The sequence below is a fragment of the Rhea pennata genome, chromosome 4, assembly GCF_028389875.1.
Source record: "Rhea pennata isolate bPtePen1 chromosome 4, bPtePen1.pri, whole genome shotgun sequence".
Lineage (NCBI taxonomy): Eukaryota > Metazoa > Chordata > Aves > Rheiformes > Rheidae > Rhea > Rhea pennata.
In genome coordinates this window covers 64,889,783-65,124,450 of record NC_084666.1, presented here as the reverse complement: position 1 = coordinate 65,124,450, position 234,668 = coordinate 64,889,783, and the positions used below count along the sequence as shown (strand labels likewise).

The window sequence follows — 234,668 nt, the reverse complement described above, 5'->3', positions numbered from 1 at the left end:
CACAAAACACATGTTTTTCTGGTGCTCATCTCACAAGCTATACTGTAAACTGTTTTCTACAATTATTATGACAAGTTCATTGCTCAAATGTGTACAGTTTTAAGGAAGGAATTTTATATTAACCACAGGTAATAATTAGCAGCATGCGACAGATTACAACTAGTTAGCTTGGGCTTCTGCTGTTTTTAAAGATCTGTATGCTCTTCAATATCGAATGGCAGATTGCTTTTGTGTTGATAATTATGTACATTGTGGTGTAAGTCATTTCTTGGTGCAAGTGTCCTCTTTTCCAGGAAGATTGAGCAGACTGATGCCTACACAAGATGAATGAAACAGGGTTAGTTCTGTGTGATTCCGTTGATTAAATAGAAAAAAAAAATAGGCAGCTGGCTTGCTGTGGTGGTTTTAAATCATTAATTTCTATTAAAAAAAAAAGCAGGAGAGTTGTATAGTAAATTAAATTGTAAACAAAACTTTTTTTAACGCAATGCTTTAGTATTTTAGTACTGTAAAAATATTAAATCTATATATATTTGGGTTTTGAGCTGAATTCACATCATGGTGCTACTCAGCCTGCTACAAATATATCATAATGTGAGCTAAAAATACATTAAAAGGTTTGAGTGATGTTCCTACTTGTCATATACCTCAACACTAGTTTGGCAATAGGATATTGAACTGAGTGTGAAAGTTTATATATTGTATACCATCTTTCCCCCCCGATAGCCTTTGGAAAAAAAAAAAAAAACAAAACAAAAAAACTCTCTCAGTACTTGACATTTAGCAAGTATAACTTGAACTTCAACTTTTTTTTTTTTTGGTTCTAAAAATTCAGGGATATTTCAGCTCATGTTCTCCTATGCCAACGTGTCACCTGTGTGTATGTAAAGCTGTTGTAGGTTAAATATATTATTCTTAGGTTTTCTGTTTTGTTTTTTTTTTTCAGGGATTTAATGCTTTTCTTTTGAATCCCTCCTCTAATTTTTCTTGTACATGTATTGATGTAACTAAAACTAATTTTGTAAATTCGTTAGCTCTTTTTATTGTAATGAAAGTGTTTAAGAGATTTAGAATGTTTTGCCTGTTTCAAATGAATAAACAAGAAGAAAGTAGAATGCACTGAGCTGATTAAAGGGAAAAACGTAAGGCAGGGGTTTGGCAAGTGACTGTTTGCTAGAGTTTTTCAAGTCACTCTCTAAACAAGGCTTCTTGGATACTGTAATGAATAAAATAAAATATAGAAAGGTACAGTCTGTACAAGGGCTTCCCTAAACATGCAAACCTCCATGTCCCAGATATATCTTGTGCAATATACTGTAAGATTAAGTTTGGTCGAAATAAATTTTATCTAACAGAATCACAACCTAACTCAAGTGAATCAAAGGAGGCCTTTGGGTTTTAATCGTCAAATATTTATTATGGCAATTTTGTTTTTTAATTCCCAGTCTGTGACTTTACCCACTGCATTGAAACAAAAGTTTCACTTTTTAAAAAAATTTTAATTATGGCTATATATCAGATTTAATTAAATCATTATAAATCTTCATCTTCTGGTGATTTTTTTTTTAATCCTATATTATTCACCTAATCCGTAGTAGATGTTTGGTTAATATGCCGTGCACCGTCATTTGCCAAACTGCTGGCAGCAAGAGCAGGAAGCTTAGTTGGCGAATCAGTTATGTATTGTAAATACCCAAATTGTAATTTTTGGTGTACAGAACCCTGCCTCAGTTGGAACGAATGACAAAGCAGACAGAATTGCTTGTATAGGATTATCAGGTTGACTATAGCCATACTTGAAGATGCTTCTGAGTGGTGTCAACTTTACTTGAATGAAATTTTCATCTTGATTGACGCACAGTGGTATAAAGTTCACTCCTAAAGCTAGTGGTTAACTTGTGTAGGAAACTTTAGCAGTTTGACACTAAGGTAATGAACTTCTGTGTGCATTTTCTATGCTTATGTTCTATTTTTTTTTTTTTTTTTTTTACTTCAGTTTCATTCATTTTCATGAAATGTTGGTATGTCTATAAAAAAAAATCTGAGGATGGTTATAAATACTGTAAGTATTGTAATGTAATGCAGGTTATTTGAAAGCTGTTTATTATATCATTCCTGATAACGCTGAGATGTGGGTGTTTTTAATAAAATTTATATTTATTTAATGCACTCTAAGTCTGCCTTGCAGAAACTTGTCTTTCACAGTCCTTATCACCACCTCCAAGCGACAGTGCCTGTGTGCTGGGACAGGCCCCCGGCGCCAAGCCCAAGCCAGGAGCCCCAGAGGGGCTGCACAACGGTGGGACCGCTAGCCTGGGGAAATTAATCTAATATCGTGTTATGGAAAAGAGAGGAAGCTGCTTACGTTGGCAGCTCAAACTGAACACATCAGCTGCTGTATCAGGATAATCCCCTGCTTAGCTTTAGGAGCAGTGGGACACACACAGGCCCAAACATTTCAACACGGCAACTGTCCACACGCATCCAGCTGCTTTAACCCACCTCCACCCTCCTTGGCGCAAGAGATTAAAGTCTCTAATGCTGTATTTCCTAAAAAAAATACATATATATATATATATATATATATATATATAAAAAGAGTTCTAGACATCAAGCTTTTTCTTAGTTCTGTTTTGACTCTTGCCTTTGAAGGGTTCAGACACCAGCTACCTCACCCTGGTTTTCGCAGAACAAAGTCTATGGTCAAAGAGAAGGCGGGAGGCATTTTAGAGAGGAAGAGGGTCTAGAGCGCCCGTGCTGGGTTCCCACAGCATTTGTGAAAACGGACGGACGCTGCCTGCCCACCCACTGCAGCTTCCTCACTGCCGAGTACGAGGCACAGATACATACAGATGGAGGGGAGGGACGGGATGGGACAAGCGGCGTCTCTGCTGTGCTTGTTTGCACGACCCGTTCGTGCAAATTCCTCCAAATGGCAGGATACTCCAGCGTATAGCATAAAAAGCACCTATAATCTTACGTACGATCTTAATCACACAATCAAAAAAAGCAGAATAGCAGTAAGAGTCTAAATTAATAACACGACGTATATCCTTGCACTTGTAGGCACAGTGAAAGGCTTGTTTTTATGGAACCATCTTAATTTGAAGGGCTACCACGACTGAATCCTGAAATATTCCGTCCTGTGGGAAAAGACAGAAATCGCTCTCTCCATGGCTGCAAAACGTTGCTGCAGCAATTGGTACTTTGAAGCTTTTCGAGCTTTCTCTTCTAAGCGCCCACGTTGGTCGCCAATCCCAGGTACCCCCTCTGCCAGCTCTGCGCACCCGGGGGAAGCCTCCCCGTCCTGCACATCAGTACGGCCCAGCCTCCCGGGCAGTCAAAACGCAAAAGCCCGGGACGTTGGGGCCGGCTCTCCACGTATTCCCGGGGCGGGGGACGCCTGCGGCAGCGCACCACGGTCATCTCCTCCGCGCGGGCGCGCCTTTGCGCTGCGGCCAGCTGGGACCGGCAGGCGCTCCGGCCCTCGCAAAGGTTTGTCACCCCGTGGGGGCTTCCCGGGAGAGAGCCCCGGCTCATCCTCGCGCCCACTCGTCTCCTTTGCCTCTTCCTGCCTCGATTCCTCAGATGCACCGAACACGACACGGCTTTTTCTCAATGGGAATGACCGAATAGCTCTGACGGCAAGCGAAGCCCAGCCAGGGCAAACAAATCCCAAGCAAAATTAAGAGCAGCTAGTGAGATTTTGCTGAAAGATACGGCAAGGTATCGGCATGGCAGAGTCAGGGAAAAGGGGGAAAACATCAAACAAAAGGACCTATATTGAAGAGGTGAAACATCTAACAAGAAAAGGTAAGGATTAAGAAGTGGTAGAGCTGTGCTTTCTCAGCATGCAAGTTCTCCCCATTACTTCAAAATACAACTCAGGGAATACTTAAAAAAAAAAAAAAAAAAGGAAAAAAGGTTTTCATTTCAGTAAAACTCAGGGAAAACAAAACCACGGATTTAAACGTGAACTTTGTGGTTTAGACCTAGCTGCAAAACAGCTGCAGGGCACAAGGCATTTCAGAAATGCCCGATTCCCTCCTCCCGGGGAGCGCAGCCCGGGCGTCCCGCTGCAAGGCAGCAGCCTCCACCACGGCTGCACCGGCGCCGCGAGCATCCCGCAGGGACTCGCTGCGCCTCCAGCGGCGCGCAGACCCAGCCGGGTGGATATCGCCCTCCGAGCGGCGAACTAACGCTGGTATTTAACTGACACGGTAACAATCTCCTCCCGGAGAACACGCACGTGGCAAACACCCGCCGCACGCAGCCGCGGTTGCCCACCACGGACGCCACTGCTAATTGAGCCATTCAGCAAGCGACAGCTCTGCCCTGGACGACTGGCGCTTCCCCGTCCCTCCCCGCCGCCGCGCGCTGCCGCGACAGCTCTCTCCCCGCCGCAGCGGGGTATAAACATACCGAGTTTATGTATTAAGTGGGTTTCTCAGCTCTGACCTGTAAATGATTCCCGAAGTTCGTTTAATTAGGGCAAATACTGCACTAAGGAGCGACTCCTTCTGAGCTCGCAAATAATTCAGGCAGCTGTGAGCTTCGCTCGTCTCAGCTCTGACCTGCAAAGGGAAGAACCGGTTTGTACGAGATCAGCACAAAAAGCACTGCTGAACTTCTAAAATAACTTCTTTCTGGTTGCAGGGAGCAGGGGGCTCACACTGGCGTAAGAGCGAGCCCTAGGAGAAGCCCCGGGGCCGTCAGGAGGGGAACCGCGGTAGGAAGCTTGCGTGGTGTGTAAATGCACACGCAGGACTTCAGCGGTTAGGGATTACCTTTGCTGCAAAGGGCCACCACCCGCCCCGGTGTGCCAGCCTGCCCGTTTTTCGAACGTAGGAAGGAGGCCTGCGGTACCACTCTCTCCCCCAGAGCGCTCTTCCATTAGGCTAGCGGTTCGAGCACTCAGGGCACTGATATTCAGGCCCTCCCTACCTGAACTGCCCCGCAGCATCACTGTAAAAGGCTCAGGATATTCTGGAGACACATGTGTATCGCCAGCCTTCCCTCCTAAAGCTCTTCCACTTCGCCAAAAATGCTTCAAATCATTACATCAAGGGGGAGGGAGAACCTGCTGTTTCACTTCGTTTCAAAACAGGGTTTAATCCTTGCTGTAAAAACAGAATCACTCTGGATTCATAATCCCAGCAGGAGCGGGGCGTTTGCTGCCGGAGGAGGCCGAGACAGAGCTTGCACTACTTTCTTTACAATCTTGCAGAGCTAATTGAGGTTAACCTGTTTCACCCGCTCAGGATTTGCTTCAACTAGCACATTAACCACTTTGTCCTCGTAGGATTTTACACCGGGGGAGCTGCCACGGGCTGAGCGCACTCCTTCCAGCGTGGTGGAAGCAGAGCTGCAGGCTCCGACACCAGGGCAGCAAAGCCAGCCCAGCGGCCGGCAGCAACAGCCTGGGGCTGCGCTTCAGCTTCCTCTTAGCTTCCCCCGCACCAGCGAGCGCAACCTCCTCGCGCTTCCAGGCACAATCATCTTCCTCTTATTTTTCTGCTCCTGTCGTGATTATTTGTAAAAACGACAGCACCATTATCGTCTCGTACGCAAGCTGCCGCACAGACCACTTTGGTAAAGAGATTTAACTGGAGGGGATGGCTTCAAGTGCAGCCTGCTCTGAAAAGGCACCGGCAAAGTGGCATCCCGGGGCTGCGTTTCGGAGCTGGCTGCAGCTGGCCTGGCGTGCTTGATTTGGCAGCAGCGGTGTTTCCCCATCCACCCCTCCCCAGGCAGCTGTAGCGCGCAGTCCCGCGGACGAGCCCTTTCCCACCTGCGCAGCCCCGGCTCTGGAGCAGAAAGCCGGGCACTGGCAGCGATCCACAGCTCATTAATGGGAGCAAATGGCTGCTATAAACAGAGGAAGGGCTGGGGTGGGGGAAGGTGGCAGATGTCAGGCAAAGGGAAAACATCTATTAGCTGTTCCCTCCACCACCACCCCCAGCACATTTGTTTTGCATGAGACACCTTCAGTTCAGGCTCCTTGCTGGGTCTGCAGGGCCAGCACCGTCTTCCAGGGCTAAAGGACCCAGTGCCAGGAGAGCCCGTACAAGGGAGAAGTTTAAAACCTCAAGGCTTGCTGCTCATCAGGCATTTAAAGAGTCTTGTAATCAGTAACCCTGGCAAATCTCCCTCCACACGTCACTCTCCTGTTAACACTCTCCATACCAGAGGAAAGCAGGTATTTCGTCAGAGGGCTGCAGTTTCTAAGCATCTGCTCTCCTGGCTCATTGAAGACTGAACAACTGCCCTCTCCACCAAGCCACTCCAACGGCCCGGCACAGCATACCAAAAAAAGCCTATCTCCACCTCGACAGCGGCAGCTGCTGCTGTGCACGAGGCAGAAACCGCTCAGCTCCGCTGCTCCGGAGCGGCCTGTGGCCACGGGCCATCACCCAGCGCGCTGCGGGCCTGTGAGCGCACCAGGCTCTTCCCATCCAAACCCATACGGGACGGTTTAGGGACTACTGCTCTCAGGACGCTGCTCTCTTTCAGGGGCAGTTGCGCACTGTACCTTGTGCCGACCAAAAACAAGCCGAGAGACCTGCCGTCTGTCTGACACCCGCCTGCTTGCCCCTAGCACAGGGGCAGCAGACACCGTCTGATCCGGGCAGGACCCTCCTGCCGGCGAGCCGCCTCAAATAGCTCCAGGTAAAGAGCAAACAACATTTGTGCTTGTTAAGTTAACTCAGACCAATCAATTACAGTTAAAAAGAGAGATTATGTGTTACACATGACCTCTTGCCACATGATCCATCGCCTACCAAGCATGCAAACATTTTCCCCAGACAGAGCCAGTTGCTTTTAGGAAGCATAGTGACCGTTTCTAAACTACGGCCAGAGGAGGTTCAAGTCTTCCGTACAGGAGAGCAAGTCCACGATGCTCCACTCCTTGGGGAATGAGATCGCTCCTGCCACTCAGCCTAAACTGTAATACTGTATTTGCTGGGCCAGAGAGAAAGAGCTCTGCCTAAGGGGAAGCACTGGCTTTGTTGTGCGGCGCTGGAGAGCTCTGCTGCCTCTTCTCATTTCTGCCTACGGATGTGATCTCAGTGCTAAGCAGCACAGCAGAAAACAGTGCTGAAAGACGGCACCTGACCCCCGTCGTCGTCTTCAGAGATGAGCTCCCTCCCCACCAGGCTCTCTCCTTCTCCAGTTATGCTTTCAAAACAGCCAGAACTGAGGTACCTGATGCTCGCCAAGAGCTCAGCTCTCCTAAACAGTGAATGCTTTGACCAAAACCTGGGTAGAGGAAACCTCATTTTGGGTCAGGTCACGCTTCACCATGAGCATCCTGAGCAGTCCTGGGCAAGCATGGAAGCAAAATCCACTTGTTCACAGAGGTCAGAGAGATTCCTCATCTCCAGGGCTAGGTAAGAGCTGAACAGGGAGGATTAAGGCTGCAGTTATGGATTTTGGTATCTAAATTCTGCTTAGACCTTGCTTTAGGTACCTAATTCCCTTCTTTCTAAAGGTTTCTAAGTCACAGTTCCCTTGCAAGAGTCTAGCAAACTAGTACTTCCCACACCATACAAGAATGTTGTTGCAATAAATACATCAAAAATATAGGTATTCAGACACTATGGTAATAGGGCTTGAAATATGTATCCTTGAACTAGGAGAGCTCAGCTGCCTTTTCTATTTATGTTAATTTTCTTCTTTCTTGCTTCAAGCTTCCACCCTTGATGAGAGGCCCCCTTTAAAACACTTTGCTCTTCCATGTCTTCCCCTCAAAAAAATGCCTCCTTCAGAAAACTGCTCCATTGTCAACCTGCAGTTTATAAAAAAAAATATAAAAAATAAAAAAGGAGGGAGGGAGGGAGGGAGAGAAGCCTTTCTATAAAATCTTCCAGTTCATCTAGCCCATCTCAAAGCAGGTATAGACAAGAATAGCTGCTCAGTGTGCGTGGAAAATTGTTTTACTAAATGTGGAAGGAAAAGCATTGATTCAATCTCATGGCCATGAGAAGTCCAAATTGCACAGAGTTGCCATTAGTGCTCTCGCTGCTGTGAAAGCTGAAAGGAGTGGAGCAGCCACTCGCTCCGAGGCCAACATAAAGGCAATGAGGGAAGCCAGAATTACTCTTCTGAATTTCCTCTCGCTGCTGCAATAATTGGGCACCCCAAGGTATTCTCTTCTCAGCCACAATGGCGAGCAGTCAAACCTGTCACTGTATATATAGTAGGCAGCACAGAATTGACAGCCAGGGCAACTTTCTCATTGATTTCTCATAATGCAATCAATAAAATATTTCATTACGGCCCATAAAATCCTATGTGCATCACCAAGAGATGGGAAAGATGCTGTCATACCTGGGAGGGAAAAAAGGAAAAATGCAGATTTGCTGACTTGTTTCCAGCAAAAATCCATACAAAATTATTTCTTTCCTGACTTCTAATCCTGACTTCCAGCTAGCCATATCAAATACTGGCCAGCTGGAAGAAAAGCGGACAGAATTAGCTTCCAGACAGAGAAGTCCTACACAATTTGGCAATGATGCTTCTAGGTCTCTCAAATAGTAAAGTTTAATGTAACTGGTTCAACTTTCAGCATTATGCATGTGCTGTACTGCCTGCCTTGGAAATAGCTTTGAAAGGAAAAAAAAACAAAACAAACAAAAAAAAAAAAAAATAAGCAAAACACCCCATTGCGCAAGACTTTTCCAAGCCTTCTTCAGCAAACCACCCCCACCACAAAGCTGCGAGCACTCCACCTCTCCCAGCGCCCTGCGGGCAGAAGGGCAGCCCCAGTGCCGCACTGGGCAGCGACCCCAAAGCCCTGCCGGGACTGCTAGTGCCACTGGGGGCAAAGAGGATTTTCTGCTCGCTTGCACACTCTAGTCTATGAGAGCAAGGTAACTGGACGTGAAAATATTTTAACTTCTCTTCCTAAAGTTAAGTCCACGTATGTCGAATCCACCTTGTTTTTCCCTCTCCAATTTTTGCTAGGGGAGGGAGCAAAGCAACATTTTGAAGTCTCTAGAAAGCATGGGGGCAAATTGGCTACAAGCTCTTGGAGCCATTTGAGTTTTTCAGAGTGCACAGCTTGAAACCTTTTAAAGCCACCTGGAATACAGACAGGTACTTCAGCTCCTTTATAACATCTCACATTTACCATCCAACAGTCAGCTAGGCACTTTGAAAAGTGTTTGAGTGACAACCTAATGGAGACCAGACTACATAAATATCTGAATTTCAATACTACTTAAAATGCCTTCATTCTTTTTTCATCTTCAATTACAAATTTAAAGAGGTAGACCTTGTTTCTACAACTTTGATTGCTCCCAGAATAGCTTGATAAGCTATACAGATTCTGGAAGAGAGGAAAAAAACCACGCGTTTAATAAACTACAAATGGAGCCCCACGTATAATGCCGAGCTCAGACCGCAAGAGCCATTTAAGACAGCGCTGCCCGAGCACTCCCACCATTTCAAGACGCAAGCAGCCCTTAGCTCTCCAAGAGTCTTTCCAAAAAAGCTGCTGGTAAGGTTCTAGAGAAGGAAGATCATACAAGATACAGGACTCCGGTTTGTGGGAAAGGTCAAGGCTAAGCAAGAAAACCACTCTGCGAAGCTCTACAGAATAGCTGTAGGTGTGCAGGAAATAACACAGAAGTGAGGGCAATGCACTCACTGTTTCTTATTTGTTAGAGCACTATAGCCATCAAGCAATTTTTGCTTAATCCCAGCCAGGCCCAATACAGTTTTTACCCCCAAATACATCCAAGCTCCACACTGAACAAGCAGCACCATCTTGTAACTGCTGCCAGCTAAAACAAGACACAGGTTGCCAACTGCTGAATGCAGGATGTGACAGGGGGAAGACTGGCTTGAAGTAGAGAAAAAGGAGAAAGCTCTGATTCAATTTCCTCCTTAAGAGCAGAAATAATGAAGATTGGCATAACCCTGGCATAAGAGAAGGGGGGAGGAAGGGAAGGACAGCCTGAGGAGCGAGATTGCAACACTTTCCTGCTCTGGATGTGATTTTACAGTTGCCTGTTGCAATGCCATCGGAAGCCAGGCCAAAACAAAGAGGATCACTGATAAAGGGAAGGTAATCTGCCGAGCGCCAGGTTCCGCACTTCTAACGCCGTCCTCCGGCCGACAGGCTCCGCAAGCAGAGGCCTGAGCGCAAACCAGGAGCAGACGCTACCACCTGCCGCGTGAGCCCCAGGAGCGGAGCGCGTGGAGGCTGGGTGGAAAGCAAGCCCTCGGGAGCAGCAGGGAGATGGGTTTCGGCAGCCAGAACGCAGCCTCCAGAGCTGGCGCCGCAGGAGAACGAAGGTGTCGGTAACAACCACAACCACCCAGCAGCAGCTTCACGTTTTAATCAGGAAAAATCAGGGGCATTTCAACACGTAACAAAAGTCTCAATCCCCTTCGGGGCCATACTGATTTCTCAAGTTTCCAAATTCTTGCAGGGACCAGAAGGACTGAAAAGGGAACCTGGCCCACGAAGGTCTGCCTCTCCGCATCCCTTTACGAGTGCTCCAGGGGTCGGTTTGCTCAACACATTACAAACGGGTCTGCCCTCACAGGAAGTGTATATAGCATCCTCTGTGTGCACCATTACACCCAGGTTGTTACCTCTGCTTGGGATCTCCAGATTTTTAATGCATCAGTAGCATTATTCCCTACTCCTCCCTACTAAAAGATCATCCCCTTCTCACCCCTCCATTCTCATCACTTTAAATGTTAACATGTGTTGCCAGCAGCTTTCCAACGAGCCACAGTGCCCTCTTAGAGCTCTCTACTCCTCTGCCAGTCTCACCACCCTAAATGACCCAACAACCTAAGTCTGAAAAAAAAAATCCTTCAGAGGAAAAGAAGAAGTATTATGAGAACTTTTAGGAGACTTTTATTTATCGCTATGTTATTTCTGTTCAAAATAGATTATTTTGATAAATTCTTTTGAAGTCTCACTCTGTATGCTTGTCTGCTGCCATCAGCCTACAAAACCTGCCGATGCCTTTGTGATATTTTCTTGCTGTGGAGCCATACTAGCGTGACCACTGACTCCAGAACACAAAAAAAACCCTGCCATCAGCAAATGCTCACCTGCGACACCAGAGGGGAACATCCTACCAGATTCTGCGGCCTCTGAGACTCAGTGCAAGTACTCTTAGCACTCGTAACTCAAAATATTTCCAGATCGAAAGTCCATCTGTGTTTTTCCTTTTTCCCTCCAAACCCTCCACGGCAACTCAATAACCAATTTATCACTTCTATAGAATCTAACATTATAAAGAGAAGAACTGTAACCTGCAAGGAAATGAATAAAAAGGCTTTTCTCACGGAGAGGAAGGAAATGGGATTTATACTGAGATGCTATACAGAAATCAAAATTCACCAATATTCCTTTTGACTCTCTTCTGCAGCCTACTATATATTCAGAGAAACATTAAGGATCTTGATTTTTGTTATCTTCAAAAGAAAGTCAGTGAACAAGAAAGCAGTCAAGTCAGCCTCATGTACTCTCTCAGGTGAGCCACATTCAAACTGTAGGGCTTTATATTTAAGGCACCTGGAAAATCAAAAAGGAAAAAAGGAGCTGGGGATGACTATGAAATCCCTTAGGCTAGATCACAGCATGAGTACAGGATCCCTAGTAAAAATAAGTGACATTCAGAGAGCCTACAAAACAATTAAAAATAACTAAGTTTCAGGTAAAAAGCAAATAGGAGATAAGGAAACACCAAGAGTGAATGCTAGGACTTCCTTACGTATTAGAGAAAAAGCCACTCGTACTCTTTTTCAGTGTCTTTCACAATAAAATATATACACTTAAGTAACTAAAACAGACATCTTGTAAAGTGACCTGACCATTGTGGATACAGCCAGCAGGCAAACTTACTTACTTGGTGGTTGCTGTTGTTGTTGTAGTCAGTATGTTGCCTAAATAAGTTAAAACCATTTACTTCCTCCACCTGCACTGTGCCAGTCTTGCTAACACAGGGCTCCTGTGCACTGAAATTTGGGGCCATTCAGCTTGTGCTCATTAGCCCTGCAACCTCCAGCCAGCACAGCTCGCTTAACCACCTCTTACTTTGAAGCGTTACACATCCAACACCATTTGCTCCCTATCAGCTGAAGTGAGGGGGCTGACACTGCAAAGCAAATGCTTTTAAGGCCCCTGCTCCCCACCCCCGCAAAAAAAAAAAAAAAAAAAAAAAAAAAAAGTCTGCTAGGACTTCTGGCTGTAATGCACAGAAAGCACTAATGACATAAGTAAACAGGGAGAAAGGTCAGTAACAGTCAGTTATTAAACTAATTAACACTTCTTACTGGAAACTCAGTCTCTTAAAATTAGTAAGAACATAGCTGAAGTCTGAAAGGTTTCCAGATACACACATTTTCTCCTTTGCTTAAGATCTCAGCTTTCTCTTTGGTAAACCAATATCAAATGGTATCCTCCCTCTTGACAAGATGTTACCCATTTCTTTGGGCCCCAGGCCACAAACCAGGTTTACACATACGATCTTTTGTGCTCACTGCACATTTACTTTCAAATGTGTTAAATACTATACTAAAACAACAGCCCCACCAATATCATATTAAAAATTCACACAATTATTAGTTATGACAGCATTTAACCCTAGCCTGAAAACACTTCAGCACAAGTACAGCCTCTTCCATACCTTAAAAAACTTTTCTGCTTCCACTGATAACACATAACCCTTTTACTTCCTTAGCAGCATATCTCAAAATCCTTAGTCATAGCCTTACATTCCCCTGCCATGCAAAAATATAATGCATCTCACACCCCATACCACATCACAGCTATGATTTGCACATGGAAGAGGCTGGGAGCCAGCGATAGGGAATTATGGACATCCCTACTCTCTCCCAGATTATTTTATTGCACATGGAGCATGGAAAAAGCATGGATATTTAAACCACAGGACACGGCAGCACAACCCCAGATCACTTTTTTCCATTTTTAACTGGGTTATTTTTTCATCTAGTGAATTAATATTTTTTTTTAAAAAAAAGTCATACTCCAAAGACAAATTAAAAACCTTGTTGTCCTCTGTCACTTGTCAGGTCCTGCATCACACAAAGCCTTGTCACAAGTTTCAGCGGTTCCTCTGCCAGCAGGACTGATGGCTAAGAGCAAAGGACTTGGCCCCAAAAAAAGCACCCTAACACTTGAACTGGCAGCATTGCACAGCCTGAGCTTTCTCCACCCTTCCAAGGGCCACTCGTGCATTTAACATTACATGCCCAGAGCACAAAACACCACAGCTTCCCTCTCCCCTTCAGATGCAGGCACTAAGGCCACAACCTTCTCAGGCTGCCAGATTAATTCAAAAGGCTGGATGAAGGCTGCTCCTACTCCACCACAGATTGTTTCCACCTCCCCTGTGAGGCACAGGGTGGCATTTCAAGTCCTGCGCATGAAGGAAGGAGTTACCATTGCCATAGCTCTACAGCTACCTTCTCCTTTTATTAAGCTCTGCATTTCAGGCCTGCTAGGACTGGCTAGGTACAGCTGTCTTTTCATGCAGGGCATTATGTTTCCTAGCACCACAGCAACCACCTTGAGATGGGCATACAGAACCACAGTCCGATTAAGTCACATCAGGTCATTTGTACTACAAGGAAAAGCAGCATATACTCAGAGTTACAAATGTGATGGGAAGGGCAAGAGGCAACAAAAAGACAGCTGCTAGTTCCCTCAAACATACACTTACTCCTACTCTTTAAGTTTTCTTGCCAGTGAAGCTGCTTATGCTTTCCAGACACATGGGAAGTTTAGCCATCCTGCTTTTTCAAGTGAGCCTTTAACTTTAACCAGGCTGACGTGAGCCCTTCGGAAGCTCAGCGTTGCATTAGCATCCAAAAATTTTGAAGCCAGCACACCATAACCTTTCCAAAACCAAGAAATACTAAACTGAACTCACCTTGTTAACTGGTCTCTCCCTCAAGGCTGCTAAAATCTACCTTCAAAAGAGTTCTTCCTTCCTTTGCTTCTGTTTTGTAACCTAACATCAGAGGCAGCTGGCCTTTGCGCTGCGGCCCAGCCAATGTATGCAAGCAAGGTACACCTGTGGAAAGCAGGGCACGCAACTACCCCCCTAATTCTGAATTAGCACCAGTCACACCCACACTCTGCTCAGCTGCAAATACAGCTAACGAGCATAAGCTGACGGAGAGCGGGCCCATATACGAGTTGTTACTGCAAAGCTGTCGTACTACGCTCTTGTGTCAAAAACAGAGTAGCTTCATATGGATGCTTTCCTTCTCTCCTCTTTTTCCTTTCTTCCTCAACACAGCCTGTGATTTCCAGCTATACACCACGGCACCCTTAAATAATTCTTTCTCATAGACACACCAATTCATCTTTAAAAAGTGGAATGACAGAACCAGCTTTTGCATTCCTCCCAGTTAATTGGATTTAGCTGGGTGGGGAGGATAGGAACTCTCTTTACTGCCTTGGTTACTTTCTTTGTAACACTGCAATTCAGACTTTCCCTGCCACTACAGAACAAGCCCATTCCCTGCTTAGTAGCAAACTCCCATTTCTACAGTGAAGACTGTTTTTATGGCTCCATAGCAGACTAAGACTGCTGAGCAGGGCACAGAAGTATAATTATACTAATTATCCAAGAGAAAAGATAACAGATACAGAAGTTCTTTTCCCTAATCAGCTCTAGGTCAAAGCTTTACCTGCAGCTAACAAGGAAATAATCTATTAATGAGCCCATTTCAGGAGCAGTGCAAACATGGAAAGCCATGATTTGCAACAAATGGGTAAGAGCTAAATTTAAAAAATGGTAGTCTTGAATTTATTTAACTGAAGACATAACTATTTTGAAACTACAGTTGCCTCTGTGCTTGGTCTTACAAAGAAACAAGGCATCTATCCAAAGCAATGGATGCAATATGCAGAAACTTCAGAGTTCAGGCCTGCCAGCTGTTGAGTAGATGCCGAAAGTATAGAAATACATCTGAAAAGACCAAAAGATGTTCTTTCTTATTTCTCCAGCTAAGCATGAAGCTTATTCAGGAGAAAGCTACCATCTACTCTTGCATTATGGTACTATCTACATCAGCAGAACTCTGAGTGTTAGACAACCTTAGGCAACTTGTATCATTCAAATGAAATTGGATTGACTTTTCTTGTATTCACGTTTTCTTAGATGTTTTATATACAAGTGAGACACTGAGAAGTTGACAGGTCCACAGAAATATCAGCGTAGGCTTTGCATATGCAACGGTAGGATTTTTTTTGTAACTGTTGCTAACGTCCCACCAGCAGCAAGAGTGCAACAAGATGCAACCAACTTATTTTCAGCACTATGTCATCTAATTGCTTTGAAGAGCAAAGGGATGCAAGTGCTAAGCTATCCTCACTGCACTTCTACTGTCACTTTATCAGAGTCCAGGCTGGAAGGAAGCTTGCTTTTTGTTTTGCTTTTTTTCAGGAAAGAAACCCCCACACAAATGCAAATCATGACTCACAAGCCTTCTGACAGCAGCCTGCAGCACAGGTGGGACACAGGGGCTCACTTTATATTAGCTCCTTTAATTCTGTTTCAACTGTCAGAATTGCGTAGCATTTTCTGGACAGAGTGGTAATGTATTTTTAATATGCATGCTTTTAGGGGGAGGGCTCAGGAGGAAAGCAGTAACAATTGCTACTTTTTCTCTGTACTCTCTTCCCTGTCATGCTTCTCCTCAGAGTATTGTGGTGTTAATCCCCCAGAAGGAACAAACTATTCACTTTTTTTGCAGACATAAGTTTCTGGCACAAGCCATGTTGCCCTTCTTTTTGTTTGCACTTCAGTACGTTGAGCTCTGTCCTGCCTACCCCTTTGCTCTGATACAACAGATGAAGGGCAACATCATTCCTTCACAGTGTGGCCAGAGGAAGCAACAGTTTCTCTGCCCCCTCCTCGGCAGTCAGAGCACTTGTTCAGGATGTGGGAATTAAACGTAGCTCTGTATTTTCAGGGACCGTGATCCATCCAGTCAGCTTCACAGGAGCCAAATTTCCTCAAACAGGAGGCCTCAGTACACCAACCTCTCAGCTGCTGCACAAAAACACCACTCTGAGAGCTGTCCGTGTTAAGCTCTGCAGAGGGAACAGCCTGCTCATGGTTCAGGCAAGAAGGATGCACCGTGCCGTGCCACACCGCTTACCCTACAAGAAAGGGCAGGTGCTTCCAGGAACGACAGCAGCAGAACTGTCCGTGTCTGAGGATTTAAGTGTGAAAAACTAGGCTCAAGTAACTTCCAGGCCTAGCTAGTCACAACTGAAGCTGAGGAGATGCAAGGTGTACCAGTCCCTTCCACACAGCCTGTGACACCAGCGCACCAAGCAGCAGGCAGGCGTCTCCCCTATGGTAATCAGAAGCACAGCAACAGCACCAGATGTAACGCTTCTCAGCGATTAAGAAATAAATAGCTATCTGCCTCTTCTGGAAATAAAACAAAAAATCCAAAGACAGTCTTGTTGCATTGTTACTTATTTTAATTTCCTAAGAAAAAAATCATGCTAGAACTTTGAAAGTCTGCTATTTTTATTTCCCCATTTCTTCCCCTTTTGTTGATTTGCTCACAGATGTGAGAGCACACATATGGTATACTTTGAGCATTTTACTTCTAGTCTCCTCTGGGATATTGTTCCATGTTGTATGGCTGAGCAGCAATCCAGGATCACTGAGAAACACTGATAGAATGATGATCCTTCAGATACCACTGTCCCCTTTTTTAAAAGATTCCCTTTCCAAAGATAATGGAAAACTGCTATCCAAAGCAAGGCAAGGCAGTATCCTCTGTCTTATATTAAGAAAAGTCTGACAACCTCACGTCAAAGACAAAGGTCATAGTTGTTTTGCTTATGATCATAGTTAGGATCTCGGAGCCAAACAAGAAAAGTGTTCCCGGTAATGAAATTGTTAGATTCAGTTGTGCGAATGGCAGAACTAGCTTATACTCTAAACAGGATAAACCAGCTCCTACTGATTTGTATAAAACGCCCTAAATAACATTGCCAACTCCGTATGTCAAATCACTGACCCAACAGAGCACAAGATCAAATTGCTGTTGGATAATCAACAATTACTCTGAGACAGATTGTACTTATCTTCAAAGGTCTGGTATTCACCTAATCCCTAATCACAGAATCTGTGAGGTTGGAAGGGACCTCTGGAGATCATCTAGTCATTCCCCCTGCTCAAGCAGGGTCACCTAGAGCATGTTGCACAGGGTTGCATCTAGGCAGGCTTTGTGTACCTCCAGCAAAAGAGACTCCACAACCTCTCTGGGCAACCTGTTCCAGAGTTCTGTCACTCTCAGAGTGAAGAAATTCCTCAGGTGGAATTTCCTTAATGTATATCTCACCCCCTTATATCCTGGAATTTCCCTATAAAAACCTACAATATCAAAATAATGCTGAAGGGTAGAAACGAGCATGGCATAGAGAAAATCTAATCTTCTCTGTGAGAATATATCTTTTGCAGCTGCAGCTACCATAATACTATTGATGTATGCAAAATTGTGCAAAGTTTGGTATCAGGACAAGCCCTAGCCTACTTCCAAGTCCCCTTCTCATGACTCTTCTGTGCCCACTTCTCCTATCACCTTCCAGACTCTCATCCCATGCAATCAGCCAGCTGAAACAGCCTTGGCTGGTGTACACGAGAGAGTGTAGATATTGCCCAGAAATTCCATGTAGTGCTGCAGACGGAATTTGAACATATCCACGGTGTGCTAAGCTGGTGGTTCAACTGGATCTGACAATTCTGCCTCCAACTGGCCTTATGCTGTTACTTGTGCAATGTAGCATCAATTCAATCATATTGCAGTCTCAACTGCGATTCTAGAAACTATAGAGCAAAAGTTCATCTGAATTTGTCCTAGCAATTACAGATCACAGCTGCTTGGTTCTCATCTTGTGGGGTAGTTTGCTTGTTTCTGAGTCTGGTGTTTTCCTGGGCTAAGGTCCTGTTTTGATTTGAAGGCAGGAGAAGGAGACGGGAAAGTAACTGTCAGCCTTAAAAATCTGTCCATGAATATGAAAGTTGAGCATTCTTCTTCAAGCAACTCATTTGTTGTTGCCTTATTTGTGAATGCAATTATTTTGGGGTTGATAATGCAGGAGTCAGAAAGCAATCTGCTTGCTTTCTTTCAACTACACTGACCCCACAAAGCAGATTTAATCTAAACAGTAAGCAGATTCAAGTCAGAAATAGACATCTCAGCCTCCAAGTAAAGGAATCCTACAGAATACACTCAGAGCAAGATTTTTCAGGATTGGTTCCACCGATACTTAAGAGAACTAAATTGGAAACAGCCCCTTAACTGACCACGACACCACAAAACATGGTGATTCCAGTTATGATTTCCATGTAAGTCTTAAGACACCAGGGCTTTTTTCTTTCTTTTTTTTTTAAAAGCTATTGCAGAGTACCCATGTAGTTAAATTAAAGATCCAAAATACATCTGCCCACCCCTTGCCATTGTTGCATTTCCTTTGCCCTATATACTAAAGAATAAATTGTACTGCAGATTTATAGGGGAAGGGGGCTAAACAAAGCTCTTAGCTATTTGATTTGCCTAGTTCAGGTGTTGCCATTTTCAAATAATTTTATTTACTATCACAAGAAAAAGCAATGAAATTAAAATGGTGTTATTAGACAGTTCTTGTAATGTGGGCAAACATCAAAAGCATTGAGCATTTTTAAAAAGGAAAAATACTTTTGAACTAGGTAACTTCCAAACATCTATTTATTCTCAACAGCAATTTACTGTTTCTCCCATAATTTATGGATCCCAAGGATGCATTTATACATCTACAATTTCATTATTTAGATTTTTTTTTTAACCGCTAGTTTGATTTGACACTGTTGTGCAGGTAACAAATTGAAAAGTTGAGAATTACAGTTGCAGGGGAATCAATGAACCCAGCTGTTCACCACGATCAAGAAAGGATTATTTCTGGTGACAGGTCATAGTGGAGGTTTTTTCTTGCTGTTGTTTAATACCTGCAACAGCTGAAAAAACAGCTGCTGAGTTTGAACATTTCAAAATTCCCCAATGAAAAAGTTTTTTGTTTTTATTTTGGGGTTTTTGTTGAGAGAGGAAGAAAAAAAGCTGCAGAGCTCAAAGCTAGTATGTTTGGATCTCTCAAATACATATAATCCCACTCGTTTTCTACCAATACATAACAGTCTTTCATGAAAAACAGCAATGTAGTCATGTCGTAACAGCCTGATGAAATAACCAAGACTGCACTAAGTATATTCACCATAAGATAAGAAGCCTTGGAGCACTTCCAGAGTGACAGGAAAATATTAGGCAGCCAACAGCAAAGAGGAGCCTCTTTTGCTTCTCCTGCCCTCTGCACAAGGGGCCGTGGCTACCCTGAAGTGCAGGGCAGCACCCTGCCTGGCTGCCAGTCCTGCATCACCACAACTCTGGAAACCCCTTTGCTTCATTAAGTGGGACTCTCCTTCAGCCAGGTCTGACTCCTTATTCCAGTTTCCTCTCTCCTTGTAATGAAGTGCAATGCCACTGATGTCCCAATGACTCCAAGGCTTTCAGAATCACACACTTTCTCCAGGTGTTGCTCTATCACCATATCCAACCATGTGTGCCTCTCCTGTACTTTTCTAATGCATTCAGCAAAGCTCTTTCTTGAGCCAAAAGACTACAGCAAGAGAACTAAATTAGCCAACTCCCAATCTGCTTTTCCTTCCTCTGCCTTAGTTTTACATTTAGTGTTGGACTGAGTTTTGAGAACACAAATAGTGGGTCTGATTCAGCAGTTCGGCTGATCAGCAGTTAAGCAACACCTCCACCGCTTTGCTGCATGTTACTGGTAACCACCTAAATCCTTTTAGAAGCAGCATTCAATTCTGGTACTGTGGTTTCAAACAGACAGAGTAGCAATTCACTAGCTTCTCTTCATCTAGCTCAGGAGTTCCCAAGCTGCTTGTACACACCGTATGTGATGTGCAAAGCTAGTTCAAAGTGATACATGTTGAAACCGGACCCACCTACAGTCATTTCTTTGCAGGAAATGGGGACAGTAAATACTGCCCAGGCAGCTGACTGCTTCTTCCTGTGCCCCGACACCAGCCCCAAACATGCTATCACATCTCTCTGTATGAAAAAGCCAACGCTGGAAGTGGAAATCAGTAGTTTCTGAGTGTTTCTCAATCCATGCAAGAATTCTTTAGGCTGCATTGCCCCATAGCCTGGGTTTTTACAGAACCACGCTCTGTACACAAAGGAATTCTGCTGTTCCTGATACTGTAGCACAAGACGCAGCACCAGGGACCTGGTGGTAGCATTGGGTCCCAGCAATCTCTGCATTTACCTCCTCCTTGAAGTCCCCCTGAAATAACCAAGAAACTACTCAGTCAGTGAGGATGTGGATAATGTGGCTGCACAGCCATGCAGCTGTGTTCAGCCATCTGACTACCATGTGGTGCTAACTAGGAAGCAAATTTGGATAAAGCTCTAATTTATCCTCATCTTACTCCCCCTTTCCTCTTCCCTCACCTCCTGTAAGTCTGAAACAGATCCAAAGGGCATTTTTTTATTAAGGTCACTGAAAGGTTTGTCACAAACCCATTTCAACATCGAGAAAGCAAATTTAAGGCCATTCAACCAAAAGTCTTGCATCAGAAGGAAAGCAATGACAGCAACTCCCATCTCTGTGCCTGGGTGTACACATCCATAGGAAGCAGCATGTTTCTAGCAAAGCAGTCCTCTAAGCTAACATACTGCACCACTTCCCCTTTCCTGTCCCCGTCTCAGTGCATACAGGGAAAGTGTGAAGCTCTGTGGTTACTCTCAGCCCCTTCTGCAACATAAGGAAGGGCAAGGAACGGGAAGGAAGAGGACTGTCAAGAGAAGGCAGCTGTTTAGCTACCCCTGCTGATGACAAATATGAACGTGAGGTGCTGGGCAGTACAGGGCAGCCTGCAGGAGCAGTCAACTCTGCCCCTCTCTGAGGGTCTGTGCTGCTTGGCCAAGCTCAACCTGAGAGAAGATGCAAACATTCCTCACTGCTGAAGTTCAAGCTCTGTGTGTAGGTGTTTAACCACGAGTCACCCAAAGGTCACTAAATGACTCAGCCTGCAATAAAACTTGAAAGTCCTGATGCTATAAATCTGTCACTTGCCATAACCACTAAATCACATACAGATATCAACAGCTGTAACGCATCTCAAGAAAAAGAGTTTCACAAAGCATGGCTGCATTTTAAATTTGGAATCTGTAACACCAGAGACAACTCTCCAATTATTTCAAGAGGAAAAATTAACTTAGACAAGCTTATTGTTTTCTTTGGACAATGTTTTCACTTTAACTCACTCTTTATATTTGCCAGGGAAAGGAAAGCTACATTTTTTCTTAAGGTTTGAACTCATTTTCATTTACCAGCACCACTGAGCTATGTTTTTCAACTGACTCGCAAATGTGATCACCTTAATGATTAAAACATTGTCTATTCTAATTTGTTACGAAGAATTGGGCCAATTTACTAAATACAGGTATAAATCAAAAAACTATAGTAAATGCATGACCAAGTCTTAAAAGTTTCTAAAAACATGGAAGTACTCCTTCCGTCCTTTCTGACATTTCCAACCACTGTCTTCTTTCTTGGGAGAGTGCCGGCATCTACGTGATCTTTCCTTATGGTGTTATAGCTAGGAAAATACCACAGAACAAGATGGCTCAAGAGCTTGATGGCTCAAGTAGTGAATGAATCAACTTTTCCTCTTCAGCTTGTCTTCTTTTCAGAGGTGGCCAGGGCCCAAAATAACTGGTGGAGTTGAAGCAATCATTTGTATTACCCCCTTTCTAGGCTGACCTACCAGCTACCTCTGTCTAACCATATCCTCAGAATGAGAAACAACTCCTATCATCAAAGCACGTGTCACAGGATTTTGCCGAGTGACACAAAAAAGCTGATGGGCATTCAGAAACAAACAGGAGGGGGGTCTCTCTCATTTGCTCCCCTTCATAGAATACAAAACTAGAGCCTGTAGCGGACAAGGCGGGAAGAAGAAAAAAAAAAAAAGATCCCATAAAAATCCCCACTTATTCTTCTCATTTTCATAGTTGTCTTGGAACCCAATCCATCATCTCCACGGTGCAAATTGCCTCCTCTCATGCTGAGCACCTAGGCAGTAACTCCTGTGCTAACACTTTCTCCTGTAAATCTGCACACTCCAAAAATCAGTACACAAGCACCGACCTTGCCTGAGCATTCGCCATCACCAGCTCAGCAAAAGGAAGGCTGTCTGCAATCTCTACCGCTGCCTGACCCTATGTGGCAGATCAATTCTTCCTCTGTGCAAATCCTCAACTCCTCAGCACAATCTCAACTGGATGTTCCCTCTGCTGTCTTCTTGTCTCAGCAAAAAGCCATTTTGTATGCAGCCACTGTGGGCTGCAGAAGTTCCACCTTCTGCAGAAATCACTTGGAGCAAGATCACCCTGACAGCCTTCTCCAAGATCATCTAAATAGGTTTAACTAGACTTAGCAAGTTCGAGTGAAAAGAAAGAAAAAACAGCCAAGTGTTTGCCAACAAATAAACCATAGAAGTGTCGTTTAACTTCTCACTTCTGCCCTCCTCAGCTGGTTGGTTCTCTTTTTCAGATGGAAAGGGGAACTGTATATATATAAAAAAAAGAAAAAAAGAAAGAGATAAAAGACTTTTCTCAACCTCTTTTCAAACTGGCATCAGTTTTAGATGAACATCCAGGGTCTGAGATGGTTGTTAGTTTGTTGGTGTTGGGGGGGGAAGGCTTGCGGGGGGGGTTTGTTGTTGTTGTCTTTTTAAGACTGAACACTTGTGCAAATTCTGAGCTGTGTGGTCACACTGTCCTGTCACTAGCTGTGCGACTACTAGAGATGCAACAACATGTTTCTGTTTAAAACAAAGCAGAGTTGATTCCTGCGCTGTAGTTCCAGTTCTGACACTATCTGCAAACAGACCATCTCTCCCATGCCTGCAACAGTGCAGAAAGGACTTCGATCACTAACTGTTCACATTGTGCCTTGCTCAAAGTTACCACTTTCTCAACGCTGCAGACTCGTTTAGTCTGGTTATTCCTCCATTATCCATTTCTATCAAAATGTCCTTACTTCACTTATGTAAGCAAAACAGTAAGTCTCTACAAGCTTGATTTCTGGGTAAATCTGAAGGGGTGGAAATGGGGCCTTTTGCTATGGTGCTACAGTTTATAATATAAATACTGTCCATAACACAGCCCTTTTGGGGGCTACCGACTCAACTTCCTCAGCCTACCTGTAAAATCCCTCTTCCATAGCTGCTGTACGATTTATCAATGTTAAACAGTGCACTGCAAAAAAAAAGGGGGGAGGGATATAACATCATCTACTCAGACAAGAGGGAGGAATTACACAAAAAAATCCTGGATGCGCTTACTTTTCTATCCCTCCCTCTTGAGGGATTCAGGTCCAACTGTAATACATCTTGGAATGCACTCTGCCCACTAGAACACAGGACAGTAACTGGAGTACAACTTTCAATACGGGCAGATCTCCCTGAGCCTCTTTAGAAAATTAAAGAGGAAAAAAAAAAAAAAAGCAAGAGAACCTATGCTAGCTGATTCTGCTAATACTACTACAATCCAATTAATAAAGTTGCAATTAAGTTTGCTCCAAGTTCTTTAATGTAAATATTCTGCTCCTGCTGGCATTAAACACATTAACATGTACATGGTTAAAATACTACACTCTTCCTGAAACAAATACCATCAGCTTGAATAAAAAGCCAAATATACACTAGCTGCCACACCAAAATTCCTTCTTAACAGAAAACTACAAACAAATATAGTTAGTTAGTGGGATTGTACAAATGGTTCCACTTAAATGACTACAGTACCATTATATCAATACTTAAGAGTCACCAACACTGAAGTTTTAAGAATGAGGATGCATACGTTCATTAATTACTGCAGTTAGCTTGGTCATTTCTTGGTGAAGGACATTTTTTTTCCTTTTTATTTTTTTTTTATTGAGACCATCAAATCATCCATTCAGTAAAAAATACCCCATGAAGCACAATTAGCACACATTGCACTTTAAGACAGATTGAGCACACTGGTATGATTCAGTTTAGCTATACCATGTATACAGTAAAGAGCTTGCATGTCACAGAAACATCATTACCATATTTTCAAGAATTGTGTCATCTCTTCCAAGAAGTGTGATTTGAAAAAGAAACATCTAAGGCTAATTTGCATTTCAGTTAGAGGTCCCATAAACTATTCCAGCTCAATACAGAGAGCTAAGTGAATCAAAGAGCTCATTTTCAGACCACAAAATATAGAACACAATGTAGCAAACTGCATAGGGGCTCTCCCTCATTACTTTTATAAAGCAGAATATTGTAATATGGGATAACACCTATACGTGACTTCTAGGAAACAGAGCAAGATGTGCTGATGACACTTAGGTCCACTGAAACAGGAAGCCTGAAACTCTTGTAATATTAGGAGATGCCATATCCTCTACCCCATTTGGGTCCCCTAGTTCTGTTCCTGTTCTCTAGCTGCTTTACAAGCTTCAACTTCGTTTTCATACGCACTTCGCAATGACCCTTGCTCAGCTGCCCTGCTCTTACCCTGGCTCCTTTTCTCTCGCAGGATTTCCTTCTGCACGCACAGCTACAGAGACCTTGTTTTACAGGATTCCCAACCACCTCCTCTTCTCTGAATACTTAGAAGCTTTCTGCTGCCAACCTATGGGGTCAGAGAGACATCTGTTAGTAATAAGGCTTCCATGATGTTTAAAGTTTTCAAGCTACTAATGCCCACAATATTACTGTAACGTAAACAGATACTATCCCTATTTACAGATGAAAAAAAAGAGGGAGAGGTTTATATGATATGTCCAACACACAAAATCATTCAATGCCCAAGTAAAGGACTAGAAATTCTTAAGTTCTTCATTCCCAAATTATCATTTATGAGGGATAAATAAATCTAGTTAATATTAGGCAATAAGGAGAGGCAAGAAGCAAATTTTGCCACATGGTTGTCAGGGGAATTCTGTCCTAACCTGACTGTGTCTTCCTTCTGATCTCAGCTCTCCAAGGAGAGCAGGCTGCCAAGTACTCTTCTACTAGATGCTAGTTTTACCACATAGTAGGCCTTCTAAATAGCAGGCACTGGGGGGGATATTTTCACTTTGAGTCTTAAATCAGTTTTGTTCCTAGGTCTGCTATGATTTGTAGTTAAAATGCTCAGAACACCCAGGTGGTCACAAGTTACACTTTGAAGCAGGCTTTTCTGCACTCTAAAAACACCACACATCAGCCATAAGGGGACTTAAAGATCTGCTAAACAACTGAGTCAAGACTACTGCAAAAGTCATAGGACCAACACCAATTTACACCCTGAACTTTCACCACTATTGACACTCTTTCATTTTTAAGATAATTATGCCATCAGACAGCCCGAGGGCAGAAGAGTGTCGCTAGCAAAACCTGCATCTTTATAGCAAAGGCCTTCAGAAATTCTGTCAGTATAGCTAATACTGACAAAGCTAATAGCTTTTCACAGTAAGCAAAGCTGAATGTATCCTATGTTTTCCTAGAAACTAGGAGTTCCTCTCTCCTAATATTGCAGAAGTGTCAGCTCTGCATTTGGGAGCAATCAGACCATTCTTCCATGCATTTTACAGATAGCATAAAGATTATGTAGTCTGTTCAAGCTCACATGGATTAAAAAAAAAAAAAAAAAAAAAAAAAAAAAAAAGCAAAGTTAATTCTTTGCATTCTGACCCAATGCTTTAGATGCTTACTCTTTAGCCTATTTAAAACGTGAAATACAAAATGCTCTACAAAATCCTGTAGTTACTATAACAGAAGCAGACAATAGCTACTCAGAGTAGTCAAACCAGTTTCACAATATTCCAATTCCCTTGTCCTAATACAAGCATCAATAAAACAGCATAAAGCTGATCACACTTTAGAAGTACAGATATTTCACTGACCGCATGCATTCTCTTCACCCTGAAAGAGAAGTTTAGGGGACCATCTAGCAATTTATCAGCAATGAACATCACTCAAAAATTAGGATCTCCAGATCTGAACAGATTTTTACCCACAAACAGGCAGAAACTCTTATTTTGGCAAGCAAACCATGACCAGGAATGCAACTTAACATGCAAATTTGCATATGTGCTGTAATGTTTGGGTATTGTACATGCATATTCTTCCAAAGACAATAAACCAAAAAATTTAGTATTTAATTTGGTGACACTTGTAGAGAATCCAGAAACTTTGTATGGATGTTCTAATGGAAAAAGCTAATAGGCAACAGTGTTTCGGCACATAAAGCATACTCTCCATGCAGAGAATACTGTAATCCTTTTGAGGTTTTACATTTTCAATTTAAGGTTTTTGGCCCTTATGAAAGAAAAATAGAACCATCACCAAAAATCTTCCTTCTGACTCAATCTACTGAATCAGTGATAAGAGTGAAGATTCAGTTATAATGTAGCTATCAGATCAAGAATGAAAGAAAACATGAGCTGCAGTATCTGATTTCTGTCCATAGCTCCAGAAAATTTAAAAGCTTCTGCTGCAATAATCAGTAATGAATTAGCCAATGAAGTAACACTCCACTGGTGAACCTGACTTTTTTGGTCTACCCTTTAGACCCTGTTGGTAGACTCAGTAAGAGAGCACCGCGCACATCCAGCATCCTGCTGCGTAAAAAAGCGATACACAATCAAAGACCGACTGCGAATGAGTCGCCCACCCTTTGCTAAGTATCCACATCGTTTTAGCACAACCCTTAAGACATTCAGAAATTCAAGTCAGCAATACATACAATTGTTGCTTTCTGTTGCTTTCCCCTACCCAGGGCACTAAAGAATAAATCCTACTCCCAGGGACTTTGGGGATACAATTCCAACTTGTATCCTAGGTAATTCTTCTTCCTTGGTAAGTACATCCCACTGACCTCCCCAGCTGTACGAAAACAGTATTTTTAGATATTGTGGGAATATTTAGGAAAAAGTATTTTAAAACATTGTCATTGCTCCTATTTTACATTTCATTCGCTTTTTTATTTGCTCAAATCTCCTAGGTCTGAGTTTCATTCTTTCTGTTCTCCTTCCACTAGCTTTTTGCTTTGTCCTCTTGTCTTCATGGAGCAGAATCCAGGTTACAAAATCTGGTAGGAAATCACCTCATACTCTACAGCAAATGTAAAAAAAAAAAAACATTATTTTGCACCCTAATTACTTAATATTGGTTTTGCTCTCTTAACTACAACCCAGTAAAATGATTCAATCTCAGCAAAAGCTAGGTAAAGCATGAAATAATACTTTGATCACTTTAGGACAGCTCCATGTCATAGATCTCAAGTGTTAACACAAGTGGCAACAACAAAAAAGTTATAGTAAGGCACTTTCTCCACATAACATCTATAAACAGTTCTCCCAATGCAGCTCAGAATTACCTTCTATTCTTTTGGAGATTTTTAGAGAACATACACTGTTACTAACAGCATGAAAATAACATCCTAACAGTGACAATAGCAAGCTATTTTCACAACCCTATTATTTTCACACTTTAAAGTATAATCAACATTATTTTCACATTAAGTAAAACTCAAGTCCCATTTTCAATTGGGGGTCTGAGATGTGGGTTCCATGTCAGTCAAAGACACTATTTCGACCAGCCGCTATTGAATTACATAGGTAAAAAGAAGCTTCATTACCACAATAGGGACAAAGAGCAACACTTTCTTTCCTTAAAAAAGGAAATCAAGATGCATAGTTGTCCTTGAAAGAATTACACAGCTACATGTATTATAGATTCAATGCAGGAGATGCAATTAGGATGGATTTATTTCTTGCAAAGAGATTTTTATTTCCCTTCAAGACTTATTTCCAGGAGATACTGGCATTAGAAATGAAAAAAAAAAAAAAAAAAAAAAAAATCATTTCATACATCTATTGAGAAGCAAGAATTGCTATACTAAGCTTTCCACTGCAACGAATTCAGTTTTAAATGCTACACTTAGGCATATAACTAAGGACAAACAGAAGACCTGGCCTGGGAAACAAAACAAAAACCAAGCGTTTATAGCAAACTTGTTTTTCCTGAAGAGATCTGTAAAACATAATTCCTGAGCTTCTCTGTCCCATCCCCCAATCCTCTTATTAGCAGATATTCTCTCCACAGCTTTTTCATTACACTCCATTTCTGAAACCCACGTCAGCACCATTCAGTACATTTTAGCAGTGAGGTTACATATAACTGTACATTTTTTGTACATCTTTTTATTCCACTTGGGAAAAACCTTTGGAAAATGTACATAAGCAGATGTTGTAAGCAATCTGAAGACAAGACAGGCATCTGTTTCTATACTTTCCATGCAGGAAATATTTTAACATTTTCAAAACTTATGACAGCACGAGGCATTTCAGTTAGTATCAGTTTTCAGATTCCCCAAATGCTATTTATTGTTATTTACATGCATAAAGTCTAATCTGATCTAAACATTTTCTCTCAGTTCCTAATCTAATGTCATTAATGAAGTTATAAATTAAAAAGCACTACTGAAGTTATTTACAGTAAAAAAGCCCAGTACTGGGCTCCTCAGTACAAGAGAGACATGGAGCTACTGGAGAGAGTCCAGTGTAGGGCTACAAAGATGATCAGAGGGCTGGAGCACCTGCCCTATGAGGAACAGCTGTGAGAGCTGGGCCTCTTCAGCCTGGGGAAGAGAAGCCTGAGGGGGGATCTCACCAACGTGTACAAATGCCTTAAGGGAGGGTGTCATGGGGATAGCGCTGGACTCTTCTTGGTGGCACCCAGTCACAGGACAAGAAGCAACGGGCACAAACTGAAACACAAGAAGTTTCATCTGAATACAAGGAAAAGTTTCTTTACTGTGAGAGTGTCAGAGCACTGGAACAGGTTGCCCAGGGGTTGTGAAGTCTTCTTCTCTGGAGCTATTCAGAACCCACCTGGACACGATTCCATCTAATGTGCTCTAGGTGACCCTGCCTGAGCAGCAGGGTTGGACTAGATGACCTCCAGAGGTCCCTTCCAACCTCTATTCTGTGATTCTGTGTGAAAAGAGAAATAACGTAGAAATAAAACCATACTATTTAACCTACTCTTGATATTTTAGCATGGGTGTCTGTTTGTAAACAATGGCTGTTTTTCGTATGCTTACATTGCCCTTCCCTTCTGTGTCTCAAAAATTAGAAAAAGTACAGAAGTGAGCTATATATAAGGTAGATAATTTGGTTTTTAACAGTACCCTTCATTGTCCAACTGTCCCTAAGCACTTTGCAGGACAGCAAGCCTCTTAGATGTAACCACCGTACAGGCAAATGTGGCAGCTGTTCTGCACTCTACAATAGCTCACCTATAACCTGAGTAATTTCATACTGAGAGGCTGCACACGAGCCCAAGACACTAGGGAAAATATTTAATCAATTAAAAAAAAAAAAGGGCCTCTGCATCTGCAGGTATAATGCACAATATCTTAGAATTCTGCAAATATGCCAAATCAGTATTGTAAATATACATTGGACATAACATACCTCTGGATTAAAAAAAAGTAGTCTTTAGTACTTTAGTCAGACTTAGGTTACATTTTTTCATCCCTTGCCATACAACTAATCCACATATATTTTATACACACACACACACACACACACACACACAACAATGCAAAACCCCTTGCAGACAGGAGAACTCAAGACTACTCAGAAGTGCTGAGGCCTCTCACCGGTGTTTACACACGACGCAACTTTCTAGAGCAAAGTCTCTAAAGCAGAAAATTACCTCCTAAAAATCAAAGAAACATACCCTGAGGGTGAAAGTTTTCTTATTAATAACATTCTTTGTAAAGAAAAGTTAATCCTCTATGTCAAGCCCACAGCTTATATTTATCAGTTTTCTATCTCCCACTTCCATCAAATGTCAGCAATATCAAGCCTTTGTTTCAGTCACTGTACAAACTACCCAACGCTCACCTCTGGTCTCATTAACAGACCAGGTAATGTTGTCTCTCTGTATGATCATTTCTTCTCTTTCTACCTTAAAAAAAAAAAAATGAGAGAGAACATCAGGTAGTACAGACAGATCTGATATAATCCTGCAGCAGAAAATATGGCAGATGTATTTACTAGGAAAACACAAAGCTCAGTTCTATACCTTTTATTAACTTTGTCCCACTGCATGAGGAACTATCAGAAGCCTTCAGCCACATACAACTCTAAAAATGGAAACATTCCATAAGGAAAATCCTTCCTGTGTGATGAAACAAAGAAGTCATCAAAACAGGATGTACTACACAGTACATGTGCATCCTTATTTCAATTGTTATGGCATCAGCCCTTCCTAATTGAATTACTTTTTGGAGTAAAGTATTTGCTTTTTAAAAGCAAACATGCTACACCCATAACCCTATGAAACAGGCAAAGAACCCAGGGGCACAAAAAAAGAATACACCTCAGGAAACTGAGGAGTTGCATATTTGAGCACATGGCAAGCTGCTAAGCCCACAACACAAAAAATGACTGTCTCTCTGAAAAAGATTACAGTCACAGTGGACAGACAAGCCCTGAGAGGCAAATTAACAGAGCCTCCTAAGCACCTGATGACTGGATTATTCCAAAATCTGGAGAAAAAAAAAAATGTTAAAGCCACTTTTATCTCCCATCTCTTTTGATGCACTTCACGATGGATAAGAGGAATCTTAGAGTTTGGAAGTTTAGGAACAAGCAAGTAAGCAAGCCCTCCTCCTCCCTCTCCTCCACCCTGTACAAGACAGTCACAGAAAGGAAACATAACTTTATGTCAGAGTTTATTTACATGATAAAAAGTTCATACAATTTGCAAAGTTGTCTCAACAGGAATCTAGCAATCAGTGCATTTGTCTGTATGTCTTCAAAACCCAGGAAAAAAAAGGCATGATTTAAAATTTGCTGATGGGGCTTCAGAATGTATTCACGATCACTTGGGAAAAAAGTGCCAGGCATCAACTAAAACAAAACACACACATCAAGAATGGCATTAATTCTATGCAACTAGCCAAACACAAACATTTCAAAAGCAACATTCCACCCTTCCAGCTGTCTCCCCTCCTAATACAACACTTCTGGGTGAACTTATCCCCAGCCTACAAAAAGCATGTCCTCAAAATTAAAGCCCCCGATTTTAACACTTTGGCTGAGAACTACCCTGCAACGAGGTACAACATTTGATGTGACCATCCCCAGAAAACATCAGAAGATTTGGCAAATTATGTTCAGTTGCCCGTCAGATATCCGAGATGTAATATTTCAGTAAATAAATGCTATTTATTGGCATGCCATATAAGGGCAAATGGAATGCAACTTGCTTTCCCATGATATGGGCTACACAGATGTTACTTTGCAAACAATTTGGAATTTGACTCACGACTTTCAGTCTCTTAGTGCTTCTGTAACCTCCTCCATCTCAAACAGTGCATATATTTCCTCTATAGACTTCTTGTCAGTAGAAAAATGTATTAAAAAAAATAGTAGTAGTAGCTGACAAAAATGAAAGTCTAGGATGCAACCTTATTTCCTGACTAAAAACATATGTTAATGTCAAAAACAATGTCATAAAAATGAGTGGCTTTTATTTTTAAAAAATACACTTGAAAATTAAGTGTGGTTATGTCACTTTTAGAAAAAGGTTTGATTGGTTAGCTACTATGAGGAATGACAATAAAAATATAGCAAAGCAACCTTTTTTCAATTAAAAAGGATAGGTGTCAGGTGTTTGTCTTCCCTGATCAAAGCAATAGAAAAAAAAGTATTTCACCTTCTCATCTTTTTACGCAGACTATGCATAACAGTAACCTTCTCCCATAAATTGCCCATAAATTGAATTTCTGTCCACAATTATTTAACAGGGGACAGGCATGACAGTCTGACAAAATATAACCATTATCATCATTCTCATGTGTGCTTTTCTCAAACAGGACTGCTTTTATGTCAATTTTTAAAGCAAATGATTTTAGAAAGTCATATGCAATTTGGGGTAAAAAGAACATACCTTCTTGGGAAATGGACTCTCCATTCAGAGGCGCTGGTGCCTAAATAAAAAAACAAACAAAATATCAAAAACAAAACCCACCACCAACATATTAGTTGTATTAAAGTTAAAATTTCATAGGTAGTACTAAAACGCAAAGCTATTTTACTGCTGAAGAGATTTGCTCTTGATTTTAGTATCAAGAGATATTAATATAAACAGAACCTTTTGTAAGCCCTGCAGGGCAATGTTCTACCCTTAAAGACCTTCCACTTTTTAAGTTACTGTACAAATTTCTTTGTTGCTCATAAATGACAAAACATACAACTAATAGTGAGTGATAGTTTAATACCTTATCTAACAAAGGGGATTTTCCTACTCTGTTGTCTTTGAGGATAGCAAGATTTGCTGCTCACATAACAAGGAGTAAGAATGTCTTTCCAGTTATGTTACTGTACATGTTTTATTATAAGGTAGGCATGTGGGCATATACACACAATTTATATTACATAGATTCAAACGTTTTAAAATAAGTGTATAATTATACCCTTTTACAACTACATTTTGACAGAGTAGAAGCCAGATCTGTGGAGAGCAACAAATTCTGCTTTAAAACGTAAATCTGTAGGCCCAGGTCCACTTCTCAGCAAAGCTGGATACAGCACTATTCTATTGCAGTATTACACAGTGTATCCTGTTCTTTTACTTAAAACTAAAGGAAGAAATTAAAGTCAGTTTTAATATCAGCTGGAACCAATCTGCCTCATAATGAAGATACAAGTGTAGTTACACAAATAATAACAATAACCTTCCAGGGTCCTTCCCTCAGTTCCTCACAAAGAGGCAAGTTCTCCAACTGACATAACTGATGAGGAAAGAGAGTATCTCAGCACACAGGATCTTGCGACATCCACCCATACGCACAAATCAAGTGTGAAAATGGGGAGGACACTGGCCTTTGCTGTGACACAGGCCCCCCCTAAGTGTAGCTTAGGGGAAAAATAGTGTTCTTCTTCCTGCTTCACTCACAGTAATTAAACACACAAAGGAGCTATGTGACTGGTCTGTTGTCATAAAGAAAAGTACGCGGCAGTGTGATGAACGTAACCCAGGTCCTCCTGGCCTCATCACCAAATCATCCCCTCTTTTCAGTGTTATCATAGCCTTTCCAGCTTTAAACACAGCCTTATCTCATAAGGCAGTTAGAGTCAGTGGTCACAATGAACAAAAGGTGCCTGCCTCTATTGAGATAAATTGCTCAGAAAGTTTAAGTTGAGAACTCAGAGGACCATCTTCCCACGAGGAACAGGTCAAACAAACCCACTCCACTGAAACAGAAGCCTCTTCACTACAGAATCCTTTCGTTTGGGGTACAGGTGAAAAAACAAACAGCATCTTTTGTTTCACAACTGGCCACTGAACAGATAATTCTGCTTCTACTAAGTCCTAAATGGAAATATCCTGCTAAAAAAGTTGTAGGCAGAAAGGCAGTTAACAGACCTCCCTGCTTAGATCTGAATTATTTTAAACATATTAGTAAATGTTCAGGTTAAGACCTTGGTGGATATTTTTTAAATTATAAGGAAAAGCCAAATATTTTCCCCCCAGGAGATTTTTCTGTCTTTTAATCAGAGAGACCTCATTTAGCAAAGCTTTCCTAGTACATTTTCTTTCCAGTATTACAAGGGAAGAATTGTGTGTTAAGTCTGAGAAACACTGCTCTACAAACTATATATAGATTGCCTTGGAGGTTTTCCAATTTAAAAAGTCCTCAGCGGCTTCTTCACAGAGCTAGTGAGCAAGCAGTTCTTGGGATTAATGTTAAATAAAGGTTTGGCTGTCCTGGTCAGTTGTGCAGATGGCAACACTTAGAAGCCCGAAACAAACAGTACATCTTAGCACTAACATATTCAGCCACAAAGCTGCATTCCTCCAGGGTTTAGTTCTCAACATGTTCTAACATCAGAGCTGAGAAAGAGATGAAACAATTTTCAGATGCTAGGAAACAACAGAAACTTTAACCATCTACAGTTTAAAATTCCAGTGCACATGCAGCCGCAGGGGGGCTGGCATAATTCTAGGTAGTTCAAATGTTCAGTACACAGCCTCATATGCAAAGGTTATCTTCTGATCTCATTGGGATAGGCTGGACATGGCAACTTCCCCAGCTGTAGAGTTATGCCTGATTTGCCACTCATCTGACACTAAAACACACCTTCTGTCCTGAAAGTAACTCAGTGCAGAGGGAATTCCAACACAAACAAGCCATTTTAGTCCCACATCTATGAAATAATGAAAGGTCAAATTCTAGTACAGTAAGTCCTCCTGAAATCAGTGGTACTACCCACGGAACTGCTCAATCCAAAATGTATCAAATTCTGATTTGTGCATAATTTGGTAAGCACTTGATAAGATTTGTTTATATGTTTGTTTACCATTTGGTTCTTAATCACATTTTTCTTTTGACCATAAAAACTGGTTTACAATAATAGTGAGCATTTTTGTTTTTTGATTTTTTTTTTTTTTGAAATCCAGTACACTTAATTTAATGAAAGGCAATTATCAAACACTCAAATTCCATAATCATAGTCTGACCTAGGAAACAGGACTGTAATGAACCAGTTCTCAGTGCTACAAGTAACTCAGGCATTATGCAGCAGCCGAAATATGTTTCTCAGTATAAAAAAGCTTCACTCCAGCTTTTCATTTTTCTGCTTTTATCCCAGAATTAATAGATGGACATAAGTTAGAAAAAAATATGTGCTTTTAGTTTCAAAAAAAAAAAAAACAAACAAACAAACAAACAGATACAGATAGCTTAAATTTAAAATTACCAAGGCCATTAAGTTTCCGCAGCCAACACTCATGTATTTTCACTTCTGCTTGAAAGAGATGAATGCTTGACAACCAAACTGGACAATGCAGTGTACTAGACAAAAAGATACCTGCTTAAAATGTGCAAGTCAACTTATTTGCTTATACTCACAGTTTGATTGTCTGCCATTCATATTTCAAGAGTGTGTTACTTTTTCAAGTTACTGTATGCAATTTCCAATCTCAAGTAAGAACAGTATGTAAAACAGGACTGCATCTTTTCCTTGTTTGGAAAGTAGCAAAAGACAGCCACCTACACAGACAAAATTAATGTATGTAGAACATACTGAAACAGAATAATGGAAAGCAGTACGGCACGACAACTTCACAAAAGCAACAGTATCACTTAAAGAAAATAATATGAGACATAAAAAGCCAAGTGAAATATTTGATAAAAAAGCAAACATTCCTAAGACATTAAATAAAGTTCGATCCAAAGTATGGATTTTTATAAACAGGTTTTACAAATCCAAAACCCCATAAAATATATAATTTGTAATTAAAAGGCAAAATAATGGATACTGCTGGTTTAAGTAGATAATTATTTATTTATATGCTTCAAAGTACAAGCAGCACATAATACACAAAAGAAAATATTCCTTTGCAGATTTGTCACTGTCCAAATTAAGTATATATATATATATGAACTTGAAATTTAAGTTGCATTTAAACATCCATTAAAAGTTCTTGTAAATCTGAAAGTATAAGGGAGGTGAATATTTGCTTACAGCTGTGACTGACTAAAAATTTATTTGAATACCAGAATGAAATTTCTTTCATATAAAATCTACAATCTCATTAATCAAAATGGACCAAAACACATTCATGAACACAAATGTCAGACCATTTAAATAAATATTTAAGTAATACACCAGAAGAGAAAAAAAGTTCAGTGTGACACCTTTTTATGTCTGAAACCAACTTTTTTGCAAGTGACAATTTTCTTATGACAAAATATCACTTAGGACAATAACTTTTTACTAGAAACAGTAGTTGGACTCTTAAATGCACAGATAGCGGATGTTGTCTCCTTCGAGACTTGCACTTGCATAAGTGCAGGACTGTGACTACTGGGGCAGAACACTGACTGTACACAGCCCGAGTTAGTTAGCTACCCAAGCAGCCATGGACATGTGCAAAATACTTGGCATGCTCCTGTGGTCAGGGCACAGGCACAACCACAGAGTATGTTAAAAAGAGAGAGAAAAAAAACACAAATGTTAAGTACTTGGGGGTTCTTTTCTTCAGGTAATTTCTCATAACTTTGCTTACATTCTGGCATCCAAACCAGCGTATTTTAAAATGGAAGAAATTCTCCTTCACTAGCATTTGCACATGAAAGCATCAGACTGCAGGACATCCTTCTCGCCTAAACAGGAAACCTGTGTGTTTTAATTTTATGTTAATTTGCAGAATATGACAGGCATTCTTTAAGAAACATTCAAAAAAGCAGCCTCCTCTTTTACAGCAATGCATTTAATTATGCAAGTAGACAAACAAAGGATGCTTTTAGTGATTAGTCAGTCAGCTAGTCAATGAGTCCTAACACTGGGTGGTAACTCATGGCAACAGGGGAGACAGAGAAGACAGCAGGCTAGATACAAATAGCAGTCCATCTTGCTATTCAGAATCAGAAGAAACAGCACTACAGAAGGAAAAAAAAAAAAACCACACACACACACACAAAAAAAAATCCCAACAGAATGGTAATGAACCTGCCAGAAAATACAATTGGACCACTGCAATGAAAGGTTTATATTATAATGCTTACGTCTCCCCCACAACCTTTGTGCTCTTCCTTTTAATTAAAGGAAAATCTAAGGCATAAAGTATGGACCATTTCAGTTTAGCTACTTCATTTCCATTTTGGAGCTCTGAACCTCTTCTTACTAAAGATAAAAAAAAAAAAAAAAAAAAAAAAAGTAAATATTGCCCTTACCGACTGCACAATAGATCGGGCATCCTCTTCACTGCAGCAAAATGGGCTACCACTCACCAGAACATTTGTGCTGAGAAATAAAATTAATAACATGTTTATCAATCACCAGAAAAGAGACAGATAACTGATTAAGGATCCATGGGGGAAAAAACCCACCTCCATACAAACAGTTCAGAAGTGTCTATCTGTCCAGAAATGAGAAAGTCAAAAACAAAGTAATGAGCAATGTTGGAAGGAACTAGGGGGATGTTCTTTGTTTCTGTGGGATTAGGTTGGGGGGGGGGAGGGAGTCGTTTTCATTTTTATGCAGATTTTCTTCATTAACATAAGCAGTACTCACACACTCCGCTTCTGGCAGCTAACTTGGGTACAATGCAAAGAACCACAGCTCAGAATCTAAATCTACCCAAAGGTCAACAAAGAGAACAGGCATTCCTTGAGGGAGTTACCTCACTGGCTAGTATGGATAGCACAAATATTCCCCATGTCTCTTGTGCTTTAAAGGATGGCAGATTCTACATGCATACAGAGACAGGCAGGCCACTCTTGGTTTGCAGTAACCTACTTGCACCCTGAAGCATGGACAGGAAGAAAAGAAAACCCAGATAAAAATTCTGCTCTTACATCAAGCAACCTGTACTGCTTCCACAAAGCGCAGAGAAATTTAGTGTCAGTCTTCCTGCAGACTATGAATCCGTACCCTTTTATACCAAAATGAGTTTGGTCATGAGTTTTTAAGGTTCTACACAATTCTTCAAAGCAAGACTTTTTTTTTTTTTAATGGTACTAACATGTAGCTCAAAGTGCTTCTGAAATGATGAAAACAAGTTTGAATATAATCCTGTAATATTTTTGTAATGTTATACTAAAATTATTAACCTGTCCAACTCTTGAATTTGTTCAGTTAGCCCCAAGCAAGAGAGAGGAAGTCGTATTTCCCCAAGAAAGTACAAGACGACAGTGACTACGTGAGCACAGCCTTTGCTTTCCGATTCAGCTAATGTGAAGCTGCAGCCCTTGGATGGCACCAGGCAAACACAGCTGCCTGCTCCTCAGGGCATCTGCTGCCAGAACTGCCAATGCAAACCAGTTCAGAGTTTAATAAAGTCCATTTTAATTTAGATAAGGCCAAAGGTTGGTAATGAACAGTAATTCAGCATTCTGGAGAATAAATGTAAAAATTTATAGAATCTTAAGTGGAAAAGGAATTGATACCACAGTAACACAGCACTGAAAGGATGAAATAAACAGTGACAAGAAGACTAATCAGGATTTGTGTGGGATATAGAGATTCTCCTCAAATGATCCCAAACACACCTTCTGCGGCTGTCACTAGAAAGTTTAAGTAGTCTACATAATTTTTGTATAATCAATATATTTTTGAATCACTTACTAACAAACTATTATTATACAAGGTATAATTATCACAGTTAATTATTAATTAATTATCAATCTTAAAAACATGAATATTCCTGTCACCTCAAAGCAAAAAGTCCAAGCAGCTCATGCACAGCTGCCCCATGTTAAACACCAACACTACTAGCACAATACAAAGAAGAAATATTCAACTGAACACTTACCATTTAATAGAACCTCCATCAGCTTTTTTATGAATCAAAGCTTTCCAGTATTCATGGGTGGATTTAACAACTTCAACAGCAAAATCCTAGTTTATATGAAGGAAAAGCTTTTAGATTTAAAAGGCTATTAAACAGAAAAAAAACCCACAGAACTAGTTTATTAAAACACTGTTTCACGTGTTATATTTTCTGAAAATTTAATGAGGCCTCAAAGGAGATCCCTTAAAATAACACCATTTTTATGAAAAGAAACAAACTTCACTATCTGTCAAATACACTGGGAACATATTCAGGACATTCCCTCAGTCCGCAGCCAGAAAACTGGAAGGCTACACGAAAAAAAAAATGCAATCAGCACTACGTACTAAACAGACACCTACATCTACAGATAACTGTACCAGGTCCTAAGCAGGACAAAGCGTATGAGCCTGACTCCTCTGTTGTATGTGCACATCAGGATCAGAGTTAATGCCAAAATGTGCCTTTAGCTCATTAATTGCTAAATCACACAAGCAATTGCAACAATGTAACATCAGCTGCTTAACAGGATTCTTTTTGTTGTTTAAAAACAAAAATATGAGAGGAGGTGGCTTAAAAAAACACAAACAAAAACCCTCAGTGTCCAGATGATGATATCTAGATTGGCTTGCAAAAAGCTGCCAACGGAACATTCACATTTCCTAACAAGGAGCGACTTGGCAAAATGCCACCAGAACATTGTGAACTTCACCAGAGCTGCTGGAACACAGCCACAGCTGCCTCACCACATCCTGGGTCTCCAGAAATGCTTGAGAAGTATCCAAGTGCTCCAAACTGGTTATGTCAGGTTCTTTACAGTTTCAAGCCTGAACTCCAAGACTTGACTACATCCCTGTTAAACTGTTGCTATGGTAGAACTATGGAGCAAGAAAATCAGGAAGAGCAATGACAGAGAATGAGGAACAGAATATCAGACTATCCAGCCTTACAATCCTAGGTTCGGTTGATTTAAAATACAGTTTTAGCACAGAAGGGAGCTGTGCTAAAGGGATCTCTTTAACCAGGCAAAAAAATGTAAAATTGCCTGCGCTGGTTAGAAGGCATTTTACAAGTCCGAAAAGCACACTGCAAGGCAGAACTAGCTGACACATGGGCATCATTCATTAGGAACTTACGATTCTCCACCAGAAGAAGCACACAGAGTGCACGATATATGATTTGCAAAGTATTCTTACTCAAATCAAACTCAATTTCCTCTGGAAAAGTCCAGGGAAAGCCTTGCTTCAGCAAAGTCTACTCTCAGGCCCACTCTCCTTTCAAACACTGGCCATTTTTGCTGCAGGATGTTTAAAAAAACCATTCATTTTTTCTAAATAAGGAAAAAATATTTTTTCAGCCTCCAAGCCAAAAACAGCTCAAATGTTCTTGTATAAAATTACTAGGAAAAAGTATACCTTGAGCAAATACCAAATATGGAAAAATCTGCAACCTATTGTCTTTCTTAAAGTGCACAGCCTTGAAAAATGTCACAAAAATTTATCAATCAAGATTGAAAAAGAAGAAAAAAAATGAAAAAACAGTCTGCTTGTTCCTCTCACAGACAGAAATGAAAATATAGTAACAAGTATTGCAAACGCAGTATCTTCAGGATCGAGACCAAATGATATTACTGACTTCCTTTAATACCACATTTATTTCCCCTGAATAAAATTAAATATACCAAAAATTATTTATTATTGCCTGCATATACTATATTCAAAGATCCCTCATATAAAAATTCTTTATGCTAAAGCTCCTCTTCCTTTACAAGAAATTCCAAAAATTCTAAGGTGGAGCAAGGCTGCCATATGACAGCAAGATACATCTTTAATTTTGCATCATCTTCACCTTGTCTTTAAATTCTCCATTAAAAGCGAACTGATTTTCCGGTTTACCATCTGGGATCTTATATGATTGGAACCAGTCAATCGTAGCCTCAAGGTAACCTGGTTTGTGCTTCCTGACATCATCAATATCTGTTGATATCAAAAAAGAGGAGGAGAGGTAATTTTTACTCATAGATTCGGTAACAGTTGATTTCGCTGAATACTTTCAAAATCATCAGGGGAACATTACTTTATTGCATCAGCTGCCATAGTTAATATTTTATGATTTCAACACCACATTGAACAGGTAAAACAGTTGCCTTCTGGTCTTCATTAATTAAGACCCAAAGGGACAATGAATAAAAAGACCATACTTTTATGAAAAGAGAAGAACAAAATTCCATGTTTATAGGGTTTCATTTCAGTATGCACCTCTTGCAATACTTAGATTATTCCACAAGACTTATTCTTCAACAACTGTAGGCACTACAGGAATTTTTTTTATAATGAAATAATAGCTAGTAAAAACAATTTCAACACATGGATTTTAAACCACTATCTCAAAACAAAGTATAGGCTTGACTTCTCAAATTTGTATTAAAGGCATCCCTTCACTCTCATTATTTCCAAATTCAACCCATTAGATACAAGACAGGCACACACCAGGCATTCTGAACACTAACTCTGCTGCTAACCCTGTATTATCTACATACTTGTAGTGACAAGCCAGTTCCCAGTTCTACCCTTGCCTCTGCAGCCCTGCTGTGCAATGTGGAGGAGGACCCAAGGAGGAACGCACGTCATTTGCAGAGCACCCTTTAGAGACAGAGATGAACACTGCCCCTGTAGACACAGAGATTAAGAACAGGAAGGCTCTATTCTACAAGACTGGCACCCTTCTCTTTCCATCTATTTGTCTCCTACAGCCCCTCCGGACAGAAATCGGAGCTTTTTGCCCCCCTTCCCCTCCCTTTTTTTTTTAAATCACTGTGCTTCCTCTGTACACAGTCTTCCTGCTATTTCATGACTTCTCTGCCCAGGCCACCTTCTGTAGTGTTACTCTTTTCTCTGTGTTTTCTAAGTCATTTGCTTGTTTCTCCCCTCCTGCTTCCCTGACATCTTATCCTAGCTGTCTGTCTCTCTCACTCTGTCCATCCTGTCTGGCTATTCTGTTTTCTTCCCCCCCCCCCCCCCCCCCCCCCGTAGATGGGTCTCATTCACAGGCACCTCCCAGCCAGCAATGACTGCTGATGGACACGCTTCTGTTTACTCAGTCAAAGGTGCTTTGTCTATGGGATTAACTCCTAGTCATGTCCTTTCCAGTTTTAAGTAACTAGAGTATCTTTCTAAAGTCTAGTCCATTAACCTGAAAAAAAAAAAAAAAAAAAGAGAGAGAGAGAAAGGAAAAACAGAAACAAGAGAAACTACAGACCATTCAATTCTCTACAGACCACTGAGAGTTAACATGTGGACCAAACCCTAAGACTAAACCTGTAAAAGATAGGCAAAGTGTTCACAGGCATCTGATAAGTGCCACTCCCAAATTCCACTGGATCATATACTACCCAAAGAATAAAATATAAAACCTTGAAGAACCCTATGTAAATTTTTGCTTCTGCATGCACTTAATAGGCCTACGTGTTTATGGACTCAAAGTAAAACACATTTTGAACTTGGCTGCTGGCCATCTGCCTGTAGAAAATTAGGGAGTTTCACTGGCAGAATCCCCAGGGGAGAGAGACGGTGGGGGGGGGAGGGAGGAAGCATGGGCAGGTAAGGCTGGGCTGGAAGTAGATCTTCCTGAAACATAAGGGTAAAAGGACAAGAAGCCTTTTACAGGGGTAGGTGGATGGGTGAGATGGACCAAGAAGGAATGATTTAAGAAAGAGCGGAGTTTTGGTTGGAAGTGGGATGCTTTATTTGAGCAATATAAAACTGTAACTATAATTAATATTGGTTTCAGTACTCCAGTACATCATCCTGTTCTCTTTGAGCAAGGGAATACCCCTCCTCCCATCCTGAGCCCATGTGATCTCCTTTTGTGGGGGATCAAATCTGCAATTTCTATCACTTCTTAAAGAGACAGTATGGCAAATCTCTTCAGGTTATAAAGCAAACCAGGCTGCAGCAATTTCCTTGGCTCCCAATGGTGGATGAACTCCAGGCCTACATCTCTAGACAATGCTCAAATTCAAGCAGACTTTCTCAGACTGCTGCTCTTTTTCTGGTTCCTGTCCCAGCAGATCTCTCAACTAAAGCTTCTTCACCATTCCTCTTCCTTGGCTATATGTCTCCTATTTCCCTAAAAACTGTTCATCAGGAGGGCTTCACCAAAAGACATTTGAGCCCCTCCTCATCTGGCATTCCTTATATACGTTTCTTTTAAAGACCCAAATGCTAGAATAAACTTTGGCAGGCTCTTATTACCTTCTTAAAATAGGAAAGGCCTCCTTCATAAACAAAATCATTTCTGAGAATCTCATATTCTGATAATCTCCTGGAAAATACCTGGCCTGTGACTGACTGCACAGACCCAGGCTACAGCATTAGAAGGCCCAAAAGTACTGTCTGCTGTATATTCTGGTTTTGAGGACTGGAGAAGGGGTACAGCAGTTGCTTGTTTTTCCCTTCCCATGCTTCACTTAACTGTTCTTTATTATGAAAGAGAATTACAGGGCATCAAATGAAGCTTACACTGTTGATTAAAAAAAATTATAATGAGAGTTGGGGGTCAAGTAGCAGGAAAAAGTGCAACAACAACAACAACAATTAATCCTGTTGCTGTGGACTCAGCACACTGCACAAAAATCTAAGAAAAATAGCAGCTTTCACATCACTCAATAGCTACCTCTTCAGTTTATTAAAAGGCATCATAGAAAAGCTTGAAAGACAAGCTTCCTCCAATTTTTTTGAAATTTAAACAATAGCTTAGGAGTTTCAAGGGGAGGAAGAAAAAAATATCCTCAGAGAATAGAAGAGGAAGCAAATAAAGGTAAAAGCAAAGATAGTGGTAAGCAGTACATTGATTTAATGCACTAATATCTGTAGGAGTTAATCTCATATTACAAGGAAGATATGAACAAAGAGGAGTCTTCTCCACAGCAGACACAGCTTTCTGACTCTGACTGTGACTGCTTACCTTCCCTTAGAGCTATGTATTCACTCCAGTGTCAAAAGGGACTAAGCATGTATGGAAGTTACAAGCACATACCGGGTCTAACATGATTCTATCTCTGCAAACAACCCCTGCACACAGGGACAGGGAACAGAAAGGTCAGGCTACTGCAGCTAACACGGTGTCGGCGTGTATCCACTGAGCTCTAGGTGGTAATTTCCCTATATTACCTACAGGCAACTAGAGATCCAAGTTTTCTAGGTACCAAAGTTATGCACCAAGGGTTAAGTAAGAAGAGCTGGCTATCACATTATGGGTTGCAGTTTAGTCTCAATAAGGAAAATCTCTAGAGGCTGGCACAAACAACTGCTGCTAGCTTTCTGTCAAGGGAGTGAGCCAATGCAAATGCAGCTCCCAATTCTATCAGGCCTTACAAAAGGGAGCGACAAAAACATTTGTACAGAACTACCATTTTTAGTACAACAGATGCTTCTTCTTGCAAGCAAAGCTAAAACAACATGCTTGCAGCAAGCTTTCTAAACAAGGTCTGTGGGAAGAGAGGACATATGTTTTTAATAACATCCTATAAACATTTACAGGAAGCAGCAGCTACATTCCATATAAAGGCATTTGGTGTATTTTGTGCAGCATGGTGTGAGGGGGTAGGAGTGGAGCCCTAATACAGATAATTAATTTCTTCATATTGAAAGCTTACACAAATCCGTAACAAAGGATTTCAGGGCCTTTGCTGTTGCTCTGCATATAAATACACTCACATGCAAGCGTGTAAAACAATATATGGTACAAAGTGCGTGATTTTATGGTACAAAACGTGCTTTATTTTGCCATTTAGGGTGTGATCACATAACTCAAAAAGCCAGTCTTGAGTGGCACATGGGGAAAGAAGCGTAACAATATAGCACAGTTAACTGTATCAGTGCTAGCAAATGGTAGTGCAAAAAAGCCACTTGAAATCGCTGACTTCTGTTTAATATATCCAGACATCTTTCCAGTGAGCAATAGCATTAAACGACTGCTAAATTCCCAAGTTAGAAAATGACCTGGAGAATGCCATCTTTGCCCAGCTTACATGATTTGCCCGATTTGCTTAAGGAAGGTAAGATGATCTTTTGAGTGCCAGACTTTTCTTAAGTTGCTTCAAACATACTTCCTACTTCCATTGCAGGTCACTTTCAAAAATTCTTATCAACATAAAGATGATGTTTAAGTTCAGACCAAATGACAACATCAAAACACTGTTCAGCCTTTTAGAGTTCCCTTGTAAAGTACACAGATATATCTGTGAATTCCAATTTACTAAATTCACTTCAAATTAGGAGATAAGCAGAAAGGAAGCTTTCCTACTCCTAGAATTTGCTTCTTCCCTTGGCCAATGTTGCATTAAAAAAAAAAAGAAAAGAAAAAAAAGGCCATGAAATATTATACTGCCAAGATTTCTATTTCAGAGTACAAGGAGATTTTAGGCCCTTTCCCAGACCTGCTTGGTCTGAAGCCATTTTGGTGGTCTGCTAATAGCCACCTGGCTAGCAGATGCTGAGCAGAAAGACAACTCAGTGGTTTTCAGGTAGCTATAAACGCAGATCTTACTGAAACAGATAAATCTGAAAACAGCCAGTTTTATAAGAGAACCTCTTATACACACACTTACATCTGATGTACAGCTTGTATTTAGAGAAAGATTGTTCCCACACCCACTGATATTAAGAGCTATAATTTCAAACAGATTACTTTGTAAAACTCAGTCCAAAAAAACACTAGCCCCTGCTATTCCTACTCATGATGCAGTTCCCACTTGAATAGATTCTGAGCACCACTGATCGTTTCTGGGTATTATAACCATAAACTACAGTTTCTCATTGTTCTGTACAAAAGAGGGAGTTCTAGGCAGGGTTTCCAATTTAAACCAGTATTTATCAATAAGCACCTGCAGGACACAGTACTGTGGAGTGCTGTGAACAAACAAAGAGAATTGCTCAAAACTTGAAACTACTCAGTTTTAAGTTCTTTGAAGTCTCAGAAAATCAATTGCACTTATGAGAATAATCACAATCCCATAAGGAGAATATACAGAGTACCTGGGGTGTGCTTAAAGCAGCAAGAGGAATTAACACACTGCGCAGGCTCAGGCTGGGCTTTTCAAGTAATCACCACTCTGGTGCCTCAGAATTATCTTTTCCGAACATTCGCTGAGGCTGTGCACACACTGAGCTGAAAGCAAATGTGATGATTCTCAGACCAATTGGAAATGTTCAACAAATGATACAAAAATGACCAGACAGACTTAGAAGGCAATGCTTAGCCTCTTCTTTCCTTAGCAGCCCACTACTGTAACATAGCAGCATTTCAGTTAAGGGAGATACCAGTTTTATTTACAACTGCTGTCCCTTTATGCTGAAATAATTAACATCTCTGTGAAAGGTGGTGGGGGGGAACAAGTATAAAAGGACATATTGTACCACATATTCCAACAGATTTGTTTGTTTTCAGAATGGATGAGGACTGCTGTTAGACACTGCAGGCTACAGTCATGTTTTGTTGTAGCAGATGGGGGACACTTTTTTTTTTTTAATCCTGGACTGCAACTCCAATCCCAAAGGGAAATTATGTTAAATCAGAGAAATATTTCTCCACTTCTCTAACTCTCAGGAGGACAGCTCTCCAAGTTTTGCAGCTATTCTCTGATGAGAAAGGATGCACAAAGATATCAACTACAGGCAAGAGTCTGTATTTGCTTCTTAGAAGACTTTAAAAAAAATCTCTTACTCCATTCCCAAATATATGAAAGCTCTGTCATAGCTGACACAAATCAGTCACTGACAACCAAAAATACGTAACTTGAGAAAAAGATATTTCAAATGGAGCTACTTAACTCAGTGGCATAAAGTACCCCAGTTTTGCCCCTTCTTAACTGGACTTCTTTTTAAACTCTCCCACAGTTTTCTGATCAAAGTCTCTCAAATTATTAAGGAAAAAAAGGTAAGAGGTAAACAGAAGACAACACTGTCCAGAAACAAAGCATTAATTACTTGTCTTTTAACAACTGACACTTACAGCACAACCCACTGTACATCGTGGAGAGGTTTAAATTGATATTAGCATTAAGAGCAAACTATTACTTACTATTTTCTTAAGCTGAACTTCTTAATCTCTAACTGTCAAAGTAGTTAAAGTGTCAAACACTATGCAGCAATTTCACCAGCCCAGTGTTTTTAATCAGCATCACCCCCAAGAGTTTCCTTTTCCTCATTTCTTCTTCTCCCCTTCTTCCCCTACAAGTCAAGTATTCTCCATTTCAGAGCAACCTGCAAGAAAACTGAGAATGGGAAGGCTAGTCCAGTGACATACTTACTGTACATTCAGTAACTAGGAAAAAGCCTCAATGGCTGAGAAACTTAATCCCTCAAAAATTACTCAATAACCCTCATCTTACAAAAACAAGTGCTCCTTGCCAACAAAGAATGGGCCCTGATCTTACAAATCTGAGGCTACAGAAGATTTTGGTCTCACAACAATCATTTTTAGACAAATTTCCTCACTTAATTCCCATGATTCCCAGTGAAGTTATCTTTGAGAAAGTGAAGCTCTGTTTACTGAGAGAGAAGAGTTGCACTTTTTTTGTGCTATAAAAACCTTACTCTCTCCAGGCTTCTTCTGAAAGGACACTCTGAAAGCAGAATAAGATACCTCACACTGAATTTACACTGCTGCACACAGACAGTAGCACAAAAGCACAGTAGCACAGAACTACTTGATTCCACTTGTATACAAAAAGCATGGTCTCAAGGAGGACAACTCCGCAAAAGATACTTCATGCTGCACAGCTGGCAATCAGCAAGGCTGGTATTCATAGTCATCTGCATTAGCAGTTTGCTTTGCAAACTTGCAAGTTAAAAACTGAAACCAAAATGTTCATATCAGGCAACAATCCCTGGAAGTAAACCAGCTACAAGTGGCAAAACACTGGAAATGTTCAGCCCATCTAAGAATACAAGATGATGCTACAAAAAATAAAAAGGAATCTTCAACAAGGAAGATGAGCAGTGTGCTACATCACCTGAGTAGATAAATACACGCTCTCACAATGCTTGGAACTGTCAACAGTCACTTTCTAAGATGGTTGTGTTCCAAAAAAATCAAAACACTTTCTGCATGACAGGCCCTCTTGAAAATCCAAGTGAACCTTTCCAAGAGCTCTATGTAAAGATACATATGCCCTCCTTGACAAAAACACCTGAGTTCATACCGTGAAAAGAGAAAAGCCTTGTCTCTTGCTGTCTGTCTCTTATCCTGTGTGTTCCAAAGTAAGATAACATTCTGTTGTGCAGGTTGCTGACATAATTTGTATTATGAAAGGTAAAGATACTTGCCATGGATTTTCGGGGCTTCTGGGTCATCCACACTGATAGCAATTATCTTCCAGTCTGTCTCTCCTTCATCAATAAGAGCTAAAACTCCCAAGACCTTCACCTGAACAACCTCACCAGATGACCGAATCTGAAACACAGCATAACCTCACAGATTGGGGAAAAAAGCCACATGGAATTTCTGTTTTACCTTATAGACAAAACAATTTCATTACCTTTTTGACCAACAGTTAGCAGAACTGCAGAACAGATCTGTAAACCCAATACATATCATTCGATGTTACTTGCCTTTCTTCTACCACCACTCCCCAACTCTCAATTCTCTGGTCAGCATTTATTCAAGGAGAAACATGCTAGAGAAAATCTTTTATTCTCTTCTACTCTAGTTCCCCCACACTTTTTCTATCTTTACTCCAATCCGCAAGTCAAAGATATCTCTTACTCGTTTTCTAATTCCTTATTCCCACCTTCTGATTCTCTCAACTCTTGGTCTTCATTTTTCTCTTACTGCTCCTTCCTCTATACTCCAACATATACGTACGCCCATCCTTTCCTAAAAATATTAGTGCATCTCTTCTCCTTGTTTTCCTCAGAACCTTGTCTCTACGAGATGATATTCCTCTTCTAACTGCTTCTGGATCTCTAGAAATTCAGGCTTAGGCTCCTTTATGCAAAAGGAGGCACCTTTGCTTTCTTAAAATAGCCCCAGATATGCTTCCTACAAACTCATCCAGTTCATAACCCCATCTTTGATACTATGGAGGTCTGTTCCATTCTCTACTCCCTCTAGGTCTGTAGGATTTTATTCTTCCACTGAGCTAAACCGCTCTCTGATTCCTAATACTCAAAATCCTGTTTGCAGTATCTTTTTCATCCACCTACTTCATACCCTGTAATTCTGCAAGGGGATCCCGTCTCCTCCACTACAGGAAGAAGTCTATTTGCATTTGTACCTACGAGAAAATTCTCAAACCTATTTCCTTTGTAGATCTGCTCTTGTAATTTTACATGATGTCACATTACCTTATCTTTCAAGAAACCTACTTTTAACTCTAGTGCTACTTATAGGGGAAAAAAGAAAAGTAGTCTTTTTTCTTCTCTCAAATCATAACCCTCTCCTTCCTCATCCAAAACTCACCACCCAGCTACAGAACTTTAGGGAGATGTTCCTCACCTTCCCCTCTATCCAGTATCCAGACTTTATCAAATCCTGCTTTTTTTCTTCTCTAAAAATCCACATTTTCTTATCTATTCCCTCCCCAGATCTTCTGTTACTGCTTTTGCCATTCTGTCTTGTTTCCCATCTGCCCTTCTCTTCCAAAAGCAGTTAGCAAATTATTAAAATAATCTTGATAAATTAAATTAGTAAAGATGACAAACCTTTGAACCTATTTCACAAACATCAATAGGATCATTATCCCCACAACATCCTGTAATTTTATCTGTGTGGCTTGGATCTTCCCAGGTCTGTTAAAGCAAAGAAAAATATAAGTTAACAACCATTCTAAAATTACAATCCCTCTAACCACTAAACTACCAAAATTAATAAAAACACAAGTAAAAAACACTCTGCTTTCTGAAAAGTCTTGCTCCACAGAGGAAAAAAGAAAGAAAGAAAGAAAAAGAAGAGAAAAGAAAAAGCAGAAATGGTAAGGCTGGGTATACTGTAACAAAACTACCAGCTGCATCGAAGATACAACATACAGGTTTTATCAATTTGCAGTGATCAAGGTGTCAGAGGACCCTGAACATGTATTATTCCGGTTACTACTGCTTGCAGGATTAAGCAAGGATATTCCAGAATATTTAGTGTATTCTTTTGGTATACTTGCACTAATATAAGTTGCTTTCGAAACCATCCAGGCTTTGAGCTGACCAAGCTTCCAGGTATGCAATTACTGGCAACCAACCACCTCTTTAAGGTTTTGAAATTTAGCTATGAAATATTTCTGAATACAAAGATGCACACATACCCAAGAATAGCCAGTAGCTCAAGACTGAAGAAGCTTCCCTGGGACGTAGGTTAAAATCCTTGCTTTGAGTTCTGTTTTAGCAATTAGTCATTGGCCTTTTTTTTTTTTTTTTTTTTTTGCGGGGGGGGGGTTGTTTTGTTTGAGTTTTTTTTTTTTTTTTGTCTTTTACTGGCTTGGGATGAAAAACTTCATCCTAGAGTTGAAAAATTACTCCAGTAAGAATTTTGAGATCAATGAAGTTTTGCTGAAAGTGTGTCAGAAAGTTTTATTCCAAGGAGCTAGACTGTTAGTTCCTCTTGTCCACAGTCAAGCCTCCACCTAAATCTCATTTTTGAAAACTGGAGTTACACTGAAAGGCAAAACCATAAAAAGCAAGTGATAAGGTATTTAGGTAGCAGCATCATTATCAATAATTACTTAAGTGGAATCAAAAGAGAATTTGAATGTAAAACTTATTTTTCAATATTCTTCCAAAGCACTTTTTTTATTTAAGGTCGCATTTTAGATAAATACTGGTGTACGAGCACTAGAACACTAGTGATCCTCTCACTGAAGCAGATCCCTCAAGTAGCTTTCATAAGGACAGATGGATGGTTAACTAGGAACGCAGTGACCTCCAGACTATATTGCAGCAGCTCCTGAAATAATGACAGTCCTACTGTCTTTTTTTCCTTCTCTGTTCCACAGCATAAAATAGCAATGCCAGTAAAATCTGCAGCAAATATGTATCTTTTAGCCATATACCACAGCTAAACTTCTGGCAACTGCTGATTTTGATGACAAATCTTTCTGTGATAATGGAGACATTTAACTGGATCAGTCTCAGAGTTTGTGACAGCTGCTACTAAGAATCCGGAGTATTGTCTAGACTTTGACAATTGCAGGTGTAATGATCCAAGTGATCTTTTAAAGTTATTACAGAAAAGAATAATGAAAATTACCTCCAGCCCTCTGACTCACAAGGTAACAGGGGGAGTTGAACCTACCGCCTGGGGAAAGTGTCATCAGTTCAAACTACCTCATTTACACATGCAAATGTTCCAATGTTTAATTTTGGCTCTGTTCTAAAGTACAAACAAATTTCCAAACATTAAATGAAACTGTTGGTTCCTAACTATTTCTCTAATTAGAAACTTTTCCTACTGGGACGGCTGACTGGATATGAACTTTATTGCCATACTCCACCACCTACCACAGCATCTCCCCGTCAAGGATTACATATATTAGCATATTTTCAGGAGTAATAATCCATCACTCTACAGACAACAAGTTACCCTTTCTGGCTCTATCGGGTTTTTCAATACTAATTGAACATCAACGTGTTATTCACAGAAATGAAATAACCAAGTTTATAAACTTCCATTATATTCAAAATTTCTGTCATTAGCTGTTTTTTTTTCAGGGCTAAAATGGAAAATCTTAAGTGTGTTATGATCAGAAAAGTCTCATAGTTCGCAAGAAAGTTAAACCAGGCAGTTGGGGTTTAATCTGAAAAAGAATAGCTCTTGAATTCTTGTTTTTTGATACTCAGAAATCCCAATTAACATTTACACTGCAACAAAAAAAGAGCTTAAATGAGTTTAAGAATGCCTTGTTTAAACAGGAAAGCACTACTTGACAAAGTATTCTTGAATGGCAGACCACAACAATTTAATTCTGTCACTACAATACAAAGAGGCAGACAGTGGAAGTTCTAAATTCCTGGATTATTTAACTCCTTCCTGAAACAGAGTGCTTATCTACACTCACATCCAAATTCTGATCAAAATTTATGGCCACAATAAAGCTCTACATTAAAAAAAAATCTAATTTACAAATCTATCAAACAGAGACACCCTTATTCCAACTGATTTGCATTCAGGTAGTATTCAAGATTTACAAGGCAATTTACTTAGAAGACAGAAAAGTTTCACCATTATAAAAAAATGTTACCTGAGGGAGGGCACCATAATTCCATATATAACCCTTGTGAGGAAAGATATTTGCAACATATCGAAGCTTGCCTTTCTTTATATCTTGTTTAATGGGATTCAATGGCTCCTCAGTGGCAATCTAAGCAGATCGTGAAAGACGCAGAGAGAGAGAGAGAAAGAGAGAACTGTAAAATACAAAGCAATTCATTCTGTACCCAACCAGTTAGAAAGCTCCATCTGGGAGTATGTGTTTGTGGTTTGAGGAGTATTAAAAGTGTGATGGCCTCACTGTAAATCTCAAGGGTCACATTCAAATAGCAACTTATTAAGGTTTTAAATAATGTTGTGAAGTATGCAAGGAAGAAAAAAAATGAATCTAGAAAAGAAAGTCATAAATTTGTACGGAGACTGTCATGGTCAAGCATAAATACTGAAGGGAACTTAAGTTAGAAGCTCGTGTACTTTATGAGACAAGTTCAGAGATATAAATGGTAGCATGAGTTCTTCAAACACGGTCTCTGACAGCCATTGCAGAAGTGTTTCATCGTCTTCTCACTCCCCACTCCTTGCTTTCCTAGTGCACACATTCTCTCTCTACATCACCTCTCAGCACACAAATCCTTCTAAGTAAGGACTAGTTGTGCATAGCCACCAAACACCAAATTCATGCAACTTTGGAAAACTGCATTAGGAGAAGACATTTCTACTCCCAAAGGAGCATTCACATAAGGACTAAATCAATTATTGCAGAACAGTTTATCATGGACATCATCCACCACTGAAACCGTACATTAGCTAATTCACTGTAACCATTCTTTTACCACTCCAACACTACAGCACAATTCATGTTATTTTGGCTGTTACTCAAGAACACTCATCTGAATGGCCTCATATTTGTCACAGGCTATGAGCATGGACTGGCTCAGGCGGTTCACAGCTTCGTACTTTGGTTACGAACACCACCAAAGTTAACCCAAAGGAATTGCACTTTTTTGGATCATACCATACTCTCAAAAGCACACAAACAAGCAAATCCTCCCCAAGAGCTGAGGTCCAGGTTCACACATTTCTAGTCTCACAATAGATTCTACCTGCAAGAGAACACCCTGAGCTTTAAGCAAAGACTTCAAATAGCAGGGGTAAAGGTGAACTCTGAGAAAGGAAACTCAGCTTCCACAGTAAGACATCATCTTAAAAATACAAGCTAGTTTTCCAAGATAACTCGATTTCTAGAACAGCCGCCGAGTTGGTAAACAGTTCAAATGGTATTCCAGCATCACAGAAAGAATATAACAAAATTCTAAAATAATAGCTTGGAGAAGTTCTTTTTGGTGTTTTTAGTAATCAAGAGTTAACAGCTCAACCAACTTCCTTAAACGCATCCAATAAACATCCCTAAAATTAATACAAATGTTAGAAAACACAGGAAAAACCCTAGTAAGACCTGTTGTTTTATCAGCACCACAGACTACACATTACTCAGCTTCTGTATTTTAACAGTAGAGGAACAATCCTGTAAACTCTACTTACAGGCTATCTCCTGGCAGGAGCAAGTACTTTCAACCAGTGAACTCTCCAAGTATTTTTTGTCACAAGAAAACAACTTTTCACTTGCCATTCCATTTGCCAGGACTTGGCCTAGCACACTATCATTTATACAGCAGAAATGAGAGGAACTAAATCCTCTGAACTGAATGTTAGATGAGCAAGCAGGCGTCAGAATAAATGTAGGACAATATCCTGAACCCAACACTCTAGGACCCTGTTGCAGGTATTCTGCACTCTGTAGTCAGAGGGCTGTAGAGAGTCATTGCTCATCTGCAGAAAGGAAACAAAATCAGAACCTTAGCATTTTATTTAACCATGAGGAAAATTTCTGTATGCACAACTTCAAATAAATATTTTAACAAAGAACACTTTATGTATTAAGGGTATCCTACATTCTGATTAAACTCTGAAATACTGTAATAGATCAAGTTGCCACAGCTTTCATAAATATTCAAGGATTTTTTTTTCTTAATTACCTCCATTTTTGCGTTTGTCCAACGAGGCACTTCTACAATCATATTAAAGAGTACCTAAAATAAAAACAATGAAAGAATCTGAAACAAAAGTCCACTTGATAATTAATACTCTGCAGCAAGACAAATTCTCTCCTCTATATTTAGCTACAGCGCATGTCAAATCCATTTCATCTGCTTTTATTTTGCTAAGTACAATTAGTCACCAGTTCCTCACAATGATATTCAATCTCCTCAGCCCCTCCTCCTTTTCCCTCCCTCTTTGAGAAGATGAACAACTACAAGATGGGGAAATCCACATGATGCTTTTTATTCTAATCTCAACACCATACTTCTTGTTTAATAAGCCTGTGGAATGATATACTACAAGACAGTGTTGATCTACTAGCCAAAGAGGACTGCATCTTTTTATGAGAAAGTTTCCCTCAAACACTGGAAAGAGTGCTTTTTCCCCCTATTTCAGGATTTCCTCTTCAGTCTCATACATTCTTAAAAACAAACTTACAATATAACCAACCAGTGAGATACCTGATTCTCAATCAAATCTAACTAAAAGGAGCCAAAATGAATTCAAAAGTGATAGCGGAGAAAGGACCTGCACACAGACATCTAATGTTTCCATCAGTCTTTTTCCCACCAGAAACCAACTGAAAACAGTTTTAAGGAAAAAAAGAAATAAACAAACAAACAAAAACTAAAAACAAAAGCAAGTAAGCTTTCAGGCTTTTAGGGGAGGAAAAAAAAAAAAAAGAGTCTAAACTCTTACTGGAGAGGATAAAGTGACATTTTCCAAAGAGAAGAACTATTTGAGCAGCTATCTGTTGCAAGGTTTCTTCTACCTAAACAAAGTTAAGCACTACAAGGGAGGATAGAGTATTAATCAAAATCCGGTCACTAGTCCAATCTATCCAGCAACACCTAAAATCTATTTTCTCCAAGATTACTAAAACAACCCCAAAATATTACATTACCCAGGTACTGTGACAACTCACTACAGCCAAGGAAGTACTGGTATGAAAAATGTTGGTATTAAAAAAGCAACAGTCAAGAAAGGATACACTATATTTTTAAAGAAATTTGAGAAATACAAGGCCAAAGCAACAGAAAAGTTGTATAGACTCTTTAGCTCCATTGCAATTAAGGCACTAACACTCACTTAAATTCTTATGCTTTTGCTCTTTGTAACCTGCATTTACAGCAAACCAATACCACTGCCAGGGACTATGTCACAGTCTAACAAAAGTCATGCCAATGGTTCTATGAACTATCCTCCTCTCCTCAAAACCTGGTAAGACATAACAAGGCAAAGAAAAAGTCTCAGCTATCACTCACTGTTTTTCCCATAAGATAACAAGCTATGTACAATCCTGATAAACACTGAATTCCTAGAACATCTTTTTAAATTTTGTCATCTATAAGTATTGTCTACATACTATAATCAGTGGTATCAAATATATCAAACAAGGAAAAAAGGAGGAAGGGGAGGAAGAAAGGTGCTTCAGATCAGTTTCATAAGGTAGCCCTTACATATAAGAATAGCTGAAATAGAGCAGTAACTGGAAACAGAGCTCAAAGATGTCTACACTAAGGAAGCAGATGCCAAAGGGGTGTGCAGCAGGTAAGGAAGCCAAATAAAGTTTGCATATCTGAAAAACATCTGGGAAAAAAGACTTCTCAGCATTGGAAAGCCAATGCTGACAAGTAGCTCTACGGGAACCGCCAGCAAGTGTTCCAAATTGGTAGCTATAGGCAAAAAACTTAGACTACTCCTGGAATGATACTCAGTGTCTTCCTCTCCACCATATTCCTATGTTTTTGTTGTGAGAGATGCCACTACATATTTGCCTAACTGTATCTAGTGCAATGGCCTCAAGAACCTGCAAATGTTAGTTTTGAACTTTCATTGGTTAGAAGTTAGTCGGGGTTTTCACAAGAACAACTCTCATGGCTAGACGATAGCTACACTGAAGTACATATAATGCTTTTCTCACAAAGAATCATTTGCATTTAACTGAGCTTTAAGACTAGGGCTTTATAATTTGTGGTATCAGTCAAAAGTGATTTGCCAAGAGTCTTAAATGTGACAGCCTGACAGATTAATTCATATGCAAAAAAACCCCAAAGTACTCTCTCTAATGTTAAGCTGCCACAGGCGTTTACAAGAGATTAATAACTTCATGCAGTGCTTACATTTAAAAATAAAAAGTTTATTTATAGGACAATCAGATTTTCACAGTGATGAGGCAGGATTCACTGGAGTGGAAAGGAGAGCACATATTAGATAGTCTGACAGCTGGAAACAGAAACGTATATTTCTATCTTTGTTTTTCCCCCCTTCTTTCCTGTCGTTTCCTTTCCTTGTTCCTTGCCTAAGCAACACCCGAAGATTTTTCCACCATTCTTATTTCCCACGCTTATTTCTTCTGTCCACTTGAATGTTCAGCCCTGGGATCTTTGCTGCAAAACAGTCCTCACCTCAGCTGCAAACAGAAATGCAAATGTCAGACACCATGTGTCTCCCTAGATTACCACCTGCAGATGCTATTGAGTGATTACTTTTACCCAGGCAATGACCTTGATATTTTTAATTATTAAAACAAAAATCCCATCTCACCAAAAACTCAATTTCTACCCCCCTGAAGTAACGGTAAGATTGCTCCAACAGCCCATTTGACACACCTTCTGTAGGAAGAAGAGGAAAACTCCAAAGTTGCCCTTTCATGAGAGATCAGCTATGTGCTTTGGGTAGCTCCCAGACCTTTCTTACCCTCTTTAAAGTTTCTCCCCCCTAACAGTTCTGTTAGGCAGTGAATCCAGTGTTGGCATATGTGCTCTTTCCAGAGTCATAAACCTCTGCCAGGAATAAGAACTGTCTAGAATAATGACAAAAAGATAGTCTTCCAAATAACTACCAGCTATCTAGTAAATTAGTTTACCATTTAACAGCCTCAGTATGATGGCAATCAATAGGCCTGCCTATGAGATAACCGCTTGCCAGAAGTCAAGACTAAATTGAACACTACAAGAACCTAATCCAGAAGGGACTTCACTTCCTGAAGGCAGACTGTGGAACAGGCCAAAGTAGTTCCTGCAGGCTACTCTCATGCTGACCTTGCTGGCTGATGGTTTCTTCAGAGGGACAGTATCCTGGAGCATGAAAGAAAAGATGAAATAGTTTCCTAGATTCAGAAAAAGAGACAGACCCTAACAGCTAGGGGAAGAGACCTAGCAGAGCCCTGAAGGACTTTCAACTCAAAATATTATATAGCTTTATTGACTTAGGGTTAATGTGAACAGAAGGCAGACACTTACGCTCTATTAGACAAGTATACCGAGGAGGTAATGAATAAAAAAAATTGCTCAATGGAACTTAAAAGTTTATTTCTTAAATCCTAAAACCAAGTATGAAAGTAGGCAACAAATGACATTACAAGGAACAAACAATACCTTTAAACAGTAAGGACTTCCAAAGAACTACAGTGTAACTTTACCATATGGGAACATACAGAGAAGGTAAGTGTTTGCTTTACCAGGGCGCTTCCTGCAGCAAGGCTCAGCAATTTATTGCATTCCACTTTAACTGGATATCATTTTTAATTTATTCTAATATCACTTTTGCTGATGTCATTTCACATGGACAAAAAGAGCAGCTTTGTTTTTTTTTAAATCACAGAGAGCTAGAAAGGAATACACTTCAAGATGCTCATACAGCAAATATTCAGAAAAGCAAAGAAAATATAGATTGCTGAATCTAGGTAAGCCATGAGTCAGCATTCTCTCTGCTAAGACCAATGGCCAAAGATAACTGCTGGCTCTACCTGTACAGATTCTTACAAAAGACAGCTCATTCAGATCAGGATATGCTATCACAAACCTGAGTATCACAGGCCAATAGACCTAAGCAAAGCATATTTCTCACATTCTTCCATTTCTGCAACCTTTCTGGATTCCCATTCCCACAAATGGAATGGGAATCCATTTGTGGGAATTTTCTTTCTTGCCTGCCTAACTTTCCCCTTTCTCATTCAACCACTTCCCTTCTCAGTCTTCCCAAGCTCTTGAGCTGGTGCATTTGAGGGGAGGGTTTTGAACAGGTATGATTTTGCACAAAGGTTGCAACAGGTAATGCTCAACTCTGAAGGTTCAGTAAGTTTGAAGCAAAACTAGAGCAACTTGTACAGAGCAAGGGAAGTGACAAAATGAGAGGCAGAAAAAGATACAAAACGAGGAACAGAAAGTCAGTAAGATTTCTTAAAATGACAAACATCGCCACTTTTTAAGTCCTGATTGCCATTCACCATCACCCTTGCATGAGGGGGATAGGAGGTACGCTGAAGCTTACAATTACTTTAGTCATTTTTACAGTAGAGTGCTTTCAGAAAAAAAAAAAAAATAAAGCATTAGAGACAGCATTTGAGAGCTGCTGACCCTCCTCACTGAGAAGCTCTGAACTCACAAGACACAGAAAAAAAAAAAAAAAAGCAGCTACCATTTCCATTTCTTTTCTGTCTGCTCATTTGCAATCTTACAGAGATTCTCACCAGCCATCAACTGAATACAGCAGCATGCACTTGAGGACTAATGAGAATGAAAAGGATGAGCTGCAGTCCACCAGCAGTCTGAACAAAGAACAACGCCTTCAATAACAGAAGTTTAAAAGTGGGGGGGGCAGAGAAAGGGGGGGGGGATGAAAAGAAGCACTGTCATGAAATTCAACCAGAAATAAACAGAGAGGGGCTTGCTTATAACATGAGTCCCATTCCCAACCTAACACTTGCTACAAGGTATTTGCCTATTTGCCTAAGAAAACATCAAAACAGATGCCAGTAACATCTGGAGACCAAATACTCTTTGCCTAAAAGAGAAGTCAATGGAAGTTTTCCAATACAAATTAACAGGCCACATGGGTGTGTGCGTGGGGGTGGGAGGGGTTCAAGGCGGCGTGCAGTGCCCAGCATACACAAAATGCCTACAGCCTTTTCCTGCTGTACTTCCCTCATATTGCACTGGAAAGGAAATCAAGAATACTATGGAAGAGTTTTAACCCACAAGCGTCCTAGAAATAGTGTCAGGCACACTCACTTAAGAGATAAACTAGTTACTGGACATATTAACTCATGAAATTACTCAGCATAGCTTTGACATGGATGAAAATGAAACACTGACTTTCTCAAGTTTTAAGAAATTGTTTCTTTGAAGTTAAGTTCAATCAAATCACTGATACAGCTTTCTCAGCAAAATATCTCTACTCCAATAGATACTAACCCGATTGCTGAGTGAAGATTACTTCCGTCCTTCTCAGCATTTGCTAATCTACATGAGCGCAAAGCAAGATTTATGATAGATCGATTAAAAAAGACTCAAGTTCATGTATCAGGATGAAACCTCCACTGATGGGCAAAAATTTGGAACATGTTACTGCATATGTAATGGACTCATTACAGTCTGGGTGACAATTTCTGAAAAGGGGTCCAACATGACTGCAGAAGGCTACAGAGGCTGTAGTTAACATAGGTTACAAAATTTGCACCTGTAGTATATGGAAAACATTGCCAGTTGCCAGCTTTCCCCCCTCATGAAATGTACTGACTTAATCATAAGACAACTCCAACACCACAGTTTTGAACTCTGTTCCAAGCATGAGGCCCTCTATCAGATCACCTATTCAGACTGCTTGCCCACTCTGATGACCCCTTATATCTCATGTGACTGGCTTATTTATCAGAAGTTTTCGCCTGACAGAGGGAATTCAACTCAAGTCCACAAGGGCATTGCAGTATTGTGCAATCCACAGGACACAACAAAACAAAAGCTGTCCTGTTTCTTTCTTCCTCCCCCTACCGCCTTTTTTTTTTTTTTTTTTTTTTTTTAAACTGCTCTTGTGGGTCTCTGCAAGTTAAAGGAGGATAATCTTGACATGCATGGACAGATTCCTTACTAAGGCCAACATTTTAAATAAAACCTTGTATTCAAGAACACCTGAGTCCTCTGAATGAACTGATATGCGAACATTTCACCAAAGACACGTATAATGACAAGGGGATTAGAAACCTTTTCAGTACAGCAGGGAAGAAACACATCTTGAAAAGGCAGCAATGACCTCTTGGAACCTTCTTCCTGCCACCTGGCTCTGAGACCATATTCAACAATCAGTCTCCAACAGAGTTTTCACTGTAATCACAGGGACAACATCCACTCTCCCAGACAGAGATGTGAAACTTTTGATGCCTTTCATAGAGATTTATTTGGGCAAGAGTGGATTTTGAGTGCTTTCAATGCTTAAGACAAAGCTGAGGTTCAGATTGCAAACCGGCAATAATTTGAGACTAAGGCTAAATATGATTTCTTCCAACATAGTTCCTTCCTGAAGATAGCTTCTCTCAAGTCTTCACACAGTTGAAAAACATCCATGAAAGCCAAAAGATTAGTTGTCAACAGCAGCTGCAAAGCCAGATTTAATTGCGATTTTGGGGAGGTCTACAATGCTGCAAAAAATGGCTGCACTACTGAGAACAGTAATGCCACTTTTCCCTTAGAACTAAGACAAGCTGAAATTGCAAACCAGCTAACATACAGATTTCTAAAATGTGTGCTCCCCTATCCCATTAATGTTGAAAGCTGAAACTCCTGATTTTGAAACCTTCTTTCTTATCATAAATGCCAAGAACAATTTGAAATAGATCAGATAGACTGAAGAGACACATGCAAAATTATCTTCATTTTCCATAGATAAACTGCCATCTTATAAAAAAGATTTTTTGCATAATTTAACACATATTTTTAAGGGGCCATTCACTTGTGGAGACTAAAAAATAATCACTATTCTAAAAGCCTAAGTTTTAAGGATGTGGCTGTGATCATAGGCACCTTTGAATCTTGGCCAAGTTCAGTGCAAGAATCTACTGAACACAAGATATTAACAGTACCTTTTGCATGCCTAGAGGACAGTAAGGAGTACATTGCTTCAAAGGTCTTTATAAACCAATAAATAGCATTAAATTCCCCATTTCTCCCTTCTCTCTTGATTACACCTTCTTCCCCTAAATGCAGAGATGCATTTCTCACCAGGCCAAGATGAGGAGAGCCGCTGAAGAACCCAGTGTAAAAAGAAGGAACACTACTTTCCTGAACACAAAGACCCCTCTATTTTCTCTCTTCTCCCCAGCTCTGAAAGAAGAAAAATGTGTTTTCTAAATTATCTGCCTTCTCGTATTTCACCATCTAAGTAAAAACCAAGCATGGTTGGGAAGCCTACAGTCTACACATTCGTTTGCTTGCTCACATCGCGTGCCCACAAAGATCGGAAAGTACAGCTTCCTTTGCTCTTTTTCTGTGGTTTTATTAAACCACAGTCTACAGCACACTTACAGCAGAAGTTATGTGAAGCAGCCTGGGGTCTCCACTGGCCCAGAGGGCAAGAGCTGCTCAGCCTCGCTTGGTTTCCCCTGCCCCCGAATGACCCAGAGATAAAGAAAAATGGAACTACAAACATGGTTTTAAACAAGCTATCATGCTTTCCACTACACATGCAAAAGCGGTTTTGAACAGTTTTAGACCATGCATAGAACAGGTTTTGCATCTTCAAAGCTCACAGATATCGTCACAGTATTTATAAGCAGATAAGAAACATAATACTTGATTTCCAGCAAGACCAGTAATTAAGAACTCATGTTACAGTGTCTCAACAGCCATACTCTTTTTCTTCTACAATTCACCTTTTAGGCATAACTCTACATCTACCAAATAACCAGGAAGTCTAAATAGTGTTATCTAGGCATTGTAGCCTAAATGAATCACAAGGTAAAGGAAGAGGAAATACATTTAATGCCTGACTGCAGGATTGCATGGGGACAGGTATACAGCAAAAGAACCAGTATATTACACACTAGTTGCAAATCTGAACCCAGACAACTAGGACAGTTCTGTCACAGGACATGGGTAGCTGCAGTTTTACAATACAACTGATCAAACAAGTGTTAAGAAGATTCTGGGAAGTCCAATAGACATTAAGATGCTTATATAGATGGCATGAAACCTCATCTCTAGCAGCCAAGTTCTGAGGGGTGAAAGAACCATCACGGTCTTAAAATATAGTTTTATTTCATTTTTCTCTTTCATTTTTTCTACTCAATTTTTGATGTATGCCTGTGCCAAGGAAAGCATTGCAAAAAATGCTATGCATTGTAAACAACACACTTGCATAATCAAATCTTGTTTCACAGAAAAAGACAGCAGATCTTCCATGTTTTGGGGGGCTTCTGTTAGGTTTAGCTTTGTTACCAGCTAATTCCAAAGCATTAGTACATGTGATCTTCTCTCCTTTGGATTTTCCAGATGAGAAAAGGACAAAAGAAAAGGTTTAAACAACAGACTGTAAGTCTAATTTCTGCCCCAGCTAGATCTCCAAAGTTTTGTATAAACAAAATATCACCCCACAGTCAAAGCATAATGTATATTTCATTATGGGAGCTTTCTTTGCAAATGTTTCTGAATGTAATAGGAAAAAAGATAATGTATGAACTTTGCAATAACCATAATGAACCTTTCAGGGAGTGGTAAAGAGTATTTGTCTTAGAGAATGTCTTGACGAATAAAGAAAAAAAAAATACTGACATTCCTGGCCCATTCAAAGAGGAGAATATTAAATCCCTTTAAGCTTTCTCCTCCTAAAACACTTGCATTTGAAGATGTGTTAACCATACTCAGTGAAAGACATAGCTCTTTTTGTCCACCATGACTGGAAATGCTGTTAGAGCTGGTCTATTACAAGCAGAGAACAGCAAAGTCACATTTAACTAAAATATGTATCTTGGCAGTACCTCACTTCCAGTAGTCTTTGATCTCTTTGCTGGAATCTCTTTATCCTATAAGAAAAGAGCGAAGAAAAAAAGTGTATGAAGAACATTAGAGAGGAAGAACTTATTCATATAAATATGGATAGTACTAGTTTTAAATGCAATTGAAACATCGTTGTCCGAGTATAAGGGCCTAAACTACTACTTTTAAAAATATGTGGTCAGTCTCTTTGATTATGAAATTATAACCTTCCAGATGTTAACAGAAGAAAATAAAAATGGATGGGGAAACATCCATTTTTTTTCCCTGCTGCACAAGTTTTTAAGCAGCAGTTTATGCCTGTCCTCAATTAGTTAAAAAAAAAAAAAAAAAAAAAAAAAAAAAAAAAAAAAAAAAAAAACAGAATCATCTTCCTGTTCACTTGAAAAAGATGAAAAGCAAAACTGAAAAGCAAAATTGAAAATAAGTCTGGAGTTATCCATCATTAAAGAAAGCCCACAAAGCTTAGATCAGAGGAGGGAAAAAACACAACATACAACTCCTTACCTTCTCCTCTTACACAGAAAGTAAAATCAATATAGATCTTTCTAATGATTCCCTTCCCTTCTCCTCCCACTAGTCCCTATATTTTGCAGAAAATTCTTCCCATGTTGAAGTAGCCAAAGTGAAAGGCTCTCCATAATTATATTATGGAACAGCAATGTCCTACCAATCTATAAAATTTCCATCGTCTCTCTCTCTAAACCTTAAATTCTGGATCCAGGGACAACAAGGCCCCCATGGAATGCATGGGTGAAAATGACTTTTAGTTTTCTAGCAATAGTACCAACTGCACCAGGCATCTTATCAATGTGAGTCTGAATAACGCATTCCTCTTCCCTTGACTAGCATGCTTACGCTTCCTGCTCAAACAGTTTCAGGTATATTTTTAAGCTCTCACTTTAAATAATTCAAGAGACTTGATTCATTAGTTCAAAAGTTTCAATCTGAATATACGTTAGACCTGTTGACTTTTCTCATCATTTGTATCATCCAAAGGGCCCCAGCAACAAATCAAGACAACGGCTGAAATCCTCCCAATCTGTTTGTGCAACAAGTATACCATAATAAGCAAACCTAAGCCTAAACCAAAGGCTTGCAGTTCCCACCGGTGACATATAAAACAGGCGTTTCATTATTGCTGTAATGAAACTCCAGGGAGTATGGCTAACAAGACGTGAAAGCACTCAGCTGCACCTCACGCCTTATAATTCTCCAAAGGTGCGATTACCACTTTTCTCTTGGGCATTATTGTTGTCTTCCAATTACAATGCTCCTTTGGGGAATTAAAGAAATACACCGTAAGTCACATAAGTACATGCTATACCTCTCCCACAGTAAGGAAATGCACAAATTTAATTGCAGATACAGAAAAATGTCATTTTAAAGGAGTAATGGTAGAAAAATGAATTCTAGAGCACATGAACACAAACTTTAAACAAAGAATTACCACAAGATACAGGAAGAGGTCTTTTTCTCTCCCATCACTTGGAGTCTTAAGAAATTTAGGAACCGTTGCTTAAACGGTTATCATTATGTTTCACTACACGTTACTGAACTCAGAGAGTACTAGCTGGAGAAAAATAAAAGTACACTTTTACCTAAACAGTACCAACACAAACACTATCATTTTAGAAGCAGATTGTATTTCAAGGCATAAATACATACTTCTTTAGATTCAGCAAACAGTGGAATGTCATGAAATGGAGAAATATATCTACCCTCTGCATTCTCTGAAAAAACAAACAAAAAAGTAGCATTACAAATCTAAACATATGCCATAAAACATCTGCATTCCCAACACTTAATATGCATTACAGAAATACATGGTGTGCAACAACTTCATATCAACCCAACTATTTCTGAACTCTAATTCTAAAGACTGCAAAACAAGCTATATTCAGGACAAAAAAAAATGATTGTTTGACAAGGATTCATTAGAATCAAAATTATTGCTTTGGTAGTCAACAGCACACTTCTCTCTTCTCACTAACTGGCAATACAAGCTATGCAAAGATAAGAAAATCCTTTTATTTCCTCTTGTTCGCTTTCCTGGCAATACGTAGCCATTAGTGGTGGAGGTGGGAGGGGAATGATGTAAAATTCCCAGAGAACCTCAGCTCCATGAGCGACCAATGAATTTGTCTGGGTTTCTAGCAATGCTACCCATATAGCTTCACCATAAACTGAATTTCAAAACAGAAAGATAAAAATCCACTAGTGTATCATGACTGATCAACAGAATACAAAAAGGAAGGGATAACTGCTCAGGCCCTAGAATTGAAACCCCAGTCCTCCAAAATCAGCAGAAATCTGACTTTACGTCAACGATTTGCTCCCACTGGAGAAAAGAGAATTCACTGGAGTAGACACCAAAGCTTTTCAAAATACAGGGAAACTTTCAAAATGCCAAAAGCCCAAGGTTCTGCATGAGATCTGCATGTAGACAGAAGCATTATCAATAATGTAAGGCGCTGACACAAATCTGAAGTACTTCCTCTTCTGCCTGGGTCCCTCTTAAGGGTAAAGGGAAAAGCAGAGAATGCACTTCATTTGGCTTTGGACTCGCGCTTTGACCACCCCAACAAAGAAGAGTGGACAACAATTGTTTTTGTAACTTCTGAAAGTCTCCTAGATGTTTCTCCCAGATAAAGTTGCATTGTAGGCTGCTTGCTCTCACACACTGAATGGACTTGCTCTTGATGAGTTCCCAAACAGACACCCCCTGGGGGACTGAACACAAGCGAGTCCTGGCAGGCTACCACTGACAGGAAACACGCCACCACCATTTCTCTCAAAATCATCGAGAAGCCAGTGGACCTCAGATGCATAAAACCTGCACTAGTGAAGTAAGTACCATACAGACAGCTTTGTTACTAAAACACTTAACACTGAGACTGCACACCAAGAGCTCTTGCTGGATTTTAGGAAACGTCCTTATGCCCACGCACCCAAGGTCCAGCCGAACAGGCTGCATAGGGCTGGTGACCCCCATTTCGGATGGCTGCCTCTGGTCACCATGACACTTCGGGAGGGAAGTGCCCAGGGGGCAGGCCACACTTCCTTTGGTCCCCTACGCCAGGCAGGCTGAGGCTCCTGCTGTCAAAGCATTCCTTGGCCTCATAAAACATCCTGTGGCCCTCACGGCCCCAGCTGCCACGGAGAGGGCACTGCTTTAGCCTCCCACCCCTCGGGTCGCAGGTCCCCCTCGCCCTTGAGGGCTTCCAGGGCTGGGGGTACGGCCGTCCAGGGCACACCAGCCCCCAGGGCTGAGCAGGCCAAGCATCCCCTGAAACAGCCAGCTCGCAGGGAAATGCCGGAGGTTTCCACGCCAAACTGCCCCCCTGAGGCAGGAGGGAGGCTCCTGAGGAGCCCCGGCAGCACCCACTCACCCCCCTCCGCACCGTGCCCCACCAGGGGAGCGGCGGGGACGGAAGGGGTTTATGGAGCCCGGGGGGCTACTACTTACTAAAGTAGAGGCGGTAATCGGGCGAGTGGGACCGCCCCCGCTGCTCCGTGCCGTAGCGGGCCATGGCGCTGAGGCAGCAGCGCGGCGGCCTCCCCCACCCCCGCGCCGCCAGCAGCCGCAGCAGTCCCAGCGGCGCGCGCATGATGGCGACGGCCACCGCCGCCTCCCTCCCCTTCCTGCGGCCGCCGGGCCTGCGCTGACCCGCGCCCGCCCCGCCGGGACAGCCTCGCACGGCCGAGAGCGGAGGAGGGAGGCTTCTGGCTGCCCCCGCCCGGTCCTTATCCCCTCCTTAACGCGCTGCGGAGGGGGAGCGCGAGCAGGAGCCGCCGCCTGTGGCAGAGCGCGGCCGTTAGCGGCGCGGGGCCCAAAATGGCGGCGGCGGCAGCGCGCGCGCGGAGCCGCTGTAACGGTCGGGGGGCGCCTCGGGGGCGGCGCGGGGTAGCCGAAGGCTCCCGAAGGCGGGTGCGTTTGTACGTTGAGCCCCGCCGATGCGTGTAGGAGGTTCTCAGCTGCTTTCAGGTTGAGCTGTTCTTCAGGCTTATTCCTCTACGTGTGATCTGATTCCTGTGACACCTTTGGCTTTGAATTCTGGTCCCTCTTCGTTCATCTCTGAGGAGGGTTTTGAATGAATTTTATTCATCAACGTGGGTGGTAGTTCCTGGAGCAGTGTTTCTTATTCACGAGTTTTCTTTTTTAATTCATGAAAAAGGCAGATACCATTACTGCTGTTTTATTGTTGGGGAAGCTGAGGCAGAGCAATTTTTGTTGCTGTTGTTGTGTAGTTAGCTGATCCCTTAAATCCCAAGCCAGTCTTACTGATTGTTCATCTCTAAAAATGATCAATATTGACTGAGTTTTAATGCTGACCTGAGTTACTCTGGAAGATCTATACAGGATAACCACATGTCACCTCGATTATTTTATAGGGCGTGATGCCATTTTAAATGTTACTGGGAGTAAAGTACTTGCAGCGGAAAGGCAAGGCACGCTCTTTCATCAGATTTGAGCATTGCATAACTTCTTCATCCCCTCAACTGTTTAGTAGATGAGGTTGTAAAAGCATTAGGATGCCTGTTTTGCATGTACAGTAAAGATCCCATGATAATTTTTTACATGAGAGTAGGAGATTTTTGTTATGCCCTCGTTCGCAATTTCCCCACGTACTGCTGCAAAACGTGCAAGTTGCCACTCGAGATCTTAGCAGTAGCTCTACTCCAGCCCGTGGACTTTTCCTGATAATGGAAAGGGCTATTAAAAAAAAAAAAAAAAAAAAAAGTTACTGACTCTTTCTCTAATTTGTGCCGTTGTTTGCTAAATTTATCGCAGGAGACCATCTCCAGGACAACAGAGAGGCTATAGCAGGCCACTTGATCGATCATGACCTACCTCCCTGGAAGCTGCTAAATAATAGTTGGTGCTTCACTAGAGCAGTTGGCATCTTTCTTCACTGAGTACACCAAACCTTAGTTTTTCAGATGTTAACTTCCTGAACCAGATATTTGGGTGATGTGAGGTCTCTCTTTGAAGTTCTTATTTTTTTGAGTTTGTAAGGGGGAAAATTACTGTTTTTTTCATTTGAAGCATTAAAAAAAAGTAGAGGAACTTCTCCAATTATTAAAAACAAACAAACAAAAAAAAAAAAACAACAACTTTGAGATAGCCCACTATTGAAACTGGGAAGGTTAAAAACGAGTATGTGCCATAGGCCTAGCCTTCCACCTCCGCTTTTTTGGAATCTGGATTTAATTTGTGTAAGTTCAAAGCCTTTGAAAGTCACTTACTATGTGCACATGCACAATATTTTTAAACTTGTAAAGTTTACAGCTCAGTGTAATGTTATCCCACAAGGATCCCACCATATGTTTATTTGCCTTGACAAGCTAGGAGGTGAAATACATAGCTATAGCCCCAGTAATATGCACAAAATCTGAGTGCAGATTTCTCCATTGCCTTGCAGTGTGAACGTAGTCTTATCTAAAGCTTTCTCATCTGTACTGGGCAATCACCTGTGAAGCACTTGAAATGTATGAAATATAAACGAGTTTCTGTGCAGGCACTTTTTAGATGCATAAATAGATGCCATCGTGTCACCTAGCAAGGGTGCGTGATACAGCAGAAAAATACACAGAAACCCTGTTAGTGCTGCCAGAGTAGAGAACATGAAATTTTAGTACTCTAAGGTCTCCAAAATTCCCTTATTACTACAGAAATAATAATAACAATAAAACCCTGAATAGGTTTGATTGTATTTGGCAGTATTACACATTTGTATTACACAGATCAGGGCAGAAGTAGGCACAGTACTCCTGAAGTCAGATTTAGGTAAGGCTGCAGCTTCCTTATTAGAATAAATTTTCTTAGTGTTCTAATGGTTCTTGAATGTTGGAACATATGAGTGTTTTGATTCCAGCATGTACATTAAGCAAACTCTTCAAAACTACTAAGGCTTTTACTAGCGAAGTGTTTTTTTTCAGTTCTTTTTATTCCCAAGTGTTTTACTTCCAAATGTAAAAGCATTATTCTGATTGGACCAGAAAAGGCATGTATAGGACTGATTAAGTTTTATTTATTGACCTTGAACCAGCTCTCACTGAAAGACAATGAAAATATTGCTATTTATTTCAAAAGAATTAGAATTAGGTCCATAAGACTTAGGTAGGCCATATATGGTGCATAGGTTTTATGCTTGCCCTCTGCACAGAGGTGAATCTCATTCCATCAGAATGCCACTGGAGTATAGCAAAAACTCAACAGCATTATAATCATCTAAGCCTGAAGGACATCCTTATTTTGTAAGTTTGCACTCCACACGGCACATGTAAATTTGTATTTTGGATACATTATGAAACTGTGGCTGTTTTGCCCAGGAAAATGCTGTGCAAATTAAATGCAGAAAACTATCTATATAATAATCTTAAAAAAAAATGCCTTCCTCCCGAATAAAAGTCATTTTCATCTTTTAAGCTAATAAGGCTTTGAAGAATTTCATTAGTACATCTATATGCTATTTCAGTGCCTTTGCTCTTGACTGGTGATCACATCATTATCATTAACTTTTGCTGTAATATAACTTGTATCTCCACCGCTTGTAAGACCATTAATCAGGAGGAATCAATTCCTGCCAGCCTTCTGTTTGCTGAATGAAAACTACCTCTGTGCAAAGGGCCAGTGCAGCCAAGGATGACTGTCCTCTCAGTCCCGCTACCCTGGTGAAATAGGTTGCTGCTTGCACTTGCATGTTAGCGCTCGCTTGGTTGGAGGTCACTATCCCACCAGCATATAGGTGGATCAGCTCATATCAGTGCTCCTTAGCTCAAATCAAAACAAAACAGGCTAGCTGAAGCAATTTAAAGAGGTGGCCTAAGTTAGCCAAGCTGCTTTGTGACTGAAGCGAGTTAAGGAGCATGAACAACTCTATTTGCAGATCTGTGCACTGACAGTCTCCAGCAGGAAGAGGATGACAGGTTGCTGGAGTCAGTAACCTCTTTCATTGGCACAGCTGGGTATTGGAAAGAATGTCTATCCACAGCCTATTCACACAAGTATCTGCATTTTATGTGCTGACAAATACCCGATGGTAGCAATCATCTAATTAAAAGGAACAAATTGTGCATTTCAGTAACTAGGATAAGGTTTATTAGGTTATGTTACTTAACATCCTAAAGTGAGTAAAGACAGAGGCTCCTGTCCCGAAGAAACTGTACTTTGGATCAGATTGTGGACCTTTGCTTACGGTAGTGAGCAGTTATAAAAGCAATCCCATTGGTTTGAAGGGACTGATCTTCTATGTTCAAGCAAAAATAGATTCTAGTCTTAAATTTCACTGTCACATATAGGAAGATGTCGAGTTTACACCCTGTGGGTTTTTTTCTGAATAAATTGTCCCTGTGAGCTGTTAGTTTTGTTTTTAACTATGCTTTCCATTAGGCTCCCCATAAGGATTCACTTGCCAGATTAACTTCTCTAGGAGTAGGCAGCATTATCAGGTACACAGAGTGCTCGTCTTACCCACTGATAATCTAATTGCAGTGGGCAGTGAAAGCTGAGGCTAGCCAGGCAGGCATGCCGCTAGTTTTGGTTGGACTTATGCCTAGAAAGTGATTTACCGATCAGGAGGCTGGGGCTGAGTCAGGCTTTGTAGTACGTGCCTGTTCCTTCCTTCCTAGACATCTGTGCAGAGTTCAATTTAAGCCCTGTGAAATAAGGATTCCCAACCCACCATAACTCTTACCAAAAATCACTCACAAGCATGAAATGTTACTTAACTTCAATATTTTAAAAGTCTGATCTTTGTCGCTTCTAAGAAGCTTGCACATCACAAAACAGAAATCTCCAAATAGTCTTCTTCCCTGTTCATTCTTTCTTTCTTTCATTCACACACATGCGCATGCACAAAGAGAAGGAGAGACTGAGAGAAAAGAAAAAAAAAAAACATGTTCCAATTCAGCTGAAAAACATTGTTTGGAAACACACAAAGTTTCGGTGCAAAGTTGCAAGCAGTAATAATTGGAAATAGGAATCTAGAACGCAAATCTCGCCACTGGCTCACAGTAGCCTTGGCCCTATAATTTTAGACTCCGTTTCCATCTTGATTTTTGAATTGCCAAGCATAAAATTCTCAAAGAATTCCACATTTTTTCTTTGGTAATTTTTTCACTCCCTATTTTACATTAAAACATAATAGTAATCGGGATTCATCTTCTGTACTTTTATCTGTCTCACTCGTTTTCTTGTCTTTCCTCATTAGCTTTGATATCACAGTGCCATCTACTTGATCAACAGAGTCAGGTTATTTTCCTTAGAAAATAACTGTGCGGCCATAACCCTGAACAAATCAAAAGGCTGCTCAGTTCCTTAGTAAGTTCCCCTTTCCTCCACACCTCCTAGCCCTTTCAAAGAATCAATGCCATTAGATATGCGCGTTTGAAAGCTGGCGCAGCTCTGAGCATGTTTTACAAACTAATAAAATGCCCCTGTTGGACAATGACAGATCCACTGACACTTTGAGAACAATTCCAGCCCTGCTGACCCTTCTCTCAGCATTCACTCTCCCCCTCTCTTCTGACAGGTGTTTCCTTCGAAAGCTGGGTCCCTCTCTGTATACGCAGAACACATCAGCCTTTTGTGTGGGTAAACTGGGGCAGAGTCTTTGTTCAAAGTAAGAAAGCTTCCCAGCAGTCAAAAGACGTTGATTGCCTAGCCTGATAGCTTGAGCCATCCCCTCTTAAAAATACCCACAGCCTAGTCTGAGCCCTGAAGGCATATGCTTTGTTTTATTAATTTCTCCTACAAATATTTAGATGAGAAACAGTATAGACAGCACTGAAAGAAATTATTGCTTACTTTAAAGACCTGTTTCTCTACTGGAATCACCAGTCTGGCAAGATCAGCCAGAGGAGTGAAGGTGACACTGCCACACTGAATAACATTTCACCTGCAAGGCAGCCTTTTTTCTCTTTTTCTACTACTGAAACGTGTTTGAAGTTTTCTTCTGTGTATATTTCAAAGTAATTTTGATTCATTCATTGTGAAAAAAATCAATGTGTAGTATCTAGTTTTACCTATTTTTAAGTCTTCCATTTTTATTGCTTTTATCCTGATCTGTCATCCTATTCTTATCTTACAGTTATAGCTGCAAACAAATAGTGTATACATACTAGCAACTTTCCAATGCTCAAAGTCCTTGGTGGGTCTGACACGTGATTGTTCTTATCACTATTTAAACCTCAACTTTTTGTCTCTCTAAAAGAACCTTTAGTATGGCTCATGCATACAGGCAGAGGGACAAGAGATAAGGGTTTTCTTTTATACGCAGCAAGGTTCACTTGTGTGGAGACCAAGAGCTAACAGGGACATTTGCGCTCTTTACCGTCACATTCTACCTATAAAGATGGTAATACAGCTCTCTGCAGCAGCCTCTTTTTACTTTCTAATTCTCCACTGTCTTTGGAGTGCAGTCCTTCTACCTGGGCAAACCTATGCAAAGAGGAGGGCTAACTCCAACAGCAATGGCGAGGAGCACCTTTCAGCATGATCTCTCTGTTTCTGACCAGCTCTGTGGAAGGAGAAGAAGGAGGAAGAATTAGCAGGGGAACACACAGACAGGAGCTTTCCTGGGAGCAGAGAAAAATGCCAGTGCTGCCTGGATGCTCCACAGGTTGGTGCTGTCAGAGACACTCATGGATCTGGAGCTGAGCCTGAGTGATCTGCTAATGAAACGATCCCATGGACTTAAGTCATTAAACATACCCATTGATCTACTGTTAATTATAATGACAATTCTCAAGTGATTTACAGGGCCAGCAGGGAAGATGAGCACACTGTTCTCCATACAGAAAGGTTTCTAATACTGGTGTTGCACCGATAGTACATCCTTTGCTTCTCCTTCAGTATAACCTCGGAATAGGATATAACCTCAGAAAAAGGTGCAATGAAACTCCTCTGGCATTAGTGGACTTGCCCACCTATTTGCATGGACTTTGTCCCCATGCCTGGATTAGTTCTGGGTGAGGGGTAACAGATGTATCAATCTTTCAACAGAAGATTCCAGCTTTACAGTGCAATAGCAGACCTGCCTCTGAGATCATGCTTCATGCTTTGTGCTGGCTGCTGTATCATATTGTTTCAGTACCCAGCGTTCCCTCTTGAAGTCAAATTTTGTGTTGATGAAGCTCAACTGTAGCCCTAAAGTGAAGCCATCAATGAACTTGGTCCTTTGTCTCTCAGAGTAATAGAAGCATCCACATAAGTCATCAGAACAGACCCTATTTTTCCTCTGTTGTTAAAAGGTTGTGCGATACTTGATGGTTAGGTCACAAACACACCCATTTGAACATACACTTCGGACTTCAGTAGTTCACAGTGAATTTGCATTGGCAGATGAAGTCAAAATGCAACAGTAATGAGAGACTGCTTTCATTTGGTGGCTGCGCTGGCCCATTTCAGTGAACAAGCTTGAAAATAATAGGCTTGTGTCATTGCCACAGGACTCTAGCAGTGTTGTACACCTCCACTGAAACATAACAGGCATGGCAGTCAATCAGCACTCACATTTTTCACATACGCACTGGGATTCTAAATTATAAAAAGAAATCTTCTCTAACAGCTGCAAGGAGTTGCAAAAAAAGAAGTAACTGTTTGCTTACTTAATGGCCATCAGCCTTGATGGCGTTCCCGGTTCATTTATAGCTCAGGATTGAGATAAAGGTTAGCATTGACCATATAACAATAACCTCTTATATGTTTCTAATACAGTTGCTTGGGAACACAATGCCAATATTTTCTATGCTGACACCAGCACCTGTTCCATCTCTTAAGTAGAGTGACTTCCACGTCAATAACTCACATGTGAGTGCTCATATCAACTAGATTCCTATTTGCTTAGGAGAATTACATGCAGGGGTTAAAGAGATTTTCACATTATTTGTAAAAAGAGCACTTTGTCCACATAGATGCTAAATACTCCCTCTTGTTTTACAGATTAGTAACTTTGATACAGTTTGACAATCAGTTGTTACTCTGTCCAGAAAGGAACGGGAGTAATTTGCAGATTAAGAGGTGCTTGCTAGTACTATTGCATGTGGCAGCTAAAGTCAAGTACTTCACATGCAGTTCAGACAGTGCTTTCTGTGGCATTTTATTATAGTCCAGGTGAAGCATAAAAAACAGTAATAAGAGGTTTTGAGGGTATCTAATGCAAATATGCATCTGTTTTTACATATTCCTCTTATTGGCTGCGTTGGCACCAGCCCGCAGTGCAGGCTGATGGATAAAGCAAGGATAGGTCTCAAAACTCCCTCCCTCCAGAGAGGCTGGAGAAGCTGTGAGTCCTAAATGCCTCCCACGTCAGTTGGAATATTACTTAACACATGGTATTTTCAACCTTTTCCATGCTAAGCAGTACAGCGTAAGTATTTTGAGGTCCCAGAAGGCATTCGCCTACATTTCCACGTTGTGTTGTGTGCTAGTTTTGGGCTCCTGGCTGCCTCAGAAAGCCAGGTAAACCATGACAAGTACAAAGACGGCAGCAAACTGCAGTCAACTTTCCCTGCAACCATTTCCGTGATGAAGGAACACATCCCTTTTCAGAGCCTATGAATGAGTCGTGGAGGAAGAGGAAGACCTCTTTTGCATGTGGGCAGATTGCTGTCGTAATAAACACCTGAACAAACTTTATTATATCCTATCTTGGCTGTAACTGTGCGTATGTGGCAGAGAGCCTATGGAGCCAAGAATTTAACAGTTTGTTCTTCCACCTCCACCCAGCCGAGATATATTCCCTCGCTCTCCCCAAAACACTCTTAATTTAAATAAATATAATAACAGATCATAGAAATTATGGACTCTGTGGCTTCTGAAGAGCACAATGCCTAAAACCCCAGCTGGGGTAAATAATTTCTCAGGGCAATGCCAGCTTCAGCAATAAGCCCCTCTACCTCCAGCTGCTCACTCTTACCCCAACATCGTCCCCTGTCTCATGCTACCACAAGCGCTTGCGTAATGGTGTGATGAACTAAGCAGGGAGAACAGATCCAGCTGGAAAAGAGCCCAGGGGAGAGGGGAAGGGAGGGAGTTTTCAGTTCCTCCAGCTAGTCTCCAAAGCTTGTCTCTACAGCCTGCAGGGACAGAAGAGCACAAGTATTGGGGGTTGGGGGGGAGAGGCGGTGGGGTGGTGACTGCTTAAACCAGTTTTACCACCCTCCCTGAATGTCAAACCACTGCTTGGGGAAAAAAAAAAAAAAAAGAAAGAAACTGGGCAGCTAATTTCCCTCAACTCTCACCTTGATCTTTTTGCTCATCCTGCGGCTGTTGTGGCTTTGATGCTTGTCCCAGGAGTGTCTCTGCTCCCTGGGTACTCTTCTCCTCATTCTCTCCGCAGCTGCTTGGGCCTTTTAAGGAACGTTTGTGGTCTCACTTGCGGAACAAAAGACTTTCTCAGGGCAATATCAAGAAGGAGACAGAGTACACGAATTGCCTGTGTGAGCGCAGCAGCTTGCCCGTATCCCGCTCCCCGCTTTATTCTGCAGCCAGGTGGTGTTTGGACTGACAGTTTGTGCGGTGCTGGCACACTTGCAGTTTGAAATAGTCATTGCTTAACAGCTTCATCATCTTTTTGCTGCTGGGTAGAAATTAGGGGCTTTAAGCAGGAGGGAACATCACAGAGTGAGCTCTTTAAAGGCATCTCACCTCCCTGCTCGCTGCTTTTTATCACACAGCGCTTCAGGGCTGCGGTACGGGAAGGCTAGAGCAACCTGCACGCCGGCATTTACCGCACGGACATGAGACCCGCCGCTCCGCGGGTGCTGTGACAGCGAGCGGGTGCGAGACCCGACACCGCTGGGGCTGAACCGGCGGCTCCCGCGAGACCCTTTCCTAGAGCAGAGGGGCCGCAGGGGGTCGGTACCAAGGCAGCTGCAGCGATTACCGCTGACGGCTGTTGCGGCTCTTCCCGGGATAGGGCCAGGCCGAGCTTAGATGCCAGCAGCTCCTGCTGTTTTAACATGAGCTTGATTAGACCAGCTCTGCGGAGGATCGCTAGACGGTGCCTGAATGCCAGAGGCCATTGCTAGCAAACACTGTAACAACATCTCTTCTGGGACTGATCTAGAGGTAGTAAGAGCAGGTGTTTTGCCGTCCGCTCCCCAGCCATCAGAGCGCAGTAATTTGCTGTGACAGCCTCCACGGGTCCCTTGCACTCTTCCGTGCCGCCTCTGCGTGCACAGGCCCCTCGCCGCTCTTTCCCGAGGCTGCAAACGACCGCCCCGCCGGCCGGGCTGCTGCTCTGCGGCGCGGTGCTCGGTCCTAAGGCAGGACACAACCCCGGGCTGAAGCAAGCCTCGGCTGCTGGCCCTCTCCCACCTCGCGGCGGGTTTTCCAGCCCCCTCCCTCCCAGCGCACACATGCTTTTCTTCCTGGTCCTGGGGAATCTGATTCCCTTCAAACCCGTAGATCAGGAGTTTCCAGCCTGCAAGCTGCCGCTCTCAGCGGGGTCGGGAGCTCGCCGGGTGCAATCGTACGCGCTGGGACCTGGGGCCCCGGCAACGCTGGCGGGGTTGCAGGGGGCACCGCTGGGCGCTAGCCCCCGCGAGGGAGGAGATGTGAGGGCCAAGGGGGTGCTGGCCTGGTGCGGGGGCGCTTCCCCCCGCTGTCGCCCTCTGCTTCCCCCTTGCTCCCGCGGCAGCGCAGGCAGGGACGGCGTCCGATAAAAGTGCAGGGCATTTCCCGGCGGGGGCAGCCCGGGTGCCCGCCAGAGGATGCAAACCCGCCTCGGGGTGCCGGTGCCCGCAGCAGGGCAAGGAGGGGGGGTGTCCCCGAAGCCCGGAGAGGGGGGATGCGGGCGGTTTGGGGCCGGCCCTCCGCCCTGCGCCGCCAGGCGTGCTGGCGCGCAGGGCGGGTGAAGGCAAACACGGCCCGCGGCGTTTGCTCGCGGGGGTGGAGCCGCCGCAGCGGCGCAGGTGGCAGGGCCGAGCCCCACGGCGGCCGCCGCGTGGGCAGCGCTCCGTCCCAACGCCAGCCCCACGCCGCCGGCCGCCGCGCCGCTGGCCTCGAAGCCGGCCCGTCCTCGGCACCGAGGCTGAGCATGGCGAGCGGCGACTGCCCCGGGGCCCCCAGGAGGAATTTGGCCCTGCTGAAGCACAAGGTGTACGCGGGCGAGAGGAGGAGGAGGAGGACGGAGCCCGTGGTGGAGGGCACCGCCGGCGGGGACCACGGCGCCTTGCGGAGGAGCCAGTCGGACAGGACAGAGTACAGCCAGAAATTGCAAGGTACCGGGGGCAGCTCGCTGAGCGCCGCGCGGGGCTGGGGCGGCGCCTCGACGCCCGCCGCGCTGCAGCCCGCAGGTAGCGACGGAGAGGGCGGCTCCTGCCCCCCTCTCGCCGCCGCCCCTGCGCCGGGAGGCGAAGCGTTTCCCGCTGATTCCCCTAAACAGCCTCGTGTCCGCAGGACACAAGCCGTGATTCGAGCCAACATCGAGGCTTGGTGCGCGCTTGCAGAACGCGCACGCCGCTGGGATCTTTCTCGCTCGTCTCCACGGCGTGTGTTTGCAACGCAAACGGTTATTTGAGAATACAGTCCCTGGCTATCAGTCTTCTGTTGTCTTACGAAGTGGGATATGTAACAAATAATTAGAAGCATCAAGGGCATTTTTTTTCTTTCAGAGAAAAGTATCAGGGTCTATAACGTGTTTCTCTGCTGCCCAGATTGTACAGGCCTGGACTGAAATACATCCAAATACATGTTCAAATGTACATGCTGATGCAAGTTGTACCATTAGGAAGAGCGCTTCTTTTCAAATACTCAAATTGTGTCAGGACCAGAAATTGTCAAATCATGTCAGCGATGAACCTGCCAATCAAAAATTAAATGCAATGCCATAAATTGAATAAAAGCATGAAAAATGTGTATGGCTATTTCCAGGAGTGCTCTGGAACACAGACTGACTAATTTCCGTGGGCTTTCAAGATCTTAAAACCTGATACCATCACAAATGAGGGTTTCGTGTAATATTATAATATAAACATTTATTACTAATAGAGACATAAGCTGCCTAGTGACAGTCACTCCCATGGCAATAATCTTTTATTGGGAAATAAAATAGTAATATACTTTAGGTTACTGTATTATAGGTTTGATGCATTTAATTAGGAAATAGATTTCCTTCAGAGAGACAATAGAAGTAGAAAATAAAATAATAAAGTAGAAAATAATGAGATTTATATGGGGGATGCATATGTTGAAAACAACAAAGAGGTTCATTGATTATACTGTTCCCTCCTAGAGACAGCTAATCAATAAGAAAATGAAAATTTTTCAGTTAAGTCAGGCAGGCACTACAAGCATCTGTCAGAGGAGTTTCGGGGTGCAAGCACTGATCAATACGGTTGTGCTAGCAAGCCCCTGTCACAAATGCGTTTATTCCACCAGAACAGCAGTTTTTCTTGTGACGTGGTAGCCCTGGCAAAGTAGTTTTGAGGTACTGGCAAAGGGAAGTGGTAACTAAAACGGGACTGAGCAAAAAGCACGAGATGTTGCTCTATCAAATCTCGTATATTCATGCCGTGGATGTCTCCTGTTTAAAATCAGGAGCAAAAGAGGTGGGGAAGCCTGGGTAGTCATGGCAGTGTGAGGTTATGCTTATGGCAGCAGTCCAACAAGACAGTAAATCCGGCTTTACAGCTCCTGCCACCAGATGAAGGCTGCCGTGGCCACCAATTGCAAAGCACTGGTCTGCTATGGGCTCACTCTGCTTATTCACATTTGTTAAGAAAAACGTTGATGGCTTAACAAGGTACCTGCAGGCTTTATATTGGATTAGAAGTAGTTTATCCTCACAGTAGAAATCTAAAGCAAATAGAAATTCCTCTGCTGTGAGCTCACTCTGTCAGCAGAGAGAAATGCAGTGGTGTGCCAAGGCCTGCTCTGGCTCAAATTTTGGTGAGCCAGATGTGCCTAGATCTGATATTAATGGTCATGGATCCCAGACCTAATGTGATGTATTAGGACTGATGATGTGCTATGCCTGTAGGCCTTCACCTTCTTCATTTCTCTTACCAGTGCTTGAATGTGAAGCAGTTTACTTCAAGATAAGGGCAGTGTTTTTGCTGGCACGAAACATTTAAGTTCTTCATTTTTGGTTAAGAGAACTGTACAGCTCTGTTGGTGGTATAAACACACTGTTGTGCATCTCCAGGTCCGGAGGCCCTGATCGCCCTGAAATAGTAAATATTTTGCAAAAAGACACAAACGGTAATAATTTGTACTTGCTTCCCATGTGAATTGGAGGCACACAGCTGGAAAGCTCTGTTTTTAGTTACCCCTTCGTTCTGCAGCCCCCTGTTAACATGTTCTCCAGCAGACAGTCTGCAGAGCTGTAGTACGTGTTAGCACGGACAAGGATGTGTAAGATGGGGAGAGACCCCAGGGAGCAAACTCCGCCGAAGGAATCTTCCCCCGAGCAGGTCAAGTTTCCGCCGGGAAGCCGAGAGCGAGAGGCTGCCGGGCCCAGCACCGCGAGAGAAAGGGCAAACCAGCCTCAGCGCGGGTGGCGAGCTGTCTTTGCACCCTTAGGCCGAGGTCGGGAGCGCAGCGCATTGGTGCGAGGTGAGGCGTGGACAGGACGCCTTGCAAGGTGCCTTCCAGCCCTCTGTCACGTTTATGTGGTTCCCTGAGTAAAAATCATGCTGTCGCCACGTGGCCTTTCCCACCAGCTCTGAAGTGTATCCTTGAAGCGCTGTTGACTATGTTAGAAATACGGGTCCACAAATAAAAGCCAATGAGCCAAAAAGCAAGCAGGCAGGCAGGCAGGTATAAAAATCCTGACAATTCAGTTTCTGCTCTTGCATTTCCCTTTGTTTCGCTTTTATACAGAAGGAATCCAAACTCTTCTCTAAAAAGGGTGAAACAGGGAGCCTGCTTTCCGGATTGGATCCCCAAAGTAGTCAAGATGGTTTGCTCTGTAAATCTGCAAACATGAAAACAACTGCATTGTTAAAGGTGCAAATCTTTGAAAGCTTTTTTTTTTTCCCTTTAAAATTGGGAATTTAATTAAAAACACAAATAAGCCTTTTCATGGTTAATTATTGTACCAGAAATACCTCTTCAATACCTTATCTGGTGTGAATGGCATTCAAAGCTACCAGCTTTTACTCGTTCTAAAGAGGAAACAACGTGCAAAGTAACCATTATATTCTCTAAGAGCTTGGCAAACACTAGGGCATCTTTTTCAACACATCCTGTATAGGTACCATCACCCTCATTTTAAATAAGGGTAAAATAAGGCATTACTATCAAATGGCAGGTTAATGATACAATTACACAGTTATCTAGCACCTAGATTGTAGTTTTGTTCTTGGACTGGTCCAGGAATACTCGGATCAAGCCATATATATCTTTGTGCTAGGGTACTCCATCAGCTGGATGCAAGCATCACTTTTCTCAAGAGGGAAGGAGGGAGTCAAAGAAGATAAATTCACTAATATTTGTGATGGATAAATAATACTGAGGGTCATTTTAAGGGAGTAGATAGACACAGTATCTGTGATATTCCTATGCAGTGCTCTGCTCTACAGTCACTAGAAAATCCTGCAAATATATCCTTCTTGCAGGACTGAAGAACTTGCTACTCTCCTTAAGCAATGGCAACACAAAATGGTATTTAGCGTCTCTGTTTTCAAAAGTATAATCTGTAGCTGTTTAGCTGGTAGGAGTTGGTCTCATCTATCAGTATCAGTTCTAATAATACATTTATTAATATCTGTATGTTACATTAAAGTTGGGATCCATGTTTAAATTAACCTAAAGCTACCATCCTGTGAATACCTATGTACTTCATTAAGAGAGGGATGCTTGATGCAGTTTTTGACATATAAATGCTTGCAAGATCAGGGCAGAGAGAGATGTGATGAATCATAAGGGTAGAGGGTATAAACCAAAAAGGGAAGACCAGAGAAAGAGATTTAAAACATCCTTCACAGTATGTTTGGTTTTGGAGAGGTTGTTCGTTTTTGTCAATAATCATATACCAGACTTGTCCTTGATCTAAGAAATGAATTATGCAAAATGGTGAGTTTCCAGAATGAATCTGAGATCAAAATTTGCAGTGTCCAGCATGATAATAGATAATTTGAAAATATTCCTTGTGCTAAAAATCTATTACATATTAACTTCCTTATAACTTCAGCTGTGGATGGGTCAACTGTACTGTTAAATAATTTGCACATACTTTAATTTGAAGTACAGCAGTGTTGTACCGATAAGTACACTGATTCAAGTCACACAGCTACCACAATACATTACCTCAGAGTCTCATATCTGAACCCAAAATTGTCTGCGTTTGATGCAGTTATGAGAAATAACCAACACCACAAATTAAGCTGAAACCTATGAAGTTATAGAGATTCCTAGAAAGCTGCTAACCCTGGGTGTATTAAAGCCCAGTTGGAGGAAACTCATCCCCCCAATCACTCCATCACAAGCACAGCAGCTTCTTCCACCCCTCTGTCCTCCTGTCCACCCTGCACAGCGCAGCACTGCTTCTTCCTGTGGAAAATGGCAATTTGCACAGCCTCTCTGCTTTGGCATCTCCTGCCGGTAGCAAAGATCCTATGTGACTCTTCGCAGTTCCTTCTTTGGCCTATACTTACTGATTAACTTTGCATGTAGCACAATGCAGTTAATATTTTATTTCATTGCTAAATGTATTGATCTTTGGAGCAGCTGGTTTGCTTTTCAGCTGAAGTACTGTTAAGAAGTAAAAGACTGCACTATTTCCTGAAGTGTGGAAGATAGGTTCATGAACATATACCACTGTGCAATGTGATGAAAAATCAAAATCCAACAAATCCCTTTACTTTCGCGTGTGCAAATTTGAGTTTAGAGGACCTAATTGTGTTAACTTGCACCATAGTGAATCTGGAGTCATCCTGTGAACTTACTGCAGTGACAGGCAGGTTGGGAAGCGATCTCATCTTCTCAGAGCCAGATCCGTTTTGTGCTGCCGTGTTTGCACAGCACGTAGCACAATAAAGTCCTACTGCATGGCTTAGGGTTCCTAGGTACTGTAACACTGTAAGCAGTAACGACAGCTGGGCTAAGGGAGGGAAGACTAAGACCCAGAGAGGTTTAAGGTTCCTTTTCTGAGCATAGCAATAACATTGTGTTAACCAAAATAGTGTACTTTGTGGGTTACCCACCCTGCAATTCTTAGGGCTAATCCGTGACAAATCTTGAGGTGCGTGTATCCCAGGAGAAGTCCTTCCTCGGTTCTTGCGTTATTAACGTATTAGCTCCCTACCCCATGAGCGGTATATTTGTGCCGGTCTGGGACGCACTGGAAAGGTTGATTTGCAAGTATTGGCGCTAACAATAAGGGTATTCTTCTGTCACCTGATGATAAGCTTTCTTCCCTTCCTCCGCGGCCACATGGGATCTCTCTGTAGTCCTGTCAGCACACGTATAATTAAAGCAGTCGGCTGTCAAGGAATTGAAGAAAGACCTTGCATATTGAATGTAAATATTTTCTGTACTTTACGGAGCAAAAAATGATCAAAGATTGAATGACCTAATTGTGAGTAAGTTTCCAATGCTGATGTTATGAGAAAACCTGTTGCCCAGGAAGACTGGTGCAAGGTCATTCTGGTCCTGCAGCATTCTCCTCCTGTGTTCAAAAAAGGGGCTTTTTGCATATATAACTCACAGCCTATGTGCAAAAAGCCTGTACCTGAACAATACAGACGTTGTACGCATGTGGAAGTAAAGAGAAGGATGTTTATCCACAACCCCTGCTCAATCCTTTTGTATTTGTGTGCCCAAATTTGAGTTCAGCAGACCTAGTTCTTCCGGTTTGCACCGTAATAATTCCAGTGCAAGACTGGTGAAGCCACCTTCATGTCACCACTATCAAGTGTTCCCTCGGGAGAGGAGAGGGATCTGGAATAAAATTGCTTCGGTCTTAGCTTTTGTGATGCGCTTCTGCCCCCTCATGCAGCAGTACATGCGTCCATTCCCTTGGCTTGTCCCGCGTCGGGCTCCTGCTGCCCTTCACTCGAGAGAAGCCCCACATCTGCCTCTCCACAGCCTTCCCAGCACCCACAAGCGGCTTCCACACCTCCCCCTTCCCACTTTGCCTGCGGAAAAGTGCCAGGGCTGAGCTGCAGAGGTACCGCCAGGGGAGATGCCGAGGAGAGGGGAGTTGCCAAAGCAGCGGTCTCTGGATTTGGCTGCCTGTATTTCACTTACAAATCCAGCTGATAAAAAATGGTGTACATTCCCATGTATAATCTCTGGGTTATCTGAGGGTACCGGCTATCTGAGGACTCGCTTCTGCAGAAGAATAATTTTATCTAAGGTAGTGTGAGATTCAGGTTTCACATGTGAAAACACAGTAACACTGTAATTTGTTTGTCATGCTGTGATAACTCATGCCTTCATTGCTCCCATGTGCCAGGCAAAATTCCCCTCTGTGCACAGCGCGAGCATGGAATTTGCGTTCCTTCGGAGTCCTCAAACTACTGCTCAAGTAACAAAGCGGCCTGTTACTCACTCCGTGCCTTGACGCTGGTGCGTTTGCTGCAGTTGAAGCAACTTCCCTTCCAGATAAAATGGAAGCATTGGATGCTGAGACCAATTTTATGAGCCCTGACGCTAGGGGCAAATGCAATATCCAGAGTGACCATCTCCCTGGGAGGCAGGAGGGACAGAACAGTCCTCTCGGAGCTGCTCACTCCATAGGGCGGGAAAGCCTGGGGAATCTGCACGCATAGATCTGGTAGGTCTGCTCTGGCTTCTCCAGTCAGCTGTTGTGGATCCCCCAATAACTCCCGTCGGGCCTAGAAGAGAGCAGCATTGGCCCCTTGCAGTCTCTGTTCCTCCGTGCTCTCATTGTCTTGCTGGATGTCTCCATCTGGGGGATATTTTTAGACGTAATATTTTTTTTAAAAAATTGCTTTTCTAATACATGTAGCTGCTTTGTCCATGTCATTATAGAGAACCTCTCATGTTGTGTGACTAGAGCTATGTACTTCAGTAGCTCAGCTGATAAACCAAAGTCATCATCTTCCTTTTCCTCACCAAGCAAAGTCCTGGAGCAAGGCAACCACTGCAGGTAACTAACGCTGCAAAGCAACAGTTGCAAGGACTACATTTCACTATCCATTTTTGTGTCTATTAAAAGTACCAACTACATTTTTGTAAACTGCTCTTAAGACATAATTGATGTCTTAAGACAGCAACATAACCATTCAACAAGTAGTTTTTCCTTTTTTTCCTAAACGTGGCATCTCCAAGGACAGGGAGAGCCAAATTCTTATTGCAATGGTTAAGCCTCAGCAGTGTCTCCTCTTGCTAATCCTCTCTCTCAAACTGTTTGGCTGTTGATACACATAGCAGGTAGAAACAAGCCTGCTTATATTCCAAATATGCACTTGATGTTTCTGCATTCATTAAACTTTGACTCATTCCACAAGGATTTCTGCAAGCTACTAATGATCTCAAACTGGTCAAAAGCAATTGGCTGAACACAAAATCACAGGTTTTGGCTGTGATCACTTCAGTATCTTGCTCTTGCGTTCTATAGAGACAGACATGTCTGAAATGAAAAAGCGAACATACTGAGTAAAATGGAAAATTATATTACTTTTAACAAAAGGATACATTTATTAAAAATATGTTTGCTGTAAAGAAACAACATTTACCTGATATTTCTCATAGTTACTTCTTCCTGCTGAGAACAGTTTCTATTTCCTGGCATTATTATCTATCATGCAATAAGGATAACAGATGAATCCTGACATAATTCAGGTATCAGATTTAATCAAGGCGATCTAATGACATAAACTGAAAGAACAACCACTCTCGGGATTGCAACTTCAAGTCTGAAGTGGGATACTCTGGCTTTATTTTGTTCATATAATGCCCTCCCCTGCCACTGGTAGAAGGGATTAGAAAGTTCCTTTGCAGAGCATCTTGTGTTTACCTTCACATTCCATCTAATGTCCTAATAGTGCTGCATCTAAGACAAAATGACACTTTTAAATCTTCCAGATTGTCCTGTCCTCTTTGTACTTCTTTAGGAATTATCCTGTTCCGCTCTCACAAACAATCACACAAATGCAGGCACACGCACCCCCCCACACACACCATTTCACACCTGATCTCAAGAAGAATTTTGATTTTGGTGCAGAAATGGAACTGAAATGGATGTCACATCGTTCACTGCAAGTTTATAAGTGTGGTTACATACCATATTTTTTTAGAGGTTATGATTGTAGAGGTTTAGAGGTAGTTATTTTACCATTTTAGCATGTAAGCAGCAGGCGAGGATGTCTGATTCCAAGAGCCTGGTAGGACATTGCTTAGGGGGAGCCATGAAGTGGTAGCAGAACTTCTTTTGCTCTCCTCTTCACCAAAATAAGGACAGTTTATTTCTTCCGCTGCCCAGCATCTTTGGTGGATGAGCATTGCAGAAGGGGATGCAACTGTGCAACCCCTACGCTTGCACTAGTATGTACTCACTACAGCAGAATTCAGTTGAAAAGTCTTTTGATAGCTGAGGCCTTGAAGAGGGAAAAACATCCTGCTCATATTTCCATTGTATTGTCTGTGTATGAACTTGAGGACAGAATGTTTACACCTTCATTATACGGAGGCTTTAAGGCTAAAAACTCAAAGGTAAAAGCAGTGGTTGTTTTAATGAAAGGAAGTATATCTCAATGGAAAAACATCTGAACAACAGGCTCCCCGGATTCACCTTGGATCCTGGTACTCACTTTTTAAAACTATCAGTACAGAGGGAGAGGTGCAGCCCCAAAAGCAGTATTTAAAACAGTAGTTACGGCTGCACCTGTCTGACCAGAAGTCTGACAGGAGAAAGATTAATAACAAAATTATCCTTTCTGTGTATCAGTGGTCAGCATAATTGTATAAGGGCCTGAGGATGGTACGGTGGTTTTATAACATTTTACAGCTCTCAGTGGTTGACAGCTCAAAGCCCACTCTCTTAGGAAACCAAAGTCACTTGGTATCCTTAGAAGAAGTCCAGCTCTAGGTTGTCAATCTACAGGCTTGACCTTCATTGTATTGGTGAGCTTCGAAGCTCACTGCACATTCATAACCTTGCCCTTGAAAATTAATTCAATAACTTCAATACATTCCGTATCGGTTATCAGCTGGCAAAGCATCAGATGCTGCTTGATATCAGCTCTTCGTACAATACACTTCCTGCGGGAAGTGGACAGAAAGGCATAACAGTCTGATCCTCATCAGAGATTCACGTCCTTTGCCACTGAGCAATAAGCCTCACGCTGGCAAGCCACAAGCTAGGTAATGCAGAGATGAATACAGTAGCGATATGTCCGTCTTTGCTGGTACTCTACACCATCTTGTGGCTAGCAGTAAAACACCCGAATATCCGCTGGTGTCTTTCACTTGTTTTTTCTCCAATGAAAAATAGGCACACTGTCCATGTAGACACATAAAATTGTGTGCCCTTTGCACAGCTGACACAAACGTCTGCAGGGTGGCTTATGAGCTAGCAAAAGGGAAGACTATCGTTATGGATAAGTAGGCTGTTTTCAAGTCCTGTAACATATGTAAACTACCAGTCTATAGAAGATTCTCTTGCGTTTCCATGTATTTGGAACAAAACAGATGTTCTAGGTTTTAGATATGGAAAAGTATCCTGATTCCAGTGATCTTTCCTGCCTCAAGAAATGTTATTATCGATCACTAAAGCTTTTCCCATATTATCCTGTAATTCCTTTATCTCTTTCAAATGAATCCTTTTAAACAGAATTACAAGTTCCATTGTCATCATTAGTATCATTATTATCACTTGAAAGTACATTTCTCAGTACCTACCGCCCTCAGCCTCCTATAAAACAGACCTCAACATTACATTTTCTAGAGCAAAGATTATTCCAGTGAAACTTATTTATGGTAAACACAGACTTTTTCCTTCACAGGAGCATGTTTTCTCCCATAGCCCAAATCTTAATAGACTTTAGGCTGAGACTATATTTTCAAAGGAGCAGAAGGGAATGTGGTATACAGCCCCTCTTGGATTTCAGTGTGACAAGGATCTATTTTATGCTCCATGGAAAATTTCTGCCTACATATACAGTATTAAAGAAGAGGTACCCTACAATAGGTTATCCCCTTACTGTCAGCTGGAGGGTTTCCTTCCCCAAACCTGTAACCACTCTTAGAAGAAGGAGATTGGATGACCCTCAGTCTGATCCAGCATTGCTATTTCTCCTGGTTCTTTTCTTGCTCCCCTAGGAAGATTTGGGAGTTTCCCACAGGCCCTAGTTAATGTTTCTTTCCCTCAGGATGATGAAGTCGTGACACTCCTCTAATACTCTTTTAAACAGAAAAAATGGCCCCGCAGGCTGAGTCCTCATCCTCTGCCACCTCACCCCAGGAGAACGAAGAGCAAATCACCAGACAGATGATGGCCAAGAGGATGAAAATCATTGCAGAACTGATACAGACAGAAAAAGACTTTATCAATGACCTGGATCTCTGCATCAGGGAAGTGATTCAGCCTCTGAGAAACAAGCAGGTAAGCACCGGGGGCGGAGGACGAGGTGACGCCAAGATCTGAATTCACCCACGTTCTGTTTACAGATAATCTTAACCAAGCACAAATGTCAGTGTGAGAGTGGGATGGTGCCAGGAATGGGTCCAGAGCTAACTTTCTGGGAAGGGGACATGCCAGGATTCCAGAGAGTAGAGTGGGAAGGCAGATACACTTCTGACACTTTCACTGCGCTTGCATAAAGCCTGCATAAATGTACTTCCCTCGAGAGCAGCTTAGACCCTACCTCTTTTATTTCTGCTCTCAGACCTAGGCTGGAATAGGAGCTTCTGCTTCCCCATGCTGCAGTATAGGATGCTGTGTAATCATAATCCCTGGAGCAATCCCCTGGTGCACTGTTACTGCCACCTCCAAAAGCAGTAGCAACCAGAAACAGATATTTTCCATGATAACAACCTGGAATTGCATGGATCTCCACATCAAGGTTAAATTCAGTCTTAAAGATGACTTCATCCAGCCTCTCAGACAGCTATGGTGAGAATATCAGCCAGCCCAGTGAGCACATACGAGATTTGCATCTTACTCAGCAAAACTAAAATTAAGAAGGATAGCTCTTTTGCCTGAAAGATCATGGCTCGATGATACCCATTTTCATTTTCAGCTGAGAGTTCAAAGAGCACCTTTTCCTCAACAAAATTGCAATTTCTAGAAAAACTGTGTAGTCACAAGCTATGAATAGAAGATGCTGTCCAGAGAAAGGTTTGTATTTGTGGAGCCTGCAACATAGGATTCATAAAGGCTATGCATATGGTACCTGCTGCTAATGCAGAATAAGAATCATTTTAAACAGGCCTTTAACCAAGTACCTTGTATATATGGTTTCTTATGAAATAGATCACAAAGTATTGGTGTATGGAGTGAAGTGACTTTATATGATGTTTGATGCTACTTCTTTGGGAAACTCTGTGATCAGCTGAAGCCCATGCTATTTAAGCTCCTGCAAAATTTTCATTAAAAAAAAAAAAAAAAAAAACACTCATCAGAGTTTGTTCCAGCCTATTTTCAGCAGAACTGGCATCTGCTAGTGTAACTTTAAGGACTTCTTGACTTCTTTTTCCCCCTCACTTGCCCATCCACTTAGAAGAATTCTCCACTTGACTCTTTCCTCAGTCTGGCCAGCATTCAGTAAGAGCACAGTCTGGTTCAATTCACTAAGATTTTTAACAACCTTGCTGCATTCCTTTGCTCTTTTCAAGCCAACTGAAAACATACGTCCTGAGTCTGTCCTTTGTCACTATATAGGTCAGTATGTATATAAGCATATATGTACAATATATTTCCAAATACTATGTAGACATTATGCTGGAGCAGAGATCAGAAGTCCTTTGATAGCTGTATACAGGAAAGTAATTTAGAGATTATCATTGTCTTAATTTAATAACCTCTGCATTTTTGAAAGGCTTTCAAGAATGTTATTTGGTTTTAAGACTCTTCTCAGATAAACAACCATATTTGAAAGTTTGTAATGCATATAGAGATGGATAGTATTTAAAAAATTGACCTAGCTATGAATCTGTTTCATATTTCAAAATGGATAAAATTGTTTTAGCCCCTATAATATTAACAAAGAAATAACTACCTTAGCACTGAAAGTATAATGCTGATTCTGTTACAATAACATGCAATTTGATCCTCTTGGCATCTGGTGAGCTGCTACGTAAGTAAGCAATTCTATTTCTAATGGAGAGATGGGGAGAGATAGGTTCAGAGTGTATCAATATGGATGACTCTAAATCAGTCTTGCCTTTATTCTCAATATTAGCACATTACCGCTGGCTATCTTCAATTATCCCCAAACATTAATTATTTCCCTGCTGTGCATGGAAATGAATAATTGATGTATGAAAAGTATGTGTTCTGAAATTTTTTATTTACTTTAAAATGAAGAGGAATACAGAGCCAAATTTTCTGTTGGTATAAATTGGCGCAGTTCACTGAAGTCAGTGTTGTCCTGCCAGTTTCTGTGGAAAGCTTCTTTGATTGTATTAATGCTTGTAATTGTAAATCTGTTTGTTTTAGTGGAAATTGTATGGTCTCGATTGTACTTTTTGGATTTATAGGACAACTAATTTTAAATGGTACCTCCATCTGTTGAAAGTCTACATACTTGACAGCTGGCACCAATGCACCTAGGTCTCAGTTTATGTAGCAGTTCGTACAGCCTGTAGGAGCAACTAGTAATCAGGGAATCAAAACCGCTGTCAACTAGTCTTTTTCTCTATGGGAAAATAAATAAACATTTTCAAGGCAGCCAAAGATCTTTTCTTTATTCAGATCATAATATTTATTTCCTTCTTAGGTAAACACGTTCAGATTAGGAATAGTTCAAAATAAGGTTAAAAGCATTTGATAACAAGTCTTTTGTTATACTAATCTGAAAACTGTATATATGTCCTTGAAGTCACAAGGAGGATGTTTATATGAGGTTTTGCAGAAGTGATGTTTCCTGGAGTGTTGGACACTAAAAGCTTAGCAAGAGAACGTCTGTAATACATAATGTCCTTCCTTATCCTTCGTCAGTAGCTGTTTAATATTTGTATTCCATTAGATTGTTCGCTTTGACGTCGATGGCTTGTTTAGCAACATCGAATCGGTCCATCAAATATCAGCCAAACTGCTGTCATTGTTGGAAGAAGCCACGGCAGATGTGGAGCCACCCATGCAAATAATCGGTATGTTTACTGTCCTCTTGAGTTCTACAAAGCTACACGAAAGAATAAATATAATGCTCTCCGGTCCTCTACCCTCATCAGGCTTAACTAGTACCGCTCCCAGAAACTAACAAGCTACTAACTGTCTGCAATAATACGTGGATCATGAAATGCAAAGCCTGTCCAGTGAGGCTGCTGTACTCATGTCAGGCCTGATTGTGATGCTCTTATTCAAACCTTCTGGATTTTGAGGGGATGGAGGTAATGAGAGAGTGAGTTTAGCATGGGCAGAAATTGCAGCACTGAAATTATGCCATATACTGATAACATCATTTTCATCTAGTTTGATATTGCTTAACTCTGCTGGTGCTTAGACCAACTCTAGTGTTGCATATTCATAATTGTACCATTCAAGCAAAGCACTAAAAAAATGATTGGAATAATAAATACATCACAAAAAATCCAAACATTGCAAACATCTATCTACAGGCAATATAATTCATGCAAGAGGTGGTGAAGTGTGCTTAACAGGGACATGATCTGTAAAGAAAGCTGTAATTGGTATTAAGCTTGTGGGAATCTGTGAAGGTATGTCTGTGGGGATTACAGGTATTTCTAGCAAATGGATTACCCCTGGATATACCGCAGCAACCATATGCTCTGCAGTTCAGGACATGAATGTTAGGGCTGTGATCTATTCACCTGACACTCTGACACAGCTGGAGAGATTTAGGAAGTTACTGTTCATCAGCTCTTCCTTAACTACTTCTCAAATGCAGAGGCAGTAGCTGAGCCACCTTAAATGATCAGGTGAGAGTTCTTAATTTGCTTCTGTGTAAAGTCATCCAGTTTAATTTTAAAAGCTTTCGGCTATGATTCAGAGGTCAGAGAGATTCTTTCCTCCCTAAATTGACCATATGCCACAGGTAACATGTTACAGAAAAAATCCTTCTGCCTGCAAAAACAATGGAGCAAAAAACTGTCAGTTGCTATTTGACTAAGAAATATAATTTTGAAGTATGTGAGGCTTGGTGAAAGTATTAATCCTAGCACATCTCAATCTGGTTTGCCAAGGCAACAGCTTAACGTAGTTTGATGAGACTGTGGTGTTTGGCGGTATTTCAATGAAAGTGCATCATGATGAGTCATACCCTTAATAAGCAATGTTCTATTCTAGCAGGAAGTGGCTTTCTTCACAGCAAAGGGAATCATCCTTTTAGTTCCCTGCCACATCCAGAAGACAGACAATTTCATCAGTTGGTTAGGGTGAGTTTCTCCAGAATCAGTCAAGGAGCCATGAAAATGCATGGGATTTTGGATCAGAGAGTTGGCTAAATTATGACAAAGAAAGAAACTGGAAAATAAGGTGTGAGAATAAGGTGTGAGCAGTTCTTCTAAAGATTAAGACAAAAGCAGGGAGAATGACTGCATCACTATAAACAGTAAGCCAGTAAATTTGTCATCCCCTGAAAGTGTAGGAGACGGTTGTTTTGTCTTCAGGATCCTCACAGTCACTGTAAAGATTGTTAAAGACAGTCTCTGGAAGAAGTGGGCTGATGAGAATCTATTTAATGTATCCATCATATTCTAAATGGTTTATAGTATTTAAACATCTTTCATTGAAAAATCTACTTTTGGAAGGTATCCTAGGCATGGTGAGGTTGAGGTACGCTCTGTGCATCTTAGGCTATGTCCATATTAACAAGTAGTGGGATCCAACACAAGCAGATGTGCAAAGCAAAACAGTTGGTGCTAAGGACCTGATGTGCATACTACACATTTTAGGGGGTTTACTTCAGATTAGCTTTAGCCTGGGCATAAGATAGGCTTTTGGAGTGCATTTTCTGGTAATTGCCACCCTCAAAAAATCCAGTTTGTGTGTCCAACTGTTCCATGGTGCAAGCGAGCCATGGGAAACAGGGATTACTGAGAGCACTCTCCTTATCTGAGCTGAAATGCTAAAGTAGACACATCTCTTGTGTTGTTTGGTCTTTTAAAGCTATACACAGCAGAGATAAAATTGCTCTTTCCAGTTCTCTCTCACTTTATTTTCCTCTCTGTTTTAGTCACTGTATGTGGAGAAATACAATGGTTTAGATCTTATCCTGTATTTGACTCCTCCTTTCTCTGTCTCCCACTGCTGTTGAAAGCACCATTGGAAGCCATAGGGAGAAACTGTTACTGTTGCTCAAGCCTTCTTCCTAGGGTTTTGTCTTCAAGACTGTCTGACCATCACACTCAAGAATAGGCATCAGGCAAAGCTGGATTCATCAGTGCGCAAAAGATTCAGAGTATGTTTAAACCTGTGCCCAAATACAATCCATTTTTGGTCCATATAGCAAGCTCCTGCAGTGATATGCGCAAAGCTCAGCTGATTCAGGCCACAGGGCTTGGGACCAAGAAGAGCTTTAGGCTTAAGAAATATGGCTGTTCTTAAAATGACCTGTCTATGAAATCAGTACACCATTTTTCTCATCATTTAGCATCAATGAAAATATTTGCCATTACGGGACAATGCAGTAATGTAGAGATATTGCTCAGCTCCTTCATTCTGGAGGAGAGGATGACAATTTTCAGCCGCTAGCATACACTGAAATGCACAGTAAGTCTATAGTTTGCATTTTTGCTACAGAAAATATAACCTCTCGAGAGAGATTAGCATACTGAGGGCCATACTAACCACTCAGAAGTTTCACTAACTCCTGCTGAAGTCAGTGAAAACTGTAAGAACTCAGCATCTCTGAAAATCAGGCCCCAAGGGAGCAGAATCACAGGAAAGACTGTTATAATTTCCCTTACAGTGTTGGTTATTAAAGGCCTGTATAGCGAGTTCATGGGAAAGTCGGGATGCAGCGTGTGTTTTTAGCAGTCAGCATTAGCATTTAGCATGAGATGCAGAAGCCAGAGATGAAGACAGCTGGAGAATATTTGACTGTAGGATGCTGATTCTCTTCTGACCTTGCATGGTCTTAGCTCAGTCATTGTTGTTCCCTTTTTCACACCTTGAAACCAACGTGCATTAGACAGCCCAGTTAACCTTCGCTGCTAGGGGAAAAAACCCAGAGCTGTGTTACTGTGGTAACTGAACCATTTTTCACTTTAAGACAGAGCAGTTCAATGCAATGTATTATGAAACAGCCCACTCTGGTCAGGGTGAAACATGCAGGATGCCTGACAGCTTTGTGCTCACTCCGTGAATGAATAGAGAGCTCCCAATTAACGTGGTGTTCGGCTTTTAACTTTAATAATCATTGCTATAGCTCAACAGGAATATTTGGAAAACATCTAACTGGTCACCGCACAGATGCAATTTTTCAGGACGTGCTTGAGACAGTAGCTTTCATTGTTGTTGCTGTTTATTATATGCATTTCCAAGGATGTTGATCAGGGTACTCTTATGTATGGGTTTAAGAACGAATATCTCAGCAAGGAGATGAAGCGTGTCTTTTCCGCTCGCATAATATTTCTTACATACACAGAAACCAGCACCGGAATTCTAGGCTGAGAGAATTAGGCACCAGAATTAAATAGAAAATGGGTATATTACTACTTTAGTGCCTCTAAAAATCCCAACTGTTCTCTGAAGAAAAAATGGTGTTGTAGAGGACCAGAAATGTAAAAGCTTTTCCCCTTTTAATTGTATATAAACCTAAATAGTGTATAAAAATGGCTGTAATCCACAGTGGTTTTATTTAATTAGGGGACAGGTGGAGGTAGTTCCTCTGTCATGTGAACACCCCCCTCTATTCTAGGCCATAACAATTGTCATTTCAGGATTCTGCAAAACAGATTATAAAAGTGAAATGGCTAATGGGAGATGGAGTCATTATCCCTCTTATAACTCACTTAAGTTCACGTTCAGTTGAAAAAAACTCAAAAGGAAAATTAACATGCTTACAGCCCAGAAGAAAAAAATGCTCACTCTTTAAGGGTTAAGCCCTACTGTTTGGTTTTCATATAAGAGGCATTAAGCTGGGGCATTGAATTAGGGGGTTGTGTATGAAGGGGTGCAGGGTACGGAGATTTTGTCCCTTTTCCTGAGGGATTTTTTTGTACATTAACACTGATATAATGGCACCCAGCTATGACAAAGATGAGCAGCTGAGAAATGCATGTAATAAATAATGCACATAAACACACAAGATCATTTCTAAGGAAAGTAAAGTGGAAACCAGCCTTTTTTAGCTCACGGCTAATGTGGTGGAATAATAAAACTCCTTCTGAGATGCTGTTGTCTGGTTTGACACGCTTTGTTTTTCTCTTTAACAGGGGAAGTGTTCTTGCAGATTAAAGGCCCACTAGAAGACACATATAAAATCTACTGCTGTCGCCACGATGATGCACACACCATGCTGGAATCCTATGAAAAGGATGAAGAACTGAAGCAGCATTTAAGACACTGTGTACAGTCCTTAAAGTAAGATCTTTTCAAATGATGATTTCCGTCCATAGTCAGTTGCTTGGCAGGGAACATTTTAAATGGATGTAGATGAAAGGTCCCCTGTAAATCCAGAGTTTTATGAGGCTTTCTGGGAGCTCTGGCTTATGCTGCTTTCATGAAAAGATGACAAGCCAGGGGCCATGATTAGATTTCTTTCTCTCTAAGATGGCCCAAAATAGCACAAGAAAGGCTTCTGTTCCCTTAGCTTCAGTGCCCCATACTGGCAAAAAAAATGCTGCATCATATAATGGGCTATTCGGAACACCTTGCCCAGATCCTAGGAGACATACTGCCCCTATTTTCAGCAATTCTATTGTTTGAAATAAAATAATATGTGATGGTGTTTCTATGCCCCAGCTATACTGTAGGGCCCCAGGGATTTAGAGTTATTGCAGTGCTGGATCCTCGTGATGGGGATATCTAAAAGTGACTGGTGTTTAACGAAGCTGTCATGTCCAGACAGCAGCATTTGCTTCGTTTCTTTGCCTCCAGCTCCAGCTCCATAGAAAAATCCTGTTGAAAACTGGAGTGCAGCTAAATAATGGATATTTCCTCCAGTGTGACTTCTTCCTGAACCCAGTCGTGTGAACTACCTCACCTTTTCCACAGAGTGCTTCTCCTCCCACCTGCAAATTCCCTTTCCCCCTCATTTTCTCAGAAATGTAGCACAGAACTGTTAAGAGGGAGCAGACTGCTGCCTTTCAGATCAAAAGTCAAACTCTAGAAGAGGCCCATGCTGCACGTTTCCAGGAGAGATGTAAAACCATCGCAAATACTTCATTAATGGCGTGTATATCAATAACAGACATTTCAATTATACTTCAGCTAATGATCAGTATGTAGAGAGGTAGCAAGACTTAGGATATAGGAAATATATCTGAATGAAATCTGGAAATAGTGATAGAGAAAAATATTAACAAATCAAAAGAGAAATGTTTCCTTAGAAGACCGGTTGTGTTGAAAATAAGGCTTCTTTGTGCAACATGTCTAGGTATTAAATACATAACGATGTATATGTGCAGGATGTTTAGGCTTTAGCTACCCTGGAAGTTGAAAGAAATAGATTTTCAGACAAACTCAGGCTTCAGGCTAATGGATGGCCAGGTATCTCCCCTAAAGGAGTGTTTCAGTTGCTGACTCCTACAATATTTTTTTCCAGCTAATCAAGAGAAGCTGCAACTGTCAGTCACTCATCCCTACTGCTGAGGCAAGAGACCATGGAAGGAAATAAGGTTAAAAGATAGCATCTGTGTACACGTTAGGGTGGATGTTGCCACTTCAATTCTAGAGCCAGTAAGAGAAGCTCCTGTTCCAATATCACAGCTTGGATTTGAGAATAGAAAGGGTATTTTCTGCTAAGCAATTGTAGCCTTGGCGAGCAGGAAGTGACAAAAACTACCTTACAATGAAGCCTTTTTTATCTTGTTCTTTCCTATTAGCCTTCGAACAGGAACCCATGGGAAAAAACACCATTACACGTAATATATTGTGTTTTTTTCACAGTGGCTAAAAATTGCAACCAATTGAAATGTTAAGCCTGAAAGTACACATTCAAATGTGGAGCTGTGGTTATCTAAACCTGTTACTACTGATTAGAGAATACATGTCTTAGGAGGAAATTTATGCAGCAATCTTACCAAATCAGTTATGGACTGATGGTGGTGAGATATAATGTATTCAGGGGCCACTGACTGCTGCTCTTGAACAATGTTTACTTCTTAAATATTTTTCCCTTGGGAAGAATATTGTCACATTTTTAAAAAGCGAAAATGGGCTGACATTACTGTGGGCTTCTCTTCCTCAGCTAAGCCACACCTACCGTGTTAAGAATGACTTCTGTATTAGGAGCAGCTTGAGAGTGGCACTCTGCACACCTGTACAGGCAAATCAGATTTAATTAGCCAGGCTTAGATTCCTATTCTTTCTGCTGATCGAAGGGGAGAAATTACTTCCCCAAATGTAGGTGTCTGCCTTGGAGACGTGTAAAAAACAGTTTGGTAGAATCCCATGTTTCAGCAGTTATTATGCAAGCTGGGGATGTTGTTTGCTAGCTTAGCCAAAGAAATGCAGTGGTAAAAAATGAAAGGATGCTGGCAACTACCTGCTCTGCTTTCAGTCTGAAGTAGCTCGGTCAACTATTAAAAGGGTAGAGAGATGGCACAAGCATTTCCAGAGCCGACAGTGCAAAAGCAATGAAAGCACTAGCTTCCAGATGCTTAGTTAGCCCATAGTGGGAAAAGGAGGCATTAGTGGAGGCAATCAGATAGCAGTGGCTGACAATGTGATGTCAGGACTTAATACCAGAAGTCTAATATAGTGGTGGGATGACATTTTGGTTCCCGTGCATTTAGATGTTCTTCTCCAAGTTTAATCCTATCATAAAGAAAATATTCTTTGTGCATGTCTGAGTGTTTCGAAACTACAGCTGTATCTCCCTGCTGTTTCAATACATATATAAACACCATTGAATTATATAGAGGTTTCAGCTGATGTGCATCCTACAAAAAAAATCTTAATATCATCATTGAATCTGTATCCTAAAAGGCTTAAATGCATTCTATCTCATTTAGAAATACATTTCTATTTAAATAAAATAGACGGAAATGTTTATAAAGCCTAAAAATTTTAGCTGTATAAGAATAACATGTTTTAATACTGTTGGGCGAAGGGTAACTAAAGCCAGGTTCCTGACAATCCTTTTTCATTTGGGCTGTCTTTTGAAAAAGACATAGGGCCAGATTCACTGGTACCCTCTGGCTGTTTTGTGCAGTTCTGTTGACACATAGGAGCCATAAACCTAACTAAACTGGCCAGTTATGGCTGCTCTGTGTCACTGAAGTGTATCTAGGAATCTGGCCTGTGATTGGTATAAATCTTTTTAGGAGAAAGCTAATATATGTTTTGTTTTTCTCCTTTTGCAGAAAGATATACGAGGAAGAGTAAGTACTATGCATTTTTTTAGATGTAAAATTATCTTTTAAATATCTTCAAATTATCTTAAATATGCTTAGAACTGTACCTTTGGAAATGTTAAGAACACAAGCATTTTGTTTCAGCATAATCCATAGATTTCTCCAGGACATAAGTGATAAGGACTTCCAGTTTTAATTTCTGTACCTGTCTGATTTTCTAATTACCACTGCACCACCTTTGCTGCATCCTCCAAAACTTGTGCTTTATGAAGCTATCTAATCTGCTTGCCAACCTATTCAGAGCCCTTCATTATCACCTTGTTGTCTATTAAATGTGCTCAGAGAGTTCTGAAGTTCTCAGGAATGCTTCACAACAATCTAGTGAGGTCTTTGAAATCCAGGTGCTCTTAAATAATTTTGCACAGGCCTTTGTAAACCTGCTCAACATACATTAGGTTTGCATGTAAAGCTCTTCCTAAAGCGATGACCCTTCTGTAGCCCTAAGCTTCTAAGAAGTCCCTCTTTCCCAGGATATTGTCCATGACAGTGTCTGGAAGAATATCAGAAGAGAATAAGCTTATAGCAACACTTTGCCAGAGTGCTCACCCAGCCTCCAGTAAAGTTGTGGTAAGGGACTTCTGAGCCAAATGTCGCATTTTTGAAAAGTCATAAAGGAGAGTTAATATCGAGGCTGCAGTTTCTGGACATCCAGCAGGTCAGCATTATTGAAATGCAACAAATCTAGAAGTTACCTGCATAGAGGTCAAAGAAAGGGTTAGCTGAACTGAAGACAATTATTACAATCCCAGGCAGAAATGTTAAGAAAGAAAAGAGGAGCAGGTGTGCTTTCCATGGATAGGAGAGGAACACCTGTAAGGTCAGAAAAATTGTCAATCTGTCAATCAGTCAAACACAAAAAATGAGACCAGTATAAAAACAATCTTAATTCTTAAAAAGACACTGAAGGATTGCATTTTGAACCTCCAAAGTCAGGGTTTTCAAGCTTCATTCAATGATAAGAAACAGGGTTTTTTGTACAGGATTTTGAAAAAGAAGATTCTTGGATATTTCCTTCTCTCAGGCAGCTGGGGCTTTAAGAGGGACACAGATGTGTAGAAAATAACCATAAGATCATGTGAGACAGCAACACACATAGAAATAGCACGAGAGTGGCTGCTTTGACTTGCGTAACCCTATCAGAAATGAATGCCGAGTTATCTCCTTCAAACAGTTGCTGACAGAGTCTAGGACACAACTTGCTGAGTTTACATGATTCCCTAAGCCGTGGTCTGTCAAAGGTGGCAAAGCTGCGTAGAGTGCAGGCAGCTAGGTTTAGCTGAGTAACCCTGCCTGAGCTTGGCTATCTCACACAGCATGGTGGCATTTGTGTCCCCGTCTGAACAGCAAGGCACTCAGAAATGCCATCTCCTGCAAATCAGTTTAGAAGTTGGGGAATCTCAGCAGCCATTGGGCAGGACCATGCCTAAAAATCTGGTTAATGTTGAACCAGAAAGTAGAACATAGCTCACCCACCCCATGTGTGATGTCACTGGTCCCAGATCCCTTTACATTCAAGCACAATAAAGAAAACAATTACATAAATACCAAGCAATGTTGCCCTTTGCTGTCAACTGGATAGGTTAAATCCTGCTTGGATTTATGGCTGTGCAGCCTCAGTGAATTCCCTGGGATTGCATGAGAATCATATGGCGCAGTAAATTATTTCTCTTACATGTTTTGTGCTAAAATGGACTTGACTCACACACAGTAAACCATAAAGCCTAAGTCTTTAAATCGTGTTGCAACCTATGATGCATGTACACAGTTCCAAAACTGCCAAGTGGAATATGACACCAGCCTCAGCCCCGTTACCTCATACTGGCTGTCATGTTCTCTACTGGAACTACCGGTGAGATAAGGAGATAATGTGAAACCAAATATTGAATCACCTGTCTCTGCACAGCTTGCAACAATGGGTTTTCTAAGCGATTCTTTTTCTATTTGAGACCTTGTTTTGTTGCATGGAGGAAGAAAGAGTATGCTCTGAAGCTCACTGCAGGTAAGACAGCTACATTGCTGCAGAGCTGCAGAGTAATAATTTGCAATGAGATTAGTACAACTACTTATGGCCTAGAATACTTGCTAAACTCATGATAAGGCGGGGTGGCTGAAGTAGCGTTGCAAATGAATTATCAACTTGATTTTCTGCACAATAGATGTCACAAGCCGTTACACATCTGTTTCAGTTGTGTGGCAAGGCCACGTTTTGCCAGGCTGCTGGGTGTTGTGATGGGGCGTATTAGAAACAGGACTAATCTAGGGAGAGTGGTTATCATCAGATAATCTTGCTGGGGAGAATTAGATGAGTTGAACTCTGTGGCATTTAGTGCCCCCAGGGAGTCATTATCTTATAACAAACCTACTATCTTTCAAACCATATTGCTAGACTGTGTCATGCAGATATGCGAACAGAGGGCTGTTTATCACTTGGGCAGCTGTCCAAAGTGCAACTATATAAAGAGAAGACACTTGAAGATTTTTCCATTCATGAGGCAGCTTTTATAGATTTGCATTCATGGGGCTTTTCAGAGAAAACAATAACAAGTTAAGATTTTTTTTTCATTATTGCTGCCAGAAGCTGAAAGAAGGGAAAATAGCTCTCTATATTTAATGTCGGATACAGGGGAAAGGAGGAGTATTGAAATGAGGAGAAAGTTTGGGGACATCAACAAGCTTTAAAAGGCATCTACTGTTAGTTTTTTCCATGCAGAAATTTTACAGATAATGCCTTTGTGAGAAAGAGATGGTTTAAATATGCAGATGCCTCTTCTCAAAGACATTCAAATTGTTAGTTAATTAGTCAGCAGTGAGGATTGGCTTGCTATTTTTCATATATGTATATGTTAGTGGGAATGAAAGCCTTCCCCCCCCCCTTTTACTCCTTCTGCTGTACAAAACAATAGATAGCAGCCTGCAAAATCAAGTGGATGCTCAATGTTTTTTGCACTTCTATATCGTATTATTTCCGTATCTTTCCATGTTTAGAAATCCTTCTTTCCTTAGCATTACCTTGCCTGAACTTAATCTTGGACAACCTTTTTCTCTTCAGGATTGCCTTTTCAGGCATGCAAATGGAAAGCTTTAGTCTGCCTTACTGTCCTTCACACTTCACACTTCTCACTCTCAGTTTCAAAGGGGAGGTCTGTGAGTCACATGCGGTTCACCCCAGCACTGGTGGTAGAGCATTCTCCAGTTTGCTCAGGAGAGTGCTGTGATGAGGAGAGACAACAGACCGTTCTGTCGTTGTGCTGCCAAGAGGAACAAATTGTGCAAAGCTTGCAAAAAGAGATAGGTGCAGGCTGTGAACAGCTGCTGTTTAGGGCTTGGCTTTACAGCATAGAAGAAAAAGATGAAGAAACCTGAGCATTTTAGTAGGGCTAGTTCGAAGCTCCCCAGTAACATTTAATTTTGTTATCCCAGGCATAAGTACAAAAAAAGTGTGTTTGTCCTCACCCTTAAAGGTGGCAAAATTCAGTAACGTACCACAGCAGCAGAACAACTTCCCCTGGGCAAAAACTAAACCACAGTCTCAGTAACAGCCAGCCCTGGCCCTAGGGCTTGGCCATCTGGTGCTACCTGTTCTGTCAAAACAGTATGTTTCTACCAGCCACAGGGATGGAAATGAAAATGCACGTGGCTACTCTTGCCCTCTTTCCATGTGTTCATCCAGACTTGGAAGAACTGGCCTGCAAATTGCACAACCTCTCTTCTTAAAACCAGGAGAGCATGAACAAAGCCTTGCTCAGAATAGGTCTGGAGCATAAATGCAGTGGGCTGATAAGCACTTTGCATGGGGGCTAGAGAGCTCAGGTGGCCCTGTTGGCCTGAGTCTCGTAGGACTTGCTGCCCCGGGAAGCTGCTCTGCTGCCAGTCCTGAGCCAGCGGGGATCGTGCCTGAACCACAGAGAGTCCCTGTGTCCATGCGGGAAGCTACAGTTTTGCTGCCTTCATCTTTCTGCCTCTCTAGGCAACTGCCTACTTTGCCTTTGCTTAAAGCGACTTCCAGCTGGCTGGATCAAGCCTAGGTAAACAACCTATACGTTCAGCGTTCCTCGAAACCAAATCCAGTATACTTTGGAAATTCAGCCATCATTAGATATAATCTACTAGAATCCAGTAGAGAAATATAGCAGGTAAAAGAGAGTAAATCTACTGGGGTCACAGTGGCAAGCTGAGAGGTGTTGTGAGAAGGGATGCAGCAGCACATGGGCATCTCAGTTACAACGAGGAGACATAAGGTCGAGGGGCCAGAGCAGGATGTAATAGCTACTACTTACACCTCCACTTACATGCGTTTCTCAAACTTCCCATTATTTGTTTTTCCACCTACATCTCCCTTCTTTGGTGTTGTGGTATGTAAGTTGTACCATACACACCCCCTCAGACCAAGTGGGACAATTTCAGAGGTAATGTCTAAGCAAGAGTCTGGCAAATTGCTGAAAATAGAGAAAATTCAGACTTGTCTCACTGAGGGGGCGAGAGGATGGTTTAATTTACAACTGCCCATGTTCCCTGACAGATGTGTCTCACTTTTGACATAAGTGGTAATTGCATCTCCATGACTTAGCGCAAAGCAGTGCTCTGGTTTTGGTATTTTGTGTAGCTGAAAGCTCAGTTGAAGAATATAAAAGGCAACAGCTTCAATGACTAGAGAGAAATAATACGAAGTTTTTGTCTTCAAGGAGTTTCTCCTTATGTGACAATTACTTTTTGTATAAATTACAGAGGAAAGTCAAATCTAATGGACATGGGATCCCTGATGATCAAACCAGTACAACGGGTGATGAAATATCCCCTGTTACTCTGTGAACTCTTGAATTCAACGCCTGCTTCTCACGCTGACCACAAGGCACTACAAGATGCCCTTTTTGCTATGAAAAACATTAATATGAACATTAATGAACTCAAAAGGAGGAAAGACTTAGGTAAGAAAAAAGTACAGTGAATTCCTCTCTCTCTGTAGATTTTGGCTGATGATTACGAGAGAAGTTTCAGCTTCAGTCATATTACCAGAGCAGTTTTACTGGGTGCTACTTACACTGTGCAATAGGCTGGTCTTTAAGAAGGTAAATAGATGCCTTGATGCTGCGTGTCCCCATAGTGCCAGCTATGTTATTTCGCAGGGGACACAAACTCCATAAAAATGAAAAATAAGACAGAATCTGTGTTATATCCACATTAATTGTCAGTAATGCAGTTGCAAACACAAATAATAATTAAGACACAATGGTAGCGATTTTTCTTGCAGATTTGCCATGTTGAAGCTTTAACTCACTCTTCCCAAGGCAAGGATTGATAACAAGGTTTTCATCGTCTCAGGCATTTTCACACAAGATTACAGCAAGTGACATCAAAGTGTCTGATCTCAAATGGTTTCATATTTGTGTGCCCGACTCTGTGAAAGGCCCTGTGAATACAGATTATTAGTGTCATGAAATTTTCTGTCTGCAGTAATGAAGTATAAGAGGAATGATGATGATGAATCCCTTAAAGAAAAGTTTTCCCGACTGAATATTCACTCCATTAGCAAGAAATCCAAGAGGGTCACCAGCCATCTGAAATTACTGACAGGGGGAGAACCTCAGGTACTTACTCATCCAATTGCACATTTGCATTGACAGTCTTAGTTCTGGTTTTGCACAAAGTTTTTTTTTTTTTCACGTTTTGGAAATAGATTTGGGGTTTTGCTTTTTTTGCATCATTTACAAAATCATTGTCTGAGTGTCAAAGAAAGCAGAAAAGATCATTGTGATTGAAGTAGAGAATAACGTAATGTGTTTTCCACCTTTTCTTTGGTTTCTAAGAATTTCTGAGACATCTTCAACAGAAAGGCAGTGACCAGTAGTTTTAGGAAACTCATCCTGAGATCAGCTGTTTGTGGTCAGACTGGCAATGATTATTGTTGGTGCTGAAAACATGTTCAGTTCATCTTACTCTGCATCATAACATTCAGGTCCTGAATCCACCAGGGAAAATCAGTAATACTTATCTTCTGATTAGTTAAAACAACGAGTTTGCCTCTACATGTGTAAGGACCTGTAACTGTCAAAACTACCAGACGCAAAGAACTCTCTGTGCTAGATCTAATGGGTGCCCCAAAATAATGGGTGCTCCTTCATAATTTTGAGGTTGTAATTCAAAACCTGTCAGGATAAACATTTTCAGAATATCTTAAATCTAATCTCAAAGAAAATCAATTATAATTGACCTTAAAAATGATATCTGGTGCACCTCATTGCACAAGATAGTTGATTATGCAAGGTCACTTGTCTTTCTAGATGTAACCTTTCAAGATTTGCGTTGTTTTTCCTGTTTTGTTCTCTATCAGTGGTTTCCCCCTTTCTCTGACGCAAGCTACCCACATTCATTTTTTCTGTTCATTTATTTGTACAGTGGAAATTCTGGTATTTTCCTTGGTTTTCCCACCAAACTCCATGGCAGACTGTAACACTGACAAGAGTATAAAATCAGAGACAATCGTGGAGCTACATTTGATTGAGAGGAGATATTGGTTTTTTTTTTCATTCCTTTATAAGTCTTTGTTTTCTGCTTGTTTGGATTTTTAAAAATATTTTAAAGCTTGCGAATTCCATTTGCAAACATTTACAAATGACTTCTGAAATAAGATACATCTGTTAAAGATTCAGCCCTCCATCCTCTGTAGAGACTGAGAAAGCTCACAATTCACATCTCCGAGACACGCTGTGACCCTTACAGCAAAACCACTGAAAACCAACCTTGAGGTTTCTCATGTTCTTCAAGTAAAACGTAGGCAGATATAAACGTATTTTCAGGGATTCTTCAGGTAGCATAAAAATGTAAAACCACCCCATTCACTAGCTAGAGAGCAGGCATTGCTCTAGAGGTAGCAGCACCACCTACAGCCTGCCGGAGGGAAATCTCCCCAGTATCCACATAAATAGCACTCAGGAAGCAATGCTATGACAGGAATAGAAGTCTTATATTTTTACTGTTGTTTCTCCAAATGGGGCAACAATATATAGCAAATGAAGGGTTTTACTGATGCAGATGTGCTTATAACTCCCTACTGCCATCAGGCTTGGCAAAAATTAAGATCTCTGTCATGCAACCCAGTGCCCTCAACTTTTCTTGGATTGAAACTTGAGTAGTTCGTTTTGAGAGAATTAGAGAATCAATCTGTTCTGTCTTCAAAGGGAGGAGTTCAGGGAAGGCTTTAGATGTTTCCAGCAAAGCTGTGGGCATTTCTTTCATTAGCAAGACTCCTTTGTGCTGCCAAAGTAATAGTGCAAACATCTATTTTAGGTGAAAGATCAGACTTTTAATAAGGAGGAAAAGCTGTTTCGAAGTTTAGAAAAGATCGTGAAATTCTGCGTGAAGAACATTTCATTCTCCTCACAACATCTACAGGTGGGTGCATGCTTTATGAAATCTGTGGCCACAAACTAGATCCATAACCAGTTTAACACATGTTTCTGCCACTGGTTACCAAACTAATAATAAGCAGGCCTGTTTGCATTACAATGTGTAGCAAACAAACTGTGTTTATGCTCCATTGCAGAACTGGTGGCACAGTTGTTACTTTAGATCACGGTACATAGCCACCATACAGGTCATGCACCTGTGCTGAAGTAGAGCACAACTACTTCTCATTAAAAAGTGCAGAAATGAGTGGCAGCTACATGAATTACTATGTTCTGGATATGTAATATGTAAATATTACAAAATATGTACTGGACTGAAGTTTCCTCCCTTCATCCTCTTGCTATGTTGAGTTAAGGGATAGCATTAGATTTACAGGTGAAAGTGCTGTAAATGTCTTCACTTATCCTCCTCTTGGAAAACATGGTTTGGCTTGTGACTTACCAACTTCTCCCTCTCATGGATGAGTTACCAACTTTGTAGAATGCACAAGGTCCTTCAAAGCGTAAGTGTGCCCAGGCTGGACTTGAAATTTGTTTGCGAGGTAGGTAAGATCCCTAGCCAGCTGACCACAGCTTATCACAAACACACCTTGTTTGGTTTGGCAAACAAGGGAAGTCCTGTGTGCTCACCCAACAGATGTGTTGACTGTGAGGGTGTTGGCAGTTTGTTATTCAAAGGGATGCACCCTTCATTAAGGTTAAAATTCATTGTAAGTGAAATGTACCACTTCTGTCCTACTTAATCTTCCAAAATAGGCCTTTGAGGCTGTGCGAGTCTTGAGCTGGCTGCTTGCTGAAGAGTAACTAACTTTAAGTGGAAGCTCATTAGTTTTAGGGATACTTTTTTTTTCAGCTGAACGCTAACAATATTATTCTTAAATAGTTTATGTGGAAAATAGAACACAAGAAAATACCACAGCAAACACACAATGATTAGAAATTGCATTGATAACCAAATGGATACCAGAGATGGAAATTATTTCTGATTTCATCAATATTATTGCAGTGCCTGCATGAGTGAATGCAGTATATTAAAGAAATCCTAGTACATTTTCATCTTCATACCAGCTTCTCATTTAGGATTCCATACATCTGGCTGCACAGAATATAACTGGGCTTCAAGAAATTTTGCAAGATAAAGAAGATGAAGTCAACGACAGTTCAAATAAACTGAATAACACTGGAAATCTCTGTGGAGACCTTGTAAGTTTATGTAATATCCAATGTTACACAGCTATCTGTATGTGTGAGAAAATGTATTTGTATGTGGGAAAAACCCTTAGGAATCCATAGGGAAAGATGGGGGAGGTCAGTTGAGTTTCTACACAAAATGAGATAAAATTCAGTTTGGAGCAGAAATCTGCTTTTGCTAGTTTTGTTACCAACACTGAGTTTTAGAGAGGGATCTTTGTTGTACTCATAAGCTATTAGCTCCTAGAATCATATATCTATGAAACCTTTTTCAGATATGTTCCTACCCTTCATAGAATTAAAGCTTTTAAAATCTGAATATAGCCCATAAAATTTTTTAAAAAATCAATAAAAACATTTATATGTAATAGTTTTTCAAGTAGTGTCTCACTTTCAGGACCCAATTTAACTTTAAGACCTGGTTCTACCAAACTAGAATAAAGTGTATCTTCAAAATAGCATCGGCTGCTTCTTCAAACAGCTGCTCAAGCTGGACATATATAGAGATGGAGCTTTTCTTGTACTTTCTTAGGCCTGTAGAGTCTAAACTGGAACCACTTAATCCTTTCCAACAAACAGAAGAGCGACTGCCAAAAAAAACAAAGGATCTTTGACAGACCACATCCTCCCAGATAGTGATGGAGAAATAAGATGTTGCATTTCTTTTCCTTTAAAGTTTCAGTATTTAAGAAAAATCTCCAAAATTAATCTCAATAATCAAAAGACATTTTATTTAAAATGAATGAATCTATAAAGTGCAGAAAAGCAATTCCTCTATCACTGCAGTGGTGACCACATCCACTATGGAAGACATCCTCCTTTGTAGAAGCTTCAGAAAAAGCAGAAGAAATTCCACAATAAATAAAATAGAAAATGTTTCTCAATAAAAAAACTGTGTACCCGTTACTGGCCCATGACCCAACTGGCCTGAAAGCTCATATACTTTCTAAAAAACATTTTAAATTGTATTTTTTAACAGGGGACATTGTTATTAGCCATGTTTATTTTTACTTATTTTCTATTTACTTTTATGATTTACAACAGTCTGTTTTATGTAGAAGATTAAAAAAAAGAAAACTTTTGTCCTTACCTTGCATAATGAGCAGATGTTCTCAATGAACAATCCATGGTGGTCTTTGCATCTTTTCCTGAAAAGATGTTATCAATGGAGAACTCAGCAATGGGCCCAGCTTAAGCCATTTTTTCCTTTGTGCATGTGTTAATAATGAATCCTTTGTCTCTTCTCCTCTTTCAGGGACTATTTGAGGGCTAAAATCCACAATAGCCTCTTCTCTTCCACAAATCAGGACCAGCACTTTGAAGAACTGTTTTCTTAATGTATCAAAATTGCTTTACTAAACACAGCCTAGTTTTTTAAGTGGAAATATAATGGAAAATACCTAGTCAGTGCTCATCTTCTTGGGAGATGCCTTGGGAGAGCACTTCTGATGATGTGCCCAACTCTGTGGTGTATCATGGAGGGGAGAGGGATGCCACTTTTTTATTCTCAGACTCAGCCTGCAATTCATTTCATATAGAAAATCCCAGAGCCTTAACAGGACAGAATTTCACTCATCACAAGCTTGTGCTATATTTGAACAAGTGACCTACAAAAATAAAACTTATTTCATGCAATATTAGTCTGTTAAGACTAACTCAAAGATCTGCGAAAGATTTTTTTCTTTTACTAGGTACCTAATTTGTTGATTACTGTACACAAAAAAAAAAAAAAAAAAAAAAAAAGAAACAGGCATAGCGTATTTTAATCAAACTCAAGTGATGGTCTGTGCATTTGCTTGAACAGGACTTGAGTTACAGCTGTTTCCAGAAGAAAAAAAACAGAACACTTTGATCTCATTAAAAAGGAAGAATGCCATTTAAAAGACTTCATTGCCTCTAGACTTTATCTTGGCATGGTCCCTGATAATTATGCAAATCCCAGTTTCATTGGAACATCACACTATGAAGTCAGTGGCTGGCTCAGGCACTAGAAACGTGTTCGTCTACCCTCTAGTTTCAGTTCTCATAGTTCACTAGAGCACTTCACCAATCCTTGCCTCAGTTTTTCCTCGGTGGTAACACACTGATGGCGGTACTGTAGGCTACATGCTCTGAGGGACCATTACCGTTATCAGACACTTTTAGCTGCAGAACTTTTGCCTCTCTTTTGCAACGTTATGAAGGAGTTTCCAACTCATGCTAGACCATGCTTGAGGCTGTGTCTGACAGTAATGCTTGTGAAGTATTAACAACAGATTGTTGGCTAGGCTGCTATCAGGATTAACCTGTTACTGCATGAATAAAAAATGTATGAATGAAATAATATGTATGTTTGTTTTATACCTTTCCAGGTGGTTCAATTCGACAAGCTCATTTTGGCTCCTCTTTCAGCTCTACAGGCCTTGTTTCCAGGCCCACAGAAGCTCATCCAGAAACGCTACGACAAGTTGTTGGACTACAACAGCTACCTTCAAAGGTCAACAACAGAAGAACTGGACCTGGCAAAGAAAGACTATGAGGCTCTAAATGCACAGCTAGTCGAAGAACTTCAGATATTCAACAGAGCAGCCAAGAAGATTGTGTTGAACTGCCTGCATTGCTTCATTACCCTCCTCAGAAACATTATGTGCACAGCACTTCAATCAAATTCTGCTGTGGTGGTGCCTGTTCCAGTAAGGACACTAGAAGTGGATGGAGCTCTATGTTTGTCTTTTTTCTTTCTGTATGATTTGGCTAGAGATACTCAGAACACACGCCTACAAACAAGCCTGTTTTCCTTTCCTTTTTTTTTCTTCTGAGCACTGTCAGGTTTGGGGCTTTTTTATACTTTACAAATTCAGCTCTTAAGTTTTGCCAGCCTTCATTTTTTTTTGCTTAGAATGATCCTAGTGAAGCTGCTCCAGCTATTGCAGTGAAATTAATAGTGAGAACATTACAGTAAAGCAAAAAGGAGACATTGCTAACATTTTAGTCTTCTTTTCTTTGGGTCTGCCATGAGCAGCATAGAAAATACAGGAAGAAAATTTCAAGAAAGTGCATGGACACTTGTGCTACTGCTATACCTGTAGAGTCACACAGAACACTGCAGAGCAGAAGTGGGTTAGGAGAAGATCTGATGAAATAATTTCTGTGAGAAGCAATTTGCTTTTAAACCCGAGTATCCCTCAGAAGCTCCTGCAGACTCTCTAGGCATTAAGGAATAGCTTTGGCTGTACTGGCATTTTTATGAAGTTCGAGTCATTTCACTGATCAATGTAGCCAAAGGTACCAAAGGTGCCTGCCTTAGCTGCAGAGGACATTAGTTCCTCCAGCCAATTCTTTCTACATACCACAACCGTGATGTTAAGATTCATGTTAAGAAACTATTCTTTGCCAATTTGTGTGAAAATCTCACAACATTTCAGTTTTGTTTTATTTTTTCGTGGAAGAGCTGAACCCTCTGAAAAACATAGCTGTAAGGCTACCTTCACAACTGCAAGCCCACTCACCTGAAATGGAGCCACATTTAGGTGACTGTGACTGGACAAGACTCTACATATGAAACACATTGTAGTTAGGTCTTGTGGAGTATTCCTTTCCAGCAGCAGTTGCACACAGCACTTTACAGTCGCTTGTAGCTGAAAAAATTAAGAAAGCAAGGTCAGGATCAAAACATGGAGCGCACCGTTTAATGGGAAAATGAGGGCTTTTCTTGCATGAAGAAATTGCATCCCTGTAATTTGTATGTGTTACATATTGCATTACACATGCTACATGGGTTACAACGTGTAAAACATTGTATGTTTTGGAAACTGTTGTATCAGCATTGTTTTCAGGGGGATTTGCCTATACAATTATTATTATTATTTTCTATTTATACTAGCAAATACATTTCTGGTTAGGCATAGGCTGAAAGCACTTATTTAGTGCCACAGACAGAACTTCAGCTAACCAACTAATTTCAACTATCTTCGACCTGGTAGCAGCGCACAGTTTCGTAAGTACACAGCTGTAAGGCAAGTTACACCAAGCCTTATGGCACTTTGGCCACTGTGATAACTGCTTGGATGCACATTTGCTTGTGACTCAGTAGCATAAGTACAAGGCTGTTCATTTTCATCATTTCTCATCACTGTTTCATCACTAGTCTTCATTTTAATCACTGTTTCATCATTTTCAACATCATTTGGAATATTTTTTAATGATTTAAGTTAAATCACTGTGTTCTGTTAATCTAATAGTAATCATTATAAATTTTTTAAGCAAGGATCTTTCACTCTTTTCTTTCTGTCTCATGTCTAGCACTATATGGGTTCTGCAGGAAATAATAGTAACTTGTCAGATCTCCCCACTCCTAGTGTTCAGCCCGTTACACCATATCTGCTCTCTGAAATCTCCTTACCATCTTGTTCGTGAGATCTAACCCACCTTTGTGTTTGCAGCTGTCTTCCTCAAGCATCTGTGAAGTGCAGAATCAGCTGATGGAGGAAATTCACAAGCTGAATTTTGTAAAAGAAAACAGCAGTGCAACCTTTATTGAGAGAAAACTGAGTTTGGAAAAAAAGAAGCCCGTCCCAGCTATGGTTTGTGTCATACTTTTGAATCGTGTATGAAGCATCCGCTTTTAATCACTTTTGAAACAAATCTGGTTTATGCCACCTAGGGGTTTGTGTTTGGTCCCTTCACTGGGAACCCGAATTGGGTTGTTAGAATGAAGCTTTTCCATTTGCTAGTAATTTCTGAAAGTTTTCCACTAACATTTTTCATGTTAGTATCTTAAAACTTGACTTGAAATCATCACTGACAATCCTTAGGTCACAGATCCTTTAAGCATGTTAACTGTAAGAGTGTACATGCAACGTCCAATTTCTTCTCTTTTTAAATAGTCTTACTGTGCATCTTAATCTTTTGATTAACAACTTCTTGCTTCTCTTTTTCAGCTATGATACTTCATGAGTTTTGTGTGTATAGTTACACATACACACATATATAAAACACACATATCTACATGTGCACATACACACAGATCAGGAGATGCACAAAACCCACCAGGAAATGTGTGTGCGCCTAGTTTCCAATCTAATTAGACACTCCAAAGCTTTTAGGAGTCTAGTTTATAGTAAAATAAAAACTCAGATGCAGATTTACTGGAGCAAGCAAGGAAGCTGTAGGATTCCTTTTAGCATCAATAAGGCACAGATGCTCTTGCCAGTGTGTTACGGTCACTCTGGTGTGCAGCACCTCCCTCTTTGCCCTCTAAGCAAACTGACTGGATGTGCTTAAAGCAGTTAATAGTATCTCACCTTACATAGCAAGGTAATTTCATACAAATAGAAGACCATTCAGAGACCACTGATTTTTTTATAGTTGTTTAAGTAATTCCTTGATCTTTATATACAAAATATAGAGCCTATGGCCACATGCAGTATACACTAGTTTCTTTTATGCATCCTTATTGCTCTAGAAATGGCCTCAGAATTATTGCCAGTGAATTTCTTTCTTTTCAGCTCGAAACCCCACATCAAACAGAAGACCACAGATCCAAGCTGTTGTCTACATACAACACAGAACTCCTGTATCAGGCGAAGCGCAAATGCAATGCCACACAGGAATTTGATATTGATTTACATGAAGGAGAACTGGTGGCTGTTGTGGAGCAAAAGGACCCCTTTGGAAGTACAAGCAGATGGCTTGTTGACACAGGAAGTAAGTTATTTACACAAACATTCCAATAACAGCTTTTCTTTGAGCTATTGATTTCTTTTCATTCTGGCCCCATCTGTTTGCTTCTGTCATACTGACAGCTGCATGAAATGGTTGGTTTTGAAATGTTTATTTTTCTCTCCTATTCTGATATCTAGTCCTTAAAGGGTATGTGTATTCCTCCTTCCTGAAGCCTTACAACCCAGCCAAGATGCAGAAGGATGTAGCAGAAAACAGTTTCTGTGATGATGATTTTGATATCAGCCTCTTTGTCTCTTCACGGCCCACCACTGACAGCAGTGTAAGAAGCCCAGGACATAGTATGAGTGACAGCAACTCATCTCCTATTAACTTCTGCAAAAATCCCACAAGCAATGGGACAGAGACTGATAGTATTCCAGATATGGATGATCAGCATGTAAGTGTGATATATACTGTGCCTGTCTTTTTGTTTTTCCTATTTCAAATCCAAAATTATACTACTTAGAATTTAAATGGTTTACATTTAAATGGCTTTACACTGCAAAAGGCTTCTGCTAACCTGTCAGTACGACCAGATTATCCTCTGCTATTCTTTGGGTTTCTTAAATAGCTACAAGGTGGGAAAAGATAATCAGAGTTAAACTGTAAATCACAGTTCTATCTTACAGAAAATACAGCTGCATACATACAATACCTCAAGGCTCTCCAGTGAAGTGGGGGCCTCAGAAATATCTAAGTTCTGGGGTTTTCCACTTACCTTTGATGAGAAAGCTGTGGCAATGCTAATCAGCAAGGTATAGAACTGACCTGTGTTTTTATTGTTTCCAGATAGGATATTTTGCAGCTAAGAAGATGGCTTGAAGGATTCATGTTAACAGTTGCCACATTTAAGTATAGGAGCTCTAGGAAAGGTGGTTCGCCTTGATGAAACTTTACTGTCAATGCTCAGGTCAGCACTCCAAGCTTGCTGACATTTGATGTGAAATTTTTATTAGTTTAGTGTGTTCTTTTGATGGTGCCTCACAGAGCTTGGCTTGTTTCTTCACATGGAGATTCTCCAATTTTACTTTTTATTTTCTTTTTTGGCCCTGTTATTTGAACGCCGTATAGCTGTTACAAAGCATGTAATTATACATTGGTTTGTATATATTATTACACATTTTGTATATACATGATTCATACTAATATACAAGGATAGGGTGAGATGTGGTTACATTTCTGGATTCAGATTTTTTTTTTTCCTTTTTCAGACATTTTATGCTGTTTATGCATTTCAAGCAAGAAATGATCAGGAACTCAGTCTTCAGGAGTACCAGAGGGTTAGGATACTTCGTTTTTCTGACCTGAGTGGCAATAAAGAATGGTGGCTAGCAGAAGCCGAAGGTCGGAAAGGATATGTACCGTCTAATTACCTTGGGAAGATGACATATGCTTAGGAACAGAATGGTCCATTGAGCCAGTTTCTCTGAAGTAGACAGAATAATAATCTACTATGGTTTTCAGCAAGCAAGGAAAACTCACAAGTGATTGACAGAAGCCATGGTATCAGGTACAGCACAGAGATGATACTGAGAACTTCCATTCTCTGAAAGCCATCAACTTGTCAAGACCCAAGGGAGAAATCATTTAACAGGAAGACTGATTCTGATTAATGTCCTGAAGAGCTTGCTTTTTCATTACCCCATAGTTTTCTCTTTTGTCAAACAGTGCCTACATCAAAAGTCAACCTACAAGTACAAATCACATCTAAACGTATGTTTTTCTTCCATGGTATTTAGCAAATAATATTCAAGATGAAGAAAAATTAACCTTAAAAAAGGATATATTCTGTCTTCAGGGATTCTGTAGTTCAGACCAAATCGTTCCTGAACCTCTATCTTGGTCAACACAGACCCTTCTCAAAACTTGAACTTTTGGAAATCTGTTTCTATCTTCATTAACTTTTGTAATGAACCTTCTTTGCTGGACTTTGAAAAGAAAAAGGGCTTCATTTTTGTAAAGAACATTTCACACATTATAACTTAAAATATGCAGAATACTTTGATACCAGTGGTTGGTCTCAGGGAAGAGGGTACATTTAGTTAAATATGAAAATATGTGGGGGGAGGGAAGGGAGGAGAGTGAAGAGGAGTCCACAAAAGAAATAGATACTGTAGAATAAGGAAGTTACAGATCAAAAAAAAAAAAAAAAAACAAACAAAAAAAAAACAAAAAAAAACCCCCACAATTATTTCATATCATAGGAAATAGTTTGTGGGAACACGAACGTTTATCAGGATTGAAAAACATCTCCACACTAACTGCTTTACACTGCAAGATATGCGTACTGAAACAGAACTTGTGTTATTAAACTTGAAAAGCCTATGCTTAAAAAAAGAAGGAAAAAAAAAGAATCAGGTAGTGCTATTCCATAAATATTTACTGCCTATCTGATTTCTTACGTCAGGTACAGAGATCATAGTGTCTAGTGAATAAGCAGGACTCAAGATGTGTCAAGATCTCTCTTCCAGGCAAAATCATCATTCTCATTCCCCAAAGTGCCTGGCATTAGATGGAACAGTGAAGAATGTATTGATGAGTTGATTTACTGTTCATTGGATTCAGAGTCAAAGCCTGTATTCTACTAAAGTACCTTCAAAACTGTTGATGTTATTTAAAAAGTTAAAGGAGTTCACACTGTATCCTCAATGAGCATAGGAAAATGCAGAAGCCTGAGGAAGGATGTGATATCAAGTACTAGCCGTTTAGGTTCACTGACTGCAGCGATCTTCAGCGCAGGCTAGCGTCCCGCGTTTATGCTAGGCTGAACGGTGACCTAACAACATACCGTTGCTGTTGCCATTGATAACTGATTTCATCACAGCTGATTTCATTGGAGTAACGCCTAGGACCTCTAATGACGAACGAGCTTATTGTGCTAAAACAGTGCAAAAGGGAAAAAAAAATAGAAGAGGCCATGCTTGAAGCTGTTGGTGTAAGGGAAATACAAGCCTCTGTCAGGTAGTTTCTGCATAGCTGCGTAATTCCTCATTACTGACTGACCGTTACAGTTACACTATTAAAATAGATCGTGTGGGGAAAGGTTGCTGGTCGAGGGTATGCACCAAAGCTGTTGGCTGTTACGTTTTTTCACATTGATGAAGTGTGGGGTACGAAGATAAAACAACTGAAATGCTTACTGAGATGTAGTAAGAATAATTTGCCAGCAAAGAGAGGATGAGAAGAGTTAAGGAGCTGATGCAGAGTTTTTGCTACACTAATGAATCCAGTTTCATATTGTTGAGTATCTCATACTTGCATTTTATTATGCTAAAAAGGTAGGGAACATTCTTGTATTTGCTGAGATGATGAATGCAGTGGATCGCCAAGATGAAATCCTGACGTTTGTGCTGGATTAAATCATATGGATGGAAAAGCTTTTAAAATTCTCTGAGATGGACATCTAGGAATTGGTGTGTGAAGCTCTGAACTACTGCAATCCAATGAGCAGTAATAATATATACCACACTGTTTTGAGTAACCACACACAACCTTGTGCACTTAAGTCTTGCTCTTTCCCTAGTGAGCAAAAAAAGGTTCCCATACATTTTATTAATGACTTAAGATGTTATTACAGAAAACTTTGCCCGTAGACTAAGTGAAGAAAATAGATCTTTGGGGTTGGGAGATGGGTAATCAGCTCAGATGAACAGACTGAAAGATTAGAATTGACCCTACCCCACTACATTTTGCACTATTTTGGCTTTTAATGTTATGAAGATGAACGCAAGAAGTTTTCTAACATGTCTTACATTTCAGAATATTTTATTTGGATGCAATCCATACTTTGTATTAGCTGAAACAGTTTTAGAAACGACTGACTTGAATTCAATAGGCTTAATGCAGTCATATAAGCACAATGACGAAGTTTTGTATTTTAGATATTGAAATTAATTAAGGGCAAGGGTCAGAAAAAAAAAATCTGAAGTCTTAGTTCTGAGAGCTCAGCTTGAGTCAAACTGAGAGCCTTGATTTTGAGAGAGTGCTGTGTGTGTTTCCCCATGAAAACTCAGGCTCTATGAAGGTGTCTCAAAGCACATCCAAATGCTGCTCTCCAAAATATTCACTAGGTATCCTGACATAACAAAGAATGAAGGATGAAACACAAGGGAGCTGGTCACCTAAATTTCATAGAATTTCTGTGGAATTGCAAATCTCTAGCAGGCCAGTCTATGCATAAGACCCATAATAATTTTTGTATTTTGGGAAAATTTATATTGAATGTTCTTTCTTATCCTCACAAAAATGTGGGATTCACAAAGAGTGCTTTGTTAAGCTCAGGTAGATTAATCATTTCAGAAATTCACATTTTTAGCTGTTATAATTTGATGAGATTACATATATATTGTAAGCTTTTATCTTTGTCTAAAACATATGAATGCAAACTAGAATTTTTGCAAAAATCAAGGGAAGCTATTGGAATCTAAAGCCTACCTACATCAAGGAGATTTACAAAATTAGCAGATTAGACCTGCTCAGACACATTATTGTTGAGGTAGTGCTTTAAATATTAGAAATTCAGCTCCATTAGGACTAGAAATTTCTAAAAAACTATGCACTGTTTTTGCAATTGTTTCTTTAATGTAGAGAAGATTACAGTATTCTAAGAGTTTTCTTTTTCCTATTAATGACAAAATTAATTTATTTTGATTAAAGCAGGACAGGCTGTGGTTTAATAGATTGATGAGGCGTATATTCAAACGTGCATTTTACTGACTTGAACCACTGTGACAGTAAGCATTCAAAAATATTTCCAAGATTGGGTCCCTCTGAAGTGAAGTGTTTCTTCCTTCAGGAGATATATATTTAGTGTTGCCACTGACTTCTGTGCAATAACCTGAAGCCCAGTAAATATCCAAGACGAAGAACAGCACAGTCTCTGGCTCCGATCTTGTGCTGCACCGTGTTCCCTCTGCTTGGAGGGTACTTGTGAACCTTTATTAAGGATTCACCTTCTCAGCACAGACTGAAGAATAATTCCTTCTGACATTGCATTTTAGGAGGCTTCACTGAGTAATTACCTCAAAAACTGAGGAACACTCTTGCTGTCATTTTGAGATAGCTTGTAAAAATGCAAATATGTGAAACAGACCTCAAACAGACTTGCAATTGCAAATCCAGCCATGACAACACTGGTGCCTGTGGATCTATTACTGATAATTCCTCTTATAATATTATCTGTTCAGAAATTGAGAAAAATCTTCTTTTAAATTATTGTAATAATAAAAATCTATTTTTGTAAGGATATGTTGTCCTTTTTTTTCCCCCTAAAATAAAACTTCTTCCCAGATGCAAAAAGGTTTATATGCTATCCAAGATCTGCCTTCTGTTATCAACTGTAAAAGTGTCATTGCAAAGTAAGAGCAGAGGAAACGGACAAAACGGCCTCAGATGAAACACTGCATTTTTAGTGTATATCCTAGCTTATATATTAAAACACTGGAACTTGTTATCAAAGTACTGAGAAAGTTTCAAAATACACTTCAAGTTTCCAAATGGAAGGTTACCTCTGTTCTTCTCTAGCTGCCCCTGTAGTTGTAACCATTATTACTATGTCCATTCTGCACTCTGCCATGATTCGTAATAAAATTTCTTACTAAAATATATTACAGAACTTTGGGCTAGATTCCAGCATCCCTGCTCTTGTATTCAGATACCATCAACATCCCTTAGTCCCGCCAGGAGTTTTTATGGAACACAAGATTTATTTCCACAATACTAAGGATACCAGAATTTGGACATGTATGAAAAACATCATATTTAAGTGGATGGAAAATATTACCATAGCAGTTTATAAAATAGATAAGGAAAGTCAAGTAGCTATTTTTTTTATAGTAAATCACAGAGCAATCTAAATTGGGAATAGAAAGTCAGAAGACTATTTCCTAGTCAGCTTTCCTAAATATGAGGCGCACATACTTTATTCTGCTACCTTCATTCTTTCTGCCCTACACCACATTCCTCAGTCTGAAATGTGAATTCAATTGAGCAATACTGTAAAACAGCCTGCCTTCCTGAAAAATTAGTTGTTAATTCTATCCTAACTGTAACTTCAAAGCAGAAAACATCAATTCCCTTCAATCTGCTGTTTTTCAACAATGCCTATCTTATATATTCAAGCAAAACACTTGATTTAAAAAAAACGAGTCGACGCTTTAAATCCTTCCTGATATAATACTTCAAAGAATCACAATCCTAATTGACATTTTTATACCAACAGAGTGAGATTTTATATTTCATATTTCATTTAGGAAGCTGGTAAAGTTACAGGAAAAAAAATCTTTTGCTTATATAAATTGCAGCTCTACTACAGATTTTGCTAATATAGCTATATCAGCGAACATCATCTCAGCTTGGGCTTATTAGAGGGAAAAGACAGGTTTGTACGAGTTATTTTATTCCCAGATGAGCAGGAGATAACCTACAGTCAACCCCTACCAGAGTTCTAGAAGTAAAAACATCCAGATACCCTCAAATCAGGTCTCGAAAGAATTTTAAATGGGACTAGCCACCACAATTCGAAAACAAAAATCAATTTTCCCCCCTTTGTTCTCTCCATACGTGGTATCTACAGGCAAACTGCAGAGTTCAAATGTAAGCTCCCAGGCTCTACCAAGCAAAACCATATATATATATATATATATATATATATATATATATATGTATTCAGAGGCATGACTGAGGCAGTTTTACATCTTGAACCTTCCTGTGGGAGCAAATTCTACTACTAGAGCAAATGCCTTTACACAGGAGCACTCTAGCCATTAAAAGAATCTATCTGCACGCTCTGCTTCACAGTATAGGCAATATTCTTCAGATTAACATTTAGGAGGCAAAAATGCCTTCTGTTTGCAAATGAAAAACAGTTCAATGTCATTTCCTACCATACCATCATTAAAAACCTTCTGTGCTAGAGAGCAGGAAAGATAGCTTGATCCAAAGGCAATAAAAGCTTCCGGATTCCTCCTCTTTTTGCTGTTATTCTTCAATCACCTTGGAAGCCACAGGCAATAGAAAGACAAAACCTTTTTTTCCACCCTCTCCCACAGGGCATGAAACTAGAAAAAGAATGCAAATTCTCCAGGTAGCAAAGAACAATCCTAAGTACATGAAGTTATTCCTTGGGATGTTTAAGAAACCTTAGGTCTAAGTCTTGATTGTGCAGAGGGGAAAGGAGGCGAGGAAAACAGCCAGCCGATCCTGAAGTCCGAGGCATTTCCCTGCTTAGAGATGCTCCCCTTACCGTGGAAAGAACAGAGAGGAGATTGTTGCACGCTGGTCACAAACAGCGAGGAGGCTCAAGACCGTTTTTCAGCACTCAGCGCGCACGGCCTGAACCACAAGATCGAGAGCTGAGTGAAACACGGAGCAGCCAGGACGAACAGAGGGCGCACGAGGGGCGAAGAACCGCTCAGGAGCGCCCGTGGACAGGCTGCTACGCCTCACGCTCTCTCCATTACCTTCCTTAGTAGCAGTGGGCAAGACACTGGCAACAGCTGAAGGGAGGCCTGTGGGTGCGAAAGCTGGGTCTAGTCAGGAAAGCGCTGCAGGGAGGCTTGACGGGGACGTTACCGGGAGGCAGCTGCAGTACGCGCACGCCACTTCTTTAACAGCCAGGCAGAGCGCAAGACTGTACCAGGGCAGGGGGACTGAGGAGGCCCTGGTGCTGCAAAGGGAAGAGACACAAACGAACGCCCTGGAACAGGGAATTTAACATGTTGAGCTTGAACACCACCCATGCGCAGAGATGAATGCCTCTCCACGCATCCTCTTTCGAGTTACTAGTATTATTGGCATTTAGGCAGAGTACCTCGCATGTTGCTAGATAAAAGTCACCTCGACATTGCTGTTGTGCTGGAACACGCTTGGATGCAACTCTGCCTTGACACGGCTTCTCCCTTGCAATACTCCCATAGCACCTGCTTCATTTTCTCCTGGAATGGAGACACTAAGCAATAATGCAAGGTAAACACAGATATGACACTTCCGATACAAGTCTTAGAGTGTGTCACTGAGTATAACAAGAAAGGTAGAGTTAAAAACTTAACTTTCTTCATTAATCCTTATGAACACAAAATATGAACTATTATTTCCATGAAGGAAGGAAGTTAAAAAAAAAAACTCTAGACAATATTCTATATTTGAAAAATCTGTAAGATTACAAATATTTTGGATCTATTCGAACACCTAACATACCTGATATTATTTCTGGCACTTGCAAATAAAACCAAAGTAGAATGTGGGTTCCCAAATGAAACAAAAACAAGCCAAAAAAAGCTTTGTCTATGAATGCCAGGGACAGTGGGACAACCCCCTCAAAAATTCAGATCAAGTCTGCCCTTGTAATGTTGTCTGTAGTTTATACGACAACCCTCACAAGGGCATATGAGGATCCCCATTCAGGGTTACACGGATACTAGCACTCGACCTCCAAGTTCCACATCCTGGCCCTTGTGCCTTCAGACGGTCGAGCCAATCCAAAAATCCAGTAGCGAGACTGCCACAGGTCACAGAACTGTATGTGCAAGTTCAGAACTGTTTTTCTTCTATTTGTGTTTTTTTTTTTTTTTTTTTTTTTTTTTTTTTTTTTGTAGTTTTCTCTGTCTAATTATGAGTTACAAGATAAAATCAGTACCCTAATATAGCTGGGTAAGGTCTGTGTCCCATGATTTCTTTGTGAATAGGCTTACGTAGTTAGAAGATTGGAGTCGACTTCCTTTAAGCTTAAGACTATCTCCAATATACCTTGGCCCTTCTCTCCAAATTTCCGTATGTATTTCAACACTTCTTCCTTGGCCTTAAGATTTACCTAAACACAAGCCTTGAAAGAGTCTTTCAGAAATCTAGCAATATTTTAAAATAAATTTAAATATATGAGCCCTTCAGCAGGTTTGAGGAAGCATTCATGAGCAGAATCTTCCTTCTGAAAGACAAACCACCAAGGGGAGGAAAAAAATGGAACTTCTGGAATATACAAAATCCATTTGCTACTTTGAATAAAATGAAGGAAGACGTGCATTTGTATACACCTATTTGTCTATACCATCCCACCAAAATTGCTGAAAAAGCTTTTCCTACTGATTTGAAACACTAATAAACATATTTTTTTAAAAGAAAAAAAACAAACCACATCAAAACCCCCAAAACACCTGCTAGAAGGGTTAGAAGAAGGTTTTTAGTGAACTTTGTATACAGACTTTAGTGACCAACACTGTCACTAACTATACCAGATTAAAGAGATTTGCATGCCCTTACACGAGAAGGCAGTGATTTTACTGTATTTTAAATAACAATCATAAAGGCTACAGTACAACAGTTATGAGACTGGAAGTTACATTTTCCAACAAAGGCTAGCAGGCATTACTACTTTAACCCATGCAAGACTTATGAATTTAACAGCAGTACTTACAGCATGGAATACTTACGTGATTGAAAGGTCTTGTGTTTCAGGTGGGCCAGAAATGGAGCTAACATACAGGCTCCCAAGGTATTTCCTTCTGTTTTCTTCTATATTTCCTTCTCTCACATCATCAAAATATAAGAAATGAATTCACTATGTTTTAAATGTGGCTCAACTGAATTGTCTATTTAATTCAAATAGATACTGTTTTCCACTTATTTTCCATTAATTTTATAATAGGACAGTCTTAAGTTTCTTCATAGTTTAAAAGAGCTTGAAAATATTGTTTTAGTTCTCTTTCACCCTTATTTCAGGTTAGGGGCCATTCACCTTTTGCCAACACTCTTTTCGTCTGAGGATTACAACAGCAACAATGTGACCAATGAAGTTTCCCAGTATATAAAAATAAAAAAGGTCACTTAGAATTCTCACTTCAAATAGAATATATCGTTTCATTGTTAATTTAAAGAAAATAGATTTTTCCCCCTGAGGAACTGTATAATTTAGGATTAACTTCATTAATTTTGCATAATGTAGACAACCCTGAACAACAGAAGCATTTCTTGGTTAAAGTATTGGAAAATGAAGTATGAAAGAAAAGCAGTGATGATGTCCCAGATTAACAACACTTTTATTAATAATGCTGTTTAAGAATGACAGGATCTGGAAGTCCAATTTATGAAGGGTGCACACAAATATTTTCTTTATATGTGAAAAAAATCCAAGTTTAACAACATCATATTTCAGAGCTTTGGGCTAAAAAACAGTAGGCATATTCTAACGAATATTCCTCCATCGTATTCAACTCAAAGATTTGTGAAGTCAGAGAGAACTGCTAGGATCATCCAAGTCTGATCTCCTGTAGAATATAGGTTTTGGTCTTCCCTGATTTAATTACTGTTTCAGCCTAGTAACTGGGAGTTTTTTGTTTTGTTTTGTTTTTTTAAGAAAAACATCAATGCTGTTGTTTTATGGAACACTACCAACAAAATTAACAAGCAGCTGTCCTACTTCTTGAGTTTCTTTTGAGCGGCTTTCTTCTTGACCATTTGTAACCTTTTCATAGCATTTAGCTGAGATTCCTGAGAAGTTGGGCCTTTCAGGGAGGCCGACTGATTACCAGTATCTGCTGCTGTTTTGCTTGCACTGCTCCCGCTGTTACCTGTGGTCCCACTGTTGCCATTCCCACTGGGCACCTGGCTGCTGCTGCTGCTGCTTGGCACAGTGCTGCTGGGACTAGGAAGACCTACTTTGCTGACATTGTCGCTGCTTACCGAACGGCTGAGAGTGGTTTTTCCCAGTGTCAGAGGTGGAGGCGGCTTCAGCTGAACAGGGTTTGTGCTGTTGTTAGCTGAAGGTATTTTTGACCCTAGTCCTGGTTTGGAAGTTGCCAACCCCGACAAGCCCACAGGTTTCTGATTATTAGAAGAAGCTGCAGGTTTCCCACTGGCGCTCTGCGCTGTTGATCCCAGTTTGGCAGTTGATGGGCTGGCAGAGGAGGTTTTGACTGCAAAAGCAGCCCATCCCGTAAGGCCACTGGTTGCTGAAGAGGAAACACTTGTACTGGCTGAGGTCCCCGAAACTGCTGCTGAGGTCTAAAATAAACAAGTCATTCTTATTATAGTGACATTTATGTATGTAATACATCATGGTGAGAACAGATCAAGCTTCTGTTTTGTTTTTTTCCCCAGGAACACCCATTGGACAGTATTTTATCACTGGCCACTACAGTTAAAAGCATTAACAAAGAAAGGAAAGGACACAGGTGCAGCTGACTTTTAATTTCCCAACCAAATAAATCCAATATTATACCTCTTCTTTCTCTTCGTCTGTACAGCTAACAGGCTACCATATGGCATCATGATCTCTCAATAAACTATAAAAGATGGTTTAACTGAAGTAATTACAAAAAGCCCAAATTTGTGAAGTATAAATGATGGAGGCAATTGCCTAGTTTTTATTGTTTACTGTGGTTACCTGTGCTTTTTAACAAGATGACAGATGCTCAGACAAAAATCAGACCCTGAGCAATTAGATACTGCAGAATTACAGTCTTTTGGCTAAAACAGGAGTGCCTAAACTTTCCTTTTCCTTCCCCTGTTGTTTCTTCACCATAATACATAATTAAAAACCTTAAAAAGTCACTGGCCTTCCTTCCTTTAGTCTTCCCATTCAGGCAGCGTAATGGACAAACTTTCTGCAGACATAACTGTGGTTCCCACACCTCAATACTACCTGCTCTCATTTTCAGTTGGGGATAATACACATGCTGAATTATCAAACCAGAGCTATAAAGGGCAAAGTCAAAACTAAAATTAAAATCCTATATTCAAATGGTATCTCTTCCATAGCATATTCAGATATTTTGTAAATAGTAAGATGATGGATGGAATTGGACTGCATTCCTACAACCCCATTTAGGAACATAAATAATTCTGCTGCAGTGAAAAAAGCTATTTACACATGTAAGTGCTTGAGCTGTAGTCACCATATTATTCACAACTGTTTCCATGCAGGCAAAGCAACTGCAAACATAACTTGGAGCACGTGAATAAATCACCATGATTTTGAGTTATGGATGTGCTTTCCTAGATAAGTCATGGTTTGCTCGACTACTTCGTTATTTACTATGCTGTTTCTGGTTTACTACCTTTAACCAACTCTTAACAGTATGTATTGAATAACTCAGAGAAGCAGAAACATGTGACAACATATATGAGAAGGAGTACCTTTCTAAATTAAATCTCACGGGGATCAGCCTGGTTTCCCTATTATCATGAGAAGAAGCCTTCTAATTACCGAAATATGCATATGTTACTTGGCCACAGAGAGCAAATTGTATCTTTTATACAATTATAAGGGCTCCTACTTGTATCATTAAAAAAAATCCCCTGAGTAAATTCTGTTCTCTCCTCTGTAAAATAAAAATATAGTCAAGAGCTAGATGCTTTAGGGACTCATAATTGAATTGAGAACTTTGGGTTTTTTTTAGTGCTAATGCAAAACAACTATGCTATGGTACTACTTAGTACACAGGGAATAGCAGACTATTTTCAGTTGTGATTCTTGTGAGGAAAGACTGGCCTAATTAAAATTATCATATCTGTGCAATGAAATGTAAACTCTTCCTCTGGAAAATTTAAACTACATTACCTTGACTTCTGTTCTCTTGAATGCTAGAAAAGCTGGTGGAGTATCAAGTTTTAACTTAATTTCCGGCTTCTTGACCAATGGATCTTTCACAGCTGGTGCAACCGAAACCACAGCAGGAGCTGGTTTTTGAGGTGGTTTTTGTGTCTTTTGAGCCTACATAAGTGGTAGAAAAAGCCCCAAATTAGTTATGGCCTCCATAACATTGAGCATAACATTTAATAAAAACCATGAGCATTATCAGATTGCATTCTGGCCTTTATAGTACTAAATTTCCAGCTGAACAGTGCCCAAGAAATAAGTCAAGACTGCAGCTGTGGGAGTGGTGCTGAGTATGGTACTGGAGAGAGTCTGACCAAAAAAGCATACTGAATAGAACTTGCTATTTCAGCGCGGAGAGAGGCAGTGTTGTTACTCAGGGAATAGGAAAGCACAGGGCCTTCACAAGAGGAAGGAGAAGAAGGGTGAACTTGAAGATATGGACAGAACCCAGCAGTACTGGGACCCAGGCCATGGGAGTCCACTAAGAAACGGCAGGTAAGAACATAAAATTTATGTCGAAACAAAGAGAGGAGCTTGGCATCTTGAAGGGAAAGGTTGAATTGCTGCAAGATGTATCCCATGCAACAACTGACTTAAAACAGTTCAAAGTGATGATTGCTCCTGGGCCAGGATCTTACATTGTCTCCTTTTCTTGCTTCTTTATTAAAGCCATTTCAACAAATAACAGCTTGCTAAACTACCATAAAATAGATCCAAACAGAACATTTTCTGATGCACGATGACAACTAAAGATGGGCGAACTAACAATTAACATTCAGTGCACCCAAAGATGTTTTCCTACTCCAACCTTTCTTTCTCACAATGAAATGAGCGGACTAACTCTGTGGCATCAAGAATAATTTGTTTCTTTGTTCAGAGATTAACACACAGACGAATCAAAATAAAAGGATTTTTTCCATGAAGGTGCTACTCCGCAGCTTAATATGGAGCCTCAGAACACTTAGCACTTCATATCTGGACCAAAATTTGCAGACTATTGTTAGAAGAAAATATTCATTTCCACAACTGAGATGAAAACTAAAACTATAGGGCTATATGATAGATTTGTACGAAAAGTCAGAACCATCTGAAATAAAAATGTTTTTAATCGACTGCTTACCAAGTAGAAAGAATCTTATTTGACTCTTCTTTACTCAACTTTTGCTTCTAAAAAAGCATTGTCTAACATTACTGCTCTTTCAGATGTTACTTTAAGCAGCACAGCAGCAGCAATAGAAACACTACTGTGAAAAATGGTTCTTGAATATGCTTCTAAAGATTTCTGTAACCTTAAAAACAAAACAAAATAAAAACCCCTTGGATTCTAGAAATAGCCTGCTGTATTCAAGTAGTGTTCAACGCTAGACAAAAGAAATGACTCCTACCATTCTCTTCATCTGTCTAGTACAGCGTGCACAATACCAAACAAGTCGAGGATCATTCGCTTCCTTGTCTGTCACCTGAGGTTTATGGCAATCCTGGTGGTAGAGATTATGGCACTCCTGACACTCCACTAACTGATTCCCAGAAGTAACTGTCATTTGCCTGCAGAGCAAATAGTTAAGAACAGATTATGGGAGAAAGTACTTTAAGGATTATCCAATTGTTGCAAATTTTGCAAGGCTTAATATAAAAACTAAAAATATTTTTGGTCTCACATATATTTTCCACCTTGTGGCAAATGAAATATATTCCTTTATTCTGGTATGAGTTCTTCCTAACAAATGTTTTAGAAACTTTACATTATATTTTTTTTAATGTCAGCTCTCTCAAAATCTAGAAATTTTATAGTATTAAATGTGCATATATGACATTGCTTACCTGTTTGATTTTTATACCAGAAATTTAAGTCTCATTTGTTTTACTTCACCTGGGGATTTTATGAATGACTCACTGCATATCAACGATATGACTTCCCCGTCATAGTAGCATCCAAAGGCCTAGTCTACATTTGGATAATTTTGCCGTAAGCCTTTGAGCAATATAGTTCAAGAACAAATAATTTCTCAATAACAACCATGTAAGAATGTTTTCTGTTCAAGGATTTAAAAGTATCATCATGCAAAATTTATACTACTTCACAGATGTTTTATTAGCCATTCTGCTGGCCCCTACTACACAGACACTTGGAATTTGAGATAATACCAAAATCATGGAAAGATGGAACAGAGAGGATTAACTATGCAGTGCTGCCTTGAAGCAAACACGTAAGCTGGTGATGAGGACTTAATTTTATGTGGGCCTCTGGTGAAAGTAATCACGCTGTATAAATGACAAATTAGTGATATACACATGACTGGAAGTATGTCTGTGAATTAGCCAAATACCACTTTCCTAATGATTTCTTCTTTCAGATGACAAATCAGGCTATTTAATTGCTAAGCTGCTTTTGCTCATATCCCTGAGGAGCAGGTATCCAGGTAACCATGGAAACTCTATTTGTGGATGGGTGGGGAAAGGTAATACCTTATTTCTTTCTATAACAGGAAAATGAAGTCAGAAGATATTGTCCATATGGCCACTAGAGCATTTTTTAAGCAATATTTCTTTTTCAAATGGACTATTAGAAAAAAGGGGGGGGGGGAGGGGAAGAAATCTTTCAGAAATTCCAGCACCTTTTATTTTAGGTTGACAGTATTTCAAATGTCATTTTGTTTGTTTTTTCCTAAATAAATTGGGTCAGAACAAAGCAGTGGTGTTTCAATCACATCTCAGGGGAGAAGATACATCATCCTATCTTAAAATTATGAATGAACAATCCTAGACTGATTAGAACTTGAACTTTTCATGTCCAAAACCAAGTTAAACTTGCCTTATTGTAAGATCATCTGTTAATCAAGAAACAAAGTTAATATTTTTTTACCTGCATAAAACAAACACAAGAGTTAACTTATTCATAAAAGATAAGGCTGTTTCAGATTTTTTTTCTAGGAAATCTTTTTTTTTTTTCTTTTTTCCTTTTTTTGGGGGGGTTGGGGGGGTGGGTGTTCACCGTCACCTGCAAATTGCATGCCATATTTCTTCTTCATGTAACTGGAGAGCCATATCAGTGACTCTTGTTTTTCTAGAATCGAATGATATCAACTCTAGCAGGTTACATCTAAAATTAAAACAAATCCTAAGCCTTGGATGACTGATGCCATCTTCTCTCTAATAGGCTGTTTCTTTTCCTGCTGCACTTCTCCCTCCCTCCAGTGTCAGTTTAATAAGAGCCTAGTTTAGTTAGTCAAGATAGATAAATCTCTTGTAAGAGCTCTGTGAAATTGTGACCATAATGATTAGCTAAGAAGCAATGCCTTCGGCAGGCAGGTTAAGCATCGATTATGGAACAGCTAATGGAACCACGTTCCTGGCCTACGCTCTTCAAAACAAGCTGTTAGCCACAGCAGGCACAGAAGCTCATTTTCTTTCTTTACTGCTCATTTCTCATTATGCCTGTGCATGTTTTTCTTTGCCTTGGGAGATGCAGAATCAGTACACCACAGCAGCTCAAGACCATCTAAACCAAACTTTTCTTCCTCTCCTCCTGCTAAATGAGTTAATAACTTGCTGGTTTTAGTACCATTTAAAAATATCGTCAAACAGAGCTTTGTTCCTTTAAGAGACAGCAGAAAGGGAATGAGAAGGAAAAAAAGGTAAAATTGAAATACTGCTTTCATATTTTACATTTCAAGTGTTTCAACTGTTCTTTCTTTTTTAATGTCTATAATAAGCAGCTAAACATTCAAGCTAGTACATGAGAATAATGTGACATGAAATCTCATCAATCCATGATTAGTTAAGTCATCTCATCTTCACAACAGGAATGACCATAGAAATAGCTGAAGAATTAAGTTATAAAGGACATACTTTCCCAATTGGTTTAAGCTGAGCTAGAATACCTATAGCCACGGAAAAGCCAGCCCCATCTTCTTTGCTATCTTTGCCCCACATTCCACCCACGTGCCAGCACATTACACTCACTAAGCTGACTGAAATCTAAGCATACTGAAAAAAGCTGAAAGGGAACTGATCCAGCTGATCACTCAGCTGTGTGGGCAGTACACTCCCTGAACGGGGCAGGGAAAAAGGCATCAATGGGGAAAGCCAAACTGTTCCTTTCGGCAGTAGTGCAGACTTGCAGGAAGATAAACCAAATATGAAACCAAATCCTTACTGAAGTGATTTGATCCCAGTGAGCATATTCAAAACACATTTTATATTTTACTTCCTTGCAAATCTTACTTCTTTTAACAACATTCTGTTAACAATCCATCCAGTGTTAAGTTCCAATTTTAGAGCCTTTATTGGAATGTAAAAAGAACCTGCCTTGACTAGAGGACGTAACACATTTACGAGGTTAACCGAAACAACATGGTTATGCGTAAACAAATGGCAAAGAGTTATGGAGAGAGGAGCAACACACAGAGAACTCAAAGATGCCACTAAAACGAGTACTTCCACAGAAAATAACTTTTTTTTTTTAAGCACTGCTTATCATTAGCTATTAATACTTCATATTGTCTTCTAGTAATCGATAATCAGTGTCAAAAATAATTTGCATCTTGTCTGACTTAATTATTTTTGACTTTATCTTTCCTGAAGGAGAAAAGTTATGTTTTCCCATTAAAGGCTCCATTTTCAAGAAGCCATTCTTATTCATGAAGGATGCTTAAAGTTATTACTAATTTTAGATGGGTGCTTAAGTGATTTCCAGCATAAAATCTTCGGAAAATGTTAGCTAAATGGTATGCACACAAAACAAAAAAGTAACTGCACAATTGCAATGCAACAATGTTGACTCACCTGCAAACAACACAGGCCAAACCCATTTCCATAGCAAAGTCATCAGCACTAGTTTCCTCAAAGCTAGATAAATCAGGCATGGATAAATCCTTGCTTGTCTGAACAGTAATAGGAGATGAACGAGCCTCTTGCTTTTCTAGCCTTGGTTTCTTTGGAGCATCAATTGCTTCAGCAGTTTCCCCTTTCATCTATTAAACATAGGTAGACAATGTGAAAAAGCAGGAAGCTAATGGATATTATTAAAACGAAAAAGTGACTGGGAAAACTAGATTAACAGTATAAGAGTGTAACAGTATTCTTACAGATGACAGTACAGGAAGTATACACAGCATACACAGCACACTTTTGCCTTAGATGCATATTTTGTCCAAAATGTTTAGGAATTAGAAAAATTCAGCTCGAAATCCAATTGCTCTGGGAAACATGCATTTCAGATTGCTACATTTTATTAACCTCTTCAGAAAAATTTAGTATGTTTAAAGCATTTGGAGAATAAATACAACAAAATCTTTGTTGTACTGCCTACACAGCAACATGACTGCTTAAGATAGCTCATAGGTTATGGACAATTAGATAAGACTTAAGTTATACAAGTTACACATGAAGAAAACTTGTGTATAACATTTCCAAATGTATTAGCCATGCTTTTTCATTAGTGAAAAAAAAATTAGACTTACTTTATCACTAGATCTCTTTTCTGTTTCTTTTTTCACCTTCTCTGACACAGTAGACTTGCCATTGTTGTTGCCTGAAGGCAAACTAGAAGAAGCTTTAGGCTCTTGCTTACTGGAAATAGGTTTGGTAACAGATACTTTTGGTTGCTCTACTTCCTAAAACAAAAGAAACAAAAATTGGGCAAATGCTACAAGAGTTTACTTCCCACTTTCCTATTAGATTGCAGGCTAGGCAAACATGTCTTCTACATACATGTAAAAGCATGGAATGACATTCCATGTCAAATAACTGCTCACCTATGTATGTCTGCATATATACATACATTATATTTTATAAATATATGTAAAATTTTTAAACTTTTTTGTATCACATCCACAAATTAGTGAGTTTAAGCTACAGTCAATTACTAAAACCTCCTCCTTATCACTCACCTTCCAGAGAAAAAAGTTTCTTTGCTAAAGACAGCTTTCCTTTGAAACATTAATTAAAAGGGAAAAACTTTCCTGCTTTAAAAATTCAATAAGATAATGAACACGAATTTTCAGATAGTGCTGAAGACAAAAATTCAATGTATGCTGAAAATATATGTTGACATCTGATATCACCGGACATCAATACTTCATTCCCTCATGGAGAAAAATATTGACCTGTGCTTAATCTCAGTCCATATTCACCTTTCAGGTTAATACATTTAGATATACATCTCAACAGAAATCAATAGTTCTTATTAGTTATGCATTAGTGTCAGCAATGGATAATAAGCAAGCAAGTCTGTAAATCAGTGATTATTCACAGCAAAGCATTCAAGCAAGGTATCTCCCTCTATCTTGGTAAGATACGGTTAATTCTCTGCTGTATACTGGAACTGGTCCTGAGCCTTGAGCTTCAGCCCTGCAAGTTTACTGACTTTCTGTCAAATCCAGAGTCATAAATATGTTTCTTCTTGTGCCTGACTATGGTGTCCCTGTGTTCCTCACTCGGTTCTCGCACTTCAATGTCAACAACAAACTAATCCTGCAGCCCAGGAATGCATGGAAAGGAATTCTTCTATTTTTTTTCTATTTCTGGGCTTTGCTGTCCAGCTGATACTGGAGACACACGGAGGACAGGGGAACAAAAGAATTCTTCCCCCAGCCTCAGTCTCACCTGCAGCCAGGTGACTACCAGCTGGGCTGTCATCAGAATCAGCTTTCGAAGTCTCTTAGAGGTGTTACTCCACTTCCCTGCTTCCTCTTTAAACTACAAAACCAGTATTTATTTAAGCTCTGACACAGAGGGATCCTGGGGGTTTTGAAACCTGATTTAGAGGGAGCTATCATTTAGGTTTAAGAGAGTTAACAATCTGAGTAGAGTTAGATCACATAGTACAAACATCATAGATGCTGTAGGAGTAACGGTGCCTTATATCCCTATTTTTTTTATTATTTGGAACTGCAAACATGTAGAAACACCATATTACTAATGTATTAGCAAATAAACCATCATTAGAACATGCCAGCCTAACATGGGCATCCAAGGGGAGACTATAATCTCATTATCCATGTGGCTATAAAAAGAGTAATACTGGGTTTTCCTTACTTGGTTATTTTCATACACTAATCTCGGAATCAAATACTCTCTCAAGCACATTTTCAGCAATTTTCCGTAGATGAAAAATAATTTTTCATATTGGACATCAATCAAATACAAAAATATATTATTAAAAAGTCACAACACTTGCAATATAGTGCAGAATAGCTCTTTTGCAGGTCTGAACATACAAATAAGGTAAAGAGAATTCTTTTTCATTAACTTCAATTAATGGAATGGAGCATGCTGCATAAAGGAAGAATGATCAATGTGAACGCTCCACAGTTACTTTTTCTTTTCCCTCCATTTCTGATTCTCTTAAGATTTCAGCTATAAAACTGTGAACAGCTAGAGCTTTAATAAAGTACATGAGAATGACCCATGCCCTCTTAATACTAATACCTTCTGAGAAGGACGATAGCTTGAATCGGTTCCTCTGGCCAAAGACTCATCAAGAAGTGCTTTCAGCTTTTCAGCGGAATCCTTACTCTTTGAATGCAAGAAGCCCAGGGCTTTCAGAAAAATGGGATCAAGCTCCAAGTTCACTGTAGTAGCCATAGCAGTAACTCTGAAGGAAGAACAAAAAAAAGAAAAACAGAGACCTTTATTCATGTAGTGCATAACTCAAACACCACAGGTAACTATCTCACAGAATTTCTCCCCCCCCCCCCCCCTCAAAGTGCATTGCTTTAATCACAACTCAGGCAACACATTAATTATAAATAAAATAAAATAAATGAAGATCACATAATTGGGATGAAAACTATAACCATGAAAATTGACCACTTCTAATCAACGTTAGAAAATGACTGTGAACTTAAGAAAAACAGAACTTGAATTTAGCTTTACATCTGAAATGATGTCAGATTCATACTTTGGTACATCTGATGTTCAGAAACTAAACTCATCATAGTTACATAAATGGAACAAATATTCCATAATCTTGATACACTACACACACAGAATACTGAAATACATGTAAAAGTGTAAACTTCATGAAAAGCAATTTACAGACTTCTTAACATTAAAGTTGCACATACAATGATTTATCTCATTGCTCATTTGACAATAACATAGAAGAATATCTTGCAGAAAAAATCACTTTTAGTACTTTTCAAAAGAACAGCTTATTGTAACGTGCAATGAGAAGATATAAAACAGCTAGTTCACAATTCTACGTATCTTTTAAAAAAACTGAAAAAATATAGTTGTCTATTTTTAAATTTAGCTGAAGCAGCAAGAAAATTTACAACCCAGACTCAATTATTTAATCCAAGTCCCCTTGTGACAGTCAACTGGTTTTCATATCAAGTAAAGATTATTCAGGACTTTTAAATGCTGACTGTTTATGTAAATGGAATGAAGTGAGGAAAGGGGCAGAACGAACTTAAAAATATCTCTGCTTGATAGGAATAGCCTTCTGCACTCAGGAACTTTCTCTCTTAATTTCTTCAAAACTCTAAGGAACTGCAATTACATCAGAAATTCTCCCCCCAGAGAAAGGTAGTCTTGTAACTCAAACAGCAATTAACAGCTACCAAGGTGAGGAGAAACACTGGAAAGGCAAGCTCCTGCACTTTCCTGAAACAGATGAGAGAGCGCGTTCTTAATCATCCCTTCAAACTTCATTTGAAATGTATTAAGACATTTTATTTCTTCTGCAATAAGCTAGAAGAGATCCTTAAAAGAGCTTTCATTAGCTCCGCTCAAAAGCGCTGCTTGGACAACGTTTTTCAGGTGGAGCTTCCGAGGTCTCGCAGGATTGAACTACTTCTGATATTCAAGGCAGCGAGCCTCTACCACCCTAGCAGATACACCAGCAGCGGTGGGCTGCTGCCTCGACTCCAGAAGTCTCCAGGAACCTTTATCTCATGCTGGGCTTTTCACGAGACACCAGAGAATCACTCTGCCAAGATCATCAAGGAGTTCAAAATCCAATAGACTTCATACAGATTTTATCAGTGGACCCGGCAGAGAGTTAACAACCTTCTTCAAGAACCTTTTCTCTACTCCTTAATCTTTGCTACTTGTCAAATCATTTTCCAGTACTCCAGTAAGTACTGAACACCAGCAACTGTTTTTTCTCTGACTGAGCAGAGACCACAGTGTAAGCCCCATTCAGGGCAACTCGGCCTCTCTCTGATGTTTAGAAAAAGTGAATTCAGTGCATAGGGCAAGCATACCCTCTTTTTTTTTTTCAAACCCATACCTCTGATAAAGTTTCAGACCATTCTTGAGTTGTGTGGGTAACTCATCTGTTCTAATTTTTTTGTTCTGTGTTTATGGCTTCCAAGTTTCAATATCAAATAATCTTAAACTAGGACTCTGCTAAATCCTCTGCTGCATAAAACCAGTAGAATTGCAACCCCAATTACAGAAATTTGGAATAATGGTCTGTTCAAAAAAAAAAAAAAAGAAAAGCCTTTAAGTTCTTTTCTGAGGCTTTTCGTGGGAATAAATACTTGTGTACATAAGGAACAGGGAGCCTCAACAGTCATTAGTAGCCAATTCAGGATGCTTCCAGAATTAAGAGCTCTCAGAAAGCAACTGTAAGCATACCAATCCCATTTTTGTCTTTCTGAAGGTAACACCTTCCAGATTTACATCTAGTGCTAGCCTTTTAAAGACATTTATTGTAAAGCAACCGTAAAAATCAAGAACTTAGAAGTGGCCTTCTATTTATTATTTTATTTATGCATGAAATTGCAGCAACCCCTTCTCTGGTCTGAGGGGTAAATTGTAATAATGTCACAGGCCAGTACGTTTATAACAAAAATAGCATCAGAAAATTTTCATGATAAGGGAGGAATCTAAGTTTATTAAACAGCTCAAGTAGGCTGTAATTTGAAGCTTGATGTACACATATGCTCAGTTCAGGTATGTATTTTCAGGTTAAAAAAATCTATTTTTAACTTAAAGAAGGAAAATATATGTGATAGGAAGATGAACAGATCAATTGCTATCTTAATATAGCATCATCTGCAAAAATTAAATTGATAAACACACTCTCTTGAGTGGACCACAATGACACAACCATCAACCAAGCTAAATGAATAATTTGCCTGGTCCAATAACCTGCTTTTGATAGAGGCCTCTTCCAGGAGTTCACAGACCAGATCACAGGTTTGGTACTTAGAAAGTCAAGGTCCAATTGCATTTATTCATGCTTTCACTCAAACTGCTCCTCTTGTGAGGAAGTCAATATACAGCAACTGAATAGTTCTGGAGCAAGAACTAGTACAGTCTTTCAACCATGAAGCCATAGGCTACTCTGGGGAAGAGTGCTCCTTGACATCCTTGTTATAGTGGAAGCCAAACATTTTAAGAAAAAAGAAATAGGAAAAAAGTGAGTATGACATGCTGTTGTGCTGCAGTTTGGATATGCATCCGTGAGATTAGAGGGCTGTGTTATAATCTTTGACCACAGGGCAGAACTGGTTTTGCATTAGGTAGTAACTGAACAGAATTCATAAACAACTCATGGAGCAGGGACAAGAACTCAAGTGCACTCTCTTGCAATTGAGTGGCCAAACCACTAGTCTAGACCTAAAAACACGTTTCTCAGCCTAGGTCTCTGTATGACAGTACTCCACTACTGTAGAAGACTGCTTGACAATGCATACAGAAAATCAAACATGTGGTAATAAAACTCTCAAGTATCTGAAATAATACTAAAAATCCCTCTACGATGGACAATCATGGAATAACATCCCAATGTGGACTATCCTACATGGTTTAAATCCCTATGGGGAAAAAAATGTTGATCAGTAGATTGTCATTCACATAAACACTTAAGAATTTTTTGAATCTCTCACCTCTTGACCAAACTACTCTCTTTTGCCAAAAACATCTAAACTTAATGGAATGCTACACAGAATATGTAGTCTTTCAACTTAATAGTCACTCTTCCTAGAGTACAAGAGCCCCTTTCTTTCCACATATTTACCAGCTATTGTTTTGCAAGTCTTTATAGCGTATTACATTTTTTCATCATTACTTCTACCTAAATGGTTGTAATTGCATTGCATTTTCAGAGATCGTCACAGTCTCACATTTTCATCAGTCTGTTTCTGAACTCCTATTTCCACTATTTTCAGAGACTGGTGTATCACTGAACATTCCTTTCTAAAAGTGCAAGCCATCAATTTATATTGCAATGCTACTAATCAAACCCATTCTTTATAAATGCTGTAATACTTAGATTTCTCCCTGATACTGATTATGGAAAGGAGGACTTTCATTCACATCTCCTTTACAGCTACCTTCATCGTCTAGTTAACTTAAAACTGCATAACGTGAACAGTAGCACAAACTATTCCTTCCAATGTGCTACATTGTGTTTATCAATAATTAATTTAATCCATCACCATCATATCAGTTCATACCTTTCCCCTCTCCTTTGGATTCCTGTTTCTCAGGATTTTCTCTCTTCCCAACTGATCTAGTAACTGTGACAGTGGTAAATTTTGCCAATAATACCTTTTCCAGATCACTTTTAGACTTGATGCTAAGTCCTAATAAAGGATATTATTTTTAATAAATGAAAAACTTAAAAGTAGAAAAAAATCTGAACTTTCATTCTCAGTTTTTGTTTTCATTTCTTAATCAGGTTTCGACTAATGACAACATAATTTCTCACTTACCTTCCATAAGGGATATTTCAAAACTCAAAGGCTTCAGTAGTCCAGGCAACTGTAATGATCAGAACGATTTTATTAATCAGTTCTCCTTTATTTGGCATATTGTCCAAAGAATTTTAGAAGACTAGACTAAAATCTTCTCTTACGGAATTACTGGTATCAGTATCCTTTATTTTATATCCTATTCTACAGTCATCTTAGTTTAACCTATACTTTTAAATTAGTATTTCAGCCAATACCAAAGTAGCCAGTTTCTCTGAAATTGCTGAAGTTACATAATTGCCTCATAATTTCTGCTTTTTAGTCCTCACAAACGAAACATTAAGAATCACGGAATCATTCAGGACGGAAGGGACCTCACAAAGTTATCCTGTGCAACTTCTTACTCAAAGCACGGTCAACAGTGGATACAGATCAGCTTTCCCAGGACCTTGTCCAGTTGGATCTTGAAAACCTCGAAGGACGGGGAACCCACAGGCTTTCTTGGCAATTGATGCTCGACTGCCCTCATTGCGGGTATTTTTTCCTGTATACCAAAACGGAACCTCCCCTGTTTCAATTTGTGCCCACTGTCTCTCACTCCACTGCAGTGCACCTGAGTAGAAACAGTGACTCCATCTTCTCAGTCATCTCCTCTTAGGTACACAAAGGCTGTTGTTAGGTCCTCCCTAAAGTCCACTGTAGATTACATTCGCTACTCCCCCCTCATCTTCAAATCTAGTTACATTTTGCCACAGGAGACAACACAGGTGACCAGGCATGATTTACACTTGCTAAATCCAAGCTGGGCATCCCCAGTCACCACCTTCTTATGCCCAGAAATGACTTCCCAGAGGACTTCCTTCATCATCTATCCAGGGACATAAGGCAGTGAGACTGACCAGCCTACTGTTCCCTGGATTGCCCTTCTTGCCCTTTATGAAGACGAGTGTAAGATTTGCCTTTCTACAGTCTTTTGCAATTTCCACCAGTCTCCATGACCCTTCAAGGATGACAAACAGTGGTTTTCCAATGATATTGTCAGCTCTCTTGGCATCCTTGAGTGCAGCCCATCTGGTCCCATGGTCTCGTACAGGTCAAGTTTTCATATCAGGTAATTCTTGCTTCAATCTTCTTCCACAACCAACAGCTCCTTTTTGCCCTGAGCCCTGCCCTGTGGCACAAAGGCCTGGGAGACCTTGTCACTGAAGTCTGAGGCAAAAGTGGCATTGATTACTTCAGCCTCTGGTGTCCGCTGTCACTAAATGACCTGTCCCATTCAACAAGAGCACCACATTTTCCTGGTGTATCCTTTCCCTGACAATGCAACAGAAGCAGTTTGTTACCGTTCATATCTCTTGCTGGGTTCAACTCTAGCTTCCCTTTGGCTTTCCTAATGCCATCCTTGCATGTCCAGGCAATATTCCTATATTCCTCCTTTGTAATGTGTCTCCACTTCTGCCTCCTGGATATGCCCGTTTTGCTTCAGAGCTCCATTACAAGTTCCCTGCTTCATCAATCCCATCCCCTGCTTTATCTGCTTGTTGTCCTAAGTATTAGGACGGACAGTTCCTGGGCTTGCAGGAGACTGTGTTTGATACCAATTACGTCTGAGAGCTCCTTTGCCCTTCAGAGCTGCTTCTCACGGCATCTCACTCACTGTTCCCTGAAGAAGTCAAAGTCTGTTCTCCTGAAGCACAGGGACTTTACTCTGCTACTTGCCTTCCTCACTCCCCTCAGGAGCTTGAGCTCCACTATTTCATGTTTGCTATCGCCAAGGTTGCCATTGGCTATCATGTCTCCAGCCAAGTCTTCCCTGTTCATGTGCAGTAGATCCAGGAGAGCACATCCTTACATTGGCCCATCTATACCGGTATTAAGAAGTTACTCTCAACTCACTCTACTGATCTCCTGGATTGCTTGTATCCTGCTACACTGCCTTCCCAGCAAAGGCTGGGGAAGGTCTGTGACCTGGAGACTTCCTCAACTTGCTTAAAGAATTCATCCACTTTATCCTCTGAATTAAATTGTCTATAAGAGATTCCCACCATGTTGTCACCCTTACTGGCCCCTTCTCTGCTCCTGGCCCACAAGCTCTTGCAGTGACTGTCCCCCAAATCCCACCAAAGAATTCTACAAACCCCCAACTGCTCCTTCACTTAAAGGGCAACTCTACACACGTTATTCTTCCTGCCCATCTTTCCCAGGCAGCCCATCTATCACAAAACTCCAGCCATGCAATTTATCCGATCACGTGTCAGTAACTGAATCATTTCATAGTTTTGTGACTACACACAGCACACTAGCTCCTCCTGCTTGTTTCCTATGCTTGATTCAGGCTTTGCAGTTTCTGAACTGGTTGCGCTGATTCCTCCCCCTCAGCTACCAGGGCATCACATCTATTCTGTGAATGAAGATCTGTGGCAGAAAGGGTGTTTTGGTAACATCACAATTTTGTTAGCAGCTTAGTCATTTAAGTTATTTCAGAATTTAGATAAGCTGATTTAAACTGATTTCATGTTATTTATTTCATAAGTTTAGTTCATGTTCTTTTCTAATCTGAGAGTCTAGACCCTTCCTCAGATTTTAATACATAAATCTGAAGCATCTTTTTCTAATTTATTTTTGTAAAAAAAAAAGATCATTTATTAAGAGGAAAATAATCCCATTTTTTTCCTGCACTACCTCAGCCTCTTCAGCTAGTTTCTATACAACCTATTAGGCCGGCAAGTCAGCATCTTTATTGCCACATTCTCAACTTTGATACAATACTGTATTTGTTTTCCTATCCAACTAATTATTGTTCAGGTATAATTCTAGCCCTCTTTAATATGAGATTTGATTTTGTTCACTTTTTTTTTTCTTATGATCCACTACTTTTTTTCAGATAGTTACCTGAAATAAAGGGCACAGATAAGAGAGGATACAGGCTTAATCCTTTGGATATCCCATTCTAGTGTTCACAGAGAGAGATTATTCATAAGATCTGTCTGCAAAACAGTGGGAACTTAAAGAATGTTTCTGATTAGTTATTATTTGATCAAACATCAAAATAAATAATTGAAAAACAAATGTAAAAGAAGTAACAGAACAATAGTGTCTGATACTTACAGAATTCACTTGGAATAGAGAAGATCCTCTGCATTGTTTCATGATTATACATACACTTATGTATATGCATTACGTATATGTACATAATTAATTCAATTGCAAGTTTCTCAAAGCCCTTTTGAGTGGTATTATCCTAAGATTATTTACTGTTCAAAGCAAGTTACTATGCCCTAGTTGTAAATACATGCTCCATATTAGATTAGAATAACATTTTGCACATTATTTTTAATCAAAACAGTTACTTCCCTACAAAAGGTTTTTGTTCTGACAAAGTTACATTGCCACAAAAAAATCGTTTTGTCAAAATCAGGTAAATGAGATAATCATGCCTATATATCTGAGGTGCGGTAACACCTACTACCACCATCATTCAAAGCTCTGCAGAAATGGACCTGAAGACACTGTTTAGACAGGTGTTACTGTTCATTGGTTTAAATTACTAGCAAACTGTCTTATCTCTCTCTTCATTATCCTTTTCACCCTTTCCTAACGTAAACAATTTGCTTATTTTAAACTCATCAGGTGTGCAAATGCCCTAAATATCATCTTTCTGGTGATTTCTACATGGAAGCTCCAAATTTTAGCTAGAATCGAATTTCTAAATCAAAGCCACAACCTCATACTTCGCAACATATTTGCTGCATGCTTCCCCCGATACTTCCCCTAAGAATGAAGAAAGACCTTTTATTTAAAAACCGTTCTTTAAAAGAAAATAAAAGCCTTCCGTAACCGGGGGTGTAACGGCCTGCAACCGCTTCAAGCTCTTTTCAAACCGCCATCACCCGCGGGGTCGCCGCCCCAACCCCGAGCCGGGGGGTAACGGCGCCTGGGGAGGGGTTCCGCGCAGCCCCGGCCCCTCCACCCAGTGCCCTCTCCCCTACCTGCAGGCCCGCGGCGCGACGAGGGCGGGCGGCCGAGCGAGAGGAGAAGGAGGGAAAAGCAGCAGCAGCAGCTCTTGCTGCTGCGGCCGCCGGCGCCCGTCCCGTCCCGTCCCGTCCCGTCCCGTCCCGTCCCGCAACCGCCTCCGGCCGCGTCCGCCGCCTTTCGCGTCCCCCCGCGCAACGGGAGCCCCGAAGCGCGAGTTCCGGGCGCGCGCGCGGAAGAGGCCGGGAGGGGAGGAGGGAGGGATAAAACCCGCGGGCGCGCTCGCGCAGGAAGGGGCGGGGCCAGGCCGGAAGCGACCGGGACAGGCCAGGGCGGGGTAAGCGGCGGTTGGCGCTCGCCTCGCGCGAGCCGTTGGCGGCAGAGCCGTTGGCGGCGGGGGGAGGGGAGGGACGGACGGCCTCCCCGCGACCGTTACTGCCGGCGGGAAGAGGCCGGCGGCCGTGGTGAGGGACGGGGGCGGGCGGGGGGTGGCCTCGCCCGCGGTGCGGCCCCGCTGGGCGCTCGGCGGCCTCGGGAGCCGCCCCGGGGGGTCCCTTGCGCGGTGCTGCCCTCAGGAGCGTTTGCCGCCGCCGCCTCCCCTCAGGGCTCCCTGACTGCGCAGCGCGGCGTCTGCCCGCGCCCCCGTGGCTGTTAGCTTTGCGCTTTCGGAGTGAGGGTTGGCGGCAGACTCGTAGTCGGGATGCTTGCTGATGAAGAGCACTGATAGCTGATGGAGGGAAAGACACCTGTAGTCTTCTTCACCTGGCAATTACGGACTTCTTCTTTTTTTTTGTGGCAGTCTTTTTTTTTTAACACTTAAAAAAAAAAAAAAAAAACTCGAATCTGGGCTTCAGTGGTTCTCTGTGTCTAATACTTAGCCTGCTTTTTCTGGACTGACAGACTGCTGAGTGAAGGTTGCAGTGCACGTTTCATGTAATCATTCCGCAAGGGGATTTTCACTCGGTGGTAGTATTTTTCTGCGGTAACTGAATTTTAGTGTGCTGCATTTCTGAAGTTTATCTTGTATTCTTTATAGCTTATGCTTTACTTTGTTGAAATATATATATATATATATATTTTACTAGTATACTTGTCTGAACTCCTGATGCTTTTCTACTTCTGGTTTGAAAATCTCCCAAGAAAATCATACAATTCTCTGGATTCACCTGAGGAGATAATGGTAGCCCTAAAGTCATCAAGCAAATTGATCCTGTGAATAGAAATAGAATTCAGAATTCTGAACTGAAGTTACCTCTCTTAAAGCACAAATGCTATTTTTCCTACTGAGTTAAATATTTGCTGGAGCAAACCATCTTTTTAAAAGACTTATGATATTGAACGTTTCTCAAACGTCGCTATCTTTATTTTAAAAACAATTTTTATTTTCCCATATAATAATCAACAAATAAATGAAGCCTTTCTCAGGAGCTAAAAAGAAGTGAAGGTTTGTGTGTGTGGTTTTTTAATTTATTTATATTTCATTTAAATTGTTTGGAAACGTTTGCTTTTAAACAAACACTTTCTGTACTACATTACTAACATGGTAGCTCAGTAAAACTAATTTAACTGCCATTTAGTTCTTGTTGAGAGAGAAGCAGAAATGGTAGGAAAAGGCATTACCGTCAGGACAATGAACGATCTGATATCCTGTAAGGTTTGTTAATGCCATGTTTTTTTTTTTTTTTTTTTTTTGTCTGTGTCTGGGTGTTTCTCAATAAGCTGTTAGTGGATTCTTGAATTGTGATTTGCACAAGGGACAACTTAAACACAGGTTAAGTCATCTGTAGGTAGAACACCCACAGAGAGATATTTTGCTTTCTTTTCTGTGCTAGACTTGTTCGGAACAAAAATAGCCTAGCTGTAGTTTTACACTGTCTTTGTAGACTGAACTTCAAAATCCACAAAGGAATCTGTTAAGGAGAATGTCGATTTTCAGGGTTGCTCTAGGTCAGACTGCCTCTGTGACTGAGCTAAAAACTCCCTTTGTGCTTCAGCTTTTTCACTTGTGTAATAGCAATTCAAGAATCACTGTCCTTACAGGGCTTTTGGGAGGCAAGTCCCAATGATGAGGCAGCATTTGTGTGTGTGTGTTTTTTTTTTTTTTTTCCTTAAAAAAATAGTAGTAGTATACCTATCATAAATTCTGATGTTATGGTGGTAATGAGGGAGCATAAATGTTTTACAGTAACTGTATAAATAAATCCAAATAAAATATTCTGCTCCTGTATTGAGTATGTTATATAATGAGTCACAGTAATTGCAGAAGCCCATTTTTGTTAAAAATGCTTCTTTTAGAAGTTTTAGGGTTAAAGGAAATATAAAAGTAATAGTGTCAGTGTTGAAAAGCTCAGTATAGAAAGTGGAGTGGTGTTTTCTGCCACTAGCCCTCTACAAGAAGGGCTGAAAAAGCCTGCATGTTGTCTTGGTCTGAAAAGTACATAACTTAAAACATCCAGTTCTCTTCCAGTTTGCTAAGAAGCTGCAAGCTTCTCTCCAAAGCAGTGAAAGAAAGCATTTAAACTGAGACAAAAGTTAAGGAAAAAAAATACTAGTTAACATCATATTAGATTAATTGCTTTTGGTAGATGGTTGCGATAAGGGAAGAAGATTCAGTGCTTCCTATAGCAGCTTCTGAGCAGATTACTGTGATCTATGCGTGAACAAGACAACAGACACCTGTAGTATCTATGCAGAGTTGAATTGTGTGCATGGATTAGGACAAACTTCAACACTTGGGCTTTTCTGACAGTGGTGACAGATGCTGTTCTTGCAGTTTAATTGTATGCAGCAAATCTTACTGCCAGGGCCAAAGCAGTGTTTCTGTAATTAACAAATGTGAATAATGAAAACTTTTATGATCTCTAAGGTATCTTTGTTGTAATATTTGAATAACAGTGCCTTTATCTTAATAATTCTAGAAACTGAAATGATTGAAGAGTAGAGGAAAATCTCTTGTTTGAATGGTTACCAGCAGTAAAAGATATTGGCCCTTTGAATGTAGTTGGTGGCTTTGCATTGGTCACTATCTGTCTGAGGCTGGAAAGAAAGTTCCCTAGATAGATGTTTGAGGTGCTGTCACTGAATTATCTTTTTTCATACCTAAAAGGTTTTTAATGCTTGTGAGAATAAGAGCAAGAGAAACCTGCTGGATTAGTCTAAATCTCCTAACTTAAAAAATGAATAACATCCCCCTCCCACAACGTTACCAAGATAGGCATATCATTTGACAGTTGCACAGACTATGAAATGTAGAAGTCAGAAATTACACTGCCCATCTTGAGGTAACTGCTTTGTGAAAAATAAAGGCAAGAGAACTTTAAATACTGCTTTCTGAAGTTGAAATTGTATTAGAGAGAGATAGGTAAAAGGTGGCTTACAAAAGATTTTCTCAACAATTGAGCTCAGGCTATTTTTCTAGTTGCTTTTTTCATGGGGTAACACCTGGAGAATTCATGAGATGCAGTGCAGCTGGAGAAAAAAGAGCAGGAGGCAAAATGGAACCTTTTAAAGGCGCTGAATATATGGAAGAAAAGGGAAGGAAGTCATCAGCTATACTTCATGCAGCTCTGGGAAAATGGGAGGAAAAAAGATCTAGATGATAAAATGATAGTGAGCTCAAACTGTGAGCTGAGGAGATGAGAGAATAAGTGTTAAATGCCTGCATTATTCTTGGGACCAAACAGGAAAAAAAAAGCATTTCTTTCCGAAGATAGCTGATTTTATAAGATAGAAACAAAAGCACTATAGCAGAATACGAGAACAAAATGAGTAATTTTTTGTGTGTAATATGAGTGAAATGATGCATATGTGGCTTTTGTGTACCTTGAAATGGTAAAGGAAGCAGGATCTGGTAGTGATTATAATAGCGTAAGAATGAAGTATCATTCTGTCAGTGAGGATAATTTTCCATGGACTAGATGTTCAAACTTCAAGCTGTTTCAAGCTATTTCAGGAGACCTCTGGGCCCAAAATGGAGTGGAAAGGAGGCTGTACTTGTAATTGCAGCTTCCTTATTTTTGATGATTGTCACCGTCTTTGGACCTTTCCAAGTGCAGACTTGGGAGACTGAGTCACAGACCTACAGCTATTTAAATCACTATACAGGCTAATCTTGTTCTGAGGAGAAGTATGCTACATGGATTAGTACCCTCAGCAGTGAAATGTTGAAAAATTGCTGTTTCAAATTGGATGAAACAAAGAAGTGAATACTTTAATGTGAGTGTTCAGAAGAGAGGTGGAGCAACCCTCAACAAATTGACAGGTGAATCTTAACCCTCATGAAATCAATAGGTAAAGTTTTTTAAAAAACTTAGGTTGATATTTAAGCCTGAGTTCTTATGATTTTAAAGATACAGATTTCAATGTGTTAGTTCAGGCTTCCTTGGAATTTAGATGCAAGTTCTTTGGCAACTGTAAAGGAGAAATGTTTCTAAACCACCATACTGGGATGAGCAAAGTAAGGAGAGAAACAGTTGGAGGGTGCAAACAGGAGCTTTGAGCCCAACATTGCTTCTTTGTTGAATAAAGCTCTTCATTTCATTCCTGGGAGGTTAGCTACGGAAATGGAAAAGTGTTATTGTCCTAAATGGACCTTAATTAACGTAATTTGTTTCACTCTACAGAATGAGTTTAATAATTCATTTAGAAATTAAACTATCTCAGCAGCAGAACAAGGAGTGCAGTTCTGAGAAATGACTTTCGTTGTAGTACTACTAATCTGAAAAGACAAAGGGACTTTCATAGGAAAGTAGTAGTAGTGTCCTCTATCAGAAGAAGCTGGGGCTATAGCTGAAAATAGTGGAATGTTATATTGCAGTTATGCCTCCATGTCAGGCATCTCAGGTACTTGCAGGATCAAGGTCTTTTAGTTGAGAGAGATCTGATTGCCTGTAGGAATCAAAATGAAAGAGTATTATGTAAATAAATGGTGAAATGACAAGTTGGTTTGAGAGAGTCTGGAAATCATCTGAGTGTGTAAGTCCTTATTTTCAGATTTAGGGCCTAGTGTTGTGGAATGATCAATGTTTAACTCGCTTTGAAGACAAAAGAAATGAGACATATCTCTCATGATGAGAGCTAGAGTTACTTCTCGCTCTGGAGCTTATTGTGCAGTAAGTATAATATGAGTTTGCATTTTTTTGTAAATTAGCAATTTACCATTGGTTTTCAGTTAGTTCAGAATTACTGACTAGAATGATTAATTGCTGTATTGCTGTATTGTTACCATTGTGTTTTAATTATAGGAGTCCTTGAAAGGAAGTTGTCATCATATTGACCATCTTCATCTTTGGCTTTCTTCTTTTTCCACTCGTGGGGAAAGTCTTATTAACTGAAACAGCTGTTTTGGCTTAAAGATGCTATGTATGAAAAAAGTCAATCTAAAAAGTTTTGAATGCTTCTTTTTTTTTTTTTTTTTTTAATGACCAAGTAATGTGGCAGCTAAACTTAACTATATTGAGCATTATGCTTACCTCTGTTGACTTGTTCCCTGGTTCTTTGTGCTTCATGGAGCCAAGTTGTACAGTTTGTGGAGAGTTACTGCAGAACTTGTCTGCCCTCATGGGATCATGAACAGATAATTACAGGCGGGTACTGGAGGACTGCCAGCAGTTAAAAGTACAGTAACTTGTGTTGTCCTTGCCAGTTTAAGTGAACGTCTCTCACAGGTCGTCTAAGCTTATTCTAAGCACCAAAACTGTGAGGAGGCTTTATCTGGGGAAAGAAAATGCAGGAAAGAGTCAAATAGGAGTTTAGTTTGAGTTGGTGCTGTGGAAGAGGTATAGCTGACAAGTAATAGGACTGGAGGGTACTAACCTGATACAGTGTATAATGCCAAGATCAGTTGAAGCTACCTAGGACTGAGCCACTGCCAAATCAAGTAGTTACTTGAGCTCCTTGTCATCTGCAGTTGCACGTTTCTGCAGTCTTCTTTACACTGGCACTTTTGCAGCTACCTGCTGAATGACATCAGTTTACTGCTCTGATTGGGGATGGGGCAGAGGAGGAACATGGCTTTTCCTTCCTACCCTTCCAAAAGTAACTTGCTTTCAATCAAATCAGCAAACTTATTTGATTTTTACTGCATGGACACTGTGCTGCTGTGTAAGTGGAATATGAGGTGTCACCATTTCTGTGATCCATCTTCTTTCTTTGTAGAAGTTCATTTAGGTTCAGAAAAATTACTTCAGCCTCTGACTTAGTTCACCATGTCAGCTGTCTCCCAGAGGTTTTCTATTCATGGCATTCAAAAGAATAAAACTTCCATGGGGATACCTTTGTTTCAGTGCAAAATCCAGAGCTCTACCTAAAATTTTTGAGGAAGATGGCTTTAAGTTAAAATGCTGTGGACTGAAGTATGTGGACTGAGTGCATGTTCCTTTTTCTGAAATTGGTGTGAGGATGTCAAGAGAATGGAATGGGTAGCTCTGGACAGTATCTTCTTAACTTGCTTCGGCAAGATTTAATGATACTGGCACGTCTGATTTGTGCAGATTCTATATGTGATAGCTGTACTATCACATATAGTGGATAAAAATAGTTGAATTTTTGAACTAGGATAAAAATAGTTGAATTTGTCTAATAGAATCTTCAAGGAGATAGCTGGATTAATAGGATGATGTTAGATGTGGTAGTTACAGGGTTAAATATAGAGCAGATCAGTAGCCAGAAAGTTATTTCCAATCAGTTGCTGTCTCTGAGACTGACTGATGGCAGCTATCATCCGTTGCTGCTGGGTAGAACTAATTCTGTTCAATTCACACACATCTAGCATAATATTGACAGTTTTCAACCTTTCCACCACCAGTTTTCAAAAGAGGATGTCTTTGTAGTCAGCAACCTGATTAAGTAGTATCTCTATTTTGGCATCTTCCAAATTTCTTATTTTAGTTGAATGAAATTTTAATGTCTGTGTAGGAGCTGTGCTTCAGAGCTTCTACTTCTGAGGCAAATGAGCAAGGGACTCCATTTATGTACCTTTTGAAAAATACTGTATGATGAAAAGGCTAATGCATTGTACAGTCCTGAATGATGAATTTGGAATACTAGTTCTGTAAGAGTAGGTGATTAACCGGTGAAAACAATAGAATAATACAGTTTGGACATAGAAATTTCATCAGAATTTATCAAACTACTTAGCAGTTCTAAACGGTATGATAATGGCAAAAAAAGCTGTTTATATAACAGTTCATAGAAAAATACTGTGCAATAAGGTCAACTAGAAAAACAAATTAAGTGGTGGTATGATTGTAAGGTGAATGTCTATTTTTGAGTGGCTAGAGTGGCCAGGAATAGAAGATGTTTTATTGTGTATACCTTACAGGTCACTATGCTGGATGGAAACAATACAAATACATACAAAGAGTACCACCGAATATTGAAAGAAGTTTTAAAGTCAAGGTAAGAATTTAAATGCTCCTAACTATGTAGTTAGGTGAGACTAGCTCTTCTTGATTAATCTATTCAACAATAATCAATACTATTACATACTGTGTCTTCCACAGAGCTATACTTACGATGTTGAATCTACCTTGGCTTACGTGCTGTCAAGGTTTATCTGAGTATAATAGCTTTTAGGAAGGTAGATAATTAAATATTTATTGTACTGTTTGTTGTGTGGCAGATGTATTAATTAAAGGAAAGCTACAGTGCTTTTATGTATAGCCACTATAGTTTTGAAACAAAGTCATGTAGTGGAACGATTGAAAGATATTTTCATATAACAATCGTTATTATGATTTCTGTCATCTGTTTTTAATGTCTAGTGGACTTAACTTTATTCTTCCACTGCCTGTTTTTTGGACAGTTGCTTTGGCTTGTGGTAGATACTACGAAACAATAAATTTGATGTGCACATTTACAGCAATACAAAAAGTTCTATATCCTGGATATGTCAGATATAAAATCTTTTTACTATGTAAATAATTACATCATATCCAAGTAACTGTACAGAAACCTTATTAATCTAGGTGGTTATTTAAAAGACTAATGCTGCTCCAATGTCACTTGTGCTTTATATATATCAAAAAATCATACTGTTGTTTAAGTGTTCCAATTTCTTTCTCTAATAGTAATAAAGCCTTCTTCATTAATAATTGTTTTAAGAGTGCCATCTAGTGTCTAGAGCTTTTTGATGTGAATTGCGATTTATAAGGATGGAGAATTTTATTAAATGATGGTGCAGAATAATTATTACATTATTATTTTATATTGAACTGCTGTGGAACAGTTTAATAGTAAAAATGTGACTTTTAACCAAGTATAAGGAAAGTGAGTTTAAGTGATTTTTTTAATATAATGTCAAGATTATTAATTTCAGCTATATTATTATATTCAGCTGCTTTAATCTTATGTTTGAGGTGTTCATGCAGCATTCTTGAAATGAACTTTTTTCTTTTTGTCATCTTGGCTTTCATTTAGTATCTCTCCAGATTCTATACTCATTTTTAATATAGAAACCAATATCACTTTCTGTTGCTTACATGTAGGACCATGCAGGGCTTCTAGCTTACAGAAAGACAAATAGACAAATATGTGCCTTATAAAATAAACTGCTCTAGCTATGTGCTCAGAGCTTTTTTCTTTTTTTTTTTTTTTTTTTTTTTTTTTTTTAGTAATGGATGGTTAATGTGGGAGATTGATTTTTTTAAAAATAAACTTGTTTCATTAAAGCTTGTAAACTAAAATTTAATGGAAGTCTTTTCTTTTTGTTTTTGCATATTTCATTTAATGTGAGAAATGAGCAAAAATGGGAAAAAGTTTTATACACTTCCCTTTCAGTGTTTTATATGTAAAATGACAGAGTATATTTAAAACCTTTCTCCTCTTGGGAAAGGATTGCAGTCCAAGATGTCTTTAATAGTGTTTTGTGTTAAAATCTGTTTTAGCAAATAGTGAAGTGACTACTGTTTCAAACCTTATGTTTTTGTTCTCAATTCTGTATTCTTTTATGAATGTTGTGTTCTGATTTCCATTTCAGGAACTTGAGCACAGGAGGAAGATGAAAGATAGCATCCCTGAAGAACATTTGTATTTGGGTTTTTCTTGTCAGTATGAGGATACCATCTTTCCTCTTCATACATCTATTTCGCTATTTTTGCTGTCCTACTGTGACTGCAAATTATTCAAAATTTTCTTAGTGCCAACTGGTGAAAATGTAGATAATCAGCTTGTGACAAAAAACCTACTTCACAATCTTGAGGTCTGCTTAATCTCCAGACATGAGCTTCCTATGGTGGTGCGGAGCTGCTGTTTACCTGCTGTTGTTGTGAAAGATGGCAAATTCTGTCGAGCTGGCCTGTCTGTTGTCTTAAGGCACATAATACAGAAAACCTATGAGGCAGATGCATCCAAAAAGGATGTTTTGGAACTTTTAGGCTTTAAGAAGACCTGCTTAAAAGCCTGTGCTGAAGTGAGTGCATCTTTTTTTCTGTTAAATATATTAATAGGTTTTTATTCATTTTAGTAGAATGGAATATTCCTAAGTAGGCTTTTAATATTGATACAAACTGAAGTCTCTTAATAAGAAACTTATTGCTTAGAAAATGAAGGGTACTCAGTGGAGCAACTTTTGGATTTTGGCATAAGAGTGAAATGTAATTCTTTTGGGAGACATAAATATTTAGCAGCACAAGAAGAACCTTAAAATAAAAAAAAAGTCAAATCTTTGCTTCATTTTAAGTGATATATTTTCAATGAACTATAAAGTACAATGGTGACAGTTTGGAGTAAAAAGAATTTGGCATTCTGAAATCGTCATCTGAAATCAAGCACTTAATTTGCTGGATTCAGATTTCCAAAAGTAGGATGCTGTATCATGTGTGGAGTCATATATGATAAGCAAGTGGTAGTTCTGGGTTTACAGAGAATGCAGGATCAGATTGTAAATCTGCAAATTCAGGAGTAGAATTTTCAAGTGGACCCAAGGCTCGCTATCAAAAAGAATGTAGGCAATTAAGAGCTTAAACTAGTTAAGCACTTATGAAAACTTTGCTGTGGATGTCAACTTTGTCATAAGCAGTTATGAAAACTTTACTGTGGATGTCAACTTTGTCATAGCCTTACAAATGTAAGCTTGTTCAGTCTAGTCACTGCTGTACTTATCATTTTCCTACTCTGGTTTCACATTTTAAAAATAATAATCTTTCCAGTTATATTTCAGCAGACTAATGGGTGATTTCATCCCCTTTTGCTGGTACTGAAATGCATGTGACAGGAGATTGCATGTTTATGTGCATCTGTTAATTAACTGCATATGTGGATTGATTTGTGTGTCGTTGAATTATTTTGAACTTCATATCAGTGCTCTTAGAATTAAATATGTACAGATGTGAAACTTAGATGGCCACCTGGGGAATCAGCACAAATTGTTTTCCTAGAAGTAAAGGTCCTTAACTAAAGTTCAAGTCAAATTTTATTGGAAGGACTCTGAAAGCAACTATTTTTATTTTTAAATTTGATTTTGAGTATCACATTTTCTTTATAGTACTAATGTATTTTAGTAACTGTTGATTCAGTAGCGTTCTTGGGGAAAATGCATTGTGATTTAAGAAGGTATGGCTGATTTCACATAGGTGGTTAAAACCATTGTGAAGATGATGGAATAGCATTTGTGAATCAGTTATTTTGGCTACTCATACCAGGGTCGGCACTGAATTGAGACCAAGTTGCTCTGGGCTTTGTCTAGTCTGTCTTGAACCTGCAAGGGTGGAGACTGCACGGTCTCTCTGGGCGACGTGGTCCAATGCTTGCCATGGTGAAAAAATGTTTTCCTCATGTCAAATCAACCTCTCATGTCAATTTATGTCTGTTGTTTTGCTGTCCCACAGAGCAGCCTGTCTCTGTCTTCTCAGTAATCTCTTAAGCGCTGGAAAGCTGCTACTGGGTCACCCAGAAGCCTTCTCTTCTCCTAGTTGAACCAGCCCACTTCTGTCAACTGTTTTTCGTCTGGGCTGTATGCTCTAGCCCCTAACAGTTGTGGCCCTCTGCTGAATTCAGTCAGGTTTATCAACATCCTTCTTGTTTGGGAATGGGAGAGGTAGCACAGGATGGAGTAGTTCAGATGTGGTCTAAAACAAGCCATGAGTGAAGGGAAATAATCACTTCTGTTGCTCTGCCACCCCCATGAGGTGGTGCCATGTGCTGTTGGCCTTCATTACTGCCAGGGCAAACTGCTGTATTATGTTTTACATATCTACCAGGACCCCCAGAGTCTTCTCTGCAGAGCTGCTACCTGACCAAGTCATCAGTCTCCATCTTGTACTGTTACAGAGACTTAGTCCAGCCTAGGCATAGGGCTCCATACTGAATTTTATGAGGTTTTGGAGGTTCTTGTCAACCCATTCCTCTAGCCTGTTCATGTCCCTCTGAACGGTAGCCCTGTCTTGGAGTATATTGACTGTTCCACTCAGTCTGGTGTCATCCACAACCTTGATGAAAGTGTATTCCATCTCTTCCTCCAGGTCATTGGTAAAGATAATAAATAAGCTAGGCCTCCACATAGATACCTGAAGAGCTCCACTTATAACTGGCCTTCAGGTAATGCATGAACTGTTAACCACTACTGTTTGAACTGACAGTTCAGCCGATTTTTCATTTATCTAGCAGTGTACCCATCTGACAGCCCACATACGTAGGCTTGCCTTCCTTATTCCCCTTAGGATATTGAATTCTGTTATTTTTTGGTTGACACAGCCAAGGTTGCCATTGATTACCATGTCACCAATGCAGTTTGTTCTTGTTGGTGTAGCAGATCTGGGGCAGCATATTCTCAGGTTGGCTGATCTAGCGCTTGCATTAAGAAATTATCTGTAACTTCTTCCAGAAACCTCTAGTGGTTTCCTCCAGAAACCTCTGCTGGAACAACTGGAAAAATTATTTAGATTCCATGTTTTGGGTTGCTGCAAAGTGGGTAAACTGAGTAAGGAAAGACAGTAAGAATAAAAACTTTAAAGATCTTTAAGTACAAATAATAATAATAAAAAGTAGAGAACAAGAATAAGAACTTGAAAAAACAAGTAATTTTGTTAAGTTATTGTTCAGTCAGACTAAAGCTTTTTTGATGTTGCTTGCTAAAAAAAAGTTACTAATGCTTTTCTGTAAAATATGCTCAAGATGTTTGGTGTAATCTTCTGGTTTTACTGGCACTAAGTAAAAATGACATATATAAATTGATCATAGCTTTGCTTCTCACCGTAATCTTATGCTGGTAATAAGGAATAAAAATATTATATCCTGCATAACTCTTCATTCTGTTATATGTAAAAGTAGCTTTCGTATTCTGCTGTTGCAAAAGTAATGCAAAATATCTGAGCTTCTAGGATTATCATAGAATGCATTTAAAGCTGGAGTTAATGACCATTGGCTGAAATGTGTTTGCTTTAACTGGTCAAAAAGATAACTTGGATTTTGTTTTCCTTTTTGTAGGTAGAGAATGTATTAATTATATAAATTTATCTGACAGGTTAGCCAGTGGACCAGACTTTGTGAGATAAGCATACCTCTGGCTGTTGAGAGATTTTTGACGGGATCTGCTGAACACTGTCAAACTATTCCTCCTGACATTTTAGAGCTTGAAAGGAAGCTTGGAGAACCTGTCCGAGTACATAATGATGACAAAATCCGAAGGCAAAAACTTCAGCAACAGAAGGCCAGTGCCAAGGCTGCACTGCCTGTACTTAATAAAGAAGTAGCAGCAGGAGAAAAAACAGTACAAATGCATGAACATCCACTTTCAAGTCTGGAACTGAGCATAGCTTTCTCCAAACCGCTTGTCCAGGAAGCCTCAGCTACAGTCAACAGGGAGCCCCCTCACATCAGGAAAACAAAAACCTCCGACCTTCCACCTTTGGACCATGTTTTTGCAGAAGGGCTTTATTTCACCTTGACAGATATAGTGCTTTTGCCATGCATCCATCAGTTCTTGGTAAGACAAAAGCTTCTGCAGATATTTAGTGTGTATACATTTTTTAAGAACTGAAGAGCTGTAGAGTATGTTCACTTAAACTATATTGCAGCATTTGCTATGTGAACTTAACCTCAAACAGAATACTTACTTGTTCTGTTTTTGTAGGTAGTAGGGTTTGGTGAGATCACCAAAATTACTTTTAAATACACAGTGTATAAGTATGCATTAAATGTTGTTTACTCTTAAACTAGTAAGCTGAAATATTCTTGGGCACAAAGCTATCCAGAAAATTGTTTTTTCTAAACATTATTTCTTCCTCCTTCCATATTGTCATTATATGCTTTTATATGTGTTGACACGGGTCTATTAGTGATAACACAGAATAGTGTTTCTCTTCTATCACTTCTGCTATTTGAAATGCATGAGGAGAGGTGCAGCATCCAAAGTAAATAACCTGTTATATCTGAAATGGCATCTTAAAAAGAGAAGAAAGCAACAAAGGTCAGTTGTGGTCTAGTTTGGAGTATGTTGCGGTAAGTGAGACAAATAACACTGAAGACAAAGATTTATGCAGTGAGTGAAAGAAGGGTTCAGTAAGGATTACTAAACAGTATGTAGAGGAGTAGATTTAACCAGAGACTTCTCTGATGGAGTGGTTTCTTTTCCACTACATATTAACCTATTACCCCCCCCCCCTTTTTTTTTTTTTTTTTTTTTTTTAGTTTTTAGTTTTTAGGGGGTTTTTTTTAGTTTTCAAGTAAAAATTGCAAAGTCAGATTCAGTGATAAATATCAATTGTTTTTCAGGGAGGATGCCAAAAACAAAAACCCCCAAACCAACCAAACAAAAAACCCCACGAACCACCAAACAAACCAACCCACTGCATTTTTTCACTGTTCTAAGTTAGCAATGGCAACTTATAAATCTAAGATGAAGGTTGCTCTTAAATTTATTGGTGGTCACCTTCAGGTTTAGACACTGCTGACAGAAAAAGACCAACGGTTGTAACTTTAGTAACAGAAAATTAATTCAAAATCATCATATATGAAATTTCTAAAATTATTATTTGAGAAGCATTTTGATTGTGGATGTCTGTACCAACTAGCCAAGCCAAGTTTAATTTAGATGTATTAATCAAACATGATCTAAACCCAACTTTATTCTGCTATACGTTGAAGATACTTTGTTGCTCAAATTTAGTGTGTTAAATTATAGCCATGACTCAACAGAAGTTTAGTGAAATGAAATTGTTTTATTTGTGAAGAGTTTTTTGAGATCTAGAATTGATTCTATCATAAATTACAAATTTTGGAAGGAGGGAGGTTTGAGGATGATAGAATAATTAGAAAATGAGGAGAGATCTGTCATAGGAGATTTTAAATGGATACTTTAAGTGCATTGTAATGTGCATAAAACAAGTAAGTAGATATGAAGATATCTTAGCTGCAGTCTTCTCTACTTAATTTGGTTAAAATGTACTGGTGGGGCCAGGCAAAATGAGATCCTAGCCAGTTCTGTTGTTCTCTTGAAACTCTTCTCAGCTAAGATCTGAAGCTTCCTGACCTTATCTCAATATGGATAGATAGGTCTAAAAATATAGATGTCTCCTAGAAGAGTGGAAATGCTTTCTAGGGAGGTATTAAGTAAAAAGACATTCAGGGACTGGTGGCTTTTTAAAGATGTAAATCCTTGACTTCTCTTTCATATACCATACGTCTCTTAAGAGATACCCAGGTATCAGGTAGTGGTAGACTTCCACAAACTCCTTTATGTATGTAAATGCTATTTAATTTATTGAGATTCTCTTAAAATATTTTTTTTTTGTCTGCAAATGCTTCCTTTTAAAGCACAGTATACTATGAATTCTGATTGCTTATTTCTCCTTCTGATATATTCTAGAAATGTCTCCTTTGGTTGGGAGGAAACATTCCTATGTAGCCAATCCTTCTTTACAGTTACTTTTTTTTAACTGTAAAAAAGTACAGTTAACTGTACTTTTACTGGGTACTTTTTTTATCAAGCCCATTATAAAGTAAGCCTATTTCCTTGCACCTCTGTCTGTAGATGAAGATGAATTTGTGGAACAGTGCAGTACTTAAAGCCAAGCTATTATTCATTTGTGTCATTTTGTTTTTGCAAAACTTGATTTATGTTCTTCTCCAAGCTGTGACTGGTCACTGTGACTCTGCTCAGAAGCCTGGTGTTGTCTAGGGAGCCAGATTTTTGGGGGTAAATTTCAGCCCCTCAAACCTTAGTAATCTGTAATTGTGTCATTCATAGCATTGTTGCTGCCAAATTGTTTCTTGCAGTTTGTGAAGATATTTTGTAAACTGCAATGAAAGCAAAAGTCTCTTGGAAAATTTTGGGTTGCTATTCTGCTGTGCAGATGTTCTAACATGTGGTCTCGGAAAATATGTGAGAATATGGTTTGAACTTAATAGCCATCAGATCTCTCTCTCTCTCTCTTTTTTTTTTTTTTTCTTTTTTTTTTCCTTTCCCTTTTCTCACCTCTGGGAAGAGAGGTAGGGCTGAGCAGTGCAAATCACTCAAGCTCAGCTTCAAAACCTAATCTGCAATGGGAAAAACTCTCCTGTTGAAAGACTGAGAGTCTTGCTCAGCATATCAGTTTAGTAGGGTTTATGAGGATGTATACACAGAAAAGAATTAAGGAAGTATCCATACTTCACCTAACAATTACAAATAAAATGATACAGCAGAGTTGCCAATAATCAGTATTTCTGCGGTTACTCTAAAAAGAGTGATAGCAAAACTGGTGTCTGTTGCCAAGAGGAGCTCTCAGTGAAATTAGTATTTGCATTTTGATAAGTTCTCTTGCCAGATTTGCCTTACGGTGTTTGAAAACAAAAGAAATTCCTGAGGAAGATGCTGTCAGTCAGGTTCAGAGAAGTTACCTCTAAAATTAAGGCAAATACTTACTAATACATGCCAAATACCCACTTTTCCAAGGTCATAGTCTTTAGTGAATCTGTGTGTGATGATGCCAATAGGGGAATCAGAAGCAGACTTACATGGCTACCTTTGAATTAAGAAGATAAATTATTTTGCAGAAATGATTATTACTTTCTCTGCTTTGTTTGTCTATTTGACAGATCATACATAATTGAGGATTAACAGTAATTTCTGTATGGATGATGATAAATAAAATCTGTGAGACAGAATGCTTCCTTACTGTCTTACAAGTTTTAATATATTTCAGTCTTTTTTTTCCAAGGCCTTTTCTAAATCAGAAAAGCATTTTTTTTATAACAGTGCTTGATTTACCAATGCTATGCATGAAAAGAACCCTGGATTAGATTCTTAACTGATTTCAGCAATCCAATGAAATCTTTTTTTAAATGTACCCTTAAGAGTTGGGAATGCTACTCAGGTGTGACCCTTGAGTCCTGGTGGTGTGCAGCTTATGAACTATATATTGTGTGGGTATATATTGTATATAACTATATAGTATATGTAATGCTTTTTTGTTAGATTGCATCAAGGGTTGTTTTGCAAAACTATTGCTTTCAGTTTAATCTTTGCCTGTATTGAAAGAGCTCTCCAGTAAAGTTATTCTGTCTGCTCTCTGGTGATGAGTTTTTTGAGCAGCTATATCTTGATTTCTACAGTTTTCTAAATTTAATAACCTGCATTTGTGAGCTTCTTGCAGGTAATTGGTTGAAACCAATGGTCCCACTGGTGTTGATAGGAACACTAGAGTGTTTAATCCTGTATTAAAAATGCTGTTGCTTGCTTTTTGTATCTGGACTTCCAGGATAGTGTTTAAAAAAATTACCATTGCACTTCACTTCAAGGGTATAAATAATAATGAAGTCTTCAGTAGATATATGTCTGGAATCATACAATAAATAGAGACTAGGCTAGCTGATCATAATTATAATTACCAAAAGTAAGATAATGAAGCTGAAGAGGTTAACCTTTCTGAGGTTAGCCTTGTTACGTGTTCCATTAGTTGTAACTGTTTAATAGAAGAATAACAAAAGCTTTGTTCTCCATCTGGGAGAAACCACTATTCACTTTTTAAAATACAATTTAAAATACTTGATGATAATAAGTGGAACAGTGCCTGTTAAAATTGCCTTCCAAAAGACTTCCTTAACACAGGCAAAAATATATTATTCTGTTAATGTTAGGATATCAGATTTGATATTAAAATTATACATACACTTAATTCATCCTCTTTTTTGCTCCTTTAGCTATTACTAATTACTTATGATTATGCTAAGAACATTATAAAACCTAGACTGCAAGAAAGCTGCTTGAAATTTTGTGTCACTTCGTATTTTTTACCAGTTTGTTTCCACACTGAATAGGAAAAATGTGTGCAAGAGCACTTTTTTGCATAGCCTTTTCTTTTCTGCCTTTTCATGTAATTATGATTTGTAAATTTTGTTTAAAACAGGCACAGAATGATAAAATAGTCAAGGTTGGGAAGTATCTCTGGAGATTGTCTAGTCCTCAAGCAGAGTCACCTGCATATAGCAGATTGCCAGGACCACGTCCAGACATGTTTTGAATATCTCCAAGCCTTCCCTTGTATGTCAGGTGTTCCAGTCCCTTAAACATCTTGTGGCCGTTTGTTGGAACTGCTCCAGTATTTCCCTTTCTCTTGTACTGGGGAGCCCAGAACTGGGGGACCCAGCGCTCCAGATGCAGCATCACCAGTGCCAAGTGGAGGGGAAGGATCACATCCCTGGATCTGCTGGCACTGCTCTTCCCAATGCCACCCAGGATGCTGTTGACCTTTGCTGTGAGAGTGTTGTTACTGGTTCAAACCATACTCACGGCATCTCATATGTGGCTGTGACCTCTTAGTTTGTATACAGTGACCTGTAGGGAGGGTAGAAAAAAATGTTTTGTAGTATAGCCTTAGAAAAATAAATGTAATATATTATGATGAAAGCACTTTTATTCCTAATAAGTGTATTTTTGTATGCATTTTTTAGCAATGCAGTTAGAGATACTGAATATTATCTTTTGATATCATGAAAAAAAATCATGCCTATTTTTGGTAAAAGTAAAACTGAGACAGTTATTTTGGCTAGTATCAGAGTTATTGATCTTCCTTGAATAACCTGGCAGAAGTTGGTCTACCCTCCAGCTGTTTTATATAGTTCAGTCATTTCATGCTTCTGACATTCTCCAAAATGAAGATCATAGCACAAGATACTATTCCCCTCCCCCATATTTTTGAAATAAAGGATTGATGGTTTACGTATTGATATATTGTTAAAGGACTCTCAAAAATTTTAGCAATAACATTAATTTTAGTTAATCCATATATGGGACTGTGGGTTCTCTGATCCAACAAAGGCCTAAACAGATTACCTTTCCCAAGTATTAGCATATCATGGCAATACCCTACTCTTTGCATGCATATGTAGTCCTTCATAGTCTCCAAGTTCCACAGAAAGATGAACTTTCAAATAACTAGCATACTAATTCTTGTTGAGCAGTCTGACCACTGATGACTCTAAAATAGACTTTCTGTGTGATCATGTGTACAGTTAGACATCCAAATTTCATTTCAACTAAATGAAGCGTTGGTCGAAAGGAATCCCAAGCGTTCATGTCACTAGGCCTTTCATTTTAAAGTTACTATTACTGTTCAGTATTTCTTTTCCCCTTACTTTTTACCCTTTAAAGAAAACGGCACAAACTGACACCTCAGTGCTACAAGTGAAAAAATTAAAAACCAGTTTCACAGTTGTGACCCAAAACTGAGATGTCTGTAGGGTAAATAAAAACAATGTTTAAAAATAATTTGAAGCTGTTATTTAAATACAATCTATTAAAAATACATTTTTATATTTATAGTATATCATTACTTTGTTCTCCTTGAAAACCAGTTATCCTGACAATTTTCCCTGCAGGCCTGAGCTCTTAACTAGCTTTTTACCTTAGTGGTGCACTGAGTGAATGTGTTGAGGGACAGCACAGAGCTAAACTCCCTTCCATAGTTTGCAGTCATTTGTAAATTAAATACTGAACTAGGGGGAAGTTTACGGCTCTGCATGTGGAGCTTGAGTTTGGTAAAGCCATCTTCTGGTAGCAAGCATTCGGAGACTATTTTTGATTTACTGCAGCTATGCTATGGAGAGCTATGAAGAATTTAAAAAGTGGAAAATATTGTAAGACGATGAACTTTACTCTTCTTGAGTATTTGGGAACATGAACAGAAATTACTTCAGTTCACCAACTGCAACAAACACATCCTTTCCTAAATCAACTGATCTTCGTGTAAAAACATGATTGGGTAACTTTTCTTGTAATATGTGCACCATATTCAAACTTAAGTTCACTTTTTTTTCAGTGCTTTAAATTCCAATTTCTATTGAAGGCAACTAGGCTGCTGTCAGAAATATTTAATTAAAAATATGCTAGTTGCCATCTTTGTTTAAAAATATAAAGCTAAGATTCTAAAAGGTTTGAATAAACAACTTTTGGTTTTTTGTTTGTTTTTAAAAATAAGTATGTTTGAGGTCTCCTGCTAGTAAAGAAAAGTTCCATGTGTAGTGCAGAAACTTTAGTAAAGGAAGGGACAACAGAAGCCTGATCCTGTTCTGCTGTTACCACCTGGTCAGAGGCATTTCAGACTTATGGTTGTTCTCTAAGCAGGTGTTCAGTGGATGAACTTTTAAGGGGTACAGGATACCTGAGAAAAAGAAATGTGTGCAGGTACCAAAATGCCATGTTTACAGTATTTGTTGGATAGTAAAAAAAAAAAAAACAAAAAAAAAACAAAAAAAAAAACAAAAAAAACCCCCCAGTAATTTGCAAAGTGAATTATTCCCCCTTGAAGAAATAGCAAATAACTGAGAATATTATTTAAGTTATGTTTTCCTGTTGCTGACTGAAATTATGATTAAAATCTGTCATTTAAACTTTTTCATTATGTAAAGGAATTGCAGATAATGTCAAAATGTTGAACTGATAATTCCTCCTGCAGACTTGAGCTCTTAACTAGCTTTTTACCTTAGCAGTGTACTGAGCGAATGTGTTGAGGGACAGCACAGAGCCAAACTCCCTTGCATAGTTCACACATTCGCTTTGTGGCTTCAGGGAAGAAAATCATAGTAGCAAGTAACCTTTCCATTTTATATTCTAGGTTTTCAGCAAAAAGCAAAGCAAAAATCTGTTAAATTTGCCTCTGATATCCAGTTGGTATCGAAGAGTTCAGGAAGTACCTAGAATAAAGCACGCTGCTGACAAATGTAATATGCAGCTTCTCCAACTGCCAGAGTTGCAATCTACTCCAGAGGAACAGCTACAAAACTTCTGTTTGGTTCCCAATGAATTAGAAGAGGAGCATGAAGACAATCATTTTATAGGTGGTCCAAGGCCAACTATGACTAAGTTAATGGTAATTTAACATCTTAATGTGTTATTTCTAATGGTCATATTCTACTTGAATTGGAATAGAAGAAATTTATTACAATTTCAGAAGCTAAGTCTTTGGTAGCCTTCAAGAGTTTAGTATGTTTTTCTGTCTTCTGTCTCATGTATATTGACTTAGAAGTGATTCTCTCTCTCTCTTTTTTTTTTTTTTTTTTTTTTTTTTTGTTTTGTTATGATTTCTGATTTAGGAATTGAGCAAAGATAACACTGCTGGAAGCTCTAATAACCAGTTCTGAAAAATCAAAATAACCTTTTGCTTAAATTGCAAATTTAAATAGACATTTATAATTTTTCTTAGTGCTCTAAACAATGATATTTGGTTAAAGAAGACTCTACTTTGCATCCCTTAATTCTCCATATGTCTTTTGTATACGGGCTAACAGCATTCCCTAAATCCAGGGATTTCTTGTGAAAGAACTAGATGATTCAAATCCCAGATAATGTTAAGTTAAATGCCTGTTCAAACAGAGAGTTGAATAGAGTTTGATGTGGTGCCATTAAAGTCTGCAGGAATTTTGCCACCAACTTCAGTGGATACCAGATCAGAGCCTTAGTTATTTTTTTCCCTCCTTTCATGTAGGAAAGTGGCATTGAAGCAAAGTTTTTTCCTCATCCATGCCCTAACTGGACCCTAGACTGGAAGGGTCTACCAGCTGCAGTCACTCCTGGAGAAGGTAACGGATTTGTTTGTTTGCTGCTGTTCTTTTTCTTTTTTAACAATGCCTTTTTCTGATGAAATAACTGTTTCATAGGAAAATCTGTTACTTTTCATCAATATATGTCAAGGTTTGAAAAAAACAGGCATGCAGCAGTAAATCTTTTTAAATATAGGCAGTCTGGGACATGTGATGAGATGACTTGCCTGAGGTCATCAGTGGCTGATGGCCAAGCTGGGAATGAAACCTTGACCTTGATTCCAGTGCCACACTTTTTCCTACTGTGCTGCTTTCCTGAATTTCTCTTCATATCTGGGACAGTAAATTTTGAGTATATGATGTAAGTTTCGGAGCTACATATCAGTCTTCCCTTTTTTGGCAGTGTTTTCTGCCCTGTGGGGGTGGTTTGCTTTCCTGGATTGCAGAGGGGTCCAGTGGCTATGGTTCTACAAAAAAAGTAGGTGACTTACCACAACATGTTTGTTCTTTTTCATCAGTGTTGTAAACATTGAATACCTCTTCTTCCACACAGTAGAGTTTTCTCTCAAAGATCTTAAACGTGGTGCTGGACAGTAAGAAGTTACTGGACAGTAACTCCTTTCTACAGGAGAGAAAGCTTGAGTTCCTGTGTGTAAATGAGATAACTTAGGTACTGAAGTCAGTCTAGCCTCTGTGACGTGGGACTTCTGCTTTGAAGAAATACAGAAATACACATGCAATCTACAGGTGCTCCTCAAGGCCATTTGGACAATCAACACTTGAAATTCCTCATAGAATACGGTAGGAATCACTGAGGAGCTACTGGGACTTAAAAATAAATAAATAAATAAATAAATAAACAAAAACATGTCTTTATATCTAACCATGCAAAACCAAGCATATATTCCTATCGACAATATGGAGGCTGTAAAAAAGTGAGCTCAAATTTGAAATCAGTTCATTCTGTTTTGGATCTACGTGTAATTCCCAAAGCTATAACAAAATACTCATATGTTCCATGAATAGATTTATAAGATGAACTTTTTCCCCCTGTTTTTCTCCTTGGAAAACTCTTTACTAGGAGATTGTACAGCCTACTTTAATTATTGATGCTTTGTTTCCTTTAGCATGGAAGGAAAAAAAAAAGCATATTTTTATCTGTCAGCATCACATCATGATTCTTCAGACTTTATATTGATATTCTGGGTATACTTATGTTAAAATAGGTTATGTTAAAATAGGAGGATAAAATGCTCTGGGAGGATGATGGGTTGAATTTTTGTGACAAGTTTCAGACTTTTGTGGGAGGTGAATAAACGTTTTTGCTTACACATTTGCTTTATCACACAGGACAAAAAGAAATTTACTGATACGGTAGCTGATTTTGCTTTTCAGTGATACAGCTACATTCTTATCTCTGTTGTTCTAACTGAGGCTCTTCTCGGTTGCCTGATTCTTCTGCTAGTAGAGGCTAATCATTGTTATGTGAATTGAGTTCTCAATATTTTGTTACTAAATCCTACTTGACATGCTGAGAAAATAGTCAAGAAATCTGACAGGTTTAAAACTGGATTTGAGTAATGCAATTCAGCTTTCCAACAGATTACCCTGTAATTTGGTAAATAAGTTTTCTCCTATTAATGTGCATAGTACTTGAGATGAAGAAGTGAACATTTCAGTTGAAACTCACTTTATTTTTTATCCACAGTTAATTTAATTTGCTGGCAAATAATAATTTAATAGCGTACATAATATACTAGTTTTGCTCTGTCTCAGATTAAATATTCATGATGTGTGTTAAATCTATGTGGAAGTTCTTGGACTGAATTGTTCCATGTATAAGATCACCTTGCTGTCATAGTTACTGCAGAAAGGAGCTATCTCTTATTGTGATTCCAGCATGTATTGTTTAGATTGGGAATTTAGTTTCATTTTTTATAGATACTATTTAGATGGCATCATGGTTGCATTTTATTTACTTAGTCATGCTTCTGAAGCAGAATGAGGTAGGTGTATAGTAAACCTCTATTAGTTCTAGTCCTAATGCAATTTTTAAAAGGTATTTGATCGATTAAAATCGACTCATATTTACATTTTGGTTGTCCTTCAGCTTTTTGAATTCCTGCTATTATGTCAAGTATTTTCTAAAATATTTGGTTGCTAGAATTGTGTGAACCTGTAAGGTTTTGTGAGCCATCTGGATTTTGTGTATCTGATGTTGCAAAATATCCCCAAATATGCATCTTAGTGCCCTCTGTAGCTGTTGTTGTTGTAGCATATTGTAGTTATTGCAAACTTTTACTTTTGGATTGAATTTAACACAAACTATTTAATTGTTTTTAAAATTTATTTTAAGTACTGGTTGATGTTTTACCATTCTAGTTCACCATATAAAAGCTTGCCCGGTACTTTTATTAGAATAAGTTTGTTTGCCAAGTCTGTATTTGTATTTCTAAATCAAAGCAGAGAAAAATACTGGACACTTGCTTACCAAAAGTGTTTGTGAAATATTTATCCTTGTAGTAAGTGCTTCACACAGCTGTAGATAGATCTTCTGCTGATCTATGCAAGTCTATGAGGCTGTCGTTTTGTTCCTAAGTAATGAGTTCACTATGAAAGGAAAAGCAGGGAGAAAGAGTTATGCTTTTTAAGAAGAATGTATATTTTTTCTTTAAAACAGCTATTTATTTAACTTTTTTAATCCAACTGTGAAATTCAAAACTGAGAAATAACAGACTCAGTCTCACACCCCTTTCTCCTTCTCTCGTGAATGAGCAACTTGTTAAATAGAAAGTATTTTTAAAAAAGAGAAGTGCTTTATCTGCTGTGATACCTCATTCTGAAATTACCAGCTAGACTGACGCAGTGTATGTGATGGTATTTACTTACACTTACAAAGACAGCACAGAGATTAATTGTGAGTAAACCTATCCTGTTCTTGCCAAGGTGTGAAACTGCTCACAGTATAAATGTAGCATATAGTAAACTGCATTCCATAAGCTTATGAATAATACTGTCTGTCTCACAAAAATAATCTTTCTTAAATGAAGGAGTTTCAGTAGCTCATAAAAGAGCTCCTTAGTTTAAGTATAACTTCTTATAAAATGAATGCAGACCAGTGTACTAAAAATGAGGTGTGCATGGCATCTTACCTTCACAGTAGGAGGCAGAGGATGCAATAACAGAATATGTAAAGACTCTGAGATGGGCAAAGTTAATTTAAAAAGTATAGGCAAAGATAATACAAATGAATGAAACTGTATCAAATTAAATCTAAATAATCTAATATCTAATAAATCAAAATAAATCTAAATTATACAAGTGAAGTTAATTCTTACCTCTTTTAACGTAAAACCTATATAGCTTTTTAAGTTTGTAGTTGATCCAATTCATAGGGCCATTTTCTCTGAACAAATGTGTTTTAATGGATTGTATATAAATATGGCCATATACTCCCTTATTCCTTGCCGTTACTACTGAATTCATTTGAATAAGTCTTTGACTTAGAGATGAAGTTCTCCATGTGCAAATTTAAAAAAGGCTAAGAAGAAATAGCTTTTCATATCTTTTCTGTCCAGCGCACAGGTGTAAGAAAGGGTGTTAATCCCTTGCAAGGCAATGCATGCCTGCCTGTCTGAAGTGTGGAATTACTCAGATGAAATGTTTGATTTATGCTAGCTTTGTGATCAGCACCAAGTTGATGGCCAAATGAAACGACTGTATAAAACTGCCAGAGAAAGGTCAGCCTGATTAAAACAGCACGCTGATTGATACTTGCCCCTTGTTTGCATTCAAATCTTCGGACTTTTAAGGAAGACGCTAGACTTTTAGAACACTTGCTTGGTTTTTGAAACTAGTTGAAACTTGAAAAGCTCAACATTCAGTATTCAAGGATAAGACTGTTTCTTAAATGTTTATGGATAAGAGATAACAGATCAGTTATCTACATATATAATCCACAAACACAGAAATACATTTAAATGGTTGCTTTTATGCTGTCTTCTGTGTCAGCTGTGAATCTGATCCTCAATGTTTTTTTTTTGGGGGGGGCTACTTTTATTAATAGGCATATTTTAAAATTAACATTAATATAAAGCCTATTGAAGGTGCCACTGAGTTATTTTTGTACATGTAAAGTGCAGAACATACACATTAGAAAAAGACAGCTGGTCTGAACTGGAGAAAGAATAGTTAATATACCATGTCTATTTTCATAAGTAGAAGCCCTCCTTATTGTGCCACCTTTCTTTGTTTGGTAGAGGTGGTAATTTTTCCCCAGAAAGAGAAACTAATCTCACTTTTGAGGACTGGGATCTTGTTTTATGTAGCAAAAGCATAAATGAAACTGTTTTCTGAAAATTTCTGATGATCAGTCATCTCAAATGATTTGAGTATGGTGAGAAATTTTGAGTAAATCTATTATGGTACTTTGTGAAATAACATCACAGTATTCATGACAGTTGAGTATCAAACTTCTTTTCAAGTAAACTGCTTATGAATTAAGAATATGGAAAGATAGGAGTCACCATGCACATACATGCGTGCACGCACACACACACACACACACACATCTTGTTTGTCACAAGGTCTCACCCTCTTTAAAGATCATGTCATTAAAACTTCAAGGCAGTGAGTGAAACTGGCTTTTTTTTCAAAATGAGATCTGTGTTTTCCACAATAGCTGAATGTAGCTAATGCTTCTGTTTTCCTTGTGCTGTTAATTATTTGTAGACCGTATTTTGTCTTTAACCTGTTATCTAACAGAAATTACTGTTATAGAAATCTTAAGAAACAAAGAAAAATGAATTACAAATGTTTGGCCGACACCTTATTGTACTAGATTTTTTTAAAATATATTTTTAAATATCTACTATATTTATATTATGTATAAAAATAAATCTGCTAAATAAAAATTTTGGGGGATATGGACCTCAAGAAAGTTTTTAGAGTTGGACAACCATTGATCTCAGAGTTTCCATTTATATATTATTCCACAGTAATTTGATTTGGCCTCTGGGGTCAGCTGCAAAGACTGAGTTTATTGATCAACTTGAGTGCTTTGCCAATCTGAGTGCTGTATCAGAATTTGTTACTTAGCATGTTCTCTCCCTTCTTCTTCCCTCCTTTCTCTGTCTATAAATACTAATTTCGCAGGGCACTTTATAAGAAACTTATGATAGCCTTTGAGGAAGTGTTTGAAAATAAGGTATGCAGAGAAATTTATTTCAATAGCTTATTTCCTCATCTGCTTTCTGTGATGTTTAAGGAGCTATACAAAATAATAATGCAAATACAGTGTGGTTTAGGAGCTGCAGTTCGTTCACTTAATGACAAGACAACATCATCAAAATGAGCTTCCCCGTGATGCCTGTCCATGTCTGTTGTGTTCGACCAATGTCACTGTTCAGTATGATCTCTGGTCTGGATTTCCAGTGACATAACTCATAACTTAAAGCATCAGCTAATTTGATGTTTACAGGTGAGATAAAATCTCTGGTCTTTCTGTGAAAACTAAGTGAGTAGTTACAATGCTCTTTTTTGCATTTAGATTCACTAGGATGTTATTTTATAAAATGAATTTTCATGAACAGAAACTTTCCCCTTCTCTCCTCTACCCCCCAATAATAGATTTTAATCTCAATTGAGATTACTGTTGTTCTAATCATGTCTGAAATTTACTGTATTGAGGAAAAACAGCATTAAATTATGTGATTACCTTTTAACCGATTTATGAATTTGTGACTTTGGGTTCATATTAAATTTGTTTGTAATTGCTCACAAAACTGACTGACTTACATAGCTGTGGAATAACTGTAACTTTATTACATGTAGAGCTGTTTGATTTTGAACTATTGGCAAGATTGATCTGAGACATTCAAGCTGCTTTAGTGAAGACAGGCCACCCAGTTATTTCATTTTGTCCTATCTTTTATATTGGCATTTCTTTTGGAACACTTTAGACCCAAGAGATGCTTTCTGAGATGAGAAGATGCTTAAAAATCAAAGCTGTTCTAAGTAATCTGATATTTTATTAAAATTCTTACTAATCAAGACATGCAAATGCTGCGTTTTTGTTTAAAAGCAACATTCTAAAATGAGATCCAGGCAGTCATTCATTCTATAAAACGAAAAGAGTTAAAAGAATGGCTTTAAAGTTTTCTATTTCCCTTCCAAGCTTGTCAGAACTTTTTGAAAGACTTTGAAGATTTTATTTTTATAGTTTTGTAGCTCTTTTCAGGATCTCAAGCATCCTGAAGCAGGAACTCATCCTTCTTCAACTGATCTTTCCATATTAGACAGCTCTTTGCCTGCAAGCCACATGGCTAACAATGCAACTGAAGCTGCTTCTCATTAACCTCTCCTTACATTTATACCTTAGCTGCACTCATTTAAAAGGTTTTTGCAATTCAAGATCTCAAAAACACGGGATGGCAATGAAGCCAAGTTGTCTCCTATTCCTAGCGAACGCTTGAGAAGTCAATTTTCAGCAACAGAGCGAATGTTCGTTGCTTGAATATAGATAACATCGATACTTGAGGTGGTAAGAAAGACTAAGAAGAAGAAGCAGGGTAGCTCAATTTCACACTTATGTGGCTCTTAATTTATGTGTATGCACCTTAAAAAGTGCATTATTGCAAAACTTTAGATTTCATATTTGATTTTTTGGGGAGCCATTTGATCTTTCAGGAATACTGCATTCTATATTTGGCCTGAGGCCAGTCTTGATGGGAGTTTGAATGCACTCACTAATTTTTAGACATAAAAAAACCTTCTCCTTCTGTGTAGTTGGAGATTATGAATTGTGCATGACAGGATCCCACAAAGGCATCCTCTTCTAAACATGGCTCAAAATCATGAACATTTTGTGTGGGTGTGTGGGTGGGTGTATGTGTGTGTTTAGAAAGCAATTTATGTTGAAATCTCTGTCCTTTAATGGTCAGTAAGATACACTCGGGAGTGATTTTTTGGTACAACGTGACACTTTGTAGAAAAGACAGTGGTGACACATTTCTTACTGGTCTTTGCCTGGAAACTACCTGTAAAAAGGCATTAGAGTTCTTTTTAACAAACTCGTTTTTATAGCGTTCCCATTTCATAATATTGACTCCACACATACCTTGCAGTCTTAACGTCGTTGAGAATTACACAGATGTGGACGCATTCTGCCTGTTTCTCAACTTCAGCAAAAATAAAACCAGAAAATTACGTGGAAAAAATGCTGAGGTTATGGTCATGTTCATTTTGTTTTTTCTCACTTACCTCTGCATACTTCAAAATAGACTTAGTGCCTGCCACTATAAGCAATAACAGGATGCGTGTTTCAGGAGTTTGCTCTGCACTAGCAAGTATGAGCTTTCCTACAGTGTATATTTCATGTTTAGACTTTAGAGCAAACTGATACTTATATCCTGCGTAGTTTAAAATCGGTATGTTTCTGACCTTCAGCATGCTTCTGTAATGTTGTGCCCACAATTTTAAAGGAATGTGAATTCCTTTAAAAACATTTGGATATCTAAAAACTTGGTACAATTCTAAAGAAATACTATCCTGTTTCCATGTAAATCAATAGAACTATTATTTTTACTTCCTTGGAGCCAATATATTTTATTTTTAAAGATCTATTTTAAATTTATAAATATAATCAAATATTATAGTAATGAAGTCCATAGGCATTGGCATATTTATACTAATGAGAAAGACTAGAGGGGAGAGCAAGTTAGGGCCTTTCTTTTTCTCCAGGTGTTCTGAATATGCTATTGGTAAAAAAAAAAAAAAAAAAAAAAAAAAAAAAAAAAAAATTCTGATGTCTTCGTAATGTTCTTGTAAAATACAGTAATATCTTAATATTCCAGTTGCTGTATAATTTAAATTTACATTTTAGTGTACCAGCATTGTCTTTAAGTGAGATACTTCATCTGCTTTGTATTCTGGTATTTTCTTGTAAAATATCTTCATTACTTTTTTGAAGATTGTTCTGTAAGGTTTCTCATGAGACTTAAATCTCTTCTATATAATAATAGGATGTAACCATTTGTACAGCTTGTGTCCTCTAGCTAGAATTTCATGTGTTGTCAATCTGACATATCTGAGATAATGGGGACTCATAATGTATAGACTGCCATTGCTAGATCGTATAAGCTTTTAAAGTTAGTTTATTCCATTTTTTCAGTATTTTTATATATCATTTATATTGTTCTTTTCTCCTCATTGTAATTGAGGGATAGCTAAGTTTTAAATTTATCATTTCAACTGCTAGCTGAGCATGACTGGCCTATGTGTTTCTGCTACAAAGCTTGTCCTTTCAAGCAAACGCATCAACATATCCTCCTTACCTCTGCACCAGTGTTCTGGTTATTCTACTTTTTTATACCCTGGGCAAATCTAACTTTGAAGACTAAAATGTGAATTGATCAGCTCAGTCGCTCTTTCTTACTATTTCTCGTGTGCTGTAGGATGAGACTTCTGGAGCGTAACATTTTTGCGGACCACTAGAGGACAGCATAATCTGCTTGGATTAAAGGCTGAACCTGGGTGGATGGGAGTGTCTCCTCAGACTAAGGACTCACCCAAGGAAACACTTTTTATGTCGCACTTCTCAGCCCAGTAACCTGTAACACTTGGCTCTACCTGTTGGAAAAAGTGCTCTAAACATTTATTTTCAAATTAGAGTCGGTGTTTTAAACATTAAAGTACTGTTTGTGTTGCAGTCGAACCTAGAGCAATAATTAGGAAGCAGAATCCATTGTGCTGGGTGCTGGAAAAACACCTAACAGAGTGCTGCCTTCTGCAGTGAGTGTTACCAGGTCTGAGAAAAGAGATTAACAGTTGAACAGGAGGGTGATAGGAGATTAAAGCTGATCAGCTCAACATCTGCTGGAGCTTTGTATCCTTTGTGATAAAGGAGAATACTGGGCACATATCTAGGAGAGAATGAGTAGTTTAGTGGATATTTGGAGGGAGTATGTCCCCAATGCATGTATAATAAAATGTGAAGAATTTTGAAAATTTTCTTGAAATTTTTTGAAAAAAATGTTGTCATACTCAATGGCCAACCTCTGTGCAACTGATAAGAGATTGTAAAATAGAAGGTTAGATTATGGTTGGAATTCAGAGGAAAGGGAGGTAGTTTGTTTAGTGTGGTAGAAGAAAAAAGTAGGCAAATGAAGGATGTAAAGAGATATGTTTTTAAGTAACTTGGCAATTAAATTCTTTTGTAGCAGCACCCTGAATGCATGTGAATATGCAACTCTTCATCAGGATGTGAGGGTACTAGTCAAAATGTGAAAGAGCTATCTAACCTATGCAAACATTTGAAAATGTTCCTCAGAAGTTGAGAAAGGTTCTTTGTAAGTGGAGCTGTCACAAGTTCTCTTCTATAACACAATCCTGCTTCTAAAAAAGGAAATGTAGGAACCTAGAAATTACACAGAAGTTAAAAATAAATGAAAAACTAACTGAACATGAAATGTAAGGTATACTTTCTGTGCTCCATGCACAAAAAAGACTGCAGCTCAGAGAATGGTTAAAACTGAGGCAGAATTTGCCTCTTTCTCCTGTTCCTCTGTAACAAAACCCTGCAAACATGTTAGAATAATCCATATGTTTGTCTCACTCAAATTTATTAACGTTCACTCATATTCATTTCTGAGGATAGATTCTTTAGAATCTAAACAGATAAAGTATAAAATAAAACAGATAAAGTAGATAAAATCCGAGGGTGGAGAGTCCACAGATTCTCTGGGCCCCTAGTCCAGTGTCTGAGTGCTGTCAACATGATTTTTTTTTTTCCTTATATCCAGGCAGAATTTCTCTTGCTTAAACTTTGGATTATTTTTCCTTGTCCTTTTGTTGAGATGTAATATATCATTCTTATCTATTACAGATAATGCTGTCTCAGAATGTAAATATTATTTGTTATTGATTTAGCAGGGAAGGAAGAGAGGATTTGTTGAAGGTTGAAATGTTTTGTAGATTTACATTATCTTTTTTGGTAATTGTCTTCAGAGAACCTCTTAGATTGCTTATAGAAGAAAATAGTACATGTTCTTAGTTCACAGCTTGGTCTTCTCTTGAGGTCGGCAACAGAGAATCAGATCAGCTGGTGTCATCTATAGTGTTAGGCACTATTAATAGTATTCATGGTTATTTCATTATGTGGCTTTAAAAGCAGTTTTAAGCATTTTTGATTTATAAAGTGAGTAATTCCAGCATAGCTGCAGTGTTGCAGTTAGCAACCAATGCTTCCAACTGCTTTGTTTTCTTCTTTTAAGATCTTACTTAAGGATAGGTTATGAATGTACATATCTGACATCTGAAATATAGGGAGTAAATTGAAAGCTGACAGGAAGTTTCATTTCAATGTACAAAGTGAGATGGTAAATGCAAATGCCTATTCTGAACCTGAATACGTTTTTAGAACTTCTGAAACAGTGCTTTCACTGATATAAGCAGATATAGTCCTGCTGCAAATGCAGGACCATGTTATGTTTCCCTTAATTGTATAATTGTGTGTATTTTTCCCCTCTCCCTGTTAGATGTTATTAGTGAAGTATTCAAAATAATTATAAGGAAAATGTAGTGCTGGTCAGGTATTATAGCATACCTAATACACTTGTGCAGCAGTCTGTATAATGTGGACATGATAGCTGATAAACTTTGCTTTTTAGGTTTCCTTGATTGAAATAAAAGAAATTAAATACAATGAAGAAATAATTGAAATAATAATAAATACTACTAATAAATAATAATTAATAAGAAATTAAATTAATTAAATCAATTTTGAAAACTGTTAGACCTTCACAATTTTTTTTTTTAAAAAAATTCTGATTTTGCTTATTGGATTCATGAAACTATTCAACTCTTTGGTTAGTATTAGAGAGCCTTAAGAAGCTATTTCTAAAGCTATTGGTTATTTCCAGAGTTTATGGTTGCCTAGAGTCTTGGATCAATTTATGCATGATGAAAATAAACAAAAATGGAAATTTAGTTTGTGTTTGTTAAATTAGGCAGTTTATTTCAGAAATATGGGCAAACATGACTCAAACAACCTTACATTGTAGTGTAAGAGTTTTGTGTGTTAGAGGGGCTGGGACCATCCTTATTGTAAGGTAAAAAGCTTATCACTATTGATATACTGTCAAGTGTTATAGAGCATTAGTGGACTTGTGTGAGCTGTTCATTGACTTTTTATAATGATTTTATGGATGGCAGTATTTCAAGGCAACACAATGGGGTTTGTCTATATACGATGTACTTTGAAATCTACTCTTTCTGCTAGAAATACAGGTGTTGCATATACAGTCATTCTAAGCGTTATACAAGTGTCCTCATCCCCTCCAATATCTGTTGCAGAATTAAAGTACAGACTTTTATTTCTAATTTGTAAATCAGTTGTGACAAAATGAGCAATAAGGATAATTTTTTTCTGTCTGTTGAAGTTACTTATTGTTTCCATCTGCAGTTTCAATATTTTTAGATTTCTAATTTAAGAACTATGAATGTATTGCTTGAATTACCTACAATCCCGCATTGGATAAGGTCAGGAGTTTCATTTTCGCTCTTCCTGAAAGTTAGATTTCAGGCTACAGTTGTGTGTTTAGAATTCTAATCAATAGTTTTGAGCAAGATAGCACTGCTGTATGTTAAAAAGAAAACAACTTTATAGTAGAAAAAATAAATCTAGAAGTAATTTGAGTGATTCATTATCTCTTCAGAATCTGATACTGTAAAAGCTTTTAATTATTTGAAAGAAAGGCCAGACTACTGTATGCTTAGTGTTTTAGTGAAGGTGGTATTAATTATTTTGAACTTGAAATGCATCTTCTCCAGATGGTCTGGACTAGCTTCTGAAAGTTAATTTTTGGCACATGTCTCATGTCAAATTTCTGGCATCTTACCATAACAATATCAGAAGGAATTCACATCCTTTAAAATCTTCTGAAGTATTGAAGAGTCAAAGCAAGTAGGTAGTTCAGTTGATTGTTTGTAGTATTATCATGTGAGTGTAGCAAAATGGGAAAATAATCCCAGTATTAAAATCAGTCACATCTAATGTAAAGTAATAAAATTTGAGCATCATTGCTATGATTTTTTTTAACATTGTTATCCAGCAATACAGAGAGGTGCAAGTCTTTTATTTCAGCTTGTGCCAGGAAGTTCTTTTGACTATTTCGGATCTGTCATGAGTTGCTGGGCTTAGTGTTCATGTTGAAATCATATTGTACATAGACCAGTTGAGATAGTGTTCATTTAATAATTCTATGAACACACCCTACATAGCCTTTTTGATTTTGAATGTGTTGATTGCTGAAGTACTCTTAAGTCTGCTTAAATGCTTTTGAAAACTCCATGTTTTCTGTATTCTCACACTTTTCGTGACAAGGAAAAAGAAACAATGTAAGATCCCCTATCCCCTTCACCCCCCTCCAAAGGCTAGAATACCTCTTAGCGGTATAAATTTTCAACTGTTCCAACAGCTTCCATAAAGAAATGCTGAACTGGACAAAGTTCTTGGCTTACAGTTGCTCTGCGTGTTTTCTGCAGTCCATCCTTGTTAGGAGTGTGTTGGAAAAAAAAAATGTATGTGTGTATATATGTGTTACTACACACACACACACACACACACACACACACACAGACACACACACACACACCCCCTCATAAACTTTTCAACATTATACAAATGCTCCTTTCCACCCTAGAGTTTGGACCTGGTATTTGGAAGGCTACGCCAAAAGTTAGCTCAGTTTGTAAATGGTTCTAGACTGCGTATGTGACATTTAAAGCTGCACTTGGAAAACTTTGGCTTCCTTTCCTTTTCCATCAGCTAAGGATATTGACAAATACTGGTGTTTGCTATGGACTTCTACCTGCTTACATTTCATACAGCATCCTCCTACATGGGTTCACATCTTCCAGAGCAAGTTCAGTGGGGCCTAAATGGCTGGTATGTCTTGGATTAGAACCCTGTGCTATTACTTGTAGCATTACAGACTTGTTTTGTAAAGGGAAAGATGATCATTTGTAGATAAAATATCTCAAATTGCACCACTTACTTCCATTGTATTTTGTTGTAATATTAGGTATATTGTGCTATATGGTCATTCTTACGTTTTTCTGTCATCAACAGGAGCTACTTGAGAAATAAATTCCTAGGTAGTAACAGTTTAAGGTCTTGTGGCAATGAGTTTGGAATCTATTGTTATTGCTTAGGTGACAGGTAAGACATAATAATTGTGTGTATATTTATACATACACAATCTGTGTACAGAACTGGTTATGTATAGCACTTTGGAGATCAAATGCAACTTTATGGTTGAATTTAATCAGATATTTTGCATTCAAGAATTCATCTTCTGTTATGATTCTTTGGAAAGAAGGTTATGAAGGGAGGGTTATTCAAGCAATCCAGTTTGTGGGACAGATTACATTCTATCAATGGCAACAAAAGCTAGAAATATGTAGCTTCACTATTTTATTTGAAATTTTCGGGTGCAGTTATAAATAGTTTATATAGATAAGACAAAACAATTTCTTTATTGGGTTATTGCTAAGTTATTACTAACATCACAGATGTATTTTTGACTGTATTGTATATTAGATCATAGTTGAATGTGGGCAGAGACTATACTGTGAAAAGATTAAAGCCATGACAACTGAGGATGAGACGGAGTTGAAATGTAACCAGAATTTCATAGTTAATTACCTAACTGATAATAAAAACAAAGACCTTCCCATAAATCTGCTGTTTTTTGATGGTGAGTGACCTACCAAATGACAGCACTGAAAAATGAATCCGTTGGGTTTTGTTTTGTTTTGTTTTGTTTTTACTGAGTGATACTGATATTTGATACTGAGTGATACCCAGTATTTATCAGAATACTTGGGAGGTTTTTTGTTGAGTTTTATAATGAATGAGGTTTTCTTTAACTGAGATGGAGATGTATTTGTTGAAAATGAGACAAAGCAGAATATGTTCTTATAGAGAAGGATTTTATATAGAAGCTCCCCCCCCCCCCGAGTAGAAGTAGAATTTGGGAGATTTGTATAATTTAAAGGTTGAGGAGTGGTTGATTTATTTTTCTCATTGCTAATGTTTTAGGAATATTATCTTGGCTAAGGAGAGTATATATTTCCATTGCAGCACTCCAGTCATCTTAGCTGTTCCATCATGTCTCCGTAATCTCAGTGAGAATGTAGCCCTGCAGCTGCCTGCCGACCTCTAATTCCTCTTGTTGGTTGCCCGTGCTGCAGACGTCTTAGTCTGCAGGCACTACAGAGAGGCACCCAGTGGTGCTGATTTTGCAGGAAAGATGTAAGAGCTTTCCCCGTAATACTATATGCACACACTTGAGGTGGTCCCCCTTCTGCCCAGTTTTGTTGCTTTTTGAGGTCTCTCTTGTCCCTGGTACCCTACACCTGTTGTTTGCCAGCCTGGTCTACCGCTTCCTCACTTGACTGTGGGTTGGCATCTTCCTTTCTCCTAGTGTTCCTAGTTTAAAGCTCTCCTCACCAGGCTGGCCAGCCTGTTGGCAACGATATTTTTGCCCCACACCCTGAGGTGGTGCTGTCTCTTCCTAAGAGTCCTCTATCCTCCAAGGGGGTACCGTGATCATAAAAGCTGAATCCCTATTGTCAGCACAATTGCACAACCAGTGATTGACTTATAATCTCTAGATTATTTGGTAATGGTTAAAAAAAAACTTTCATTTTAGCTATGCTGTTAAATCTGGAATGATTCTACCTGATGCACTAAAACTCTTGCGTATGTGTATTATTAATATAAATAAGACAGTCCAGCTTATTTGATATGACTTAGATGATTTTATTGTTTTTTTAAAAAAGATACAAATAATTGTATATGTATCTTCTTTTCTCAAAGTGCGTATTTCAATAATATTAATAGGAATTTGCTATTTATAGTGTAGAGACAAAAGACATAATTACATCTTCGTTCAGAAGTAATAGCTGGAAGAATGAACTAGGATATCAAATATGCATAAGCAAGCTTGACAAACCAGACTGTGCCAGACAAAATTTATGGACTTTAATGACAATTTTGACATTAACATGTAGTTTCTCAAAAATAAAATTACTGGTGCATGCCTCAGTGTGAATGGAATTTTTTATTTGCTGCTTTTTAGAGGTTGCAGTATCTCTATATTTCTCCACAGAATCTCTCAACAAGTCTTTCTTTTTGATGAGTACATTTTCAAGTCCTCTAGTTAAATATTTCAGCAGAGTTTTAAAAATCATATACCCTTCATAGTGTGAAGAAGGGAGCTTTTTTTTTTTTTTTTTTTAATGCACAAGGTAACAGTTTGAAGGCTGTTGTTCACCAAGGCTGGCTGTGCACAAGCGCTGATGGTGCTTGTTTGCCTGAAATTGAGTTCTTTTGATTCTGAAAACAGTAATTTCTGTTTTTCTTAATGGAAGAAAAAACCTAGTTCATTCTGCAATGAAAAGTTATCAGCCTTTTTTTTCTTTTTTTTTTTTAATTAGTAATCTGCTATGAAGTATCCTACCAAACCTTGAAAAAGGTTACTTTTATGGTTAGTGAAATGGGAAAGAGAGATGAAGCAACAACGCTAAAACCAGGAAAGTGCTTGGCTATCTTCTTTTAGTTCTGTATTCTGTTTCACAGAGCTGTTAGGTACAAAGATTTTGCTGCACGTGAAAAGTCGGAGCTTTCTTGTTCTTCTGTTTGTTCTTGTGCTATATATCTGCTTGAAGGCATGACTTTGAAGTGTCTTCTCTTCAAAAGAGCACTGCTATGTACTTGTATGGTACAGCGCTGTGCAAAAATCCAGGTCAATAAGAATAAGAGAGACTGCCTTAGTCTTATTGCCATTACCTTTGTTGTGGGGGATTTTGGTGTGACTTATTTCACTTCCAGTCTGTGAATATTTGCTTACTTCAAGCTTTCAAATCATGGTACATGTCTGTTGGCCTGCAGATTTCTAAGGCCAGGGACTTTTCTGTTGTTTGTATTACTGTAATACTTAAATTTCTCAACAGAAGCAGTAGTTTCACTGCCAGATCTCTTTGCAGTACAAATCTGATCTGAATTAGACATTGGCATGCTACTATATCTGTGACAAATTAGCACACAATTTGGAATTTATGTCTAAATACTCTATGCTAGTTATGAAAGGACACCTGAAACCTGACTTGGTTTGAAAACTCAGTGTTATAGATGGACTGCATGTTTTCCAGCTTAAAACTTTTCAGTACAAGTTAAATGTCAAAAAGAAATTGCTTTTTTAGCCTCCAGGGTGATATCATACCAATGCTTTGCAGTATGGAAAAGCTGCATTTTTGATCTGGTGCTAGAAGCACTGAAGCACGATCTAATAATTTGTTCAGCTTCCACCTCAGTTAGGATCTTTTGTTTTGCTTAATACTGCATGTGCACCTAGAGCCTTGTCCAAAAAGAGCTTGCTGTCCAGTGTATCTGTCTCCATTTCTTTCTAGGAGGGTCTGATTGTGCCACCTCCTCAATATATTGAATTATACTTTAATTTCACTTGGTTCAGTTGCAGACCAGTTTTTCAAAGGAAAAAAAGTGTAGAATTCAGAACAATTTTCTCAAGACATCTCAGTTCTAAATCAAGTCCCTCTTCACTTCAGGGACTTCACTTTCACTGTCAGAAAGAATATATAATTAGCCTTTTTTCGTTTGTCCAACTCATTACTGGAAAATTTCTTTTCCACAAACTGTGAGAATGTCTTGAGCCCGACTCAGCACTAACATAGAAACAGCGTAGTGTTTTGTTTCTTTTGACGTGAGTTCAACAGCAGGACTGTGTCTAAAGCAGTTGGGTTGAGATGACTTGGTTTCTCATTTTTTTGTAGACTATCAAGGCTTAGGAAGTCCAAGGTCATAACAAGGGTTTTTTGAACAAAGTTTGTGTTATAGCAGCAGGTTTTCAGTATGTCTTTATCCAGGCAGTTGCAGCTGTCTACCAGACAATGACATACATGTATAACGTACATAATCATTTAACGTAATAGCTGGGATATACATTTTTGACATTACTCAGTAACTTGCTTTTCACAGAAAATCTTCATTAGATTAGACCTAACACTGCCTGGTGATTTTTATGGAAGGAGGGAGAAGAAGTGACAGAATGGAATTGGGTGGATTAATACATGTTTAATTTTTTAGCATGCATTGAAACTAAAAATAAAACCAAAAATATCCAAAGAAAATATTTATAACATTCATCTTCATTCCTCTTCCTGTTTGCTTTATGGAAGCAGATTGTTTTGTTTTGCTCTTGTTTGTGCAGTTTCTGAAACACTGTAATTTGCCTGTTCCTTAAAATTTATTATGATGAATAGGCTGTTGCAGTACAGTTAGTTGTTTCTTGGCATGTTATTTTTAAACACAGCTCTCTTGCACAAGTTTCCTCCACACATGGGATCAGTCTTAATTGTATGATTCTGTCTTAGATATTTATGTTGCTATTCTTGCTGTGATACCTAGTTTAAAACTTCTCAGCTTTTTAAATTCAGGGGTGATTTGTGACATGGTAGTAATACCCGCTAACAGTTGAGGTTCTGAGGTTAGCTGTTGTTTCGGAGGAGGTGGCACAGGAGAGGTATGGTACAGCCAGAACCTGAACTTTGCTTCCATATTAGTATCCTAGCCAGTGATGCATCTTTTTCTCCTCAAAGTGCTGATTTTGACGAATTTTGACTGCGGAAAAAAGGATTTGTTCATGTTGGTTTTTTCAGCTTACAGATCTAAAATATAAAAGCTAATATAAACGGGTATATGGCTATCATTCAGAAATTTAGTGTCCCTATATTTTCAAAGAACCTTTGAGCACAGCATTCTGCTGTAGTGTAAGAATATTTTTTTGTGAAGACTTGTGTAGTGCATTGCCATATGTAACATAATAATTCTACTGTAATTTTTTAACTGTAGTCTCTTTTTTGAAAGACTGGAAATGATTTATTAATTAAAATAGTCTGTTACTCTTAGAAAGAAAAAAACAATTTGAGCTGACACAGAGCAATTCTCTATTGTATTCTATGATATTTGAAAAACATATGGCCAAATGTATTACTTTCCATCTTATCTGCAGCACGTATCTGACATTCCTGCTTTTATGCTTGTCACCAGATTCTTTGGCCCAGTTGTGATCCCACTCGATGAATAAAAGTCTTCTGTAAATTATTTTGGATGATGTTCAGTAAAATGTGGTACAGAAAATTAATCATGCCTTCAGTCAAGTTTTGGTGAGATTTTTAAATCTTAATGACTTTGTAAACAGTTTAGGTTGTGTTTTTTCTCTATTTGCATCTCCAAAATCTTCTCATCTTGTTTAATGATTAATAAATCTATTTTACATCTCTTTGTATTTTTAAGCATGGCATAAAGATAATAGAATTAAGTTCTGCTTATAGGGAATAAGTAAGACATACAGCTGATATTAATGAATACTGTACTCTTATTTGAGTCATAATGTCAGAAGTTTTGTTTAACGAATGATTTGTAGCTATTACAATGTTAGACAGCAGGGCCATCTCAGCTGTGAATTATGGCAGTACCTTGTGCTAGAACACCCTGGCTATGCCTTCACCTGGTTTCGTGCTAGATTCTAAACATGAAGGTCTATACAAGGTCTATATCCCTTCATTTTTTGGTATCTGAGAGGTAAGCAGATTTTGTACTATATTTTTTCCTAAAAGTCCTGCAAGAATAAGTTAATAATTTCTAGTAGGACATTTTGTGAACATAGAGCTATTTATTTTATGCACAAGTTGTTCATTATTTTAATAAATACCATAGGGAACTACTTGCCAAAAAACAGTGTTTGCTTAAATTGCTTTAAAAACATGTAAGGATTTTTTTTTTTTTTTTTTTTTTTTTTTTAGTAAATTTAATTTTTACAATTACTTTTGGAGCTTATTCTTCCTTGCTGCAACCATGCATGTATTTTGTTAAAATGTATGAACAGTCCTGCTGAGGTCATATGTAATAGCTGAGCAACAAGAGCTTTAGTAGAATCACAACTTTAATTTTATGTTGTTCATTAAGGTGATTAAATTAGATGTGCTACTGTAATATACACAAAGCCAATGAAATAAATTTTAATGCTATCGTTTTTTAAACACATTATTTCAGTTTAGTATGACAAATATGCTTCGAACCAGAGTGATCCATACTATATTAATTTCCTATTTGAATTAATCTTTCTGTTTGTCAGAGAGGGGCAGAGCACAGTGCTCAATTCATTTTTGTCAATTACTTTTTTGAAATATTTTCAATTCAGTAATGATTCATTAATTATAGAAACATCAACCCTGTAATCTCTTGGTCATTAACTCAAAACAGCTTTAAAGTGAAATCAAGTCTGTTACAGTATGGTTTCTAGCCCATTCATAACATCTAGTTGCTGTTGCATGAATAGAATTAAAAGCATATTTCATGATTATATTTTTAACAAATGCTCATGGTGATAAAAGGCACATTTATTTCCTGTTATTCTTTGTTATTTCTTTGGCAGAGATGGTGGGAGGATAGGATGAACAGTGGCATAACAGGCTCTAATTTATGTGGAATGTCTCAAACCTTTCTCGACAATGGAAAGATAAGATGAAATAATCTAAGTACTACAAGTAGTAAGCCTTGCTGGTTTTAGAAATTTAAGTTATTTTGCTTAAGTTTTTTTAAAGGAGCATCTGTAGATTATATCTTAAGGTGGTGTGATCACTCACTGATTGCAGGTGCATAGTTGGTCATAGCTGGATGTGTATGATTTACCCTTTTCTTCCTTTTTAAAAGCAAGTGAAGACTGAATTCCTCACAGGTGGTTTCTCTGAATTTCCACAAAAACTGTCTTCCTGCATATAAAGTTCTGTTATATTTGGAAAGTTTTATTATCTTAATTCTTAGTCTGATATACGTAACGGTTTGTTAATATATTGCCCTTACTTGGATATTAACCATTTTAAATGGGTCAACAACAGTGATGATCATATAGAACAGTTTCCTTTTTAAAATGCATTTACTTTACATTTTAAAATGCATATTTTCCCAGATACAGCAATGTTGTTCTTGGAGATGGGCTTAAATAGATCAGGAAGAAAAAAAGGCAGAGATTAACTAGGGTCCATTTACAGTGGTGCAAATAAGCCATATTAGACCAAAGCATTTTGAGAGCTTTCCCTGGCAATTCCATTTAGTAATCACTGACTGTCGTCTTCTAACCTGCTGCACTATGCCCAAGTTCTGCTGCCCGTGGTGTGTTCTGCTTGGAATATTTTCCTTTGCTCCAGCTTCAAGCTGGAGTTGGGGCCTACAGCAGCTGCAGTAGAAAAGCCATATTCCGCTTTGTAGTATGGTTAATTAGATTCTGATTCCAGAAGTTTCACAAACAAAACCCTGGTGATACCGAGAGTAACAAGAAATAGTATAATCATGTCCTAGAAATCTGCATCATTTAATGTTTGGGTCAGTTCAGCAAACGCAGTTGTCTGGAAACATGTGAAACAACTGTTGGGAGCAGAGATTTCTTAATCTTAAAATGAAATCCTCGTTTCTACGGAATAGCTAAACAGCACACTGGAAAGGAAAAAGATGTAGAGATTTTTGCAAAGATCCTTGAAGCTTCCCTCTAGCATCGCAAGTCAGTTTGTACTCTTAGCAGATGCATAGAATCACAAAGCCAGGTGTTAAGCTGATATTACAGAAGGCACTTTATAGATACCGGTATTTTACGGAATACATTTTTATTGCCATCAAACTGAAGTTATCAGTCTATTCTAGGTTGATAATGACCTTTTCATTATCATCAGTGGATCTGGGGAAATACTTCATAGTCTTGGACTATTTAATGGTAAAACACTACAAATAATAGCGCTCAGGAATCTAAAGAGCTGAATTTATTCTGGATACAAACGATGATGATTCTCAGAATCACGGAAAAGGGAGATTGAAAATGATGGAAGTTAGATGCCTACTTTTTTTGTTTAAACATATCAGAGAGCAAGATAATATTAAAAAATAGAAAAAGAAGTGAGCATAGAAAACAAAGACAAAATAACCCCAGTCCACTCAAATTCTTAACGAAACAGTTGTTAAAAGGCTCCAAGAGTTTGAGTAGCTATCATTAAGTGGACAGATTTTTAAGGAGTGAATGGTATTTAGTAGTAAAGATTCTTAGTGTAGTTTAAGGAGGTCTGAGATTGTTTTGATGCCTAATGAGAGCAAAATTCTTTTAAAAGTATGACTTTCTGAAGTGCTGGCACTTCTGAAAAAATCATGAAGAATAAATCAATATGGAAAGTCTTTTTCATTTATTATGTAGAACTTCATGTTGAAACTAAATCTCTTGCGTAAAAGTGAGTGCTACCTAATAGACTCAGATTTGATTGCAGAGAGATTATGATCTAAGATGAAAACTAAAATTACAATGTGGTAAATCAAAACAATAAAGCTTGGTTTAAGATTGTTTTAAGAATATTCATCTCTGTGCAGCAGAGCTTTGAAAGTCTGTTTTGTACTTGTGTTTCATAGACCATATCTCTAGATTAAGCTCTTGAATTAGTTTTATAGTTTTTAAGGGCTTTTTGGAAAAATGATTCAAGACAATTATGTATTTCTGTTTTATGTTTGTTTCAGCTGATTTTACTTTTTGTCACTCTTCCAAGCAATGTTTAGAATTTAAAACAATATTTCAAAGCACATTTATCAGTTAAGCTTATTTAATTTATCCCATGATTTACTATATTTACTAGAAATAATTTATAAAAACAGAGTAAATAGGTTTAGATTATCATTGTATGAATTTATTAAAAGCCATTAAAATGGCTTAAAATTTATTAAAAGCTATTTAATCTAAATGTAAATAGCTGAAAATTAAATCTAAATGTAAATAGTTGGATAGCAAAAATATATATTATTAAATATTGGCTAATGGTGCTACACTTCATAAATATATTCATTACTTCACATATATCTGAGCCTTCAGTAGGTGAACCCTGAATGCAAGGTGTATACTGTCTGTAAAACCAAGGGGACATTTTAGTCACTTCAGCTTATTAATGCAAATATTAAGGCCCCAGTTGCTCAAACCTGTGCCCGTATGAATAATCTGGTTGCGTTTGCGTCTTAATCAGTACATAGTAGTTTGCGTACATGGAGGGAGGTGCTTTGATAAACTCGTCGTCTTTGCGGTTTTGGTGGCTGTTGAAAGCTGGAGTGTCCTCAGCTGGATGTCCTCCAGGGCTTTTCCTCCCCTTTTCCCTGCCCAGGAGCCAGGCTACAACGCAAGGAGAATTCACAGCTGAAGAGAGCCCGGGCATTGGCTTAGAGGTTGCGTTATCTTGAATTACTGATTCGGTTTGTTTATGGAGCACACACTTCCTGCTGCCGTGTGGAGTTTATGAACAGGAAAACTTCACAGACTGTACCGCCAGACTGAAGCTTAGAGCAGATGACTACTTCGGTGTAATCTTAGCTTCATATGCGTTTGCTTAAGCCCAGCTTGTTTGTGCACACGTGTGTGAAAGGCGAACATTGTTCAAATATACCAAACAATCCCTGCAGTATGCCGCTTTTATATGGTAATATTGCTCTTGCTCTGATTCCTTTTTAGACTTGGTCTTAGCTGTGATAATGTGAATGTTGTTGAATGTGAGTATTTTGAGTAGTTCACATCCTCTTTTTAGGACAGATGGTACTTGATTTATTTGATTAAGGTAGAAATGAGCAGTGGTATGTTATTTACTGTTTTTCGTCAATGTCATGTGATACCTGTGATTGCTTGGCTGAGAAAACAAAAACTTAATACATTTAAACTAAAATAAAGGAAGAAATTTTAAGGAGGAAGCGATACTAAAGTGCCTTAAGTTTTGTATAAGTTATCCATACATCTTTAAAAGTGAAATAACTTCAGAAGGAGTATTTTTATTTTCCACTGTTATATATTGCTTTTTTGAATGTCTGCATTTGTAAATGATGCAAAGCGCTCCCGCAGTCAGTTGTCATATATATATGTATATATATATATATATATATGCAGTGTTATTTAATATTTTGTACTATCTGGCTGAGAAATATATGAATGTATTAGAATAAATTTTATGTTTAAAAATGTGTTTCTTAGCTGAGAATATCCATCACAGCTCAGCATTGCTATAAGGTGTATGGACTATTCATTTTTTGGAGCTGGAAATCCATCAAGATTTATAAGGCGATGAAGAGGTATGTGGGCAGAGATACTTTATCTGAAGTCACCTCTGAATGGAAGCAGAAACATATTAGACCCATTTCTTGCATTGGTATTAAAGGTAACCATGTGGCAGTCGTATCTGCAGGATCTCCAGGGCCACCACTGTGTATCCAAAGTGGATGTTGATGAAAGAAAAAGAGTTTTTGACATGAGTGTTGCACTAGGAGGGCAGTGTAGCGCTAGAACAGGTTTTAGCCAGAGAGCTGTTGTATTTCATGTTTGCTGGTTTTCAAGACCTGAGTAGACCTGACCAGGTGTTGATGACAGCCCACTCTGAGAAGGAGATTGAACTAGGAGACCTCCAGAGGTCCTGTCTGAAAAATAATATTGCAGTGATGCTTTGCAGTGCAGTTTTCTTAGTGCATTTGCCAGCCTTTGGCTCCTTTGACTTTGAATCAGCGTATACAGTTTGTGACAGTACAGAGTTTGCTGCATGGCTCCCTGCAAAGATTTGTCTGTTGTTTGGAAATCTTAGTTGTAGGCTATATACTGCTCTTGAACTACCTCACGTTTTTACTCTTTTTCCATGTTTATTTTACTTAAGAAACGTGTATGATTCATTAAGGCAGCTGTTCTGGGGAACCTGCCTTCTGGAAATTAGTAGAAGATACGTTTTCTTTTTCATTTCTGAAGGTGGATGTTTCTTTAGCCTAAGCTGTGTTTAGCTGACTGAAGTCTATGTGAGTTGATTTGTTTCTGCTTAAAAGGAGTTCATAATTCTATGTATCTGTTGGCTTCAGATCAATTTCTGAAGTACGGGAATTCAGCAAACTGTTTGAATGACTTGGGTCCATAGTACACAGTTTTTCTCTGCCTGTCACCATTTCCTCAAGGCTACTTGTCTCACTTTGTTCAAGAATAATAAAGTAATTAAAACACATTGGAGAGATTACCTAACGAAAGGCACTGAAGTCTTCCCTCCTGCAAAGAACTTGATGTTGACAGCTAGAGCAGGAAGACGCTATGTATTTCTCTTTCTAAATTAATTAATGCAAAGTTTCCATGCTGAGATAAGTTTATGGATGACATTAGTGTTTGGTTAGATGGCCTTAAGTATGACGAGAGCTTGTATAGTAAAAGGACAGAAAGTGTGAAGTTAAGCTGAAAGTATTGCTGTTTGTTCAGCAGTCAGCTGCTCAGAATTGCGTGCTCCATAAAGGCTCAATTAATCCTGTCTTTCTTTTCCTGTCCTGTTCTTTGAATATAAAGCTTAGGGGATTGGAGTGGGCTGGTGACCACAATTTCATTAACTTTTTTTCCCCATTTAAATCCTGCTCTCTCTTTCAAAGGTTGATAAAAGGGTTTATGGATTTTCCTGGCTATTTGCTTTCATAAACTATGTAAGAATAATACAAAAGGCCACCCTGCCAAAAGCTGCTTAACTCACAAGTAAAAGGGGCACTTTTTGTTATCAGAGCCATTGATTAGGAAAGAAGTACTTGCTATGTTCATTCATTCTCTTGGAAACTCAAGATGATTTTTAATTCTCTTTTAGATTTTAGCAAAACGAGTTAACCTATGAAAATCTGTACAAACTGGAGTTATTTTTTTCTTAATACTGTCAGTAAGGCAAGACTCTCTTTTTGTTCGTATATCAGAAAGACATTTGTTTGTATTAGAGAACTGTAGGCACATCTAGCTTTTCAGCAACATGTTGTTAACTAACATGTAACTAACATGTTGTTAATGTTGGATTAGCAGGAATTAAAATATTTTCTGTCTTTATGCAGCTTTCAGAATTGATATATCCAAATTGCCTCTGTTTAATTGATATTTTATATTTGTGCTGAATATCTTATAAAAATGCAGTTTATGTGAGTAAATCCCATATAACATTATATGATAACTTTCATGTTATTTGAGAGGCATTTTTCCTTATACCTAGTCCTTCAAAAATGCATTAAAAGTTTTTGAAATTCTTTTCCTAAACTTTATCACATATTTTTTTTCTGCATGTTGCATTGTTTTGACTACTCAGAAAAAATTGATTTTTTCTTTGTGACAGAATTGTTTAACTTCCCAGTTTTTCTTTCAGAAAGCAATCAAGTAGTGTTGGTTAGTAATCAACCAGTAACTGCTGCAAAGTAGGAGGAGGTATTTATTATGTTTATTTCATCAGTCTGTTTTCTGTGGCATTATAGCCAATACTATAATCAACTTGTGCTTTACCTAATTTGGGAAGGATTTGAAAGGGAGGGTTGGGATACTGACAATAAGGAAAAGGAATAGGTTAGCATTCTGCAAAATGCCTTATTCTGTTAATGTGGATAATACATCTATTACAACTCTAAAGGCTGCAGGGGTACCTGTGCACTGTCTTTGTGAACCTATTCGTTACAAAGCCTGTTTTATTCACATAACATGAAATGCCAGAGTTGCTTAGCAAGCAGTCTGGTTTAGCACATTTAAGGAGAGATACCATAAAAAATTCTTCAAAAGAAAAGCAGAGTACATGTTGATTGTGAAACAAATTAGTTTACCCCAAAACCCACAAACATCTAAGGTAACCACACTTAGCTGTGGTATGCCACCTACAAAATTGCATATCTAGCGTTCAGTCACAAGAGGTTAGTTATGCAGAGAGGACTGGCATCTCATCCAGTTTTGATTTACTCATTTTCATCATTGCATTCATAATATGAAGGATGAGAAAGAAATAGGAAAGGGCTGTGGAAGGAGAAGTGCTAACTGAAGAACATTTTTTTCAGTTCGTCATGTGTACGTCTTACGACAAAAGTCTATTTATTGGAGGTTATACAAACTTTAATGCTGATGATCAGTGTATTCAGTAGTGAACTGGTAACCTAACAAAAGCAGATATTGACATAAGTCAGAGATTCAAAGAGAGCACTTATCTAAAGTTGGTGACCTGCTTTAAGACTGTGAAGAAAACATCTTGGATAGCTAGGTATTTAACTGTATTAACAGGATTTAACTGTGCTTAATGTTTAACTTGTAGTTTACTTTGATTTTTTCCCCCCTTGCTCCCCCAAACTGGGCTAAGGGGGGAGGGGGGGAAACACACACACACACACACAGAAAGGAAAACAGTAAGTAGTCAAATGGTTGTATTAATACTGAATTAAAACCTTATGATGGATGTAATTCCTGAATATTTCCTATGAACTCTTGAATGCTTTTTCAGCCCTTTTAACTAACATAGACCATATGAATACCAGAGGCACTCATTTCATACAGCAAAATTGGCCAAATTTACCAAAATTTTCATAAATCTCAGATTTATACAGGATCAAGGTATATGTGCCATGATAACTGCAGTGCAACTCAGATGAAGTAGAAGTCTGTAAATTTGACCTTTCTATGTGCAACTACTATGGCTTCATTTAGAAGTCAGATCCAGACATTTTGAAAAGATGTGGATATTTGTTTATTAAAATGTCAGTGAATTACTAATCTTTCATCAAAATCTTTGCAGTTTGGGTTTTAATTTGTAATGACTGAAATGCAAAGATGTTACTTTATCAGGCAAAGTGTTTTAGAGGGATTCTTTCAGATGTGGCCCCTACTGAACTTTTCTTGTTGCTAAATAATTGAAACAGGATTATTTATCCTATTGAGAGACAAATCAGAGACAAGAATGTTCTGAAGAATTTATACATAATTTAAATTTTTTTTTGCTTACTTAAAGGTGAGGAGGGTGGAATTAATGAGATGGTAAGGTCAGAAAGTGTCTTTTGGTCTTTGCTTCATTGATTTGTGAGCTGTTACTCCTTATTGCACAGAGCCACTTAGCTTTCTTTCTTAGCTAACACTTTACATATTCAGCATATGGTGCTCAGAAAAGGACATCTGCTGTGTTTCTGAGCGCACTGGGAATGGGCTGCCTCTTAAGAATGAAACTGGTTCCCTGAAGGCAAGATTCTGCTGGACAGCTGTGAAGGTGAACAGCAGGGGCTTCTGGCCCTTGCTCTGACCTTGACAGGAGGCCGTCTCTGGTTCCTGCAGGGGAAGAAGCTCTCATGTTTCTGCAAGAGATAACTACTCTTAACTCCTGATGATAACTGAATTCAGCAGGAGTTAGCTGTTCCCTCTCTCAAGTAACGTAGTAGCTCTCACTCAGTATCTTAGGCTCGTGGGAGGTAAAGATGTATATTGTGTTCATGTTTTGTTGTTGGCCAATGACTCCCTCACCTGAAGACATTCTGCAGAAAGTGAGCAGCTCCTATCTCACAAGGCTGGATGCTGCTAACATGTATTGTTGTCTTGCATGCATGTAAAATGGTGCTTGCTTTGAGATAAAACACTCTCCCCACATTTAAGCACATCAGAAGTTGCTTTCCCTTTCCTTTAATCTTGGCTGAAAATTTTGTTTATCCTCTTTGAGGTTTTTAAGGTTTATATTGATACATGTTTTTCTCCTTCCTCTCTTTTACTCACTTTGCTATAAGTAAATGATAGGCAGGTTTGGGCAGATGAGGAGCAAAAGATAAAAGCAAAGGGACTGGCTGCCCAAGAGTAGTAGGAGTATAGAAAACCAAAGTAGCAACAGAAGAGGCCCAGTGAGGACAGGAGAAATGAGACCAAAAGCAATGCTGCTTAACATGAGAATATGAACTTCAAAGACTAGAAGAGGGGAGTGGGTAAGGAAACAGAAGTTTAGGAAGTAACATGTGAGGAGAGACCATTTGATGGGAATGATATTCAGTAGCACGTACAATGGAAGATGGGAACAGCAGTGAAAGTTCCGCTTCCTGAATGAAAAATAAAACATCAGTATTCCTAGTCTTGTCTGATACCAGTTTACATTTAAGAAGGAAAAAAGTTAAATATGCCTGATTTTTAGTAAGCTAAATTTGGGATAAATTCACCTCAGTAAAATAAGAAAGTGTGAGGCTTTCAGCAGGACATAATTAGTGCATTGGTTTTGTATTCATACTGATGTATTTCACCATAAATAAGAGAGTTTTAAAAATATGGTATCTACCAAATAGAGCTTTTTGAAAGAACAAACTAATGCTAGTTAGCTGATTAGCAACACACTGATATTTGAGATGCAGAAGTATCTGTCTGCAGTTGAATTTAGGAAATAACATTTATTTAAAAGTCTGAAGGATTGAAGAGCAATATATCTTTTGATATTATTTGTATTTGTTTATTTTATCACAGACCTATTTCATTTACTTGCTTAAGAAAATAATTTAAGTGCATTTTGAATGGGAACATTTTCAAGCCATTTAGTATAATACTTGAAATATTCTCATTATTATTGTTTAAAACAAAATATATAATGTAATGAGTACTATATATATATTTTTTTCCATGATTAGTTACTTCTGCTCTCAAACGTGTTATTGCTGCTCACTACAACTGATGCTACTGGTAAGAGCTGAAGCAGATTCCAATTTATAGTTTATAAAGGGTCTCTCCTTCAAAGTTCTATTTTTTTTTTTTTTCTAGAGCATAAGCTGCTTATAAACTAATACCCTTTTCAATGTTTAATAAAAACGGGCCATGGAGGTATTATGACTTTGGAACCAGTGTAAGGTACGACAGAGGGTTCAATTTAATGTAACCCCTGCATGTAAAATGTAAAACCTGCATACAAAAGGTTATGGATTACTTGGCTTGTTCATTTTTACAGCCTCAGCGGTAAGCTCATACAAAACTTAGGCAAATAAATAGAGATGGACAATGTCTTGATAGAAAAGTTGAAACCTAGGATCACTTGGTTCCTTCTGATCATACTTGTACAGGTGTAAATTTGAACCAACTTCCATTTTTGTAAAGGTGTTAGAAATCTGTCTGCTGTGTTGTGTTTGCACTGATACCCACTCTTTGAGCAAGGTGTTTAGCACTCTTACTGCCTGTAACAGAACTTATTCATAGGATTATAAGGTAAGTCAGGTTGGAAGGGTCATGTAGTTCAATTTAATGCTCAAAGCTGCGTCAGTTTTTGCGGTTTTCTTTCCAAACATGGACAAATGCTCATGCATTCTGAACACGTTGACTTGTCTTCATGGCATCTTGACCCTGAAATTGAAGGTAAGGGAGAAAGATGAAGGGGCAGGGGGAGAAGAGAGGTGAAAGAGAGGCAGCAGATGAGGAAAGGGGAGAACAGAGGGAGAAAACTCAGTGGTGGAAGGGTTGATGCAGCATTGTCTTTTCTCCTGATTCTGTCATGCCACATGACTTGATATCTTCCCTGAAATCCCATGATTGTATAATAGTGCCCTCTTTCATTTTAAAATAGTCTCTGGGATTCTGAAAAAAATAGTTTGAAAGTATGAATGTGAATAGGCTTCAAAATCAGGAGGTAGATGAACAGAATGTAATATTGAATAGCTCAAATGTGTAGTAGCTCAAAATTTTAGAACTAATGTAATGTTTTTGGAGAGGGGCTGAATCAAGATTTTTCTAAAGCTTGCTGTTGGCATCATCATGTAAAAATGATGTTAGCTGTTTTTGTCTGAATTGTTTTTTGTTGGATATTTAGATCAGTCTTGAATGTGCTAATTGTAAAAAATAAGTACTTTTTAAAGTAGAATTCAGTTACATTGAAGAGGAGCCCAGCATTACTTTTCATTTCTTATTACTGGCATCTGTTGATCTTATTTATTTTGTAAAGATGACTTAGTTTTGCTGTTTAAATTCATCTAACACAAAGAAGGAAGCTGGCCACATTCCTGCTTAGATTGTCGAAGGTCAGTTTTCATAGCTGTCTGGTCTTTTTAGAGTAGAGCAAGGCAGTGTACGTGAGAGGAAGGCTTTTTTGTTTGTTTTGTTTTTGTTTTTTGGGGGGTTTTTTTTGCTTGAAGTGATAAAGCTATTTTATAAAACTTGCCTTAATAAAGAGCAGATTGGTTAGTAAGATCAGCAGGAAGGAATTCCTATTTAAAAAACAGTAAAATGTTCTTGTGGCGTTCAGTTGTCTTTCCTGCCCTTCTTATTACTGCCTTACGTGTTTTAAGCTATACTTTGTAGCATTCTCTTCCCTTACTCCCCTGACTAGCTAAAATATCATCACATTTGATCATAAAAGCTTTTATATAGCAAAAAATAATGGGTACTCTAAGTTTTTTTTTTTGGCCTTATCTGTCAACTGAAAGTGCATGTTTTACATTGTCCAGCAAAGTAGTTTATGGTCTTTTTTTTATGTGGCTTTTTTTTTTTTTTTTTTTTTTTTAAGTGAACACTAAGATCCTTCTTCTATGCATGTTAGTAACTTCATAAATGCTACAAGTTCTCTTACACATGCCAGGAATATTCAAGTGTGTAAAATTAGTGGTGTTTGCAGAATACATTCTAAATTTTAAAGCACAAATCAGCAATATATTCTTAGTTATAACAAGACTCCAGGCAACAAATGCTGGATTTTGTCACCCCTTTGTTAGTACACTCTCATCTGAGGTTTAAAAAATCCCCTATCCTTACTGAAGATCTGACTGCTGTTGTGATGAAGGGAAGAAAAATAGAAACAAAGTAACAACGAAATATGCAGTGATCTGATACCAAAAGATAAATAGACTCTATGCCAGGGCTAATGACAGTTCTCTTTATTTAATAGTGATTGCTGCTTTTAGAAGTGTATGAAACTGTAGACATTGCAGTCTGTACGTGTTACCTGCATGTTTTGAAAAGTAAGCATCGATATGTCAGCGAGTAAAGACATGTAAGTCTTTGGGGTATTTCCAAACTTCATAGTTCCAGAATATGTTGTAATAAGCATCCACTCAGAGGAAGCCTTCCTCAGAACTGTTTGGATAAACCTGGCTGCTGGTTCTATTGATAAAAAATATTCTTAGGGCAGCCAGATATCTTTCTGTCTGCCTGACAGGCATATTGCATAATAAATAGTTTCATAAAATTTTAAGGTAATAGAAAATAGTAGGGAAAGTAGAGGTACTTTCTCACTTGCAACCAAAAATATAAAACAGTGTTTTCCCTGAATCTTTTTTTCCTGAATCTTTTAGCTGATACTTGCTTTCTCCAAGTGTGAATGAAGAAAGGGTTTAAAAAGGCGAAGGGAGGATTTAAAAGGAAATTGAGTTAAGCCAATACATGTCCAAGCAGAATGAAATGAGACACTGGACTATTTCTAGTGTGTGTATATAAACTAATATTGAATATCTGCATTGTTTTTGCTTAAATATAATACATTTTTGTGTATTATAAACACTGTTTATGTATTATATGTGTTACATATGTATGTATTTTTATGCATTCAACATGTGGTTAAAAGGTTCAGAGTAGCAATTTCCAAAGTAAAGGAAAAGCAGATGAGTCAGTATTAACCTCAAGCTATCTAAACTTGTATCAAATTGAACATATGGTTTTGGCTTTAAACAGACAAGACAGATAAACTAAATAGGGTTATTTGTCTTAGAATTTAAAACTAGAAATAAATTATCTTGAGTCATTTACGTAGGAGGGTTAGGTACCTGATTGCTCACTGTTAATACTAAAAAGTTGTGGTTAACTAACATGTTTTATTGAATATTGTTGAGCAACCAGTTTTTCAACTCACTGGCAAGTTGCTTTTTGCCAGTACCTTAGAATTCACCTTATATTATTCCTAGAATTAGAGAAAAAGATGGTGGATATTGTCCCTTGCTGACAATAGTAGTAAATTTTTCTTTTTCCTAGTCTGGTTTTTGCATAGGGATTTATACCTGGTTCAACAGAGGAAGCAACTTATACTTTGAAGGCTTTGGTCGTGGCCAAAAGAAGGCTTTGGTCATAACCACGAGAAGGAAGTACAAGGATGGTTACAAGCAGTCTGTATTAAGTAGAAAATAATTCTGTTCTACCCTAAAATGCCCTTTGCTCTCTGGCACAGGAGGAAACTGGGGCATGCATGTAAATGTGGAGTATAGCTCTAGGAGAAAAACCTGAACAAGCAATGGGCAAAATATACTTCATTTGGTGCAGAAGTATAACCTTACAGAGAAACTAGCTAAGGACCCCTAAAAGTAGTATTAGAGATGAAGGAGCTCGGGTTTAACACTGTGCTGACAGGCTGTGTTGCTTCTAGTTCACGGCCATTCGGTTGCAGTGACCTTGTGTAACTGCATTTTTCTGCTGCACCTTGCAGGTAGGTTTCGTGAAGTGGCTTCAGCATCTACTGCACCCAATATTTTTTGGAGCTCTCTGAGCCTGCTGTCTTTATATCAGATTATAATTGGATGTGATTCTCTGTGGAACCAGGAAGCATATACTTTCCCCACCAGCAAGCTGCCTTTTGCATACGCTTTAGGAGGGAGGAAGGCCTTGAAAAGGCAACAAGATTTAATGAAAAGATTTAATGAAAATTTCCCTACAATTAAATACCATTTCTATCAGGGAGTTTTGGCTGCAGGACCTTTTGATATTTTGTGATACTCCAAGATAGACTCCAAGATATTTTTGTTTCCATGATTCAGTTCCCTGGCCTGCCAAAATGTGTATTTGAATCTTAAATCTTCATACATTGCTGCAGGTATGACAACCCAGAAATACCTCCTCATTATAATAAAAATGCTAATTAAATAGTTACTTTAAAATTCTGCAGCACTGTTCTGTGTTAAATGATTCCATTGACAGCTTTGTGAGAGTTATTCAGAAAATCCACCTATTGCACAGATTAATTTTATTAAATTCTAAAAGGGAACTGATGTAGTAAAAATGATGAAACTTTTCTTTTGAGAATTTGACTGATATTGCCTTGGTCAGTGTCAGTTCCTACAGTTTAAATGTCTTGCACGATAAATACTTTGATGACTAGATCCAGCAGTTTTTGCATTTCTTGATCTTGGTTATATTGAGCCTTGCTTCTCTCTTATTTTCATAAGCTTGTAAAACTTAATTTAACATGTCAAACTGATTTTGGATCACTGTTTTGACTACTCTCTGGATCAGACTACCTTTTTTACTCTCTGGATCAGGCTGCCTTTTTTGAATGGACTCAAGTGCTTGGTTCTTGCGTGTAGGTTTCCCCATGTTATTTTTTTTAGCGAAGGAAAGCAGGAGGATCCTCCAGATGAAGAAGAAAGGTCACTGCTAACAAATTACATTGTCTTGTATGTCAGTGCAAAATAGTTAAAAATAATAATAAAAAAAATACGCAAAACTGCTTTTCAGAGCTACTTATTTGAGTTAAATGTTAAAGGCCAGATTTTGAATACTTCATTCACATTGGAACTCAAAATCTGACCCTTAGACTTAAATGCATTTAGTAAAGGAGAATATTCTTTGTAAATGAGAGGCAGACTTCCAGGGACAATACTACTTTTAGTACTGTGTACAGTACTTTTAGTACTAGTACAAACAGCCAGACTGAATTATCTCACAGAGCTGTGCAACGATAAGGGAGTTACATGCAAGGAAAATGATTTTTATAGAGCCCAACTAGTGTAGGGCCAGTGTTAGTGTTGACCTATGATCTATACTTTCATGAGGAGTGACTCAGAGATGTTTTGCAATCTTAATAGTTTTACACCCACCCTGGAGTAAGAATGTACTTTTTTCCTGATGCTAAAGCCATGCTCTGAAGAATATAGATCTTTCCTTTTAAATAGACAGGTTTATATTAATTAGGAGATGCTCAGTTACTGATAAAAGGATGTGGTCAAACTCCTCTCTCAACAGTCACATTTTGTTCCTCAGGTGCCCCACTATGGGTCATGCCCAAGCATAAAAAGCACAAATTGAATATTAGCTATATTGAATTCAAGTACACTTCAAAAAAGACAAGTCACTCTATTTCCTTTAACAGTGTTTTCTCCCTCTGTCATTATGAAATGGGAGTGGGAGGGAACAGAGGATTGAGACATGCTTGCCTCTCACAATGATAAAAACAGGTTTTTAAACTATAAACTTTTTTTTTAACAAGTTTATGGTTTTTGATGTGGCATTTATCTGAGGCTGTGGTTCAACTGGTCCATTACCCTGACTTAATTGTAGATGCTGCTGAGAGTGGTCTGGCCTGTCTGCTGCTGCTTGTTCTCCCTGCACTGATGTGGTCAGGCAGTAAGAGTAGGAAACAGATCTCGCAGGAGGCTAATAATTTTCCTTCTTGACAGAAGGGAGATTGGTCAGTGCAGTGAAAGGGGGCAGCTTGAAGGTGGCCTGGGCTGGAGAACAGGAGGGCTGGACTTCTACTTTTGGCAGCAGCCTGCAATTACGGAGTTGAAGTGGCTGCGTAAAGCAGCTGAAGTCAGAGGAGGATATTGTTCAAGTAACCAAGGTGACTACTGGGCATGCTTTGTCTCTGCTGATTGTATTTAACTAATTAATGGCATAAACTTACCTTTATTACTTGTTTTGCAGATTTCTTTTTAACAAAATATTATTATTTCTATCTAGGAACAATATTTCTTTATGAGTAAGTGTCAGCTGAGTTAGCAGGTTTCATCTGTCAAAATTCTTGTTTGTCTTAAGAGTTGCTTGGGAACTGCTTTACAACTATATTAATCTGAGAAATATTATTAAAGAAAATGGAGAGGGGTAAAAACCCAACACTTCCCCTTTTCCACCCCAAACAAGCAAAGAACCACAACTCACCACCACCATCAAAACCAGTGAAAACAGTGTAACCTAGAGGTACATGAAGATGAAAGAGATACAATTTGAATATTAAGAAATAATTAGAATACGCTGGATTATCATAAGGAATGACTGGAAAAAGAAATGGTTCAGATTTCAGAAAAACTTGTTTGGCTTAAAAAATAATAAAATACGTGACTTCTGGCTTTTGCTTTATAGTTATAGAGCCTTTCGGCTGTACTAAGATTAGATGTCCGTAATCAATTTATAGTAATAAATATACTGAGTTTTAGTGAAGAGAACAGAATCATTTGAGTCCAGTAGCTGAAGCTTATTGAATAGCTAATAAAAAGAGACTTCTGCTAAAGAAAAACACCTATGTTATGACTTCAAAATTAAAAACTTAAGGTCTTAGAGATATTTGTGTTTTGTATATTTAAAGAAACATCGGTGGCTTTTAAGTTTAATGAAGAGTGTTTTGCCTGCTGAAAATTTATATTTCTGTGGGCCAAAACGCAAGACTTGTAAGTGCCACAGAGAATTTGAAATTCTGCTTGAGAAGGGCTGAATTAACAGCAATCTTAAATTTATGAATCCAGGAGAAATATTTTGGTTATGCCCATGAAAAATAAAAACAGATCTTTCTGGGAATGTATGGCAGAAAGTCAGCTGACTTCTTACAAAAAGAACAAAATGTTTTATAGTAGCCTTTCAGTGTATTCTAGGAAAAGATCACATTTCTAAAGATGAGCCTTGTAGGGATGAACTTTCAGTGTACCTTGTCTCATATTGTTCCTGAAGACAAAAATTGCATTTCTCAAGACCTATACAGGTAAACGATGCTAAAGTGAGTTGTAGTGTTTTTAGACATAGATGGTTTAGTTGAATTCATTGCCATTTTGCTGTGATGAGGGACTAGGGTGGCCAGCCACTCTAACGTTCTCCGCAGGCTGTGTCTCAGTGCTCTGCGTTTCTCTTAATTCTAGCTACCAGGTTCAAAATACAGTAGCAGACAAAGACTTACTGATCTGAGCTTGGTTTTCTCTATCTTTTAAGGAAATATATGCTATTTATTATCTTGATTTTAAGGGAGGAAGAAGCCTTGTTTGCTGGTAGCAGAGAAGAGTTAACTTTTAAAGACTTTCTAAAGGCTGTGGGCTATTTTTATGTACTCATTAGTTTAATACTCAGAAGGTCTTCTGACTGAAGACGAGTATATCATTTGGTGATGAAATCTGTTAATGCTTTACTTTTGACTTCACTGATTCTCAAACCTATTTTCTGACTTTGCACAGTGTGAAGATTTGGTGTTGTTTTTTAGAGGTTACACTTCATCTTAATAAATCTCAGACCTCTCACGAAAGCCTTAGGGTTGGGGAATAAGAACAAGGAAGCCAGATAGGGAAGTAAGAGCATGTATATGCATGAATTTTTGTGCTCTTTGGTTCTTGATAGATGTAGTTTGTCCTTCCCTGTTATGCAGGAGGAGTGGTTCAGAAGAACTTTTGTACCAATGTGTGTTGAGAGGCAGAAACTGGAAACAAAGTTGTTTGCACAGTCACTCTTACAATTAAGAAAATTGAAGAGGAAAGTAGATAGAAGAGAGTGATACAAAAGTCGCCAGGGAAAAAAAGGACGCTTAAAACAAATCCCATTAAATTAATTGCAGAGGTTACTTTAGCTCAGGATGCCTTGAATTCTTGAAGGTTTTTAGCAGGGGAGCTTGCAACTTTATACTGTGAATGAGCTTTAAGAACTTTCAGTATTTGTTTTCACTAAATTAAAAGAAAGAAAGAAAAAGAAAAATTGTGAAGGTTGAAGTAAAATGATTTTCTTAAAATAATATTTGTGAGAACCATCCCCTATTTAAAAAATGAGTTTCAGTGTAAATGAAGCCACCTAAGCTTATGAGGCAAATTTTGCTGTGTTCAAACCCGCTTTGGCAAATGCTTAAGCACCTTTTATCTTCACAGTATATTTCTCGTCAAGGGATTCTTACGTACTTTGGCTGTCTTGAGCTTTAACAGGATAAGCCCTTACTGAACTCTGTCGAACAAAAGACTCGGATGCTTTTATTGTGTTTTAGAAAGTCTGTTTTCCTGTTTTTAGCTGCATCTGAAGCTTGGTTCAGTATTGATCAAGAGAGACACCCCTGCTACCATTCTTTGGTATTGTGTCTACAGTTGTTGCTGCTGCTGTCTGTTATCTTTGGACTGGCATATCAGAAGAGGAGGTTTATGCTACAGGTAGAAGTGTGCTTGTAGTTCATACAGATACACCTAGCTAATTTTAAGCTAGTAGTTTGAGTTGTAGAAAGTAGCATTGCTTTAGCAGCAGCTGAGGTGCTGCAAAACGCATCCAGGAACCTGGATAAATTTCAGAAGTTTAACCTGCCCTAAACGCGGAGAGGTCACAGCTGTGTTACTATCAGTGTCCAAACTAGGTTGTTTAAAGCAAGCTCAGATTTGTCAGCCTCACAGCCAAACTTAGATGTTCTGCATGGACAGCTTCTAGTGGGCTTCTAAGGAAGCTGTGTGAGTTGAGAGGTCTGTGCTTGTTTGGCTGCTCGATTGCTTATCAGATAAAAGAGCGCAAACATGTCTTAATACCTCCATAAAAGGGGACGGCGTCTAGTCATTCCTTTTTTGTTTTGGAACAACGACTATTTTTATTAAGTACTTTATCAGTTGTATTTGAAATAATTGAAGCAATGACTACAAGATCTGTTGGTTTATGAAAACAGACTCTAGCCTGCATTATCAAGATAAAAGTCCCTGTTAAACATGCCCCCTTACCACAGATATACTTCGGATGTGTGAGTGTAGCTGACAAATGTGGATCAGATTTTTTCTTTCTTTTCATATTTGACTTGGTTAGCTTCAGTGGAATTAAACTTACGGACATAACAACTACTTTTCTTAAACCCAAACAATCCACTATGGCAAGTGTGTATGTACACATATACATATAAATGCAGCCAGAGTATGTATTTGTGTGTGTGCTAGATACCAGATTTTCTGCAGATATTAGTGTCACAATACCTGTCTACCTCAAATCATGGGCTTGATCTCACAAATTGAATTTCAAGCTCCTGGTCAAATACCTCGACAGCATTTAATTTCACGCATGCTGGAAGTCTGCATCTTCCATTGGCTCAGCTGAGAACATTTGAACATCAGTGTATCACAGAGGCATCAAAGTTGAGGCAAGCTATGGAGTAGTTCTCATAGAAATTTGGCGCACAAGAGGAGTGGAGAAACTTTAATAAAAGATTTTTCTAGTGTGTACTCTCAAGTGAAAGAGGTGATTCCTTAAAAAGGAGTTTATTATATTGCATAGTGTGGTAAAGGTTTCATATCCACAGAACGTCTGTGCATTTTTGTCATTAGAAGGGTTAATTTTCTACAACTCTTGTGGTATCTTTCACAAGGAGTAAAAATAATTGTTTCAGAAAGGTAACAGTAATTTTATTTTTCTAAAAACTACTATTTTAGATTTACAACAGTGATAAGAAATGAGGGAAATGGGATTTTGGTATGTTTGGAGTTTGTGTTTCATCTTTTAATTTTCATTAAGAGCTAATAAACATTTCAGTAGCTTGTTATGCAGTGCAGTCACCTGGGAATGTGTTTTTAAACATTATTACTCTGTTTATTTAAAGGACTATCTATGCAGTAACGTGCAGAGGGATTCATACGTTAGTCTCTCTACATTCTGGTGACAATTTCAGTTGTCTTTGCCTTGGCAGAGTAGAATATAGTATCTTGAAAAGTGAATCCTCTTTGGTTCCACACTGAGCAATGTAGTGATAATTTTATCTGAGGAATCTGTTTAGTTTAATGGATTATTTGTAAAATGAAGTGTTGTTTATAATAAAATAAGATGCAAACTAGTAAATTTTCAGGATAGATATTTAAATAATAAACTATATAATAAATATAATTTATTATGGGATAAAGTTGAACTACTTTTGTAGTAATCAGGAAAATTCCCTGATTTTAGTTCTATACTATTCCTGTTACTACTGAAAAAAATGTATTTTTAATGGACAAAGTCAACGAAAAAATTCATAGAAAGCTGGAGCAGTGGACACTTACTGGCCCAAGCATTTCTCTGCCGTACTCAAATATAATATAGGGCTCAAAGCAGGGACTATGCTCATATTTCAGAGAAAGTAGAATGTTAAGCTTATTTGATGCACCTAAGCCTCCTTCATGAAACCTCATGCAAAAGAGTTCTCTTTGCACCTTTTTTCTTATTGTGAAGATTAGCTTACGAATTATGTATTTTTACTATCAACATATGTCAAACTCTCCTTCCTGAACAAACAAAAAGACTGTTAAACAAATAGGTCTGTCAGCACTCTGTTAGCTGTATTTTGGACTTTACCAAACTAGTTTATCTGAAATAAACTAGTTTTTCCATTTCTGGTTGCATTACAGATGTGATGAGAAGCCAGACTTTGTTGCACAGAATTCTTAATCAACTTTGAGAAGCATGTTATTGCACAGATAGTCATTCAGATAGAGGGCTGCTTATTATAAAAAGTAAAAATTGACAGGAAAAAAGAGTACAACTTCCTAAAACAAGTTGCTTAAAGGTAATTGTAGGGATTTCGTTTGTCAAGCTAACTGTGAATGTGCTTGAACTCTATTTCTGGGTACGAGTCATTGGACTGAAATATTGTCAGGTTTAGAACATATACACATTTGATTATGTTAATACTGCTTTCAGTTTGGAAGAGCCTTATACCTAAGGATTCGGTAACAACAACAGCTGGAAAATAAAATTTTAAATGTGCTAAGATACAGAAAAAGCTCTTCCAACTGTTTGTGAATTTAACTTAGAGGGGATTTGAAAGTCCAAGTCTTCTCTTCTAGCTATTCTTTTTCTTTATTTTTTTTATTTTTTGGCTCAGCCATAAATTTGGGGATTTTCAATGTTTTGCTATGAGTCATTTAAAATTGAGACTTGCTGATTACTAGTTAGGCATTTTCTCTGTCATCCCCAGGAAAGATGTCCAAAGACCGGGCTTTGAGGAAACAGCAGCAATTGAATAATTTGGTAGCAGTGGTGAAAAAGCTTGCTAAGCCTGGAGATGTGATTGTGGATTTTTGCAGTGGAGGGGTAATGTATATTTTCTTTACAAGATGCAATTTCTTTTGGCTTTCATCTTTGCAGTTCCTGAAGGATGGAACCACATGCAAAAGTACAAGCTTTGAAACTTTACCTGCTTTCAGAGGTTTTGTCACCGCTTATGAGATGCTCAGCCTGAAATGAGTCAAGAACAAGTTCACTGAAAAGTGATCTATAGATTGTTTTTGTTGTTTATTTTTGTTTTCACAGGGCCATGTTGGAATTGTTCTTGCTCATATGATGCCATTATGTCAGGTAAGTTTTAAGTAAGAAGTACAGACAGTGTAAACTTTTCATTTCTGATAATCATCTTGAAAAGGCATGCATCCAGGGCGAGTAAGCATGAAGACATAACTACTAATTTTAAGTCTTATGATCTGGTGAGAAATTCTTCATTAGCATATGTAAAGGTATTTATCACATTATGTTAGTGGAGAAAAGAGGAGATGCTATCCCTGAGAAGGAGAAATTAGAAAAAGGTAGGCCTTAAGAAAAAACAGAAGATTCCTTTACTATACAACCATTTAATTGGGTATGCTTTGATTCAGCAAAGCATCTAATTATAGTGTTAAAGTGCATGGCTGAGCTTATCCCTCTCTAACAAAGCTCTTAAGCTTGTTTTGTAAACTTAGTGTGAAGGTGAATTCCTTGTTATGAGGCTAATGTCTGGCAGCGTCTCTGCTCTCATTTTCTCATGATCTTAATGGTTTTGAGAGCTTATTAGCAACGTAAGTCCCCATGTCAGTCCACCAGGTCCAGCCAATATATGCTCTCTGCCCTTTTGAAAGACACTGTCTTGTACTTCAGTCTTTCAGTGACCAAGTGGCTGGTTGTTCAGTTCTAGTTCCTTGCAGTGTAAACTCTAGGGTTCAATTAACAAACAGTATTGAAAACTGTAGTTTTACTGATTAGACCCAGACTTCCTCCTGGGGACTTTATATAGTCTGAACAACACAAGGAATCAGAGAACCATTCGGGCTGGAAGTGACCTCAGGAAGCCATCCAGTCCCAACTCCTGCTTGAAGCAGGCCCAACACTGAATCTGGAGCAGGCTTTGCCCAGTTGAGTCTTGAAAACTTTGAAGAATGGAGATGCCACAGCATGACTGGGCAACCTGGTCGCCTGTGTGACTGGCCTTGTGGTGAAAATGTCTTTGTTACATCAGTGGGAACCTTCCAGTTCAGTTATGTCTGTTGTATTTTGTTCTCCCACCATGCACCTACATAAAGAGCCTGGCTCCATCTTCTTGATAACCTCCTTGTTGGTAATGGCAAGCTGCCATTAGGTCCCCTCCGTGAAACTCTCTCTTCAACAAGCCCAGTTTCCTTAGCTGTAACTCACAGAACAAGTCTTGTATTGGAAGTCTAAAACTTGATAGAGTATTTCAAATGAGGCATAGTGAGCCGCAAATGAAGGAGAATAAGGAAATAACATGGTAAGATGCTCGCTATTAAAAATTCCTAAGAAGTTATCCTTATGTGTTGGTATTGGTAATTAATGTTTTGCTCTGAGTGGGGCTCAACATGCCCAATTAAGGAATAGTGCATGATGTAAAATTTTTCTGGAAAAAAGTTATCGTATGCCAGAAGAATGTACTAGTAACTTCTAACTTTGTAATGCTGTGTCATGGAGATGAAGATAAAATTAAGAGATTCTATGAAGAGAGTGATTTCTAGTAATTATTAAAAAGCCTCGCACCTTTCTTTTTCTTTTCCTATATTAGTAGAAAATTAAGATTTTCTCCTCTATATTGGTTTTATGTAGTTCTCTGTTTTTAACATAAACAAATATCACAGTTATTCTCAAATCAGAACATTCAACAGTATGGTGGACATTATTTGCTTTTTTTATTCTTTTCTTGATTATGTTACATTGCTTTGAGAATTGACTGGGTGAGATGGGACCCTGTGAAAGGAGTGGGAGACTGCACCTTTCCTAGGCATGCTCCTCAGACTTTCTCAACTAAACTGCAAAGTTATGTGCCTATTAATAATGCACCTTGATTTGCCTGTATACTTTTTGCCTTACTTTCCTATGTATGAAATCTAGGTGGTGCTAATAGAAAATAAGGAATTGTCACTGATCCGCGCCAAAGACAGAAGCGATGAACTAGGTTTAAACAACATTTGCTTCATTCAAGCAAATTTGGACTATTTTAATGGAACTTTTAATATTGGGGTAAGTGAGAGTTTTTTTAATTTTATTTTGGTTAATTACTGTTAAAACAACTAAAATATATGAGTAAAGAAAATTACCTGTATTCTTACAGATATTTCTGATGCTATACAAAGCACTTATAAGCTGTAGCTTAGTCGTCTTAAAGCTGAAGGTTTGTGGTACAGATGGGCATGTATCCTCTAGTGCTGTTTGCTTTGGTTGTTTAAAAAGGGAAATGAAATGCAGTGCAGGAGAAAAGGAGAGAATCAGTATTGCATTAGTTTGCTATTTATTATTTGTTGCAAATTGGCATCACTTCTGTCATTATATGAAGAGTGAAGAAAAAGCGGCTGCTCCAATCATGTACAAAATAGGTGGGTGTTGCTTGCCATGTTGAAGCAAAATAGTGCAGTAGATTCTTGGTTTAGTCATATTATTTTAAAATCAGTGATTTATTAACAGATGTACTCTACTAGAGAGGATGTTGAAGAAGGGAGGCAAAGACTACTGTCATCTGGAGTTACCTGAAGTGAGTCAAAGTGAGAGTTAGCCGAAGTGAGTAAAGTGACGTCAGAGATGTATTTTAGGTGACAGTAAATGCAAAGCAAATGATTACATTATGCAAAACTGAGAGCAAACTATCGTGAGAGAGAGAATGTTATATTAATAGTATAAGTACTCATTGTGAAAGGTATACTCAAGCTGGATTATAAAGGCAGACTGATACCCTAGTTTTGTAGGACTCATGTTGAGCACTGTTGTTGCAGGTGTTAATCTGACTCTCAATTTTAGGTGTCTTGTCATTATTGTAAATGAGACCACAGTAGAGACCTGAGTTCTGCAGGAACAAAGTAGGTGGTTTGAATGCTGATTCAGAGTGTCTGTGTTAGCTCCCAAAAGTAAATACTGTGCATGTCTGTTTCTCCATAATTTTGCAGCCCTGGTGAAGAATAAGGCATTAACAGTCTCTTGTAACTCCGTGAAGATTCCCGTCTTCCAGTTTGATCTTCTGTTAATCGAACGTGAGCTTGTCCCTAGTTTTTAGTGGTCTGATTCCATAAATCATCCATCCAAGGACCTGTTATAGCTGTAGCTTAGTCGTCTTAAAGCTGAAGGTTTGTGGTACAGATGGGCATGCATCCTCTAGTGCTGTTTGCTTTGGTTGTTTAAAAAAGGAAATGAAATGCAGTGCAGGAGAAAAGGAGAGAATAAATCATATTAGTTCTTCCAAGTGTAAATTTCCAGTTCTCTAGCTTTGTTCTCTGTGCTGTATTGTCACAAAAATCTCACAGTGGGTGAACTCTAGCTCTGTCTCAGAAAAATCATGATCTCATGAATAATTTACTAAATTCTTTGTGCCAAATGTGTAACTATAGTTTATCAGTAAAATCAATTTCCAGTTTTGTGCTCACTTTTGTATTCTTTTTTGGGTGTCTTTTTAAAGTTAATACTAAGTTAATACTTCCTTGGAGTTTTTATTAAATAAGTGTTCTCCATTAAGTTTTATGGCAAGAAATATGTTAAGTGTGTGTCAGAAAAATTCAGTTAAATTCTTCATACCCTAGTCTGTTTCTATTTCTACTTCTATTCAAGTTACTATTCAATAGACAAAGCTGGAACTTTCCCTTTCCAGCTTATCCAGTTGCATATTAATCTCAGTTTTAGAATTAGTTGCATTGTGTGCTGATTCACTTTTTCAGGATGAACTCATGTTTCCTATGCAACATTTCTGCAAATAAGGCTGGAGCTGGCTCTTGGTAGTAGCAGAAGTATTTGGTAAATAATCTAAAGTTCAGCTTCATTTTTGTCATTATTTCATAAGCACTGTTCTTGAACTGCTGATACAATTATTATAATTTGCAAGAAAAATGATAACAGAAAAATACAAAGTGTATCACAATAACAAGGTAGAATAATTGCATAGTATTGATGCTCTGTAGGAATAATAGGGACAGTTTAATTCTAATTTCTAGAAGATAGATACAGATCAAACCACGTAGAAAGTTCTATACTCTTTATTGTACTATATAATAAATGAAATATTTTACAGATTGTTTTCCCATTTTTTAAGAATATTACTCATATAATGGGAAAAGGCAATATCATATTGTAATACATAAAATACAGGTATGTACAAAACTTGGCAATTCATTGTTTATCAACTCTTCTTCTAAAGTTTTTAAAACTCTTCACTCATTGCATAACTTCACCATTGTCAATAAAATAATACATCATAATTGTGAGGTTGGACATGGTGACAAGAAATTCACTGATTATGGACTTCTCAAGTGAATATTAAATCATAGATCTTTTCTGATATTCTCATTCTGAAATGAATTGTCACATGTCCTCGTGTTGCTATATAAAAAGTGCTTGAAATATGAAGATGTATAGAAAAATGAATGTTGAGCTCTCTGGTTTTGGTATTAATTTAAAATGCATTTAAATGCATTTTTAGTTACCTTGACATAAAATTGTACTACCTTATTTTGCTATTTTCCTATCTGTTATCAACCAAGTTCAAAAGTAGACTGAGAAAAAAAACTGTCAACTAACTAAATCTCTTTTGCTCCACAAAAAATTGCTGCCTTTCTAAATCATTGGGATGATGAAGATCAAGGTTCTGAAGAAGTTTATTTGAATGACAAACTTGCTATTAAATTGGAATGTTACATGATGTAATACAACCAGCAAACATTAAAGAATTTCAATCTAAAAGTGAAAAGTTTCCAAATGTCTCCATGCAGTGTTTGTTTACATGCTAACAGCCAGCGTAGTCTTTAAGTTCTTTGTTGGTTTTAATATTTATTATTTTATACTACTCATATACTCAGCTAATGTGTGGGAACAAGCTGAAACAAGATGAGACGTTCAAGTGGTTTTTTTTTGTGTGTGTGTGTGTTGATTTGCTTTTTTGGTGGTGGTCTCCTTTTTAAGAATACTAAAGTGAAGGTAAGGTTTCAGGAAACATTCTTTTCTTCCCACCTTTCTATGTGTAGAAGGCCATATGGGGGAGTTTCGGCTCTCGTTTAGTACGAGGCAATGGACTTGCACTGCATTAGCTTCATTGCTGTTTTCAGGGAAGGGATTTTGGCCACGTTATTTTCCTGTGTCTGTAGATGTATGGACTTGTGAACTAAATGTGGTAGCTACCTTTTGTTCTCACTTCTTACTTAGTTTAGATAACAAGTGTAATATATAGGGTATCCTGAGAAAACTTTGTATTGAATTTTGTGACTTTTCACATAACATGAATTGATTCCGGGGAACCCAAATAAGAAATCGATTGGTTTGAAATTCATACAGGCCCAACAAAATTACTATGTATATATTTTTTTAAACTAGCAATGGTTTAATGTCTCTTTTTCAAACATGCAAACAAAGCAGAAGTCTTTGGCTTCTGCTTGCAGAAATGGGCATGTAGCTGTAATTATATTCTATGATGCATCTAACATAGCTATGATTTTAGGAATCTCTTTTTGATGTTAAACTATCTGTATTTTTTGTTGTTAAATTCGTATTGATAGAAAGCTTTCATTATGAAATTACTACATTTCCTTATTCATTTTGTAGTGTTCTGCTTGAGACGACAGTATTTGTTAACCATCTGCCTGCAGTTACAGTTCTGCTGATGATCAACAGTCTGTTCAGCTGAGCTTTCAGCAGCAGCTTGCAAACAAAAACTGTCTTCGTTTTAATCCAAATCTGAGAGCAAAGTTTTTACTTCCAATTCTTGTACTTGAAAATCAACTCTGAACCTTTAAATATGAGCTTTGCCATTTTAAATCTTATTTCTAAATTTATTGTGAATAAAACACATAGAAAAAATGCAATTTTACAAATATGCACAGCTGCATAAGGTAACAGGCACAATATTTAATTAAGGGAAAGACAGACTGTATATTTTCAGCAGGGCTGACAGAGTGCAGAAGCAAATCTAGCTGAAGCCTGACTTTTCTTGATTTTTCATTTGATGTTTGGGATTCTCTCCTGTCTAATAAGGTACAAATGGCAATGGGAGTTTTTTGCTGTCGTGAGAGCTGAAGAACTTGCTGTCATTAAATTCTCTTCCTCATTTGTCAAAAGACAACATTTATTTTTCCCTCGGGACTTAAAAAGACATTTAGAGTCACTTGTCAGATTCAAGCTTTTAAAAGTGTGCTGTGTATTTCTCTCCAAAGTGTGAATGGCTTTTGTCAGTGGTACCAGTCTTCAATGCAGTGATCTTTTTTCAAAGCAGAAAAGCATTTCTGTTATTCTTTGTAGTGTTCAGGAAATTGTGGTTTAATTGTCTGGGAAATTAAATAAGGAAGTATTACATACAACCTCTCTACAATTAAAAGTTATAATTTAGGATTCAGCATGTTTACAGCATATTTTACTGAATTACATATATTTACTGAAGTACTTACTGAAAGAAAAGCATGGTACTTAGGTGCAGTTTGGAACACCATAGGGTAACTTGGTAAGAATGGAAAGGTTGGTCGCCTGGGTAAGTATGTTTGGTTAGAACTAGAAAGCACTGCCTCCCTTCCCATTTCTAGTGTGCAGCGGTCTCTAATTCGCTCACGCAGTCCAGCACCGTTGTCATTCTGGTATAGGATGCAGTTTTGTTCCCAACCGCTGAGCCCCGTTGAACACGGGGACTGTGCCTTGCAGCGCTGTGGAGTCCCGGTGTGGCTGGAGGGGGACGGAAACCAGAGCTAGTCGTGGAGGAGAGTGAGGAGTAGAGATGGTACGAGGTGAATTCTGCGCCTGAATTTGGGGAATTTTCAAGTGTTGAGAGCAGTTCAGAGTAAGTTTGCATATAATAATAACAGATTCATAACTGACTCCTTCTTATAAACTCTGTTTGGGATCACCACTGTAGTGACACATCGCAGAGTTTGTCTGAGCTGTGGGAGGACGGTATAAACATTCACTGATGGTTCCAGCTGGGGTGTTTGCAATCCAAATAGAGAAGGCAGAGAAATGTAAGAAGGTAAACAAAGTTTCAGGCATACTTTTGAAAAATCCAGCCTTACTTAAGATTTCTCAGTTTAGATTCCCATGATCGGTAATCACCTCTGAAAACCACGGCTGTGCTTGGTAAGACTGATTGGCATCTTTTTAATGTATCTCTAGAATTCACTTTAGTAAAACAGTGCCTTAGGAACCATCTTTGTGGCTTCCATCTGGGCATGCATTGCAGCACAGAAATTAACACAACTAGATTGAAGCCCTTTCTCACAGCAGCTTTGTCTTGTACCACCATGGTGCCTAGTAGGTAGTATATATTTAATACATACAAGTTTTTGGACTCCAAGGGAAACAGAGGCAGACTTAACCTCTGCTCTAGATGCAGAGGAGGAGAACCAAAAGTAAGCTGAGACATGAGTTTTATGTTTTCAGAGGCCAAGGTGAAGGACAGTGGAGAAATTTATCATCTTCTCATCTGTTATTTGTATGTGAGTGCATGAGATTCTCCAGTCTGCTTAGACTCCAAGTTTTTTTTTTTTTTAGGGAAGATGGAAAAAGTCTAGAAATCCCCCCCCCCCTTTTTTTTCCCCAGAGTGTCCAAGAATTTAGATATGCTTAATACAACTGAGAAGCTGTTAGCATGTAAAACTTAATAACTTCCAAGTTCACACCCATAAATTGCTATTGCATTTCAGGGCCTCAGTCTAGTCTCTTCGCCATCTAACCTGTCCGTAGGGTATGTTGGCAGACTTTTTTAATGAACTCATGTAATGCACAAAGTTTCGAATTATTACTCTGGATGTCTGTTAACCTCAAACATCAGTTTAAAATACTTGAAGCGTTTCCTGTCGCATACAATAAACACAGACCCTCAAAAAGAGATGGAATTTACCTTCTAAGGAACTGTCCTAATGGTATCCTACTGGAAAACTGATTTTTGGAACAAGACTTCAAAACTTTTGAATTTAATTCAATTATTCACAGATTTAGTCCGTGTCCCACAGTATTAACAAATCAACGCAGCTTCGGAAACACGTTCCCTGCTAACTATAAATCTTGATCTGGTCTTGCCACTCAGTTTGCACACCTTTTTCTTTTCCTCTTTTCTTTTCCCCCCCACCCTTCCCTGTGAGCCATTCTGGTTCTTTTGTTATTTTTGTTTGTTTGTTTCTGGGTTTGTTTTCTTTTAGCATGTAAAGAATCCTTAAGGGAGAGTAAATGGCTTATTTTCTCCCCACTGCTGGAAAGATCTAAAGTACTTATGTTTTGGATTGCTTTGCTTGCTTTATTTTCTTTTAAGAAAAAATATGAATGAATCTTTTTTCTTTAGAACTCATCTATACCTGCTGCTTATTGTTGCTTGTAGTCTTTGTAACATAATTCCTGTTGTATCTCATCATAACGTCAAACAAAACTGTGGTAGTAGATTTGGGATAAATAAGAGAAACAGTTTGAAATAAAAAGAGCTAATTGAAGATGAATATTGGCATCTTTGTTTATATTGATCTTTGGAAATACATACAGAAGAAAAAGTACAAATTTTTGTGAGATAACTTATTTTTAACGCAAATTGTAGATTCTCTTGGATAACTTTTAAGTGACACTTGAGACAAATCCTTGAATGTGTGCTATTAACAATCCTTCATTTCAAAAAACATACATTGAGCAGAATTTTACAGAAATGCTGTGTACAGGTGGTATATTTGTTTGACAGACTTCGGGTGAGGTTGAATAGATCTAAAAGCTCTGGCAGTGCCAGATCTGAGGTTGGTGTCACAGGAGGCTTTCTTGTATCTATGTATATGTGCAACATTGCTCTGCATTTTCCAAGATGGTAGAGAGTTATTGAACCATAGTTATTCAGGACAAAACTGTTGTCTATTTTATGAGACAAAGATAGGCTGAAAGCTGGTACCATTACCGCTTCGGTATCATTTAAGCCCTCATATAATCAGGGTCTATTGGAAATAATTGCAATCACAAAAACTCTTTATATAAAATCAAGTTGCTATTTAAGAAAATTATACATGTAGTGGAGAGATGAACTTGGGAGAAAAGACATAACCATTTAGGTTTTCAAATTATATGTATGTGTGTGTATGTGTATATATGTATGTAGGTATATACATGTGTGTGTGTGGTGTGTATGTATGCACGTATTGTTTCAAAGTATGATAAGGCCCTAGTCTTACCAGCATTCATGAAATCAGGAGCTGCTCACATAAAAAGTCTCATGAAGTCTCATTGCAGTTCGAATGGGGGGAGGGTAAAGTAATAGAGGATTTGTTAAATTGCATTCCTACACTCTTTCAGTAAAAAAATAAAAAATAAAAAAAGGCATTATAGTGCACTTTTTTTTTTATAGTGCACAAAAAGTGCATTATAGATAACAGCAATGATGGATATGCCAAAATGTTCTCCAAGCTGTTACATATAATCAATAATTTCAGTCTTTAAATCTTTTTTTTCTAGTGCTAGTGATGATGTTACATCATTATTGTTTTATGCTGTGCTAAACGACCTTTAAAAATGACTTTTTGTGATTTAATTTCTGTAAGTCTCATGTTAAACTTACTCAAGTATTCTTTTCCGTTTGCAATTCAGTAGCTGTTTTTAGTTTGTTTGTTTGTTTTTTTTTCCCTGTACACAGAGAGGAGATTTAATGTATTCAGAGCACTCTTAACTCTCTTGTCCATTTTCTTCCTCTCTAGTTTGTTTACACAATAGCTTACAATCAAATGATTAAAACTTATTAAATACTGTCCTTTAAAAGTGACCTTCAGGTATATCTGTTGCTTCTCCTACTGTTTCTGCAGATCATTTCACACTGAAATCCATCTTTGAAACATGTCTTTGTATTTCTAGGTGCTTTTTGCTTGAAATAAAACTGGACTAATCACCATGGTTGCTTATGATTTAATTTTTTTCTGGAGCTATGCTTTCTGTTGAGTTGATAGGATGATGCAGTACTTCTGCTTGTTGAGTACTTTTGATGAGTGACTCTTGTTCAGTGTTGACAGATCCTTAAGTGAAGGGACTGTGAAGTTCCTTTGACATAGGAAATAGAAATGAAAAGCAGAGGAATCAAAGACCAGGTCTTTGCCTTCATAGCCTTCATTGCAGATTCTCCTTTGGATATTTAAGTAATTCAATCAACCAAGAAAATGCTTCAACAGGATTTTATGTATGACATCAATATAAAAATTTGTGTCATCTTCCCCCCCGCCCCTTTTTTTCTTCATTGCAGGTAGCTCTGCATGCCTGCGGTGTGGCAACAGACATGGTGATCGAACACTGCATCAAGGCTCAGGCAGCCTTTGTCATCTGCCCATGTTGTTATGGCTTCATTCAAAATACAGTGAAGTTTACATATCCACAAAGGTAAACTTAGGCTAACAAAATGAATTTTAAAATGTCAATATAAAAGAAGAAAGAAAATACTAAAAAAGATTACAAGTAGTCAGTTGAAGATAATTGCAAGTGTCCAGGCTAAATAGGTTCACATTTAATGCAATTGTCTACTCTTTCTCTTTGCAAATTTATCCTGGAAGGGGGGAGACATTATTAATTCCTGGAATATCTTTTTTAGATTTATCTATTCGCAGCAGATCACAAAGACTCTGTAGCATCAGTACAGTAGATAGATCAATCACTGTGTGTAATATGCAGACCTCTTACCTTGAAATCAGAGTGTTAATAGAAGACTCAGGAAAGATACTGTAAGAAGGGGAATTGACAATCAGAGAAAGATGTAAGAGATCAGCTTAAAGAAATGGGTCTGCTTTATACCACGGTATACTGCTTGTGAAGCTCCTCTGATTTATTCTCAAGTAGGCAAGCTCACTTGTATTTCTGTTTGTATTTTTAATAATTCTTCAAGGGACTGCGTAGATACTTTGTCTTTTCCAAATCTACCTTGTTGGAGATGCTTGTATTTCTTAGGTTTAAGAATCTTAATGGCTCTGATAAAATATAATGTAAAGGATAGGTATAAAGTGGCAGAAGATAACAGCTTTCCAAGGCAGAGTTAGATGGGGGAGAACTTTTTTTTTTTTTTTTTTTTTTCCCTAAAGTTGAGCTTTGTGTTTTGGATGTCCAAAATGAATTGAATTTAATTCTAGTAGGAATTACAACATTGTCTTAGGTATATATTTAGCAAAGTAAGAAATAGAATCTTCTCTCTTTAAAGGAATCAACAAATTTTTTTAAAAACCTTATGTTTCCATGTGAAATGTTTTTCATACTGTTCCCTAACATTCAAATGTGCAGGCGTAAAAGTGCTTGGGGAGTAAATATTTATATTTTTCAGTTGGATAAACCTTGCATTTAATGGTACTTTCTTAGTCAATTAGATTCTTCTATTGTGTTTATAAATGTCCCTTTGGTTTGTTTTCTCCTCTGACACAATAAAGTAAGTATTCTAAAGTATTAAGAAGAAAAAAAAAATCAAAGCCTTCTAAAGTTAGTAAGCGTATAACTGCTCTCTGTTGACTTGTTTTAAAATTGACTAGATGGTGTTTAACTTTTGGCCAGTTTCATCTTTAGGTAATGAAGACTGCCCTTCCTGTTAGGAATCTCTTGTTGCTGTGGATGCTGCAAGAATGTAAATTGTTGTGGTTTTGTATTTGCTAACATTTTGAATCTAAAGCCTTGGCCCTTTTAGGAAATACGTAGTTCATAGCATATCAACCCAGGCTTGAGTTATATTTTAAGGACTTTCTTTTTTTTTCTTCCTAAGTTTACAGGATTAGAAAACATAATAGCTTGCTCCTATGCACATACTGCCAGATTGTATTCTTAGTTTCATCCTACACATAGCTTGCTTTTCTGATAAGGCACACAGAAGATATATGCATGTCTAAAGGTTGTGTACATGTAAAATGGAAGTATTTATGTGAAAACATGGAAGAAACACTAAATTTCTGTAGTATTTACAATGGTTTGAAGAGAGAAATGTTCTGAGGAATATAGTAGAAAAAATAAAACGAAACATAATGTGCTTTTCTATTCCAGTAAACCAGAAGTGTAGTTTTCTGAATACCTTTCTTTAGGCTACAGAAATTACTGTTTTGCTTAAAATGTGGTCAAATATGTAAGGACTGCTTCTATTTTCCATCTGTTTTTAAATGTGGATTGAACTGGTCTTTTTTTCCCCCCCCAGCCATCAATTCAAAGAAATTTTATCTTACAAGGTATGTAAAAGGTACTGCTGTGGGGTGGGAGTGGGGGGCTGATGTGCCTTTTCCTGCCTTTCACTGGATCCTCTTGTCAAATATCAGCGTTTATCTTTTGATTGTGAGAGGGAGCATGCTTTACATGTGGTGGTGATTAGCAGTGCAGATGTCCCTGTGTTGCTTTCTCTCCACTATCCCCTTTTAAAGACCTTTTTTCTTCAATAAAATAAAATAATTTTTTTGTAGAGTATAAATGAGCTACTGCTAAGATATTATTAAGATAGAAGTGTTATTTCAACAAGTAAAAGTTAATAATTCCAGGTTACTAATTATTTTATTTAACTCTTAAATATATTGATGTTTATACCATGTAATTGTGGAATTATTGCTTCTAGGGATCTTACTTTCTGATAAACACCAGATTTCTCCTTCTAATTTATGGCCAGAAGATTAGACATTATGAGTAGGAAGAAATAATACTCTTCAGCAAGAATGTTTTACAGTATAGTGTTTAAAACTTCATTCAGAAGGATTTAAAAAAAAACCAAGTGTGTCTGATCTAGCATGAGATTAGAACAACACATAGTTATCCTGTAACCAACTTTTGTTAGCAGCTTTTGTTCAATAGTTAGTTCACACAGAGACAGAAAGATTTTTATTGTCTTAAAATTGCTTTTGTGTATTTCTTAGGATAGTTCTTGTGTCTTTTCTAAGGGTCCTTGTGGTTTTGTGTTTAGAGATTTGAACTAGAGATGCCATCATTTTTGGTTTTGTCCCCTTAAATTCTTCAGCATAATTTTAGTTCACATGATAGTGCACATAACATAAATCCAAAACCTTATCTGATACTTGGAAAACCAGTATTTCTCAAGTTTGTATCTTGTTGATGGACAGAAACTATAGGTGTGGTTCATGACTTTGAGCAGTTGGGGAGCCGGGATCTAGGTAGAGATAGAAGTGGGAGAAAGAAGCAAGGAAAAATGTAGAACTGGCAGAAGGAAGATAACAGATGGGGAGTGAAAAAGGACAGGAGCAGAAAAGTGGCCAGGAGACAAGTAGTGCAGATCCCTAAAGCTGTATCTGGTATTTATAACTAGTCAGTGAAGAGTAACCAGTTCAGAGATTTGAAGGTTAGATACAGTTAATGTGGCAAAGGAAGAAAATGTTTGCATTAGAGAGAAGCAAGGGGGTAGGAACTTTACTAAGAACTGGTAAAATCAGGGACTGGGGTCTCGGTGGTTAGACTTTTGAAAAGCCTATGAATTCTGGAAGTATGATGCAGAATAATCTTGTATTGCAAAAATGTGCAGGAAAGACAGTGTTTGTAGTCTCCAAATGGTTTGTGGAACGGTGAGTGTAGCAAAGATGCTGTATGTAGCAGAAAAGTGGAGATTATCCCTTTTGATCATGAAGTAACAGGGCGTCTCTTAAAAATTTAGGAAATTTTCAACCACTTCATAAGAGAAAGTTCAGTTATTTGGTAGTGCACTAATCTTATCTTCATGATAATCAGGTTTATGTACAGTTTATTAATTTACGTGGAAATAAATTTGCATAGATTGAGATGTTAAAAAATCCACAGTGGATTTGTACCTGCCTTTAATTTTTTTCTTAATTAACATTTCTTTCAGCGTGGCTGAAATCAAGAACCCAAGTTCGTGTTCAGAAGTTTATTAACTAACATACTAGTAAATGTAGATTTGTTGACAGTACAGAAGGACAAGGTAACATGTACAAAATCAAGGAAACCTAGTTTAGGATAGTGTATGTAATTTTAATAAAAGTCAGTGAAGATTTTCTTTCTTTAAATCTGTTAATCCATGGAGGTTTAAATTACAGCACTTACCCCCACAATAGAAGTTCCAGCATCTCTTTAGTTGTGTTGCAGAAGAGCCTAGGGGACAAACAATGCTAAAAATATTGCTTCTCTTAACAATGTAAGAGAATATACAAATACACCTTAGGCAGGGATAGTGCCCCAGATAATCCTAGATATGAATAACTTTGGTTATACTGCTAGCTGTATGTGTTTTTTGTATTTCATATTAATAAATGGTTAAAGGTTATTGGCTAGCATCCAAAGCTGCCATGTGTTAACCAGACACTATCTGTGTCCTTCTCCCCTCCCCACCCAGTTTCCATTTTGAACTCATTTCTCTTATCTTCCATTTCAGTGAGATCCAAAAAGACATCTAGAAGTTTGGCAATTCCAAAACTTCTTTTTTTTTTTTTTTTAATGAGAAAATTATACTGTAATTCATTAGTTTATAGCTGCAAAGAATAAGGCTTATGGTAGCTATAGATTTTTACCATGATACACTTAGACACTCTACTTGCTTTGCTCCCTGTAGGAGAATTAGAAAGCGGAAATCAATTACTTTGGAAATACAATTTGAAAATTTAATAGAATTCGAGAGTTTTGGAGAAAGCGAATTAACTGTTTATCCACACACACATTCTGAAAAGTTTATAATTATAACCTTTACTATTTTAGAAATGTTATTATCCTCATTTCTGCCAACAGTGAGTGTGACAATTTACTGATTGTGTCATGGGAAAATGATGTAGTCATAAGTCAGACTTTAACTTTTCAGATTGTGCCTGTAGAAAGCCAAGGCATTTTTGTGTGTTCCAGAGTCAATACAGATTTTCAGGTTGGGTGGCAAGGCCCCCCTTGGCCCTGGTCTAGTCTGACAAGCCGAGAGCTTGGTGTTGCAAAGAGTTGGCTAGATACCTCAGGCTGATGGAGAGTTCTGTGCTAACTTGTCTCTTCTTCCTCTCCAAAAACCAGTCTATCCCAGCCCCCCTTTTTTTCCCCAGCCTGCCTAACAGCAGCCACATTGCCTCTGGCTTCCCTTTCCTGCAGTAGTCACTCTAGATTTAGTGTTTTGGGAGTCTTCTGTACTATACAAATAACTATGTTTAAATTACACTGAGCAAAACATATGCTGAGTCCTAAACATATTATAGCATGTTCTTGTTTTGCTTGCATGTTTATTATAAAGCTGTGAGCCAAAAACCCTTGCCGAAATTAGCTGTATTAGGGAAGAAACGTCCCTGTCTTAAGATATTGTATAGTCATTTGAATCAGTAATATTTGAGTTTCAAATAGCAAGAATATTTTATTTTAATTAAAAAGGTACAATATATGAGCAAACTTCTTTGTAATTGAATGCCTAGAAAATTTATGGATTGGATGGCAGGAGCTGTGGAAGGAGCTACCATCTCAAATAGCTGAAATTGCTGTCTCTTCTTCTGTTACAAGAACTAATCCTTTAAAATCATCATTGTATATTAGACAAGAATCAAAGGACATTTTTCTTTTGATATGAGACACAAACTTGTTTTGCAAAACTCTGGAAGCTTTCTACATTACATAGCAGAGATTTTTTTTGTTATTGTCTGTTTCTCTTTTCTCCTTACCGGAGACTTGGGGAAGTTGTACAGTTCTCAAATGGTTGTGTTTAATCTGTCTTCATGCTTAATATTGCAACTGTTCCAAACAGCACCGTTGTCGTTACAGCAGCAGTTCCTTTGTTATAGCTTCAAGGCTTTTTTCCTCACCATCTGGTTAACTCGCCTTTCTTAGGTTGGCTTATCTTTGAGAAATCATTTGGGTAGCATAGGCAGCATTTTGTGATGTGAGGATAGCATTGTGGGCTGCTTCTGCAGTGCTCAAGGCAAGAAGAAAGGGGAATGCTAAACCTTCACTGCACCATACTTCTGGGCAGTAAAGAAGGAAGAAATCAACAGTACGTGTCTCGGAAGCCTTGCACAAGCTCTAAGTCAAAGAGGGATAATTTGGAAGTGATTTATGTTCATTTTGAGGCAGGAAATGTTCCCTCCCATCCACAGCCAAATATTTTTTTTTTGACTCATCTTATAGGTTGATCCTGGATTGATTTAGCAGAGTAGAGGAAGTTTTTCACAAGGTGATTCTTCCTGGATTCTGAATAACTGCTAAAGAGAAATAGCCTGTAAATAAAATTGCCTATTTAAGAATTCTATATTGACTGGATAATTAACGCAGACATACTAGCCCAGTGATAACTGTACTAGAAGAAGGCTATGTTGCTCATCAGTAATTGAAGGAAAAATCAGTCTGCAGTATGCCTCTGAAGAATGCTATCTTGTATAGTTTGCATCCAGCTCCACTGCTGTGGGGAATTGGAAGAATTTGAGCCAGGAACAAATACTGTGAGTAGAAATGTGGAATTGATTATAAACACTAAATTTACACACACTTTCTTGCTTAAGCAAAAGCAGCATGCAAATTAGGATTTGCACACAGGTAATTTTTCTAGAAATGTATTCAACTGATAGCATTTTTTGTATTGAAGTGCTTAATCAGACCTTTCTTATGCTGTTTGGAAGAGTGGAATGATATGGGATCAGATTTCTTTACTTTTTTTTCTAGGAGCACATGATTCTTTGCAGATTTGCAGATCAGACAGCTGTTCAGCTTCCACCTGAACGCCGACTAATAGGTATGAATTTTTGCAGAGCAGCTGTTGTGTAGACTATGTGTAACAATGTGCTTACCTTCTTTTATAAAGGAAGAAAGAGTACATTTATCAGCACAGCATTAAGTTACTGTCTTCTTGTTATACTTAGAAAAATTTGAGTCTTTTCAGGTTTTTCCCCTTACTCTTGCCCACTATGGTAATTGATACTGTCTTCTCCCTTCAGATTTTTTCAGTATGGGCTAGAGGATGTAATTTTGCATTTTAGTGATTTTTACTGCACCTCTGCACCTGTCCTTTTTCCCAGCGTTCCCTGAAAAGACTGAAGTTTTTTATAAGGTTCAGTAGAGCCTTGCTGTTGCCAGTCTATCTTGCACTAAAAGCACACATTAATTATAGTAGTGGTTTTCAGTGTGCTCCCTTTACCATGCTTGTAGTCATTGATGATAGCTCACTTAGGCAAACATCTAGTGCCAGGTGGAAACAATCAGGCTAAATAACAGAGGTAGGGCTAGCCTCAGTAGAGCTAGGCTTAAGAACACACAAACCTGTACAGCCCATCTCATTATTAGAAGCACAATTAAAAAAATCCTAGAAGGTTTTACGTTTCTTTTGTTGTTCTTTTTTTAACAATGAAGAATAATTGTAATCTGAGGAGTTTGCTCAGAAGTTTGGCTTTCTCCTTACCTCATATACCAGCCTTCCCTTGGGCAAAGACCAGTTTTTTCATAGCTAAAATAGTGCATGTTTCAGTTCTCACCTTTCAGCAGTCTGTTCTGTTTCAGGTGTGTACATTGTTACAGTTTTGGGTAGGAGCAGCTGTCTACTGTTAGGTCACTTCCATACAATTAGTGGCCAAGGCAAGTTCATCACTCAGATTTCATTTACTTAATCAGATGTCAACAATTTTTGAGAAAAATAACATGCAAGAAGACATCATAAATGTAGAGGGAATTTCATTACTCAGAAGGACAGCAAAATGCTAACATTTCAAATATTTAATCCTCACAAAAACATTATAAGTAATTTCACCTCTTACTGTCTTGAATATTTTTGCAATTTTTAAAAATTCTGATGACATAGAAATCAATAAAAACATAAGAACAGAAAATTTGGAATAAGCAAACAAAGCAATTTATTCATTATGTGCAAGATTCTAGTATGCTTTGACTTATTAAAGGGCAGAATATGCTTTTGTTTAGTATTAATGTTCTGATGGAAGCTATAAACTAGCTTCCAGGTTAGAAAAGAAAGAGAGGGAAGAGGCTGGGAACACTCAGGATGTAACTGCGTTTTTGGCTTTCAGAAAACAAAAGGTTTGTCAAAGCTGTAGGAGCAAATAGTCATAATGCTTTTAAAAAGCTTCATTTGAAAAATTCCAAATATTTCCTATACTTATTGCACAGAAAGAAAATAATACAGATTCTGAGATAACTATTTTATAATAAATTTGTCAGCTTTTGCTATCATCACAGTATTTGGAATAAAAAAAATTGACAGTGTTTCTGTTACCAGTGTATCACCGCAAATTGTCTCCTGCTGCTTGCAGGTAAACTGAAAATTGGAAAAGGACCCAACAACTTTTCTGAAAGATTGCAACTGTTATCTTTATCTCTGAAACTTTGAAAAAGTTGAAATTGAAAAGCAAATTTGCTTCACAAATTTCACTTTCATGTTTTTTTGCATGACAAAAATAAATAAATAAATAGATAAATCTTAATCCTCTTCCTATTCCACAGGAAACATCATTGGCTTCTCTGCTTTAAAGACTTTTTTTTAGTTTCATATATTAATTTTGTTTTAGTGAAGACTATTCCCATTCCAGGTTTCTGTTTCAGCTTTGAAATTGGTTTTACAGGAGTCTTGTTGGAGTAGTTTAAGTTTTGCTTTCAAATAATTAGAGTAAAGGTTGACTCAGACTAGTATTACAGCCATGGTGAGGTTTTGTTTATTTACTTTTGTGCAGTGCATGATCATTTATTGAGAAACTTCTGTAGATTTCATTTAATGAAAATATTCCCTGAACAGCTGGACACATTTTTTAATTGTAGATGGTCAAAAATTACTTGTTCTGTTTCCTTTTCAACTTTTTAGGATTAATAAAGTGTATTTTAGCAATTACCCACAGACCTTTTTGTTTCATTACCTGTAAGGCTCACTATATTCCAAATACACAGCACACAAGCTATGACTTTGTCATAGCTGAAACAGCAAAAATTTCAAAGGAGTTGTATCACCAATTTCTGTATTTCTGTGAATAGAAAAATACAAAATTGTACCCACTTCCACTACACAGAATAATTCCCTATTAAATTTATAAAGTTATGTTTACACTGCACACCTCTGTTTTATCTACCATATGCAGTAGTGGGACTTAATTGTAATTATGCTCAGTGCTTTCATGAATATCATCACTCCAGCCCACCTAACATATTCTGTGTTGAGTGTACTCTGAATAATAGTGTTAATACTATCAGTGACACTTGTGCATACATGCCTTTTTGTTCAACCAATCACAAAAGATAATTTTCTCTGAAAGGGCAAAAAATAGATTGAAATGCGTACTGTATTTAACAGTGATGTGCATCAGCTGTACTGAAGATACTAAGGGGAATATATTTGTGCTATCTACCATAAACTTCTGCAGAGCGCCTAACAGATTCATACTAGAGTGCATAATGATGGGTATTCAAGTTCCTTACATATTGAAGGGAGAGAAGCAAGCAATTCCAGAGGGTAGTTGAGGATACCTGACTTACTTTGTTTACCATCAGGATACGAATACTCCTGTGTCTCCCCTTTATCTGTGACTCCATATGTATTAAATGGTGTTGTCAAGAAAGAAAAAAGAGATGGGAACATAAACTTTGTCTTTTTGAAGCAGGAGTGATCATGATAGATTTTTAAGTAGGTCAGTTATTTTTGTATTACTTGCTGATATCTTTTCCTGACACTGAATATTGAAATGCACATTTCTGCTACGTGTTTCTATGTTTTTAGGCTTTTTATGCTCTCCTTTTGCTCTCATTTTAGGGAAGCAATGTATGGGGCTTGTGGATCTGGATCGGGCATGGGCTGCAGAAGGAAGAAATTACTCTGTCCAAGTAATATCTATGGAGCCAGAAAGTTGTTCCCCAAAGAACAATATGCTTGTGGGCACTCCTACTTAGACTGTGAAACTCTCATTTAATTTGAAGTTGAACATAAATCCTCGGTGCATAATGACATCCAGCAGATATGAGCAGAGCTGGGAGCCAGACATCATGCATCTTGAACTCATTGTGTTTGGAAAAAGGAAGCAGCAGGAAAAGTCTTAGAAAGTGCACTGCCTGCAAAGCATCACAAATTGTACTTGTAACATGTCATTGAGCAGCTTTTGGTCCTCTTACTGAGAAGTTTCTCAATCTGATACCTGTCCATGGAATTACATCCACCAGCAAAAGTTCAGAAGAGAGTTGATTTCATTGAAGGGAAAGCGATTTCCTTTTCAGTAAAGCTGTCTTGGCTGCTTCAAAATTTCATTCATGTTCAAAACAGCATTTGTGCCCACAGGCAGAGCATTTATCTGCCAATGATGCAGATCAACAGAGAAACTGAAAAGATCAAATTTATGATGTTACTAAGGGCAGGCTGTGCAACAGGTGGTGGCTTGACTTTGATAAAGAATTCCGTGCTTCTGTAGCAAGATTGTTTTTAATAAAGTTTGCAGAAATACTGCTTGTAGAAAAATGTATTCTAATTTATCAATCCCTAAGAAAAGCCTTTTAAAATCAACTTTAAATATGATGCAGGAGTTCTGTGATCGGGCATTTGAAAGTGTGTGTAGTTAAAGAAAGCAGAACCTAATTTATCCATTACCAGACAACAGGAAGTGGTGAAGATATCAGCAAACTGCTACTTCATTGCCACCTCTACTAGTTGAAGTGTATTGCTTCCCATTCTTAGGAAACTCACTGACGAAACCAATATTTACATCATTTTAATTTATTTTCATATTTGGTTTAAAATTTGAAAAAAGTTGCAGTTGTGGAACTATATGAAAAGATCAACCACAGATGTGCTACAGTAAAATGGAAATATATGTTCTGTGCTCTGATTAGAGGACACTTTTCTACTCTAATTTTAAATCATTTGTAGACACTATCACAGAAGAAAGTGAATTTTTTCCTGCATGTTTGAGTTCAGTACGTTTATGTATTCTTCATGGATTACCTTAAATATATTCAAAGTCTCATCAGTGTGAACATATCTTCAGTGAATGTTTCAAACAGACCTACAGGACAGCAAAAGATGTTGGAGAGAAAAGGGACCTTGAAATATTTTATTCCTTAGAAAATATATATCTCTAAAAGATCTAAATTTGGGGGGTTTTATGTGATGTCTGAAGGAAGCTGCATGCTATTTTATCTGGAAGCACAAAGGTATGCAAGCAGGTATGATTTCAGAGCTTTAGGCTGAGTTCTTGAGTAGATAATGTTGTAATATCTTTTGTGAAACTCTTTTTAGTCGTAGGAGTTGGGGACTGGAAGAATGTAGATTGAATATAAAATATGTGGCAGCACCAGTTGCTTCTATGCTTTTCTCTCATTTTCACTCACCCAAAGAGAACTTAATTTTAAGATAGCTGTTTCTCAAGTCTGAACATTATTCCACTTAATTTATTTTGGGACTCCTGGTGTTAAATCTGGAAGAGAAAATGTCTGTTCACTAACTTCTTGTGTTGAAGTAAGAAGTCAAGGCACCTGGTGCAAACTTCTTTGTTCTTCATGGTAAGGTGTTTCACAAGGCTCTGCTCCAAGATAGTAATGTGTTGGTTTTAAATTTACAGATGTTGAATATTTTACATGTTCTAATATTGTACAATATTAGTTAGCTTTCAGTACATCAAGAATCTGTACTGTTACGTACATCAAAATTTCTGCAATATCTGACTAGCCTATTGTTTTTGAATCTACCAGAAGATAGAGAAGGGGGAATGCATTTGCGATGTGCCATGGGGAGCATGAGTGTCACTGAATAAAAGATAAATGTTGGGGGTTTTTTAATAGGAAGAGACAGTTTTCTTTGAAACAGAGGTGGAATCTCATTTGAACAAGTGCCCAGAGGTTATTAGATACTTGGCACAATCAAAAGAAGTGACTAAAATCCTACAAGAATCCAAATACCATCTCTGATTTTGGCAGTTTTTTGGGTCATTTTTTAAGTACTTGTTTTCATGTTAATGGGGCAGTTTCGTATAGATGTGCCTATTCCTGACTTAAATTATTTTATTTTCTGAATGCAGACAGGAAAAATCCCACAGATGCAACAAAAATCTCTCCAGTGTAGAACCAGGCTTTACAGGAAGAAAACGTTTTGCAGAAGCAATGGAAAGACACAGCAGACTCTAGTCTGGTATTTATATGTGTATTGGCATTCAGTTTTCTTGGATGGTCCAAACTATGGAAAACAGTTTTGTGACAGGTTACTTCATAGGTCATGGGTATTCTGGTGATATTTTGCTGTATCTATCGCCCTGAAACCTTACAGGATGGTGAGACTGCATCCCATTCCTAACACAGCTTTTTGACCTGGTCACTATCAGTGTCAATGGGCTTGTGTTCTTTTCCTCTCAGGAGTATAGAGCCTTTCTCATAGTTAAGGATGGAGTTACCTTACTATGAATAGTAAAGTCTGAACTATACTTGGAGGTGAACTGATGTTTTATTTTTTGAAAACTGAAGGGAAACATGAAAAAAAGCATAAACAGTCTATTTTTAACAGCTAACTATGACAGACTTATTACCAATTAAATTGCCATTCTGTGCTATGTACTTTGCTCTAGAAACGTGAATTCAATTATATAAATGTTTAGATATGTTATTTTGTTAATGCATAAATGGTATGGAATGAATAGGACCAAGAATTTTGTAAGCAAGGTGACTGGACGTTGTGATCCCGGTAAGTGAACAACGGTGGGTTTGCTCTCAGCAGCTTGTTATGCAAAGAACTAGCTTGAATGTACAAGATGCAGGCCTGGATACTGTTGGTCTTTCTCAAGTGTCGGACCCCGCTGCGACTATGTGGGTGCGTAGGGCGAACAAAACGTTGTCCTAACTTAGTCACAATCTCCGTTGTCTTGCCAGTCTGACTTAATGTTACCCTTGTAGCCAGTAATGCTGGAAATACTAAGTTTATAACAAGGAACAGATGACCAAACTGAACCGAGTTCGTCTATATGTTAAAGATAGTTATCTGTGGGTGCATGTATCTTTGTTTTCCCTTATTTCTTTTCATCCTTGTCACGTTAATTATCTGGTTCTTCAGTGAGGACCTTTCAAGAGGTGTTAGTGTTGCCATATTTAGGCATAGGTAGTAATATAAAAAGGGCATTCCTAGGTTTGAACATTGTGCCCCCTGAGTTTTTCTGTGGCTTAATCTTAACAAGAAACGTGGAGGCAGTGTAAGTATTATTCTGTTAAACCAATCAATCAATTTATGAAAGTTGCACATACTGTCAAAATCCTCCATTGATTATTCGTACAATGATGCATGCAAAATGATTCATTCGAAGGGCTGCAATACATTAGGGATCAGTGCTTCCTGTTTCTGATTAGTGCTTGACTTTTCAGTTCTGATAGATCTCTCCTTTCTAAAGCGACTATTAATTAGCGGAAATGTCTTTTTATTTGCTGCTTCCCTAAGTGCCATACCATTATAATGCAATGATGTGTCTTATAATAAGAAGTTGATGCTGTCCAGGATGTCAAGTGCACAAGTGTGTACATGTGTAAATTTATGGGCTTAAGTGGTCTGCATTGCAATGGCCAAAGCTGATTTTATAATGGGTTTATATGTGTGTTAGCTTGGCTAGGCACTATCAGTGTCCGCTATTTTCAGTCAAGATTTTGCTTTAGGATTAGTAATTTACCCTGCCCATGATTATCATTCCTAACTTTTTTTGAAAAAAGAGTATTGAACTAGAAGATCATTACTTAAAAATATGTAACTGAACAGCTGAAGTGAAGGTTTTAGAATTATCCTAGTGCTTAGTTGCTTAGTTATCAGCAGAAGAGCAGAATTCAAAATTTTTTTTTAAACGTATCAAACTACTACTGATGTTTTTGTCGAGGAGCATTTGCCTGGTATACCATCAGGCTCCTATTGTACAGTCTCAGCCTGAGTTCCTGTAGTTCCATTTTATTGCTGCTTTTGCTTTTTTAAAAAAAGGAAAAACTAGATATGGTACATATACCTGTTTACATACCTAATTTGAAAAGTTGTATTTATTTGCGTCTTTAATAAAGGGAAGCAGACCTCATAACTTTCCGTGTTCAGACTGCCACTTAAACTACCCATCTTTCATGGTTTCAGTTCAGTAGCTAGTCCTTAGCAAGCTTCAGCTCATTACGATTGTCATTAAAAGACATTAGATTTTCTAAATGAATAGTAGATTAAAGTTGTATGCAAGTGTTAAAACTGAAACTGGGTTCATTTTCCTTTTAATTGTAGCTTTTATTTACTCAGAAATTTGATGAAATAATGAAGTGTCCCATTATCCACTTCTGTCCTCAGAAATATATTTTTTAATGAAGATAACCTGTATTCTTAAAGTTCTCATGATCAGCCTCTTGTATAAGGAAAAGTATTTAGGATAAGGTTATAATAAACTCATAAATAAATGTTTATAAATAAGATAATAATAAATAAACCTTTATAAACCTTTATTAATAAACTTGTAAACCTTTATTAATAAACTAATAAGCCTTTTACTTGGTTTATTTTTGAGCAAAAGTAGAATGGAGTTTTAACTTTGTATGTGTCAAGCAGTATACATCTTAATTTGTAACTCAAAATTATTTCAGACTTAAGTTTTTAAATTTCTCACATACTTTCTTTTTTCAGAGGTGCTAGTGGAGATGCTCTTTTTATGCGGAGTGGGTGATACTATTTGAGGTTTTTTTGTTAACTAATCAATAAGTTAAATTGATTAAATAATTGGTGATTCTAGAGGTTAAAATATTGACTATTGCTATGCTCTTCCCTTTTTAGACTATTTAGACCTGATTGTTGCAGATCTTCTGAAAGTTTGTATAGCACCAACTGTGATGGAGACCTTGAAACAGGTTTGATACTACTAATTCTATTATGAAACTAGTTTTTTAGTTTTTCCATATTACTCAGAAATATGAGTCTTGGAGTTGAAATGCACCTTAAATTAGTCTTGTTTTTGATCACAGTCTGTGAGTAACTTATCTACACTGTTCCTACTTTAGCTCTTATTTCTAGTACATGGCACTGCCCCTGTCTTTGCCTGGTAGCTTGCCTGTGTCGATTCAGCAGTTTTACTGTCATATTCGTTGCAATAAGTTTGTTCATCTTCCTTGAGTGTATTGTTTTCCTTGAGCTTAAAGAGTTAGTGGCATTTAATCAGAATATATGAAGGTTGAAATCGGTACTGAGGATAATGGCAACGTCTCAATGATGTTGAAGGTAGATTTTCATCCATGGGCTTTACGTAGCCGAAACCTGATGCTTAATTATTATTTTTTTCTTTTATCTAGAACCCCTTCTATGTTTGGACTCCGTTGCTGTGGGTATTTGAAGAATTTTAAGATTTATTTTAAGGAGCTTTTGTTTTAAAAACACCTGAGTTAGTGTCAAATGTCAGTAGTAATGTTTGCGTTAAATTGATCTTCTGAGAGGCTATGTAAAAATTAGCTAATAGAATCTGTGTATACAATATTGAAGTCATGACCTCCAGATCAAAAGAGACCAAAAGCTCTTGAAGTGTTTTATATATTCTGGACTTGAGCAGTGGTAGAAATCTTATGCATTCTGTAAGTTGTTGAAATAGACATCCACACAGCAGAAGGGAAAATGGGCATGGAGGGCAGAACTAAACCAAAAAAATATTAACCCAGAATGAGCTGTTTGCACATTCACAGATGTATGAGCAAGATGGGGTCACGGCTTAGGTAACTACTGAAACATAATAATCCAGTGATAGCCCGGAGAGGTGTACCAAGTGTGCCCAAATCAAACAGGACAGGTGCTTGCTATGCAGCCTTCATCCTTTTAGCGCTAAGAAAGCATTACATTACCAGGTCATAAGATGCTGCACCTATATGTGGCACAAAGAAAAGTATAATGTGTTGCAACTCAGTTTTATTGGACATACTGTGAAAATCCTGTAAAAAAAAAATACACTCTTCCTACTGATCAAAATGCATAGAAAAAACACCTACAGAGAACAACCATAACTAGCTCTCAGTTAAAAAGTCTGAAGCTGGAAAATGCTGCTGATGTGATATCATTCGTTTGCCTTTTTAGACCCCTATACACTTCCTCTGCCAGCTGTGGCTTATGTTTAGTTGGCAGCAAGTATACTGGATTGTAGAAATAAATTATTACCCATCATGTTACTCCTGGTCTTGCCTTTCTCTTTTTTCCTTCTCATCCCTTCTTTTCAGTATGTATCGTCTTGAATTGGGTATCCGTTCATCAACACTAGCACCCTATGTGGTTTTTTTTTTTGCAAATTGGTGAGGATTGAGTCAATTATTTTTGAAGCTTGGAAAAAAAAAATCTCTATTTTGTCTGGTTTCAAAATCAGAGTGAAACTATATGAATGGTGAAGTCAAACAGGAGAATCTTATTTATATGAGAACTAAAATAATTTTAATAATCATGTTATAATACATATGGCCATGAAATTTGGAAAAACTACAGCTCGCTAATTGCAGAAGCATTAGAAATAGATACAGCATCCAGAAGAAGAAAAGGTATTTCTGCTTCTTAGCTGTGTTTACTTCCTATGCCGTCACCAAGGTCTAATTTTAGGAATGGCCCTTAGTATGTTGAATGTTAGTTCATCTTAAAATTCTAATACTTAATCAGTCCTAAGTAATTGTTATTTTATCTTTCTAATAATGTGTTATGATAGTTCCCATTTTTCTTTTTCTTTCCTCTCTTGGTGCTAGTTTTCCAGCCCAGATTATTACTTCGAGTGCGTTGGAGTAGCATTCCATTCATATTTTTAATTGTGAACAGGTTTTCTGAGCATAAAATGTCAATTTACAATTGTACACCAATGTACTTAAAGTGCCCTTATTCTAATCTGTCATTTTTACCATTTCTGACATTTTTGTGAGTTTGGTTTCATTTTGGTTGCTTTTGCTGCATTTAATGTTCTAACCTTTGATTCGTCTTTTTGATTCAGTTTTGGAAATTTTAAAAGAAATTATTTTCAAATTTGTTAAGATACAGTAAGTTACCCTACTCTAAACTGTTACTAACTTCACCCTCTATTGGAGTTAAAATACCTTCAATTATAGCAATATAATTTTAAGTTATATTCAAAAGAAATGCAGTCATCCAATAACAGACACAAAAACAAAGGGACATCAACACCAGGAAAGGAAAGAAACAGAGAGTAAAAGGCATATCTAGGCAAAAATAGGAAAATAAATTAATTTTGTGCCACGGGACAGAAAACTCACAGTTAGCTTTCCTTTATCTTGTATCTTGTCTTGATGCCCAACTTGATGTGTTTCCCAGTTTCAGTGTTTTTTCCTTAGGCTTACTGTAATTTTATTATTCACCCTATAACAGCAACACGTCAAAGACCTTAGCTTGACTCCAGTTACAAGTGAATCAAGAAGTCATCCTGGAAGGATTAGGGATTGATGTGCCAGGATAAATGCTGACATAAAGACGTTGCAGGTATGGAAAAGGAGAGAGATTTTTTTGTGGTTTTAGAGCTTGAGTTGAGGTGAGGCTTGATTCTTACAGAGGCAACGCAGTTACAGGGAATCATCAATTTGGAAGGCTTCCAAGAGGACTTGCTCCATGCTTTTCCCAGGGACAGAAGTGAGGGCAGCCTGCCTTCGATTCCCTGCATTGTCCTTCTTACTGTAAGATTTGCCTTTCTGAAGTCACTGGGAATCCTCCCCGATCTTCATGACTTTTCAAAGATGAGAAAGGGCATGTCAGCCAGCTCTCGGTACCCTCAGATACAGCACATCTAGTCCTATATGCTTGTATGGGTTAAGAAAACAGCCTCAAAGCGGAGGAAACAGGCAGTGGCTGTGATGTGGCACAAAATGTTAAACATGAAGGGAGGGAGTATATTTTCTTGCTTGAGCAATAAACATGAAGTCTAGACTTCTGTTTTAATTTACTGATTAAAAGGGGGGGGGGGAAGGTAATGGAGTAAGTACTCCACTAAAGAACTGATTTTTATAATACAGACTGGTCTAATATTTTCAAGACAGCTGAAGTCCTTTTGCTGCGGGCATGTGGAGTGGTGGGGAATAAATGTGGAAGAGGGAAGGGTGACTCGAATGCAGGGTGGTTATCTGAGATGCTCTGGCTGGGAAACTCATTCTCTCTAGCAATTTGCATTCCCTCTTTTCCCCCTACCCATAGAACATATTTGAAGAGGGGTTTTTCATCTGGCATTTCCTGGACTGTGAATCGTTTCTGGATTCTTTATGGCTGTTTGAACTGATAGATGGAAGGGTCGCTTATGTGTTTTTTGTGACAAGCTGGCCTACTGTTTGGTTGCATGCAGTCAGTCAAAAATACATACTAAAAACATACAGCAGTCAAGAAAATCATTTAAGCAGTTTTAACAGCTTGTGTATAAAGAATCCTGTTATTTTGCAAAGCAAACATAAAAATGTTGGCTTAGGGTAACCAATATAGTACTTAATGTAGAAGTCTGGTGTACCAGTAAATTTGCAAACTTAAGTTAAGTGATCATATATGCATGTTTCTTTGTGGCATCTACATTTAGCCAGTCCAATTCCTTGTGACAAACTATCACTGAATCAAGATTTAAAACAAGGTTTTAAATAATTTTTTTTTTCTTTTTAAACAAGGATAATGAAGTTATCTGTGATTATAGTAGCCAATAGGAAAGCATTGTGGGAGACGGAAGCCTGCTGTTTTAGAACTTGGGCCAACACCTTTCAGCCAACAGCTATTCACTAAAAAGATGCTAGCTGCTTTCTCTGAGGCCTCCAGTCTGGACCACTGTTGGAAAGCAGAAAAACCAAAGTTCTGACTCACTGTTGCAAATCCAGATGTCTTTATTTGTCAAGGCGCTTTTAATTGAGGTCAGCAATGACTGATTTCTTAAAGCTGACTTTTGTTCAGTTTATTCTTAAATTACTACAAGGTTATTGAACTGTACAGCTTCTGATTGATACAACATTTTAATAGCTTATGCTTTTTCTCGTTTACCTCAGTATAAATTGTAGATTTCATTCATGGATAGATACCAGTTTTCATATGCTTGCTGAGTTACAGTCCCTGAGGTATGATACATACATTGTTGTGATTCAATATAAGATTGGATTGTATTGTAAACTGGTAATAACTCCGAGTATATTTTATTGACATTTCTTTCTTAAACAAAATCATTTAGAATAAACTATAGAGAACTCAGGCAGCGTAAGAGGCCAGTAGTTGTGGTAGATGTGTGTAGTTTTGCACATGGCTTTTACGTGCTTTTAGCTTATTTTGTTGAAATTGCTAATGCTTGGCACCCCTGAAGGTTGTTTTTATTCACCTGGCATTTTCCCATTCAAATATCCATTTAATGTGGTTACTAACTATAGAAATAGTTAAACAATACTGTAAATGGACATGTTTTCTTTGTTGGGTTGATTGCTGACACACTGAATTTTTTTCATTAAGTAATTTGACCGCAGGCATCTCTTTACTTTGGAAACAGAAGAGAAAAGAAAAGCTCTAGCAAATAGATTTTCTCTCAGTTTTCATGTTTGCGTTGCTTATATAAAGGAATATAATTAGGATTGCAGGATAAATTATCTGAGGTACTGGATGAACATCAAGACTAAAATAAACATCTCATTTCTCTTTTTTTTTGCATTTGACCATTACACACAAACATTTGGTTATAAATAGGTGCATCATCCACTTTACAATAACATTTCATGTTCAAAGGAGGAATCTGGAAACGAAAATCCCATTTTAAGTGATTTAAAGCAATTATGCAATTTGAAGACTTCACTTAGTTTATGAATCTTTATTACAATTGGATTACTTTTATATGCTCTGTAGTAAGTACCAGAAAGCCATCTAAAGTAAAACATGTTCCAGCTGAAGAATCCTTACTGAGAGAATTTGGAGTTGCAGCTGTTTTTAGCGTTTGACAGTCTTACATTAGCAAGATATCTGTATACAGTTAGTACACACAATAGCTACTGTTACACGAATAAATAAATGCTATTGACAATGCTATTGAATGCTATCTGGAGGACAATTATAATTTTTTTAATGTTAGCACTTGCCTTACTAGAAAGAAGCAGGAGTCTCAAGTTCTGAGAGTAATACAGCAGGATTCTGACATGTAGTCATCTGGCATGCTTATTTTATCTGAAGTTTTTTAATCTTTCAAGATAGTCATTTCTGTGCAGCTGGGTTTGAAGAATGCTACCTTCTTTTTGAAGGTCACATGCACCAAATTGCTATGACTTAATATCTACCTCCATCTACAGAAAAGAACCAACATGGTGCAAAAAGCTGTAGAACAAATTTGTAATTATTGCTCTCAAGCTATTTTAGGACAGTTTTCTGTAAGTGCAGTCCATCTCTCCTAAGTGTACACATCTTCCATGTGTGTGGGAAGGGTATAAAATATTCTTATTTATTCAATACTTCCTTACTTTTAACCAAGAAGATCAAAGCTGAAGTTGACACCCATGAAGCTGAATAAGAAGAAATGACTAAAAGCAATAAATGCCGTGAGGTGCTAGTTTAATTCTAAGCCATACTCCAGACCCTTGATTGTGTTGTTACTGTGCAGCGGTGAGAAAGGCAGTCTACATACAGTATGATTCTGCAGAATAATTTCTACAATGTATCTGCTTAATGAAACATATCTGTAGTGCCCACTAATGCAGTCGTTTTAGGAGTTGTATGTAACGTACAGTATATCCTACAAGTATGCACAGCTAACTTCTACATATCAGTATTGCTATTGATGTTGATTCATGTGAATAAAACTAGGTGTGGATTCAAACGTCTGTGGGGTTGAATCCCCAAATCAAAAGCTTCCGGGAGCCAGGAAACACAGATTAGCATCCTTTGTCATTTACAGTACAAACAGAAATCTGATGCTTTAAGTGGATTTCATTTGAGTGCTTCCTGATATTTTCCAAGCCTTATTTATTTTTTATACATATATATATATGAATGTATGTATTTTTTTATGATTTCTGCCTTTAGTTTCATTAGAATAGAAATTCAGATTTACACAAACTTGCAAGCCTAATCTTCTGATGGGCAGCTGACATTCTTTTAACTTCACGCAAAGGGAAAATGACACTTCACTTACCTGGATAGTTTCCCTCTGCCTTCAGGAGCTGACAGTTTGTCAGTTTAAAGGTGCAACTTTTATACTGCTCAGATTACTGCGAAATAACTTAGAGTAATCTAGGCAATAGTTCTCAGAAAACGGTAGAGCTTTTTATAGATTTTCCTGTCTTCTCAACTCTTAATGTTTGTCCTACTGGATCAGGTACAGTACCAGTTATGTTTATTCGTGTATTAGAACTAAAGAGACAAGAATAAGATGTAGTTTCTTAATAGTGACAAGAAACAACTTTCATCCATTTGTACCAGTTGCATCTTTTCTCTTCATGCATAGACCTCTTCATTAATTTTGTTACTTGTGTATCCCACTACACAAAGCTGTGCTGGTCCCCCTTGGACTTTTTCTTGTTTCTCCTAGAACATTTTATCATGGTTTGCTAACCAGTTTTTAAAACTGTTGACAAATTTGCTCCAGTCTCTTTCTTAGGTTTTCCATCTCCTTTCATTCCACTGGTAACAGTTTGTTTTCTGTTTCTGCATTTTTATTTTTTTTCCTTCTGCTGAATATCTTCATTACTCAGAGGAAAAAGCTCCTTGCCTAGAGCTCCCATCCATCTCAAGCAGAACTAGTGTATTCTCTACCTTATCAAATTCTCAGTTTAGGAAAATTCTGTGTATATTTAGACAGTTCAGGTGTATGTCCAAGTACTTTGTAATGCAGAACCCCAAATTTTTTGACTCCTCTCAAATGGCATCCATAAAAATCCATGCCTATGATTTTTAGTATTGCCTTTTGTTCTAGTTTTGGAAGTGTTATTTATAGTTACTCACTGTTTTTGAATATACAGCCTCAGAAAGAACACACCACAAAGTAAAATTGAATGCCACTCTGTTGTTTTAGCAGAATATAGAAGAATCAGTAACTTTCTACCAAAACCTACAGATAACCCTGAAACTGCTTCATTTCCTTTCCTACTGAGCACTTAAGCCCATCTTAAGTCTTTTCCATCCTACTGTTTCTCTTAATGTATTCTGAAGACGTGAATTTCATGCACATTGTAAAACCTCTTAAATCATAGCTAATGGAAACCAGAAATAAAATCTGTAATCCTGAAATGCAGTAAAAGGCTCATGAACAGCTGTGTGTGCTATGTTCCACCATACCAGTTAAGTGCTTTATAAAACAATTACTGGACTATGCTTGTATGGAATCTTCTTTGGTTTTGATTTAAAATGTGTAAAACCTTTATTGGTATAAATTGGTAGAATTTCATTGAACATAGGGGTATTTAACTGTAGAAAATTTGAGGACCTGACTCAGGATTGTCCCAGTCCATTACTAAGGACTGTTATAAAAGCTTTGCTAAAAAAATACTGAACTAATTATGTTGGGTGTTCTAATCTGGGCTAGACATTTTTCATTCCACTAGTTGCTAATTAAATCCTGTGGAAACAACTTAAAAAACCTCCCCCTGAATATAAGTTCTCTGAAAGACCAATGTAACATAAGCAGCAATAGATATAATCATCTGTGCACCATATTTTAGCTTTTGAAATTTCTTTCATGAATTGCAGTCATGTAGAGTTGAACAGAGGAGTTAGGTCAACATTATCACAACTACCTGAAAACTCTCCCTCTAAACATCTATAGTAGGTTTTCCTGACTGCTAGGCAGCTTTGACGCCTCAGAATTTACTAGGCGTTTTCTGTATGTCAAAAGAAGACAGAAGTTGCATAAGAATTTGAATGAATTAGATGAGCCTTTTTTCCCTTGAGAACAACAATCTAAACTCATTTATGTCAGTAGTTCTAGACCAATTTATAGGGAACCGGTACCAGAGGATCTATCTCTTTACACAACTAACACAAGCAGAGTTACTCAATTTCAAGTGTGGTGTTATGAAACAAAGGGAAAATCAGGACCCAGAGTGCTTTATGTATTTTGAGATAAATTACTGAATCTTTGCAAGCATTTGTGTAGCAATTCAGACTCACTATGGAAAAAAAAAATCCGAAAAATCAAGTTAATGTAGTACTTAATTAACTCGCTTTCTGGAAAGGCATCATCACAATTGATATAGATAGTATGGGTGGCATACCTGTATTAACAGATGGGGAGAAACAAAGATAGAAAAATTGCATGGAAGTCAAAGCTGATAGCTTAGGTTACCGTAAATCATTTCCTCCTTGGTCTGCATCTACCACTGCCTTTCTGGCTTTAAGGACTGTATTACTTCTTAATTGTAGGATTGACAATTGACAAAAAATAAAATGGAATTGACAAAATAATTGACAATTAGTCAATTGTATCCATGCTGCACCAGCTTCATTTGCTTCTGTTGTCCCCCATTTTCTAAAGGTCAACGTGCTGTTCTTCACCATCCTGCTGAGGATTTCTGTTAAATCAGTTGCACATCTTTCTGCATCTAACAAATACGTTTAAAGTGAGGCCAAGTAGATCAAATCTTTAATGAGAGGATGTGGTGAATTTGAATTATCGATCTGGTCCTCTGTGCAAAATATCTTTGGAGCAAAATTTGATTACATGGCCAGTTGGGAATCTGTTTAAAAGATATAATGCAATATGAAAATACAACAAAAATCCATTTCAGTGGGCTTTGAAGTTAAAACTATTGTTTATTTACAGGGGAAAAAATACTTCACACTAATGAAATTAGAAAGTTTCAGCACAAATACCACTCACAGTTTTTAAAGAAGAATTAAGTCTGTGTAGAAGAAGCTTATTGCAAACACAGGAAATTAATTAGTAAGATGTGATTCACAAAAAGCATTTGGAAGCTTTTTGAATTAGTATTTCCAAAGCACAGTGGTTATCTGTACACAGATAAAATTACAGAAGCTAATTTGGTACTACAGAGTCTGATCGTTTTGCCGACTTTCTTACCTTTTCAAGTGAGGTTACAAAGAAGGAGACGAAATACAAAGTTTGATTTAACTGCCGTTACTGCACCTTGCTGATGCCTCATGGTTTTCTTATTACTGTAGGTGTGACAGAGATTGTTACGTATTGTATGGCTGAGATAATATTTATTTAATAAGTACTACTGTTTAATATTTGTTAAGTTGCTTGAAAATCAGAATCGCATAG

The 234,668-nt window shown here is 38.6% G+C and overlaps 4 protein-coding genes and 1 long non-coding RNA gene across 14 annotated transcripts; 2 read left to right on the top strand and 3 right to left on the bottom strand.

The window, feature by feature from the left end:
- Nucleotides 1–30,832: 30,832 nt before the first annotated feature.
- Nucleotides 30,833–66,363, bottom strand: PPA2 (inorganic pyrophosphatase 2). Its single transcript, XM_062574910.1, has 12 exons — nt 65,997–66,363; nt 64,196–64,260; nt 62,512–62,556; nt 53,696–53,749; nt 51,691–51,810; nt 49,166–49,252; nt 47,789–47,915; nt 40,308–40,435; nt 38,442–38,527; nt 36,862–36,931; nt 32,070–32,109; nt 30,833–31,027 (listed from the first exon to the last, which is right to left on the bottom strand). Exons 1-12 carry the CDS (start codon nt 66,136–66,138, stop codon nt 30,999–31,001), a joined length of 993 nt encoding a protein of 330 aa, XP_062430894.1. The 5' UTR covers nt 66,139–66,363; the 3' UTR covers nt 30,833–30,998.
- A 10,212-nt stretch (nt 66,364–76,575) lies between these two features.
- On the top strand, nt 76,576–112,845 carry ARHGEF38 (Rho guanine nucleotide exchange factor 38). The gene is made up of 14 exons (XM_062574909.1): nt 76,576–76,759; nt 86,861–87,051; nt 89,636–89,759; nt 94,008–94,155; nt 97,101–97,118; nt 101,877–102,076; nt 102,603–102,736; nt 104,436–104,540; nt 105,635–105,757; nt 108,097–108,417; nt 110,167–110,307; nt 111,232–111,430; nt 111,586–111,845; nt 112,660–112,845. The coding sequence occupies exons 1-14, from the start codon at nt 76,576–76,578 to the stop codon at nt 112,843–112,845; spliced, it is 2,334 nt and encodes a 777-aa protein (XP_062430893.1).
- Nucleotides 106,493–110,989, bottom strand: LOC134140057 (uncharacterized). Its single transcript, XR_009958323.1, has 4 exons — nt 110,153–110,989; nt 109,234–109,362; nt 106,836–106,893; nt 106,493–106,574 (listed from the first exon to the last, which is right to left on the bottom strand). It is a non-coding gene; the product is annotated as an uncharacterized LOC134140057 (long non-coding RNA).
- Nucleotides 112,846–118,084: 5,239 nt separating the features above from the next.
- On the bottom strand, nt 118,085–139,879 carry INTS12 (integrator complex subunit 12). Of its 8 annotated transcripts, none has more exons than XM_062574151.1 (10): nt 139,681–139,818; nt 135,713–135,761; nt 131,472–131,637; nt 129,503–129,655; nt 128,826–129,013; nt 125,426–125,585; nt 124,002–124,154; nt 120,874–122,443; nt 118,909–119,382; nt 118,085–118,780 (listed from the first exon to the last, which is right to left on the bottom strand). In XM_062574151.1, the coding sequence occupies exons 3-8, from the start codon at nt 131,625–131,627 to the stop codon at nt 121,856–121,858; spliced, it is 1,398 nt and encodes a 465-aa protein (XP_062430135.1). In that variant the 5' UTR covers nt 131,628–131,637; nt 135,713–135,761; nt 139,681–139,818; the 3' UTR covers nt 118,085–118,780; nt 118,909–119,382; nt 120,874–121,855. The 8 variants fall into 8 exon arrangements, with proteins under 8 accessions (XP_062430135.1, XP_062430136.1, XP_062430138.1 ...); XM_062574152.1 differs by having other exon boundaries at nt 118,085–118,686; XM_062574154.1 differs by having other exon boundaries at nt 118,085–119,144; nt 119,259–119,382.
- Nucleotides 139,880–139,970: 91 nt separating this feature from the next.
- GSTCD (glutathione S-transferase C-terminal domain containing) lies at nt 139,971–226,638 on the top strand. 3 transcript variants are annotated; one of them, XM_062574149.1, is made up of 16 exons: nt 139,971–140,000; nt 146,985–147,061; nt 148,641–149,072; nt 152,124–152,585; nt 159,694–159,948; nt 160,564–160,657; nt 200,357–200,472; nt 200,692–200,736; nt 202,531–202,659; nt 210,845–210,978; nt 212,759–212,789; nt 217,189–217,258; nt 220,268–221,667; nt 222,519–222,628; nt 225,266–225,339; nt 225,778–226,638. In XM_062574149.1, the coding sequence occupies exons 3-13, from the start codon at nt 148,662–148,664 to the stop codon at nt 220,402–220,404; spliced, it is 1,884 nt and encodes a 627-aa protein (XP_062430133.1). In that variant the 5' UTR covers nt 139,971–140,000; nt 146,985–147,061; nt 148,641–148,661; the 3' UTR covers nt 220,405–221,667; nt 222,519–222,628; nt 225,266–225,339; nt 225,778–226,638. The 3 variants fall into 3 exon arrangements, with proteins under 3 accessions (XP_062430133.1, XP_062430132.1, XP_062430131.1); XM_062574148.1 differs by lacking the exon at nt 139,971–140,000 and adding an exon at nt 140,047–140,127; XM_062574147.1 differs by lacking the exon at nt 139,971–140,000 and having other exon boundaries at nt 146,994–147,061; nt 220,268–221,655.
- Nucleotides 226,639–234,668: the final 8,030 nt, after the last annotated feature.

What these genes read in the sequence shown, in the direction of transcription:
- INTS12 (XM_062574158.1), bottom strand. Translation starts at nt 131,627, where the DNA reads ATGGCTACTACAGTGAACTTGGAGCTTGATCCCATTTTTCTGAAAGCC. An exon ending in CTAGACAGATGAAGAGAATG is followed by an intron (nt 124,155 to 125,425) that starts GTAGGAGTCATT and finishes CCACTTATGTAG; the next exon opens with GCTCAAAAGACACAAAAACC. An exon ending in TCAAGAGAACAGAAGTCAAG is followed by an intron (nt 122,444 to 124,001) that starts GTAATGTAGTTT and finishes TGTTTATTTTAG; the next exon opens with ACCTCAGCAGCAGTTTCGGG.
- PPA2 (XM_062574910.1), bottom strand. Translation starts at nt 66,138, where the DNA reads ATGCGCGCGCCGCTGGGACTGCTGCGGCTGCTGGCGGCGCGGGGGTGG. An exon ending in GGACAAACGCAAAAATGGAG is followed by an intron (nt 51,811 to 53,695) that starts GTAATTAAGAAA and finishes CGATCTGCTTAG; the next exon opens with ATTGCCACTGAGGAGCCATT. An exon ending in AGAAGCCCCGAAAATCCATG is followed by an intron (nt 40,436 to 47,788) that starts GCAAGTATCTTT and finishes TGATATCAACAG; the next exon opens with ATATTGATGATGTCAGGAAG.
- ARHGEF38 (XM_062574909.1), top strand. Translation starts at nt 76,576, where the DNA reads ATGGCGAGCGGCGACTGCCCCGGGGCCCCCAGGAGGAATTTGGCCCTG. An exon ending in ATGGCTTGTTGACACAGGAA is followed by an intron (nt 111,431 to 111,585) that starts GTAAGTTATTTA and finishes TCTGATATCTAG; the next exon opens with TCCTTAAAGGGTATGTGTAT. An exon ending in CAGATATGGATGATCAGCAT is followed by an intron (nt 111,846 to 112,659) that starts GTAAGTGTGATA and finishes TTCCTTTTTCAG; the next exon opens with ACATTTTATGCTGTTTATGC.
- GSTCD (XM_062574149.1), top strand. Translation starts at nt 148,662, where the DNA reads ATGAAAGATAGCATCCCTGAAGAACATTTGTATTTGGGTTTTTCTTGT. An exon ending in GCTTAAAAGCCTGTGCTGAA is followed by an intron (nt 149,073 to 152,123) that starts GTGAGTGCATCT and finishes TTTATCTGACAG; the next exon opens with GTTAGCCAGTGGACCAGACT. An exon ending in TGCAGTCACTCCTGGAGAAG is followed by an intron (nt 160,658 to 200,356) that starts GTAACGGATTTG and finishes TGTCATCCCCAG; the next exon opens with GAAAGATGTCCAAAGACCGG.